This window comes from Bubalus kerabau, chromosome 6, assembly GCF_029407905.1.
Source record: "Bubalus kerabau isolate K-KA32 ecotype Philippines breed swamp buffalo chromosome 6, PCC_UOA_SB_1v2, whole genome shotgun sequence".
Classification (NCBI taxonomy): Eukaryota; Metazoa; Chordata; class Mammalia; order Artiodactyla; family Bovidae; genus Bubalus; species Bubalus kerabau.
In genome coordinates, this window is record NC_073629.1 from 94,554,354 (window position 1) to 94,777,549 (window position 223,196).

The 223,196-nt window shown below is 39.3% G+C and overlaps 1 protein-coding gene across 6 annotated transcripts; it reads right to left on the bottom strand.

The window, feature by feature from the left end:
* Positions 1-3,393: 3,393 nt before the first annotated feature.
* ZFYVE9 (zinc finger FYVE-type containing 9) lies at positions 3,394-173,160 on the bottom strand. Of its 6 annotated transcripts, none has more exons than XM_055585898.1 (19): positions 172,836-173,160; positions 113,988-114,092; positions 96,915-97,020; positions 90,110-92,205; positions 63,987-64,086; positions 61,394-61,570; positions 59,586-59,647; positions 54,446-54,566; positions 50,830-50,952; positions 49,232-49,387; positions 41,918-42,142; positions 40,783-40,865; positions 30,879-30,983; positions 16,960-17,110; positions 14,778-14,858; positions 11,988-12,150; positions 9,002-9,107; positions 5,171-5,347; positions 3,394-3,663 (listed from the first exon to the last, which is right to left on the bottom strand). In XM_055585898.1, exons 3-19 carry the CDS (start codon positions 96,982-96,984, stop codon positions 3,502-3,504), a joined length of 4,158 nt encoding a protein of 1,385 aa, XP_055441873.1. In that variant the 5' UTR covers positions 96,985-97,020; positions 113,988-114,092; positions 172,836-173,160; the 3' UTR covers positions 3,394-3,501. The 6 variants fall into 6 exon arrangements, with proteins under 6 accessions (XP_055441873.1, XP_055441872.1, XP_055441876.1 ...); XM_055585897.1 differs by having other exon boundaries at positions 59,586-59,755; XM_055585901.1 differs by lacking the exon at positions 96,915-97,020 and having other exon boundaries at positions 59,586-59,755.
* Between the last annotated feature and the right edge of the window lie 50,036 nt (positions 173,161-223,196).

Below are 223,196 nucleotides of genomic sequence, written 5' to 3' on the forward strand. Positions count from 1 at the left end.
TCTCAGTCTGAGTTTACATTATAGAAGAATCTGCCTTATTTAGAAACATGATGTTTCCAATTCTATACAGCATACAGTGTATAAAAACAAAAGTGAAACAAGGGAAAACAGTACACTAGCCTTGGCTATCTTATGTCCAATCCACAAGATGACTTCATTAAATATAAAGGACATTTTATGCAATTGAGAATGGACCCAACTCTGCAAGGCCAGAGTCTGTTCTTAGAATATAAAGGTTTGCACTGATCTGGAAGAAACGTGTACAACTGCAAGGTCTGTTTAGCTGAGAAGGAAGAAAGGTAACGCCTATAGGACAGAACCAAGAGAGCCAGCTCCTGTAGAAGCTCCAGTTTAGACCAAGCTGAATGTTGGACCCCAAGTTCCTACTATGCCTGTTAACAAGTGCATCCTGTGCCTGTCAGCTTTAGGGGGTGACAGTCCAGGGCTTGGTCCTCACAAGCTGGTGTTCAGTGGGCACCCGTTCTTCCTTTGGAAGCTCCCCGTCTATGGGAAAGGTTACAATCCCAGCCCTCTGCAGCCACTATCAGTGAAGCCTATGAAGAGGCAGATGTAGAGTGTGGATTTTCCCCTCTGCCCCAACAGAAAAGGGATGAACCTTGGGCTTCCCCAGTGGCTCAGCAGTAGAGAGTCCAAAGCAGGTTCAACCCCTGGATCAGGAAGATCCCCTGGAGGAGGGCATGGCACTCCTCCAGTATTCCTGCCTGGAGAATCCCATGGATAGAGGAGTCTGGCGGGCTATAGTCCATGGGGTCACGAGAGTCGGACAGAACTGAGCGACTAAATAAAAACAACAGACACTTTTGGGCCTCAGAAAACAGCTGCTAACCTAAAGGGAGTTCACAGCCTGTAACTGCCAAGTACTAGGCCTGGCTCCAGCCACTGGGGAGCAGCCTGTCACTGCCTCAGGCCTGCAGTACCTTCTCGGGGATTCTTGGAGCTGTGCTTTCACTGCAGACGGACCAGCCTCCCGCTTGGCCTGGGGTTTTAGACGATGCCAGTGACAAGGAAGTGAGCTGCCCTACAGCAGTGTTTTTCAAACTGTGGGTTGTGAAATCTATTTGGTCTGACTAAAATAAATTTTTAATTAAGGAGAAAATGATCAGAATGCATCACATATGTCATAGGTAAAACCAAATCTTGGCTTCTAATACCACTTCCACAAAAAACCACCCAGCTGATTCCAAGGCTGGGACAGGGTAAGCACAAGATGGCGCTGGGGCATCTTGTTAGGCCAGAAAAGGAAGTGTTAAGAAACAGAAGCATGTCACAAGGATGTGGGAGCTCACCTAAATAATGAATTAGAACCATTCAGAGAGTAATCTCAAGTCCATAATGAAAGTTAATAAATAAGAAAGAAGGGCTTTGGGAACTTTCTTGGCAGTCCAGGGGTTAAGACTCCATACTTCCAATGCAGGAGATACGATTTCAATCCCTGGTTGCGGAACTAAGATCCCACATGCTGTGCAGTGCAGCACTCCCCTGGCCACACCCCTCTCCCCCAGCCACACCCACACACACACAAATTAGATAGGGGCATTAAAGTGAAAGTGAAGTGAGAGTCGCTCAGTCATGTCCGACTCTTTGCAACCCCATGGACTGTACAGTGCATGGAATTCTCCAGGCCAGAATACTGGAGTGGGTAGCTTTTCCCTTCTCCAGGGGATCTTCCCAACCCAGGGATCAAACCCAGGTCTCCCGCATTGCAGGAGGATTCTTTACCACCATTAAACTTTCATATATATACATATATATATAAAGAAGAGTGTTTGCTTACAGGTAAATCAAGTGCAATTGATAAACAAGAAGTGCTGGAACTGAAACGTCTTGTAGCCATCATAGTAAAAGATCTATTCAGGCAAGAAACATCAGAATGCTAAATCTAAGGGGACATTTCAATGAGTAAGATCTCCACATGATCAGAGTATCTCTACACAAACCAGTTATTTGTTCCAAGAGGGGAAATATCCAGTGGAGAAACCAGACAACACCTTGACCAGGTAAAAATTTATCATCAATGAGGGGCAGAAGGACATATACCTCAGTGACCCATGATGTGATGTCCCAAGAAGAACACAACATCACTTGGGTAGGATTCTGGCCAAGAATGCATAAGTCATCTAATTCTGAGGAAATACCAACCAAATTAAAAATGGGGCATTTTATGTTAAATGAGTTGGTGGAAGCTATATTCACCAAAAATATCAATGACATAAAAAATAAAGGTGAGTCATGACAGAAACTTACCATGTCTGATCTAGGCTGGAAGCTTCACTGGATGGGAAGGACGCTGTGAAGGACGTTACTGGACAGATGCTGGGTTAAAGTGTCAACCTGAAGTGGAGCCTGTCCTGTTTGATGAGGATACCCCTTATTTGTAGGAAGTCAGCATTAACATACTTAAGGATGAAGGACTTTGATGTGTGCAATGTACTTCTCAAGTGCCTCAGTTTTTTATGGAGAGAGAAAGGAACACTGATAAAGCCAACAAGTTAATCTATAAATAACAGGTGAATCTGGGTAAAGCATACATAGGTTTGTTTTTTTTTTGTAGCTTGCCACTTTCCTGGAAGTTTAAATTATTTCTCAATAAAGTATTTTTAAAAGTACCCCCAATGTGGAGAGCCCCCGGTGGCCCAGCGGTTAGGAAGGACCTGGCACTTGCACTGCCAAGGCCACAGGATCCAATCCCTGGTCAGGAGACTAAGACCCTGTGAGCCATGTGGTGACGCCAAAAACAAGTAAAACGCCCCTAGTGTGAACTGTGACTGGAAACGTCTTGGGTATAATCTGTCAGCCTTCACAGGAAGGTCCAGTTCGGTGTCTGTCGTTCAGTCTGGCAGGTCTTGAGAGAACCTGAACTTGGCTTTACTATTCAAATGACCTCATTTATACAGAGTCGCCCTTCTTTGGATAGGAGAGAGAGACTCCTTTGGGTCTTTGATTCACTTCATGAATAATCTAGGGGGAAAATACCTAAATGTGACTTCGTGAGGTTGCTGTAATGTATCTGGGACAAGATCAGTGTGAAACTGTCCTTTTTACATCAATTCTGTATAAAGAGTTCAAGACTGATGCTTCATTTTTTTATTTCCCTTCTGCCCTCCCACCCACCCTTGGTGATGGCTGTACCCATTTGAGCATTTCTGAGCACAAGACCAAAAGTAAGTCTTAAAACAGAGGAGCAGAATTCTTGTCTAAACAGTAACAGAAGGGGATTAGCTGCAAGGATAGCATAACTGTTGTGCAGTAACAGAAGCTGCCCAGATCTTCTTGGTGGACAATGCATAGAAGACTTAGAATTATGGAACATCTGTCCCTCCACCACCCCTTCCCACCCCTGTCCCCCAAACCCCCACTCCCACCCCACCCCCCATTAATAGTGTTAACAAAAGCTTAATTTTCCAGTTCTAAAGTGCAAATGATTTGGGTATGACTGCTGTTGCAACAGGTCTGAACAGAAAACAATGAAGTCCTCTCTGTCTACGCGATGTTTTCCAGAATATAAAAGATGAGTTCCATGACGATGGGGCCCTCACTGAGCTGGCAGGCCCCTCCATGGATCACCGGCACCAGAGCGCTGTCCAGATCGTTCATGTACTGCGAGGGAAGGGGCTGGCCATTGCTCCCTGCTTGATAGCCAACCTACACCGTGGAAAGAAGGGGATGACAGGTTACTGGACAGAGAAGATCTCTCCAGAGGGCTGAGGGCCAAGGAGGCTGAGCAGGAAAGGAGATGTCCTTTCTGGCCAGGGGCTACACGCTGGCAGTAAACACAAACGTCTCTTCCTTAGAACTGTCACGTATCGTCCTATCGTATGTTCGTCCTGCCCCTGGCACCTGGTAGCTGTGAGGTGTTGGGCAAGACCGTTAACCTGCTGTGGTCTCAGTTTCCCAGGAAGGGAGGCTGGGGCACAGAGAGGTGTGGAATGTCAGCAACAGTACATAAACCTTTGGGTGTGGAAGTTAAAATGAAAAATATACTGGGTAAACTCCCTAACACAGCAGGAACTGAACACCTGTCCTTCCGTCCATTTCTCCATATACCATTTTTTAAACACCTACAAACACAAGAATTCAAGCATGAATGTAAACAGGGCTCCTGCCCTCAAGGGCCCCAGATATTTAGTAGGAAAAAAGTGCTGGTCTTATTTTATGTGAAGTAATTCTCCAGTCAGATTATCAGTACCATTTGGGAAAGGACTGTAATACTCATTTGTATTACCCTGACATGCTTAGTAAAGCATTGGGCAAGACCATAAGTAGAAAATAACTATCTGTTGATTGATGACTAGTCAAGAAATGGAGCTAAACATATGACTGTTCACATTTTCCCTGATAATAACACAACTGCATCAAAGCAGGAGCACTGGGGCATGTCACAGGGATCTAAAATCCAAAAGAGCGACTTCCCTGGCTGTCCAGTGGCTACAAATCTGCACTCCAAATGCAGAGAACCCCAGGTCGATGCCTGGCCAGGGAACTAAGATCCCACATGCCGCCCCAAAACAATAAAAAATAAAATCCAAAAGAAATGTAGAGAGATGAGAGTGCTCAGCCACATGAAAGAGGCACTGGGACAAGGAAGTGAGGGCAGGCTGCACTCAGACTGGACTGTGACTACACAGAGCGCACAAAAAGGTTAATAAGTAAGACAGGGAGGGAAGTCCGGCCACAGGAGAGCCGCACCGACAGGAAAACTACTGGGGAAATGGTTCAAGTCATATCCAGAACTAGCATGGCAATGTCGGCAGTAAGAAAAACACAAGAAGTGGAACTGCAGAGACCAGCGGAAGCCTGCTGTAGTTGGACCAAGAAAACAACAGGAGACGGGACAGCCTGGGACCTGCTCTCTAAAGGAGGCAGGGTGGCCCCTACATCATTCACACAGGGGCGGCAGGTCCTGACACTTCTTTCCCCACACCAAAAAGAAAGGTCCCTGCAAGACATTCAGGTGAGGAAGCCAGAGTTCACATGGTTCAGAGACAGACCAAGCAGCACATCCAGCTGTATTACCAACAGAGGGAAGGCCAAAGACTACATCTGGTCAGGCCCAAGGTGCAGAGACTTGTACTCTGGGTTGCAGGAAGAAAACTCATGTGTCAGAAAACAGGCACTGCCCAAGACCTGCTTCAAAGGCTGAGATTCTTACCTGATCTGAGTCAAGTGTCACACGAAGTCCCAGTTTTGTCATTCCATCTTCCTTCAGAAGCTTCAGGTGGGGACACAGAGCAAGACAAAAGGCCTTGGCAACATGCTCCGTTAGTCGGCTGTGATCTGCAGGATCACTCAGGCAATTGTGCTGGTCATCATTTTCTAGGAAAAACACCTGTTCCCCAAACCAAAGAGACTTTTAAGCTTGTGTCCAGGGGATGTGGGAAGAAATGAGTGCACCAGCTCATGGGTATGCGTACCCTGACCCCCTGAGACGTGCGGGAAGACCAGACACATGGACACCAAGAAAAGCAGAGCACTGACATCTCACACGGAAGAAACAGCCTCTGCCTCTCAGTCTCTGCATCCACAGGATGGTAGCTACCACCTACTGATCTCCCTAAAAGCCACGGCCGCAGTCGTAATGGTACATTCTGTTCAGAACCAGGAGAGGCTTACATTTTACCCTGTGTACTTCTAAAAGGACTCCCTAATATGTGGACAACTTTCTAAAGGAAATGATCTTAGAATCTAAGAGAACAGTCCTTACAGATCACATCACCCAACACCTGCATATTACTGCTCACTCATAGGAGGGTGGGCACTTGCTCAGGGCACAGGTGAGAATCTGCGTCTTTTGCTTCTCATCACAGAGCTCTTCCTACCACATGGCTCTGCGACTGCTGAGGTCAGAGCTGTGTCACTGTCTGTGAACTGAACACCGCGCTGGCACAGGCGGAAGCACAGCAGATCTGGAACTGAGACCTGAGTCCTATCACACAGAGGAGGCTCATGAGCAAGTCCTCTGGCTTCTTAATGCCGATTTGCCTCTGTAAAATGGGAAGCACCTACCTTCTCTGGTTATCGTGTAAATGATATAAAAGCAAAACATAGGCTGATTCATGTTGATGTTTGGCAGAAACCAACACAATTCTGTAAAGCAATTATCCTTCAAATAAAAAATACATTAAAAAATTTTAAAAAAGCAAAACATAAAAGATATAGACAGGTAAATATACAATGCTTCTCTATACCAATACTTGGCTTATGGCTTAATATAAGCAGCAGTTTATATTAAGAATCTGCAAAGGGGTAGCTCTGAAGCCTGGTGCCTGATGCATTAGTGAAAATGGCAGTGTGAAGTGATAGACGGAACTCTCAAGTGGGAGTCAGGAGACCTCTGGTCCCTGCTCTGCCAGCAACCAGCATTAGACAAGTCACAGAGTCACCTGGCCTCTCTGAGACTGTTTTCTCATTATGTAATTTCTCATTTCTCATCTCCCTATCTCAGGGCATTAGTGGGGAGCAAAAAAGAGGGAACAGAGGTCAAACTACTCTGTAAGCAATAAAGACATTCACATGTTCAGACCCTCGACTACTCAAGATATGTCAAACAGATGGTTATTACAAAGCAAGCAGATAAAACCACTCAGCTGCATATAAAATTACGAAGTCTGGTATGAAAGATGTCACTTGGAACAACAGCTGAAGAACTTCTAGCCTCTGTGTTGCCAGGAACCAGCTAGTAAACTTGGGTTGCTGCTGCTGCTGCGAAGTCGCTTCAGTCATATCCGACTCTGCGACCCCATAGACGGCAGCCCACCAGGCTCCCCCATCCCTGGTTACTAGGCACTTATCCTCCCTTGGCTCAGTTACCTTGTATGTAAAATGGAAAAGGCAGAAGTCACAGAACTTCTTAAAAAAAATTAAGACATTTAACACTAGTAAAGTAATGCTCAAAATTCTCCAAGCCAGGCTTCAGCAATACGTGAACCGTGAACTTCCAGATGTTCAAGCTGGTTTTAGAAAAGGCAGAGGAACCAGAGACCAAATTGCCAACATCCGCTGGATCATGGAAAAAGCAAGAGAGTTCCAGAAAAACATCTATTTCTGCTTTATTGACTATGCCAAAGCCTTTGACTGTGTGGATCACAATAAACTGTAGAAAATTCTTCAAGAGATGGGAATACCAGACCACCTGACCTGCCTCTTGAGAAACCTATACACAGGTCAGGAAGCAATAGTTAGAACTGGACATGGAACAACAGACTGGTTCCAAATAGGAAAAGGAGTACGTCAAGGCTGTATATTGTCACCCTGCTTACTTAACTTCTATGCAGAGTACATCATGAGAAACGCTGGGCTGGAGGAAGCACAAGCTGGCATAATTGCCAGGAGAAATATCAATAACCTCAGATATGGAGATGATAACCACCCTTATGGCAGAAAGGTAAGAAGGACTAAAGAGCATCTTGATGAAAGCAAAAGAGGAGAGTGAAAAAGTTGGCTTAAAGCTCAACATCCAGAAAACTAAGATCATGGCATCTGGTCCCATCACTTCATGGCAAATAGATGGAGAAACAGTGGAAACAATGGATGATTTTATTTTGGGGGGCTCCAAAATCACTGCAGATGGTGACTGCAGCCATGAAATTAAAAGATGCTTACTCCTTGGAAGGAAAGTTATGACCAACCTAGATAGCATATTGAAAAGCAGAGACATTATTTTGCCAACAAAGGTCTGTCTAGTCAAGGCTATGGTTTTTCCAGTGGTCATGTATGGATGTGAGAGTTGGACTGTGAAGAAAGCTGAGCGCTGAAGAATTGATGGTTTTGAACTGTGGTGTTGGAGAAGGCTCTTGAGAGTCTCTTGGACTGCAAGGAGATCCAACCAATCCATTCTAAAGGAGATCAGTCCTGGGTGACGGAATGATGCTAAAGCTGAAACTCCAGTACTTTGGCCACCTCATGCAGAGCTGACTCATTGGAAAAGACTCTGATGCTAGGAGGGATAGGGGGCAGGAGGAGAAGGGGACGACAGAGGATGAGACGGCTGGATGGCATCACTAACTTGATGGACGTGAGTCTGAGCTAACTTCGGGAGTTGGTGATGGACAGGGAGGTCTGGCGTGCTGCGATTCATGGGGTCGCAAAGAGTTGGACACGACTGAGTGACTGAACTGAACTGAACTGAACTGATAAATGAATTTCAAAAGAAATCAAGAGGTCCAGGACCTACCTGTTTATTCTCAAAAAATAAACTTCCTGATTTGTTTGATGCGCTTCCCAGGTGGCACTAGTGGTAAAGAACCTGTCTGCCCATGCAGGAGACAGAGGAGACAAAGGTTCGATCCTTGGGTCAGGAAGATACCCTAGAGGAGGGCATGGCAACCCACTCCAGTATTCTTGGAGAATCTCAGGAACAGAGGGGCCTGGTGGGCTACAGTCCAGAGGGTTGCAAAGAATCAGACACAACTGAAGCGAATTAGCACACATGCACACATACACATATACAAGGTCCCTGCCTGGCTCCTCTCATCCCCGGGTAAGCCTCTAACACAGCTCTAAGAAACAATATAGTAGAAAACCGGAGTCGGCCACATCTGGCTTTGAATCTGGACTTTAGTGCTTATTTGCCACGTAATCCTGGACAAGTTAGTTTCTGAGCTTTCGTTTTCTTATTTGTGAGATAAGTCTATTTTTAAAAGACAGTGTTATCTAAGTTATAACTGAGTGCAACATAACCAGCCTAGCTTTCTGAAGAATCCAGCAAAGACAGTGTGTACCCTTGAGAGATGCACCCTTCCTGAGGTCCAGTGTGAACAAATCTCTAAAAGCTAGTTCATGGGGCGGAGCTGTCAGACTGCTGCAGGCTACACTGGGTGCACTTCCTCCCAGTGAGCTTAGACAGACCAGAGGGAACTGGAGCATAGAAGGTAACAGAGATTTTCCCCCTTTATCCCCCAGAATCAGTCCAGAATGTCTCTGGGCCAAGTAAAAAGTTGTCTTCAAAGTGGGGATCAAGGATGCCAAGTTCCCATTTCCTTACCTCGGTCCATCTGATGACCTTTCCATTCGCTTTATACTCTGATCCGTGGAATATCTTCACACTTGTTATAGACTCCATGGACTTCCCATCTATGGGACTTAGGACACTAAAACAGAAACAAAGGAAAGAGATGGAAGCAGCTCTTAGAAGAACTACTTCTCTCTTATCATACACTGGGTGCCTTGCTGAAAACACCTAAGCAAAACATCACAAAAGAAGCAGCCACTGCCCCACAATGTACATGAACCAAGCTCTCAGGGAGGGGCCTGTGCACTGAAATAATTCCGAGGACACACGTACGGAAAAGGAGTCCTGATGGCAGAAGCTGGTTATTTAATGTAAAGAAACTGTTTCTAAGTCTGCTCTCTTCCTCTCGTGTTCCTCCAGTGACTGCACAGACCCGCACCCAGCCCCGCTCGCCCCTGCTCCACCACCACACCCATCACATCATACTCTCCATATGTTTGTGTATCTGCCTCACAAACTTCCGAAGGGGCAGGTACATGATATACTCATTTCCATGTGCTACATTCACGGTCTGACACACAACGTAGGAGTTTAGTGTTTACAGACTAAAGGAATTATTTGACCAAGTATGTTAATTATGGCAGTGCTGGTATGAACTGATGGACGTGCATCTACATTATCTATTGAAGCAAGCTGCCTTCAGTGCTGTATAGCACTCCTAGGTTCCTGAATTGAAAGGCCACATTTTATGGTCGTGTCCTCCAAAATATAGCAAGTATAAATATGTGGATGAACACACTCATTCTGAGGAGGAGTCAAAGTAATTGTTGTGAAGTTTTCCTAACAACTTTCAAACCTGTTTTTGTTTTTGAATCTCTATGTATAAAAGATCAAATTTAGCCTAAAATTGACTATCAGTCAATTTGACTGAATTAAAATTATTTAAACACTGTTAAGTTTAATTTCTAACTCATCAGACAGTATAAAAACTAGAGCAGCCTTAGTTGATAAGAATGCTCTTGAGAAAGGATACCCTGACATTGTGGGACAAGCTAGAAAACATTCTGTCTACACACTATACAATAAACTCCTGGGTTTGAGAGTTTTCCCTGATGAGTTCTTGTTCTTTTTTCGAAGATGCTGCCACTGTTGTAGGAAGGCACAACCTACTTATTGTTAGCTACCAATACCATATGGCATCAGATTGTCAGATTACCAATTTTTTGTCCTAATAACCATAGAATTTGTTGTGATAATATAGATGCTTGCTCATATCAGTTCACACCATCAACCTAACAACCGACTATAATAAGAGAATTAAACACAAATTGATTTTGAAATTAAATTTTCCAGGAAGTATGGGAATATAAAGTGTTATTTATAAAGTAGACAAACATACTCATTGATTTAGATATTGCTTCTGTTTGTTCAATAACAAAAGTTTTAAAACATTCTTTTAAAAAAATCTGGTATGCCATGCTGGAAGGGCCTTCTATCTGCCTTTGCTCCTGCCGTTCCCTCATACTGGCAGGCCCACTCTGCCACAGCTGGGTGGCAAATGTCTACCATCTTAGCTCCAGAGGCAGCCATTCCTCTAGGAAGTCATTCCTGAATCCTGCCCTACCACCTCTACTGAGTTCCTCATTTCTCTTTTATCTTTACTGTCTCCTATAGAGTTTTCTATGAGCATCTTCCATACTTTGGTGCCCTTATTATAACTATCTTCAAAACTAGACTGAGTCACCTGTCACCAAGGACCATAAATTCATTTTTGTTTTTTCCGAAGCCCACGTATAGAATTATTGCCTGAAGGATGAATGGGAGAAGGCTTAATACAATGAAGTCTGACATATTTATTCAATTAATCAGTTTTTTAAAGACCCTACTAGTGCCATACAGTGTTTTAGGTGCTGATGACACAGCAGTGAACAAACCAGCAAAACTTCCTGCCCTCATGGATCTTACATTCCAGGGCCAATGTACTAAAATAAGTAAGCAAAAATATATGTTAGTGAGTTATAGGTACCCTTAAATATAATGCAGGGAAGAGGGGTATGAAGTGTTTGGTGGAGGAGGGAAGAAATGTGCATGAGAGGCTTACAATGTAGTAGGCTGGCCAGGGAAGCCTTTGTTGAGAAAGCGAAGGTACAAAGGTCTGAGGGCAGAAGAAGGCTGATATATTCACACAAGAAACCGATACTGTTTCTGAGAAATAGGAGAGTGGGCAGAGGATTGTGTAAGGCTTGTAAGTTGAAAAAGACTTTGGCTTTTACCCTGAATGACCCTGAAAGTCAGTGGTGAGTTTTGAGCAAGAAGTGACATTGCTCTGGCTGCTGTACTGGAAACTGACTAGGCTAGGAGGAGGGAGGAGGCCAAGACTAGAAACAAGAAAACAAATCTGAAGCCTACTGCAATAATGCAGAACAAACAATGGCAGGAGAAGCAGGGAGCAGTAGTACAATTCTGGACATGTTTAAAAAGAAAGCTAACAGGCTCTACTGCTGGATTAAGGTGTAGGGTGTGAGGCAAAGTATCAAAGAGGACTCCAAGGTTTTGGCTTGAACCATCAGAACATAGGTGCCATATTCTAGAGATGAACATAGGATTTGAAGCCCAAGGAGGTGGCTTTAAGTCCTAGCCCAGCCACTTCCAAACTCTGTGGAGTCATTTATCCTTTTGGTGTTTATTTGCTCATCTGTAGTTGTTATATCAAATGAAACAATATTAGCAAAAGTGTTTTGTAAACCAAAAAGGCTTAGGTTTTACTATTATCTCAATAACTTTAGAGGGACTGCTGTGTTTCATCAGCTCCTTTCTTCCCCTTCCCTTCAAAAATATGCATAGAAACTCCTTCAGAAATTAAGCCAAGAAACCAGAAATTTAAAAGTCCATGTTATAATACAAAGCAGTCCTTTCTCTTAGGCAGGGGTTTCAGGAGAGTAATAAAATGCCAGTCTAGACAAAACCCAGAGGCCAGCCCATAACGAAACGCCACTGAGGGAACGTTTGCTGCATTCACCCCTTGTTGACGTCCTTGTCGTCATCCACCCACTGGATGTGGATTTGCTCCTGCGGGTCCTCGGCCTCTGCCTTGCCACAGGTGATGGTGAAGTCCTTCATCTCCCGCAGCGCCTGCCTCAGGGCATCCATGTTCTCGGCAGTGATCTGGACCATAACGCCATCTGAGAATCAGCACCAAGACAACACAGATGGAAACAATGCAAAGCCAGGGAGAGGGGCAGATGAAACTCTGTACCTGACATCTAGCAAATCCCTCTAGGATTAAACGTGAAACTTCTGTGCTCTAAAGCGGACAGATACAAAGAGGTTTTGTCCTTTGAGCTCAACCTCTTACTTACTGAAAGTGTTACGAGGAGCAAATGCCAAGATGGATTCTGCTTAAAACACCTGCCTGTTGATTTCACTTCAGGCACAACTAAGTTTGTCCTGAGACTGCTCAAAAGGAAAACTTACACATGGTCACATCCCTCTTTTGGACACACACAGCATTTTGTTTGTGTTTCCACTGTTGCATCATGCTCTAATCATATTCATTTGTTCGTATCACTCACCTTACTATGACTGCATACAGTGAGTGCCAGTGCTTGTTAAATAAATCACTGAATAAACAACAGGAGTGAACTGGGGAGTAATTCCATTTATTGACTGGCAATATCTACCATGTATGTTTTACATGGGCTACCATGAGCCAACAGATGATAACTATTTGGGGGCTACCACCTAAGTTAAAGGAAAATACTGAAATTGAGGGAGTAAGCTATCACATGCTGAGCAATTATCCTGCTTCTCTGACACATAATTTTGTCAACTGAAATAATTTCTACAGAGCATCAGTAACATTTTCATAACTAGGTAGCTAACTGCTCCACTGACACAGGTGGCGAAACGTAAGGCCTGAGAAATTCCCAGCCAAAGGCATAAATGTAACTTGCTAAATACACTGCTTCACATTTGTAAGGATTTCTTTCAGTTCAGTTTATCATTCTGACATTTAAGGGGTACTTTTTAAGCATCTTGTAAAGACACATTTTAAAGGTAGTCAGTATTTGACTTCAAAGGCATTAATCAGTCATTTAACGCCTAGATTTCTTGATGAGGAAGTAGAATGACTAACTCCTAGATTTCTTAATTTCTTAATAGAATATTTCTGCTTTGAGTTGTGAAATTAAGCTGCGAAATATTAGCATACTTTGCTCTTCACTTGCTGTTTTATTGAGTTTGGCAATAAAGGAGATCAAAGTCAATCTCTGTTAACACACGTTAAGTTTATCTATGTATTTCAATTAACACAAAGGAATCCACCCTCAGGAAGAACTGCTCTTAGGGCACTGGAGTGGAAATGAAAATTTGTCATTCTGTACGCAGACTGTACTTTCCAAAGATAATCATTGCATCTCCTGTCTCACATGCTTTTCTACAATGCTGCCTTTCCTTTTCCCCCTTAAGAAATGGAGTCTAACTCCTCTCCCCCCAGCAGACTTATGACCACTTCCACCACCAGAGGATGATGGATGCGACTGTGTGATTTTCAAGCCACATAAAACCAACGTGGCTTTGGCCTTGTGCTGGAACACTTGTGGTTGGAGTTCTAAGCCACCATATAAGAAGTCCAACTAGCCCAACGCCACATGCTAAACAGTCCATTGTTAAGGACTCCAGTCATCTTTCCTAGTCTTTAAATCATCCCAAGACTGGCCCCAGACATGTGAGTCAACAAACTTTCAGCTAATTCTAGCTCCTGGCCATCAAGTAACCACCAACCTTCAAGTCATCCCAACTGAGGCCCCAGACATCACTGAGCAAGATCAAGCCATTCCTGCATTGCCCTGTGAAGGGCAATCAGTGAGGGTGATAAAATAGCTGCTTTAAGCCATTAAATTCTGGTTAACTTGTTACACAACAAGAGTAACTAGATCAAAATACAGTGAGAATAGTTGAGGAAGAAAATATCCAGTGATAAACCATAATGGAAAAGAATATGAAAAAGAATGTGTGTGTGTGTGTGTGTGTGTGTGTGTGTATATATATGCTGCTGCTAAGTCACTTCAGTTGTGTCTGACTCTGTGCGACCCCATAGATGGCAGCCCACCAGGCTCTGCCATCCCTGGGATTCTCCAGGCAAGAACACTGGAGTGAGTTGCTATTTCCTTCTCTAATGCATGAAAGTGAAAAGTGAAAGTGAAGTTGCTCAGTCGTGTCCGACCCTCAGCAACCCCATGGATGCAGCCTTCCAGGCTCCTCCGTCCATGGGATTTTCCAGGCAAGAGTACTGCAGTGGGTGGCCATTGCTTTCTCTTATGTATGTGTATATATATATGTATATATATATATATGTGTGTGTATATATATATATATATATAAAACTGAATTACATTGCTATACAGTAGAAATTAACATAACATAATAAATCAACTATACTTCAATAAAATAAACTTACAAGTTCACTTATACGTGAACTTCATCTACTTATTTATAGATTTGCACCCCGTGATGTATCTGAACTCAGTCTACGTCCCCTTGGATACCTTATTCCAGAGCTCTGAAAAGCCATCTCTTAACTTTATGTCAGTGTCCCATGGCATCTCTACCACTTACTCCCTTCTTTGGAGAGTTAAGCACCCTTATGACAGTCTTTATTAGCTGTACATTGAGATGCTATTGAATAAATAACTTCTGTGGAGTCTGAAGTCTATGGCAAAAGTGTCAAGTTTTCCTTTAATGTTCCCTGTTTTTCAGTTGTATAATTAAGACTGAACTATGTTCATGCAGTAAATAACCCATTCTTTACCTTCCACAATACTGGACTTGGCAAGATATCCTGAAGAGGATTTCAGAGCGCCACTGAACACAAAGAAACTGGCACCAGTCACTAAAATAGCAATAGAAATACGTTAGTGAAGAAAGACTTTGAGACGGAGAGACTGAAAATAATAATGAAATAGTTGGTAGTTGGGAACTCAAACCATCATACAGAAAATAAAAAACACTTACTCTATACACTACCATATACAAGTAACCAATAACTCAGATGCTAATGAGAGCTTAGAGAATGAGGTTTTAAGATACACGCTTCCATTTTGTTTTGAGCTTCCTTCAGTCAAGAAGCAAGGAAATCTTACTAGTCAAGACTAAGGTTTGGTCTGCAGCTTGTTTTTGTAAATAAAATTTAATTGGAACACAGCCATATTCATTCACTTATATATTGTCTATGGCAGTTTTTGAAGTGTGATGCCAAAGTGTTGGCAACAAAGACCACAGGTTTGCAAAGCCTAAAATATTTATCATATAGCCATTCACAGAAGAGGTTTGCTGACCCCGGATCTGATTCATTGCTTTAAGAGCAAATATATTTTGAATATGGAGATATGATTCCAACTATTTTATTTACAAAGTGGAGCTTTTAGAAAACAAACACCTATTTAAAATATGAATACCTCGTCATAAAAGAAAGGGCATTTAATTACATTTTGCTTTATAAAACCACACTACACTGTTTTATTTCTCCACATCTTACATTGGACTAAGATATTCCAACTTCCTACCCACTGGCCCTAGAGCATCTCTAATGGGTAGGTCATCCAGCCTTTGTCAAAGACTCCTACTGACAGGAAGCCCACAATAGCACAAGGCAACAATTTCTATTTCTGGATAGCTCTCAGTGTTACAGAGTGTGCTCTCAAACAGAGCCCAAATCTAGATCCTTGTAGCCTTCACCCACTGGTGCTGGTTTTGGTCTTTTGTAGCTATAGAGAGTAAGTTGAATATTATTTCCACATAATAGAGAATCTTAAAAATAGAGATACCTATTTTTCACCCTCTTTCAATCTATACTTTTTTAGGTTAAACATTTATATTTTATTCAAGAGATCTTCCTGTGACCTAGTTTTCAAACTTCTCACAGGCCTTGAATCATCCTTTGAAGACCTTCTAGTTTTATCAGTGGATATCACCAACTACATTAATGATACCCAGAACTTATTAAAATATTATAGATATGATTTGACTAATAGGGAGCATAGTAGACTTGTCACCTACCTGTTTTAGATATTATATTTGAATATACATGTGCTCAGTACCTTTTATGCCTTTACTAAACAACTGATTTTAAAAATATACCTTGAAGACAGAAGTCGTATGTCTACTAGAGAAGTGCTTAATGAAGCATACTAAAGAAAGCTAGTTTTAGGAGATATTCTGAGAGGAAAAAGATTTATGGTCAAATAAATTTGAGAAGGTCTAGGCACTATCCTCCTTTAAAAAAAAAAATAAAAATAAAAATGCTAAAGGCTCCGAAAAGTCCTGCAGCAAAGAAATCTGCTTAAACTTTTCTAATACAAGGCTTCTCAGTCTAAAATAATAAGCAAAAATTTTATTTATTTATGTGAATATTTTAAAAAACACAGACACTGGTAAGACATTTTAGGAAATGGCATGTTAAGCAGCACCTTAAATTCTAATGTTGAGCAGCACTTCTTAAATTCTAACATGTATTTGAATCACACAGCAATTGTGTTAAAATGCAAACTCTGATTTAGCAGATCTGGGACACAATCTTCATGTCTAACAATCTCCTAAGTGATGAGACCACATTCTGAGTACCACTGAACCTGGAAGGCTTCCTTCAGAATCCTGTCTATCTGTTAATTAACACTCTTTGGGTATGATCATTCAAAAAGCGCTAAATCTACCTAAACATATTCTCACCATGGGGGCAATGCATCAAATAACTATGCTGGCCTGGCCAGTGTCCTGAGGCAGTATTTTCAAGATGCTCCCCTCAATAACAGAGATTCCATTTGCAACTCTAAGTCTGAGTAGTCAACAAACTCTTGCACAACAAGCTTCGAAAGGTTAATATAATCAATTGTTTTCACCTATTCTGACAGTGAGTGTTTATGGGGTTGAGATATCCACTCTCCAGTTACAGTACAATCTTCCATTCCATGACCTCAATCAGCTCAAACACTCACCCTTTCTGGGCTGATTATGAATACTGATAGCCTGGGTCTGATAGTTGCCATCATCATTCTGTACACACACGAGATGGGAGTCTGCCTTCTCATTGAAACAGGCACCTCCTGCCAGGACGTGCTCATTGGACTTGTTCATGGCTTTTATCATCTGCAATCAAAAAAGAGGGCTATCTTTCTTATTCTGCCAAGTATGGGCACTTTTTGGTGTGCGTGACACAGCACAGCTCCTTCACCTTCTCAAAGACAAAAGAGAATATTATTTATTAAAGGAACAAAGGAGCTACTAAAGAATGAAGACAAAGTCAAAAATCAGTCACCATTAGTAAAAGTTCAACATCCACAAAAATTTTCTCTATAATTTACAGGTGATTTGTGTTATAACCCAAGCATATGACACATTTTGCATTCATTTTTGTCTTTTTTACTGCTGCACTGAACTCAAGTAACTAAAATTAGTTTATCTAATTACAGTAGTTTCTTCCATCCAATGCATTCTCTGAGAGTATCAGATCAGATCAGTCGCTCAGTCGTGTCTGACTCTTTGCGACCCCATGAACCGCAGCACGCCAGGCCTCCCTGTCCATCACCAACTCCCAGAGTTCACCCAGACTCACGTCCATCGAGTCAGTGATGCCATCCAGACATCTCATCCTCTGTCGTCCCCTTCTCCTCCTGCCCCCAATCCCTCCCAGCATCAGAGTCTTTTCCAATGAGTCAACTCTTCACATGAGGTGGCCAAAGTACTGGAGTTTCAGCTTTAGCATCATTCCCTCCAAAGAAATCCCAGGGCCGATCTCCTTCAGAATGGACTGGTTGGATCTCCTTGCAGTCCAAGGGACTCTCAAGAGTCTTCTCCAACACCACAGTTCAAAAGCATCAATTCTTCGGCGCTCAGCTTTCTTTATAGTCCAACTCTCACATCTATACATGACCACTGGAAAAACCATAGCCTTGACTAGACGAACCTTAGTTGGCAAAGTAATGCCTCTGCTTTTCAATATGCTATCTAGGTTGGTCATAACTTTCCTCCAAGGAGAGGGTATCTTTTAATTTCATGGCTGCAGGGAAGATACAAATATTTGTCCTTCTAATTAGCTGCGGTTCCCTTGTGTGGAGAAGCTAGCATCCACCTTCCAGGCCTATGGGTCTACAAATCATGAACCATGAACCTTCACTCATTCATGTAGCAATGAGCATCTAATGTGTACCAGGCTTTGTGTTAGTACTCGGTTTATTCAGTACTGAACAATCTTCCCCCACAGAACTCATATTCTTGTGTGCAGAGGGGGAGGGGAAAAAGTAAAATACATTAAATGTTAGACACTGATAAGTGCTATATAGAAAAATAAGGCACACAGGATGACTAGGAGTACTGGCAAGTGCCACTTAATACTGGATACTTGGGCGAGTTCTTACTTTTCAGTTCTTACTGAAAAGAGAGGGAAAAGCCATGGGACTATCCAGGGAAGAGCCTAGAGCTCTACAGGCACTTAGAACAGCTGGTTCAATGGCTGTGTAGTTGCAGCATGTTAACAAGCCAGACAATTTCAAGGAACATTAATTAAGGACAGTGTGGCTGAAAAGGGAGAGGTGTAAGAAGAAAGGTTAAACAGGGAGTGGATTAAGGAGAACACAGGGTACAGAAGACTTCCGGTATCGTTCTGATTGGGATGAAAGATCTTTGGAGAATTTTGAGCAGAAGAGTGACATGATTTTACTTAGTTTTAACAGGATCACTTGGGCTGCTGTTTTGAGAATAAATGGATGGGGGAAAGACTGCCAACAAAGACCAGTTAGGAGACTACCACAAAAATCCAAGATTACTTCAGACCAAGACTGGCCCAAGGGTTGAGAGGTGGCTGGGGTCTAGATAGGTAGAGCCAGCAGAACACAGAACAACAGGTTCGACTCAGGATATGAAAGAAGACTTAAAGACAACTCCAAAGTTTTGGGCCTAGTAAATGGAAGGATGGCACTGCCATTAATTTAGGGAAGACTGCAAGAGGAAATTCTGAGGGAAGATCAGGAGTTCAGAATTGAACATGCTAAGCTTAAGATGCCTAAAAAAACTGGAGATGTCAAGTAAGGAACAAGAAACTCAAGTTGAGGGCTTCTCTGGCGGCCTGGTAGTTAGGATTCCACGCTTTCATTGCCTTCCACGCTTTCATGGGTTCAATCCCTGGTCAGGGAACTGAAATCCTCCTGCAAGCCATATGGCATGGCAAACAAAATCAATAAATAAACTAATTAATTTTTTAAAAAGACACTCAAGTCTATAAAACAAGGAAGAGTCAGGTTGAAGGAAGATATCTGGAAGACATCAGGAGACTGTATTTAAGGGACTGGCTAGATCAACAAAGAAGTGGACAGAGACAAATAAAACTTACAGGGACTGAGCCTTTGAGTTTTTCAAGATGAGTGAAAAGTGGGGTCAGAAAGGTGGATGTACAGAGATAGAAATTAAATTTGGGGAGATGAGGGATAGGGAGGGAGACTAGGGTTTCTTATGGTACTTGAACACAATGAGATTACAGCTGGTGGCCTCAACGCTAAAAGTAGCAGCAAGCTTGTGAGAGCTAGGAGATAGGGAAAGCTAGGGGTTTAGCTAAAAGGCAATGGCACCCCACTCCAGTACTCTTGCCTGTAAAATCCCATGGACAGAGGAGCCTGGTAGGCTGCAGTCCATGGGGTCTCGAAGAGTCAGACACGACTGAGCAACTTCATTTTCACTTTTCACTTTCATGCATTGGAGAAGGAAATGGCAACCCACTCCAGTACTCTTGCCTGAAGAATCCCAGGGACGGGGGAGCCTGGTGGGCTGCTGTCTATGGGATCGCACAGAGGCGGACACGACTGAAGTGACTTAGCAGCAGCAGCAGCAGCAGCATTCTGAAGCCACTACTCACCCCTATCAATGGACACGCAGGGCCATGAGAGAGGAGGGGTAAAGACAATCTTACTGTGAACATGCAGTGTTCAGCTCCTGCTGCAGTCACTGGAGAGGTAACAGCCAGGGCTCCTGGGGGATCCTTATATTTTCATTCAACCTGCAGTTAAACACTGTCTTCCATGTATAACATGAGGAACAGCTATGCTAACAGTCAATGGAACAGCACCTCTTTCCTCTGCCCCATTTTCCAGAGCACCTTTCACCAACTCCCTTCAATTCTTTTGAAAAGATTATCAGTTCCTCCTCCCTAAGAGAAAAGAAATGTATTCCTTGAAGGCCAAAAAATAAAACATTCCTCCAGCAGATTTTAGGACCATCTGTTCGTGCTTGTGCTACAATGAACCTTTAAAATTATGCTTTTGTAACTTCACAATTCTCTGAAGGATATATATAGCTTTGAACTAAAATAAACAGAAATTCCTATTTTAGAACTGTTCAGGGAAAAAGAATCTCAAGAGGCCATTCAGCCTAAATTATACAAGTTGGGGACTGCATAGATATACAGTTTTATAGATTCTTGTATTATACAACCAACATTATTTCTCTCTGGTTTTTAGTAAAGAATCAACACAATTTTGTTCCTTTTTGCTTGAAACTCTGACATGAGGCTACCTCTTTGGTTCTATTCCCCCAGTGATGTGATGAAAGTTTGAATGTCCACTACATTTCCTGAAAGATTTTGTGATATTTTTTAGCTGTATTTAAAATAAATGACAACATGTACACATTTAAGGTATGTAATCTGACAAATTTTGGTATGTGTATATACCCTTATAAACAGCACTTGAAATCACTCAACTCTGTTCTACCCATCTAGACATACATATTACACTAAAATAATACTGTCCTGATTAACGTATCTTTAAAATAAGCCTTAACCATCAGGTAGTGTAAGTCTTTGACTTACGTTCTTTTTCAAAGTTGTCTCAGCTATTCTGGGTCTCTTGAATCTCCATATACATTTTAGAATCAGTGTCTCGATTTGTATTTTAAAATAGCTTGCTGGTATGTTGACTGGGATTGTACTGAAGCTATGAATCAATCTGGGAACAAATGACATCTTAACAATATTGAGTCTTCTGATTCAAAAATGTAGTATACCTCATAGTATACTTCAGTTTCTCTTAACAATGTTTTGTAATTTTCAGCATAGAGGGACTGCTGATAATCTGTTAAATTCACCCCTAAATACGTCATATTTATGATGCTATTGTATTGTTTTTAAATTCCAACTTCTGATTGTTAGTATACAGAAATACAATTGATTTTTACACAATAATCTTATAACTCTGATAAACTGATTGATTAGATCTAGTACTATTTTGTAAACTCCTTAGGTGAAGAAGTGGTAAAGAATCCACCTGCCAATGCAGAAGACACAGGAGACTGGGGTTCGATCCTTGGTCAGGAAGATCCCTTGTAGTAGGAAATGGCAATCCACTCTGGTATCCTTGCCTGGGAAATCCCATGAACAGAGGAGCCTGGGGGGCTACAGTCCATGGGTCTGCAACAAGTTGAACATGACTGAGCATGCACACACTACTCCAGGATTTCCTACATAGATAATCATGTTATCCATGAATAAAGACATTTTTTTCCCAACTGTATTCCTCTAATTTTGTTTTTTTCCCCTCTTATTATATTGGCTAGAAGATCCACTGAAATGTTTAATAAAAACAAGAATAGACATCATCTCCTTGTTCCTCATTTTAAAGAACCAATCAATCACACCATTGGATATATTAATTTTAGGTCTTTCATAAATTCTCTTTATTTGATTGTAAAACTTCTATTTTAAACTGCTGATATATATATATACACACACACACACGTATATATGTATATATATAGAGAGATGAGATTTCTGTAGTTTTTTTCTTTTAATATGCTTTTCCTTTCTATCCTATTAATATGCTGAGTTACAGATTGATTTTTTAATGTTAAACCAATTTAGCATTCTTAGAATAAATCCCATTTAGTTATGAAGTATCTTATTTTTTCTGTATTATTAAATTGGATATACTAAAAGCTTATGTATTTATGCAACCAACTATGAAGGATATAGGTTTTCATTTCTTAAAAATTTTTTCTGATTTTGATACTAGTGGAATTAAAGCCTCCTCATCTATTTTCTAAGAGTTTGTATAGAACTGGTGTTATTTTGTCCTTCCTTTTGTAACAATCACAAGTGAACATATCTAGACCTGGGCTTTTCTTTGCGAAAAGGTTTACAATAAAAAATTCAATTCTTTAAATGTATGCAGGGCTATTCAAGTTACCTATTTTTTCTTGACAGAGGTATGAAAGTCAACATTTAAAGAATTTGTCCATTTTGTCCAAGTTGGACATGTATTAGTATAAATGCATTCATACTATGCTCTATTGTTTTTTTTACTATTTATAGAGCCTGTAATGATAGCCCCTTCTCTCATATCTCATAATGGGACCTTGTGTTTTCACTATTTTTAAGTGAAATATGGGTGATTTACAATACTAATTTCAGATGTACAACACAGTGATTCAATATTTTTATAGATTATACTGCATTTAAAGTTTATAAAATAACAACTATACTTCCCTGGGCTGTATAATATACCCTTCTAGCTTATTTATTTTATAGACAGTAGTTTGTACCTCCTTATTCCCCTATGCATATCTTGCTGCTCTTCATTCCCCTCTCCCCACTGGTAACCCCTGATTTATTTTCTACATCTGTGAGTCTATTTCATTATGTTCACTTGTTTTATTCTTTTAGATTCCACAAGTAAGTGCTAACATTACAGTATTTGTCTTTGTCTGACTTATTTTAGTAAGCTTCAAATCCTCTAGGTCCATTCATTTTGTTGTAAATGGCAGAATCTCATTCTTTTTTATGGTTGAGTAACACTCCATTGCACGTGCAAGCGTGTGTGTATACATACATACACATATACCATTCATCTGTTGATGGACACTTAGGCTGCTTCTGTATTTTGGCTATTGTAATTATGCTTCTATCAACATTTGGGTCCATGTACATTTTCAAATTACTGTTTTTTTCTTCAAATATATACCTAAGAGCGGAACTGCTGAATCATATGATAGTTCTATATTTAGTTTTTTGAGGAACCTCCATAGTATTTTCCATAGTAGCTGTGCCAATTTACATGCCCCCTAACAGGAATCCCCTCTGTATTAGGATCCTCCTTTCTCCACAGCTTTGCCACATTTGTTATTTATAGACATTTTGATAATAGTCATTCTGACAAGTGTGAGGTGGTTCTTCACTGAGGTTTTGATTTGCATTTCTGTGATGATTAGAAATGCTGAGAAACTTTTCATGTGCCTGTTGGCCATTTGTATACTTTCTCTGGAACATCTATTCATATCTTCTTCCCCTTTTTTTTTTTTTGCTACATCATGCAGTTTGCAGGATCTTAGTTCCCTGGCCAGGGATCAAACCCAGGCCTAGGCAGTGAGAGTGCTGAGTCCTAACCACTGGACTTCCAGAGCATTCTCTTCTGACCATTTTTCAATCAAGTTGTTTGTTATTGTTCTTTAATTACTTTATTCATTTGGCTGTACTAGGTCTTAGTTGTAGCATGTGGGATCCTTCAGTTGTGGCATGTGGGACCTAATTCTCTGACCAGGGATCGAACCCAGATCCCCTGCATTGGGAGCATGGAGTCTTAAGACACTGGACCACCAGGGAAGTCCCCCAAGTTGTGTTTCTAATATTGAGTTCTGTGAGCCATGTATCTATTTTGGATACTAACCCCTTATCAGTCATATCATTAGCAAATATTTTTTCCTATTCAGGGGGTTGTTTTTTCATTTTTTTCTCTATTAAAAAAATTCTTACATTTAACTAGGTCCTATTTATTTATTTTTGGTTTTACTTCTTTTGCCTTAGGAGATAGATCTAAGAAAATATTGCTACACTTTCTGTAAATTAGTGTTCAGCCTATGTTTTCGTTCAGGAGTTTTATGGTCTCAGGTCTTACATTTAGGTCTTTAATCCATTTTGAGTTTATTTTTATATATGGTGTGAGACAATGTTCTAATTTCATTCTTTTACAAGGAGCTGTCCAGTTTTCCGAGCACTATTTATTGAAGAAACTCTCTTTCCTCTGGTGAATATCATGCCTCCTTCATTGTAGGTTAATTGAACATAAGTATGTGGGTTTATTTCTGAGCTCTCTATTTGATTCCATTGATCTTTATCTCTTTCTGTGCCAGTACCATTCTATTTTGATGACTGCAGCTTTGTACTATAGTCTGAAGTCAAAAAGTATTATACCTCTAGCTTTGTCCTTTTTTTTCCCTCAAGATTGGATGACATCTCAAGGTCTTTTGTGATTCCATATAACATTTAGGATTATTTCTTCTAGTTCTGTGAAAAATGTCATGAGTATTTTGATAAGAATTGCATTAGATCTGTAGATTGCTTTTGGTAGTATGGATTTTAACAGTATTAATTCTGCTAATTCATAAATCTGGAATATCTTTCTATTCCTTGGTGTCAGTCTTCAATTTTCATCATCAATGTTTTATGATTTTAAGAGTACTGATCTTTAAATCCTTGGTTAAATTTATTCCTGGGTATTTTATTTTAGGTGTTTTAATCTATAGGTTGATAGGTTATCTTTTTTTTAGTACCTTAAGGATTTTGTGCACTGTCTTGGGAACTGAACTGTTTGAATGAGAAGTCTACAGTCATTCTTATACCCATTGCTCAGTATATAAAGTGGATATTTTTTTCTCTAGTTGCCTTTAAGATTCTTCTCTTTATCTCTGGTGTTAAGCAATTTGATGATGATGATTATAACGTTCCTTAATGTAATACTTTTCATCCTGCAGCTGGAGTTCATTGAACTTCTTGAATCTATATGATTCTCAGTTCAGTTCAGTCGCTCAGTCATGTCTGACTCTGCGACCCCATGAATCACAGCACGCCAGGCCTCCCTGTCCATTACCAACTCCTGGAGTCTACCCAAACTCATGTCCATCGAGTTGGTGATTTACAAAATTTTTCATCACTGATTCTTCAAATATCTTTTCTGTCAACCCACTTCTCCACTCTTTTGGGGACTTCAGTTACAGAGTTAAGCCATCCAACATTTCTCACATCTCAATGATACTCCATTCATTTCAGTTTCCAGCCTTTTATCTTTGTGTTTCATCTTGGATGGTTCTGTTTTTAAGTTTATTAATTTTTTCCAGCAGTGTCTGATCTGCCATTAATCTCATCCAGTGTATTTTTCATCTCATTGTCATTTTTGTTTCTTAAAGTTTGATTTGGGTTTTTTATATTTTCCATGTCTCGCCTTAAAATGTACAGGCCCTCCTCTTGTTGAAGTTTTATTTTAAGCTTGTTAGGTAGGATCAGAGCAGACTAAATTTATGGACAACTTTGATCACTAGAAATAATCTGTCCCTTTCTTACTCTAGACAGTAAGAATATAAATTATTCCTGGACCTTTGAGAAGTGTTCTAGCTGTTCCTCTTCAGTGTTTTTCTCATATACATGCATTGATTAGTAGTCAGCTGAAGACCCAATAGGAACCTCTTACAGATGTCCAGAGTTCTTTTATTTCCATAATCTGTCTTGTAAATTCTAGCCATCATGACCTCCCTACATTCTCTTCAACTCAGGGAGCCTCTAGACCTCTAGGATCGGGTTAAGTTCCCTCTAACTGCACTATGGCCTGGAAACTAACTCCAGACAGTAAGGTGGGGTAACCATAGGGCTCATCTTTTCTATCCCATTGTTCTTAGGTTTTTGCTTTTTTCCCCTCACATATTTTGTCATGATGTTTAGCTATTTAAGGTAGACTGGTATGTTAGTGTGTGCAAGTGCTGCAATAAAAAAACAGCAGCTTAAACAAGTGGTGATGGCTTTAGGTGGTGGCTTAAACAATAGAAATTTATTGTCTCACAATACTGGAGGCTAGAAATCCCAAATCAAGATGTCAATAGCATTGGTTCCATTTGAGGGTTGCAAAAGGAAAAATTTGTTTCAGAACTCTCTCCTGACTTGTAGATAGTCATCTTCTCCTTATGCCTCTTCCTGTTGTCTTCTCTTTATACATGTCTAGGTCCAAATTTCCCCTTCTTAGACGGTAAAGAATCCACCTGCAGTGCGGGAGACCTGGGTTCGATCCTTGGGTTGGGAAGATCCCCTAGAGGAGGACATGGCAACCCACTCCAGTATTCTTGCCTGGAGAATCCCCATGGACAGAGGAGCCTAGCAGGCTACAGTTCATGGGGTCGCAAAGAGTCAGACATGACTGAGTGACTAAACACACAGGTCATACTGGATTAGGGCTTTACCTCTGTAAAGATCCTAAAACCAGCCCTACAATCAGACATAATAATTAAACTGATGTTTATGAAAATCAGTTTAGGATAGTGTTTAAGAACAGGGATACTGAAATTAGAGTGCATGGGTTTGATTCTAGCTCCAACACTTGCTGCTTCCCTGGTGGCTCAGAGGGTAAAGTGTCTGCCTACAATGTGGGAGACCTGAGTTCGATCCCTGGGTCAGGAAGATCCCTGGAGAAGGAAATGGCAACCCACTTCAGTACTCTTGCCTGGAAAATCCCATGGACAGAGGAGCCTGGTAGGCTACAGTCCATGGGGTTGCAAAGAGTCGGACATGACTGAGCAACTTCACCTTCACTTTCCAACACTTGCTAGCTCTGTGCCTTAATTCCCTTACCTGTAACCAGGGACTTACCCTACTCATTTCATAGAGATAGCGTGAAGATACATATATGTTTAGAATAATACCTGATACATAATATATCCTCAATAGATATTACTTAACACAATGATCAAAATAATGTCTCATAAGAACATGAGTAACTTTACCTAAACCAACAGAGTTCTTGAATAGCCTTGATGAAGGAGATTAGAAAATTTATATTCAGTGACTACTTCATTTATTAAAATTACCACTTCAGAAATCCTACCTTCTAGCTTTCTAAGCTTAAAGTCTTTCCTTATATGGAAAAAAATGTCTGACATTTCAGTAAACAAAGCATGCTGCCTGTCATTCTGGTAAACAATGAATGTTGCCTGCCATCAATTCATCACCACTATAGCCACCATCAACAGTCCATGATAAGGGGATATCAGGATGGAGAAAGACAGGACACTGGCCCTAGATGGCTCAGATGCATATCTAAGGAATAATTTCAGTGAACTCTGACTCTTGCATCTTCCCATACTTAGAAAGAACTAAAATCATTAACCTGAGATGTCTGGATATTTTACACTTTTTCGTACTTTACAGTAATCTTTTGATGTTCAACTACATGTATTTTTTCCAGCAAAAATTCCTACATGTTCTGGCTCCTCCTCCCTTACCTCTTTGGAACAATCCCTCAGAGGTATTTGAGAGGCTGTCTCCTGGGCTGCATTCTCAATAAGGCCACTTAATAAAACATAATTCTCAACTTTTATGTTGTGTTTGTTTTTGTCAGTTGACGCTTAGAAGTCCCCCTCTCTCCATAATTTACATATAAGCTGCCAAAACTCAGTTTTCTAGAATTTTACTTTGGTTAAGACATGTTTTTGTTTTAAAACCTATAAAGTCTCTTTTACAAATTATCATATTAGAAGCAAAAGGCAAGGTAGAAAGGGAAAAATATATCCAACTGAATACAGAATGTCAGAGAATAGCTAGGATTAAAAAAAAGGGGGGCTTAAGTAAACAATGCAAAAAAACAGAGAAAAACAATAGAATGGGAAAGTCTAGAGATCTCCCCAAGAAAACTGGAGATATCAAGGGAATATTTCATCCTAGGATGGGCACCATAAAGGACAGAAACATTAAGGACCTAAGAGAGCAGAAGAGATTAAGAAGAGGTGGCAAGAATACACTGCTGCTGCTAAGTCACTTTAGTTGTGTCCGACTCTGTGAGACCCCATAGACGGCAGCCCACCAGGCTCCCCCGTCCCTGGGATTCTCCAGGCAAGAACACTGGAGTGGGTTGCCATTTCCTTCTCCAATGCATGAAAGTGAAAAGTGAAAGTGAAGTCGCTCAGTCGTGTCCGACCCTCAGCCACCCCATGGACTGCAGCCTTCCAGGCTCCTTGTCCATGGGATTTTCTAGGCAAGAGTACTGGAGTGGGGTGCCATTGTCTTCTCCGAAGAATACACAGAAGAACTATATAAAAAAAGGTCTTCATGATGAGATAATCATATTGGTGTGGTCACTCACCTAGAGCCATACATCCTGGAGTGTGAAGTCAAGTGGGCCTTAGGAAACATTATTACGAACAATGCTAGTGGAGGTGATGGAATTTCAGCTGAGCTATTTCAAATCATAAAAGATGATGCTGTGAAAGTGCTATACTCAGTATGTCAGTAAAGTTGGAAAACTCACCAGTGGCCACAAGACTGGAAAAGGTCAGTTTTCACTCCAATCCCAAAGAAGGGCAATGCCAAAGGATGTTCAAACTACCATACGATTGTACTCACTTCACATGCTAGCAAGATAATGCTCCAAATCCTTCAAGCTAGGCTTCAGCAGTACGTGAACCAAGAAATTTCAGATATACAAGCTAGATTTAGAAAAGGCAGAGGAACCAGAAATCAAATTGCCAACATCCATTATATTATAGAAAAAGCAAGGGAATTCCAAAAAAACATCTACTTCTGCTTCACTGACTAGAAGAAAGCCTTTGACTGTGTGGATGACAACATGTGGAAAATTCTTAAAGAGATGGGAATACCAGACTACCTTACCTGCCTCCCAAGAAACCTGTATGCAGGTCAAGAAGCAACAGTTAGAACTGGACATGGAACAACAGACTGCTTCAAAATTGAGAAAGGTTGTATATTGTCACCCTGCTTATTTAACTTCTATGCAGAGTACACCATGGGAAATGCCGGATAGATGACTCACAGCTGGAATCAAGACTGCTGGGAGAAATATCAACAACCTTACATATGCAGATGATACTACTTTAATGGCAGAAAGTGAAAATGGAACTAAAGAGTCTTCTTGAGGGTGAAAGAGGAGAGTGAAAAAGCTGAACACAGGAGCCTGGTGGGCCATAGTCCATGGGGTCACAAAAGAGTCGGATACAACTTACGGCTAAACAACAACATACAATGAAATATTGTGTATGAAATTACTTTTCCAACTAATAGACACAACTGTCCAAGATCATAAGAAATAAAATTACACTGAGTTAAAACAAAAATTGAATTAGAAGAGAAATGAGTCTGCTAAATCAAGGAAAATAAGTGATATACAATTGGTAAACTTTACTGAAAATTAAATATAATAAATTACAAGCAATACAGTTACTGCTTTTGAACAAAAATTTTTGAAACTTCACAACCATAAAGTTAGGAGGTGGGATTCAAATAAAGACAGATAATATGAATGGAAGTTGTCATGAATGTCCTTAGTCAAGTACTGAAATAATTATGGGGGCCTCATAGCTTTTACGGGCTTCTTGGTTTGCTCAGTGGTCAAGAATCCTCCTGTCAATGCAGGAGATGCAGGTTCAATCCCTGGGTCGGGAAGATCCTCTGGAGAAGGAAATGGCAACCCACTTTAGTATTCCTGCCTGGGAAATCCCATGGACAGAGGAGCCCGGCAGGCTACAGTCCATGAAGTTGCAAAGAGTCGGACACGACTGAGCAGCTAAACAACAACAACATGGCTTTTACAGATATACTTGTATAAATGTTCCAATTACCAAACACAAAGCATCATCATGCAAACATCAGGGATAGCAACGTGTGTTATCATCTCATTTCCGGATGATAAACTCCCAGAAGCATTCATAATGTCTAATTCATCTTTGTATTTCATATCACAGAATATATTTAATAGATATCTATGAAATAGATAATAACACTTCTATGAGAAATAAAACAAGTTTTCGAAGCATAGTTTAAAAAACTATTTAGGGTACAAATTACATACAAATAGTTCTCTTTAAAAATTTGACTCTACGTAGTTTGGTATAGTTTCAAGGTAGGACTATCCAACAGCTAATTGTACCCAGAAAAAATTAAGCACTCTTTTGCACTACTATTTTCTAGTGTCCTGAAAAAAGCCATCAGACAGAAAGCAGGGGGTAAAAGTTTTCTTCAAATATGTCTTTCCCACATAATAACACTGAGCCCTGAGCTTATAAGTCCAGTAAGACATTTCTGTGATTTTAAGTATATATCAAGTACAAAAATAATGTTTACTGAATGTACAAATGACCAAGTGAATAAATGGCAGAATGGGAAAGGAAAAAAGAAAGGAAGAAGGGAAAGTAAGAGAAGGAAGGAAGGAATTATTTTATACTCAAAATAGTACAAGAAGTAATTGGGGAGTTACTACCCTGCCTAATAAAATAACAAATTTTAACATATCAAGTTTTAAAATTCCTCTTTTAAATCACAGTGATTACTATTCTACACTTCAGAATTGATTTTAAGAAATTTTAAAATTCAAGTAGTACTTCACTTGGCAAATAGGCAAGAACAGTGCTTACATAATTCTGTTAATATATGTGTAGTATGCATAATTTCATTTTAGTTACACAATACAGCTTAATTCAAAAGATGTAATCATTTCAAAATTTTACTTAAAAATCATTTTTGGACTTACACAGGTGAGCTATGCTTAAACATTATGGGTAGTTAATAATATATACTTACCAAAAGAGGGAAAAATCAAAAGATCCCATCACTAATATTATAAAGTTAATTTTATACCTCAAACAAAATGCAAATCTGCTACTGATCATCAGCACCAAAAGGTCAAAAAACAAGAAATGACGCAACCAAAAACTAAGTAAGACAAATTTAACATCTTCCTTTCTGTTATGAAATTCTCTATCACTGATCTAATTCATATAATATTATGAACTGATTTCACTGTCACTAAATTAAAATTTTACATGCAATCATGAATTTTCATCATCATTTATAATGTTCAATTATGAAAAAAAACACAGTAAATCTTACCTCATTGTATCTGTTGCTGGGAATTTTGATGCTGGTTTTCCGAACTTCCATATCAACCACCAAACCTTGAACTACTGGCAATGTATACTGGTAATTTCTAAAGTCCTGGGCAAAAGCAGATTGAAGTGGAATAAAGAATTCATCAATGACAGGATCTGATTAACAGCAATAAAATTAGCACAAAGGAAAAGAATGCCAAAATTAAATACTTTTGAATTAAATAAATGAATTCATTCATTTAAATAATAAGAAAATGCATGATGAAAGCCCCACTGTGTGTATTCTAGCTCTCCAGTTAGTCTGTAAACTCTCACAAGGAAGCAGATTAAGAAGTTTTATATACCATTATATACAATATTAAACAAATATTTGAATGTTTATCTTGCTTTCTCAGCACCTGACATTTTCTGTATTTATTTGTTAACTGTCTCTTCCCTATGAGGTAAGCTCCAAGACAGCAGAGATGATCGCTTGTTTTGTTCTTGTTATATCCAAAATGCCTGGAACATGCTGGGAACTCAGTGAACACTTATACACTAAAACACACACATATACCACATCCAGTGTGGCTGAAGCAAAGTGAGCAAGAAGCAGCAGGAGTTCAGGTCACAGTGACAGCGCACAGCTAGATTTCACGGGGTCCTGTAGGTCACAAGGACCTTGACCTTTACTTTGAGAAGGCTTTAAAGAAGGATCTCTTTAACTCTCTCCTCTGTAAAGAACAGATGGAAAAGGAGCAAGAACAGAAGAAAGGAGATCAGCTAAACACAATAAAAATAATCTGGGCAAGAGACAGTGATAACTTGAACCAAGATTTTAACAGTTCAAAAGGCAGTCAGAAGTTATCAGATTCTAGATATATTTAAAGGGAAAACAGACAATATTTGCCCTTAAGTTGGATGTGGAATGTGGAAAAAAAAAAAAAGAGTTGATGATTCTGAACTGTATGGCTTGGGCAAGTAGAAGACAGGAACAGGAACTGCCACCAACTGAGATACAGAATATGATGGGAAGGGGAAGGTGGCAGGTCAGAAGACTGCAGGAAAAGAAATGAGAAAGAATAGTGTCCTGGAAACTAAGAGTAGAAAATGCGTAGATGCTAGTAAGTTGTTGGATGGAACTGTGTGAAAACTATCTTCTGATTGCTTCTATTCATTCAGGGAAATTGGGGTTATGTCATCAGCTGAAACTGAGGAAAGGAGAGGCAGCACAGGAAATTTGAGAAGAAATCACATGCAAAAAGTCATATGGGGAGTTAGGAATGTATTAAGGACCAGGAAGGACTGCTGGGTAGGTTCAAGAGCTTCCTTAATGGTACTGGTCATGAATCTAAAATGAGACCCATGGGTATGCTGCTCTTTCTGTCTTCACTCATATTTAACGTGGATGGAAGTTAAGAACGAAGAAAGAGTCAGATCTGCACTGGTAAAATCAATTGACTTTTCAGGTATGACCTAAAGCAAATCCCTTACGATTATAGAATGGAAGTGACAAATAGATTCAAGGGATTAAATTTGATAGACAGAGTGCCTGAAGAACTATGGACGGAGGTTCATGACATTGCACAGGAGGCAGTGACCAAGACCATCCCCAAGAAAAAGAAATGCAAAAAGGCAAAAGGGTTGTTTGAGGAGCCCTTACAAATAGCTGAGAAAAGAAGAGATGCTAAAGGGAACAGAGAAAAGGAAAGATATAACCATCTGAAATCAGAGTTCCAAAGAATAGCAAGGAGAGATAAGAAAGCCTTCCTCAGTGACCAAAGCAAAAAAAAAAAAAAAGAGGAAAATAATAGAATGGGAAAGACTAGAGATCTCTTTAAGAAAATTAGAAAGATGGTAACAATAACCCTGTATATGAGACAGCAAAAGAGACACTGATGCATAGAACAGTCTTTTGGACTCCGTGGGAGAGGGAGAGGGTGGGATGATTTGGGAGAATGGCATTGAAATATGTATAATATCATATATAGAACGAGTCGCCAGTCCAGGTTCGATGCATGATACTGGATGCTTGGGGCTGGTGCACTGGGACGACCCAGAGGGATGGTATGGGGAGGGAGGAGGGAGGAGGGTTCAGGATGGGGAACACATGTATACCTGTGGTGGATTCATTTTGATGTTTGGCAGAACCAATACAATATTGTAAAGTTTAAAAATAAAATAAAATGGAAAAAAAAAAAGAAAATTAGAGATACCAAGGGAACTTTTCATGCACAGATGGGCACAATAAAGGGCAGAAACAGTATGGACTGAACAGAAGCAGAATATATTAAGAAGAGGTGACAAGAATACACAGAAGAACTATACAAAAAAGATCTTCATGACCCAGACAACCATGATGGTGTGTGATCACACCTAGAGCCAGACATCCTGGAGTGTGAAGTCAAGTGGACCTTAGGAAGGAAGCATCACTATGAACAAAGCTAGTGGAGGTGATGGAATTCCAGGTGAGCTATTTCAAGCCCTAAAAGATGATGCTGTGAAAGTGTTGCACTCAATATGCCAGCAAATTTGGAAAACTCAGCAGTGGCCATAGGACTGGAAAGGTCAGTTTTCATTCCAATCCCAAAGAAAGGCAATGCCAAAGAATGCTCACCGAACAATTGCACTCATCTCACACGCTAGCAAAGTAATGCTCAAAATTCTCCAAGCCAGGCTTCAACAGTACATGAACCGTGAACTTCCAGATGTTCAGGCTGGATTTAGAAAAGGTAGAGGAACCAGAGATCAAATTGCCAACATCCGCTGGATTGTCGAAAAAGCAAGAGAATTCCAGAAAAACATTTACTTCTGCTTTATTGATTACACCAAAGTATTGACTGTGTGGACTGTATGACTGTGTGGATCACAACAAACTGTGGAAAATTCTGAAAGAGAAGGGAATACCAGACCACCTGACCTGCCTCCTGAGAAATCTGTATGCAGGTCAAGAAGCAACAGTTAGAACTGAATGTGGAACAACAGACTGATTCCAAATCAGGAAAGGAGTACATCAAGGCTGTATATTGTCACCTTGCTTATATTTAACTTATACGTAGAGTACATCAGGTGAAATGCCAGGCTGGATGAAGCAAAAGCAAGAATCAAGACTGCAGGAAGAAATATCAATAACCTCAGAAATGCAGGTGACACCACCTTCATGGCAGAAAGCAAAGAAGAACTAAAGAGCCTCTTGATGAAAGTGAAAGATGAGAGTGAAAAAGTTGGCTTAAAACTCAACATTCAGAAAACTAAGATCATGTCATCCGGTCCCATCACTTCATGGTAAGTAGATGGGGAAACAATGCAAACAGTGACAGACTATTTTTTTGGGCTCCAGAATCACTCAGATGGTGACTCCAGCCATGACATTAAAAGATGCTTGCTCCTTGGAAGAAAACCTATGACCAACCTAGACAGCATATTAAAAAGCAGAGACATTACTTTGCTGATAAATGTCCATCTAGTCAAATTATGGTTTTTTTCCAGTAGTCATTACGGATGTGAGAGCTGGACCATAAAGAAAGCTCAACACTGAAGCATTGATGCCTTTGAACTGTGGTGTTGGAGAAGACTCTTGAGAGTCCCTTGGACTACAAGGAGATCCAACCAGTCAATCCTAAAGGAAATCAGTCCTGAATATTCATTGGAAGGACTGATGCTGAAGCTGAAACTCTAATACTCAGGCCATCTGATGTAAAGAACTGACTCATTGGGAAAGACCCTGATGCTGGGAAAGACTTAAGGCAGGAGAAGAAGGGGATGACAGAGGATGAGATGGTTGGATGGTATCACCAACTCTATGGACATGAGTTTGAGCAAGCTCCAGGAGTTGGTGATGGACAGGGAAGCCTGGCGTGCTGCAGTCCATGGGGTCACAAAGAGTTGGACACGACTGAGCGACTGAACTGACTGAAAGGCGCTAAAGCAAGTAAATGACAAGTGATACTGAAATTACTGGACATGCAAATGGGGAAAAAAAGAACTTCAAGGAATGCCTCACAAACAAAAATTAACTAAAAATGGATCACAAACCTATATCTAAAACATAAAACCATAAACTTTTGAAGAAAGCATAGGGGAAAATGTTTGTGATTTAAGTTTTAGTCAATAAGTTCTTAGATATGATATAAACAGAATGCCCCATAAAAAATTAACAAACTGGACTTCAACAAAATTTAAAAATTTGGTTCTATTAATGACATTATTTTTAAAAATGAAAAGATGATCTACAGACTTGAGAGAAAACATTTTAAATTGATACAAATCTACCAAAGGACTTACATTCAGAATGCATGAAATACTCTCAAAATTCAACAATAAGAAAACAAAAACCATATCTTTTATATAGCAAAAATTTGAACATTTATTAGAGACATAAAGAAGATAAAATAAGCAGATAAAAAGATGCTCTAAATCACTCATCATTGGAAACATAAAAATTAAAATCACAAAATTAAAACAATTAGACTTCTATTAGAATGGCAAAAATTAAAAACTAAAGGAGGAACAAGTGTTGACCAAAAAAAAAAGACTCTTATACCTGATGAATGCAAAACTTGCAGGCATTTTGGAAAACAATTTTACGGTTCCTTATAATGTTAAATCCTGATAGCTCAGTTGGTAAAGAATCCACCTGAAATGCAGGAGACCCCGGTTCGATCTCGGGGTCAGGAAGAACCCTGGAGAAGGGATAGGCTACCCACTCCAGTATTCTTGTGTTTCTCTTGTGGCTCAGCTGGTAAAGAATCCGCCTGCAATGCAGGAGACCTGGGTTCAATCCCTGGGTTGGGAAGATTCCCTGGAGGAGGGAAAGGCTACCCACTCCAGTATTCTGGCCTGGAAAATTCCATGGACTGTCCATGGAGTCGCAAAGAGTCGAACATGACTGACCGACTTTCACTTTCATAATGTTAAACATACAATATGGCTCAACTCTCCCACTCCTAGATAAATCAAAACTAAACATTCACACAGAATTTAATACATGAATATTTATATTTATAGCAGTTATATTCAGTTGCAAGAAACTAGAAACCTAGATATCCATCAACAGGTGAATGAATAAACTGTAGTTCACACATACAACACAACCCTACTCAGCAATAAAAATCAATCATCTATTGATAATTGAAGGTTACCAGAGTATGCCACAGCTAAATATGCCTCTTGTTAATCAGTCTTTGGCCAGTCTAATTTAGAGGACCTCAGCCAAAGAACCTGAGATGAGTGGAAGAGAATGATTTTATTTCCTTCCCAACAATATATATAACATAGATTAATCTCAAACGCATTAGGATAAGTAAAAGAAGCCAGACTGAGAAGGCTACGTTCTGTATAATTTCCCTTACAGGACAGTCCAAAAAAACTAAAACTACAGGGACAAAGAATCAATGATTACCAGACATTAGAAGTGCACCAGCAAATATTCTGGAGTGACAGAACTGTTCTGTATTTCAATTGTAAGAGTGGTTGTAATGTAACTGTTACATGTGTGAAAACTCTTGGAAATGTACTCAAAAAAAGGTGGCTTTTACCATACAAAAAATTGTTTTAAGTTTTAAAGAAAGAGGTAGATTTAAGCAGGGTTTACATTTTTCCAGGCTACCACAAAACACTTAGTAAAAGAGAAAAAGGAACTAGAATTATGTAAAAAAGTGATTTAATGATGAAACTATGGAATCAAAATATACAAAAACAGAAAAGCAACAGGAGTGAGAAACAGTGAAAAGGTTTCTTGAAATCAGGAGACTGCAGGATCCTGATAATCTACAGAGAAAGTGATAATGTAGAGTGAGATGCTTCAGGAGATAATTCAACAAATGTTTGTATAAATGAAATGATAGAGACCATAGAAACCTTAGGCTGCTGTTGCTAGATTACAGGACAAATATCTCCTTTTCATTCCAAAATAGATTACAACCTGAAAGAAAAATTGTCTTGCAGAAAAATGAGACTAAAAACTAAAATTACCAAGGAAGGACAAAGGGGTGGGGGCTGGAGTAGAAGAATATAGAGAGATATTATATATTAAAATATAACTTAGAAATTTTCATTTCTGCCCAAGGTGGAGGAAAGGAGACTAGATTAGCCTCATGTCTTAAACAACCAAAGACCGAACAAAACACATGGAACAATGATTTTCAAGAGAGTGAATTTCAGGTAACAAGGACAGTGATCCTTGAGAGACTGGAAACAAACAAGATGAGCTCTGTGACTGCCCAGGTTATGCTCCAGGAGAGCTTCCAAGCTCAGATGCAGGAAAGGGGAACCCCGGCAGAGGCTGGCAGATTTCCTGAGAAGAGAACTGAAAAATGAGAAAAATGAAGGTAGTTAGAGTTGACAGGACAGAGAGGAGAAAACTGCAGACAGGATTCCAAAGGTTTGCAGAAGGTCACATCCAGTGTTTAGCAGTGCTCTCATTAGCTAATAAGTGTGAGGAAACCTGAGGCCAGTGAAAGAAATGCCTGAAGTGATTATTGGGAGCATTATCTGATACACAGGTCTGGGAATAATGCCTATTCCCAAAATCCAGATAGAAAGACCTCTTGGGCATTCATGGGCATTGAGTAGATCTTACTGTATAATAAAGAATTTGGCTGACCTTTGCCCCTGGTTCCTGGGACATAGCTTCTAAACCCTTGGAATTTCCTGAGTGATATGAGTACCCTTGTTATTCCTGGTGGGCCCTATGTCTACGTCATTTGACAATCTGTGTCAACTTGATGATATTCAGGCTAACAAGATGACTCAGGGTGGTAGCTGGCCATTTCAGAAACATCAACCACATGATGAGAGTTTGGGGCTTTGAGGTGCACGATACCAGCCTGACTTTTGGGGAATGCTGAAGTGGGGCTGAAGATTGAGTTCAATCACATAGCTAATGATTCAATCAATCAGGAATAAGAAGGAATCTCCAATAAAAACTCAAGACACAAAAGTTACTTGTTTGGAACCCTCCCAGACCCTGCACTCTGTGTCTCTTCTATTGGCTGCTCCTGATTTATATCTCCACTGTTATAATAAAACTGTATCTTAAGTACAGTTGGCTCTTGAATAACATGGGAGTTAGGGGAGTCAATCCCTGCACAATCAAAAATCCATGTATAACATGAGTGTAAACTCAGCTCTCTGAACTGCAGTTCTGCAATCTGCAGATTCTAGTAACCATGGACTGTGTAGTACAAATTTACTGGAAAAAAAATCCACCTAAGTAGATCTCAGCAGTTCAAGCCCATGTTGTTCAAGGGTCAACTGCATACTACTTTGCTGAGTTCTGTGAATCATTCTAGTGAATCACCAAACCTGACAGGTTAGTGGCATCTCCCACATTTGTATCTAGTTAGTGCCAACTATAGGAGGTCTGGGGACCCTTGAACTTACAGCTAGCATCTGAAGTAATGGCAGTCTTATGAAAGACTGTGTCCTTAATCTGTGAAGTTTAGCTTAATTCCAAGCAATGTTCAAAGTCACTAAAAATCACTGTGGTTATTGTTTCAGTCACTAAGTAATGTCTGACTCTTGAGACCTGATGGACTGTAGCCCACTAGGTTCCTCGTCCATGCGATTTCCCAGGCAAGAACACTGGAGTAGGTTGTCGTTTTCTTGTCCAGGGGATCTTCCTGACCCAGGTTTGAACCTGTGTCTCTTGCACTGGTAAGAGGCCCCTTCACTACTGAGCCACCAGGGAAGCCCTCTTCCACTTATGATAGCCACCATATATCTTCCACTATTTTATTCTCAACCCTACAGTTTGAATAGGTAATTTGCATTACAACTGGTTTTTCTGTACTCTGAGTCAGTTAATTTTAACATAATTCAAAACTGAATTGATAGACTACTTTGTTGAAGTTTTAGAGAAGCTAATAACTACATTTCAAAACAAATTTAATAGTACTACTTTCAACATATGATAATTAATGTTTTATTTGGCTAGAATATTGAGAAAAATGTAATGATCCGATCCACCCTAAATTCAATAAATTCTATAAAGCAAGTTTGCTTTAAATCTAGAAGCTTGTTCTCACAAGTGCTTGCATCTAAGAGCACTGACTGAGAATACAAGGAGTATGCAGCAGAAAGAGCAAGGAGGATGGAGTAGGAAGATGCAAACCCTGGCTTTACAATTTGCTATACAATTTCTAAGCTTAGGTTGCTGAATCTTTAAAATGTAAATAATATGCATCCCTACTAACTTGTAGAGAACTACTGTGGTGGCAAAATAATATAAAGCATTTTGAGTTACAAAGAATCATAAAAATTTCATCATAAATTGTGAAATAACAGCTAAGTGTCCTACTGGTGATAGATTAAAAGTTTCTTTGTCATGGCTGAAGGACAGAAAGTATCTGAGCATAATTATATAGTATATTAGAAAAATGGCTGTACGTTTAAAGTATTTGTCTATTGATGTCAATATCTGCTCTTGTTTCTCAATATTTCTACTCAATTTGTGGGGGGGAAAAATGCTTCTTACATTCTCATTCCAGATATCATACAAATTGCTGTAGAGAGGAACAAAGAAAGGCAAGATGGAAAATATATTTCTCATCAGAAAAAAATGCAAACCAGAAGGCAATAGAGTAAATCTTTAAAATTCTCAAAGAATAGAACTGTCAGTCTAGAATTCTACATCCGGCAAAAGTGTCTTCTTTCAAATACAAAGGACTTTGTAAGAAACACAGATGCTAAAAGAATTCATTACCAGTCAACCCACACTATAAGAAACATTAGAGGAAATCTTTCAGGTAGGAGGACACCAGATGGAAATACAGATTTCCACAAAGGAATGGAGAGCACTGCAAATGGCAGCTACATGAGTAGACCTATAAGAACCTTTCTCATTGTTTAAATCTCTTTAAAAGATAACTGGAACTATAACTATAATTCCATGACAGAGTAATAAATCAAGTCCCCCAAAAGCAATAAAGTTAGATAATTTATTTAAAAAAGAAAACAAAAACCTAACCATTTCAGTGCCCTTGACTCAGGCTAAAAGCACACAATACACTGAGATGTGCTCATTCAGGAAAATTACTGAATTTCAAGTAAGAAGAATAGAGTTGAGTCTGTGATCTTCTTGCCTGGAGCTGCCCTTAAGTTTGTCTGGTAGTTCAACCAAGGCAAGGTAGTAGTTTGTGAAAACAGTAAGTTTTGCTTCTTATAGAATCTTGCTTGATTTGGAGTGTCTCAGTCAAAGTGGTAATCTTAGTGACTAGTGAAAGAAGACCAGTGGCCCCGTTACCCAGAGGCTGCTAGTCTATCTGGAGCAAGTAATAAGCAGGCAGACTGGCCAGAAATTTAACAAGGAGTTCTGGGAATGAGACAGCCACAGAGAATTTCATAAATTCTTCACATACACACCCAGGACTGACCTTAGTCTATGCACATGTGCAGCAGAGACCTTTGTGGGCCCAAGCCAACTAATCCTTGGTCAACAGGGTCAGAGCCTATGCATGTGCCAAGGAGACATGAGCAAGTCCAGTGGAAAATAAAGGAATAACATTTGAATCCCAGTCCACACATCAAGAAAGTATAGATGCCTTATTGCCTTGAGGTATGTGAATACAATCTCTGATCAATCTTTGGCTAAACTATAAGCTACATGGACACAGGGGAAATCACTAGGATGCCAGGCTTAAAATTAAAACAAGACATAATGCTGGGCACTTTAAGTATGCACTACTCCTCACTAAGTGACCTCCTGCAAAGTCACTTAGTAAGTGTACAACGAAGAGCCAGAATCCAGTACTATTTCATTCCAAAGCTCCAAGTACTTTCCAAAGAATATACATGTTCTATTCTTTTCTTTTAGCATAAATCTTCACTTCCCTGAAGCAGCAAGGTATGAACAAAATAATAAAATCTGCTTCCTTCTCCCATACAATTCCCAGTAAGGAACAAGAAAATAATAATTCTCAACTTACTGCAAGAAGATTCATGATGGTATGCCCAGTCTCTCCAAACAATGGCTTCCGAAATCTGACGCTGAACAATGGGCATGGATAAACTATGCAAATGAGAAATGAACACACTAAGTTCGGCAGCTTATAATTTTGGTAAAAGAGATATCAAGCTTTATAAAGTTGCCAAAATATAACTGTAATTACTCATCACTGAATTCCTTCCTCTGTGGTTAGGAAGTCTTTTTTAAAAGAGTTCACTCTTATACATGTCTGAATCAGGACACTCCTTAGATAATAAGCCAAACACCAGGTGATCCTAGCTGGCTCCTTGAACTTTACGGTTTCAACTGCCTGTGCAAGCCAGGGAGATACAAATGTTGTTTCCTCTAAATTTAATCCTTTCCTTTCCTTACTTTATTTTGCTGATTCATAATACCATCCTCTTAATAATACCATGCAACAGAAAAGGCAAAGAAACTGATAGTCAGCAACTTATATGACTTCACTCAAAGTAACAGAGCTAGTAAGTGGCAAAGTTAAAAACCTATTCCAGTGGTCTGATTCCTAGACCAGGGCAACTTTGATATGAAGTTTAAAATAAGGCCTGCATTCAGGCCTTAATGTCTTTAAAAACAATCACAGCTTAGTTGCACTGCTACAACCATGGGCACAGAGGCTCTTTTATTGCTTACTTTACCAGCTGAGAGTTACCTCTATACCACTAGCTTCCAGTCTGTTACATTACATAAAATATATTTGTCATAACAAAAAATATGCTCACCATATATGGATACTATAAAAAATACAGTTACTTGTTAAGCTGATATTCATTTTTTCTGAAGATGGTCATGTACAAAACCTATAAATTAACCTATAAAACCAGTAAGTTATAAGGCAATAATCACTAACATCCTCACTTGTTATTTTGAGTCCTTCCCATTACAGCCAAAGCAATGCAAGAGACATGGGTCCAGAAGATCCCTGGAGGAGGCCGCAAAGAGAAAGTAGAGATACTGACCTAATTTAGCTTAGTTATTTTAAAAGACTACTTCTGTTTAATTGTATCACCATGAGGCTCTGAATATCTCAAGTCTTTGCTTAGTTTTTATGTCTTGGTCTTGGTCATATGGTTTAGAAGAGGGTATTTTTTACTTACGTCGATATTCAGCTCCAAGTCTCAACATTAGTCGGATGGGAAACACTTTAGCCCAAGGAGTTTCCCATTTCTGAATGAGAATCCCAAACAAGTAAGGTGGGGTTGGGAGTACTAGGTCTTGCAGTGACTGGTAGGTAGATGTCACATATAAGAATCCACCATGTTCTTTACTGCCAAGGAAACTTTGACTGAAGAAGGAATGTCCCAAGTTGCCTACAACATTCCCTAAAACAAAAAAGTACATTAATTACTATCAATAAAACAATCATATTTTTAATAATCATTATTATCAGCACTGGGCCAGACATTACCAAACATTAATTCCCAACCGTTCACTATGAAAGACACACATTTATAAAGTTGTTTTTTAAATAAATGGCATTTATTAAATGAAAATTTGTTTTCCAATTTGATGAGGGCTTCTGGTGAGCATAAAATACCTTGCATTATTAGCACACTCTAGTTTGTCTGGCTAAAAGATATCAAAAAATATTGATACCTTTAGATTATACAACTTACTGTATGAATTACTTTAGAGGTCTCAGGATCAGAATTATTACCTCAAAGGTCATGAAAAAATATTAGGATTAGGTACCTGCTCTCACATAGTTTACAGTCCCACTGAGTTAATAAATTCAATTCACGAATATAATTAATGAAGACATTAAGTACAGATACATAAGAGACACTTAAGGGAAAAAAATTCATGGAGAAAGTAGAGCCACGGATTGGATTTATTCTAATTTTATTAATAGTTGAGATAAATATGAAACAGAAACAACCTAGGGCTTATTTAATCTCATATCAGGCAGGTTTTTTTCTTTTACTTGCAAATGCTCTTAACCAAGTACTTTCTAATTCAAATATTTTTTGAATGAAATAGTAACAAATCACCCTTCATTAAGGAGACAGTTTTCTCAGTTTAGAATTACAAAAGAACTTCCTGATAAGAGCTGTCCAATAATGTAACAGAAGATTTATTCCGAGACATGTGCAAACTTCCTTTGATACCTCTGAAATAATAGCAAGTAGAGAAATCACCATCAGAGAAGTTAATGCTTACTTTCCTTGGAAACTAGAGTCTATTTGCAGAACAGTTCAGTGATGGAACATAGAACCCTTGAGAGAAGTGGAAGCTATACTAACAGCAGGGACCACAAGTGGAGAGAATACCACCCCAAAGAATCCAGAAAAGCTTTATGGCTGAAAGCCACGTTCACTGTGCATCATCATCTTAAAAATACCTTCGGGGTAGTACCTCTGCTTCATTGGAAAAGACCCTGAAGCTGGGAAAGATTGAGGGCAGAAGGAGAAGAGGGCGACAGAGGAGATGGTTGGATGGCATCATCAAATCAACGGACATGAGTTTGAGCAAATTCCAGGAGATGGTGAAGGACAGGGAAGCCTGGCATGCTGCAGTCCATGGGGTCACAAAGAGTCAGACATAAGTAAGCGACTGAACAACAACAATCTTTGCCCCAGAATTAACCAAATCTGGCTGCACATTTAAACTGCTGGGCCAGATCTATAAGAACAGAATAATCCCCATATCAAGGAAGGAAAATGTTATTTTGGAAAAAAAAAAATCACAGTATTTGAGATCACAGAGACATGGGTTTGAACACTAGTTAGAGCATTTACTATTAAGAGATTGGGGACAAGTTACTTAATTTCTGTGAGCCTCAACATCTGTGACAATAGGGAAGCTTACACTAAATTTCAGACTTGATGTGAATAAATTATAGAATATATATATGTAAAATGCCAAATAGCATCTTGCACACAGTGTGTTCTCAAAAAATGTTAACTAGATGGGGAAAGAGTGACACACTTTATTTTCTTGGGCTTCAAAATCACTATGGATGATGACTACAGCCATGAAATTAAAAGACGCCTGCTCCTTGAAAGAAAAGCAATGACAAACCTAGACACAATATCAAAAAGCGGAGACATGTCTTTGCCTACAAAGGTCTATATAATCAAAGCTATGGTTTTTCCAGGAATCATGTATGGATGTGAGTTGGACCATAAAGAAGGCTGAGTGCTGAAGAATTGATGCTTTTGAACTGTGGTGCTGGAAGACTCTTGAGAGTCCCTTGGACTGCAAGATCAAACCAGTCAATCCTAAAGGAAATCAATCCTGAATATTCACTAGAGGGACTGATGCTGAAGCTGAAGCTCCAATACTTTGGCCACCTGATATGAAGAGCTGACTCATTAAAAAAAGACCCTGATGCTGGCAAAGATTGAAGGCAGGAAGAAAAGGGGATGACAAAGGACAAGATGGTTGGATGGCATCACCGACTCAATGAACATGAGTTTGAACAAGCTCTGAGAGATGATAAAGGATAGGGAAGCCTGTTGTGCTGCAGTCCATGGAGTCGCAAAGAGTTGAACATGACTGAACCACTGAACAACAACATCCATTCAACCATACAGACAAATCTCAAAAGCACTGCACTAAAAAAATTAGTCAAATACAACAGTGAGATTCCATTTATATAACTTTCTCAAAAATGCAAAACTACAGGGACAGAAATCAAATTACTAGTTGCCAGGAGCAGAGGGTAAAGTGAGGGGATTAAATACAAAGGGACATGAGGTAGGGTTTAAAGATAATGAAAATATTATATATTTGACACTGTTACTGGACTTTATTGGTTTGTCTAGATTCACTGAACTGAATGTATGTGTATTTATATATAGTAATATATGTCTAAAAAGGTACATTACTGTATATAAATTATACCTCATATACTAGACTAAAAAAACTCAGAGAACTTTAGTAGTGAACTTACAGAAAATCAAAGAGAAAGAGACAGTTCTAAAAGCACTTTAGTAGTGAACTTACAGAAAATCAAAGAGAAACAGACAGTTCTAAAAGCCAAAGAGGAAAGACAAATAACTATTAAAAAAGGAAAAAAGGGGGATTCTTTGGCAGTCCACTGATTAGGATGCTGCCCTTACACGGGCTTGGTTCCTGGTAGGGAACTAAGAATCCATAACATATGCAGCTCAAAAAAAGCAGCTAGATTGCAGGGCTTCCCTGGTAGTTCAGATGCAAAAAATCTGCCTGCAATGCAGTAGACCCAGATTCAATCTCTGGGTCAGGAAGATCCTCTAGAGTAGGAAATGGCATCCCACTCCAGTAGTCTCACCTGGAGAATTCCAGTAACAGAGGAGCCTGGCAGGCTCTCGTCCAGGGGGTTGAAGAGTAGGAGAAGACTGAGAGACTAACATTTTCACTTTCTTTCAGATTGCAGAAAATGCCAAAAGACAATGAAGTAATACCTTCAAAGTACTTGCTAAGGGAAGGTGAAATGAAGCAATCAACAAAAGAAGGAAGAAAGAGAGGGAAAAAAATCTGTTAACCTAGAATTCTGTAGCCAACTAGTTACTCAAGAATGACAGAAAAATAAAAACATTTCAGACATACAAAGACTAATGGAGTTTAATAACCATACAACCTCATCAAGAGAACTAATTAAAAGATGTATTTCAGCAAGAAAAGCAAGTCCTAATGGAAACATGGGATACTAAAATAGCAGATAACAAGAAAATATAGTGGTAAATTTAATAATTTTGCTTGAACTGAAAATCAGTATTGATTTTTAATACTGGAATTAAAAACTGAATATAATTGAATATAATTAATATTTTTTTCTATTACAAAAGGTAAAACAAATCACAACAAATGTAAGAATGGCAAGGATATTAAATGAGTGAAGCATGCTGAGGTCTGTGTCATGTTTGGAAGGACTGAAATGCTCTGAGGCAGAACTGTCAGCTTCCTCTTGTTCACACCTTGTTTAATTCCCTACCTTTCTGTGGCGCAAACACCTATTAATATATTGGGTGTCACTCCCATGATTAGGTTACTAATCAATAAACTTTGAGTTAATCAACAGGGAGATTATCAGAGTTGGCCTGACATAACCTCTTTAAATCTAGGTCTAGAGGTCAGAGATTCAAAGCGGAGACACAGTCCCGCTGACCTGAAGGAAAGGAAAACACCCACGTGGTAAACTATCTATGAGGCAAGAACTGCAGGCAGCCTCTAGGAGCCAAGAGTACGTCCCAATCAGTAGTAATAAGAAAATGGGTATTTGTAAGAAAGTGAATTCTGCCAACAACCTGAGGACCTTGCGCTCCAAATGAGAAGCCCAGCATAGCTAACACCTTAAGGGACCCTGTGATGAAGATTCACCTAAGCTGTGCCTGGACTCCTAACCTATGGAAACTGAGAGAATAAATGTGTGTTGCTTTAAGCCAGTAAGTTTGTGGCTTAGGAATACAGTAACAAAAAACTAATACATACTGAATTTAACTCTGTCAGAAAATGGTCATAGTTAACACATATGTTGAAAAAATTAAAGGAATCACAAAGAAAATGCTAATGCAATAGAAACAGGGGTGAAAGACATAAACAGGATGCATCCATCACAGAAAAAAAACTATACATGGCCAATAAATACATGAAAATATGCTCAGTCTCATTAATAGTCAGTAAAATGCAATTCAGAGTGAGATATCATTTTATATCCACCAGTATGGCAAAAATTAAAACTCTGATAATATCAAGTGTTGACAACTTTTATACACTGGAGATGGGCACAGATAGATATAAACTGGTAAACCTCTCTGGGAAACAGTTTAACCCACTCCAGTACTCTTGCCTGGAAAATCCCATGGAAGGAGGAGCCTGGAAGGCTGCAGTCCATGCAGTCGCTGAGGGTCAGACACGACTGAGCGACTTCACTTTCACATTTCACTTTCATGCATTGGAGAAGGAAATGGCAACCCACTCCAGTGTTCTTGCCTGGAGAATCCCAGGGACGGGGGAGCCTGGTGGGCTGCTGTCTATGGGGTCGCACAGAGTCAGACACGACTGAAGCAACTTAGCAGCAGCGGCAGCAGCATGCATGGCAACCCACCCCAGTATTCTGGCCTTGAGAATACTCATGGACAGAGGAGCCTGGTGGGCTACAGTCCATGGGGTTGCAAAGAGTCAGACACGACTGAGTGACTAAGGAAGGAATAACGTTGAAGATATCCATATCCTATAAAAAAGCAATTCTTCTTCTAAGCATTGTTGTTGTTTAGTCACTAAGTTGTGTCTGACTCTTTTGCAACCCCATGGACTATAGCCTGCCAGGTTCCTCAGTCCATGGGATTTCACAGCAAGAATACTGGTTGCTGTTGTACAGTTGCTAAGTTGTGTCTGACTCTTTGCAACCCCATGAATTGCAGTACGCCAGGCTTCCCTGTCCTTCACCATCTTCCATTGTTCAAACTCATGTCCATTGAGTCGGTGTGCCATCCAACCATCTCATCCTCTGTCACCCCCATCTCCACCTGCCCTCAATCTTTCCCAGCATCAGGGTCTTTTCCATTGAGTCAGCTCTTCACCAAAGTATTGCAGCTTCAGCTTCAGCATCAGTCCTTCCAATGAATATTCAGGGTTGATTTCCTTTAGGACTGACTAGTTGGATGTCCTTGCTGTCGAAGGGACTCTCAAAAGTCTTCTCCAGCACCACACTTCAAAAGCATCAATTCTTCAGTGCTCAGTCTTCATTATGGTCCAACTTTCACATCTGAACATGACTACTGGAAAAACCACAGCTTTGACCATACAGACCACATTGTCCAACACTGATATCTCTGCTTTTTGATACGCTGTCTAGGTTTGTCATAGATTTTTTCCCTAGGAAAAAGCATCTTTTAATTTCGTGGCTACAGTCACTGTCCACAGTGATTTTAGAGCCTAAGAAAATAAAATCTGTTACTGTTTCCACTTTTTCCCCTATCTAATTCCGTGAAGTGATGGGACCAGATGTCATGATCTTAGTTTTTTGAATGCTGAGTTTTAAGCCAGTTTTCTGTAAAACCCAAAAAAATTTTTTGGCCAACCCAATGTGTAACAAACCAAAAAATGTTTAGTTTGGCTTCAATGGTACTATGAGGAGATTACTAGTGGGAAATGAGATTGAAAATAGAGGATCAGATATGTACAGCACTGAATGTCCGAGTACACAGTTTATTCTAAAGGTAACATGAAGCCAAGAAAGGTTTTTAAGTAAAAGAGGGAAATAACTGAAGACTAACTCCAGAAAAAATAATCTGGTACATACAATTCCTGTTTCATTCAAATTCATGTTCTGAGTGTCTGTTTGCAAAACCTAAGTATAAGACATGGAGGAAGAGAGGGGAAATGGGGAGAAATAACTTTCCCATGCCCTGCAATAACCAGTAGGCATCCTGAAACTCTCAGAATGTCACTTCTCACAAACCACCATTTTCCCCCTTACTGTGGAAAGGATAAACGGTGATGTGACCAAAAATTTTATATATGCTAAAAAAGGAACATATATAAACACATATATACATTATTATTAATACATGTAGTTTAGATTAAAAATTCATAAAAGAATTATAAAGACAGTTCATATAAGGGCTTCTGCAGTCTTTTGAGTGACATATAGCAGAGAAACCACTAAGCTAGGGATAGGGTGTTTAAGGTTTTTACACTGAAGGGAAATTTAACATATAACTTGCCAATTCCATACAATGTACCATAAGAGAAGAAAAATAATGAATCGGGATCATCTTAGAACACTTATAATGTGTCCATTTATTTAAAAAAAAATCACAGTGAAGTAATATACTAAGCTTCTACCTTGATTATCTAAATATGGGATTCATAATAAAATAGACATAGACATAACACATAAAGTATTATGCACATTTTTTAAAAAACTTCTATACTATTAATATACACTTAAATATATTCCCTCACTCTCAATTTTTAATAGTATGTCTTTATATTATATATTTAGTCTTTTGAACTTCTAATAGCTATGCATTTACTTTCATATTGTTACAGTTAATAATATTTATAATTTACTTTGAAATCATAATAAAGTCACCCATGCTAGTGGTTTTTGAAACTTGAAAATTAAATGAATATCTACATTATGATTATATGAATATTATTAAACAAGTTAGCAAGTTATCATTATCCTTCCTTCTACCAGATAATAATACCATGTCCTAAACCAATCAAAAGAAAAGATTCTTACATTGTGGTCAGTGGATTATTTTACAACTCTGATTACAGTCTTTGTAAAATAATAACAACTATACTAGATAAAGTATTAAAATTTATAACTTCCTCAAACCATGCCAAGTTCTAACTTGCCAATAATTCCAAAGTCCAATGCCAGGCTTCCAAATTAAAGACTATTATTTTCCATTTGAGTCCAAAATTTTTTATCAACTATAAAGGGTGCAGACAAACTCATAAAGTATCCCCACCTGCCAGAGCATCCCGATAAAGCTGAACAAAATGATTGAAGATATCCTTTGGCAAACACTTTTCATCTGGTAGACATTGCAGAAGAATGACTATCTCAGACTGGCCAACTGCATGCATTCCCTTTGTTGTGAAACACCAGCACTTCCTGTTCACATCTACAGATGAAATAAAAATATATGAATGAGGACCTTCTTCTCAATCCTTACCCTTAAGAAATGCACAGAACTCTCTGTTTTAACACACTGAAGAATAAAATAGATCCCACTGGCTTTGTATAATTCAATTGTGAACTGTCACTACTGAGCCAAAGGACTACTGCAGAAAATAAAACATACCAATGCCTCTGGCTCCGAGCAAACACTTAGATTGGATTCAGGCTGTGGCCTACAGAAAATATATTTTGATGTACACTTACTAAATTTAAACTGTGATTGAAAGAGTCTAGCTATTTATAGTCTTTCCTGGTAGAAAGTTCCAGATAGCCAGCAAGAGAACTTGAACTGGCTTCATCCTGTAAAAAGTGGTGAAATGCATGGCTTTTCTGGACTAATAACTTCTACTTCTTCACTTTAAGGCTACGCAGAGCCACAACAACACAAGCTATATGTAGTTCAAAACAATGTCAGTCCATGATACTTTTATTATTTGTACTTCAACACAAGATTCTCAATGGAATTGAAAGAGGGTTCAAATAAAATTACGAATACATGATATAAATCAACACTAATACAAGATCTTTCTTTCCCTCTGGGAATTGTTTCTTTATATACCAAGCAAAAGGTGCCCAATCCAACTATATTAAGATGGTACACACTTAAGGAAATCTAGACTAGCTATTTTCTAAGTATATAAACTAGATATGATAAATTGAAATTGCAAGCAAATTATTTAAAAATTTGATCCTAGAAGGAAAGGGGGCAAGCAAATACACAGTCAGACTGGAGGACTATTCCCCAATGCTTTCTTCGTCTCTCCAAAACTCTGCCTATTAACATTCATTCAGGATAAATGCATTCTCCATTTTCCAGTATGATACTGGAACCAAGATTTGAAGTTACTGTCCTCTCTCTCATTCTGTTGCCTAAGAAGCTAGCACCAAGAATTGAGAAGTTTCTTCTGAGTTCTAACTTGTGATACACTGAAGTTTTACTATATGTTAGTTAACACTACTCCCAAATTAGGTTTTGCACCATGATTAAATGTTTCTGAGATTTAAACCTAGCATTTATACATTGATCCCCCTGGGTAATTTATCCACCTCTAGTTATCCAAGTGCTGAGTTGTGACTTGGCATACTCATCTCAGGAAGAACTTAACTCAGAAGTTCCGTTTGGCTTTCCTCCATGGAGAATTCACTTATCTCACTCCTTTGACTAAAAACAAGAGTCTCAGTCCCACAGTTGTCCTCAAGGATATATAATTTTATACAAACCAATTTCTTCGGTACCCAGTTTTCATTAAGATGTACTTCTTCAGCAACCAGTTTTCATTAAGGATTTATTTCATTAAAAATACTTGTGTGTAATGAATCTAAAAGCTTTATTATCTATGACTCAGTACCTCATTTTAATTAAAAAAAATTTTTTTTTCAACTTACAATTTACAATTTTAACCATTGACAACAAATTTGCATTTAAAACAAATACAAGTGGGTCAGGGCCACCATCCTCCAACTGCTGCATTACTGAAATCTGTGATGGTTTCTCTTCCACAGCATAGTCTGTAAAGGGAGAAAACAATGTAAGAGACTGGTTAAAGAGACAAATCAAGAAAGAAATCTGATAGAGGAATGGCCTCATTATTCATAGGAAAAAGCAACTGATTTACAGATAGGCAAATACAGGTTTATATCTGCTACCCTAATGTCATGTTAATAGTGCCCCTTTCATTCTCAAAAGTGATCCAGTCCAGTTTGGATGGTAACACAGTTATCCTATGCTTAGACTTCTCCACACAATGGTTTATATCACAGTCTAAAAACAACACTTTGATTTAACAAAAATCCTCCAACTATCATAATAAGAATTTCACATATAACATGTGAAATGAAAACACAATCTTAAATTTAACAATAGAGGCCAAGTTAATTTCTTATTAATTTAAGATTTATTAAAATAACCCAAATTTGAAACCTAAGTGGCAAATTTACTTATTACAAAAGAATATTTTTAGACGGTTCTAGTAAAAAAGTATTATCCAATCAAAAGAATGCTTAACTTTATGTGAAAGTTCATTGTTGAAGCACCTGAGACACAAGCTGGACTTGACAGTATGATACATTCAGCCCAGCACCATGACAGGAACAGAAGACACAACTTCTGTTCTGAATTTAGACTGAAGGAATTCATGGTTTAGGTGAAAGAATCAGACCTATACAGTATGTAAATTACAGTGAAAAATGTGTTAATGTAGTAATAGTCTATAAGAATTTCTCTTTAAACAGAGATGAGGATGTAAAACACTACTACAAAGACATCCAAGGTAGGATTCAGAGAAGTTTTCCATTAATATGGATTTTGAAAGATTGAGGAGTTATTCAAGGAGACTGACATATAGCAGGGTATTCTATTCTAGAGAGAAGAAAGGAAAATAATAAAAATATTTATTACATGCCTGCTTTGTACCAATTTTCTTATTATGTATTTTCAGGTATGAAATTTAATTTAATATTCATAATGATACTTAAGTAGGTATAGTTACATAATTTAAAAGAAAACAAAAAAATAGGGAAAGGATTCAAAGAGATAAATGACTTGCCCATTGGATCATAAGGGCTTCCCTGGTAGTTCAGCTGATAAACAATCCACCCGCAATGTAGGAGACCTGATTCGATTCCTGGGTCAGGAAGATCTGCTGGAGAAGGGATAGGCTACCCACTCCAGTATTCTTGGGCTTCCCTGGTGGCTCAGTTGGTAAAGAATCAGCCTGCAAAGCAGGAGACCTGGGTTTGATCGCTGGGTTGGGAAGATCCCCCTGGAGAAGGGAATGGTTACCCACTCCAGTATTCTGGCCTGAAGAATTCCGGTCTGGAGAATGCCATGGACTGTATAGTTCATGGGGTTGCAAAGAGTAAGACAGGTCTGAGCGTCTTTCATTGGATCATAGAGCTAGAATGGACTGGTACTGGAATTAAAACTCAGGCTTTTCCAGCTCTTAATTAAGCCCATGTTCTTCCCACTATTCCACACCATAAGAAAAAGCATGGAAGTATGAAATGTGAACATTCAGAAAACAGCAAATAATCTGTAGTATGCCTGTAAAGTACTAGGGTGGTGGCTAAAAATAAAATTAAATAAATTGAAATAAAGTTACCAGGAATACTATATGTCAAAGGAAGTAATTTATCCTGAAGGCACTGGGAACCCATTGAATTTTCTAAGCAAGAACAGTATATGATAATATCTATGTTTAAAAAGATAACTGGACCTAAGCAAGATTATAAGCTTTTGCATCACAAAGAAAATCATAAACAAAATGAAAAGAAAATCTACAGACTGGGAGAAAATATTTGCAAATGATGCAACCAACAAGAGCTTAATTTCTAAAATATACAAACAGCTCACACATCTCAGTAACAAAAAATAATCCAATCAAAAATGAGCAGAAAACCTAAAGAGACATTTCTCCAAAGAAGACATACAGATGGCCAACAGGCACATGAAAGAAAAGATGCTCAACATCACTCATAGAAAAATGCAAATCAAAACTACAGTGAAGTACCACCTCATACCAGTCAGAATTGCTATCACTAAAAAGTCTACCTATAACATCCTGGAGAGGCTGTGGGGAAAAGGGAACCCTCCTACACTGCTGGTGGGAATGTAAATTGGTGAAGCTATTATGTAGAACACTACGGGGATTCCTCAAAAAACTAAAAATAGATTTGCCATATAATCCAGCAATTCAACTTCTGGGCATATACCGGGACAAAACTATAATTTGAAAAAATGCACGCACCCCTCCCTATGTTCAGAGTAGCAACATTTAAAATAGCCAAGACATGGAAACAACCTAAATGTCCACTGACAAAGGAACAGATAAAGAAGATATGGTGTATATACACACAATGAAATATTACTAAGTTATTAAAAAAAAAGCGAAATAATGCCATTTGCAGTTACATGAATGGACCTAGAGATTACTATACTAAGCGAAGCAAGTCAGAAAGAGAATTGATATCACTTATATGTAGATTCTCTACAAAACAGAAACAGACTCACCGACATAGAAAATAGATTTGTCATTGCCGAGGGAAATGGGAGTGTGGGGGAGGGCTGGATTGGGAGTTTGGGACTAGCAGATGCAAACTATTATATATGGAATGGATAAAAACACAAGGTCCTACTGTACAGCACAGGGTACTATATTCAATGTCCTGTTACAAATCATAATGGAAAATACATCAGAAAGTATATATATACATATACACGCTCACACACACATACATATATATACACACAAACACATGTATAACTGAATTACTTTGCTGTACACCAGAAATTAACACATTGTAAATCAACTGTACTTAAAAAAAATAAAAGATAACTGGCACCAATGTGCAAGATTAAATAAAGGTGAGAAAAACTGAAGGCAAGGAGACAAGGTAAAAGCTTAGGATAAAAGTGAGGAAAGACTATTGGAAAAAACCAACTCCTGAAAAGGTACTGACTGGATGCTGATCTGGATCTATCAACAAGAAAATTTCACATAAAGATAAGCATTCTTTTGACTGAGTAGTAACTTAGCGTCTTACCAGGGCTCACTAAAAATATTTTTTAACAGAAAATTGGTACTTATGTTCTGTGCTCTCCACTTATTATATATACATTTCTGAATGTGTATTCTACTCAAAACAAAAAGTTAAATGAATATACTGACTGTATAACATGGGTCAATCCTAGAACTATGAGCAACTCTTCACAGAGTATTATATGCTTTGGAATATAAAGAAAGAACTGCCAATAAGCTACATTTATATTACAATTAAAAATAATATAGCCTTTCAACAAATGAAATTATAACATAAAAACATAAATATATTCTCTAAAACAATCACTAACAGCAACAGTGCTTTCCCTGGCACTAAATAATCACTTTTTTGTTGCTAGAAAAGAGAAAGGAGGTTATTACTTGAATTCGCTCTCATTCCCTCAATTGGAAGGCAACATTTTGCATGTATAACTATCCCTGTTTAAACATCTAAGTCTACATACCTCCTTTTACCCCAGTGGAGATGAGAATGGGAGGAAGGCCATCTTCAGGAATAAGGTTCATTGCACTGCCAACAGGACTTCCGACCTGAGTTATACTTCCAGAGAATAGAGAAATATTCGTCTAGGAAAAGTAAATTGGCACAGACAGTATTACAGAGGGTTCAAGAATTTGGCAGGATATAGTTAAGACTACAAATGGGAATTTAAGTGAAAACTTCAAATTCATACTTTTTGAAACACAGCATAAGATACTCATTAACCTGTGAGTCTCAAGGGCTGGGTTTAAACTATGAATGAAAATGTGCAAATGTTTACAGTTGTAGTTTCTCCTTTTGGCATCATCAAATCATAGTAATGAAAGAAAGGTTCCTTTACCAAGGTTTCTTTTACCATAAAAGAAAAATATTTTTTAAACCAGCAGTGGCAACAGAAACAAAATTTCAATATTATCTCATACTTTCTGAACATTTACACATTTGGATCTTAATACTTAAAGTCTTAGTGATAGGCTTTTTCAAAGTAACTTTGAGAATTGGGGTGATGGTTATACAACAATGTAAATGTAATTTAAAATGGTTAAAAAGGCAAATTTTATGTTATATATATTATACTATAATTTAAAAAATTAACTTTAATAACCTAGTTTTCATTTACTTTGTAATGAAATTAAACTTCAAGTTCTTTTTCTTTGCATCAACATGAAGATCACATTAACTAAACTTAATAAAGTATAATATTGCAGAATACATCTTGAGTGGGTTTAAATCCACTTAATTAACAATTTAATAGAATATGCTCAGAGAGCTATTAAAATGATGCTCTACTCTCTATATTCTTCACAACTTAAGCAAGAGACAGAAGCTTTAAGCACTATTTACAGTAGCCAAGACATGACACAGAAGCAACCTAAGCATCCACTAACAGATGAATGGATAAAGAAGGTACATATATACACACACATACACACACACATAGGGCTTCCCACTGGTGCTAGTGGTAAAGAACCCGTCTGCCAATGCAGGAGACATAAGAGACATGGGTTCGATCCCTGGGTCAGGGAGATCCCTGGAGGAGGAAATGGCAACCCACTTCAGTATTCTTGCCTGGAAAATCCCATGGACAGAGGAGTCTGGTGGGCCATAGTCCATGGGGTATCAAAGAATCATGCACACATGCGCACCTGTGTACGTACACACACACACACACACACACACACACACACAGGAATATTACTCAGCCATAAAAAAAGGATGAAATAATGCCATTTGTAGCAACTTGGATAGACCTAGACATTATCATACTAAACGAAGTAAGTGAGAAAGACAAATGTCACGTATTTATATATGGAATCTAAAAACAGTAATACAAATAAACTTATTTATAAACCAGAAATAGAGTCACAGACTTAGAAAACAAACTTTCCCTAAAGGGGAAAGGGGGAGGTGATAAATTAGGAGTTTGGGATTAACATATACACACTAGTTTATATAAGATAGACAAACAGCAAGTTCCTACTGTATAGTCAGTATCTTGTAATAATCTATAATGGAAAAGAATATGAAAAAGAATATATAAATATATAATATGCATAAATGAATCACTTTGTTGTACACTTTGCTATATATAATACAACACTGTGAATCACTAATACTTCAACTGTTAAAAAAGAAAGCTTTAGAAGAGTTAAAGGAAAAGCACATAAAAACTGTTTAACATGTTTAAAAATGTTTATACCAGCTTTACTCAAATAGCCCAAATATGGAAACAATCCAAATGCCTATTAATAGGAAAACAGATAAATTGTGGCATAGCCATATGATGGAACATTACTCAGCAATAAAAAAAATATTTACTCTTGATGCACACACCATGGATAAATCTCATTAATTACAGTTTAAGAAGCTAGACACAAAACATTATATACTATATTTTTCCATTTATATGAAATTCAAAAACAGACAAAACAAATCTGTGGTGATACAAGTCAGAATAATGTTTATTTTCCAGGGTGGGGGGGCGGGGAAGGGGGAAGGTATTGACAGAAAAAGGGCATGAAGGAAACTTCTATGGTGACAGAAATATGTGTATCTTTACCTGGGTGGTGGTTACATGTGTGTGTGTGTTCATATGTATATAGAGAGAGACACACACATATATGTATGTTCATCAATGTTATCCTAAAGATTAATGCTCCTTAAGTACTTCACTATATATATATATATATATATATATATAAAATACTTGAATAAAGATTAAAATTATTAAAAAAAACACCCAGGTGTTAACATATTTTTGTCTATATTAACTATACTTTAGGACTATAAGTTTTTAGTGGGTTTTTGCTAAAAATTTTGCAGTGTTCTCAGTACACCACCCTATAATGAAATTTGAAAAATTTTATTGGCTAAACATTATTGATCTAAAGGGCTAATACAAGAAATAAAGTAACCTAATTCAACTTGTTATTTAATGATGGATAAATCCACCTTTCAATATTATAAGAAGTAGTTATCTGGCCTCTACTTAAATATCTATGAAAAGAAATTTGTTTCATTTACTGAGCATCTTTTAAATAAGTGCTAGGCACTCTACTAGATCATAAAAATGAAAAAAATTTATTCAACTCTGGCCTTAAAGTATTTGTTTCCCTTCATTTTATCAGACAAACATTAAAATAGAGTATTGAACCATGTGAGAGCACAGAAAAGCTAACTTGTTTTAGTTTCTCTTAATGACCTAAACTTTGTTTCACTAAAACAGTCATTCACTAGAGCTAGCTCATTCATTCAAAAAATTTATGTTTTAAGAACCTATCATATAAGTTTCACAGAAAGAAAAACACTACAATCTTTACTGTATAATCACTATAGTTATCACTGATTCAGGTAAGATTGTCTCAAAGGGCAGTAAGATCATTGGCTGAAAGACTATAGAACAGGACACCAAGAGTCTCAAAGTATCACCCTCATTTTACTTTTTAATTGCAAAGAGGAAAAGCTACTTTTGCAGTGGTCATACACAAGAGACATCAATTTAACCAATTATAAATTGATACTTCTCGATGTGTTCCAGTAAAAAATGACCATCACTTATGATAGTATCATTCTTGCTGAAAATATTTAATCTGAAACCATTTATGAGGGCAAAAACAAACACAAATTAAGGATTTTATACCAAATATGGCCTAAAAGCTTCAAAAATATTAATGATGTGAAAGACAAAAAAAAAAGCGGAAGAACTGTTCTCAATGAAAGAAAATCAAAGAAACATAAGAACTAAATAGAACTGTGATCCTTGATGGAATCCTAATTTTTTAAAAATATTTTAATACAAAATTATATATATAAAATATATACACATACATATGTGTAAATGAAAGAATAAGAACATCATGGAACAACTGGAGAAATCTGAATATGAACGATACGCTTGATAATAGAATTATATGTTAAATTTGTTTCTCATGTAATTGTACTTAAGTTAAAAAAAAAAATGACTTGTTCTCAGGAAACATAAGCTGAAGTATTAAAGTGACAAACTGCAACTAATCCTCAAATGGTTCCTCAAAAAAAAAAAGTATGTGTGTGTAGGAGTAAAGTAAATGTGGCAAAATGGCAACAACGGGTGAATATGGATGAAGAGTATATAAGCGTCCACTGTACTATTCTTGCAGCTCTTCTGTGGGTTTGAAGTTTTTCCACATAAACAACTGTATAAAAATTAATTTTCTTGACAAAGTCATTGTATAGATACAAAGAAGAAACAGTCATAATTCTTGCTATTGTCCTCTACAGCCATAGAAAAATCCCCCCAAATAGACTTAGAAATACTTGAAGACAGTGACATGGTTTACTGTACTTTCACCAAAAAGGAAATTTAGCTCTGTATGTCAATAAATTTAATCTTAATAACATGTAATTTCAACTACAACCAAATCCAAAAATCATGTAAATTTCTAGAAAAATATTACTGAACATAAATATAAATAGTAACCATAAAAACTTGAAAAGTAGCAACATAATCCAAATTCTGATCCTCTTACTTTACCTAAAAAAAAAAAAAGACAAACACACATAGCTGGAATTAATCACCTTATTATAATCTTGACCACCATATTAAATGGGAAAATAGAAATAAGATCGGGACCCACTGTATAAACAATCCTATAGGTATACTTTCTAATTACGGTCCTAGGTGGCTCTATTCTTTCATGGACTCAAAAAAAAAATGAAGATAATATTTGTCCCCTTCTGAAAATAAACCTCCAAATGTGACCAGTGTATCCTATAGAGACAAAGTAAATGTGACCACACAGTATGAGCTCATCTCCTCAGATAAACTAATCTTTCACCCATTAAGTCAGTGGATTTTCAACTTATTTTTAAGCTTTAGAATCCCTTTTTAAAACTCTTACATGGAAACACTACAGGCAGACCAGAAAAAAGTAGAGATACTCAGACTGAAGACAAAGGGAGAGATTAACTCCTCAGCCATCTTCCTATTTCCTGGCCCTTCCTCACCACGGCAACTTCTTGGAGGCTATCACAGAATCTGGGGAATATGCTTTTAAAAAGCTTGTGTATCACAGGACCAGGGTTTCCCTGGTGCCTTGACAGCAAAAGAATCTGCCTGCAATGCAAGAGATGCAGGAGATGTAGGTTCAATCCCTGGATAGAGAAGATCCCCTGGAGGAGGGCATGGCAACCACCTCCAGTATTCTTACCTGGAGAATTCCATGGACAGAGGACCCTGGCAGGCTCCAGTCCATGGGGTCACAGTGTCAGACATGGCTGAGCTACTGAACACACATGTATATATGTACCAAGGGACCAAGATTCCCTTCAGCACAACCTCTAGCTACAGTGGTAGGCTGAGCTCACCCAAGAACAACCTTTATAAGAATCTTTCTCCTGAAAAAATTTCCAAATATAGAGCAACAAGAACAACTGATTTTGCCACATTTATTTTACCCCTAAATGCACACACAAGCAGGCACACACATGCACACACACATGAAACTGTATCAAAAGTCTACAGGGTTCCACAGAAAGGTCACTCAATCCAGAAATAGGCAAGACAGAGGCAGCACAATGCTGAGAAAAGAAAGTACTCACTTTTAGTTGTTGTTTTATTTTCTTACCTCTGCTGGTAGAGGACTGGTAGCTGCTGGCTTGACTGGGTCGTGTGCCACAGCCAGGGTTCCTGCAGAGGAAGTTCCATTCATGGTTAATTTGGCTGCATCAGCAACTTCTCCATTAGGCAAGATCCCATCAGCAAACCAAACTCGCCTCTGCTCTCTGGGCTGAGCCACTTGAGGAGCCAGAAAAATAAAACAGGCATCACTGTGACATTGGTAGGGTTTCTAACACCAAGAAGAGAAGGTCACCAATTTCAGATGTACAAAGAAGCCACTATTTAGCATTTTATAATTATAAACATAATTGTGACTGCATAAAAGTGGTTATCAGTTAATAAAATACACATTTAAATATATTCCTTACTTCTATAATCCCTTAAATCTATAATCTTTGAAGATAGTTTTAAAGATTTAAAACACTTTGCTTTAAAATATTAAATACGCCTATGATTGTCACATACTGTGTCCTGTTAACACAAACAGATAAACTAAGGAAAATGTTTGAAGTGCATAGGAAATAAACATCAGGGAAAAAATATCTAGAAATAGACGTCCACATCTCCAGAAAGTATGAAGTTTCTGTAGGAATAAAGTATCTATCTGGAAAAGTAATACAGCATTTTGAAAGGGCAAAAGATGCCCTGAAGAATGTTGAAGAATCATTAACTAATAAAAGAAGAGCTGGCACAGATATGAAAGAACTGGGAAGCAAACTGACCAGATCTTTGGCTGAAGTGTAGCTGAGAAAGAAAAAGACTGATCTGGCAGTGCGAAAGAAGTCTGCATTTTAGTAAAAGGATGGGGAAAAGCTGGAAAACTGAGTCCGGAAAAATGATCTCTTCAAATCCAGTTTTGAAAATCAATTCAAACAGTGAAAACAAAGAGAGACTAGGGAAGAACAACAAAAACAACAAAAGATGTAAAGAGGATAAAGATTTTAAGAAAGAAAACCTGAGCTCATAAAAACACGAGAATGACTAAGGGATGATCTGAAAAGAGGAGGAAATGGGGAAAAGAATGATAATGTCAATAGAAGTTTTTGATCTTCAAAAGGGGAGGAGGGCTATTTAGCAAGGGGAAGGGAATATTGCTAGACAAAAAAGTTATAAAATTAATGAAAGAAGACAGAGTTTAATTATCAAGGGAGACTTACTGACAGGATCATTTTAAAGAAATAAATAATTGCTATTTTTGCTATTCATAATCCCCTGAACTTAACAAAGTGCCTTTCATCTAATAATACTATTATCATAAAGATATAATAAACTAAGTTGAGTCTATAATTTTCCATCTATCATACGATATCATCAGAATTAAAGTTTGATTTTTAAAAGATCTGTGCACCTAACACAGTATTTTCATATTTTTATATGGATAGATTTTTTTCAATGGCAATATATATTCCAAAAATCAATACTAGAATGGGCTATTCAGAAAAAAGAATTCTCATTTTTATCACTTCTTAAAGTCCTACAAAGAACACTAAGGTAGGCATGAGGCTAGGATTTTTCAGGCTGACTTCAAATTCTTCAACTCTTTTCAAGTAAAAACAAAGTAATTACTCCATTCTTAAGTGGGAAGAGGGTATTGGCATATTTTTAGAGGTGCCTCCAAAATATTAGGCAATACAATATTATTCCTTATTTGCCCAGAAATAGTCTCAAGACATTTCTCACCTGTTCTTCCACTTTAATAACCACCCAAGGGACTTATCTGCAGTGTGTTAAAGACTTGTGATGTAAAATCACATCAGCACCTTTTCAGGGGAACTTGGTGAGGAAAAAGAGAAAGAATAGCACATGATCCCCTACCTTCTGCTCCAGGGTGCTTTAAAACTCCCACAGGTACCATCACAGTGGGAGGTGGAGAGCTCAGGGCTCCTGAGGCCTGAGCTTGCTGCAAGGGAGGGATAGTAGAACAGTATTCAGCAGGATTGTTAGGGTTAGGGCTCTGGCTTGAGGCACTCATCATGTTCTCCCAGGCTTGAGCTAAAGCAAATACAGACACAATCAATGTGAATGGATTGCAAAATATGGACATCAAGACCTCCACAATATTGGATAAATAATGTAGTTCCTCCTCATTAACACTCATTGTATGTCTTTCTTCCAGCTAATAAAGGTATTAAGGAGACAGGTGATTTTATTCAGTAAAGGAGACCATGTAGTTAATTAAACTATTCGGAAGCAACAAATAGGAATTACATGATACTTCTGATACAGACTGATAGCAGACTAGTCTTGAGGTTAATGATAGGCTCCTGGCTCCTTTACAGAGGACCACACATTCTCTTAAGAGGGAGTAAAATAATTTTAAACTTATTAAAGATTTACAGTTGGGATAGCATTTAGACATTTCTGGTGGCGGGGCAGGTTTAATATTTAATGCATTAAAAAAAAAAAAAAAAAAAAAAACTCAGGGGCCAAAAGAGCAAAACTCTGTTGTACAATATTTTTTGTTTCATTTCTAGATTTTTAGGCTCTTCTCAGCTGAAGTAAAATCTCATTTGAAAAATTCTGAAGCCTAAAGCTCAGAAGAAAACATCTTAACATTTCTGTGAATTTTGCTTTTGTACAATCATTACCCTGTGTAAAAGTATACAGCAAGAACAACCATTTCACATCTCTGGTGTGTCTCAAAAGCACAGGACCCATTTGAAAATGAAAATGTGCCAATATCATATAAGTGCCATCAACCAGTATGAATGATCACAAATGTGTTAAGGTTCTATATACTCCATAATTTTACTAACTAATTACTGACATATCAACTACTGTCTTCAAAGTAAATAGGATGAAAGATGCTACAGAAATGAAATATATAAATTTTATTATCTAGGTTCAGGTAATATCACACGCTCAGGAATAAAATCACCCAATTTTTGGAGCATTTAAAAAAAAATCTCATTCTGCATCAAAGAATGATCCATAAGATTTTGAATACTTGTTGCCTCCAAACTGCAGGACAAAGCTAGAAACAACAATTATGTTCTTTTGAAAGCACTGGCAGGAAGAGGGAAGGAAGAGAAAAGGAGAAAGGGAAAAAGGGACAGGGAACACTGAAAAGCATCAAATTAAATATTCAGTAAAAGACCAGGCTAAGCCATGCGAGAGGAAAGATGCTGGAAAAACCAGGAAGAGAAGAATTTAGGATCCCCTGTTAAGGGCATCCTTGGCTTAATAAAAAAAGTAAGTATTCCATATGAATCCTCTGCCATTTCCTTCATCTTTAGCTATGCCAAGTTAAAAAAACAAGCTATCAAGTTGGAAGACCTCATCAAATAAAAGAGGTATTGGGTACTATAATTAAGCAGCATGCTATTATCTGTGAATAAATATCTGAAAATGAAATGATCACTGAGTGAAATAACCACCATCTGAAAAATGACCCTTAAGAGTAAAGAGAATGAATTCATATTTGATCAAAATTATAAGAATTCAGAAATGGGAGGAAACTGGGTGGATCATAGGAAATCAGAAAAGATCAGATTAAATAACATGCAATAGGTTAATAAGCCAGCAACAGGAAAACATCACTATGAGCAATGCAGACACAAAGAGCAGGAGGGGCTTTGAGCAGATAAGTTTCAGCCTCCAGGAGACACACTATCCTGGCGTAAGCAGCACTGGTATCTAATGCCAACATTTCATGTCTATTAGTAACTGTTCTGGCAACTGTACAAAGATGCACTCAAACAGAAAACACCAAATAGTCTGATCAATTTTATCTTTTTACAAGAATACTCTGGGGTTGGTTGGTTTGTTCGGTTTTAACTAAAATGCCCTTGGATTTATTTCCAGTCCTGCAAAAGGTGAACACAGGATAAGCTATATTTACCTTTTCCTGGCCACATTCTTTGACCATATAAGTAAATTCAAAATCATTATCCTCATAACAAATCTAAGTGGTACTAAGGTGATAAATGATAGAAAAATGCAATTTTCTTTGATCCTAGATGCTAAAAATATTTATTTTTCACAAGATGAGTGACCCATGGTGTTAATAAGAATACATTCAGTCATTAAGGTATTCCCTAGAAAGAGAATTCTTCCCTCGAAAGGAAAACCTCAGCCCAGTTTCAATATTTCATCAATTTAGTGGTCAAGAGCCCCCTCCCCACTCCCATTCCAGTTACTTCACAGGAACATTAACAGCCATGTAGCACCAGATTTCCACAAAAATTTCCATTCTTCCTGCAAAACTTACCTGAATTTAGCAATTATTCATTAAACTAGGCACAGGAATTCTGAAATACTAAGATATTTTCAAATTTTTCTGTTAAAGTTACAACATTTGAGAAGGTGAGCGACTTGAAGAGCAAGGCAGGACAAATCAGGAGTTTTTTCACTGGCATTCTCTTGTTCTGTCTCAGTAACTGTGAATTCAACCTGTTTTAATACTTACCATTCATTAGCACTGAATGGCAGATTACACATACTCTAGCTTCCTTTCTATCCATGTATAACAGTTTACATTTCAGGCTACAGCAGGAAGCACAAAAAACCTGCAGGAAAAAGAACATACTAAATTACTTAGGATCACAGTATAAAGGAAGTAAACCAATAGTGACCAACACTGTGGTCAGGAAACCATATTAATACAACACTAAAAACTTCAAAGTGAAGTCACTCAGTTGTGTCCGACTCTTTGTGACCCCATGGTGTAGTCTACGAGGTTCCTCCATCCATGGGATTTTCCAGGCAAGGGTACTGGAGTGGGTTACCACTTCCTTCTCCAGAGGATCTTTCCAACCCAGGGACTGAACCTGGGTCTCGCGCGTTGTAGGCAGACACTTTACCGTCTGAGCCACCAGGGAAGTCCTAAAAACTTCAAAGGAAAATGCAATTGAGAAAGCTGGGTGTGGAGACCCCATTCAAAAGCAAGAAAGAGATGAACATGTCTGTCAAAAATAAGGAAAGTTAAATTGCTGACTGAGAACAAACATTTTTAGCCAAGACTATATAGCAAATATATACATGCCCAGTCTCTTTAGTCATGTCTGACCCAGGGAGAGAACCCACATGTCCCATGTTTCCTGCACTGCAGGAGGATTCTTTACTGCTGAGACACTGGGGAAGCAAATACATAGCAGGGGAAAAAAAATCTAAGCTGTCTTTAGGCAAAATTTCTGTTCAAAATATCATACAACATGGGTGTTTAGACCAGTAACATCTGCTATTTCTGTTTAAAGAGTCAATATTGTTGTTGTTCAGTCACCAACTGGTGTCTGACTCTTTGCGACCCCATGGACTGTAGCCTTCCAGGCTCCTTTTGTCCATAGTATTCTCAGGCAAGAATACTGGAGTGCATTGCCATACCCTTCTCCAGGGTACTGGAGTGGGTTGCCATGCCCTTCTCCAGAGGATCTTCCCAACCCAGGGATCGAACCCAAGTCTCTTAGTCTCCGGCAATGGGAGACAGGTTCTTTACCACTAGTGCCACCTGGGAAGCCCTTAGCTTTCCTGCCAAGAAGCAATCGTCTTCTAACTTCATGGCTGCAGTCACCATCTGTAGTGATTTTAGAGCCCAAGAAGAGGAAATCTGTCATTACTCCACCTTTTCCCCTTCTATTTGCCAAGAAGTAACTGGACCAGGTGCCATGATCTTAGCTTTTTTAATACTGAGTTTTAAGCTGGCTTTTTCACTCTCCTCTTTCACCCTCATCAAGAGACTCTTTAGTTCCTCTTCTCTTTCAGCCATTAAAGTCATATTACCTGCATATCTGAAATTATTGCTATTTTTTCAGGCAATCTTGATTCCAGCTTATAACTCATCCAACCCGGCACTTCACATAATGAGCTATGCAAACAAGTTAAATAAATGGGGTGACAATAAACAGCCTTATCATACTCCTTTCTTAATTTTGAAACGTCAGTCTTCCACATAATGTTCTAACTGTTGCTTCTTGACTCACATACATGTTTCTCAGGAGACAGGTAAGATGGTCTGGTATTTCCATCTCATGAAGAGTTTTCCACAGCTTGTTATGATCCACAGCTGAAGGCTTTAGCATAGTCAATGAAACAGAGGTAGATACTTTTCTGCAATTCTCTTGCTTTCTCTATGATCCAGCAAACGTTGGCAATTTCATCTCTAGTTCCTCTGTCTTCTTCTAAGTCTAGCTTGAATATCTGGTAGTTCTTGGTTCACGTACTACTGAAGCCTAACTTAAAGGATTTTGAGCATAACCTTACTAGCATGGGAAATGAGTGCAATTGGCTGGTAGTCTGAACATTGTTTAGTATTGAAGATTGATCTTTTCCAGTCTTGTGGCCACTGCTGAGTTTTTCAAATTTGCTGGCATAATGAGTGTAGCACTTTAATAGCATCATCTTTTAGGATTTTAAATAGCTTTGCTGGAATTCCAGCACTGCCACTAGCTTTATTGGCAGCAGTGCTTCCTAAGGCCCACTTGACTTCACACTCCAGAATGTCTAGCTCTGGGTGAGTGACCACACCATCGTGATTATCCAGGTCATTAAAATATTTTTTTGGTATAGTTCTTCGTGTATTCTTGCCATCTCGTCTTAATCTCTTCTGCTTCTCTCATTTCAGTCCTTGATTGTGCCCATCTTTGGATGAAATATTCCTTTGATATTTCCAATTTTCCTGAAGAGATTTCTAGTCTTTCCCCTTCTGTTGTCTTCCTCTATTTCTTTGCATTGTTCATTGAAGAAGGCCTTCTTGTCTCTTCTTGCTATTATCTGGAACTCTGCATTCAGTTGGTTATACATTTCCCTTTCTCTCTTGCTTTTCACATCTTTTCTTTCCTCAGCTATTTGTAAAGCCTCCTTAGACAACCATTTTGCCTTCTTGCATTTCTTTTTCTTTGGGATGGTTTTGGTCACCACCTCCTGTACAGTGTTATGAACCTCTGTCTATAGTTCTTCAGGCACTCTGTCTACCAGATCTAATCCCTTGAATCTATTCATCATCTCTACCATATTATCATCAGAGATTTGATTTAGGTCATACATGAATGGCCTAGTGGTTTTCCCTAATTTTTTCATTTTAAACCTGAATTTTGCTATAAGGAGCTGATGATTTGAGCCAAAAGTCAGCTTCAGGTCTTGTTTTTGCTGACTATATATAGTTTTTCCATCTTTAGCTACAAAGAATGTAATCAATCTGATTTCAGTACTGACCATTTGGTGATATCCATGTGTAAAGTCATCTCTTGTATTGTTGAAAAAGGGTGTTTACTATGACCAGTGCATTCTCTCTGTGTGACTCCATGGACTGTAGCCGGCCAGGCTCCTCTGTCCATGGGATTTTCCTGGCAAAAATACTGGAGTGGGTTGCCATACCCTCCTCCAGAGGATCTTCCTGACCCAGGGATCAAACCCACACGTCCATCTCCTGCACTGCAGGCAGATTCTTTACTGCTGAGCCACCAGGGAAGCAAATATATAGGAGGGAAAAAAAAAAAAAAACCTAGGCTGTTCTTAGGCAAAATTCCTATCCACAAACACATAACATTGGTGTTTAGATTAGTAACATCTGCTATTTCTGTTTGAAGAGGCAATATAGCAGGTGAAATAAACAAAGACTGGGAATTCTGGGCTTTCACTTCTGTTTTTTTACTACCCTTATGTGTGGAATAATAATCATACCAGCTGCTTTCATTGGTTTGCTATGCAAGCCAGGAAAGATCAAAATACACAGTTTAACCATAAAAGTAAGCACAGCCCCAGCTCCAGGGAATCAAACTAGGCCACCAAAAATTGGCCATGCCAATTTCCAGCACCTTATTTCCACTTTCCAGGGTTGGTTCCCGACAATCTTACTTTATTTTCCCTTTCATACCAGGCAACAAGAATCTCCTTAGTTCCCTGTCAAGATTTATTTTTTTGAGAACTCATTAATCCCTATCAGAGAGAACTTCATACAGGTAGAAAGGTGTTCCCAGCAGTGCAAATTTTACTAATCCAGTTTTTATGGCCAATAAGTATCCTGTATCTTACATAACTGAAACAAGAGATGAGGTCCTGTTAAAGATAAAGTGAGAGCAATCACCTCTCCTTCTACTAGGTATAATTAATCTACCTAGTTACCATGATTACCAATTTACATTTTCAGAGGCTTCCCATTATCAAAATAACTCTGTGGTATAGGGAGAACTGGGGCTATATTACCTTATTTTCTATCAGAGGAAATTGAATTTGGATTGTTAAATGACTTGCTCAAGTTCACAGGAAACTATATGAATACTAGGCACTTAACATACATGTATTATCTCATCTAAACTCATAAATTCTATGAAAGCATTCATTCATAATTAACCGAGTTAAATAAATGTGAAGTAAAACTACTCTTGTCATATAGCTAGTAAGCTACATAATAGGTTCGAAACATTGTATTGGAGGCAGTTACCAAAACCATCCCAAAGAGAAAGAAATGCAAGAACTCAAAGTGGTTCTCTGAGGAGGCCTTACAAATAGCTGAGAAAAGAAGAGATGTGAAAGACAAAGAAGAAAGGGAAAGATATACCCAACTTAATGAAGAGTTCCAGAGAACAGCAAGGAGAGATAAGAAAGTCTTCTTAAGTGAGCAATGTAAAGAAACAGAGGAAAACAACAGAAGGGGAAAGACAAGAGATTTCTTCAAGAAACTTGGAGATACCAAGGGAATAATTCATGCAAAGATGGGCACAATAAAGAAAACAGATGGCAAGGACCTAACAGAAGCAGAAGAGATTAAAAAGAGGTGGCACGGATAAACAAAAAAACTATACAAAAAGGTCTTAATGACCCAGATAACCACAATGATGTGGTTACTATTCCATAGCCAGACATGGAGTGTGAAGTCAAATAGGCCTTAGGAAGCATTACTACAAACAAAGCTAGTGGAGGTGCTGGAATTCCAGCAGAGCTATTTAAAATCCTAAAAGATGATGCTTTTAAGGTGCTGCACTCAATATGCCAGCAAAATTGGAAAACTCGGCAGTGGCCACAGCACTGGAAAAGGTCAGTTTTCATTCCAATCCAAAAGAAAGGCAATGCCAAAGAATGTTCAAAGTACCGTACAATTGCACTCATTTCACAGGCTAGCAAGGTAATGTTCAAAATCCTTTAAGCTCCGGCTTCAACAGTACGTGAACCAAGAACTTCCAGATGTACAAGCTGGATTTAGAAAAGGCAAAGGAATCAGAGTACAAATTGCCAACATCTTTTGGATCATAGACAAAGCAAGAGAATTCCAGAAAAACACCTTCTGCTTCATTGACTAAGTAAGCTAAAGCCTCTGACTCTGAGGATCAGAACCAACTGTGAAAAATTCTTAAACAGAAAACCAGATGGCTTAACCTGTCTCCCGAGAAACCTGTATGCGGGTCAAGAAGCAACAGTTAGAACTGGGCACGGAACAACAGACTGGTTCAAAATTGGGAAAGGAGTACATAAAGGCTGCCTGTTGTCAACCTGCTTATTTAACTTCTTTATGCAGAGTACATCATAGGAAAGGCCAGGCTGGATGAATCACTAGCCAATCAAGACTGCCAGAAGAAATATCAACAACCTCAGATATGCAGATGATACCACTTTAATAGCAGAAAGCAAAGAGGAACTAAAGAATCTCTTGATGAGGGTGAATAGTGGAGAGTGAAAAAGCTAGCTTAAAACTCAAAGTTCAAATAACTAAGATCATGGTATCCGGTCCCATCACTTTATGGCAAATAGATGGGGAAAAAATAGAAACAGTGACAGATTTTATTTTCTTGGGCTCCAAAACCACTGTGGATCGTGACTGCGGCTACAAATTAAAAGACGCTTGCTCTTTGGAAGAAAAGCTATGACAAACCTAGACAGCGTATTAAAAAGTGGAGACATCACTTTGCTGTCCGTATAGTCAAAGCTATGATTTTTCCAGTAGTCATGTGGAGATGTGAGAGTTGGACCATAAAGAAGACTGAGCACCGAAGAATCAATGCTTTTGAATTGTGGCGATGAAGAAGACTCTTGAGAGTCCCTTGGACCGCAAGGAGATCAAACCAGTCAATCCTAAAGGAAATTAATCCTGAATATCCATTGGAAGAACTGATGCTAAAGCTCTAATACTTTGGCCAGCTGATGCAGAGAGCTGACTCACTGGAAAAGACCCTGATGCTGGGAAAGACTAAGGGCAGGTGGAGAAGCGGGTGACAGAGGATGAGACGGTTGGATGGCATCACTGATTCAATGGACGTGAGTTTGAGCAAGCCCCCGGAGATGGTGAAGGATGGGGAAACCTGATGTGCTGCAATCCATGGGGTCGCAAAGTCAGACACTACTTAATGACTGAAAAACAACAGCTCATTACAATGCTCTTAACACCACAATTCAACACAACTATAGTTTGAGAAATTAACTACTGAGAAGGTAATGGCACCCCACTCCAGTACTCTTGCCTGGAAAATCCCATGGACAGAGGAGCCTGGTAGGCTGCAATCCATGGGGTCGCGAAGAGTAGGACACGACTGAGCGACTTCACTTTCACTTTTCACTTTCATGCATTGGAGAAGGAAATGGCAACCCACTCCAGTGTTCTTGCCTGGAGAATCCCAGGGACGGGGGAGCCTGGTGGGCTGCCGTCTATGGGGTCGCAGAGAGCTGGACACGACTAAAGAACTTAGCAGCAGCAACAGCAGCTGCCAAGTAGAAAATTGAAATTTTCCCAAGAAGCTTCCCAAGAAGCATAACCAAGTGGCTATGTTTTAAGATCAGAGGACAAAAAAACTTCAGAAATTGATCTCTGAGATTGTAAGCCAACAGATTATTTTAAAGTTCTTTTAATTCAGGGTCTTATAAAGGTTATGCCGTATTCACCACCAAAATCCTCAGTGGTAAACAAAACTGACTGTAAGTCAAGTTATTCAAAAGTAATTTGCAACTTAATGTATAATTTTATTTAAAATAACAAATTGCCATCTAGCAAAATACAAATCAGGGTTTCTTCATCTTTCTTTTTGAATTAGGTATAAAAGTGTATAAAAGTATAACATTAAGTTTAATAGGTTTGTTTGTTTTTTTTTTTTTTTTGAGGGGAAGTATTTTATTTTTGTATTGAAACTACTGTCACTCAACTCTGCAGGGAAAAACAGAGAAAAAAGGAACAACAATGGACAAAAATTATTACCTTTAAATGCTCAAAGGTACAGGTGATGTCTATGCAATAAACCTATTGGGTTTTTAATTTGTACCCTCTCCATCACATTTATGGGGGAAAAGCATGAGTTATACAGCCAAAAAACGCCTTGGTTGGTTTCTAGTTCCACTTAGTTTCTTCAACTGTAAAGTAGGGATAATATCACCATTTACACAGGTTTACTAGAAAGATTAAATTAGATAATAAACAAAATACTGAGCATGTACTAAATAAATGTTAGCTCCTTTCTGATTCCCTCTTAGCTGGCTGCCCAGGAACTGTGTGGTCATAGTCCAGGTGTTGCTAGAGAAGTGGCCCTAGTACTAAGGACTTCAATTTCACCATTCTCTTATTCTGTTTTTTCCTAAAACCATTGCAAATTGCTTTGGAGTGTAGACTCTGCAAGTCAAAGAGTCTGAGTTAGAATCCTAACTCAAACAGTTATTTGCTGTGTGATTTTGAACAAGTTACTTAATCATTTTAAACCTATTGCAAAATATGGATTATAACACTAGCTATCTCCTAAAGAGTTAACATATACTAAATAAGATAATATAATCAGCATTTAGAAGTGTCTGGCACGTGGTAAACATTGAATAAATATTAAATGAAAACATTATCTCATTCTCCTCGCCATCACTACCACCATCATCAATCTGCCTCCAACTGCAAAGCATCTGCAACTTTGTAATTGTTTTGTTACTTATTATATTTCATATACTAAAGCTTTGTCATCTACAGAAATATGAGCAGTATGTTTTCATACAGTGACCATTCTTATACTGTTTTTGCCTCTCTTTAATTAAAAACAGAACAGTAAGCAATAAATAATGCTCACTGAATGAATCAATGAGTCAACAAATAAATGGAAATAGATGAACAGATGGCAACATAGATGGGCCCTTTAGGACTTTCCTTGCTTTTCCAATAGAAAGTGCTTTTATTGCAAAGACAATGTAACAAGTTAAAAATGTCTCCAAAGACAAATACTGACCCTATCCCAAGAATGGATTGGACTAGTACAATTTGGCTGAAAGTTTAATACAAAGTTTTATAGGGCTATGAAAATTTCAATTTTCTACTAGGATTTACTTTCCCACTCCAAAATAACTAACAATTTTCTGAAACCTTCATCATCTATTCCTATTTCACCTTCTCTCAATATTTATATTTTCAATATGAAATATGAGCCAAGGATTTAGAAATTTCTTAATGCTTTCACCACTAAATACAAAAATTTACCTAAATACAAAAAAAATTCCCTACCTACTCTTTCTTACCCTTGTTGAAAACCTAACATTCAATAAATGCACAAATGTCATCTTTTTGGCCTTCTCAAAATTTTTTCTCTTCCTTTGATTAATCTCCTTTTTCGTCTAAAACAACTTGTCTAGAAGATCATTCATGAAGTTATATAAATACAGTAGTATCTTCCATCCTTAAAAAAATTCACCCATAATCACCACCTTCATTTAATCAGATCAGATCAGATCAGTCGCTCAGTCGTGTCCGACTCTTTGCAACCCCATGAATTGCAGCACGCCAGGCTTCCCTGTCCATCACCAACTCCCGGAGTTCACTCAGACTCACGTCCATCGAGTCAGTGATGCCATCCAGACATCTCATCCTCCGTCGTCCCCTTCTCCTCCTGCCCCCAATCCCTCCCAGCATCAGAGTCTTTTCCAATGAGTCAGCTCTTCGCATGAGGTGGCCAAAGTACTGGAGTTTCAGCTTTAGCATCAGTCCTTCCAAAGACATCCCAGGGCTGATCTCCTTCAGAATGGACTAGTTGGATCTTCTTGCAGTCCAAGGGACTCTCAAGAGTCTTCTCCAACACCACAGTTCAAAAGCATCAATTCTTTGGCGCTCAGCCTTCTTCGCAGTCCAACTCTCACATCCATGCATGACCACAGGAAAAACCATAGCCTTGACTAGACGGACCTTTGTTGGCAAAGTAATGTCTGTGCTTTTGAATATGCTATCTAGGTTGGTCATAACTTTCCTTCCAAGGAGTAAGCGTCTTTTAATTTCATGGCTGCAGTCACCATCTGTAGTGATTTTGGAGCCCAGAAAAATAAAGTCTGACACTGTTTCCCCATCTATTTCCCATGAATTCATGGGACCGGATGCCATGATCTTCGTTTTCTGAATGTTGAGCTTTAAGCCAACTTTTTCACTCTCCACTTTCACTTTCATCAAGAGGCTTTTTAGATCCTCTTCACTTTCTGCCATAAGGGTGGTGTCATGTGCGTATCTGAGGTTATTGATATTTCTCCCAGCAATCTTGATTCCAGCTTGTGTTTCTTCCAGTCCAGCGTTTCTCATGGTATATACTCTGCATATAAGTTAAATACACAGGGTGACAATATACAGCCTTGACGAACTCCTTTTCCTATTTGGAACCAGTCTGTTGTTCCATGTCCGGTTCTAACTGTTGCTTCCTGACCTGCATACAAATTTCTCAAGAGGCAGATCAGGTGGTCTGGTATTCCCATCTCTTTCAGAATTTTCCACAGTTTATTGGGATCCACACAGTCAAAGCCTTTGGCATAGTCAATAAAGCAGAAATAGATGTTTTTCTGGAACTCTCTTGCATTTTCTATGATCCAGCGGATGTTGGCAATTTGATCTGTGGTTCCTCTGCCTTTTCTAAAACCAGCTTGAACATCAGGAAGTTCACGGTTCACATATTGCTGAAGCCTGGCTTGGAGAATTTTGAGCATTACTTTACTAGCGTGTGAGATGAGTGCAATTGTGTGGTAGTTTGAGCATTCTTTGGCATTGCCTTTCTTTGGGATTGGAATGAAAACTGACCTTTTCCAGTCCTGTGGCCACTGTTGAGTTTTCCAAATTTTAATAATTGCTCCAATTTTTTCTGTTCTCCCTTAACAGTAAAATCTGAAAAGGATCTCTCAGTCCCTTCACTTCTTATTCCATTTTCAACCAATTCCCCATTTTTAAGCCATCCTGCTTCTGTATTCATAGAATAGAAAAAAGCATTCTCTATCAAGACAGCTTTTATAAGTGACCCTACTGTAGTCAAGTATAATGGTCCTTTCCCTGTCCACATCTTATTGACCTTGATCAGCATTTTATACAGGTGATAGTCCCCATCCTTTGACAAACTACATTCTTCTTTTGACTTCCAAGACAACACATTTTCTTTGTTTTCTACCTGGCTCTCTGGCCACTCTTTCTTAGTCACTTATACCGAGTTTTTTTTCTCCATTTGACCTCAGTGGCTCAGGCCTGGGCCCTTTCTCTTCCGTCTGTCCACTCTTCCCTAGGTGAGCTCATGCATCGCCATGGCTGCTCACTGAATTCCCTACATAATCTGCAAAGCCCAATGATCTATTCCCTGAGTCCCTCTCTAAGCTCTTTTTATGTGGTTTCTTTTACTTGTTGTACTTTAACCACACTGTATTCCTTTCAGTTTCTTGAAGAGGTGCTTTCCTGTCTTAGAGACTGTGTCTATGATGTTCACTCTTCTTAAAGCATGCTGCTCCCTGTTTTGATGACTGACTCCACAAATTTCATATATCACCTAAAATGCCACTTCTCAGAGGACTACCCAGACCTTCCTCCCCCTGTCCCTCTTATACAGTATCCCTCCTTGTTAATTTCCTAAATAGGCCTCATCACAATTTGCAATTCTGTTTGTTTGCTTTTGGTTATTCCCACTAATCTTTACATGAGAATACAGATCTTAGTATAAACCAGCACCCAGCACAGTGAGACACTCAGTGCTTATTGAATAAAGTAATTGTCTGGGATTCATTTATTCATTTACAAACATTCACTGAGTGCTTTGTAGGTAGCAGGTACTGCACCAAATGCTGGGGATATAAAAAGAATCATAATCACAAGATCCTTACAGACCAATGAGGGGGAAGGACAAAGATAATACTGTATGGTAAGTGCTATGACATGGGTGAGGCTGATTTTTAGCCCTCAGTCTTTTCAATGGAAAACATTTCCTAGCTTCATTAGAACTCAAGATGAAACCAGCATGCTTGATCCTATTTTACCATGCCAGAATGGTTAAACTCATAATGTCAGTGAAAAGATAGGACAGGCAGGTTTTCAGGCAGATTATGAGGGAAACTAACTTACTATGCAATATTCTATTTAAAGCATCTATTTCTTACTCTTATATCTATTGTTTCCCATTAACATAAGCAAATAGAAAATGGGATTGCCCTGATGGCTCAGTGGTAAAGGATCTGCCTGCCAATGAAGGGACACAGGTTTGATCCCTGGTCCAGGAAGATGCCACGTGCTGCAGAGCAACTAAACCCGTGTGCCACAACTACTAAGTCTGTGCTCCAGTGCCCAGGAGCTCTAACTACTGAGCCCACGTGCCACAACTGCTAAAGTCCATGTGCCTAGAGCCCGGGCTCTGCAATAAGAGAAGCCACCACAAGGAGAAGCCCATGCATCGCAACTAAAGAGTAGCCCCCACTCACTACAACTAGGAAGAAGCTCTCATAGCAACAAAGAAGCAGAGTGAAAAATAAATAAATAAAATTATTTTTAGAAAGAAAACAAACAACCCAATTAAAAGGTAGGCAAAAGATTTAAATAGACACTTTACCAAAGAAGATACACAGATGGGAAATAGGTGTAAGAAAAGATGTTCAGTATCATGTCATTAGAGTTGCAAATTAAAACAAAAATGAGATACTACACCTATTAAAACATCTAAAATTTGGGATTTCCCTGCCTGTCTGGCAGTTAGGACTCCAAGCTCTCATTGCCAAGTGCCCAGATTCAATCCCTGGTTGGGGAACTAACATCCCACAAGCCACACATCATGGCCAAATAAATTAATTAATTAAAATGTCTAAAAATCCAAAACTGACGAGACCAAATGCTGGTGAGGATGTGGAGCAACAAGAATTTTCATTCACTGCTGACGGGAATGCAAAAATGGTACAGCCACTTTGGAAGACAATTTGGCAGTTTATTATGAAGAGAAGCGCTTCTCTGGTGGCTCAGACAGTAAGGAATCTGCCTGCAATGTCGGAGATCTGGGTTTGACTCCTGGGTCAGAAACATCCCCTGGAAAAGGGAATGGCTAACCACTCCAGTATTCTTGCCTGAAGAATTCCATGGACAGAGGAGCCTGGTGGGCTACAGTCCATGAGGTCGCAAAGAGTCAAACATGTCTGAGCTACTAACACTCATGAAGAGAAACATAGGCTTACCATACCCTCCAGTAATCATGCTCCTATATATTTATACAAATGAAAAACTTACATCTAGTCAAAACCTGCACACAAATATTTATAATATCTGTACTTATAATTGCCAAAAATTAGATCAACCAAGATGTCTTTCAACAGCTGAATGAATAAACAAACTTGTGGTGTACCCATACAACAGACTACTACACAGCAATAAAAAGAAATGAGTTATCATGTCAGAAAAAGACATAGAGGTTCCTTGACTCTGGTCGTTGCAATGACCAAAAAAGTAAAAATAAACAAGTGGGACTACATCAAGCTAGAAAGCTTCTACACAGTAAAGGAAACCATCAACAAAATGAAAAGACAATATGGAAAATGAGAAAATATTTTCAAGTCATGTATCTGATAAGGGGTTAATATTGCAAATGTACAAAGAACTCATATAGTTCAACAGGAGGAAAATACACAATCCAATTAAAAATAGGTAAAAGACATGAACAGACATTTCTCCAAAGAAGACATAAGAAGGGCCAACATGTATGTGAAAAGATGCCCCCTAATTATCAGGAAAATGCAAATCAAACCACAATGAGATATCAACTCATACCTGTCAGAATGGTTATTATCAAAAAGATAACAAACACTGGGAAGGATGTGAAGAGAGCCCTGTGCACTGTTGGTGGGAATGAAAATTGGTGCAGCCACTACAGAAAACAGTATAGAGGATGCTCAAAAAATTAAAAATACAACTATCGTATGACCCAGCAATTCCACATGTAAGTATTTATCCAAAGAAAACAACATCAATAACTCAAATAGATGCCTGCACCACCATGCTCACTGCAACATTATTTCCAATAGTCAATATATGGAAACAACCTAGGTGTCCATTAATAAATGAATAAAGAAATTTCGGTATGTATTTTTCTATGTATATGTGTACACACACACACACGATGGACTATTACTCAGCACAAAAAAGAATAAAATCTTTACATTTGCAACAAAATGGACGCAACTTGAGGGAATTATGCTAGTGAAATAAGTCAGAGATACACAAATACTGGATGAGCTTACTTATATGTGGAATCTAAAAACTATCAAAACAAAACAACAAATAATGAGCTCATTAAATCCGAGAATAGTCTGGTGGTAGTTGCCAAGGTGGCAATATATGTGAAAGAGATGAAGATGCTCAAAAGAAACAAATTTGAAGTTATAAACTACATTAATCATAGGGTGTAGTGCCTGTCATCCTATCTATTGTTAATAATACTATATTGCAAATTTGAAAGTTGCTATGAGTGTAATCTTAAAAGTTCTCATAAGAAAATTTTGTAACTATGTATGGTACAGATGTTAACTGGACTTATTATGGTGATCATTTCACAATACATACAAATACCTAATCATTATATTGTATACCTGAAAGTAATACATCCTCCTTATATGTCAATTATACTCAGTTTTTTAAAAAGTTAGGGAAGAATCTTAAATGTATATTTCTAAGTCAAAGATGCCAGTTTGAAAGCCAACATAATATACGAATGGCAACCCACTCCAGTGTTCTTGCCTGGAGAATCCCAGGAATGGGGGAACCGGATGGGCTGCCGTCTATGGGGTCGCACAGAGTTGGACAAGACTGAAGCGACTTAGCAGCAGCAGCAGCAACTATTGATAAAAGACATTCTGGAAAAGCAAAAACTACAGGGCCAAGATCAGTAGTTGCCAGGGTTCAAATAAAGTAAGGGAGGGATACATAAGTGGGGCACAAGGGACTTTCAGGGTGGTATAACCATTCTATATGATAATAATAAGGTAGATAACTTGCATTTATCAAACCAATAGAACTGTAAAATTCAAACACTAACAAGAACTGTAGTATGTATTTCTTTTATATGATTATTGTTAATAAAATAATGTATCAATATTGGTTCATTAATTGCAACAAATGTACTACTCTGGTACAAGATAATAATAATGAGGTCCACTTGAGGGGAGGTGTGCTTTCTGCCCAATTTTTCTGCTATAAAAAAGAAAAGTCTATTCAACAAGCAAGCATCAGTCTTAAAGGATGCATTAGACTACTTGAACTTAACAAACATCTACAGGACATCCAATCCATAAAAGCAGAAACACATTATTTTCAAGTGTATATGGAAGGTTCTCCAGGACAGATTATATTCCAGGTCACAAAACAAGTCTCAACAAATGTAAGATAGAAATTACTTCAAGCATTTTTCCAATCATAATGGTATGAAACTAGAAATCAGCTACAGAAAGAAAAATGGGAAAAACATAAACATGTAGAGAGTAAACAGCACATTACTATAAAAACCAATGAATCAATGAAGAAATCACAGAGAAAATTATAAAATACCCTAGACAAATGAAGTGGAAACACAACATTCCAAAATCTTTGAGATGCAGCAACAGCAGTTCTAGGAAGCAAGTTTATGGTGATACAGGCCTACCTCAAGAAGTAAGAAAAACCTCAAACAAACTATAATCTAAAACAACTAGAAAAAGAAGAACAAACAAATCCCAAAGTATCCTGCACTAAAGGTGGATCCTTTACCACTGAGCCACCAGGGAAGCCCATGATCATAACTAACATCATATTCAGTGGTGAAAAGCTAAAAGCTTTTCTTCTAAAATCAGGAACAAGACAAAGGATGCCCATTCTCAATCACTTCTATTTAACATAGTGTTGGAAGTCCTAGCCACAGCATTCAGACAAGAAAAAGAAATAAGATGCATCCACATTGAAAAGGAAGAAACAAAACTGTCATTATTAGTAGATGACATGACTCTGCTGCTGCTGCTGCTGCTGCTGCTAAATCACTTCAGTCGTGTCCGACTCTGTGCGACCCCATAGATGGCAGCCCACCAGGCTGCCCCGTCCCTGGGATTCTCCAGGCAAGAACACTGGAGTGAGTTGCCATTTCCTTCTCTAATGCATGAAAGTGAAAAGTGAAAGTGAAGGTGTTCAGCCATGTCTGACTCTTAGCGACCTCATGGACTGCAGCCTACCAGGATCCTCCGTCCATGGGATTTTCCAGGCAAGGGTACTGGAGTGGGGTGCCATTGCCTTCTCTGAGATGACATGACTCTACATATAGAAAAACCCTAAAGTCGCCACTAAAAAGTTATTAGAATAAATGAATTTAGTAAAGTTAGAAGATACGAGGTTAATGTACAGAAATCTGTTGCTTTTCTATAAACTAATAATGAACTACCAGAGAGAAAAAGCAATAAAACAATCTTGTTTAAAACGGCATCAAAAACAATAAATATCTAGGATTAACTTACCAAGGAGGTAAAAGACTCTAAAAATGAAACACTGATGAAGGAAATTGAAGATGATATTGAAGAAATGAATTGAAGAAACTGAAGAAATGAATCAGAAGAAGTAATATTGATGAATACTATACTACCCAAAGCAATCTATAGATTTAATGCCATCCCTATCAAAATAACCATGATATTTTTCACCAAATTAGAACAACCCTAAAACTTATATGGAACCACAAAAAACTGACTTGCCAAATGAATCTTAAGAAAAATGAACAAAGTTGGGGTGCTAGCTTCACACTATACTACAAAGTTACAGTCATAAAAACAGCATAGTACTACACTGCTGTATTTAAAATGGATAGCCAACAAGGACCTACTGCACAGCACATGGAACTCTGCTCAATGTTATGTGGCATCCTGGATGGAAGGGAAGTTTGCGGGAGAATGGATACATGTATATGTATGGCTGAATCCCTTTGCTGTTCACCTGAAACTATTACAACATTGTTAACTGGTATACCCCAATACAAAATTAAAAGTTTAAAAAAAAATAGCATAGTACTGGCACAAAAAAAGACACACAGATCAACACAGAATAGAGAACCCAGAAATAAACCCATACACTTATATCAATTAACCTATGACAAAGGAAGTAAGAATACACAAAGGAGAAAAGATAGTCTCTTCAATAAGTGGTGCTGGATAACTGGACAGCTACATTTATTTTACAAAATAAAATTAGAATATTTTTTCATACTACTTACAAAAAGAAAATGGATTAAAGACCTAAATGTTAAACTGGAAAGTATAAGACTTCAAGAAAACATAGAGAACACTCTTTAACACAAACTGTATCAATATTTTTTTGGATTTGTCTTCTAAGCCAAAGAAAAAAAAATCAAAAATATATAAATGGCATATAATTAAATTTAAAAGATTTTGTACAGCAAAGAAAACCATCAACAAAGCAAAAAAAACAACCTACAAAATGGGAGAAAACATTTGCAAATTATATGATCAGTAAGGGATTAATATTCAAAATATATAAAGAGCTCAAACAATTCAGTATCAAAAAAAACAACCGAATTTAAAAATGGGCAGAACACATGAACATCCTTCTAAAGAAGATACACAGATGGCCAAGAGCCACGTGAAAAGATGCTCAACATCACTGATCATCAGGAAAATGCAAAGCAAAATCATATGATATCACCTTCACACCTTTCATGATGGCTATCATCAAGAAGTCTACAAATAATGTCAGCAAGGACATGGAAGGAAACCCTCATAAACTACTGGTGGGAATGTAAGCTGGTATAGCCATTGTGGAAAACAGTATGGAAATCTCTCCAAAAATTAAGCACAGAACTAACATATTATCCAGCTATCCCAATTCTGGTTATTCAGCCAAAGAATATGAAAACAGTTAACTGAAAAAGATATGGACTTCTGTGTTCATCATGACATCATTTACAAGAGCCAAGATATGGAAACAACCTAAATGTTCATCAACAGAAGAATGGACAAAGAATATGTAGGGCACGTGCATGCATGGTTGGACACATGTGACGTGCACACACACACACACACACACTGGAATATCACTCAACCACTAAAAAGAATGAAATTCTGCCATTTACAACAACATGGATGGACCTTAGAGAGTATTATGCTTAGTGAAAAGAGTTAGAGAAAGACAAAACTCTATATATGAAATCTAAAATATAAAACAAATTAATATAACAAAACAAACAGACTCACAGATAAGGAGAACAAATTAGTGGTTAGCACTGAGGAGAGGGAAGTGGGGGGCAAGATAGAAATAGAGGATTGAGAGGCAGCAATACAAACCACTATGCATAAAATAAATAAGGTACAAGGATGCAGTATACACTACAGAGAAACACAGTCATTATTTTAATAATTTTAAATAGAATATAGGGAATTCCCCAGCAGTCCAGTGGTTAGGACTCTACACTTTCACTGTCACGGGTGTGGTTTCAATCCATGTTCGAGAACTAACATCCCACAGTCAGAAAACAAAAAAGAGTATAATCTATTACAACACTGAATCACTATGTTATACATTTGAAACTAATGTAATATTGTAAACCAACTATCAGATCAGTCGCTCAGTTGTGTCTGACTCTTTGCGACCCCATGAATCCCAGCACGCCAGGCCTCCCTGTCCATCACCAACTCCCGGAGTTCACCCAGACTCACATCCATCGAGTCAGAGATGCCATCCAGCCATCTCATCCTCTGTCAGCCCCTTCTCCTCCTGCCCCCAATCCCTCCCAGCATCAGAGTCTTTTCCAATGAGTCAACTCTTCGCATGAGGTGGCCAAAGTACTAGAGTTTCAGCTTTAGCATCAGTCCTTCCAAAGAAATCCCAGGGCTGATCTCCTTCAGAATGGACTGGTTGGATCTCCTTGCAGTCCAAGGGACTCTCAAGAGTCTTCTCCAACACCACAGTTCAAAAGCATCAATTCTTCGGTGCTCAGCCTTCTTCACAGTCCAGCTCTCACATCCATACATGACCACAGGAAAAACCATAGCCTTGACTAGATGAACCTCTGTTGGCAAAGTAATATCTGTGCTTTTGAATATGCTATCTAGGTTGGTCATAACTTTCCTTCCAAGGAGTAAACGTCTTTTAATTTCATGGCTGCAGTCACCATCTGTAGTGATTTTGGAGCCCAGAAAAATAAAGTCTGACACTGTTTCCACTGTTTCCCCATCTATTTCCCATGAATTCATGGGACTGGATGCCATGATCTTCGTTTTCTGAATGTTGAGCTTTAAGCCAACTTTTTCACTCTCCACTTTCACTTTCATCAAGAGGCTTTTGAGTTCCTCTTCACTTTCTGCCATAAGGGTGGTGTCATCTGCATATCTGAGGTTATTGAGATTTCTCCCAGCAATCTTGATTCCAGCTTGTGTTTCTTCCAGTCCAGCGTTTCTCATGGTATATACTCTGCATATAAGTTAAATACACAGGGTGACAATATACAGCCTTGACGAACTCCTTTTCCTATTTGGAACCAGTCTGTTGTTCCATGTCCGGTTCTAACTGTTGCTTCCTGACCTGCATACAAATTTCTCAAGAGGCAGATCAGGTGGTCTGGTATTCCCATCTCTTTCAGAATTTTCCACAGTTTATTGGGATCCACACAGTCAAAGCCTTTGGCATAGTCAATAAAGCAGAAATAGATGTTTTTCTGGAACTCTCTTGCATTTTCTATGATCCAGCGGATGTTGGCAATTTGATCTGTGGTTCCTCTGCCTTTTCTAAAACCAGCTTGAACATCAGGAAGTTCACGGTTCACATATTGCTGAAGCCTGGCTTGGAAAATTTTGAGCATTACTTTACTAGTGTGAGATGAGTGCAATTGTGCGATAGTCTGAGCATTCTTTGGCATTGCCTTTCTTTGGGATTGGAATGAAAACTGACCTTTTCCAGTCCTGTGGCCACTGCTGAGTTTTCCAAATTTGCTGGCATAAAGTGGGTATATCCAGGGAGCTGAATTAGGGACTCGGGATTTGTAAAAGTAGGTAGAAGATTGCCATCTTTAAACATATAAATATTACTCTGTTTAAAACAAAAATAGTACCAAGCCTCTTCTTCTCAACTAAAAATGTGTTTTATTTTCAATTTCAAATTTGAAAAATTATTTTAATTCTTTAAAATATTTTTCACTTAAAAATATGCTATAAAGACAAAGATATCAAAATATTATTATATAGTTCTTTTACATATCTTTATAGACAAAATTACTCATAACTACTGTGGAACAGTAATTCAAATTAAAAGTATGGTGTTAAATACTAACTGTAGTGTGCCATTTTATACATAAACATATAAATTATATAAACTTATATTTATGTTATATAAATATAAATTTATATAAAACAAAATTTTGTGATTACATTTAGAAATGTTCATTATACATGGATCACTTTCATAAATATAAATTTATGTAAAACATAAAATTGGGAGAGGGAGAGGGTGGGAAGATTTGGGAGAATGGCATTGAAACATGTAAAATATCATGTATGAAATGAGTTGCCAGTCCAGGTTCGATGCACGATACTGGATGCTTGGGGCTGGTGCACTGGGACGACCCAGAGGGATGGAATGGGGAGGGAGGAGGGAGGAGGGTTCAGGATGGGGAACACATGTAAACCTGTGGCGGATTCATTTTGATATTTGGCAAATCTAATACAATTATGTAAAGTTTAAAAATAAAATAAAATTAAAAAAAAAAATTTTGTAATTACATTTAGAAATGTTCATTATACATGGATCACTTTCATAAATATAAATTTATGTAAAACATAAAATTTTGTAATTACATTTAGAAATGTTCTGTATACATTAAATACCTATAATCCCCACTGTGTAGAGGGAGGTACCTTTCTAGAACTATATTAAAAATAATCTAGATCAGTTTTCAATATGCCATTTTGATGTTATATATGTCATCAACCTATCTGCTTTAAACTATATGTGATGATCATTTGCGTGTCAAGGTATTAGTACTATTGAAAATGAATAAAAAGGAACAGTAATTGCAAAATACAATCCCTAGTATAGCCCATTAAGTGGTACTGTAATAAGCAGCATTCCAGTCAAACTAAGATGACTTCCAGAAAACACACTTCCAGCACAGCACATTACAAAATGCTTAATGGCATATTTTTCCCACAAAGTGACCTTGGCTAATCAAGTATGCTTAATAATAACTTTACAGAGATAAATCAGTGCTAGCACAAACCTTATCATTTCCTTTTCTTTCTTTTTTAAACACAGAAGTTCACACAAGATTTCAGAGCTGCAAGGAAATAAAATCTATGCAATCCCTTCCTTTTACAGCAGAGGAAACTGAAGCCTAGAGCTGTTCCATACCCATTCCAGTGTTCTTTCCATTCTGCCTCTCCTACATTCCTCTTCTGTGGTCTGTCTATTCAAATCACTATCTATCCAAACATAGTAAAAATCCATCAATTTTGAGTTATACTGTTAAAGTCAATTAATGTGGAAAAAATAGTGAGTAAACTGGAGTGGTATATCTCTCCTCATTCTATGACCTGGCACCCACATTATTCTTTTCTTGATTTGTAGTCCAAGACCTAATAGTGAAGTAAAACCTAAAATCCTGCTATCTTTGCTATACTCTCCTATCCACTGATAGCACCAATCACTTAGCATTTTTGTCTTCCTTTCAAATTCCCAGTCCTTTCAGTTCAGTTCAGTCGCTCAGTCGTGTCCGACTCTTTGCGACCCCATGAATCCCAGCACGCCAGGCCTCCCTGTCCATTACCAACTCCCGGAGTTCACCCAGACTCACGTCCATCGAGTCAGTGATGCCATCCAGCCATCTCATCCTCTGTCAGCCCCTTCTCCTCCTGCCCCCAATCCCTCCCAGCATCAGAGTCTTTTCCAATGAGTCAACTCTTCGCATGAGGTGGCCAAAGTACTGGAGTTTCAGCTTTAGCATCATTCCTTCCAAAGAAATCCCAGGGCTGATCTCCTTCAGAATGGACTAGTTGGATCTCCTTGCAGTCCAAGGGACTCTCAAGAGTCTTCTCCAACACCACAGTTCAAAAGCATCAATTCTTCGGCACTCAGCCTTCTTCACAGTCCAACTCTCACATCCATACATGACCACAGGAAAAAACCATAGCCTTGACTAGACGGACCTTTGTTGGCAAAGTAATGTCTGTGCTTTTGAATATGCTATCTAGGTTGGTCATAACTTTCCTTCCAAGGAGTAAGTGTCTTTTAATTTCATGGCTGCAGTCACCATCTGTAGTGATTTTGGAGCCCAAAAAAATAAAGTCTGACACTGTTTCCACCAGTCCTTTACCACTATCCAAAACTGATGTTCACCCAAGGACAATCACTTAGATTTCTAGTAAGCAATCCAAATACTGATAAATTTTGCTACTATGTCCAGTGTGGTAAAAAGAGCAAGGGGCTTTGGAACTGAATAAATTTGTGTTGAAATCCATACACTCTTGCTTATAAACTCTACTTTCTGAGGCACTTTTCTCCTCTTTAACTGTATCTCAGAGAACTATGCTTAGTTTAGACCAGATAAGCCTAGTATATAGTAGAAGTGTTTAAAAAAAAAATGCTATTCTCAACTTGCATACTGTTCTAAACAAATACACAGTATCTACATTGTATCAGTCAAGAACTTTTAAAGGCTATTTTCATGTCTATTTTAGTAGACAGAACAGTCATTAACCAGCTGCTGCTGCTGCTGCATCGCTTCAGTAGTGTCTGACTCTGTGTGACCCCATAGATGGCAGCCCACCAGGCTCCCCCGTCCCTGGGATTCTCCAGGCAAGAATACTGGACTGGATGGCCATTTCCTTCTCCAATGCATGAAAGTGAAAAGTGAAAATGAAGTCGCTCAGTCGTGTCCGACTCCTAGAGACCCCATGGACTGCAGCTTACCAGGCTCCTCCATCCATGGGATTTTCCAGGCAGCTAGAATCTCATAAATAACAACCAGCCACATCACTGATGGTAATGGATAAAGTGTGATAAAACCTTGTGAATGACCAAATAAAAGAAAAAACTTTTTTTTCTTTTAGAAATTCTTTTCCACTTTCAAAAAACTCTTTCCTGTACTCTTAAACTCAGTAGCTTCCTTTAGGCCTTTCAAGTCAAATAATCAAATAAAAGGGGTCAAAATATTTATGGCAAATGGAACATGACAGAGGATGAATAACCATGATCTACTAGATTCAGTGTTTTCCACAGGAAATAAACATAGGTATATAATAACAATGATCATTTGAACTTAAAGGGCTAAGTTCATTAGATTAAAATGATCATTAGAACTTTGCAAGGAAGAAATTCTCTGTACTCTTTTTTTTTTTTTTTTTTTTTTGGTCTCGCTGCACAGCTCGCAGGATCTTAGTTTCCCAACCAGAGATTGAACCTGGGGCCACAGCAGTGAAAGCCCCAAGTCCTAACCACTGGACCAGCAAGAAACTCTCTTCTGTATACTTTCTATTCTGTAATTTATCACTTATCATACAGGAGAAGTAAAGATTATGCTGCTATATGGAACAATTATATGAATTAATATTGCAAGAAATCATAAAACAAAACCCATTTGCTAAGCATTTTAGAGCATGACATAGTTTTCCAATTAACAATGAAGACAAGAATGGAATCCAGGTGTTTTGATGTCCACTCTAACAATATAGAAATAAACTGCAATATTTTAATACCTTCCTAAATTCAATATAATTATATTCTTCTTAATGACAATATATCAAGATAAATGTAACAATATCTGTAATACTACTCATCAAGAGCTGAATATATGCCCTAAGCTTTGCTAAACAATTTCCCACAATTTTCTATTAACTCCTATATTCAAGTGTATTTTTATCACAGCCTATTCGTCTGTAAAATGATTTCCCTTTTCCTATTGCTAATTCTCCACCTGTGCTCTGCTGTGATCCCATTCTCTTCACATACTTTAGAATTCTGATCCATAAATTATATCCACTTTCTTATCTCCTTCTCCAAATAGTCATTTTATCTTTTAGCAGGGGGCAGAAGGGGGGGGTACGGTATGCTCACAGGGCAGCATGCGGGATTAGCACGAGGGATCTTAGTTCCTCCACCAGGGGCGGAGCCTAAGACCCCTGCAGCAGAAACACAGAGGAGTCTTAACCACTGGACCACCAGAGAAGGCCCAAATGGTTGCTTTTTGTATTACAATTTTCCTGACTCCTTCTTCCATTCTTGGAAAAATTAAGCTCCCCTATCTTACTGTTTCTTTTTTTTTTTTTTTTTATCTTACTGTTTCTAAAGCATTTTGTTCATACTGCTATTATAAATGAGGAGACATGCTAGGAGAAGCAGTTATGATGGAAGGAAAGAGTCCTAGCTTTTCCTCCAAAGGTGGCTCTCCCACTTTCAAGCTGTGTGACCTTGGATATATTCCTTGACCTCTCTGAGCCTCTAATTCTTGATCTGTTAAGTAGGAAAAAATTAACCACCCATTTTACAAGACGAGAACGAATATAAAACACACATAACTGCCTCTTAAAATACTGTATTATAAATTGTATGTGATGGTCCAATTTTCTACTCAGATCAGCAGTTCACTATTTTTTTTTAGGATTTTTGCAAAACTACAGGAAATCCAGATACTCCTCACTCACTGAAATCAATCCTTCTGATTATAAACTCTATGGGGTCATACATTCTATCTCCGAATCTCCAGCACTTAGCCCAGAAACTTTCATACAGTAGATGCTTAATATATGCTTGTTACAGTAAGGAAAACTTATTGCCTATAGATATTAAGTTAAAAAAGTATTGGAAATTACTGGATAGTAGAAATATTAGAATGGTACAAACTAAACTTCTTTTTTTGACAGCAAACACTATTTTACAAAATCACATTGCTTAGGGTATTTTTCCAGCTATCTTCCAAGTATCATTTGATTAATTTACTGTCTAGAAAAACTATACCCACATTTATAAGCCCCTTTCTTCTGATTCGCTCAAGGATTTTTACAGACATTATCTCAACAATCCTCAGAATATCCCTGAGGAAAATGAAGATGGAAAGAAAAAAAGATGGAATATGAATCCATAATCCATGTGAATGATAAATTTATAAATTCTACAAATTCCACTCAGCAAAAATTCCATGTAATTTTTCAGCTTATGTGCATTTTTATGCCACCATTTTCTTTCTGAATCCACCTAAATTACCTATTAAGTCATTACATCTGAATATGCTAGCCTGGAACAAAAGCATTTTTATTATTTGCTTAAGAAAGCAAAATTTTCACAAAGTTTTACACACAGTAAGCAAAACACAGAACAGAAACAAAAAAAAATGATGCCTCTAATCCCCTAACAGAAAACTAACTGTTCAGGCTACTGACCACAGGTTTACTTCAGATTGCGAAATATTTAGGAATTAGACACATTATTTTCTTCAAATTTTAATAATCAGAGACTAACAGACCAGTCACAATTTTAACAACTTTCTTCTCCCCGTTATTTGGTTCATTTGTTCTATGACTTTATAGTAGCCCTTGTTGAATGTCCACCCAAGAACCATTCTTCCCCTTTTCCTTTGCCATTGTACTAGATATTCTGGAACTTTCTGTACACATATTTTTGTCTCCCCCCCCTCCCATGTAACTATGACTCAAAAAAGAGTTGAAGGCTATTGATCCTTGTGACGTTATAAGGATAATTGATATTCCTTAGTTCTCTCAAAATTCTGTTAGCTAGTAACACATCAATATACTAGGTTTTTTTAAGTGAGAACTATAAACAAGGAGGAAATAGGATTTTGTATTTTTTAATATTCTTTTCATTATCTGAGCTTTCTGGAGCTAATGCTGCCATACTGGCTCAGCCCCAGGGGGTGAATCACGATTGATCTTTGCCAATCCTGGCAATTCTGTTCCCTGTTGTCAGTCATTGGTCTAAATTGGGCCTGTGGTTTAGAAGTGGCCAATAAATTGAAAGAAGTTGCTGGGGTTTCTTTCCTTTCTGATGAGAGGGCAGCAAGAGAAATAGGCTTTTTTGCCACTGACCAGCTTCTCTGTACTTAGGAAATCGTCAGGTTGGACTTGATGCTTAAAGCTGTGCCACATTATATTCAGACCATGAAGGGAAGACCAAGAGAACTTCAGTAACCCTGACTCTACACCCAGACACAGCAGAGTCTCTATTATCAGGCTTCTTGTTATGCGAAATAAATGTTATTTTTCTTTGAGTCACTGATAGCCAGATAGTCTGTCCCTTGAAGTTGACGGCAATCTAATTAATTCAGACAGACCAGTAAATCAGGCAAGAAGAGAAACAGAGGTCATTTACTGAGCACTTACTACTACATGTAATTTCATTTAATCTTCAGAGCAGCCCAGTGAAAGTTATCTTTTGGTTTGTTTTCTTATGACAAACTTGGCACATGGCACTAGTGGTAAAGAACCTGCTGCCAATACAGGAGATGTAAGAGACATGGGTTTGATCCATGGGTTGGGAAGATCCCCTGGAGAAGGAAATGGCAACACACTCCAATATTCTTGCCTGGAGAATCCCATGGATAGAGGAGACTGGCAGGCTACAGTCCACAGGGTCGTACAGAGTCAGACACAACAGAAGTAGCTTAGCATGCACACAAAGCTTAATAAAGTTATATAGTTAATAGTAATAAAGCTGAAGTTCAAATCCAGACCTGACACCAAACCTTACATTCCTTTAAAAAATACAAAATCCTATTTCCTCCTTGTTTATAGTTCTTGCTTAAAGAAATACTAGTATAGTGATGTGTCACTAGCTAACAGAATTTTGGGAGAACTAAGGAATATCATTATCCTCATTACATTGTCACAAGGATCTACAGCTTTCAAGTCTTTTGAGTCAAAGTTATATGGGGGGAAAAGACAAAAATATGTGTACAGAGAGTTCCAGAATGTCTAGTACAATGGCAAAAATTCTATAGTAAAAACTGGGATGGATTCCAAGTATAACATTCAATTTACTCAAGAATTAAAAAATACAAAGTCAATTATAAACATTTCTTAAATTTCTTAAAATCTTATTCAAAAGAATAACTTCCTCATTTCAAGCTATTCCATTAAGCAAGTATCAATATAGAAATCAAAGTTACCACTTCTGCAGTTCTCATCTCTTCATGAAAACTGATTTGGCTTAAATCTTCACAACAACAAGAAAATTATATAAACACTAAGAATCAGCGAGGCCATTTTTCATTTGGAAATTTACTAGAACTGTATATTCAAAAGCTATCTGTAATCTCACCTCAGCCTTAAGCATGCTCCCTTATATTACCTTTATTAAGTTTTAATTGAGCGTTGTAAAATGCACGTGCCAGATTCCTGACACACACAACTTACCTTCCCACATGCTCTGCAATGATGCCTCCTTTTGGTGAATGTAAACCTGGCTTCACATTTCATGCAGTTTGGAGCCTGAGAATCTGGTACCCACACTGGAGCCACTTCACCCAGAGTGGTAAATGGCTTTCTAGCAGAAATTCCAAACTGACCAGCTCTGAGATCATTATCTGGGCTTTCTGGAGCTAATGCAAGGCACGGTCTACTGGATATCCCAGATTCATAACTTTCTAAATGGTCCCCATTTGTATCAGCAATAGAGATGTTTCCCGAAGAGGCATTGCATACATTGGTTGCTGAGTTTTCCCCTAATTTTGCTTTCCCAAGAACATCATTTTTGTTTTTAGCGGTATTTCCACTGTTCGCAGGAAGGTCATTTTGTAAATGGTCTGATAATGGCTTTGGAATTTGAAGTTTAAGATTAGAAGGTTGCTTGGGTCTTGCACCACCAAAAGGAACACTGATAGATTGCAGGTTTGCTACTATCTTGGGGGAAGATTGCCCAAGCACTGATGGAACCTGGCTACAGAAATCGTGTAAATAGTTTTTCTTCGTTAGGTCACCAGTGCTGTTTAAAAGTAGTCCACTCCCTTCTGTGGCTTCATTTCCTCTCTGTTCATAAATATTTGAGTAGCATTCCGACTTGCTCTCCTCTATTTCCTTTTCTTCTGTTACTGAATCTTCTTTGGAGGGTAAAGTCTTTGGAACAAAACAAACAACTGGGCTCTGCATTCCATAGGAATCACAACAATTAGATAGTGAATTTGCTGCTGGTGTATCCATAACAGTGGAGAAATCACATCCTTCACTTTCATTCATGCAAGTTCCTTTTAAATCTAGACCTGCTTCTGCCATTCTATCACACTCTCCACTATCATCACAGGTGTCTTCAGGCTGATTCATCTGCAGGAACTTCTCATTATCTTTTTTTACTTGGCTGTCATTCATCTTGTTTGGTTTAGTCAATTTCCAGTTAGTCATCTCCTGAGATTCAGAGAAATGCTCTGTCATATTAAGAAGTTCTTTAGTGCCAAGAATTTCTTCATGTTTACAACCTTCCTTGTCATCAGCTTTACCCTCACTGGGCACAAGACAATCTGAAACCTGTTCAGAGTTATCATCCCTGCCAGACCCACTAGGCATGTCAGTTTTGAGAAGTAAAGGTAAAGCAGACTGGGTGGATTCTTCAGTTGTCCTCTCCTCTGATGGCTCTTTTTTCATCAAAATCTCCTCACTCAAGTGAGAAAAGGAGTTTGGACTCCCCAGGTCTGTCCTAGGAGAGCTGGTTTTGCCAGTGAGAACCTCATCTGGGGTAGAGTCCTCTTGCTTTACATCAGGACCTTCCTCTGTTCGCTGGGATGAGATTACTGAATCTAGTGTTAAGCTTGTAATCACAGACATGGAGGGGTCTCTATCTATATTTTCATCATCCTGTAACTGTGAAGGGGAACAAACACTGGCTAGATTATCAGAAGTAGTACATATATACTTATCAGAATCCCCCTCTGCATTTGGTCTATTCAATGGATCCATTTGTTTCTCTGAGTTCATATCTTTTTCAGTGGACCCATTTATACTAAAACTAAACTGATCAGTTTGTCTGTTTTCATTATCCAGTGAACAGCTAAAAGCATTCTTGAGGGACTGACTATTATAATTATTACAATCCTGCAAATCGCTTTGTAATGTCCTTTTATCACAGTTATGCATGACAGCTACAACAAGAACGTTCTTCTCATCTGGCAGACAAGCTAGGTTTCCACATTTCTTCTCTCCCACTTCGATAGTACTGCATTGATCATCTCGATTACAGTTCCTTTTAATTAACTGGTCTTCTGTAACCGCATTTTCATCAATCCACATTGTGTTGATCTCTGGATTCAGACTATAGTCTTGTCCATTAGCACAGTGGTCCTCTCCGTCTGAGTTAGGAGGAGCTGAATGAGCCAGAGAGAAGACTTTCAGTTGTGGCTGTGACTCAGAAACTGTAGGTTCATTCACACTGGTCAATGCAGAGTTAAATGACAGCTGACGAGAAGAGGGATCTAGAATCTTATTCCACTTTGTATCCAATAAAATAGGAGAAACGGTTTCATCTGAAAAAATAAATAATTACAGTAAGTTTGTTGGTAACACTGATAAGGCTAGGACTAAGCTATTGAAATACACTTGCAAATATTCTCTGAAAGTAAAATCTACCTAGGATATGTGAAAACAGAATATTCCTAGGATATGAAGGTTCTGATTTTTAGCTAAGGATAAAAGAAAACATTTAAGACAGTTCTCTGAATTATATATCACCAAATGGTAATATCTCAGAACATTTCAAACAACGAAAGAATTCTACTTCAATCTAGTTAACATAATTAAAGTGATTGGCAGGCTGTCCTTTGAGCTGAGCAGGGGAGTGCAGTAATCGGGTAGGCCTTGCATAAGCTAAGCACAGTATGGGGTAGGAGCTAATCTAAAGTGAAAAACAAATCGAACAGTGATGAGGATATAGTAATAGAGTGGAAAAGAAACAAAGGAATTTTCTGTGGAGACAGAAAGTTCTATAATCTACATTATGACTAAGATGTGGGTTATATGGATATATCTCTTGGCCAAAACTGTACATTTAAGATCTATACAATTAATGTATAAATTTTACCTTTAAAAATCTGTAAAAAAAAAAAAAATGAAGCAGGGAGAAAGGAATAAATGAAGATATATAAATGAAAAATGGCAGCATGTCAATTACTACTGAAGTTGTGTAATGAGTACACAGGAATTTATTATACTATTCTATTATTCTATTTACTTTTGTATATATTTGAAATTTGTCTATAACAAGTTTAAAAGTTTCCTACAGTATGTGAAATTCTGCTTATAACCATGTTACATTATTTCTTAGGTTCATAATTATACTGAGGAAATTTGGCAGAAATTCTGCATTTGCCATATTAAATCAACGTTTTTATACTCTATCAATAATCAAAATTTCATTTAAAGTTTATTTTTTAATAGATCATAACTATGATAGCTACTTTCCCAAGTTATAGTGCTATGTGTATGTCTAATTAGAGAAGTAAGAAACAAAGCACTTTGCAACTATTGCCTTTCCTGCTTTCTTCCTAGAGTAAATCTGATAATCACAGCCCTGAAATTACATAGATACGATTTGCTCTCAGGGAAGCCCCTTCCTGTAGTAGCAACATTAATCTTTAAGGTTTCCTTAGCACTTTGTTCGTATCTCTATCAAAGCACTTATTACACTGAACTGCAATGATTTACCTAACATTTTCAGGCAGAAACCATTTCTTCCCATCAGTGTTAGTCCTAGCTTTGCAGAGCACTTGATATGTAATAGGTACACAATAAAAACATGCTGATAAATATGCAGTAGGTACACAATAAAAACATGCTAAGTGATACCACAGTAAAAGCATTGAGGTTGAGGCATATGAGATTAAATGATAGCTCTGGCTTCCAAAAAGTACATAATCTAGCCGGAAAAATAAGAAATAGATACAGCAAACATGAATATCTAACTAGCAGTATATAATAGATTAAGTATTTGAAAACTACTATGTAGTAGTAGAAAATAAATTTAGTACAAAGATATTTCACAGGCTGATGCAGCAAACTTGAATTCATGGAAGCAGGAGGATATGTGCTGGGCTTCAAAGACAATTTTACATAAACTCGGAAACAGGACATATATAAAAGAGAAAAAAGGAAAAGTACAGCCCCAAGCATAAGAATCTGAAAGAGCAATTAAGTAAATCAGCTTGAGGTGAAAAAAGAATTACTGTAAGAATGCAGTGAAAAGAAGCTAGAAAGGTCAGATTGCAAAAGCCATAAAAAAAATTCAGATTGCCTGGAGAATGGGATTAATATACTCTGACTGCTAAATGTTAAATCCTGAGTTCCCCAAATTTGGGCTAGCAGAGACTTGAGATTTGGTAACATGTACTTCCTTTAAGAGATTAAGAGATGGCAAGAATACACAGAAGAACTAAACAAAAAAGATCATAATGATCAGAATAATCATGATGGTGGGGGTCACTCATCTACAGCCAGACATCATGGAGTGTGAAGTCAAATGGGTCTTAAGAAGTCTAACTATGAGCAAAGCTAGTGAGGTGATGGAATTCAACAGAGCTATTTAAAATCCTAAAAGATGGTGCTATGAAAGTGCTGCACTCAATATGTTAGCAAACTGCCTGGAAAACTCAGCAGTGGTCACAGGACTGGAAAAGAGTTTTCATTCCAATCCCAAAGAACAGCAATTCCAAAGAATGTTCAAACTACCGTACAATTGCACTCATTTCACATACTAGAAATAGAAAGATAATGCTCAAAATCCTTTAAGGTAGGCTTCAGCAGTACATGAATCAAGAAATTCCAGATACACAGCTGTACCAGAGTTTAAATTGCCAACATCCACTGGATCACAGAGAAAGCAAGGGTATTCCAAAGAAACATCTACTTCTGCTTCATTGACTACACATAAGTCTTTGACTGTGTGGATTACAACAAACTGTAGAAAATTCTTAAAGAGATGAGAATACCAGACCACCTTACCTGCCTCCTGAGATACCTGGATGCGGGTCAAGAAGCAGCAGTTAATTCAGATACAGAACAATGGACTGGTTCAAAATCGGGAAAGGAGTACGTCAAGTCTGTACATTATCACCCTGCTTATTTAACGTCTATGCAGAGCACAGCATGCAAAATGCCAGGCTGAATGAATCACAAGCTGGAATCAAGATTCCTAGGAGAAATATCAATAACCTCAGATATGCAGACGATATCACTCTAATGACAAGAAAGTTAAGAGGAACTAAAGAGCCTCTCGATAAGGGTGAAAGAGAAGACTGAAAAAGCTGCCTTAAAACTCAACACTCAAAAAACTAAGATCATGGCATCTAGTCCCATTATTTTATGGCAAATAGATGGGGAAAAAATAGAAATGGGGCAGATTTTCTTTTCTTGGGTTCTAAAATCACTGCAGCCACGGTGCAGTGCAGCCACGAAAAAGACACTTGTTCCTTGGGAGAAAAGCTATGACAAACCTAGACAGCATTTAAAACCTAAAAAGCAGAGATATAACTTTGCCAACAAAGGTACAGATAGTCAGAGCTATGGTTTTTCCAGTAGTCATGTATGGATGTGAAAGTTAGACCATAAAGAAGGCTGATCACTGAAGAATTGATGCTTTTGAATTGTGATGATGGAGAAGACTCTTGACAGTCCCTTGGACAGCAAGGAGATAAATAAAACCAGTCAATCCTAAAGGAAATCAACCTTGAATATTCACTGACACCAAAGCTGAAGCTCCAATACTTTGGCTACCTGATGCAAAGAGACAATTCATTGGAAAAGACCCTGATGCTGGGAAAGACTGAGGGCAAGTGGAGAATGGGGTGACAGAGGATGAGATGGTTGGATGGCATCACCAACATAAGGGACATGAATCTGAGGAAACTCCAGGAGACAAGTGAAGCCAGGCATGCTACAGTCCATGGGGTCACAAAGAGTCAGACACGACTGAATGACTAAACAGCAACAACAGAGATTTTTAAAAAACAGTTCAAAACAGGACTTCCCTCATGGTACAGTAGATGGGAGTCTGCTTGCCAATGTAGGGAGCATGAATTCAATTCCTGGTCCAGGAGAATTCCACGTGCTGCAGAGAGACTGGGCCCATGAGCCGTACGTACAGAGCCTGCATGCTGAAACTACTGAAGCTCACATGCATAGAGCCTGTGCTCCTCAACAAGAGAAGCCACTGCAGTGAAGAGCAGCTTCTGTTCGCCACAACTAAAGAAGGCCCACACACAGCAATGAATACCCAGAGCAACCACAAATTAAAAAAAAGAAAAAGTTCAAAACAAATGATCAGCACAGTTGCAAAAAATGTGGCTTCTGAAATCATTCTCCTTTTAAAGGAGTTATTTTTGGTAAGCAAACACTATATTTCAACTAAAGCAACAATTTTTACTGACTCAACAGGAATATTTTGCAAATCAACTATATAGAAAATATTCTACTAGAACCTACAAAAGTTGCAAAGAGACCGAGGTAAAGAACTATAATTTTATTAATGAGAGTCAGTGGTATTCTAGAGTATTCACATGATTAAGTGTAACATTTGTGGAGATGACAAAAAACTGTGATACAAGCAGGGAAGAAACCAGAGAAGAGAGTGAGAAGATACTTGTATAAATGATCCAAACTGAAAGGACAATACACTTTCCACTTCATATTTATAAAGCCCAACTACATACATCTAATAAAATCCCAAAATAATAGGTTTCAAATTTACATGAATCAGGAGTTAGCCTAGGGTTATGGGTTAGCTTAGTATCTGGCTTGTGCTAAGTCGCTTCAGTAGTGTCCGACTCTGTGCAACCCCATAGACGGCAGCCCACCAGGCTCCCCCGTCCCTGGGATTCTCCAGGCAAGAACACTGGAGTGGGTTGCCATTTCCTTCTCCAATGCATGAAAGTGAAAAGCGAAAGTGAAGTCACTCAGTTGTGTCCGACTCTTTGCGACCCCATGGACTGCAGCCTACCAGGCTTCTCCATCCATGGGACTTTCCAGGCAAGAATACTGGAGTGGGGTGCCATTGCCTTCTCCATAGTATCTGGCACATAGGGCTAAAAAAATGTTAGTTCTTCCTCTGAATGTTAATATATAATACTATCATAAATAAGGCATTGGACCCAACTTTCTCTGTTTTAGTACTGCATCCTCTTATAATCCCACATTTTCTGTATCATAAATACATTCAAATAGTGTCACCAAACTAAATCCTCACCTTCGTTTTGTTCAAATTCATCTAACACCTTGTCCAGGTTGTAAGCTTCTGCTTGGAAGTAATTCTCCATCGGTGAGAAAACACCACTCAAGAGACTTATTTAAATCTAGAAAAAAGATCAAACTTTATTATACTCCCAATTATTAAAATATAATTTATAGATATTACAACTGATAAAACAGAAATACAAAGGAGCATAACAGACTACTATGAATAAGTATATTCTAATAAATTGGACAACTCAGAATAAATGAATAAAGTTCTAGCCACATACATCCTACCAACACTAAATCATAAAAAATAGAAAATATGAACAAACTGATTACTAATAAGGTGATTGATTAGATCACTATTTAAAAACTACCCCATAACATACTCTGTGATGCCAAACTATACTACAAAGCTACTGTAATTATAACAGTATAGCACTCATACAAAAACAGACACATAGATCAATGGAACAGAACACAGAACTCAGAAAAAAACCCACACTTGTATGGACAATTAACCTATAGCAAAGGGAATGGGGAAAAGACAGCTCTCCAATAAATGGTGTTGGGAAAACTGGACAGCTACATGCAAAAGAATCAAACTGGACTACTTTCTCACACCATATACAAAAACTCAAAATAGATAAAAATACTTGAACATAAGATCTGAAGCCATAAAACTAAAAGAAAACATAGGTAATATACTCTTTGACATCAGCCTTAACAATATTCCTTTGGATATGGCTCTTTAGCCAAGAGAAACAAAAGTGAAAATAAACAAATGGAACTACATCAAACTAAAAAGACTGCCCAGCAAAAGAAACTATCAACAAAACAAAAAGGCTGCCTACTGGGAGAAGATCTTGCAAATGATATATCCACCAAGGGGTAAATATCCAAAATATACAAAGAACTCATATAGCTCAACATCAAAAAAATAAACAACCACATTTAAAAGTGGGTAGAGGATCTGAAAAGATATTTTTCCAAAGAAGACATAAGATGGCCAACAGGTACATGAAAAAATGCTCAACATCACCAATCATCATGGAAATGCAAATCAAAACCACAAAGATATCATCACACCTGTCAGAATGGCTATCATCAAAAAAGAAAACAAATAATAAATGTTGGTGAGAATGTGAGAATGTGGAGAAGAGAGAATCCTTGTGTACTATTGGTGGAAATGCAAACTGATACAGACACTACAGAAAGTATGGAAGCTCCTTAAGAAATTAAAAGTATAACCACCATATAATCCAGTAATTTCATTGCTGGGTATACATCCAAAGAAAATAAAATTACTAGCTGGAAGAGCGTCTGCACCTCCATGTTCACTGCAGCATTATTTACAATAGCTGAGCCACAGAAACAATCAGATCAACATACTGGCAGTGCATCTACTGTATGCAGGGCACCGGGATCAACTGAAGTCTCAGATACGATCCCTAACATCAAGAATCTTATCATTTACTTAATGATAAACAATGCTAAATGAGAAAATTTAAATAGTAATCAAAATGATTTTCATAACAACACAGCGCAAGAAACGAAATGATTAATCTGTCAAAATTAACAGGTCAGTATTACAGAGAAAGTACTATAAAATTTCAAGAAATGGACCAGCTCATCAGTCTGGATGGTCAAGGAAGGCATTATTTATGGATCTGAGCTGGGTCTGGAAGGATGGATAAAATTGTAATAGTCTTCTACATGGGAAGATGCACAAGTGAAATTTCAAACAGGGAGAGACATACTAGGAATGGGCAATTATTGAGGAATCAGTGAAATTGGAACAAGGATTTATTTACATGGGTAACAGCAGGACACAGCTGTAGTGACAGGCATTATATTATGGAAGCCCTGGAATGTAAATTTGAGAAAGGTAGTGTTTATACTTTAAGCAATAGTAAGAATTACAGCATAATGGACAAGAACATAAACTCTAGGACTAGACCGTCCAACTTCTAATCCTAGTTTCTAATTCACTTACTAACTACTTGACCTTAGGGAACTTATTCAATTTGTGCCTGCGTGCATGCTCAGTTGTTCAGTTGTGTCCGACTCTTTTTGATCCTGTAGACTGTAGCCTGCCAGTCTCCACTATTCATAGAATTTCTAAGGCAAGAATACTGGAGTGGGTTGCCATTTCCTTCTCCAGGGGATCTGTCCGACCCAAGGATTGAAACCACATCTCTTGTGTCTCCTGCAGCGGCAGGCCAATTCTTTACCACTGAGCCACCTGGGAAGTCTAGTATTCAAATTATCTGTGACTTAATTTTCATCTGCAAAACTGAGTAATAACAGTACATACCTAAAGATTAAATAAATTAACATAGATTACACATTTAAAATACTGTTTCATGCATGATAAATGCTTCATCAGTAATTATTAAAGTTTTTAAGCCTTGGAGTTGATCCTTTTATTATAAAATAAATAATCTAGCAACAGTGATTACACAGGCTAATTTTCAGTCCTATCCTCCCTTCCACTAATATTTACTGAGCACCTATTATATGCAGACACTATGCTTTGTGCTGGAACCCTACTTGAATATACACTTCTTCAATGTCTCATGCTCCTTTTCTCTTTGAGACCTTTTATCTGTCTCCAATACACACACTCCTTGCCAAAATAGTGGGCCAAAAAGTTTTATCAGTTTTTTCCCTAAGATGGCTCTAGTAGTACTTAGTTGTCTTTAACTTCATTTAGCTTCCCTGGTGGCTCAGAGGTTAAAGAATCTGCCTCTAATGTGGGAGATCTGGGTTCGATCCCTGAGTTGGGAAGTTCCTGTGGAGAAGGAAATGGCAACCCACTCCAGTAAACTTCATTTGAAACAATTTTGTTAAATTGTATTGTGACAGCTGTCATATCAAAGTGCACTTAAAAAAAAAAAAAATCAAAATTGGTGAATTTTGGGGAAAACATTATAACATTGAAGATGGAAGGGGAAAAGTAACATTTTTGGCATACTACGCTTTATTATTTCAAGAAAGATAAAAACACAACTGAAATGCAAAAAAAGATTTGTGCGGTATACGGAGAAGGCTCTATGACTGATCAATCATATCAGAAGTGGTCGGTGAAGTTCCGGGCTGGAGCTTTCTCGCTGGATGGTGCTCCATGGTCAGGTAGATCAGTTGAACTTGATGTCAATCAAAATGAGGCATTAACTGAGAACAATAAATGTTAATACCACACAGGAGATAAACCAGCATATTCAAAATATCCAAATAAAGCCTTGAAAATCATTTGTACCAGCTTGGTAATGTTAATCACTTTAATGTTTGGGTTCCACATAAGGTAAATGAAAACTTTCCTGACTGTACTTCTGTGTGTGATTCTCTACTTAAAACATAAAACGTTATGGTTTTAAAACAAATCGTGATGGGTGATGAAAAGTGAATACTGTACAATAGTATGGAATGGAAGAGATCGTGGGGCAAGAGAAATGGACCACTAACCACACCAAAGATGGTTTTCATCCATAGAAAGTGATATCATGTATATAGTAGGATTGGAAGGTAATCTTCTACTCCTTCCGGAAAACCAAACAATGAACCAACAAGTACTGTTCCCATTTGGACCAAATGAAAGTGGTACTCAGTGAAAAACATCCAGAATTAGTCAACAGAAAGCACATAATCTTCCATCAGGACAACATAAGAGTGAATGTTTCTTTGATGACTAGGCAAAAACTAGGAGCAAGGACACTTGTTCCTTGGGAGAAAAGCTATGACAAACCTAGAAAGCCATTATTAAAAAGCAGAGACCTCACTTTGCCAACAAAGGTCTGTATAGTCCGAGTCATGGTTTTTCCAGTAGTCACGTATGGACATGAAAGTTGAACCATAAAGAAGGCTGAATGCTGAAGAATTGATGCTTTTGAAGTGTGGTGTTGGAGAAGACTCTTGAAAGTCCCTTGGACTGCAAACCAGTCAATCCAGTCAATCCTAAAGAAAACCAATCCTGAATATTTACTGGAAGGACTGATGCTGAAGCTAAAGCTCCAATACTTTGGCCACCTGATGTGAAGAGCCGACTCATTAGAAAAGAACCTGATGCTGGGAAAGAATGAAGGCAGGAGGAGAAGGGGATGACAGAGGATGAGATGGTTGGATGGCATCATCAACCCAATGGGCAGGAGTTTGAGCAAGCTCTGGGAGATGGTGAAGGACAGGGAACCCTGGCATGCTGCAGTCCATGGGGTCACAAAGAGTTGGACACAGCTGAGTAACTGAACAACAAGGCAAAAACTGTTACAGCTTGGCTGGGAAGTCCTGATTCACCTGCCATATTCACCAGATAGTGCACTTTTGAATTTCTATTTATTTCAGTCTTTACAAAACTTTCTTAATGGAAAAAATTTTAATTCCCCAGAAGACTGTAAAAGGCACCTGGAACAGTTATTTACTCAAAGAGATAAAGTTTTGAGAAGACGGAATTATCAAGTTGCCAGAAAAAATGGCAAAGGGTAGTAGAACTAAACAGTGAATATGTTACTCAATAAATTTCCTGGTGAAAATGTAAAATGTGTCTTCTATTTTTATTTAAAACCTGAAGGAACTTTTTGGCCAACTCTACATCTTTAGTTCTTAACTCAAATACTACTTTCACAAGAAGTCTTCCCTGAATCCCTAGAAAAGGTGATATCTCCTTATAATCTCTCAAAGCACCCTTACCTTTCCCTTTGTAATAATTATCACAGTCTTATTATAAATATACATTGGTGTGATTATTTGATTAATGTCAGTCTCTCCCACCACACCATAGACACCACAAGGCACCCACTAAACTGCAGTCAAATGCTCCATCCCTGAGCTATAATCCCAAGACACCCGCTAGACAGTGTTCACCATGTAACTGTCACAGAACCTAATGTGGCACCTATTTCATAAACACCTGTGAAATAAACAAACAGTATAAACAGCCATTCAAGAAATTGTACTGAACTCCAATTATAACTACTGATTCAGGCAAGCATCAAAAATGGATACCCAAAACCTTTAGGTAAACAGTGGGGAAGAAAATTTTCACAATGCCTCAAAATATCATTCTATAGATGATTTATTAGTCCCAAGGGACAAAATGGACATTTACAGTGAAAAGATGCAGTAATCACTCCCTTAACCAAATGAAAAAGTTTAGGATCACCAACAGTTTAACAAGCTGACAATATGCATCTCCTGATGTGATACGATAAATTTAAAACATTTACCTACAAGGTATTCTTTCTCAAATTGTTCAATATGAATTCAATCATGAAAAATTAGACAAATGTAGAATGTGACGCATTCTAAGAAAACTGTCCTGAATTCTTCAAAAAATTCAGTGTATTCAATTCTGAGTTGAGACAGACTAAAGAAATGAAATAACCAAATGTTATGCATGAATACTAACTGGATCAAGGAAGTATACATATAAAATACACAGCAAAAAAATGACATTTAAGGGATAATCAGGAGAATTTGGACTATACATTAGTGATACAATGAATAAATAATCATTTTCCTGGATGTGATAAGTATTTAAATTTTGTAGGAGAATGTCTTTACTCTTAGGAGACACCTACTGTATCTATTTGGGGAAGAAGTTACGTTATTTGCAACTAACTTTCAAATAATTCAGGAAAAAAAATATGTGAATGTCAGTGTGAGTGACTGGCAAGGGTGAGGGGGAGAGGAGAAAAGTGCTCAAGAAAGAGGCAAAACGGTAGAAATTGATGAACCTGGTGATGGATATTTCTGTACTATTCTTTCACTGTACATTCTTCATTATACTATTCTTTCAACTTTTCTACAGGCTTGAAATTTTTCAAAAGAAAAGGAAAAAAACTGTACTGAGCTTGTGGTGGAAAACATTCCTTTCTACTTTGAGTACAGAAATTCTAGATAAAACACATTATTTTTAAAGAGTTCATACAGTGAAATTCAAAACCAAGAAAGAGAAATATGCCATTAACAAATAAGCGATCAAGCCACAGCAATGAGTGAGAACTGAAGGGCAGCAGTCACAGAGGTTACAAAACTAGACAGCAACCTTCGGACCCAGGATCTGAAAGCTAGAAAGTACGATGGGAACCACGGGCTGTAAACTTCTAGAGGTTTCTGCATTACAGAGGGCCAGACTGGGCTCTCTGCATAAAGCCAGGAGCTGAAGGAAAAACTGCCCCAAGGGCCCCAAGACTCAGCAATGGTGCCCGATGGAAGAAAGTGCCAATAAAATCAACCTTCAGAAATTAGAATTCGTAGCCTGCCCCTTCTTCAGGATTGATAATGATATTAAGTTTTCCCATTCATGAACATAACATGGTTTATCTCTATCCTTGCTCAGCTCTTCTCTTCCTGTGACTTGTAATAATGTTTTTAATTTTAAGAAGTCATTAAATATGTGACAGTGGAGAGAGAAGAATTCACATGACTATAAAGGAGAAGCACAAGGGAGATATCTGTGGTGACAGAATCGTGCTGTATCTTAAATTGCCATGGTGGTTACACAAATCTGCCTGTGATAAACGGGACAGAACTATATACACTCATGAATATGCACACAGCAGCATTATTCATAAGAGCAAAAGGGTAGAAACAACCAAAATATCTATCAACCGATGAATGGACAAATAAAATACTAATCTCCTGGATTTTATATTTTCTCTAGTTGCATAAGATGTAACAAATGAAAAAAAAACTGTACATGAAGGATACACAAAAACTATACTATTTTTGCAATGTCCTGTGAATTTACAGTTACTTTAAAAGGTTGAAAAAATAAAAATAAAGGGGAAAAATTATTAACAGTTCAATAAATAGGGAGCAGATGAAGAGGGCATCTGTGTATGGGGGGAGTCAGAGCCCAAGTGTGGCAAGCAGATGTCCTTACATAGGGGTAGCCCAGCATAATGTGTCACAGCCCCAAGAAGGAAGGAAACTGCCTGTGCAGCACAGCCCAGCGTGGGTTGTTAAGAGTCCCAGAGAGGTGAGGAAGGCGTCCACATGAAGGGGATGGTCTGGCAGAGAGACAGCACAGTGGGTAAGATGGCTTCACATGCAGGAAGGGTGAGGAGGAGATATAAGAGGGCAGTCCAGGGTGGCAGGTCACTGCCTGAGCAGAACTGGAAGGACCAAAGGGAGAAGACAGTGATAGGGCACAGATTACATGCAGAGGGATGCATCAGATAAGCGATGACACATAAGGGTAATAGGAAGAAGGTTTCTCACTGGTGGAGAAGGGGTTAAAACGGGGGAAAACTGAGAACTAGAAAGAACACTGCAATGTACATGTGGAAAAAGAGGAAAATACAAAGAACCCTGCAGTGTTGGTTTGGAATCCGAGTTGTCAGTTTGAGCTCATGGATTTCAATAAGCATACTTATAGTAGTAAGTAAACACAGTTTTTGTATTCAATAGACATATTTCTGGCAATAAAAAGTGTGTTTGTGTGTGTACACATATATTCAAAGAACCTTGGAGCAGCAGATCCCCACCTCCACTCCATGTAGCAATGAGCATACCTAGCACCAGGTTTGATTTATAAATATTGTTATTCACTAAAAGGAGCAAGGGCTCCATGGGAAAACGTCTGATTCTAAAGCTGAAGTAGAAAAAATATAAGAACTTTGATGAGGATGGAGAGAAACATAAACCCTCACACACAGCTGGGAAGAAAGTAAAATGGTGTGGCAACTTTGGAAAACAGTTTGGCAGTTCCTCAAAAAGTAAAAAGGAATTAACCACATGGCATAGCTATTCCACCCCTAGGCTTATTTCCAAGAGAAATGAAAACATCAGTTCAGTTCAGTCGCTCAGTCACGTCCAATTCTTTGCGACCCCACGAATCGCAGCACCCCAGGCCTCCCTGTCCATCACCAACTCCCGGAGTTCACTCAAACTCATGTCCATCGAGTCGGTGATGCCATCCAGCCATCTCATCCTCTGTTGTCCCCTTCTCCTCCTGCCCCCAATCCCTCCCAGCATCAGAGTCTTTTCCAATGAGTCAACTCTTCACATGAGGTGGCCAAAGTACTGGAGTTCCAGCTTTAGCATCAGTCCTTCCAACGAACACTCAGGACTGATCTCCTTTAGAATGGACTGGTTGGACTCTCAAGAGTCTTCTCCAACACCACAGTTCAAAAGCATCAATTCTTTGGCACTCAGTTTTCTTCACAGTCCAACTCTCACATCCATACATGACCACTGGAAAAACCATAGCCTTGACTAGACGGACCTTTGTTGGCAAAGTAACGTCTCTGCTTTTGAATATGCTATCTAGGTTGGTCATAACTTTCCTTCCAAGGAGCAAGCGTCTTTTAAGTTTATGGCTGCAATCACCATCTGCAGCGATTTTGGAGCCCAAAAAAATAAAGTCTGACACTGTTTCCACTGTTTCCCCATCTATTTCCCATGAAGTGATGGGACCAGATGGCATGATCTTAGTTTTCTGAATGTTGAGCTTTAAGCCAACTTCTTCACTCTCCTCTTTCACTTTCATCAAGAGGCTCTTTAGTTCTTCTTCACTTTCTGCCATGGGGGTGGTGTCATCTGCATATCTGAGGTTATTGATATTTCTCCTGGCAATCTTGATTCCAGCTTGTGCTTCTTCCAGTCCAGTGTTTCTCATGATGTACTCTGCATATATGTTAAATAAGCAGGGTGACAATATACAGCCTTGACATACTCCCTTTCCTATTTGGAACCAGTCTGTTGTTCCATGTGCAGTTCTAACTGTTGCTTCCTGACCTGCATACAGATTTCTCAAGAGGCAGGTCAGGTGGTCTGGTATTCCAATCTCTTTCAGAACTTTCCACAGTTTATTGTGATCCACACAGTCAAAGGCTTTGGCATGCATTCACACAAAAACTTATCTGTGAATGCTCAGAACAACATTATTCATAACACCAAGAGTTGAATATGATCCAAAGATCTATTAATTGATAAATGGATAAATAAAACATGGTATTATATATTAACAGAATATAATAGTGTATGATAATTTAAATGGATAAAGTATTGCTATATGCTATAACATAGATGAAACTTGAAAATATCATGGTAACTGAAAGAAGCAGATACAAAAACCTACAGATTACATGATTTCATTTATATGAAATGTCCAAAATAGGCACAGAAACAAAAAGTAAATTAGTGGGTTGCCAGCAGCTGGGAGGAATTGGAGGGAAATGGGAGTAACTGCTAACAGATACAAGATTTCTTTTTGGAGTGATGAAAATGTTCTGGAATTAGATAGTGGTGATGACTCCAAGACTCTGCAAATATATAGAAACCACTGAACTATATATTTTAAAAGGGTGAATTTTATGGTATGGTATGTGAATTACATTTCTTTTTTTTTTTTTACTTTATTTATTATTATTATTTTTTTTAATTTTAGTGAATTACATTTCAATTAAACAAAAAAGAAAAAAGAAGTGTCCAAAAATGATGGGGACATATCAAAGGACACAGAAATCAGCTTGAAGGAGATTCCACTGACCTAACCAGAGACATTCTAAACATCAACATAAACAACAGTAGCAACAGATTACAACCATTGGATAAAAAAAAGAAAGCCATGAGTCTTTACAACATAAATGAATGAATTCCAAGTGTAATGAGGAATGGGGTATTTATATAGTTTCAAAATTCCTCTTCACAAAAATACTAATTACAAAAAAAAAGGAGTCACTTCTGAGGCAAATCTTGGCAGATGTCACCTTTCATGAGTGATCAGAGTGAATGAACATCATCAGTAATGGGACAAACAAACTTCATGCTCCCTGACAGATCGCAATAAAAAGGGCACAGCAATGTCCTCACTAGGGGAAGTTGGGAGAGGATTTGGGGGTGCGGTAGGGCGACATGAGGTATATGGGAACTCCCTGTACTTTGCTCAATTTTTCTCTGAACCTAAAACTGCTCTAAAAAAAATAAAGTTTACTGAAGAGAGATCAAGGTAGTGAAGCAGGAGAACAGTGGAATTCACCTCCCTCCAAAAACACACCAAAAATACATCTCCATGTGGAATCACCTCATTGAACACTAACTGGGGACTGGCAGAAAGACTCTTCTACAACCAAGGCTATAGGAAACATCCACGTGGAATCAGGTAGGAAAGGAAGAAAAGTGATCAGGTCGGGGCCTGTGTGCTTGGGAGGGGACTCAGAAGAGGAAGAGGATTTCACGGGTGGAGAACCTCCCTGGGGAGTGAGCCACTGAAGGCACATACTGGGAGCCACAGCCCAGGGGTTCGATGCCAGGAAGACAAGTCCCCTTGGCTGGTGGAAGGGCTGGTGGTACTAACAGAAGGGCTATGGGAAGCACACGGGGAGCACACACACCCTTGTTTACTCCCAAAACAGGGTGGGGAGGTCAGACTGAAACTGCATGAAACACTGGCTGGCTTCCCAACTAAATGAAACATGTGATCCCAAACTCAGTACTCTTGACCAAAAAGGACATTATTTGCACATCTGGCAAAACGAGAAAGGTCTGACAACTGGATGGTGGTAATGCATCAAAGTTCATTCCCTAATTTGATGGCTGTGTTGTAGTTATGTACAAAATACTTTTTTGAAAGGAACAGTTTCAAACATGGTAGGGGATGCAGCTAGCAACTTACTCTCAAATGGTTCAAAGAAAAAAATTCTTTGTACTATACTTGCAAATTTTCTATAAACCTGAGATAGTGTTTTTTTTTTTTAATTTAAATGCCCTAAAACAATTATATTTTAAATTTCCAGGGTACTTTCTTTTTCTGATCCTTTTTATGACATCTTGATCTTACGTCATGGATATAATTCTTTTCTTACTTCTTTAATATAATTACCTACAATTTGGTCTGACCTTTTTTCTTTTTCCTAAACCTTCTGTTTCCAATACTATTTCCTCAAAGTTCCTGTTTTGTGTTTTGATCTCTGTCTTTCACATTGGATGCTTTCCTTAAAATGCCTCACATTGAACAAATGAAGTACCAAAAGCCAATTGGAAGCTCTGCATGGGTGGCTTCTCAGCTGGAAGGCTTCCACTGCATGGTGATTGGGGGGGAACAAAGCTATTTTATTGGGAGACCTCCAAATGTCAGTATATCTAGGTCTTTTCTTTGGACTCCTGAGAAGAGTCATATAATCTCCTATAAGGGGGTGTAAAGATGCAATACCAGGTAGTCACTGTCTGAAAGAAGAAGAGAAGATGGGAAGGGTCTCTCTTTAATATATAGGATTTCCCTTTATCCTCCTGCTTTTACTTTGGAGCTTCATCCTTTGGTCTCTCTTATGTCTCATGTCCCCAAGTCTTAACCCTCTTTAGTTTCATTTTCCAAGGAAAACCTGCAGTCTTGGAGCAGTCTTGCATTGTATAAGATGGACCTCTCAGAGAGTTCAAATCTTATCTCCCTTTACGTCCACCTCTTATTCAAAATGAAAGTCACTAAATATCATATATGCACAAATAATTGTTGAACAACATGGGTTTGAACCATGCGGGTCTATCTATATATGGATTCTTTCAATAGTAAATATTATAGTAACACATGATCCACTGTTGGTTGAATCCACGGATGCGGAATCTCAGATATGGAAGAATTACGTATATAGGAGGGAGGGTGGTATGGGCCAGGCTACCCACCCTGGCTTCTGCTGTCTGGTTAGACTCCAGCCAGAGCCATTTCTAACTGCTTTTGGGTCATAGTCTTCTCTGGAGAACCTGAATTGCCTCAGATAACAATTCTCCAAGTTTCCACTTGGTATTCTCCAAACTGTCTGTTCACCAGGATTTAGAGGGGTCCATGGAGAAGGCAATGGCACCCCACTCCAGTACTCTTGCCTGGAAAATCCCATGGATGGAGGAGCCTGGTAGGCTGCAGTCCATGGGGTCTCGAAGAGTCAGACACGACTGAGCAACTTCACTTTCACTTTTCACTTTCCTGCATTGGAGAAGGAAATGGCAACCCACTCCAGTGTTCTTGCCTGGAGAGTCCCAGGGATGGGGGAGCCTGGTGGCTGCCGTCTATGGGGTCACACAGAGTCGGACACAACTGAAGTGACTTAGCAGCAGCAGCAGCAGCAAGGAGCAGTGGCTGTGTGGGCGCAGGAAGGCCGAGAGGAGCTACTCCACGTTCAAAGTCAGGAGGGGTGGCTGTGAGGAGACACCCCTCCTCTAAGGTAAGGAGCAGCGGCCATGCTTTGCTGGAGCAGCCCTGAAGAGATACCCCATGTCCAAGGTAAGAGAAACCCAAGTAAGATGGTAGGTGCTGCAAGAGGCCATCAGAGGGCAGACACACTGAAACCATAATCACAGAAAACTAGTCAATCTAATCACACGGACCACAGCCTTGTCTTAACTCAATGAAACTAAGCCATGCCCTGTGGGGCCACCCAAGACAGGTGGGTCATGGTGGAAAGGTCTGACAGAATGTGGTCCACTGGAGAAGGGAATGGCAAATCACTTCAGTATTCTTGCCTTGAGAACTCCAAGAACAGTATGAAAAGGCAAAATGATAGAATACTGAAAGAGGAAATCCCCAGGTCGGCAGGTGCCCAATATGTTACTGGAGATCAGTGGAGAAATAACTCCAGAAAGAATGAAGGGATGGAGCCAAAGCAAAAACAATACCCAGCTGTGGATGTGACTGGTGATAGAAGCAAGGTCCAATGCTGTAACAGCAATATTGCATACGAACCTGGAATGTTAGGTCCATGAATCAAGGCAAATTGGAAGTAGTCAAACAGGAGATGGCAAGAGTGAACATCGACATTCTAGGAATCAGTGCACTAAAATGGACTGGAATGGGTGAATATAACTCAGATGACCATTATACCTACTACTGTGGGCAGGAATCCCTTAGAAGAAATGGAGTAGCCATCATGGTCAACAAAAGGGTTAGAAATACAGTACTTGGATGCAATCTCAAAAACGACAGAATGATCTCTGTTCGTTTCCAAGACAAACCATTCAATATCACAGTAATCCAAGTCTATGCCCCAACCAGTAACGCTGAAGAAGCTGAAGCTGAACGGTTCTATGAAGACCTCTAAGACCTTTTAGAACTAACACCCAAAAAAGATATCCTTTTCATTATAGGGGACTGGAATGCAAAAGTGGGAAGTCAAGAAACACCTGGAGTAACAGGCACATTTAGCCATGGAATATGGAATGAAGCAGGGCAAAGGCTAAAAGAGTTTTGCCAGGAAAATACAATGGTCATAGCCAACACCCTCTTCCAACAACACAAGAGAAGACTCTACACATGAACATCACCAGATAGTCAACACCGAAATCAGATTGATTATATTCTTTGCAGCCAAAGATGGAGAAGCTCTATACAGTCAGCAAAAACAAGACTGGGAGCTGACTGTGGCTCAGATCATGAACTCCTTATTGCCAAATTCAGACTGAAATTGAAGAAAGTAGGGAAAACCACTAGACCATTCAGTATGACCTAAATCAAATCCCTTATGATTATACAGTGGAAGTGAGAAATAGATTTAAGGGCCTAGAGCTGATAGACAGAGTGCCTGATGAACTATGGACGGAGGTTTGCGACATTGTACAGGAGACAGGGATCAAGACCATCTCCATGGAAAAGAAATGCAAAAAAGAAAAATGGCTGTCTGGGGAGGCCTTACAAATAGCTGTGAAAAGAAGAGAAGCAAAAAGCAAAGGAGAAAAGGAAAGATATAAGCATCTGAATGCAAAGTTCCAAAGAATAGCAAGGAGAGAGAAGAAAGCCTTCCTCAGTGATCAATGCAAATAGAGGAAAACAACAGAATGGGAAAGACTAGAGATCTCTTCAAGAAAATTAGAGATACCAAGGGAACATTTCATGCAAAGACGGGCTCGATAAAGGACAGAAATCATATGGACCTAACAGAAGCAGAAGATATTAAGAAGAGGTGGCAAGAATACACAGAACTGTACAAAAAAGATCTTCACGACCAAGATAATCACAATGGTGTGATCACTGACCTAGAGCCAGACATCCTGGAATGTGAAGTCAAGTGGGCCTTAGAAAGCATCACTATGAACAAAGCTAGGGGAGGCGATGGATTTCCAGTTGAGCTCTTCCAAATCCTGAAAGATGATGCTGTGAAAGTGCTGCACTCAAGATGCCAGCAAATTTGGAAAACTCAGCAGTGGCCACAGGACTGGAAAAGGTCAGTTTTCATTCCAATCCCAAAGAAAGGCAATGCCAAAGAATGCTCAAACTACTGCACAATTGCACTCATCTCACACGCTAGTAAAGTAATGCTCAAAATTCTCCAAGCCAGACTTCAGCAATACGTGAACGGTGAACTTCCAGATGTTCAAGCTGGTTTTAGAAAAGGCAGAGGAACCAGAAATCAAATTGCCAACATCCGCTGGATCATTGAAAAAGCAAGAGAGTTCCAGAAAAACATCTATTTCTGCTTTATTGACTATGCCAAAGGCTTTGACTGTGTGGATCACAATAAACTGTGGAAAGTTCTGAAAGAGATGGGAATACCAGACCACCTGACATGCCTCTTGAGAAACCTACAGCCAGGTCAGGAAGCAACAGTTAGAACTGAACATGGAACAACAGACTGGTTTCAAATAGGAAAAGGAGTTCGTCAAGGCTGTATATTGTCACCCTGCTTATTTAACTTATATGCAGAGTACGTCATGAGAAATGCTGGGCTGGAAGAAGCACGAGCTGGAATCAAGATTGCTGGGAGAAATATCAATAACCTCAGATATGCAGAGGACACCACCCTTATGGCAGAAAGTGAAGAGGAACTAAAGAGCCTCTTGATGAAAGTGAAAGAGGAGAGTGAAGAAGTTGGATTAAAGCTCAACATTCAGAAAACTAAGATCATGGCATCTGGTCCCATCACTTCCTGGCAAATAGATGGGGAAATAGTGGAAACAGTGTCAGACTTTATTTTTCTGGGCTCCAAAATCACTGCAGATGGTGACTGCAGCCAGGAAATTAAGACACTTACTCCTTGGAAGGAAAGTTATGACCAACCTAGATAGCATATTCAAAAGCAGAGACATTACTTTGCCAACAAAGGTCCGTCTAGTCAAGGCTATGGTTTTTCCAGTGGTCATGTATGGATGTGAGAGTTGGACTGTGAAGAAAGCTGAGTGCTGAAGAATTGATGCTTTTGAACTGTGGTGTTGGAGAAGACTCTTGAGAGTCCCTTGGACTGCAAGGAGATCCAACCAGTCCATTCTAAAGGAGATCAGTCCCGGGTGTTCTTTGGAAGGACTCATGCTAAAGCTGAAACTCCAGTACTTTGGCCACCTCATGCGAAGAGTTGACTCATTGGAAAAGACTCTGATGCTAGGAGGGATTAGGGGCAGGAGGAGAAGGGGACTACAGGGAATGAGATGGCTGGATGGCATCACCGATTCCTTGGATATGAGTTTGAGTGAACTCTGGGAGATGGTGATGGACAGGGAGGCCTGGCGTGCTGCAATTCATGGGGTTGCAAAGAGTTGGACACAACTGAGCGACTGAACTGAACTGAACTGAATGTATATAGAGTTGATTATAGGTTATATGCAGACTTTCCAATGCACGGAGAGTCAGCACCCCTCACCCACATGTTGTTTAAGGGTCACGGTACATCTCAAAGATGAATATGATTATTTAATTCAGTACAGTTTCTTCTTGAGGATCTCTTCTTTTTTATTCTATTGACCAGAGACCTTTTAGACACTGTCTTGAATCTCAGTCTTAAGGGTCTAACTTTTACAGCACTTATCTGACTGCTCCTCGGGTGTCTCCTTCACTGTTACTTCCTCTATGCCATATACTAATTACAATGAACATGTGTGCATTCATGCATAAAATATTCCTGAGCATCTACTATGTATCAGACATTGTTTTAATCATTAGGTTACAATGACAGTAAGACAATGTCCTTGACCTAACAGTACCCAATGTTTCATAGAAGATGGATAAGTAGACTTAACATATGAAATACTGTGATATACACTAATTGATATTAATATATGCACTGGGTACTATGGAGCCAAAGAAGATGGGAATCCGAATCAGACTAGAGCAGGGGTATATTATTTGGGGTAGGATGGACTACTGTAAGAAATACTCCAATAATTTATTATTGCTGACTAATTATTATTTATTATTATTGATGGTCTTTGCAGTGGGTTGAAAACTTCCTAAAGAGGAGATGCCTGAAAAATAAGATTTTGCCAGATGAAGGCAGGCAGAAGCACTCTTCACTCACACTCATGTGAGAAAGCTAGGGGACAAGAAATACCTAGCCAACTCCAAGTCCAGAAGTTTTGGTGAGGAAAGTACTACTGCTAGGTGCCTTAAGAACTCAGTCTGCCAGACCCATGCCTCTATCCTTGAAGCTTACCTGGAAAATCAGAGCACTCAGCCAGAGCACACAACACTCCAACAGTGAATGGCATAATCAGTCTCTGAAACCAATCTCACCCACATACCTTCCCTTCCCACCACCATGTTCTATGCATTATATAATCATAAGACTTGAAAGAAAACAAAGAAGATTCCCAGTCAGAAAAATGTCAATGATTAAGAAGTCTTGCTCTATCAGAATTAATAAAATACTTCCAATTTTCTGCTGGAAATGACTGCTCTTCAGAACTAGTCTAAACATACAAAATAAAAAAGTGTAATTAAATCTGTATTTCTGATTCCTTATCCTAAAGTAAGATTTAACTATTTAACACTTGTGCGATTGACTAAGAAATATTCATAACATTAATCGTGTAGATATACCAATTAATTGGGTAGATTTTCTCTTAATAATATTGCTCAAGTCCATGCTCTTTGTCATGCTGAAATTACCTGTCTATGCCCAAGGTAGAAGTTGACTCTGAAAGGAAGAAGCCAAGCACTGGTAGAGAAATTAGCATTTTGATGTAATTCAATGGGAATTTTAAAACATCCTTTTTCCCTGGACTTAAGCCAAATCTTTTTTGTAAAAAAAAGCAATATTCCTGATTTAATAAGAGACAGTGTCATAAATGAAGCAATTAGAATATATATTCATGAGCATTAGTTTCTATAAAGCTATTTGTTTTCTCAAGTTCAAGCTCTCAAGAGAAATAAGATCACTGGATTTCTTACCTTTTTCCTTTACACACGTGGTAAGGAACGGACTTCTGTGTGTTTACTCATGGTGCTTGCTGCACTACCAGCCGGTCCTGCTGCTTCAGTGTGCTCTGTCTGATCCTAAAGAAAGAACACATTGCTCATTATACCTGCTAAAGCAATAAGCCCCATTTTTCTTCATATCAATCTATCATAGCTAGACAAATAAAAGCTATTCCAATTATGTCTTCAGATTCAAAGACCTGGCCAGCATGGAATGCAGCAGCAGACACATTATATTGTCTAAAAAGGCCCAAAGTTAAATGTTTCAATGAATAGTTAAGAATTTCCACACGCTTCTTATTTTCAATGAGTAATACAAAGTGAAAGATCAAAGGCAGGTACTTTCTACCCAATGACTATGGTAATTCATAAAAACACTATTTATTTATATTTCAACAGGCCTTCCACAAATCCAAAGCTAACAAAACTGCTGCTTCACAAGAAAGTCCTCTGTTAGTGATTTTTTTCCTGTATATACAGAATTTTTAAACTGAGATCAAAAGATTTCTGTTAAGATTTTTTAATGCCAAACAACTGTTTCTCCTCCAAATGGAGTCCCTTATGATTTCAGCCTCTCTCCGCTGCTTAGAAGCAACGGATTAGCAGTTGAAACTAATCAGAATAAAACTAAGTATCTCATATTATCTGTATAAAATATCTAACCTATGATCAAAACAGTTTCAAAATAGAAGAGTATCCTAGACATGATCTAGTAAACATCACTTAATTTTAAAGTTATCTGGCAATAAAAGAAATTTTTCTGACATTATTTCAAATGTAATTCTACTATCTGATGTGAAAATGATGTGCTTACTAAAATAATAAGTATTCTAAAAGGCCAAAGCATAAGCCTTTGACTTTGTGGATCACAACAAACTGTGGAAAATTCTTAAAGAGATGGGAATACCAGACCACCTGACCTGCTTCCTGAGAAATCTATATTCAGGTCAAGAAGCAACAGTTAGAACAGACTGGTTCCAAATTGGGAAAGGAGTACATAAAGGCTGTATATTGTCACCCTGCTTATTTAACTTATATGCAGAGTACATCATGAGAAATGTTGGACTGGATGAAGCATAAGCTGGAATCAAGATTGCTGGGAGAAATATCAATAACCTCAGATATGCAGATGACAACACCACCCTAAAGGCAGAAAATGAAGAACTAAAGAGCCTCTTGATGGAAGTGAAAGAGGAGAGTGAAAAGGTTGGCTTAAAACTCAACTTTCAGAAAACTAAGATCACGGCATCCGGTCTGATCACTCCATGGCAAATAGATGGGAAAACATGGAAACAGTGAGAGATTTTACTTTTTTGGGCTCCAAAATCACTGCAGATGGTGACTGCAGCCATGAAATTAAAAGACGCTTGCTCCTTGGAAGGAAAGCTATGTCCAACCTGGACAGCATATTAAAAAGCAGAGACCATCACTTTGCCAACAAAGATCCTAGCCAACAAAGTCTAGTCAGGGCTATGGTTTTTCCAATAGTCATGTATGGATGTGAGAGTTGGACTACTAAGAAAGCTGAGCACTGAAGAATTGATGCTTTTGAATTGTGGTATTGGAGAAGACTCTTGGAAGAGTCCCTTGGACTGCAAGGAGATCCAACCAGTTCATCCTAAAGGAAACCAGTCCTAAATATTCATGGAAGGAATGATGCTGAAGCTGCAACTCCAATACTTTGGCCACCTAATGCAAAGACTTGACTCATTGGAAAAGACCCTGATGCTGGGAAAGATTGAAGGAGGAAGGAAAAGGGGATGACGGAGGATGAGATGGTTCAATGGCACCACCTACTCGACAGACATGAGTTTAAGTAAGCTCCAGGAGTTGGTGATAGACAGGGAAGCCTGGCGTGCTGCGATTCGTGGGGTTGCAAAGAGTCGGACATGACTGAGCGACTGAACTGAACTGATTCTTAAAGGCCAGGAATTCAAGGTTCCAGAGAAAAATTTTAAAAAGTGGAATGAAAATCACTGATGAAAGATTTTCCTGTCTTGAGAACTTGGAAAAATATATACATGCTATATACTCTAAATGAGAAGAGCTACTGATGCTAAGAAACAACTTCCATCTATCAAATAAGGGATAAAATCATACCAGAAGTATGTAAGGGCTGTACCGGATAGAAGTTCCAAAGTCAAAATGAGAATGAAGCCAAAGTAATACTTTTAATAACTAGCTAAAATTTAAAAATATATATATATACATATATCTAAATTCAAAGTCAAATTCTGAGTATGTGTGTCTATTTTAACGTATGAGGCAAGTCCAATAATATGATGTAACTGTCTCAAATATCATAGGTTTTCCTTCCGGATCCCTCTGATCTTCTAGCCTCAGCTGGTAAAATCTCAAGCCTGGTTAAATTCACCCATCCACCTACTCCATACATTCTCCTAAGCAGTTTAAACAAGGCTAAAGGAAAACCCACACGAGATGGTGACACCTCTCAACTTCACATTTATGACTTCACACTACATTTTCCTTAGTTAGTCTACTTTCAACCCTATATCTCATCTTCACCTTTCTGATATGCCCCAAATCCTTCAGTTGAAAGCTTTCACAATTCGGTTCTACCAGAAGATAAACCTCTAGTCTCCTGCAGGACAAGAAGGAAAGTTACTTGACTACAAAAGATAAGGTGGAATACCTGCAAAATTAACCACTCGTAGCACAGACTTCCAACCAATCCTGTTTTCAACACCACACCTCACCTAAGCCTTTAGAGATCCCTAAAGCCTCCACATCTATGGTGGTACTCACTTGCTTCTCATCACAGCTCCCTCTGCAGGTAATTTATAGTCTTTGTTTTAAATCCTTTCTTTACTTTTTCTTTTTTATAGCTTATTTTTACATTTATTTTATTTTTTAATTTAGATAATTTTAAAAGCCTTTCTATTTATAGTTATTACAAAATATCAGCTATATTCTCCATGTTGTACAATACATCCTTGAGCCTATCTTACACTCAATAGTATGTATTAATACCTTCTACTTCCTGACCTCTACATTGCCCCTGTCTCTCCCCCCTGGGAACCACAAGTTTATTCTGTTTCTTTTTTTGTTATATTTGCTAATTTGCTATATTTCTTAGATTCTACATATAAGTGGTAACCTATAGTATCTTTCTCCGACTTATTTCATTTAGCATAACATCCTCCAAGTCCATCCATGTTGTTGTAAATGGCAATATTTCATTCTTTTTTATGGCTGAGAAGGCAATGGCAACCCACTCCAGTACTCTTGCCTGGAAAATCCCATGGACGGAGGAGCCTGGTAGGCTGCAGTCCATGGGGTTGCACACGACTGAAGCGACTTAGCAGCAGCAGTATTCCAATGTACATGTATACCACATGTTCTTTATGCATTTATCTACTGATGTACACTTAGGTTGTTTTACATCTTAGTAATTGTAAATAACACTGCTATGAACATTGGGGTGCATGTATCTTTTTGAAATAGTGTTTTTGTCTTTTTCATATATATAACTTAAGAGTGGAACTGCTGAGTCATATGGAAATTCTATCTTTAGTTCTTTGAGAAGACTCCATACTGTTTTCACAGTGGCTGTACCAATTAACATTCCCACCAACAGTGTAGAAGGGTTCCTTCTCCTCCACACCCTCCCTAACACATATTATTTGTGTCTTTTCAATAACAGTCATTCTGACAAACCTATGATTTTTGAGAGTTACATAATATCATTGGACTTGCATCACAGGTTAAAAAGACACACATACTCAGAATGTGTCATGATATCACATTATGGTTTTTATTTGCATTTCCTGATGATTAATGATGTTGAGCATCTTTTCATGTGCTGTTGGCCATCTGTATGTCCACTTTGGCTATTTAATTCTTCTGCCCATTTTTAAAACAGGTTGCTTTTATGATGTTGAATTTTATGAGCTGTTTATACTTTCGCCCATTCAGTAGGTTGTCTTTTCATTTTGTTGATGGTTTCCCTTGCTGTGCAAAAGCTTTTAATCTTAATTAGATCCTATTTACTTACTTTTGTTTCCTTTACTTTAGGAGATGAATCCAAAAAAATATTGTTGCAATTTATGTCAAAGAATGCTCTGCCTATGCTTTCCTCTAGGAATTTAATAATATCCAGTCTTGCATTTAAGTCATTAATCTATTTTAAGTTTATTTTTGTATATGATATTAAAGAATGTTCTAATTTCATTCGTCTACATGTAGCTGTCCAATATTCCCAGCATCACTTACTGAAGAGACTGTCTTCTCCACTGTATATTCTTGCCTCCTTTGACCATATGTGCATGGGTTTATTTTTGGGCTTTCCATCTTGTTTCATTGACCTATAAGTCTGTTTTTGTGCCAGTTCCTATTATTTTGGTTACCATAGCTTTGTAGTAGAGTCTGAAGTCAGGGAAACTGATTCCACCGGCTCCATTCGTCTTTCTCAAGATTGTCTTGGCTAGTTAGGTTCTTTTGTGTTTCCATACAATTTTTAAAATTATTTGTTTTAGTTCTGTGAAAAATGCCATCAGTATTTTGATACGGATTACATTGTAACTACAGATTGCCTTGGGTGGTATGATCATTTTAACAATATCTATCATTCCAATTCCAGAATACAATATATGTTTCCATCTCTTTATGTTGTCTTCAATTTCTTTCACCAATATCTCACAGTTTTCCAAGTGCAGGTCTTCTGCCTCCTCAAGGAGGTTTATACCTAGGTATTTTATTCTCTTTGATACAATGCTGAAAGTGAAAGTCGCTGAGTCATGTCTGACTCTTTGCAACTCCATGGACTATACAGTCCATGGAATTCTCCAGGCCAGAATACTGGAGTGGGTAGTGTTTTCCTTCTCCAGGGGATCTCCCCAACCCAGGGATTGAACCCAGGTCTCCCGCATTGCAGGCAGACTCTTAACCAGCTGAGTTACAAGGGAGGCCCAAGAATACTGGAGTGGGTACAGGATCATTTCCTGAATTTTTCTTTCTGCTATTTCGTTGTTAGTGTACAGAAATGCAACAGATTTCTATGTATTAATTTTATATCTTACAACTTTACTGAATTCGTTGATAAGCTCTAGTAATTTTCTGGTGGTGTTTTTTAGGATATTCTGTGTATAGTATCATGTCATTTGAAAACAGTGACAGTTTCACTTCTTCCTTTCCACTTTCTATTCCTTTTCTTTTTCTTCTGACTGCTATGGGTAGGACTTCCAAACTATGTCGGATAAGAATGGTGAGACTGGGCATCCTCAGTTTCAGATGTTCCTGATCTTAAAGGAAATGGTTTCAGCTTTTTACCATTAAATATAATGTTAACTGTGGATTTGTCAGATATGGCCTGATTCATGTTGAGATATGTTCCTTAATGCCTGTTTCTAGAGAGTTGTTTTTTTTTTTTTTTTTTTAACATAAATGAATGCTGAATTTCATCTGAAGCTTTTTCTGCATCTATTGAGATGAGCATAAGCTTTTTACTCTTCAGTTTAATGTGGTGTATTACACTGACTGATCTGCAAATATGGAAAAATCCCTACGTCATTGGGATAAATCCCACTTGACCATGGTATATTATCATTCTAATACATTATTGGATTTTAGTTTGCCAGTATTTTGTTGAGGATTTTTGCAGTTATGTTCACCATAGTGGTATTGGTCTGTAATTGTCCTTTTTTATGATATCCTTGTCTGGTTTTGGTACTAGGGTGATGGTGGCCTTATAGAATGAGTTTGCAATTTTCCTCTGCAATTTTCTGGAACAATTTCAGAAGGACAGGTATTAGCTTTTCTCTAAATGTTTGATAGAATTCATCTGTAAAGCCATCTTGTCTTGTACTTTCGTTTGTTGGGAGTTTTTAAATCACAGTTCCAATTTCAGGACTTGTGACTGGTCTGTTCATATTTTCTAGTTCTTTTTGGTTCAGTATTGGGAGATGGTATCTTCCTACGAATTTGTCCATTTCTTTCAGGTTGCCCATTTTATTGGCATATAGATGCTTATAATAGTCTCTTACGATCCTTTGTATTTTTTTGTGTGTCTGCTGTGGCTTCTCCTTTTTAATTTCTAATTTTATTGATTTGAGCCCTTTCCCTTTTTTTCTTGATGAGTCTAGCTAAAACTTTATCAATTTTGTTTATCTTTTCAAAGAACCAACTTTTACTTTCCTTGATCTTTTCTGTTTTCTTCATTTCTATTTCATTTACTTCTGCTCTGAACTTTATTCTTTCTTTCCCTTTACTAACTTTGGTTTGGTTTGTTCTTTCTCTAGTTTATTTAGATATATGGTTAGGTTGCTTATTTGATTATACATATCAATAATTAGCTTAAATGTAAATGGATTAAATGCACCAACCTAAAGACACAGACTGGCTGGGCAGATGAAAACATGTGCATGTATGCACTTCTACTTATCACATCACTCTGCTTGACCCTCCTCCCAAATTGTATGTAATTATTTTATATTGTTAGGTTAATCATGTTCCCATTATGGCTTGCAACTGTAATTATCTTCTATTTCTTGTCTGGCTATTGACTGTGAAAACTGATAAACATCTTTATTATTGTGGGAAAAAAAATACCATGCATTTGTATTCTCTTCCCTTCACAATTACTGTATTTGATATCCACAACGGCTTATTGTGGATACAGATGATTTTACCACGTTTGTCGTTTAACCTCCCTACTAGTTTCGTGTGTGGATGATACACTACTTTTACTGCATGTCTGCCTTTGATGGTGAGTCTTTTCATTTCATAACTCTCTTGTTTCTAGTTGTGGCCTTTTCTTTTTCGCCTAGAGAAGTTGTTTTAACATTTGTTGCAAAGCTGGTTTGGTGGTCCTGAACTCTTTTAACTTTTTCTTGTCCATAAAGCTTTTGATCTCTGCCAGTAAGGTATTATTGTTGATTTTAAGCTTTTCCCTTTCATCACTTTGAATATATCCTGCCACTCCCTTCTAGCCTACAGTTTCTGCTGAAACTGATAGCCTTATTAGGAGTTTCCTTGTATGTTACCTTTTGCTTTTCCCTTGCTGCTTTTAATATTCTCTCTTTATCTTTATTTTTTGTTATTTTAATACAATATGTCTTGGTGTGTTCCTCTTTGGATTCACCGAATATGAGATTCTATATATACTTATGTGACTGTTTTCTTTCCCAAGTTTGGGAAGTTTTCAGCTACTATCTTTCAGGCCCTTTCTCTCTCTGTTCTCCTTCTAGGACCCCTGTAATGCAAGTATTAGTGCACTGACTTATGGCATCACAGAATGGCTTTTTGGAAGGAACAAAAGAAATTCAGTAAATGCACAGACATACACTATAAAATACAGTATGCTGCTGCTGCTACTAAGTCGCTTCAGTCATGTCCGACTCCGTGCGACCCCATAGACGGAAGCCCACCAGGCTCCCCTGTCCCTGGGATTCTCCAGGCAAGAACACTGGAGTGGGTTGCCATTTCCTTCTCCAATGCACGAAAGTGAAAAGTGAAAGGGAAGTCGCTCAGTCATGTCCGACTCTTAGCAACCCCATGGACTAGAGCCTACCAGGCTCCTCCATCCATGGGATTTTCCAGGCAAGAGTACTGGAGTGGGGTGCCATTGCCTTCTCCAAAATACAGTATAAAGTGCCTTAAACACAGTTTAATATACACAGAAAAAAGTATCTTTTTTATTCTGGATAAAAAAAGTATCCTTCAATATTCTGTTCAATGTCACCTCCCAATGTGACATTAACAGTCACTTAATTCTCTACATTCTCAAAATACATTTATATCAATAACACTTTTCACATTACATGGTAATTTCTCTCTTTATAAACCTGTTACACCCCACTGAACAATAAGCCACTCAAGAAAGGAAGCCCTTTTTATTCATCTCTTTATACCAATACTTCAGCACAGTGCTTGTCATAAAGTAGGTATTAAAAATACATGGCATAATTAATTAAGTATAGCATGGCAAGGATTCCAAATCAATGGCTCCTAACTGTATCCCCTCCTTCTATTTCTACTACAACTGCCTTAGTTTAGGCCCTCATTAGTTCTCATCCAGATTGGTTCAGTATAGTTTCCAAACTAATGTCACTATCTCCTTTTGTCTAGAAAATATATCCTTTCATAGTCTTACCAAAGTAATTTTTTAAAAGAAAATCAGGTCACGTTATTTTTCTGCTTAAAAATATTTAGATAGCTCTCCACCTCACCTATTTAATGGACATATCTCTGGATGTCACAATGATGGGTCTTCATTTGCTACCATATATACTAGCCTGATTGACTGTACTTTCCTAGCTAACTGAATGGATCCTCTTCCTCCTTTCCCCCAAGAATGAAGTGTAGTTTTTTAAGCATGGCATAGAGATCCCTTCAGAACTTGGTCTTTCACTACTTTCCAAAGCTCCAATCATACCAAACTACCAATATTTCTTGTGAGACGCTCTACCAAGCTTCTCTATCATTGCATGTTCTATACCTACGTTGAACTACTTTTGATTTGCCTAACTTGCATTACCAAGGTTCAGTTCACTTCAGCTCAACCTGGGAAGCCTTCCTCCATTCTCTACAACCTGTTTTAGAAGAGTTACCCTATGTTCTTTTCATGCATCTCTTTACTAATGGCAGCACAGACCAAATTAATTTACATTGTGAGTAATCCTGTCTGTCTTCCCCATTGGACTGTGAATTCACTGAGAAAACAACTATGTCTTCATTCTCTTTAAGCCAGGGCATGGACATATGCATGCACGCATGCTCTGTTGCTCAGTCCTGTCTGGCTCTTTGTGACCTCAAGGACTGCAGCCCACCTCTGTTCATGAGATTTCCCAGGCAAGAATACTGGAGTGGGTTGCCATTTCCTTCTCCAGGACATCTTCCAGACCCAGGGATCGAACCTGCATCTCTTGCACTAGCAGGCAGATTCTTTACCACTGAGTGACTTGAGAAGCCCATAGTGTTCAATAAATGACTCATGAAGAAGTAAATCAAATGAAACTAATAATGTTCATACTTAAGCAATCAACTTCATGATGAGGATTTCTTCCTAAGAAATAAATATTTATGAATATGTGTGTGTTGGAAGAGAGAGGGCCAGTAAGCAAATACAAGCGAGAAACAAAAAAAAAAAAGAAATTTTCTAGTAAGAGAGAGAAAAAGTGTCAAGGATTTAAATAATTGGGAAATGTTATTGTTAGTATACAAACATAGGCCCTTTGACATAACAATTACCCTTCTAGACATTTATCTTAAGGAAAAAAATAGAAAGGATGCAAAACACGTTAACTGTGAGATTGATGTTTTAACACGGTGTATAGTGAGAAAAATCTAAATGTCAAATGGAAGTATCAATTTACAAAATGGTACAAATGGTAAGACTCCACATTTGGGGAAAAACATAAAAGCCTTTAAAACTATATACACTAAAATATAATAGTCTCAATAGTGTCTGGGTGATTAACATTTTCTTCAAACTTATCTATAGCCCAAATTTTTCTTAGGATAAATATGTACTATTTATTAATAAAAGGAAAGAGAATGGAGCATCCATGAATTTCAATGAATAAAAACCAAAGTACTTCAATTTTTACTTTCAAATATGAAAACTGAAAAAGGAAGGAAGCAGGAAAGACAAGTATTTTAAAAGATTATCTCCCTGGGATGTACAACAGGTGATTAAAATTTTAATTATAATACAGGGGAAGTGAAAGAAGAATCATCTAAAATTAAGAAACCAAGATTAAAAAAAAAACCTATAAGGAAAAATGACAAGAATAAAGATGATGTTTAAAATATAAAATACAAGCAACTTACAGGACACTATGATGTGGGATTGTTTACAACATAAGAGATTAAGGTAGTAATTTCCAAAATCCTGGCTGCACATTTAAAAAAAGAAAAAGAATAAATTAGAAGATATTCTCAGTTAAATATTGTTTCCTGTCTTGTCTCTGGTTAATACTATTCACCTAAGAACAAATTCAGTATCTGCTTAACATCCAAACTTCTTAATAGTATTTCCACCAAGAAGTCTGACAAACAGTCTAACTCAATATATACAAAATTACATTTACCATCCCAAAGTCCTCATTCTTGTTTTCCTATCTCAGTCTGGGCAGGGATGTCAAGGTAGGTGGTGGTGGTGTTCAATTGCTCAGTTGTGTCCGACTCTGTGACCCCATGAACTGTTGCATGCCAGGCTTCCCTGTCCTTCACTATGTCCCAGAGTTTGCTCAAACTCCTATCCATTGAATCAGTGATGGCATCCAAACATCTTATCCTCTGTCTTCCCCTTCTCTTCCTGCCTTCAATCTTTTCCAGCATTAGGGTCTTTTCCAATGAATGGGCTCTTCACATCAGGTGGCCAAAGTATTGGAGCTTCAGCTTCAGCATTAGTCCTTCCAATGAATATTCAGGGTTCATCTCCTTTAGGGGGCTTCCCTTGTGGCTCAGCTGGTAAAGAATGCGCCTGCAATGTGAGAGACCTGGGTTCAATCCCTGGGTTTGGAAGATTCCTCTGGAGAAGGGAAAGTCTACCCACTCCAGTATTCTGGCCTAGAGAATTCCATGGACTGTATGGTCCATGGGATCACAGAGAGTTGGACACGACTGAGCGAACTGGCTAGTTTGATCTCAGTGCTGTCCAAGGGACTCTCAAGTGTCTTCTCCAGCACCACAGTTCAAAGGCATCATTTCTTTGGCGTTCAGCCTTTTATACTGTCCAGCTCTTCCATACATGACTACTGGAAAAACCATAGCTTTGACTATATGGACCTTTGTAGGCAAAGTGATGCCTCTGCTTTTTAATATGCTGTCTAGGTTTGTCATTGCTTTTCTTCCAAGGAGTAAGCGTCTTTTAATTTCATGGCTGCAGTCACCGTCCACAGAGATTTTGGAGCCCAAGAAAACAAAGTCATTCACTGTTTCTATTGTTTCCAATCTATTTGCCATGAAGGGACCAAATGCCATGATCTTAGTTTTTTGAATGTTGAGTTTTAAGCCAATTTTTTTAGTCTCCTCTTCCACCTTCATCAAGAGACTCTTTAATTCCTCTTTGCTTTCTGCCATAAGGGTGGTGTCATCTGCATATCTGAGGTTATTGATATTTCTCCCCACAATCTTGATTTCAGCATGTGCTTCATCCAGCCCAGCATTTCACATGATGTAATCTGCATATAAGTTAAACGAAAGTGAAGTCAGTGAAAGCGAAGTCGCTCAGTCTTGTCTGACTCTTTGTGACTCCATAGACTGTAGCCTACCAGGCTCCTCTGTCCATGGGTTTTTCCAGGCCATAGTACTGGAGTGGATTGCCATTTCCTTCTCCAGAGGATCCTCCCAAACCAGGGATTGAACCCAGGTCTCCCGCATTGTAGACAGACACTTTACTGTCTGAGCCACCAAGGAAGCAGGGTGACAATATTCAGCCCCGATGTACTCCTTTCCCAGTTTTGAACCAGTCTGTTGTGCCATGTCCGGTTCTAACTGATGCTTCTTGACCTGCATACAGGTTTCTCCGGAGGCAGGTAAGCTGCTCTGGTATTCCCACCTCTTTAAGAATTTTCCACAGTTTGTTGTGATACACACAGTCAAAGGCTTTGGCGTAGTCAATAAAGCTGAAGTAGGTGCTTTTCTGGAATTCTCTTGCTTTTTCTATGATCCAACGCATGTTGGCAATTTGATCTCTGGTTCGTCTGCCTTTTCTAAATCCAGCTTGAACATCTGGAAATTCTCAGTTCACATACTGCTGAAGCCTAGCTTGACGGATTTTGAACATTACTTTCTTGCATGTGAAATGAGTGCAATTGTACAGTAGTTTGAACATTCTTTCGCATTTCCCTTCTTTGGGATTGGAGTGAAAACTGGCCTTTTCCAGTCTGTGGCCACTGCTGAGTTTTCCAAATTTGCTGACATATTGGGTGCAGCACTTTCACAGCATCATCTTTTAGGGTTTGACATAGCTCAGCTGGAATTCTATCACCTCCACTAGCTATGTTCATAGTGATGCTTCCTAAGGCCCACCCAACTGACTTCACATTCCAGGATGTCTAGCTCTAGGTGAGTGATCACACCATTATGGTTATCCAGGTCACTATATCTTTTTTGTATAGTTCTTCTGTGTATTCTTGTCACCTTTTCTTAATATCTTCTGCTTCTGTTAGGTCCACATCGTAGGTATGACATATTATATTTCCAAAGATGGGGAATTCCCTGGCAGTCCAGTGTTAGAATTCCATGCTTTCACTACTGAGGGCCCGGTTCAATCCCCGGATCAGGAACTAAGATCCTACAAGTCCCACAGTACAGCTCAAAAAACAAAAATTACCAAGATGGCTGCTGCAGTAGCCATTCCATCCCACATAATCTTCTTTCAAGAACAGTAAAATCTATATCCCCTTCCTCTAAACATAGGCAAAGCTTCATGACTACTTCAACTAACAGAGTAAAACAGGAGGGAGACAACTTCTAAACCTAGGTCATAAAATATAATAGATACAGCTGAGTCCCTTTGCTCTCCACCTAAAACTGTTACAAAGTTGTTAACTGGCTATACTCCAAAAAGTTTTAAAAATTGCTATTCCTTTAAATAAATCAGAACTGGGGAAAAAAAAAAAAAGTAATAGAGTTCCTGCCTGTTCTTGGGACACTCAGTCTTTGAATCCAGTTATCCTGCCAGAGAGACCACAGGGAAAGGCTACATGTAGGTGATTTGGCCCATGAACCTTCCCAAATGTGAATGAGCAAACCTCAAGATGACCCTAGCCCCAGACACTGTCTGGCTACAACTTCATGAAGACCCTTAAAAGAGAACCACTTAGCTAGTTCAATCAATCCCTAGAATCACAAGAGAGAATTATATTATTGTGGTGAGATATTATGTTTTTGTGCAAGTTATTATATACCAATAGATATAAACAATAGTAGGTTAGTAATTTGACACTCTTCAATCCAATCTCATGTGAAAATTCCATGAAAAAAGAGTAAGAACCATAAGAAGAACAGGCAAAAAAGAAGACCTCTAATGGCAGCCCCTCCAGTACTGGCTTATTTTTAGCTCTAGTTCCAAATTTACATATGCCACTCAATAAAAAAGCCTTTGGGCTTCTCAGAGTAGTTTAGAAAACATATTCATTACTCATACAAGAAGGTAGGTGAGAGAAGGGGGTCTTATCTCCTTCCCTAGAAGCTTACCAAAGTTTTCCTCTACAAGAGTTCTCGTAAATGCATTTTTTCATCTCTTTAACTTTCCAGTGTTACTTTAGTACTCCTTATAGATTGGCACCATGGGAATTCATCTACCTAGCCAGTTCCTTAATTAATCTATGCATCATAATCCACCTGGCCCACCAACCCTAAAACTTCAGTGCCATTCTAGATTCCACCTCTCCTTCTCCCTCGCCTTTACATTCACTCTAACACCAAGTATTGCCAATCCTGCCTTTTAAACCTCTCATATCTATCCACTGCTCTCCATTCCCAGGCCATATCCCACACCATCAACATCTTTCTGCTGCTCAGATTTCTGCAAGAAATCTATCTCCCTGGCCCCCATTTTGCGTCCATCTAGCCTATCCTCTACGCAAATAAAAAACACAATTTGATGGTATTATTTTCATACTTAACACCATTCAATGGTATCCTGTTGCCCTGAGGATAAAGCCCATACCTCTGTAACACACCTTTGTTGATTTGGTTTCTGCTTACCTCTCTAGTATGAAACATTCTCTGTAGTCTCAAATCCTTGCTCTATACACTGATCATCCTGATCAACTGAACTTTAGATTCTAGATACTGCTCATCTCCATTTCTCAAAACAGGCCTTCATACTGATACATGCTACAATATGGATGAACCTTGAAAATCTTATGCTAAGTGAAACCAGTCACAAAAGACCACATACTGTATGGTTCTATTTATACGAAATGTCAAGAACAGGCAACTCTTTAGAGACAGAAAGTAGATTAGTAGTTGCCAGGGGCCAGGGAGAAGAGGGAATAGGGAGTGAATGTTAATGGGTATGATGTTTCTTTGGGGGTGATGAAAATGTTCTGGAATTAGGTGGTGATGGTTGGAAAACTCTGTGAATATAACTGAAAACCACTGAATGTGAACTTTAAAAGACAGAATTTTATGATATGTGAATTGTATCTCAAAACTATTGAGGAAAAAAACAGGTCTTCACATATTATTATTTAGGCATGGAATACTCTGCACCCACCATTATTACTCAACTAATTCTTGCTTATCCTCCTTTTCCTACCCTAAACATCCTATCTTCCATGAAGCCCTTCTGATCTAGGTCTAGGACAAGAGCTCCTTCTTTCCATATATCTTCATTTCCTCTATCACACCACTTATATGAACATTTATATATGAACACCACTTATATAAACAATAGTAGGTTAGTAATTTGACACTCTTCAATCCAATCCAATCTCATAACTGTTAACTCCTCTTTCCAGGCTACAGAGGTTTTCCAGAAAAGAGACTGCTTCTGACTCATTGATCACTATATTCCACGTGTGTGTGTGTGTGTGTGTGTGTGTGTGTGTGTGAGACAGTGTTTGGCACAGAATAAGTGCTCACTAACTTACTAGTGATCCAAAGTAAAATAACCAAAAAGCAAACTTTGAAAGCACTTCCACCCACAAAGGATCCCAAGAGTTGTGCTAAGACTGGTAAGGCTCTAATGTAATTACCATTTTAAAGTTCACTAACGCCAACATAAAATTATTAGTTTGCATAATGGAGTTCAAACTTAAACTATGTTTCATCAGGGCTTTCTATCCTAGTCACAACTTCAAGCAGCTTCTATTAGTTTGATGACTCACCTTTAAAGAAAAAAGAAAAAGGTGTGATGCAAGGGTATCCATAAACACAGCAATGGAATATCTAGAAAACTGGGGCTGGAATTTCAAATCAATGATTACCAATAAGTAATAGACTTGCTTTTCTGATGTTTAATCAAATGAACATTTTTATGAGCATTAGTGGAGTTTGGTGAAAGAACACTAGCACAAGACTCTGGCAAATTCAAGTCTGAATTTATGCTCTAGCATCTAACAAGGAGAAGGAAATGGCAATCCACTCCAGTATTCTTGCCTGGAGAATCCTGTGAATGGAGGAGCCTGGTGGGCTGCTGTTCATGGGGTTGCATAGAGTCAGACACAACTGAAGCGTCTTAGCATGCATGTATGCATGCATTGGAGAAGGAAATGGCAACCCACTCCAGTATTCTTGCCTGGAGAATCCCAGGGACAGAGGAGCCTGGTAGGCTGCCGTCTATGGGGTCACACAGAGTCGGACACCACTGAAGTGATTTAGCAGCAGCAGCAGCAGCTTCTGTTACCTAAACCTTCTGAGTCTTAGTTTCTTTTATTTTGTATGAACACTAACCTTGCCAGGGCAGTTTTAATAATGAAGAAAGTATTTATATATAAAGTGCCTTCCTTAGGTCTCATATGTTAAGTGTTCAATGAGTGGTTGCTATTACTATTCATCATCAAAATACAATCTGTGTGAAAGATGTGCAACAGAAAACCAGAATGTGATCTGAACCATAACGCCAACAGTGGACTAGTCTGTCTATACAATTAGTAATCCATCAGAGCCAGTGGTCTTACGTGATCGATTCAAGTTTGAACAATGAAAAGAAACACAGGAACAAAAAGTAACTTGACTATTCGACTTTCTGAAGAGGCTAAGTATATCTGATCCTATAAAAACATGCTTTAAATACAAACAATCTCACTCACAGTGGCAGAAAAAGGAATGAGATAATCTTTGAGAAGAGCTTTATTCCAGCAAGATCAAGACCAAAGTACATTAAGAGAGGAAGATGTGGGAAGTTGACATTATTGCTATATCACATTCACACAGGGTTTCAATTTCCAGGTTATCAACCTGGCATCTTTCACAAACATTGAATTCTCAGTCAAGAGCTATTAGGACCAGGTAGTTGCTTTCATCTAGTACACACTGGGGAAAAAAAAAAAGCAGAGTGAACAAATATTGGAAAACATGGTAACAGATGTATCAAATATACACACCCACTGAAACCTCTAGAACAAAAACCGATCTGAGACTGGCACTGAAACAAGTAACAGGCATAATTCTCAAGTCTAGAGTAATAAGACTCAAGACATAAAAACAAATTTGTGTATATAGAGTATATTATTCAGATATACAACATCCTTTAAGTAGCGAACAGATGGTCCATGACTGGAAGCACTAATGAACACTACAGTGGTTCAAGTCCATATCTTTAATTTTTAAATAGGTGGTAGGTATCTATTGTATTATCTTTGTCAACAGAACTCTAGGATTGCCTGCCTCTCATTCCATATACACACATAAATTTTTATTGCAAGATAAAAAGCCATATTCTGGGAAACCTAATCAATTTAACCAGTTTATTAATCTGGTGTGGGCTCTTGGACTAAACTAACGAATTACAGACTGTCCTGCGCTATTCCTAAGAGACAACTGCAATCCCTGCCTTTCTGTGAGATAATGCTAGTACCCTTATAAAATTCTCCTTTTCCTTAAGTAAGCTTTAACTTACAACAAGTATCTTAACAAATACATCTGCACAGAATGATATAAATTGAGACAAATGACATAAAAATCAGAGTTTTGAAACTTCCCAGTGGTTAAGACTTCACCTCCCAATCCAAGGGGTACAGACTGATCCCTGGCCAGGGAGCTAAAATCCCACATGCCTCACAGTCAAAACATAAAACAGAAGCAAAGTTGTAACAAATTCAAAAAAGACTTTTTTAAATGGTCCACATCAAAAGAAAAAATTCTTTAAAAAATCAGAGTTTCAACCTTAATCACATACTTAAAATTTCAAAGATCAGACACTAGCTTAGAAATTCTATGAGGTACAGTAGATAATAAGAGATAAATTCACTGGGGAAGGGTCTTATTTTTTTAGAGCACTTCAGGCAGAAGATTGACAGGGAGATATAATTTATACAGCACAAATTGTATGTACCAAAAGTAATAACAAAAGTTTGTGTAAAAAACAGTTATGACTCACCATTAATCTAGTCACAAGTTATATATTTTATGTACAAACTACCAACTATTAAAAACCTAGCGAAACAGGTAGGTTCATAAAATTTTTACCCTAACATCTGCAGCAAAATGAGATCCTATGCTGTACCTGTCTTGACAACCTTGAAGGGTAGCAATTTAGAGCACTGTATCTTACTTTTAACAATGTCAAATTTGAGAAGAGCAAAATCTAATTGTATTAGCCAAAGCTTTGGATAACTGAGTTGGAAAAAACAAGCCCATGCTCAAATTACTTGTACTAGGAACACTACAACGTTATTTAATAACAATCCAAAGAAAATCTCTAACTACAGATGACCTCCCAGTTTTATCTTTGGCCCCCTTTTCTTCTAAAGCCTTCAACTACCATCCCCATGTCAATGACTCTCCCGATTTCTCTAACCCACACCTCTCACTCGAATTCCAGGGCCACAGCTGCTTCATCTACCCGACATACAATCCTTCTCCATTTAGATATTTCACTATACCTCGAATTTCAAATACTTAACGCTTCACATTCAAAAGGACTATTTTCTTTTTATCATTTTTTTTTTTTTTTTTTTGGTCTTGCCATGTGGCATACAGGATCTTAGTTCCCTGACCAGGGATGAAACCCATGTCCCCTGCATTGGGAGCACAGAATCTTAACCATTGGACTGCAAAGGAAGTCCCAGGAGAGCTATTTTCTCAAAGATTTGTCTACTTTCAATTTCTCCCCTTCACCTGGCATGCATGCCTCACTCTTTTCCGGCTTCTTTTTCCATCTTCAGTTCAGTTCAGTTCAGTCACTCAGTACTGTCCGACTCTTTGCGACCCCATGAACTGCAGCACGCCAGGCCTCCCTGTCCATCACCAACTCCCAGAGTTCACTCAGACTCACGTCCATCGAGTCTGTGATGCCATCCAGCCATCTCATCCTCTGTCGCCCCCTTCTCCTCCTGCCCCCAATCCCTCCCAGCATCAGGGTCTTTTCCAATGAGTCAGCTGTTCGCATGAGGTGGCCAAAGTATTGGAGTTTAAACCTCAGCATCAGTCCTTCCAATGAACACCCAGGACTGGTCTCCTTTCGAATGGACTGGTTGGATCTCCTTGCAGTCCAAGGGACTCTCATGAGTCTTCTCCAGCACCACAGTTCAAAGCATCAATTCTTTGGTACTCACCTTTCTTCACAGTCCAACTCTCATATCCATACATGACCATTAGAAAAACCATAGCCTTGACTAGAAGGACCTTTGTTGGCAAAGTAATGTCTCTGCTTTTTAATATGCTGTCTAGGTTGGTCATAACTTTCCTTCCAAGGAGCAAGCATCTTTTAATTTCATGGCTGCAATCACCATCTGCAGTGATTTTGGAGCCCAGAAAAATAAAGTCTGACACTGTTTCCACTGTTTCCCCATCTATTTCCCATGAAGTGATGGGACCTGATGCCATGATCTTCGTTTTCTGAATGTTGAGCTTTAAGCCAACTTTTTCACTCTCCACTTTCACTTTCATCAAGAGGCTTTTGAGATCCTCTTCACTTTCTGCCATAAGGGTGGTGTCATCTGCATATCTGAGGTTATTGATCTTTCTCCCAGCAATCTTCATTCCAGCTTGTGTTTCTTCCAGTCCAGCGTTTCTCATGATGTACTCTGCATATAAATTAAATAAGCAGGGTGACAATATAGCAACCCTCTACTGTAGTAGATCACATCCTCCTTCTTTATGAAACCATTCTTCCATGACTTATGTGACACTAAAATTTTTTATTTTCTCCTACTTCTTTGATATCTCCCTCACACTTTCATCCCTGATTCCTTCACCTTTCAGTTCAGTTCAGTTCAGTCGCTCAGTCATGTCCGACTCTTTGCGACCCCATGAATCGCAGCACGCCAGGCCACCCTGTCCATCACCATCTCCCAGAGTTCACTCAAACCCACGTCCATCGAGTCAGTGATGCCACCCAGCCATCTCATCCTCTGTCGTCCCCTTCCCCTCCTGCCCCCAATCCCTCCCAGCATCAGAGTCTTTTCCAATGAGTCAACTCTTCACATGAGGTGACCAAAGTACTGGAGTTTCAGCTTTAGCATCAGTCCTTCCAATGAACACTCAGGACTGATCTCCTTTTGAATGGACTGGTTGGATCTCCTTGCAGTCCAAGGGACTCTCAAGAGTCTTCTCCAACACCACGGTTCAAAAGCATCAATTCTTTGGCGCTCAGCTTTTTTCACAGTCCAACTCTCGCATCCATACATGACCATTGGAAAAACCATAGCCTTGACTAGACGGACCTTTGTTGGCAAAGTAATGCCTCTGCATTTGACTATGCTATCTAGGTTGGTCATAACTTTTCTTCCAAGGAGTAAGCATCTTTTAATTTCGTGGCTGCAGTCACCATCTGCAGTGATTTTGGAGCCCAGAAAAATGACGTCTGACACTGTTTCCACTGTTTCCCCATCTATTTCCCACGAAGTGATGGGACCGGATGCAATGAACTTGGTTTTCTGAATGTTAAGCTTTAAGCCAACTTTTTCACTCTCCTCTTTCACTCTTATCAAGAGGCTTTTTAGTTCCTCTTTACTTTCTGCCATAAGGGTGGTGTCATGTGTGTATCTAAGGTTATTGATATTTCTCCCAGCAATCTTGATTCCAGCTTGTGTTTCTTCCAGTCCAGCATTTCTCATGATGTACTCTGCATATAAGTTAAATAAACAGGGTGACAATATACAGCCTTGACATACTCCTTTTCCTATTTGGAATCAGTCTGTTGTTCTAACTGTTGCTTCTTGACCTGCATATAGGTTTCTCAAGAGGCAGATCAGGTGGTCTGGTATTCCCATCTCTTTCAGAATTTTCCAGTTTATTGTGATGCACACAGTCAAAGGCTTTGGCATAGTCAATAAAGCAGAAATAGATGTTTTTCTGGAACTCTCTTGCTTTTTCCATGATCCAGCGGATGTTGGCAATTTGATCTCTGGTTCCTCTGCCTTTTCTAAAACCAGCTTGAACATCTGGAAGTTCACGGTTCACGTATTGCTGAAGTCTGGCTTGGAGAATTTTGAGCATTACTTTACTAGCATGTGAGATGAGTGCAATTGTGCAGTAGTTTGAACACTCTTTGGCATTGCCTTTCTTTGGGATTGGAATGAAAACTGACCTTTTCCAGTCCTGTGGCCACTGCTGAGTTTTCCAGATTTGCTGGCATATTGAGTGCAGCACTTTCACAGCATCATCTTTCAGGATTTGAAATAGCAAAACTGGAATTCCATCACCTCCAACTAGCTTTGTTAGTAGTGATGCTTTCTAAGGCCCACTTGACTTTACATTCCAGGATGTCTGGCTCTAGGTGAGTGATCATACCATCGTGATTATCCTGGTCGTGAAGATCTTTTTTGTACAGTTCTTCTGTGTATTCTTGCCACCTTCACCTTTACTCAATCTTAAATCCTGAAATGGGGCTTTCCCTGGTGTCTCAGTGGTAAAGAATCTGCCTGCCAATGCAAGAGAGGCAGGTTCGATTTTTAGGTCAGGAAGATCCCCTGGAGAAGGAAATAGCAACCCATTCCAGTATTCTTGACTGGAAAACCCCAAGGATAGAGGAGCCTGGCGAGCTACAGTCCATGGGGCCACAAAAGAGCCAGACATGACTTAGCAACTAAATAACAACAAAATGCTGAAATTCCACAAAGTTCTATACTTAGCCCTCTTCTTTCTTGATTTATATTCTTTTCTAAGAGAATTCTACTACAATTGCCTCAGACACTATCTGTTAACAAGTCCTAATTTCCTTTTCTCTACTTCAGACTTCTTTTCTGGGTCCTAAATCTATACATACAAGTGCGTATTTAAGTCTTTGTGTATCACAGACATCTGAAACTTAATATGCACACCTACTCTCATAATAATCAATGCTTTTTCTTCTCTGTTCCCTATATTATCAATTACCGAGATGCTCAGGACATAGTCATTCTCCATCTCTCCCTCTCTATGATGGTCATCATCAACATTCAGTCATGTTCTAAAATTGATAAAAATACACTCTCTCTGTCAACAACCACTACTTTGGTCCAAGCCACTATTATAGCATATCTGGATTACAGAAACAATCTCTTCAATGATCATCTCATAGTACCTTTGTCACTTCCCCCAATCCATCCTTCACTCAGCAGCTAAAGTAATCTTTTAAAAAGGTCTAATTAGGGGCCAACAAGAAGATCAAAAGAGAGCTTTAAAAATATCTTTTAAAAATACCTTAAGACAAATGAAAATGGAAATACAATATGCCAAAATTAACAGGATGCAGAAAAAACATTTCAAAGAGGGAAATTTATAACCATAAACACCTACCTAAAACTAAGAAAAATCTCAAATAAACAACCTAACTTTACACTTTCCTAGGAAACTAGGAAAAGCAGAACAGAAATAGCCCACAGTTAGTAAAAGGAAGGAAATAAGAAAGATTAGAGTGAAAATAAATGAAATAGACACTACAAGACAATAGAAAATATCAATGAAACTAAAGCCAGGTTTTTGAAAACATAAACTTTAAGCTAGACTCACCAAGAAAAAAAGTGGACTCAAATAAATAAAATCAGAAATGAAAGAAGACACATAACAACGTATCACAAAAATAAAAAGAATCAAAAGAGCCAACTATAAACAATTATACACCAGCAAATTAAACAACCTAGGAAAAAATGAACAAATTACTAGAATCATACAACTTTATGAGACTAAATCATGAAGAAATACAAAATCCAAATGCAGCGATTACTAGTAAGAAGATTAAATCAGTAATAACAATATTCCCAACAACAAAGTCCAATGTCAGCCATATTTAAAGAAGAATTAACACCAATTAATTAATAATACCAATTAATACCAAACCTTCTCAAGCTCTTTGAAAAAACAGAAAAGGAGGGAATGTCTTTTACAAGGCCAGAATTACCCTGATACCAAAACCAGACCACACATCAGAAGAAAAGAAAATTACAGACAAATATCCCTGATAAACACAGATGCAAAAATCCTCAACAAAATATCAGCAAACCAATTCAATGAGATATTAAAAGGATCATACACTACAATTAAGTGGGATTTATTCCAGGGATGCAAGGATGGTTCAACACGTGCAAATCAAGGTGATATATACCATGCTAGCAAAATGAAGGATAAAAATCATATGATCATCTCAACAGATGCAGAAAACCATCTGACAAAATTCAATACCTATTCATAATAAAAAATCTCAAATAAGTGGGAATAGAGGGAATGTACCTCAACATAATTAAAGGCCATACATAACAAGTGCATAGCTAATATCATACTTAGTGGTGAAAAACAGAGTTTTCCTTTAAGATCATAAACAGGAAAAGATGTTAACTTTCGGGAATGCAAACTAGTACAGCCACTATGGAGAACAGTGTGGAGATTCCTTAAAAAACTGGAAATAGAACTGCCTTATGATCCAGCAATCCCACTGCTGGGCATACACACTGAGGAAACCAGAAGGGAAAGAGACACGAGTACCCCAGTGTTCATCGCAGCACTGTTTATAATAGCCAGGACATGGAAGCAACCTAGATGTCCATCAGCAGACGAATGGATAAGAAAGCTGTGGTACATATACATAATGGAGTATTACTCAGCCATTAAAAAGAATACATTTGAATCAGTTCTAATGAGGTGGATGAAACTGGAGCCTATTATACAGAGTGAAGTAAGCCAGAAAGAAAAACACCAATACAGTATACTAACGCATATATATGGAATTTAGAAAGATGGTAACAATAACCCTGTGTACGAGACAGCAAAAGAGACACTGATGCATAGAACAGTCTTATGGACTCTGTGAGAGAGGGAGAGGGTGGGAAGATTTGGGAGAATGGCATTGAAACATGTAAAATATCATGTATGAAACGAGTTGCCAGTCCAGGTTCGATGCACGATACTGGATGCTTGGGGCTGGTGCACTGGGATGACCCAGAGGGATGGAATGGGGAGGGAGGAGGGAGGAGGGTTCAGGATGGGGAACACATGTATACCTGTGGCAGATTCATTTTGATATTTGGCAAAACTAATACAATATTGTAAAGTTTAAAAATAAAATAAAATTAAAAAAAAATAAAAAATTATAAAAAAAAAAAAAGATGTTAACTTTCACCACTTTTATTCAACATAGTATTGGAAAGCCTAGCCAGAACAATCAGGCAATAAAAAGAAATAAAAAGCATCAAAATTGGAAAGGAAAAAGTAAAACTGCCACTATTTGCAGATGACATTATATTATATACAGTGTAGAAAATCCTAAAGACTTCACCAAAAAACTTAGAACTAATAAATTCAGTAAAGTTGAAAAATACAAAATCAATATACAAAAATTTGTTGCATTTCTATACACTAATAAACTATCAGAAAGAGAAATTAAGAACACAATTCCACTCGCAATTGCATCAAAAAGATTAAAATACCTAGGAATAAGTTTAACCAAGGAGGTGAAAAATTTGTAACTGAGAACTCTGAGACACTGGTTAAAGAAGTTAAGGAAGACATAAACAAGCAGAAAGATACTCTGTGTTCATGGATTACAAGAATTAATATTGTTTAAATTTACATACTACTCAAAGCATTCTACAGATCCAAAGCAATCAATACCAAAATTCCAACAACATTTTTCACAGAAATAGAACAAACAACCCTAAAATCTGGATGAAACCTCAAAAGATCCCAAATAGCCAAAGTAATTGTGATAAAGAATAAACAAGCTGGAGGCAACACACTCAAATTATATTACAAAGCTACAGTAATCAAATCCCTTATGATTAAACAGTAGAAGTGAGAAATAGATTTAAGGGCCTAGATTTGATAGATAGAGTGCCTGATGAACTATGGAATGAGGTTCGTGACATTGTACAGGAGACAGGGATCAAGACCATTCCCATAGAAAAGAAATGGCAAAAAAGCAAAATGGCTGTCTGGGGAGGCCTTACAAATAGCTGTGAAAGGAAGAGAAGGGAAAAGCAAAAGAGAAAAGGAAAGATATAAGCATCTGAATGCAGAGTTCGAAAGAATAGTAAGATGAGATAAGAAAGCCTTCTTCAGCAATCAATGCAAAGAAATAGAGGAAAACAACAGAATGGGAAAGACTAGGGATCTCTTCAAGAAAATCAGAGATACCAAAGGAACATTTCATGCAAAGATGGGCTCGATAAAGGACAGAAATAGTATGGACCTGACAGAAGCAGAAGATATTAAGAAGAGATGGCAAGAATACACAGAAGAACTGTACAAAAAAGATCTTCACGACCCAGATAATCACGATGGTGTGATCACTGACCTAGAGCCAGACATCCTGGAATGTGAAGTCAAGTAGGCCTTAGAAAACATCACTACGAACAAAGCTAGTGGAGGTGATGGAATTCCAGTTGAGCTCTTCCAAATCCTGAAAGATGATGCTGTGAAAGTGCTGCACTCAAGATGCCAGCAAATTTGGAAAACTCAGCAGTGGCCACAGGACTGGAAAAGGTCAGTTTTCATTCCAATCCCAAAGAAAGGCAATGCCAAAGAATGCTCAAACTACTGCACAATTGCACTCATCTCACACGCTAGTAAAGTAATGCTCAAAATTCTCCAAGCCAGGCTTCAGCAATATGTGAACCGTGAACTTCCTGATGTTCAAGCTGGTTTTAGAAAAGGCAGAGGAACCACAGATCAAATTGCCAACATCCGCTGGATCATAGAAAATGCAAGAGAGTTCCAGAAAAACATCTATTTCTGCTTTATTGACTATGCCAAAGCCTTTGACTGTGTGGATCACAATAAACTGTGGGAAATTCTGAAAGAGATGGGAATACCAGAACACCTGATCTGCCTCTTGAGAAATGTGTATGCAGGTCAGGAAGCAACAGTTAGAACTGGACATGGAACAACAGACTGGTTCCAAATAGGAAAAGGAGTTCGTCAAGGCTGTATATTGTCATCCTGTTTATTTAACTTATATGCAGAGTACATCATGAGAAACGCTGGACTGGAAGAAACACAAGCTGGAATCAAGATTGCTGGGAGAAATATCAATAACCTCAGATATGCAGAGGACACCACCCTTATGGCAGAAAGTGAAGAGGAACTCAAAAGCCTCTTGATGAAAGTGAAAGTGGAGAGTGAAAAAGTTGGCTTAAAGCTCAACATTCAGAAAACGAAGATCATGGCATCAGGTCCCACCACTTCATGGGAAATAGATGGGGAAACAGTGGAAACAGTGTCAGACTTTATTTTTCTGGGCTCCAAAATCACTACAGATGGTGACTGCAGCCATGAAATTAAAAGATGCTTACTCCTTGGAAGGAAAGTTATGACCAACCTAGATAGCATATTCAAAAGCACAGACGTTACTTTGCCAACAAAGGTCCGTCTAGTCAAGGCTATGGTTTTTCCTGTGGTCATGCATGGATGTGAGATTTGGACTGCGAAGAAGGCTGAGCTCGGAAGAATTGATGCTTTTGAACTGTGGTGTTGGAGAAGACTCTTGAGAGTCCCTTGGACTGCAAGGAGATCCAACCAGTCCATTCTGAAGGAGATCAGCCCTGGAATTTATTTGGAAGGAATGATGCTAAAGCTGAAACTCCAGTACTTTGGCCACCTCATGTGAAGAGTTGACTCATTGGAAAAGACTCTGATGCTGGGAGGGATTGGGGGCAGGAGGAGAAGGGGACGACAGAGGATGAGATGGCTGGATGGCATCACTGACTCGATGGACGTGAGTCTGGGTGAACTCCGGGAGTTGGTGATGCACAGGAAGGCCTGGCGTGCTACGATTCATGTGGTCGCAAAGAGTCGGACACGACTGAGCGACTGATCTGATCTGATAGTAATCAAAGCAGTATGGTATTGGCACAAAAACACACATAGGTCAATGGAACAGAAATAGTGCCCAGAAATAAATCCATATATATATATAAATGCATATAATATATAGTCAATTAATATAACAAAGGATGCAAGAATATACAACAGGGAAAGGATAATCTCTCTTATAAATAATACAGGGAAAGTTGGACAGCTATATGCAAAAGAATATAACTATTCTTACAGTATATACTAAAATTAACTCAAAATGGATTAAAGACTTAAATAGTAAAACCTGAAATCATAAAATTCCTACAAGAAAACATAAATAGCAGACTCCTTGACATTTGCCTTGATGATGATTTTTTGGATCTGACTCCAAAACAGTGGAACGAAGCCAAAAATAAACAATTGGGACTAAATCAAACCACAAAGTTTCTGCATAGCAAAGGGAATCATAAAAAAATGAAAATGCTTGTAAAAAATGGAGAAAATACCTATAAACTATATATCTAATAGGGGTTTAATATCCAAAATAAATAAAGAATTCATACAACTCAATAGCAAAAAACTAAAAATCTGATTTAAAAATGGACAGAGGTCTGAATAGACGTTTTCCCAAAGATGACATATTTACAGCCAACAAGTACGTGGAAAGGTGCTTAACATGACAAATTATCAAAGAAATACAAATCAAAACCACAATGATAGCACCTCACACCTGTAAGAATGGCTACTATCAAAAAGACAAGAGATAATAACTGTTGGCAAGGACTTGCAGAAAAGTGAACCCTGCGCACCGCCGGTGGTGACATAAATTGGTGCAGCCACCACAGAAAACAGTATGGAGGTTGCTCAAAAAATTAAAAATAGAACTACCGGGAAATAATCCAAGTGTCCAATGAATAAACAGATTTTAAAAATGTAGTATAGACAATGGCATATTATTCAGACATAAAATATGGATGGACCTTGAGAGCATTTTGCTAAGTGAAATAAGTCAGAGAAAGATAAACACTATATGATCTCACTTATATGCAGAATTTAAAAAAACAAAACATCAAACTCATAGAAAATTGGTGGTTGCCAGAGGTGAGGGGATGGAGAGTGGTGAAATGGGTGAAGGGATCAAAAGGTACAAACTTCCAGTTATAAAATAAATGTCATGCGACATAATGTACACCGTAGTGACTGTAGTTAATATTACTATACTGCATATTTGAAAGCTGTTAAGACAGCAGATCTTAAAAGTGCTTAATCCAAAGAAAAATTTTTTTTCAGTTACATGTTAACTTGGCTTATTGTGGTGATCATTTCACACTGCTGCTGCTGCTGCTAAGCCGCTTCATTCATGTGCGACTCTGTGCGACCCCATAGACGGCAGCCCACCAGGCTCCCTCGTCCCTGGGATTCTCCAGGCAAGAACACTGGAGTGGGTTGCCATTTCCTTGTCCAATGCATGAAAGTGAAAAGTGAAAGTGAAGTCGCTTAGTCGTTTCCGACTCTTAGCGACCCCATGGACTGCAGCCTACCAGGCTCCTCTGTCCACGGGATTTTCCAGGCAAGAGTACTGGAGTGGGGTGCCATTGCCTTCTCCCATTTCACACTACTACATACAAATATCCAATCACTATACTGTATACTGAAACTAAAAAAGTTATACATTAATTATACCTCAATTTAAAATTTAATCAAGTGATTCTTCAACTTGAAATTCTTCAACTGTTTCTTGTTGCACTTACAATAATATCAAAACTCCTTACTCTGACTTTATAAGGTGGGCATAATTTAATCCTTGCCTAACTCTGCAGCTTATTCTTTTGCCACATCCCCTTCCATTTACTTCTCTCCATCCACATTGACATCTTCCTATTCTTTAAGAGTATTATGCCCTTTTCACCTCTGGTTCTTTTTGATGTTATCCCTTCTCCTTGCATTACTGTTTCCCACTCATTTCTTATAACTCTCTCCTGGCTAATAAAAACTCACTTAACCTTGAGGTCTCTGATTAAATCTCAGTTCCACAAGGAAGATCTTCTTTGACTCCTCAGACTAAGTCTCCTGCATTATTCTCTCATAACCCTATAATTATTTCTGTAACAATGTGAAATATCAGCTATATGAAGGTAGGGTCCATGACTATGTAGTTCACTACAGAACTGATAGGATTTAACATAATAGAGAGAAGGCAATAAATAAATAAATATTTGTTCTATGATCCAAGTATGATTCACCAGGCCATTCAGGTATGACCTAAATCAAATCCCTTACAATTATACAGTGGAAGTGACAAATAGATTCAAGGGATTAGATCTGATAGAGTACATGAAGAACTATGGACGGGGTTTGTAAAAATGTACAGGAGGTGGTGATCAAAACCATCCCAAGAAAAAGAAATGCAAAAAGGCAAAACGGTTGTCTGAGGAGGCCTTACAAATAGCTGAGAAAAGACGAAATGCAAAAGGCAAAGGAGAAAAGGAAAGATATACCCATCTGAATGTAGAGTTCCAAAGAATAGCAAGGAGAGATAAGAAAGCCTTCCTAAGTAAGCAATGCAAAGAAATAAAGGAAAACAATAGAATAGGAAAGACTAGAGATTTCTTCAAGAAAATTAGAGATACCAAGGGAACATTTCATGCAAAGATGGGCACAATAAAGGACAGAAACAGTATGGACCTAACAGAAGCAGAAGATGTTAAGAAGAGGTGGCAAGAATACACAGAACTATACAAAAAAGATCTTAATGATCTGGATAACCATGACGGTGTGATCACTCACCTAGAGCCAGACATCTTGGAGAGCGAACTCAAGTGGGCCTTAGGAAGCATCACTACGAACAAAGATAGTGGAGGTGATGGAATTCCAGCTGAGCTATGTCAAATTCTAAAAGATGATGCTGTGAAAGTGCAGCATTCAATATGCCAGCAAATCTGGAAAACTCAGCAGCAGCCACAGGACTGGAAAAGGTCAGTGTTCATTCCAATCCCAAAGAAAGGCAATGCCAAAGAATGTTCAAACTACCACAAAATTGTACTCATCTCACATGTCAGCAAAGTAATGCTCAAAATTCTCCAAGCTAGGCTTCAACAGTATGTGAACTGAGAACTTCCAGATGGTCAAGCTGGATTTAGAAAAGGCAGAAGAACCAGAGATCAAATTGTCAACATCAGTTGGATCATAGGAACAGCAAGAGAGTTTCAGAAAAACATCTACTTCTGCTTCATTGACTATGTTGAAGCCTTTGTGTGGATCACAACAAACTGTGGAAAATTCTTAAAGAGATGGGAATACCAGACTACCTTACTTGTCTCCTGAGAAACCTGTATGCAGGTCAAGAAGCAACAGTTAGAACCACACTAGGAATGACGGCTGGTTCAAAATCAGGAAAGGAGTACGTCAAGGCTGTATATTGTCACCCTGCTTATTTAACTTATATGCAGAGTGAAACTGAAACTGAAGTTGCTCAGTTGTGTCTGACTCTCTGCAACCCCATGTACTGTAGCCTACCACACTCCTCCATCCGTGGGATTTTCCAGGCAAGAATACTGGAGTGGGTTGCCATTTCCTTCTCCAGAGGATCTTCCCAACCCAAGGATCAAACCCAGGTCTCCTGCATTGTAGGCAGACACTTTACCATCTGAGCCACCAGGGAAGCCTCTTATATGCAGAGTACATCATGCAAAATGCTGGGCTGGATCAAGCATGAGCTGGAATCAAGACTGCCAGGAGAAATATCAATAACCTCAGATATGCACATGACACCACCCTTATGGCAGAAAGCAAAGAGGAACTAAAGAGCCTCTTGATGAAGGTGAAAGAGGAGAGTGAAAAAGCTGGCTTAAAACTCAATACTGAAAAAACTAAGATCATGGCATTAAGTCCCATCACTTCACAGCAAACAGATGGGGAAACAATGGGAACAGTGAGAGACTTTATTTTCTTGGGCTCCAAAATCACTGCAAATGGTGACTGCAGCCATGAAATTAAAAGATGCTTGCTCCTTGGAAGAAAAGCAATGACAAACCTAGACAGCATATTAAAATGCAGAGGCATTACTTTGCCGACAAAGGTCCATATAGTCAAACCTACGGTTTTTCCAGTACTCTTGTATGGATGTGAGAATTGTATCATAAAGAAGGCTGAGCACCGAAGAATCAATGCTCTTGAACTGTAGTGTTGAGAAGACTCTTAAGAGTCCCTTAGACTGCAAGGAGATCAAACCAGTTAATCCTAAAGGAAATCAACCCTGAATACTCACTGGAAGGACTCATGCTGAAGCTGAAGCTCCAATACTTTGGCCACCTGATGCCAAGAGCTGACTCATTAGAAAAGACCCTGATGCTGTGAAAGACTGAAGGGTAGGAGGAGAAGGGAAGGATAGAGGATGAGATGGCTGGATGGCATCACCAACTCAAAGGACATGAGTTTGAGCAAGATCCGGGAGATAGGGAAGGACAGGGAAGCCTGGCATGCTGTAGTCCATGAGGTCACAAAGTCGGACACAACTGAGCCACTGAACAACAACAAAAAGATTATATGCTGAAATTTTGTATATTCACAATAAATATAGCCTATAATTTCTCCTAGTAGATGCTATACAATTATTAGTCAATCATCCCAGGCTTCATTGATATTTATGATGACCTTCAATTTACCAATGTTAATAGCTTTTTGATCTTTACTCTCTTGATTTTGTAGCATTTCCATCAAGATTCCTTAAAAGAACTACTGAAAATTTTGTACTTCAACATTGAGTACACTCAAAATAGAGTAGGAGAACACTCTTGGGCTAAGAGCTTTTGCAACATGGTATATGGTATATGGTAAAGTTCAGTGGCTGGTAGTGGACAGCACGATCTCTCAGGCTAGAGTTCAGTGACTAAAAATGTATGTGAGCAACTAGCATGTGGAAAATTTAAGGATATACTGAAATAGTGTTTTATATATCCTTGAATGTCATTTTATTTAACAAAAATTTTCATTAAATAGTTAATAAATTACATTCCATGTACCTATTTATTTGGGAGGGAAGAACAATAGTAATATTATTTATTGTCCACTTACTATGTACCAGACATTATTGCAAGTGATTTAGAGGTATTAAACCCTTAATCCTCTTATGAACACTAAATAGTAAGGTATAGAAGTAAGTCCTTCAGAATGTACATATACCACAAGAAGGTAGAGAATTTGTCTTAATCCTCCTTGCTTTATCATTGGCATCCAGAATAGTGTCTGGCATATGGAAAGCACTCAAATATCTGTTGGATGAATAATGAGGAAATGGAGGCAAAAAGAAGCTAAATAACTTGCACAAAGTCATACACAGTAACAAAGCCAGGATTTGAACCCAGGCATCCTGGTTTCATATCTCAGAGTCTTAGCCACTAGTTATGAATATATTTGGAAACAACATTCCTCCTTCACTTCTGTTTTTTGGCATTTAGAAGTACTTGCAGTATAAAAATGCTCTCATGAGCTGTAAGTTGTCCTTATTCTTTTTGCTAATAAAAGAAAGAGAAACTCTAGTTTAATAACATCTAAATACTAGACCACAGTATGTCTGAATTACTTAATGCTCCCACTACACGTAAGAGTACTGAGAGCAGAGCAAGTAAAAAGAGATATACATCAATGGGTTACTATAATGGACTTTTAAAATATACACATGCCTACTGTTAGAGTACATTCACACAAAGGTTATTTAATGTAGCATTATAATCAATCAGCACTATACAAAGCGGTGTAAAATGGGGCATGTGTATACACTTAGGTTTGCCACAGTCTTAAAATAGCTGAACAACACTCCATTACATGTATTAAAATTTAACTCTCATCCCTTTCAACATACATCTAGATTGTCTCCATATTTTTATAACTATATACAATATAATGAATATCTTTGTACACATACATTTACACTTTAATATACAATAAATCCCTACAAGTGGAATTTTAGACAAAAGTATTACACATACTAAATTTTAATAAATGTTGCCAAAATTACCAAACATGCTGTGCTTATTTCTATTTCTATGTAAAATTCTTTATATAAGTTCATCATTATTATTATCCATCTTTACCAATTGGTAGAAGCAATGGGACCTGATAGTTCACTCAGTATTTTTTATTAATTTTTTATTTCTGGCTGCACTGAGTCTTTTTTGCTACCTGTGGGCTTTCTCTAGTTGTGCGAGTATGGGCTTCTCACTGTGATGGCTTTTCTTGTTGCAGAGCACAGGCTCGAGGGATGTGGGTTTCAGCAGTTGCAGCTTATAGGCTCAGTTGCCCTGTGGCATGTGAAATTTTCCCAGATCAGAGAAAGCAGACTCTCAACAACTGGACTACCAGGGACATCCTTCTAATTTGTATTTTTAATTACGAGTAAAAGCTGAACATCTATTTATCTATCATATGCTTATTGGCCTTTTTGTCTATATATAGGCATATATATATATATATATATATATATATTGGGTTAGTCACTCAGTCATGTCCGACTTTTCGCAACCCCATGGACTATAGCCCTCCAGGCTCCTCTATCCATGGGATTCTCCAGGCAAGAATATTGGAGTGGGTAGGCATTTCCTCTTCCAGGAGATCTTCCTGACCCAGGGACCAAACCTGGGTCTCCCACATTACTGGTAGATTCCTTACCATCTGAGCCACCAGGGAAACCTATATATAAACACACACATATATATATATAATATATATATATTAAGCCACCAGGCTTCTCCATCCTTGGGATTTTCCAGGCAAGAGTACTGGAGTGGGGTGCCACTGCCTTCTTCAATTTATATACACAGATACACACAATGTTTGGAGTTTTTCTTATTTAAATTTATCTTCAATTGGAGGATAATTGCTTTACAACATTGTGTTGGTTTCTGCTATATCGCAACACGAATCAGCCGTAAGTATACATATGTCCTCTCCTTCTTGAACCTCCCTCACACCTCCTACCCCATCTCACCCCTAGAGGTTGTCACAGAGCACCAGATTTGAGCTTCCTATGTCACACAGCAAATTTCTACTGGCTCTCTAGTTTTACACATGGTAATGTGTATATTTCAATGCTATTCTGTCAATTCATCCCCACCTCTTCTTCGCTCACTCACAAGTCTGTTCTCTGTTTGCATCTCCAATATTGCCCTGCAGATAGGTTCCTCAGTACCATATTTCTAGATGCATTAACATATGATATTTGGTTTTTTTCTAACTAACTTCACTCTGTATAATAGGCTCTTGTTCATCCACTTTATTAGGATCTCTATTCCAGTTTAATGCTTATTCTTTTTTTTCTACTTGGAAGTCATCCATTTTTTTGTAATCAAATTCATCAGTTTCCTTTATGGTTTTTACATTTCACATCATGCTTAGAAAAGCCTTTCTCATTCCAATATTATAAAAATGTTAACATATGTTTTCCCTGCTATTTTCATGGCTATTTTTGTTTCACTCTTTCATTGTCTAGAATCTATTTTGGCAGTAAAAGTTCTGTAACTTGCTTTTCTCATTCCATAATATATCCTAGATAACTTACCACATCATACTTCATTTATTTATCTATGCATATAGAATTTTAAAATATTCCTATATCATAGCTTATTTAAACGTTTAATAATTATATAGAGCTATACATTAGTTATGTTATTAGTTATTTATAGCACTGATGAGCATTTACATTTTCTCCTTTTTTCAACAAGTATCAAGAATGCTACCATGTATGTGCCTCCTTATACACATGTTTTTTTAAGATATACATTAAGAAATAGGATTATTGAGTTATTAGCATGTGTCTTTGCTATTCATAAACTACCCTCCAAAATGATATGCCTAATACATTTTCATTTTAAGAATTCATTCAACAAATAGTTAAGAGCTTTTTTATGTGGCAGACACTTCTGGAGGCTGAGCATACAGCATAATGGTAACCAATTCAGACAAAGGCACCACTTTGGTGATTAAGAATTCAGGCTCTAGAAAGAGGGAGGGGCTCAAATGTATATTTATGGCTGATTCACACTGTTGTACAGCAGAAGCCAATACAACATTGTAAAACAATTATCCTCCAATTAAAATAAATTTTAAAAAAAGAGTACAGGCTCTAGATATAGGTTGCTGCTGCCGCCGCTAAGTCACTTCAGTTGTGTCCAACTCTGTGCGACCCCATAGATGGCAGCCCACCAGGCTCCGCCGTCCCTAGGATTCTCCAGGCAAGAACACTGGAGTTAATTCAAATTTGGGCTTAGTAAGTACTGAATGTCTGACCTTGGACAAGTTTCTCTATCCTTGTGCCTCAAGTACCTTAACAATAAAACAATAATAATAATAGTACCCACCTCACTAGGATTATTGTAAAGACTGTTGTGCCTGCCACAGAGAAATTATTCAATAAAGTTCTCTTGTAATTATTATTTAAATTTGCTCTAACCAACTTTTACTTTTTTGCCAATGAGAGAGGCAAAAATATTATTTTACTATTTAATCACCATTTCTCTGATTACTGATAAGATTGACATATGTTTTATCTTTTTTACTTTCTATTCTGTGATTGTTCAAATCTCTTATCCATTTTTTCTATCAGGATGTTTTGTACTTTTCTTAATGTGACACTAAATGTGATGCAAATATTTCATAGCATGACACCTAAGCTCTGACCCATAAGCTATCGGGCTCTATTTGTGGCCAAGTTACAAGAATAGCAGTGCTGACTACTATTCTGCTAAGAGAATTTCGTGTTCTGCTCTCTACTTTAAAAAGATGTCTGAGTGCTTAGATTCAGGGGAAGGAGGTAAGGAATACTCTTCAGGCAATGGAAAGTAAAAGCTAAAGCCAAAGGGATGGTTTCTATCTTATCTACTCTTGTTTCCTTAACATGTGGTACAGGGCCTGACACATAATGAACTCTGGATAAACACATATTGTTTGAATGAATGCAAAATCTCCTTACTAGGTTACAAGCTCCTTGTGGGCAAGGATGGCATCATACCTATGTTGGTATCACTCCCACAATGCCTAATAGCGTTTTTACACAGAGGAAGTACTCAAATGTTTTTTTTTGTTGTTTTTTGTTTTTTTTTAAACTTTACATAATTGTATTAGTTTTGCCAAACATCAAAATGAATCCACCACAGGTATACATGTGTTCCCCATCCTGAGCCCTCCTCCCTCCTCCCTCCCCATTCCATCCCTCTGGGTCGTCCCAGTGCACCAGCCCCAAGCATCCAGTATCGTGCATCGAACCTGGACTGGCAACTCGCTTCATACATGATATTTTACATGTTTCAATGCCATTCTCCCAAATCTTCCCACCCTCTCCCTCTCCCACAGAGTCCATAAGACTGTTCTATGCATCAGTGTCTCTTTTGCTGTCTCGTACACAGGGTTATTGTTACCATCTTTCTAAATTCCATATATATGTGTTAGTATACTGTATTGGTGTTTTTCTTTCTGGCTTACTTCACTCTGTATAATAGGCTCCAGTTTCATCCACCTCATTAGAACTGATTCAAATGTATTCTTTTTAATGGCTGAGTAATACTCCATTGTGTATATGTACCACAGCTTTCTTATCCATTCGTCTGCTGATGGACATCTAGGTTGCTTCCATGTCCTGGCTATTATAAACAGTGCTGCGATGAACACTGGGGTACACCTGTCTCTTTCCCTTCTGGTTTCCTCAGTGTGTATGCCCAGCAGTGGGATTGCTGGATCATAAGGCAGTTCTATTTCCAGTTTTTTAAGGAATCTCCACACTGTTCTCCATAGTGTCTGTACTAGTTTGCATTCCCACCAACAGTGTAAGAGGGTTCCCTTTTCTCCACACCCTCTCCAGCATTTATTGCTTGTAGACTTTTGGATCGCAGCCATTCTGACTGGTGTGAAATGGTACCTCATAGTGGTTTTGATGTGCATTTCTCTGATAATGAGTGATGTTGAGCATCTTTTCATGTGTTTGTTAGCCATCTGTATGTCTTCTTTGGAGAAATGTCTATTTAGTTCTTTAGCCCATTTTTTGATTGGGTCATTTATTTTTCTAGAGTTGAGCTGTAGGAGTTGCTTGTATATTCTCGAGATTAGTTGTTTGTCAGTTGCTTCATTTGCTATTATTCTCTCCCATTCTGAAGGCTGTCTTTGCACCTTGCTAATAGTTTCCTTTGATGTGCAGAAGCTTTTAAGGTTAATTAGGTCCCATTTGTTTATTTTTGCTTTTATTTCCAATATTCTGGGAGTTGGGTCATAGAGGATCCTGCTGTGATGTATGTCAGAGAGTGTTTTGCCTATATTCTCCTCTAGGAGTTTTATAGTTTCTGGTCTTACGTTTAGGTCTTTAATCCATTTTGAGTTTATTTTTGTGTATGGTGTTAGAAAGTGTTCTAGTTTCATTCTTTTACAAGTGGTTGACCAGATTTCCCAGCACCACTTGTTAAAGAGATTGTCTTTAATCCATTGTATATTCTTGCCTCCTTTGTCAAAGATAAGGTGTCCATATGTGCGTGGATTTATTTCTGGGCTTTACTGAAGAGACTGCTATCTCTGAACCTGTGTGAAAGCAGCTGAGGTAATCAATGAAAAACAAACAATCCCTTCCTCATATAAAGATTATACTCTGATTTGCAGCTGTACATAGCTCTGTATGGAGCTGTTGTTTAGGACTCTGGTGTTGTTTAGGTCACTTCTTGAATTCACGGTCTGGTTCAAGTCTTTGTTCTAGAAAAAAAAAAAAATGCCCCTGGCAGTTACTATGCTGTGAGTCCATGTAGGTGCTGCTGAGACCATGTCTGTGTAATGTTTCTCAAGTTTTAGTCTCTCTCCAAATTATTCTTTCTCAATGTGTTATTTAGAAATAAGTCCAGTCCAGTGCCCTAGACACAGCTTTTTGGGTCTCCTGATTTTCCTCGTCCCACACGCCCTGCCTGACAGAGCTCTCTGCTTTGCTAAATGCTATTAGGCTGATTATTTTCCGGAATATCACTCTTGGTGATCTAGGCTTGCAGTTTCATGTGAAACAGTGAGACAATGTGGCATAATGGAAGAAGTGCAGGATCTTTGGAGCCAGACGATCTGGGTCTGCATATTAACTCAGCCATTTACTACATCACCTAAATATCCCTAAGTCTCAGTTTCCTTAAGTTTTCAAATGGGAATAACAGCAATACTATATCTAACCCACCTGGGTCACAAGACTGCAATAAGAGTTATAAAATTAGATTAAAATGCAGAGATATTTTATAAAGTATTCTACAACTCTGTCACTACTATATGAAATAGGACTCAACGAGAACATAACGTGAAGTCGCTCAGTCGTGTCCGACTCTTTGCGACCCCGTGGAGTATAGCCTACCAGGCTACTCTGTCCATGGGATTTTCCAGGCAAGAGTACTGGAGTGGATTGCTATTTCCTTCTCCAAGGGATCTTCCTAACCCAGGGATTGAACCCAGGTCTCCCGCATTGTAGACAGACGCTTGACCGTCTGAGCCACCAGGGTCACTGCTATATGAAATAGGACTCAAAGACTACACTGAAAGAATTCTACCAGACAATTTATAAGAGCAAGCATCATGCCTGACTGGGCCACAGCTGCATCTCCAAAGCCTGGCATATTTGTTGAAGGAACGACTAATGATAAAACTTTCTTGGGAAAATGTTTCCAAAGAGGAATATTCCATCTGGTGTAATAACTGTGATGACTGAAAAGTGTAAGGGGCACAGTACAAATAAGAACAACGGAACTGGCTGGCTGTTACGTGGCACTGACTCGCTAGCAGGGGCAACTGACTATTGGAAATTAAGTGTGGCTCTCTGGTAGCTCACAAAGAAGTCCTTATCATTTATAGTGAAAGAGCAGAAAGAGATAATTAAAGGCTGCAAGCCTTCAAAGATGACTGAATCCTCAGTCAGGGCAAGTTTGCTATGCTTAAGGTCAGGGTCCTGGTTTGGAAAACATGGAGGCCTGATAGATGGTGAAGGGATAAACAAGATGGTTGCCTCCAAACTTTGGCACTTCCCCCTCTACAGGAACACACTTCAGAGGTCTCTCTCCTGCAAGGCAACCAGAGCTCCCCTGAAAATCTGCCGCCAACCTCCATTCCTGGTTGCCATGATAATAATTAATGTGAATCCTGTTAAGGACATCTTGGGCTTGATAAGAGAGAAAAGAGACAACACCCCAAAGGTGCTCCAAGAATTAGCCAACATATACCAGGTGGATCAATGGGGATACCCACGGTGATGGATTTTGAGTGTTTAATCAAGGCGGTCAAACATGACTGAATAAGATAAAGTCTGGTTAGGAGGAGGGCCACTGTCGCAGAATATGGGGATTACCACTGCGACAAGGATTTAGCATGTGGTAACTCAAGGCAATGGCAACCCACTCCAGTACTCTTGCTGGAAAATCCCATGGGCAGAGGAGCCTGGTAGGCTGCAATCCATGGGGTCGCTAAGAGTCAGACACGACTGAGCAACTTCACTTTCACTTTTCACTTTCATGCATTGGACAAGGAAATGGCAACCCACTCCAGAGTTCTTGCCTGGAGAATCCCAGGGACGGGGGAGCCTGGTGGGCTGCCATCTATGGGGTTGCACAGAGTCGGACAAGACTGAAGCGACTTAGCAGCAGCAGCAGCAACTCACTGCCAGAGTGACTCCTAAAAGCCTGGAAAAAATAGCCCACACCAAATGAAGTTCAGATGCCTGAATTAACATGGCAGAGAATGGATGATGGGGTTAAAAGGCTCCAGAAAGGGGGAAATGCTGGAGTGGATATATTATGTGAGGTCAGAAGAATCACCAGACAGTTATGTTACATAAGACGGTCCATTAGACACACCACTCACCAAGGCCACTAGAATACACAGTGAGACAGGCATTAGCATAACTAAGAAGGGGCTCTCCTCTACAGAGGAGGCTGTCATAGAAATTGGTTCATTGATGAAGGCAATGATGGGGCTTGGAAGCAACAGCAGCCAGGTGGTGGCACTAAAAACCAGAAGTCAGTGGACCACACTATCATCATAACTTGCAAGGTAGGAGATAGCCAATAAAGCCTGACCCACAGGGAGCTGTGGAGATAGTTAAAGAACTTGGTGTCATAAAAGCAAAATAGGCAATCAACAACAGTTCTGCTTATTACTACATTCGCAATCAAAGCAAGCAAGAACAGGTAAGAACAAAACTGAGAGTGCCTGCCTAAATAAATAGCTACTATTCCTCGCCTAATTCCTGGACCTGAGTCAGTTTTCTGATCCAGACCCATGGATTTAAAAAGATGGCTGGGTCCCCAGGAATAAGACCCTGAAGCAAATATTATATATATATTTCCCCAAAGGGATCTAGGACTATTTATTCAGGTGAGCTTCAGCAATATGTGAACTGTGAATTTCCAGATGTTCAATTAGAAAAGGCAGAGGAACCAGAGATCAAATTGCCAACATCTGCTGGAACATCGAAAAAGCAAGAGAGTTCCAGAAAAACATCTATTTCTGCTTTATTGACTATGCCAAAGCCTTTGACTGTGTGGATCACAATCAATTGTGGAAAAGTCTGAAAAGAGATGGGAATACCAGACCACCTGACCTGCCTCTTAAGAAACCTATATGCAGGAAGCAACAGTTAGAACTGGACATGGAACAACAGACTGGTTCCAAATAGGAAAAGGAGTACGTCAAGGCTGTATATTGTCACCCTGCTTATTTAATTTATATGCAGAGTACATCATGAGAAATGCTAGGCTGGAGGAAGCACAAGCTGGAATCACGATTGCCAGGAAAATATCAATAACCTCAGATATGGAGATGATACCACCCTTATGGCAGAAAGGTAAGAAGGACTAAAGAGCCTCTTGATGAAAGTGAAAGTGGAGAGTGAAAAAGTTGGCTTAAAGCTCAACATTCAGAAAACTAAGATTATGGCATCTGGTCCCATCACTTCATGGGAAATAGATGGGGAAACAGTGGAAACAATGGATGATTTTATTTTTCTGGGCTCCAAAATCAGTGCAGATGGTGACTGCAGCCATGAAATTAAAAGACGCTTACTCCTTGGAAGGAAAGTTATGACCAACCTAGACAGCATATTCAAAAGCAGAGACATTACTTTGCCAACAAAGATCCGTCTAGTCAAGGCTATGGTTTTTCCAGTGGTCATGTATGGATGTGAGAGTTGGACTATAAAGAATGCTGAGCGCCGAAGGACTGATGTTTTTGAACTGTGGTGTAAGACTCTTGAGAGTCCCTTGGACTGCAAGGAAATCCAACCAGTCCATCCCAAAGGAGATCAGTCCTGGGTGTTCATTGGAAGGACTGATGTTGAGGCTGAAACGCCAATATTTTGGCCACTTGATGTGAAGAGCTGACTCATTTAAAAAGACCCTGATGCTGGGAAAGATTGAGGGCAAGAGGAGAAGGGGACGACAGAGGATGAGATGGTTGGATGGCATCACCGACTCGATGGACATGGGTTTAGGTGGACTCCGGGAGTTGGTGATGGACAGGGAGGCCTGGCGTGCTGCGGTTCATGGGGTCGCAAAGAGTCAGACACAACTGAGCTACTGAACTGAACTGAACTGAACTGATATAGGTATGGTGGGGAAAGGAAAATACCTAGGCATTTGAAGAACTACATGCCACAGAATCTAAGTTAGTGTTGATATCTGGAAACCTGGAACATCATTATGGCTCTACTACAGGGGAAGGAATTTAGGAACTAAGTAATAAATAGAATCCTGGCCAAAGTCTATTTTACAGTGGGTCCACTGTCCACTGACCCACCCAGCAATTATTTTCCCAGGCCCTGAATATATAAATGGGATTGCCATACTTAGCAGTTTAAAGTCAAATGAGACTTAAAAATGTCTCCCCACTTCTTGGCCAAAAGAGTAAATCAAAAAAATATTGTGTTGGGGTGGAGGTAAGAGGAATGGCAGATATTAATGCCACCCTTAAGGGTCTCAAAGACACAGGGGTAGTGGTCTGTTCCATACGTTTAATTCACCAGTCTGTTCTGTGTAGAAACTAGCTGGATCCTAGAGAATTAGAGACTAACACACGTTCAGCCAAGTAGTAGCCATGGCCATGGCTATCATGTTGCTGTGCTCAGCTGTGTCCAGCTCTCTGCAACCCCATGGACTGTAGTGCCCCAGGTTCCTCTGTCCATGGGATTTTCCAGGCAAGAATACTGGAGTGGGTTGCCATCCTACTCCAAGGAATCTTCCCGACCCAGGGATCGAACCTGGGTCTCCCGCATCTCCTGCATTGCAGGTGGATTCTGTACCACTGAGCCACTGGGGAAGCCCATAGCCACCATGCTGGAGGTAATATGCTGGGAGCCGGCATATTGCATATTGAGTGAGGATCTGTAATAGCTCAACTGGAATTCTATCACTGCTGGGAGCCAGCGTGAAGAACTCCGCCCATGACAAAGGTCATGAGGAAGGAGGCTCGGCATACGCAAAGGCGGGATCGAGCCTCAGGAGTCCCCCTGGAAATTCTCGAGCATCTACCCCCAAAACCAGAGTCTGCCTACTTTCTGCTTTGTGCTTTCACCTACAACTCTGACTTTACGGGGGGCTGTCCCCCACTACCTCTCTCTGAAAAGAGAGTTAGCTTACAGCTCCAGTTAATAATTCCTGGGTGTGACAGTGTTTAACCTACAAACTCCTTTGGAAATCCTCTAGCCTGCCTGAATGGGTTTTTCCGGCCACATGTGATTGTTCAGAGCCTCCCAACTGTGAGAGGCAGGAGATGTTCTAAACTGCCTAAACACAGATTCCTTTGAGTAGTTAAAAGATTGATTAGAAATTGTATTGGTGAAGGGTTTTTCACTTGTTGGGCCAATGTTTGCTGCTAAGTCTCCATACTCCTTACCTACTGTGTTCTTGGCAGTGTATTGATTGATATAATGGGTGTATAGAAATGTAAAATGCAGCTTTGTCCAATGCTTTTTGGAAGGCTGGCGCCTGACTTTGGAATAATCACCTTTAGAGAAAGATAAGTTTCTTAAAATGTTAACAGGCCTCCGGGCCAGAAGATGATGTCTATCACCTGAACTTTTGCATATGATAAGTTTACAGGAAAAAAGCCTGGCTTGCTGCATGACTCTACCCCTTCCCCCATTATCCTCTATGCATAACTTAAGGTATAAAAACTACTTTGAAAAATAAAGTGCGGGCCTTGTTCACTGAAACTTGGTCTCCCCATGTCACTCTCTCTCCCAAATTCCAGCTGAGTGTCCATCTGGAGCGCGGATGTCCTCTGCGACCATTTATTTGCCTGGGCTTCTAAGACCCACTCGAGAAGGTGTCTAAGGTGGGGCACCTTCCGCTATTCGAGAGGGCGCCTGCGGCCTCCGTGGTCAGAGCTAACCTGGTGTCACGGGTTATATTGATTTTCCGCGTAAACCAAGCCACTCAGCTTCTTTTCTCTACTGAATTTTCCTACTGAGCTATCCTTATTTCAGCCGCTTTTCTCCACTGAATTTCCTCACTGAGCGCTATCCTTATTCTATTACTCTTTATATTTTTGATGAATAAATAATTAAATAAGTCGCCGACGCCGTCCCCGCTTCGAATACCCTGGATCAGCCGGGGCTGGACCCCGGCAGTAATATGTTTGCTACAGCAGATATAAGCCTCAGGTACATGGCACATGGGCTTCCCTCATGGTTCAGTGGTAAAGAATCCACCTGCCAATGCAGGAGACGGAGGTTCCATCCCTGGGTTGGGAAAATCCCCTGGAGAAGGAAATGGCAACCCACTCCAGTATTCTTACCTGGGAAAGCCCATGGACAGAGGAACCTGGCAGACAATAGCCCATGGGGTCACAAAAGAGTTGGATACAACTTAGTGACCAAACAACAACATGGCGTGCAGCCACTGATGTGGCTAATGAACTCTTTTCTATCCCAATTAGAAACAGTTCCTTTCATGTGGAGTGAACAACAGTATACACTCAGTTTTGCCTCAGGGCTTCATTAACTGTCATACCTTGTCATAATACAGTCTGAAGAGACCTGAACTCAGAACACTAACCTTTTAAATCAATGACATGATGTTGTTCATGCAAAATGAACAAGAGATGGCTAGCATGTCAAAGGATATATATCCAAAGGGATGAGAGAAAAACTACAAATATTCAGGGGTCTGCCATTTCAATGAAGTTTTGGGAATCCAGTGGTTAAGTTTATGCCAACACCCCCTTCCCCAAAGCAAAAGACAAACAGCTGCACCTTGTATCTCCACTACTTTAAAAAAAAAAAAAGAGAAGCACAAGGTCTGGTAGATTTCTTCAGATTCTAGATATAACACATTCTATACACTGCTCTGGCCCATGACTGAGTAGTATGAAAGGCTGTCAGCTTTGAGTGGCATAAACAACTCTGCAGTAGATCCAGGTTGTACAGCAAGCAGTTCCTATGCCACTGGAGGTATAAATGGTGGGAAAAGTTGCAGTACAGCATTTATAGCAAGCCCCAGTAGGAGAGTTACAATGCAGGCCCCTGGAGTTCTGCAGAAAAGTCATGCTATTAGTAAAACAGTTCCTGGTGTGCTACTGGGCTCTGGAAGAGATAGAACACTTGACTGTTGGGCACCGTATGTCCAGAACTGCCCATAAGCAGGGTTCAACAGGAAGCTCTCCAAGTCATAAAGTCAAGTGAGCTCAGCACCAATCCATTACGAGACAGAAATAGTATAACAAAAATCAAACCCAAGTAGAACCACAGGGCACAAGTAAGCTCTATAAGTAAGCAGGCAAGACTTCCCTGACATCTACCACAGCTGTGCCAGCACCCTTCCTCAGCTCACATCTATAACTGTTTGGGGATCCTATGAAACCAACTTGGGGCTTCCCTGGTGGCTCAGTGGTAAAGAATCTAACTGCAATGCAGGAGACCCCGGTTCGATCCATGGGTTAGGAAGATCCCCTGGAAGAGGGGATGGCAACCCACTCCAGTACTCTTACCTGGAGAATTCCATGGACAGAGAAGCCTGGTGGGCTACAGTCCAGAGGGTTGCACAGAGTCAGACATGACTGAAGTGACTAAGCAGCAGCAGCATGAAATCAACTTAAGGAGGACATAACCAAAGTTTAGCTTACAACAAGTCAGGTCAGTATGTGAATGCACACTGGGGGAAAAAAAAAAAGGCTTCAGGGACTTCCCTGGTGGTCCAATGGCTAAGACTTCACGCTCCCAATGCAGGGGGCCCAGGTTTGATTCCTGGTCAGGCAGTTAGATCCCGCATGCCACAGCTAAAGATCACATGCCACAAATAAGACCCCGTGCAGCCAAATAAATAAATAAAAATTTAAAAACAAAAACCCAACAGCTTCATTACAGCTACACTTAGGGGTGACCTTGACAGTGGAAAGGGAAAGTCTCCCTAAGATGGAGCTTTGATACACTTTGTGCAGAAAGAAAAGTGGCCTGAGACGAGAATATAGAGACTTATGGGCAATGCAAATGGATTGAGTACCTAGTTAGGGGTCTTTAAGGAAAAAGATGGTACAATAGATGCAAAAAGATGTGAGTGGAGACAAATGAATTAACATACAGGAGTGAACACTTCATGTTCACTGGAAAATCTTTTCCAGGTGTTAATGTCCACCAGAAAGCATCCAATGCAGAAGAAGCAAATAAGTAGACAAAATGACTCAGACAGCTGACATTAGCCACCCCAGAACTGGCATATGGAGACATGAACAGAGAAGCCACTCTAACAGAAGTGAAGATGGACACAAAGAAGGAGGCATGGACTCTCACTCACCAAGGCTTAATCAGGCTACTGCCAACTCTGAATATTCACCCTATGAGCAACAGAGACCAACAATGAGCCCCCAGTACAGCACTATACCTCAAGCTGACCAACTGGCTCTAGATGACAAGCTGACCACTTGCGTTACTTCCTCTTGAAAGGGCCAGTAACTGATCCTCACGAGTATTCAAAAGATACTTATTCCAGGTATGGGTTTGTGTTTCCTGCCAATACAGCTCCAGCCACATGACTAAAAAAGGGCTTAGAGAATACTTGACCCACAAACATGAAATCCCACATAAGGGAGCATCCAACCAAGGGAACCTCTTCATCATGAAGGAAATATGGCAGTGGGCCTATATCCATGGGATCAAGTGGTCTTATCACATAACAGCACCACAAAAAGGCAGCCAGGCTTACAGATTATTGAAATGACCTACTAAGGACACAGCCAATGTACCAGCTCAGAGGCAAGAATGGTGTGCTATCCTCTGGGATGCAGTATATGTACTGATTCAAAGCTATGTTTCCAACTGGGTCTAAGAACCCATGGGTTCAAGAACCAAAAGGTAAAAGCTGAAATGATCCCCTACTTACCATCATACCCAGTGATCCACTGGAAGTCTCCAGTGGATTCCCAAACACTGGGCTCTACAGAATTAGAGGTCCTGGGCACACTTGCCAGGAGATATATCAAGGATCATACCTGAGCATTTGAGACTCTGTGTGTCCAGGGACCAGGAGACAAGAAGAATCACTACCATGGCAGAGCTAATTAAACCTCATCCTCAGGAGAAGTAGGGCTGTTGTTACATAATGGGATCAGAGAGTATGTGTGGAATTCAGATGATCTACTGGGTACCACTTGATACTCCCCTGCCCAATTGTGACTGTGAATGGAAAAACACAACCACTTCACCCTTACAAGAGTATGGTTTTCAGACCCCTCAAAAAGGTTTGGGTCGTATCACTAAATAAACCACCAAGACCTTCAGAAATGATAGCTGATGGCAAGAATTCAGACTGGATAGTGGAGGAGACAATGAGAACCACTGTGACCCTAAGACTAGCTACAGAAATGAAGGCTGAAGCCTGTCTCACTGTTGGAAGCCTACTTCTTCTAACTTTCCCATCAGAAAGAGAAGGCCATGGAAAAGGGAGGAGTTGCTCTCAGAAAATGTTTAGAGACATAGATCCATACAGCATAAAAAAAGGACTATAGCATTCACTTGCCTCTCCCTTCAAAAAACAACTTGCATTCACATGCAAAGGGTACAATTAGCTAAGAGCCTCCAGCTGCAGCGTATCAGAATTCATCTCAGCTTTCCAGTGGAGGCCAAACTCTTCTTGGGCAGTTCTTCGTTGTTTAGTCCGATTCTTTGCAACCCCATGGACTGTATCCTGCTAGGCTTCCCAGTCCATGGGATTTCCCAGGCAAGAGCACTGGAGTAGGTTGCCATTTCCTTTTGCAGGGGATCTTCCCCACCCAGGGATCGAACTCACATTTCCTGCATTGGCAAGCAGATTCTTTACCACTAAGCCACCAGGGAAGGCTGGGTAGTTCCTAGCCAGTGACTAAACGTGGTGGGTGTTCTAGAACCTAGCCATTTCTTCTAATGACAAGTTTTTGCTTTTGAGTTTCTTATTGAGTTGACTGAGATTCCGCCCCCCTCCCCACTGCCCCAGATCTGCATCATAGAGTGAGGCTCTCCTTGGTCAGTTCCGTTTCCTCTCCCTTTCCCTTCATGGGCATCCATCTCAGTGATTCCCAGGGGACCACACCAACACACTATGTAATTAGCTCTTTATATGGACCATCCCATTTAGCCTACTAAAGTATTACTGTTATTCCCTCTTTATGGATGAGGAAACAGAGGTGATGACTTGTGCAAGATCACAAGGCAAAAGCAGTGAAACTAAAATATGAACCTAGACAGTGTGAGCTTTGAGTCACTATACCAGGGAAGAAAAGAAATTATCTTGTCATCTTCAGATATTAAAATGAGAGCAAATGTTTATTCTGTATAATTTCAGAGGTAAAACAACAAAAGGATAGATACTAAAGAAAAGCAGATCTTAATTATAAAAGAAATTTTCTAATAATCAGCAGTAACCAACAACAGAATGAAGTCCTTCAGAAATAATCAGGGCGAATCACCAGAGGGTTGAAATCGCCATGGATATTGTGAAGAGTGAGGCTTCATAAAACAGATAAAAGTTGATCTAGATCAGTAAAAGATGTACTACTAAGTATCATGTGGAAAAAATGGTTCCACAGTCAATTAGTCTGGGTACTGCTACTGCTGCTAAGTCACTTCGGTCGTGTCCGACTCTGTGTGACCCCACAGAAGGCAGCCTACCAGGCTCCTCCATCCATGGGATTTTCCAGGCAAGAGTACTGAAGTGGGGTGCCATTGCCTGAGACCGCTAAATAAAGTGAAACAAATTCTTTACTTTTACTCTTCAGTTTTTAAAATACTAATGTGCAGTTACGAATCTCTGAGGGATCTAGTATGCTGGGAAAAAAACAAAAACAAATTTATTTGACTAAAGAACACTTCCTTGCTCCTGGTCAAGGATTATTTCTTTGCTAAGTCAAGAGTCACTGATTCAAAGACTCCAGAAGCTAACAAGGAAAAGCATGATCATTTTATAGCTGGGTAACAATTCTCCAGCCAGCCAAAACATCACCTACATGTTAATATTAGCATATCTAATACTTTCGGGGTGGGTAGGCTATATAAAAGTTATCACTAAAATGCATTTCATCCTTTTTGAAGGCAAAACACTTGACTTTATAAACAAATTCTCTTAAGATCCATAATAATGGGTCCACATTTTAATGACTGAATTCCCACTCTATGAGCAATATGAAAGCTTTAATTATTTCAAGTGTGCTAGTGGTGACCTGGTTATTTTCACATAACAGTTTTACATGCATTTTCCACAAATATAAACACACAAGAAAGGGCAGAAGAGGAAATTCCCTGGCAGTCCTGTGGTTAAGACTCAGTGCTTTCACTGCCAAGGGTGTGGGTTTGATCCCTAGTTGGGGAACGAAGATCCCACAAGCTGCAGGGCACAGCCAAAAAAGAATAAACAACAACAACAACAAAAAAAAAAGGCAAAAGAAGGGGAATAATAGGTAGAGAGGGAAGAGACCTTAGCCATAAACTATTCATCCAGCTAATTTCCAGAGTTTCTGTGTTTTTATTCAGAACATTCTCTTTAATCATTCAGGGAATACATTTCTGTAAATCACAATCCCTTGACCTTGATTCTCCTATCTTCCTCAGCCACTACCAATAGACCACTGCCACCCATTCTGTTACTTCATTAATGACATCTAGTCACCATTGCCTAGAGTTGTTCACATACCAACTATCTTTTCATTGAGCTCTTCTTTAGAAATATTGAACAGACTATTAAGTGTGGAAAGAGCCTTAACATCTAGCCAGCACTCAATTTCAGATCAGAAAAATGAGGTCCACAGGTCAGTTATTATACTTATTTACTAATCACAATGCAGGCAGGCACTTTATCTACTTCAAAAATAAGTGTATGAAAGCTGAAATTCCCAAAATACATGCATATATACATTTTAAAAAACGAATACAAATAGCTACGTGCCAGTTCAGTTCAGTCACTCAGTTGTGTCCGACTCTTTGCAACGACCCCATGAATTGCAGCACGCCAGGCCTCCCTGTCCATCACCAACTCCCGGAGTTCACCCAGACTCATGTCCATCGAGTCCATTATGCCATCCAGCCATCTCATCCTCTGTCAGCCCCTTCTCCTCCTGCCCCCAATCCCTCCCAGCATCAGAGTCTTTTCCAATGAGTCAACTCTTCGCATGAGGTGGCCAAAGTACTGGAGTTTCAGCTTCAGCATCATTCCCTCCAAAGAAATCCCAGGGCTGATCTCCTTCAGAATGGGCTGGTTGGATCTCCTTGCAGTCCAAGGGACTCTCAAGAGTCTTCTCCAACACCACAGTTCAAAAGCATCAATTCTTTGGTGCTCAGCCTTCTTCACAGTCCAACTCTCACATCCATACATGACCACAGGAAAAACCATAGCCTTGACTAGCCGGACCTTTGTTGGCAAAGTAATGCCAACTTCAAAGGCAAATATCCACCAAAATCAATCAACTAAAGTTGTGCTCTCCTAATTTGAATACTTCCTAAAGCAGTATGGAAAATCTTAGGATAAAACAAATGCAGAACACATGGGTAAGTTCACTTGATGAAAAAGACTGGACTTTGCAGTCAGTTACATGGTGTGAATCATGGATGTGGGCTTAGGAAAGTCAATAAAACTCTCTAAGCCTGAGTTTCTTCAGTTGTACAACATCCATGACACCATGGATATTACAGGATCATTTTAAGAATTCTAAAAAAAAAAAAAGAATTGTAAATAACAGACATGAAACACCTATTAGAAAGATGGCACACTGTTGACAAAACTTTTGTACATTACACAAATAAGTAATAAAAGGCAAAAAAGATCAAGAAAAATTCTGTTAACCTGGGAGCACTGGATAATGGGGTAAGCAGAAATAAGAGTGAGGAATGATCAGGCTGGAAGCAGACCATAAAGGGCTGTGCCAGAATAAAGAATTTCAATCTTTCTTTTTAACCTCTCAGCAAAAATTTCTGAGTGACCTCACAATAATTTCAAAAATAATTTACTTTAGCTACTAATTTAAAAACAAACAAACAAACAAAAAAACTATGGACAGCTATTACATCACCAGAATCACAAGAAGGTCTAAATGATGAAATTCTGAAGTTTAAAAATTTTTTCTCAAAGTGGCAGTGTTTTTAGAGATTGTTTCTCTCAATTTAAAATGAGAAATGGAGACTAACATTTACATAAACCTTGAGGGAATATTTTCACAAAATTTTGATACTGCTTGCTCTTTATTTTAATAAAGGGAATTCTGAGATAGGCTCTGCTGAGGTTTAAAATGATAATGAAAACATTTATCATTTATCTTTCTTCATTTAAATAAAATGAATCCCAGCAGATAAGCTCCTAAACCTTGCCATGAGAGGTTAAAGAACTATATTACAAACAGAAATGTTTACCTTTCCATTAATCCCAGCAAAAGACTCCAGAACTGGTTTTTTTTTTTTTATAACTATATAGAAATTATGGCATCCAAAACAACTATAAGACTGTGAAAAAACCAATTATACAATCTTGTATAACTTTCAGCTCACTCAGTTCAAAGTTAGCATTAAAAGATCTAACAGTGATCATAATCAAACGGGAAAATACTGAAGGTGATCCACTGTATGTAGAATGAAGCCCCAAAACGCATTCTGTTTACTCAAACAATGGTTCCCTGGAGAATTTCCTAACTAGTTTGAAAAAACTTTAGAAACATAAGCAAGTCATTACTGCTGACTTTGAACTGTGTCAAACAAAACCTCACAGAAAAGGTTTTAATAACCTGAATGGGAACAAACAATAGGAGACCATCCTACACACAAGTATAAAGAACTTTGCTGTAAATAATTTGTATTTTTGACTAATCTGTATTTATACAGAATTACATCTCATGGGGAGGTAATGACAATCCTTAAAACCTGTCAGAACTGAGTGCTTAGAAACGTTAATAGGTAAATTTGCAACTGTATTCTTAACTTTTAAGAAATATTTTAGCAGTTAACAGAAAACTAAACCTAAGGTTTACAACTGCATTTTATTGACAAAAATTCTTAGAATTCAATCTTTTAGTTGAAGTCCCCATACCACTATCTTCATCACCACCCAATGTGGTTAACCAGCTCACTGTTGACTAAACATGAAACTAAAAAGTTCACGGCATTCATCCTCAAGCCAAAAACCCCTTCTCATCGAAGAATTTATCTGCAAGTAAAAGCTTCAACAACTTACCTAATGACTGAAAATAAAAGTTACAAATCTCAAATAAAAGCCTTATCACTTCACACCCACTAGGATGGCTATACAGTAATTTAGAAGACAGATAACAAGTGTTTTGAGGATGTGAAGAACCTGTGGTAATGTAAAATGGTGCAGTTCCTCAAAAAGGTTTAAACAGTTACCATTTGACCCTGGCAATTTCACTCCTAAGTATATGCCCAAGAGAAATGAAACCACATGAAATATCCAAAGCAACATAATTCATGATAGTGAAAAAGTTGAAACAACCCAAATCGAATGGATAAATTAAACTGGTATTATCCATAAACCCCTGCATGGATCATAGCCTTATTGTGGCGAAGTGGCTTGTGTAACTCAATGAAGCTATGAGCCATGCCTTGCAGAGCCACTCAAGACAGATGAGTTACAGAGAAGACTTCTGACAAAACATGGTCCACTGGAGAAGGAAATGGCAAACCACTCCAGTATTCTTGCCCCAAGAACCCCATAAACAATATAAAAAGGCAAAAAGATATGACACCAGAAGAGGAGCTCCCCCAGGTTGGAAGGTGTCCAATATGCTACTTGGGAAGAGCAGAGAGCAACTACTATGAGCTCCAGAAAGAAAGAAGAGGCTGGGCCAAAGAAGAAACAACGCACAGTTGTGGATGTGTCTGGTGGTGAAAGTAAAGTTCAATGCTGTAAGTAACAATACTGCATAGGAACCTGGAATGTTAGGTCCATGAATCAAGGTAAATTGGACGTGACCAAGCAGGAGATGGCAAGAGTAAACACTGACATCTTAGGAATCAGTGAACTAAAATGAACGGGAATGGGAAAATTTAATTCAGATGACCATTATGTCTACTGCTGTGGCAAGAATTTCTTAGAAGAAATGGAGTAGACTTGATAGTCAACAAAAGAGTCAGAAATGGCAGTACTTGGGTGCAATCTCAAAACAACAGAAGGATCTCAGTTTGTTTCCAAGGCAGATCATTCAACATTCCAGTAACCCAAGTCCATGTCCTAAACACTGATGCCGAAGAAGATGAAGTTGACAACTTCTACAAAGACCTACAAGACCTTCTAGAAATAACACCAAAAAAAAAAAAAAAAAGGTGTCCTTTTCATCATAGGGGATTGGAATGCAAAAGCATGAAGTCAAGAGATACCAAGGCAAATTTGGCCTTAGAGTACAAAATGAAGCAGGGCAAAGGCTAACAGAGTTTTGCCAAGAAAACACATTGGTCATAGAGAATGCAAGAAACAACTCTACACATGGACATCATCACATAGTCAATACCGAAATCAGATTGATTATATCCTCTGCAGCCGAAGATGGTGAAGCTCTACACGGTCAGCAAAAACAACCTGGAGCTGATTGTGGCTCAGATCATGAGTCCTTATTGCAAAATTCAGGTTTAAATTGAATAAAGTAGGGAAAACCACAAGGTCACTCGGGTATACCTAAATCAAATCCCTTATGAACATACAGTGAAGGTGGCTAATAGATTCAAGGGATTAGATCTGGCAGACAGAGTACCTGAAGAACTATGGACAGAAGTTCGTAACACTGTACAAGAGGCAATGACCACGAAAATCCCAAAGGAAAAAAAAATGCAAGAAGGCAAAGTGATTGCCTGAAGAGGCTTTACAAATATGCTGAGGAAAGAAGAGAAGTGAAAAGAAAGGGAGAAAGGGAAAGACATACCCAATTGAATGCAGAGTTCCAGAGGATAATAAGGAGAGATAAGAAGGTCTTAACTGAACAATGCAAAGAAATAGAGGAAAATAATAGAATGGGAAAGACTAGAGATCTCTTCAAGAAAATTTGAAATATCATGGGAATAGTTCATGCAAGGAAGGACACAATAAAGGACAGAAGTGGCAAGGACCTAATAGAAGAAGAAGATATTAAGATGTGGCAAGAATATATAGAAGAACTATACAAAAAAGTCTTAATGACCAGTATAACCACGATGGGTGTGGTCACTCACCTAGAGCCAGACATCCTGGAATTCGAAGTCAAGTAGGCCTTAGGAAAAACTACTACAAACAAAGCTAGGGGAGGTGATGGAATTCCAGCTATTTCAAATCCTAAAAGATGATGCTGTTAAAATGCTGCACTCAATATGGCAGTAAATTTGGAAAACTCACAGGACTGGAAAAGGTCAGTTTCATTCCAATCCCAAAGAAGGGTAATGCCAAAGAATGTTCAAACTACCGAATAATTGTGTTCATTTCACATACCAGTAAAATTACGCTCAAAATCCTTCAAGCTAAGCTTCATCAGTACGTCAACCGAGAGCTTCCAGATATACAAGCTGGGTTTAAAAAAGGCAGAAGAACCAGAGATCAAATTGCTAACCAGAGATCAAATTCCTTGCTAAAGAAAGCAAGGAAGTTCCAGAAAGACATCTAGTTCTGCTTCATTGATTATGACTTTAGCATAGTGTGGATCCTTCACTGTGTGGATCACAACAAACTGTGGAATATTCTTGGAGCAATGCAAATACCAGACCACTTGACCTGTCTCCTGAGAAACCCGTCTTCATGTCAAGAAGCAACAATTAGAACCTTCAGTTCAGTTCAGTCACTCAGTCATGTCCGATTCTTTGCAACCCCATGGACTGCAGCACGGCAGGCTTCCCTGTCCATCACCAACTACCGGAGCTTGCTCAAACTCATGTCCATCAAGTCAGTGATGCTATCCAACCATCTCATCCTCTGTTGTCCCCTTCTCCTCCTGCCTTCAATCTTTCCCAACATCAGGGTCTTTTCCAATGAGTCAGTTCTTTGCATCAGGTGGCCAAAGAATCGGAGCTTCAGCTTCAGCATCAGTCCTTCCAATGAATATTCAGGACTGATTTCCTTTAGGATGGACTGGTTGGATCTCCTTGCTGTCCAAGGGACTCTCAAGAGTCTTCTCCAACACCACAGTTCAAAAGCATCAATTCTTCAGCATTCAGCTTTCTTTATGGTCCAACTCTCACATCCATATATGACTATTGGAAAAACCATAGCTTTGACTAGATGGACCTTTGTCAGTGAAGTAATGTCTCTGCTTTTTAATATGCTGTCTAGGTTTGTCATGGCTTTTCTTCCAATGGAAACAGTGATAGAATTAGAACCTTACATGGAACAACAGACAGTTTCAAAACTGGGAAAAGAGTACATTAAGGCTGTATATTGTCATCCTGTTTATTTAACTCATATGCAGAGTACATCATGTGAAATGCTGAATTGGATGAATCACAAGCTGGAATCAAAAATGCCAGGAGAAATATCAACAACTTCAGATATGCAGATGATACCACTCTAATGGCAAATAGAAGAGGGGAAAATGCAAACAGTGACAGATTTTATTTCCTTGGGCTTCAAAATCACTGCAGACAGTGACTGCAGACAGTGACTACAGCCACGAAATTAAAAGACACTTGCTCCTTGGAAGAAAAGCTATCACAAACCTAGATATCATATTAAAAAGCAGAGACATCACTTTGCTGACAAAGGTCCAGATAGTCAAAACTATGGTATTCCAGTAGTCATGTATGGATGTGAGAGTTGGACCATAAAGAAGACTGAGCGCCAAAGAATTGATGCTTTCTAACTGCAGTGCTGGAGAAGACTCCTGCAAGTCCCTTGGACAGCAAGGAGATCAAACCAGTCAATCCTAAAGGAAATCAACCCTGAATATTCATTGGAAGGACTGATGCTAAAGCTGAAGCTCCAATACTCTGGCCACCTGATGCCAAGAGCTGACTCACTGGAAAAGACCCTGATGCTGGGAAAAATTGAGGGCAAGAGGAAAGGGGGATGACAGAGCATGAGATGGCTGGATTGCATCACTGACTCAATGGACAGGAGTTTGAGCAAACCCCAGGAAACAGTGATGGACAGGGAAGCCTGGCATGCTGAAGTTTATGGGACAGCAGAGTCGGAAACAACTCAGCAACAACAATGTGGCTCAGAATCCACCCGCCCAAGCAGGAGACACGGGTTCAATCCTTGGGTCAGGAAGATCCTCTGAAGAAGGAAATGGCAACCCACTCTATTATTCTTGCCTGGGATATCCCATGGACAGAAGAGCTTGGTGGGCTACAGTCCATGGGGTCACAAACTTAGTGACAAACATGGACACGACTTAGTGACTGAGCACACACACACATGCACGCACACATTTAAATTATTTTATTAAATAAGACAGAGTATTATAAAGTGTAAGACATTCCACTAACTACACAATTAAAATACTAACTCTGATACTTTAGCTTCTCCCTAATTTAGCAATATCTAATAGTTACATATTGATTATACTGATTTTATTTCCTTATAGTTAACTCTATAAATAATCACCTTTTAAGCTCTTTCAAATAGAAGTAAACAAGAAGTATATTTCCCACTTCCAGGGTAACACTGATTTACCAGGATTCATGGGGTTGAATTACAGATCTGACTTACACATTACATCATTTAATCCTTGCTATAATCCTATAAGGTGGGCATTATCAGCTTCATTTTATAGGAGAATAAATTGAGGCTTATAAGGGGTAAGAAACTTGTCCAGGGTTAATGGGTTATAAGAAAAGACTGGACCCCATATCTGACATGTTATAAAAATCTAGTTCTAATCTACAGCAGTATGTAAGGAAAAGTCTGTTTTGAAGATTCGTCAATAAACTGACACTGCTTTTTGAAAACTAAGTATAAGAACTATTTCTATTCAATAACTGCAACTATGTACCTCTCACTGATTATTATATACCAAGAATATTGTTCTATATAATGCAAGTAAAACCAAAGATCATGCAAAACTCTGAAAATGAATAACTGAAAATCAACAAAATTCTGAAAATGTAACATGTATATATTTTCACAGAGAATGGCTAATTTTTAGCTAAACACAGGGAATAGTTAATTTGTTAGCTAAAAATGAAATGGAAAATACGTGTAACAGTTAAGATCAAAATAGTTTTCCATCAAAAAAAACTGTGTTTTTAAAGTCCAAAAGTAAACTCATTCTCTAAAAAATTAAAGCTACCAAGTTTTAAGTCACACAGAAATTCCAATGCCTGGTTTTGTTCTTGTTTTCCCCAAAATAAGGAATGGAATTAAATATTTATTGAGCACCTTCTATGTGACAGACACTGAACTAACTGCTTTTGATTACTTTTATCTCATGGAATGCCTGACTACTAAGGGGTACTATTACTCCAACAGCAGCTAAGAAAAAACTCAGGATCTAAAAGTCACATTGCTCTAGGGTGTAGGTAACACTGCAGAAAGGATTCGTACTCACATCTGACTCCATGCTCTGTACCACATCATGCAATTAACAACCAGAAAACACACCATTTAGGAACATGAGAATTTAAGTTAAAATTCAAGCAGTTATCTTTTAAATAATCTTGCCTGGAGAATCCCAGGGACGGGAGAGCCTGGTGGGCTGCTGTCTATGGGGTCCAGAGTCGGACACGACTGAAGCGACTTAGCAGCAGCAGCAGCAGTGCCTGTGCTACTAGTCTGTGGCCAGTACAAAAAAAGTGCCAAATAAAAGTTTATTGAATGGAATGTAACAGAGGAAGAAATGGGATCAACTCCACTCACATCTTCTTTTTTTTTTTTGAAGAAGGAAATGGCAACCCACTTGAATATTGTTGCCTGGAGAACTCCATGGGCAAAGGAGCCTGGCAGCCTACAGTCCATGGGGTTGCAAAGAGTCAGACACCACTGAGCGACTATCACTCACTCACTCATAAACACACCAAAGAATCACGTAATATATATTCCCTGCCTCTTGAGCCTCCCCCACACACATACCATCTTTCTAAAGGAGCTAATGTAAAATTATTCCTCACAAGTAACATATACGATTTTTTCCTTAAAAAATAAAACACTGAATCAGGAAACAGAAGAAGGAATGAACATATATAAAAATTATTACTATCTGTAAAGGGCAAGCTACTGGATTAAACATAGAAGCTTTAATGAGAGATCCAGCATGTTCCCCTCGATTACACTTGTCTGGTTCTGCCTTACAACATTTAATTAAACATGTCCTGCTTCCACAATTACCTAGTTGCTCGCAGAGACCTTGGTCATTTCCTGGTTCTTAGAACACCAAAGACAGGACCTCACACTTAATATTGGTAGCTAAAATTTTATAAAGATCTTTACAGATTACAAAACTTTTCCAAATGTATTTACCCTAAAAACCTTGCATAAGTATAATAACTATCTGTATTTTACAGACAATGACATTGAAATCCAAGATTAAGAGCCAAGAGGTCGTCCCGCCTCTTGAGTAGGCAGGTATCCTACTGTAATGCCACAGCTACCAGAAAGGCTCTCAAAAATGTGTTTGATTGAATCAGCTGTCCCTCAAAATATTATTTTTCTAAGAGTATAATACCACATCATGTATGAGATAATAAATGATCTGTTGCTATGAGAAATGACTGTACAGCCACTTAAGACTTATAGATTTGCTAGAAAACAGATACCTTCATTCAGCTTGACAAGGTTAATTAATTTTACCAGTGATACTTAAACTTTAGAAGGACTAAGAACTGACTAGCTTGATAAAAATGAAGCTCTTGGATCATCACCATCTCTAAAAATTCTGATTCAAGGGGCCAGCAATCTGCATATTTTAATAAGCACTCTTAGCTGATTCTAATGTTGGCAGTCTTTAGAGACACATTAAGAACTGAATTAGATTTGTTTAAACTTAATCTAACTCCCCAAAATGTTTTAATGAAGGCCATTTTTTTACAGTTATATTTAAGCAAAAATCTTTCAAAAACAGTACTAGACTATGGCATCTAATAGGATAGGTCCCCCAAAAGCATTTCACACACAAAACCTCCTACCACCTGGAGCTTCACACACTGCACAGGAGGTAAATTAGGGGTCTTTTAGGTAGTTACCTATGTTAAATTCTGTTTTAATTGAGGAAATCGACTATGACTGCAATGTAATTTAGTAAAACATTTTTATAGGTCTAATACAAATGACTGGCTGTTCAACAGTAAAATGGAACAGTTAACTCTGAACCTAACACAGAAATTATCACTTAAAAATCACCAGTAATACAAGCCCATTTTTAAACTTTAAATGACCATCAAAATGTTCTGTCAGATTATGGCTGAATTTTCCCCCATTATTAAATATTTACTGAGGGTTGGCACGCACCTCTGTGTACTTTCTGAATTTTCTACAATAAGCATATTTTTTTCAGGATTATAAGTTTTATAAGCAATTAATTCTACAACCTTCACATGCATAATAGAAAACAAGAATAATCCGAACCACGTTTATCATTAACTATAAATACTCAAATATCTGACTAAGGTATCAAATCATGATCACTAACTTTTCTTTTTACATTAATACTAGGACAAATCATTTACCTACTAAAATTTAGAATATGTCCTATTTCTATCAGGTATGTTATTAAGATAGCTAGCATGACTTTAAAATCCTCTTGTCATTCATCCTATGGATCTATTTAGGGAGACAATTTTGTAACCAGGACTGAGGCATTAAAATATTTACATTCTCTTATGGCAGGGGTGGGGATGGGGGACCAGACCTTTGTTTAAAAAAAAAATACACACGATGTTTTTCTAATTGTGAGTATTTATCTAGGAAACTTAACATCTCAAAGCTGGAATAGGGCTTTCTCCAAGGCAGACCACGCTTAGGAGCAAAATGCAACAGAAGAAGGCAGAGATTAGCTCCCATGAAATTTCACCTCAAATAAGACGCAAGCGGTTGTTTTCAGCCCAGTCAGGTGGGGGAATGACACTCCAGGAGTTCCAAGGGCTTTCGGGGCCCCGCACTTTCGGCGCCGGTTCTCTCACCCTGCCCTCCCCCCCTCCCCCCGGGACTCTGCGGGACTCAGCACCGGGCGCGGAAAAGCCCAGGCTGTTCGCAAACAGGCGTCCTCTGCCTCCCTCCGGGATGTACGTGCGGGGCCCTGAAGAGGCTGCGCTTTCCCTGACCCGCGGCCAATCCAAAGGTGGCCAGCGACCCTGCCAGCCCCCGGCTTCACACACCCGGCCGCCCCGCTGCCCAGGCCGGAGTGAGGGCTTCCCGGCGTCGCGGGGCCTAGTCGCCCCCCACGCGCTTCCAGCTTCTCGGGGGACGCGAGGAGGAAGGTCTGAGCCACTCCCCACCCCCCGCCCCAGGCGCGGGGTGGGGAGGCGGCCGCCGCGGCAGGACGCCCCGTCCGCCCGGCCCGAGGACTTGCCGCCAGGGCCCTCCTGGGCGGCCGAAGGCCAACGAGCCCGGGATCGCGCCGCGCCACACTCACCTCGAGCAGCGGCTGCTGCCGCCTCAGCATGGCCGAGGGGGTCGTCCCTGAGCCGACAGCGTCCTCCGGAGGGCACCGGCCCGGCCCCAGGCGCCGCCGCGAAGCCTCCCACTCCTGCAGGGGCTGAGGTCGCCGCTGTTGCTGAGGCCCGGCGCCCGCCAGACCGCATCGGGCTCCCGGGCCGCCGCAGCCACGCGGATCCCGCAGGAGCGCCGCTGAGCCGGGCCGGGGGCGCAAGGCTGCGGCGGGACGACCGAGGTGCTGCAGGCGGGGATCCTCCGCGAAGCCTCCAGCGTCGCCGTGGCCGCTCCTGCCGCCGGCGCCGCTGGGCCACAGCGCCCCCTGGACCCCACGCCCGGCTACGGCGCCGGGACTGCGGCGGCCGCCAGGGCACGAGCGGTAGGGAACGCGAGGGAGCGCGGCCTGGGGTTGGCGGGGGCTGAGTGCTCCCTGCGCCGCCCTCGGGTCCCCTGCCCGGCCCCGACGACGCCTCCCGGGAGCCGGAAGCCCCTCGGTCCCCACCGAGCTTGATGGGTCCCCTCCCCACTTCCCAATCTTCAGGCCCTGAGCATCTTTGCACCTTTTCCTTCTCTCCAGAAGGTACGTGAACAATCCTGGCACTCGGACCTTCACCTGAGAGCGGGAATGTGAGGCGGTCTTCTTGTTTTCATCTCTCGTGATTCAAGGGGCATCTCTCCTAATCCCTTCAGTGTGTCTGGATATAAGAAGTGACCCAGAATCAACCTCCCTCCCACCACCCTACCCCCTACCCAGTCCTCTCCCAAAACAGACGAAGGAATTGTCTTTGACCTTAACTTATTTTGGGTCTAGTGGCAGATCATTTGAGGAATTTCCTTCAGATTCCAAACCCGTAACCCCCAACCTCCCCCAAAATAGAAAATAGTAATAATATACCGAGCAAGAGAAGAGTTAACCAATGAGTTGTCCGGAAATTCATAAGTAACTTAAAGGTAAGAGAAGAACTGTCCATTTGTTCTAACTAACCTACTCCCCTGCCTCCATCTCTACTCTTCCTCCCGCAACCCCTGCCAAATCCCAGGTGAGGTTTTGCAAGAAGGAAATTGTTACATAGCCGGGATTGTGGAGGGGCTGTGGAATTGTTCAGTTTACAGACACCCCACATTCGAGCCCACTCAAACTCTATAGAGTTCAAACATCAGAACCAAAAACAAAACCAACGAAAAGACTGTCAGAGGGAAAATAGGGAAACTGAGAAATTCTTTAAATCCTCTGGTCCCCAATTTTTCCAAATAGATCATTTTGTCATAAAGTGGTATAGTGGAACAAGTAGGGACTTTGATAGCAGACAGGTCCTGATACAGCCCATTGCAGTTCTGTCATGGGTAACTTTATGACCCTGGGCGAATTATATAATGTTTCAGAACCTTAGTTTTCTGATGCCTACCTTGCTGGTTGTTGTGAAGATTAGACAGAATTTATGTAAAGGAACTGGCCCATGAAAGATACTCAATAAATGTTAGTTCCTACTATGGTTGGTTCCAAAACACCCTTGCAGTCTTTCTTGGGTGTATGAAAAAAAGGTGCAACATTCTTGGACTGGGTAAAATCTCCCTAAATTTCACTGTTGAATTTATATAACATCCCTCCACGGAAGGCTGATAGAGCCAGTATACTGGATCCTATGACATTCTGTTGCATGGCAGATATCAGCATAGAACCAATATATTGTTCTGTATGAAAAAAGAATTACAAGGCAATCTCACCTTACCTTAGGTTATGTCCTAATAATAATAAATCTTAATTAGAAAATTATATAAGGTCTCTGGGAACTTTCAAATAATAATTGAGCAGCCACCTCAGAGAAAATACAACCTAACAGCTCTCTTCCAATCAATGAAAGCTGTTCCAGCATGTGCCTTTGCCACCTACTTCTGAGTCACATTGCAAAAAAAGTCACTATCCCCTTTTTATAACAAGAGAAACTGGGGCTTAGACGGAAAATATGATTCATTCTCACAACAGTTCTATGAATTAAGTACTACACTATCACCATTTTACATGTGAAATACATCCAGTGTAAGGAAAAGTTGGAATTAGACCCTGAAATTCCTGCTTCAAGTATCAGCTGATGCTCTAACAGTCCTTTCTTAAATAGTCTGAAAATGCTGTAAGGCTACAACAGTTGCTAAAACTTTTCAATCTAGAGATATGGGCTCTTTAATTAAGATTAGTTTGGCAACCTAACATTAGCACTGTACTTTTCAAGCCTAGTTCACTACCACCAGCAGGAAATCTGCATTTGTTTATGAATAATCATGCTGCACAGGGTGTAGCTACTACGTGAAGATGATTCATTTGTTCCCAGGACCAATTTCCTCTTGCTTCACACTTTCTCCCCTTATATTCAAATTATGTTGCTCAAAGAGGCTGCCTTGATCATCACTACCATTTCTCTGATTATAGTAGTCCATTTTAGATCCTTTCATCTACGCTTTTATTCCATGGTTTCAATACTTCCTACCCAATCTGCTCTCTGCTTCTGAAATGTCTTTCATCTGTTATCCTCCACTGTAAATCTCTTTCATTTTAATCCACATTGACCTGCTGTCAATTGATTTGGTTACCCTACCCTCAATTTTTCTATTGATTTCCACTCCTATCCAGTGACAGTAATATACCTCCTTATTCCCAGCCTGGTAAACACACTTTCACTTTTAGACCACGTATATCCTATAGAAGGACTTCCCTGGTGGCTCAGACGGTAAAGCGTCTGTCTACAATGTGGGAGACCTGGGTTCGATCCCTGGGTCGGGAAGATCCACTGGAGAAAGAAATGGCAGTCCACTCCAGTACTATTGCCTGGAAAATCCCATGGACAGAGGAGCCTGGTAGGCTATAGTCCATGGGGTCGCAAAGAGTCGGACACGACTGAGCGACTTCACTCACTCATCCTATAGAAAGCGCATATTTCTAAGAATGGTTTCTTCAAGTGAGTTTAAAGTATAGCACCCCCAAAAAAATTTTCCTTGCTCCTTAAAATTTGTTCTTTAAAATTCAGTCCTTTTATTTGTCAATTAGAGGCTGAGAAAAGAAAATTCAGGGCAAAGGTATTCATTTTCTGGCTTGGTGAATGGCATAGGAATCATCATTAACTTTTGTGTCTCTATCCTGGACAACTGGTCATTATGCCTGATAAATTATACTTCTTTTTTTTTAACTTTAATTTTTTCACCATGTGGCATGAGGAATCTTCATTCCCTGAGCAAGGATCAAACCCACACCCTCTGCACTGGAAGCGTGGAGTCATAACCACTCAAACACTGGGGAAGTCCCTCTATCTGTTACATAATCATTGATTTTCTCTCCTTCTCTCCAATTCCACTTCTGTAGATGCACTGAATACAAAGAAAGAAGGGAAGGAAGAAGGAGGAATTAGTATTATATTTGTGTACAGGAATATTACTGTATCAGTTCAGTTCAGACATTCAGTCATGTCCGACTCTTTGTGACCCCATGAATCGCAGCACACCAGGCCTCCCTGTCCATCACCAACTCCCAGAGTTTACTCAAACTCCTGTCCATCGAGTCGGTGATGCCATCCAGCCATCTCATCCTCTGTCGTCCCCTTCTCCTCCTGCCTCCAATCCCTCCCAGCATCAGAGTCTTTTCCAATGAGTCAACTCCGCATGAGGTAGCCAAAGTATTGGAGTTTCAGCTTTAGTATCAGTCCTTCCAATGAACACCCAGGCCTGATATCCTTTAGAATGGACTGGTTGGATTTCCTTGCAGTCCAAGGGACTCTCAATCGTCTTCTCCATTACCACAGTTGAAAAGCAGCAATTCTTTGGCACCAGCTTCCCTGGTGGCTCATATGGTAAAGAATCTGCCTGCAATGGAGGAGACCAGGTTCAGTCCCTGGGTTGGGAAGATCCCCTGGAGAAGGGAATGGCAACCCACTCCAGTGTTCTTGCCTGGAGAATTCCATGGGCAGAGGAGCCTGGCAGGCTACAGTCCATGGGGTCCCAAAGAATTGGACACTTTCAGCTAACTCTCACATCCATACATGACTACTGGAAAAACCATAACTTTGACTATATGGACTGCAAAGTGATGTCTCTGCTTTTTAATATGCTGTCTAGGTTTGTCATACTTTTTCTTCCAACGAGCAAGCGTCTTTTAATTTCATGGCTGCAGTCACTGTCTGCAGTGATTTTGGAGCCCAAGAAAATAAAATCTGTTACTGTTTCTACTTTTTGCCCTTCTATTTGCCATTAAGTGATGGGACCAGATGCCATAATCTTAGTTTTTTTAAAGTTGAGTTTTAAGCCAGCTTTTTCACTCTCCTCACCATCAAGAGGCTCTTTTGTTCCTCTTCACTTTCTGCCATTACAGTGGTATCATCTGCATATCTGAAGTTGTTGATATTTCTCCCGGCAATCTGGATTCCAGCTTGTGAGTCATCCAGCCTGGCATTTTGCATGATGTACTCTGCATTTAAGTTAAATAAGCAGGGTGACAATATACAGCCTTGACATACTCCTTTCCCAATTTTGAACCAGTCCATTGTTCCATGTCCGGTTCTAACTGTTGCTTCTTGTCCTGTATACAGATTTCTCAGAAGACAGATAAGGTGGTCTGGTATTCCCATCTCTTTCAGAATTTTCCAGTTTGCTGTGATCCAACACAGGCTTTAGCATAGTCAATGAAGCAGAACTAGATATTTTTCTGGAATTCCCTTGCTTTGTCTATGATCCAAAGGATGTTGGCAATTTAATCTCGGGTTCCTCTGTCTTTTTAAAATCCAGCTTGTACATTAGGGGATGTTAAGCTGAACTAAACAGTGGTTTAGCCTGATGTGCACAAGACTAATGCAGCCTACCCACTCAATTACTTTTTAGGCCTTTCCTGTTAACTTCCAGGGTCCACTAAAGAGTAAGACTCTCCTTCAACAGGTGATTGCCCTGCAGCCCAGGCTGTTGCTACCTATGGTCTCCCCAACCCCTCTGACCAATCACAGCCAGGGTTCAAACCAAAATTCACTTGTTATTCAAACCAAATTTACTTGTTACCAAACAGGAGAGCCCTAGAAGAAACCAGAAGTCAGGTCAGTAAAGCAACACAAAAAGAAAAATTGGGAACATTTGGGAGTTGGTTAGGTCACTTGAGTCATTTCAAAAGGAAGAAAGCAGTTCCCACTTTCCGAATAACTACATTAAGGAAGTAATCAAATATGTGAAGAAAGATAGGTGCAAAAAGATGTTTATTATAGATTTTACTGTAGGTTTATGACACAAAAATGTAAGGAAAACCTTAAATGAATTACAGAATCTCAATACAAATATTGTGCATCTACTAATTGCATTTTTGAAGAGTTTTAAAAGACATTTAATACTGCTTGTGATTCAATATCAAGTGAAGTGTTAAGTAAAAAAGACCATTGATGATGCCAATCATTTTTCTATATATTTCTGAAACATATAATATTTAGAAGAAGTAATACAAAATGTATGTTTGTGAGTTTTTTTTAACTTTCTGTTTTGAAATAATTTCATATTTAAAGAAAAGTTGCAAAAATACTACCAAAAAAAAAAACAACCCGTATATCTTTCACCCTTGTGCTGTGCTGTGCTTTGTTGCTCAGTCTTGTCCGACTCTTTGCGACCCCATGGGCTGTACCCTGCCAGGCTCCTCTGTCCATGGGGATACTCCAGGCAAGATTACTCGAGTGGGTTCCCATGCCCTCCTTCAGGGGGTCTTCCCGACCCAGGAATCGAACCTGGGTCTCTTATGTCTCCTGCATTAGCAGGTGGGTTCTTTACCACTAAGGCCACCTGGGAAGCCCTAGTAGAATATGGGGTCTTTTAGGGGCAGCATGTGGGATCTAATTTCCTGACCAGGAATCGAACCCTGGCTCCATGCATTAGGAGCATGAAATCTTAACCACTGAACCACAGGTCCCTACCTTGGGTTTTGGTTCTATACATTTTAATGTGGGTGGGTGCTAAGTTGCTTTAGTTATGTCTGACTCTTTGCAACCCTATGAACTGTGGCCTGCCAGGCTTCTCTGTGCATGGGATTGTCCAGGCAAGAATACTGGAGTGGGTTGCTATACCTTCCTCCAGGGGATCCTCTCAATCCAGGACTCCCGTATCTAACCACATTTGCTTTATTCTACCTTTCTTCTGTGCATGCATGCTCCTTTTTCACTCTTTCTTCTGTCTCTACAGAGAGATGGATATAAATATATTTAAAGAAAGTATTATAAGTATTTTCTGATCCATTTATTCCTAAATATTTAAAGTGTATTTCCCCAAAATAGTACAGATATCACAATACAATTATCAAAATCAGAAAATATTGATACAGCACTGTAACTTAATCTATGACTCTATTCAAATTTTGCCAGTTGTCCCACTAGTATTCTTTACAGAAAAATAAAATATTTTTTTCTGGCCCAGGATTCAGTGCAGGATAACACATTATAATTAGTGTCCATTTTTTTTTAATATTCTTTCATCTGGAACTATTTATCAGTCTTTGTTTTTTATGATCTTGACATTTTTACAGAATATATGCCATTTATTTTGTAAAATATCCCTCAATTTTAGCTTGCTATTTCTTCTTGATTAGATTCAGATTATACATTTTTGGCAGGAGTACTACAGAATTGATGTTGTGTCCTTCTCAATGCATCATATCAGAAGTCATATGCTAACTGTACATCCCATCACTGGTAGTAATAGCAGTTTTGTTCACTTACTACCTTACCCTCCTAAGAAATCTATATGCAGGTGAAGAAGCAACAGTGAGAACCAGACATGGAACAAGAGACTGGTTCAAAACTGGGAAAAGAGTACATCAAGACTATATCGTCACCCCGCTTGTTTAACTTATATGCAGAGTACATCATGGGAAATGCTAGGGTAGATGAAGCACAAATTGGAATCAAGATTGCAGGGAGAAATATCAATAACCTCAGATATGCAGCTGACACCACCCTTATGGCAGAAAGTGAAGAGGAACTGAAGAGCCTCTTGATGAAAGTGAAAGAGTGAAAACGCTGACTTAAAGCTCAACATCCAGAAAACAAAGATCATGGCATCTGGTCCCATCACTTCATGGCAAATAGATGGGGAAACAATGGAAGCAGTGACAGACTTTATTTTCTTGGGCTCCAGAATCACTGCAGAGAGTGATGCAGCCATGAAATTAAAAGACGCTTGCTCCTTGGAAGAAAAGCTATGACCAAACTAGAGAGCATATTAAAAAGCAGACATTACTTTGCTGACAAAGGTCCATTTAGTTAAAGATATGGTTTTTCCAGTAGTCATGTATGGATGTGAGAGTTGGACCATAAAGAAAGCTGAGTGCCAAAGAATTGATGCTTTTGAACTGTGGTGTTGGAGAAGACTCTTGAGAGTCCCTTGGAGAGCAAGGAGATCAAACCAGTCAATCCTAAAGGAAATCAATCCTGAATATTCATTGGAAGGACTGATGTTGAAGCTGAAGCTCCAATACTTTGGCCACCTGATGCGAAGAACTGAGTCACTGGAAAGACCCTGATGCTGGGAAAGATTGAAGGCAGGAGGAGAAGGGAACCTCAGAGGGTGAGATGGTTGGATGGCATCACCAACTTGATGGCCATGAGTTTGAGCAAGCTTGGGAGTTGGTGATGGACAGGGAAGCCTGGCGTGTTGCAGTCCATGGGGTCTCAAAGAGTCATCAGACACAACTGAGCAACTGAACTGATGACTAATGATGATCACTTGATTGATTAAGATGGTTTCTGTCAGGTTTATCCAGTGTCAGTAACTATTTTGCTCTTTGTAATTAATATCTTTTAGAGAGATTACAAATTTTAACATGTGTTGATAACTTTTGCTTGAAATAGTTATTGATTTTATTGTTGCCAAATTTCTAATTCCATCATTATCATTCCCAATACATTTTTTTTTTTTTGCCTCCCTACGCTATGGGCGAGCTTTTTGCTTTTCCCCCATTTATCAATCAACTTGTTGATTTATATCAGAATAAACTCATCAATTTTTATTTTATTCTATGAATTTTATAGTCATTACCTTCATTATTTCTTTTGATGGAAAAATTGTTTCAGATTTGGTTGGCTTCTGTGTTCATTTATCATCTTTCCATCGTCTTCTAAGCATTTACTTTACTTTCTGGCACTATATCCCAGGCTGGCCTTGTGCTTTCCTAGTCCCAGCCCTGGAAACACCCATTTCCTCTAAAAGCCTTAGTTCTATTTAGTGAAGGAAGGTATTTAGAAATTAAGATCTAGGTGGTAGGTATGCTCACTGCCACTATGATGCCATTGCTTCTAGGCTCTCTCAATAAGTAGAGCTAGAGAATTCACAAACACACACACTCCACTTTTACTTGAACCTCATTTTTATTTTAAAGAACAGATTAACTCTGGTATTCAGACTTGGGAATTTGGCAGTCATTTTCTAGAAAATGGCTGAAGTCAGCTTGTCACTTCAAGGAAAGGAACTAGCAGTATTTGTTGCCAAGGATAGAATTCAAGCTTTCTACTGACATAAACTTGACAGCTTCCCAAACTTTTCTGAAGAGATGGGTGATTATTAACAAGTGTTGTGGAGTTTTTTGTTTTAATTGTGTAGTGAAATATGTCAACATTTGGAAGGTCTACATAACTCAGCGTACTAGTATTTTTTTTCAGATGACCAATGCATGATTTTACAAATACATATGTGGGTAAAATATCCCTTTAAAGTGTAATATAGACCAAAAGATTTTAATGGAAACACATGCAAAAAATTAATTGATATGGTTTCAGATTCTATATTGTAGTGTCAGGACTTTGCTGGTGGTCCAGTGGCTAAGACTTCAGGCTCCCAATGCAGAGGGCCCAGGTTTGATCCCTGGTCAGGGAACTAGATCCCACATGCTACAACTATAAGATCCTGCATGCCACAACTAAGACCTGATGCAACCAAATAAAAAATATATATATGTATATATAAATATTTTTTCTTCACATGAATGGGCTTCCCTGGTGACTAGATGATAAAAAATCTCCCTGCAATGCAGGGGACTCAGGTTCAATCGCTGGGTTGGGAGGATCCCCTGGAGCAGGGAATGGCTACCCACTCTAGTATTCTTGCCTGGAGAATTCCAGGGACAGAGGAGCCTGGCAGGCTACAGTCCATGGGCTCCCAAAGAATCAGACACAACTGAGCGACTAACACTTTCACTTTTCATACATATATATGTATGTGTGTGTATATATATATATATAATATATTATATAAAAGAAATTACCACTTGTCAAGTTTTAAAGTAGTGTCAAAGAAAATATCCACTATTATCTGAAATGACTGTTAATGTACTTCTCACTTTTCTAACTATGTATCCTTTAAGGACAGATTTTCTTCACATACAGCAACTAAACATATCCCAAGAGATTGAGTGCAGAAGTAGATATGATAATCCTGCTGTCTTCTAATTGACTGACTTTAAACAGATTTAAAGGGAATTCCCTGGCAGTCTAGTGGTTAGGACTCTGAGCTTCCACTGCAGGGGGGATGGGTACTCTGGTTGGGGGCAGGGGTGGAATTTACAAAAATTTAAATAATGCCAGTTTTCATAATATATTTTTGTTGTGAAAAATACAATTATTTTTTCATTAAAATAAGTTGCTTATGTTAACATATAATGAGTTCACTGTTATTTTAAATAAATGAGTAATTCTTTACATTATTTTCTCAGTTTTAATTTCTAAGATGATAAATATTAACAGGTATCCACACAGACAAAAGATTTCTGCAGTCTTCCATAGTTTATAAGGGAGTAAAGGGGGCCTGTTACCAAAATGTTTGAGAACCCTGTCTATAGTTTATTCTTCCATAGTTTATTCTACACTTTCTCCTACATGTAGGTATTTATGTTGTTTCCAGTATTTTGCATTACAAACAATGTAACAACAAATAATTTTGTTCATCTGTGTTTTTATAATGTTGTAAATGTATCTTCAGGGGAAATTCTTAGAAGAATTGATATTTCTGGCTCAAGAGATAAATGCACATGTAGTTTTATTAGATAGCGCCTATTACTCAACCATGAAAACTGTACAATTTACAGAGATGTGGATGGACCTGGAAACTGTCATACAAAGTGAAGTACGTCAGAAAAAGAAAAACAAATATTGTATAATATTGCTTACATGTGGAATCTAGACAAATGTTACACGTGAACTTATTTACAAAGCAGAAAAAAAGAGAAAGGACATAGGGATGGGGTGGGAAAGTGGGATGAATTGGGAGATTGTAGCTGACATATATACACTAATGTGTATAAAATAGAAAATTAATGAGAGTCTATTGTATAACACAGGGAACTCAATCCTCTGTGGTGACCTAAATGGGAAGGGAATCCAAAAAAGAGGATGTATGTGTACATTTAGCTGATTCACATTGTTGTCCAGCAGAAACTATCACAACAATATAAAGCAACTATACATCAATAGAAAATAATTTGCAAAAAAGATAGCACCAAACTACCCTACCAAGGGGTTGTGCCTCAGTACTACAGGTGCCTGTCTCTCCTCCCAATGTGCATTTGTACTCAGTCATGTCCATCCCTTTGCAACTCCATGGACTGTAGCCCGCCAGGCTCCTCTGTCCATGGGATTCTCCAGGCAAGAATACTGGAGTGGGTTGCCATTCCCTTCTCCAGGGGATCTTCCCAACCCGGAGATCAAACCCACATCTCTTGCATTGGCAGGCAGATTCTTAACCACTGAGCCACTAGGGAAGCCCACCAACACATGTATTTTTCTGTCAAATCTGATACAGTAAGAGATTACAATAAAAGAATAACAGTTTAAATGATCTGTTGTACAAAAAGCTTTGGAACAAGACAGATCTGGGTTCAAATCCTGAGTAAATGGGGAAGAAGTGGAAGCAGTAACAGGTTTTATTTTCTTGGGCTCCAAAATCACTGAGGATGGTGACTGCAGCCATAAAATTAAAAGATACTTGCTCCTTGAAAGGAAAGCTATGACAAACCTGGAGAGCATATTAAAAAACAGAGACATTACTTTGCCAACAAAGGCCCATATAGTCAAAGCTTTTTCTGTATTCATGTACAGATTGGAGAGTTGGACCAAAAGAAGGCTGAGCACCAAAGAATTGATGCTTTTGAATTGTGGTGCTGGAGAAGACTCTTGAGAGTCCCTTGGATTGCAAGGAAGTCAAACCAGTAATCTTAAAGGAAATCAACCCTGAATATTCATTGGAAAGATTGATGTTGAAGCTGACTGTCCAATACTTTGGCCACCTAATGTGAAAAGCCAACTCATTGGAAAAGACCCTGATGCTGGGAAAGATTGAAGGCAAAAGGAGAAGAGGTGGCAGAGAATGAGATGGTTAGTTAGCATCACTGACTCAATGGACATGAGTTTGAGCAAACTCTGGGAGATAGTGAAGGACAGGGAAGCCTGGCGTGCTGCAGTCCATGGGTGGAAAAGAGTCAGACACAACTTAGTGACTGAACAACAACAACAATGAACAGAGGACCATTTTTTTCATCAATAAAGTGAGGCTAATGTCTGCTATATTTGCAAGGATTGGCATATAGTTGGCACTCATTTATGGTAACTGTTGTTATTATCTGAGTCTCTCTGGGCAAGTGTTGAGTTGTGGTCAGGGTTGACCAGCCCAGTTACCCTGGATTCCTTGGAATATCCTAATTCCTTGGATATTCCAATCCCCTGGAATATCCTAAATGGAACTGTAGAGGGTGTTGACAAGAATATTCAGGATTGAAAGTCTTAAGAGTGACCTGGGGACAAGAAGAGAATAGGGCACCTAAATCAGAAAAGAGGGCTAGAAACAGATCCTAAAATCTAGGGTACAGAGCCAGGAGTCTAGGCAGTGAGAGCATAGAACAATTCATTAATTCATTCAGTTGATCAGATATTTATTGAACACTTCTATGTATGAGATACTATGTTCTATGGTAAACAAGATATTATCTCTGCCCTTAAGTTTAGACTATTGGTGGAGGCAGATGAGAAAATAGGCAATTAGAATTTTAGGCGGTAAGCCCAGTGTGTTATATAGGAGCAAAAATCAGGGCATCTTAATTAAACTTAGGGGTTGGGCAATATTTTTTTAGGAGAAATGGTACCTAAATGGAGACATGAAAAATGGCTAGAACTTAGCTAGGTAAATTGGGTGGAGGGGCACGAAGTGGGTAGTTAGGGAAAGTGTGCTCCAGGCAGCAGGAATGGAATGTGCGACAAGCTAGGGGCAAGAGAAAATATGTGTCCGAAGAACTAAGAGACAGTTTTGTCTGAGGCAGAGTAGATAGGGTTGGGAAGGAATGACAGCCAGGGCAGAAGTCAAGTCAGGAAAGGCTTTATAATCAATATCAAAGACTCTGCATTTAACTTTATGGGTGAGGGAAAGCCATTAGAGCTTTTAAGCTGGTCAGTGGGATTAGTAGGTCTGATTTTAAAGAAGATCACTCTATCCACTGTATAGAAAATAGATTAGAGACTTCCCTGGTGGTCCAGTGCTTAAGAATCCACCGGCCAATGCAGGAGACGGGCTTGATCCCTGGTCCAGGAAGTTGACACATGCCACAGGGCAGCTAAGGGCCTGCACCACAGCTGCTGAGCTTGAACACCCTAGAGCCCATGCTCTGCAACAAGAGAAGCCACTGCAGTGAGAAGCCCCTGTCCCGCAACTAGAGAGTAGCCCCTGCTTGCTGCAACTGGAGAAAGCCTGTGGGCAGCAATGAAGACCCAGCACACCCCCAAAATAAATATTAAAGTAAATAATAAGAAAGTAGAGTAGAGGACACAAATTTGGAGACATAGAAGCCATTTATAAGTGTCTATTGCAATAATCTAGGCAAAAGCGATGGTGACCTGAATTAAGGTAGAGTAGGGAGAACGGAGATCTCACAAGGCAAAATGGTCAAACTCATGATCGAATTGGCATGTGAAAAAGAGGGAGAAGTCAATGGTGACTCAGATTTCTGGCTTAGGCAACTGGGTGGTCGGTCTATGGCTATCAGACTAGGCCACAACCGTGGGGAAATAGCGGGCTTGAGAGAAAAAAATAATGACTGCTGCTTCAACATGTTGACAAAGTAAAATAAAGGTTACTTGTTCCAGGTGACTGTAAGTGGCAGAGCTAAGATTCCAAGTCTGGTCCATCTGACTACGATGTTCCTGTTGCTTCAGCACCACCACACCTCCTCCCACACACAGAGTGGGAATGTGCACCAGCCACCAGGGAGGGGAAAACCACTGGAAGCATTTATAATGTGAGTGAAATATCTTCCTGTGAGTCAAATTTGACTGAATAACAACACAAGAGGGTGTTTCCATATGCATAATTATTAACCCTCTGCCTGTGATGACTCACACTGCCATTCTCTGGTCCTAGAAAGAAAGTATGGAGATACATTTGAGACTGGGGAATGTTTATTATGGGTTTTTTCATAAGGTTACATATGAGGCAACATGGCAGGTATGTACAATGAAAAGATCCTGGGTTAGAGACTGGACACCTGGGTTCTAATGACGTAAACATGGACTGGACTGAAGAAGAAAATTGTTATTTAGGCCTTTGAATCTCTGGCCTTACCTCAGGGTGTCCAGTTCAATCAGGGCTGCTTCAGCACACCAGCCTATTCCATACTACTGGCCATGTACAGAGATAGTATAGTATAGTGGGAAGAACCTGCACTTTGGGGTTGGCAAATCTGAGTTTAAATCACAGTTCCACTGACTTCAGGCTATTTGACTGAAGGTAGCCACTTATTCTGAGTCTTGCTTTACTCATTTGTATGGTATGTTGTTGAAAGCATCATCAAGAAAGTGCCAAGTACATGGTAAACACTCAAGGTAAATTATCTTCCCTTGTCTTTTCTCATCTTTGGAACCTCAAACACTGTTTCCCATCTCTGTCAGCTCCAGAAGAGAATTAATAGTTTCTTTATACGCCTTCCTATTCTTTCCAATGTACATGTATCCTCTCACTGTCAGAAAATCAAATAAACAAAAAATATTTTGGAGCAGAGTACACCAGCCAAATAGTCAGTATCCATTATAGCCTGATGACTCACAAGGTTTATTGTGTGATAAAAGTAGCTTGTAGTTACTCACAAGCTACACCCCAGTTGTGCATATGAGCAAATAACGTGTGTGTGTTCTCATATGAATTCAGCTCAGTCCTACAAACACTGATTTTTAACTATGATCCAGACACTATAGGGATACAGAGGTGGAAAAAAAGGACATTTTGCTTAGTTTTAAGTGTATTTATATGCGTGTGTTGGGCTTCCCTGGTGGCTCGGTCAGTAAAGAATCTGTCTGCAGTATAGGAGAACCAGGTTCCATCCCTGCATTGGGAAGATCCCCTGGAGAAGGAAATGGCAACCCACTGCATTATTCTTGCCTGGAGAATTCCATGGACAGAGGAGCCTGGCAGGCTACAGTCCATGGGGTTGCAACAAGTCAGAAACTGAGCAACTAAACCATACCACACCATATGTATGTGTTAATATGTGTTTTGGCTGAGGAAAGGAAGGATTAGATTCATAGAGCTGAGGAATATATAAGCTGAAAACAGTGATAGGGTGGATCCAGCTTTATTGGCTCATGAGAGCCAATTGTTAAATTTTAAGAAACTTTGTGAGTTAGTTGTTAAATGCGGCCATTTTGAAAAGTTATATAAACATTATGTTAGAGTAATCCATACAGGCAACTTGCTTTGCAAAGTTCTGAAATGTACAAATTTTAGTTCCCACAGTTTAGTTAAATAACATCAGTCCAACAAGACAGTTCACATTTCATTTATCACAGTATATTAACTGCAAGTAATTGCACTAAGTACAAACTTGGCTGCTGTCTCTTTGGTTCACAAATCACTATATAAATAACAGATGCACTTTATGACTTGTGATCAATCACATCACTTCTTTCAAAGTGTCAGGAATTGATCACTGTACAGCCATTGTTATTCAGTTCTTACACAGATAATAAAGTATGTATTGTGTTGCCTCTTCTTTTACTAATGACAAAACCCACATGACATTTACAGAAATCAATAATCAAAAAAACAAATTAATAATCAAAAAAGGGAATTAACCAAAAAAAAAATGAAGCAAGTTAACAAAAAATGATAAGACTGAAAGTAAAACTTTAATTGAACATAGAATTATAGAAGAAATAGTTGAGCATGGAAATACTGATACTTCTTTCATTTGCAAGGCACTAGATGTGTGTGTCCCCAGAGAAACTTAGTGAAGGCAAGCTTATTGATCATAGAGGAAAGTGGTTGTGAGGGAAAGACAGAAGGTGTCTTAGAGAAAGTAACCCTGGCAAAACACTTCACTTTAAAAAGTTTAGAGATACTTTACAATGTTGGAAGTACAAAGAATGCAATGTTGAAAGTGGATCCAAACTTAGAAGTAGGACCACGTTCTACTTATAGAAAAGTTACTCACTCATATTTTAAGATATAAAGCAGGAAGGCAAGCACTGTTTAAATTACTCTTAATAATTTTTTACAAAGAAACAAAACACTAATTCTCAATGTTTTGAATGTTTTAAATTATACTGTGCTATACTACTCAACAAGGAAAGAATAGCCTTTGAACATATAGTGTTCAGACAACTGGATATCCACATGCAAAGGAATGAAGTCAGACCCTACCTCACATCATATACAAAATGAACTCAAAATGGAATAAAGACCCATATGTAAAACCTAAAACTATAAAACTCTTAGAAGCAAACATAGATGTAAATCTTTGTGACCTTGAATATTTAAGACATCACCCCGATTCATCACAAAGATTTACATCTACAACTGAGTCACTAACACTTCGTAAATATAACACCAAAAGTACAAGCAGTCAAAGGAAAAAAATAGATAAATTGGACTTCATCCAGCACACCACAGGCTAGAAAGGACATCAATGATCCTATAATCTATTATCATTTTACATGTTAGGGGTATGAGACCCAGGACCTGCCCAAGGTTACAGACAAGTGAATGAATGGATGGTCAACCTTTGAATCATGTTCTGTTCTTTTACACTTTGACACCACCTCCCTGGGTATCCAGGAAAATATATTTTCCATGACATGCCAGAGTGACCATGGGCAGCGACAGTGTATAAAACAGTGGCTATCAGTTTAGCTAATAAAAAAGCCCTTTTTCTCCAGAGTCCTAATAATGCTGTGTACCTCCCCTAGGGGAAAGAGGCACAAGAAGAATCAGGACACAAGAAGAGACGTGCCAGGTGCTTCTCCCTATCCTGGCAGACAGCAACAGGGCAGGCAAACCAGCCATGTCTTATTTTTGGACTTTTCTCTGCTTACACCCTGAGGCATTAAAGAGACCGGGGAGATATTCAGGCTTCTCTCTTCAATAAGGGATTAAACAAGAGACCTGGCCCCATGGGAGAGGATCAGGTTCAAACTTGGCCTCCAGGCCAAAGCTCTCTCCTTGGCCTCAATCACTTGGAATATTACTTCAGTATTATCTTATTTACCCAGAGTCTCTCTTGAGAGGATTATTAATGATAATAGACCTTTACTTTTAAATACAGCCCTTTACAATTTGCAAGGCCTTTGTACATGCACCATCCTGTTTGAGCCCCTTAATAGCCCTGTATTGGTGAGTAGGGTAGGGGTTTAGTAAAGCTATTTTATAGATGAGGAAATGAGGCTCAAAGAGACAGGGTGCTCATGTTCATGAAACAAATTTTAGGACTGGAACCCAAATATACTGACACACAATTGAGATGTCTTCCATGGTGCAAAAGTACCACAGCACAGGCCTAGAAGTATTCAGAGGATTGTTACTAGTTAGTCATTTGTAATAAAAAATAGATTGTTAGGAGAGAGAAGAACCTGGGCAAAAAGATCTTTGAGAAGCCGTTATTCAGGAGGGTCCAGGAAACTTGTTACCGAGGAAGTGGCATGTAAGTTGGGACCTGCAGGCCAAGGAGCATCAGGAAGCCACGTGCACGATGACCTGGGAACCTGAGTTAGCCAGTGTGGTTGGAGTGGCCAGAGTAAGGAGTGAGTGGCAAGGGGCGAGACCAGAAAGAGGCAGACGTCAGATCACAAAGGATGTGTAGCTCATGGTAAGGAGTTGGGATTTTATCTTACAGACAGTGGGAAGCCTTGAAGGGTTTTCAACCAGGGGAGGGATATGACCCAACTTATGTCTAAAAGATCACTGGCTGCTGAGAGGCACTGGAATTGTAGAAACAATATTTGAAACTGGGAACAGAAGTCTCGGAAATCCAAACAAGATGGATGCATTTGAAATATATGCCTGTTACTGTCAAATACAGTCTCTTATTTAGGCCTCACGACAAACCGCATGATGTCGGTGTTTTACAGATATTTTAAAAATTTTATAGATGAAGAAGCTGAGATTCAGAGAGATTCAGCTTCCATATCATCCTTCCCTCTGCATAATAATGATCATCTCATATTCACTTGGTTGGTAAAGAATCCGCCTGCAATGCAGGAAACCTAGGTTCGATCCCTGGGTTGGAAAGATCCCCTGGAGAAGAGAAAGGCTACCCATTCCAGTATTCCGGCCTGGAGAATTCCATGGACTGTGTAGTCTGTGGGGTCGCAGAGAGACTGACTCAACTGAGCAACTTTCACTTTCAATATGCCCAGTAAGGAAACCAGAGTTGGTGGCAGGGTGATTAGCACGATAAAGCTCCTGTCTAAAAGGCTTTTTCTTTTTCCAGATGAAAGAGATCAGTCTAGCATGGAACTGCTATGGTTAGAGGCTGCTGCTGCTAAGTCACTTCAGTCGTGTCCGACTCTGTGCGACCCCATAGACGGCAGCCCACCAGGCTCCCCTGTCCCTGGGATTCTCCAGGCAAGAACACTGGAGTGGGTTGCCATTTCCTTCTCCAATGCATGAAAGTGAAAAGTGAAAATGAAGGTGCTCAGTTGTGTCCGACTCTTCGCGACCCCATGGACTGCAGCCTACCAGACTCCTCTGTCCATGGGATTTTCCAGGCAAGAGTACTGGAGTAGGGTGCCATCGCCTTCTCCAATGGTTAGAGGAAGTTATGTCAAGTAGAAAACTGTGTTTGACTCAGCACAAGACCAGGCCACCAGAACCCCTTGATGCCAGTTAGTAGGGAGCTTCCTATTGGGCAACATGAAAAATTGAAGCCCTAGAAAGGTGTCGTTCTCAAGATGGAGGGGATATATGTATACATATAGCCCACTCGCTTTGTTGTACAGCAGAAACTAACACAACATTGTGAAGCAATTATACTCCAATAAAAATAAATGAATAAATTAAATGTTTAGCAATTAAAAAAAAACTATAATTGCAGATTGAAAGACTCCTTACAGGTGGTTGGGTACAAATATCCCACTGCACAGATGAGAAAACTAAAAATTAAAATTCAGATAAAGGGAGGAGCTTGCAAGTATCACCACCCAGAATGATAGTGTCAGAGTTGAGGTAGAACCAGGTCATCTGACTCCCAGCCTATAGCTCCCACAGAACTGGACTCTGCTATTTCTTTGATGGGCCCAATGATACTGGAATATGCCATATCAAATGAATTCCACGTGAGTAAAGGAATTTTGAGTAGGGGAAGGGGGGCAAATCTCATTTCTGCTCCTAGGAGTTCCCTGTCAGAAACAATTGTCTTCCCACTAACAACCTCTTAAGTCCCTGAACAAAGCCAGCTCCTAGAAAAGCTGGAGAGAGGGTCAGATTGTCCCCAGGAGTCAAGGCTCCTATTCCTCCCGCTCTGTCCCCTTTCTTCTCCAGGTGATCTGTACTCTTAAATGCATGCTTTTAGGAAAGGATATTCTGTCATGAGTTAAAGAGAAGCAAATCCCAGTTAGTCAGGGTCCCTAAAGTCTGCCTCACTGCCATGTGTTGTTGTTCAGTTGCTAAGTCTTGTCCAGCTCTTTGCAATTCCATGAACTGCAGCGTGCCAGACTTCCCTGTCCTTCATTATCTCCCTGAGTTTGCTCAAACTCATGTCCATCAAGGCAATGATGCCACCCAACCACCTCATCCTCTGTCATCTCCTTCTCCTCTTGCCCTCAGTATTACCCAGCATCAGGGTCTTTTTCAGTGAGTCAGCTCTTTGCATCAGGTGGCCAAAGAATTGGAACTTCAGCATCAGTCCTTCCAATGAGTATTCAAGGTTGATTTCCTTTCAGTTCAGTTCAGTCACTCAGTCGTGTCTGACTCTTTGCGACCCCATGAATCGCAGCATGCCAGGCCTCCCTGTCCATCACCAGCTCCTGGAGTTCACCCAGACTCACATCCATCGAGTCAGTGATGCCATCCAGCCATCTCATCTTCTGTCGTCCCCTTCTCCTCCTGCTCCCAATCCCTCCCAGCATCAGAGTCTTTTCCCTTTAGGATTGACTAATTTGATCTCTTGTGGTCAAGGGACTCTCAAGAGTCTTCCCCAACACCACAGTTTGAAAGTATCTGTTCTTCGGCGCTCAGCCTTCTTTATGGTCCAACTCTCACATCCGTATATAACTACTGGAAAAACCATAGCTTTGACTAGATGGACCTTTGACTATATGGACTATACTGTCAGCAAAGTGATGTCTCTGCTTTTTAATACACTGTGACCCTTGGGCAAATCACTGCTTCTCTCTGGGCCCGCTTCCTTATCTGCACAGTGAGGATACTGGACATAACTTCTGAGGGGCTTGCTAGTTCTGCTCTTATGGGATCAGCACTTCTCAGTTCCCATGGTTCAGTTCCCTGGCACAGAGTAGGTAGGAGATCACCTACTTTGTGATGTCTTCCCTAACACACTGGCATATCTCTCATTCCCTTGGTGGTAGGCATTAAGACTTCTCCTTCTTTGTGTCCTTGGCCCTATCTACTTGATAAAAGTTCAGTAGATATTTGTGGAACTCATTAATCTTTTTTTTTAACTCATCAATCTTAAATCATTTATTATAAATTCAGTGAAACCAATCAAGGGAATATATATATTTTTTAATCTTAAGGATCTTCAAGTGTACCGAAGAAAATCGAGAGTGACACTTAGAAAAACAGGGGTGTAATTCAAGCTATGTCCAACAGGTGGCACGGTAGTCACGATCAAAGCAGTCAAGGAAGTGTTTACAAAAGGGACAACAGCAACTAATACTTGGGTAATGTTCATAAAGCACTTTTTTAATGTATACTATCTACATGACTTTTTAATTCCCACTTTACAATTGAATGAGAAATAAGGGAGCTTTCGCAAATCCCAGAATCTTTTCATTATCAATCAATTGTTCAGTCGCTAAGCTGTGTCTGACTCTTTGCGGCCCCATGGACTGCAGCCCGCCAGGCTTCTCTGTCCATGGAATTTTCCAGGTAAGAATACTGGAGTGGGCTGCCACTTGTCTCCTACATTGGCAGGAGGATTCTTTACCTCTAGCACCACCTGAAAAGACCAATCAATCAATTAGGTAAGTTGATTTCAAGGGTCCACCAGAGACTCTGATTTTCCTTCCAAATTACCTCCCTCCTTTTTTGAAAATGTGTGTAGTGTTACTTTAGGAGCTTCATCTCTTTGGTTGAGATTTTAAACTTTAAATATTTAAATGGAGGGTAGGGTTGGGGGAATGTATTAAATAATTCATTTGCACTTCAGTGTAAAAAGTTTAAAATACAAATGTATTACAAAACCACTTGACCTAAGTGGATTGGATGGATGAAGTGAGTGTGCACAGGGCAATGGGGACCTGAAGTTCAGTTCAGTTACTCAGTTGTGTCTGATGACTCTTTGAGACCCCATGGACTGCAGCATGCCAGTCTTTCCTGACCATCAACAAGTCCCAGAGCTTGCTCAAACTTATGTCCATCAAGTCAGTGATGCCATCCAACCATCTCATCCTCTGAGGTCCCCTTCTCCTCCTGCTTTCAATCTTTCCCAGCATCAGGGTCTTTTCTAATAAGTCAGCTCTTCACATCAGGTGGCCAAAGTATTGGAGCTTAAGCTTCAGAATCAGTCCTTCCAATGAATATTCAGGGTTGATTTCCTTTAGGATTGACTGGTTTGATCTCCTTGCAGTCCAAGGGACTCTCAAGAGTCTTCTCCAACACAAAAGTTCAAAAGCATCAATTTTTCAGCACTCAGCTCTATTTATGGTAAAATTCTCACATCCATACATGACTACCAGAAAAACCATAGCTTTGACGAGATGGACCTTTGTTGGCAATGTCTCTGCTTTTTAATATGCTGTCTAGGTTTGTCATAGCTTTCTTCCAAGGAGCAAGCATCTTTTAATTTTATGGCTGCAGTCACCCTCTGCAGTGATTTTGGAGCCCAAGAAAATAGTCTGTCACTGTTTCCATTGTTTCCCCATCTATTTGCCATGAAGTGATGAGACCGGATGCCGTGATGTTAGTTTTTTGAACGTTGAGTTTTAAGCCAGGGGACCTGAAGAAGAGCCACAAAGATGAGATGGCAGATAGGGGAAGGAAGAGGAACTATAGGAAGTGTCATTAACTTAATTTTGCCATAGGCTAACCTGGTTCTCTGTTGTGGTAGCCATTGCCAGAGGACTCTATTCATCAGGGGACTTGTTATCCCAGGAATTCTAATTTGACACTACAGTTCAGGACAGTGTAGAGTCAAGTAAGAATGCCTAGAAAATTCTCAAGAAACATTTCATGGCATCCTCTAGAGAGAAGCTAGAAAACCAAGAGTCAAATCTGGGGTCATAAGAATGAAATCTGGAGTAAAATAGTAAAATCTGAAATTCCAGATTTGGTACCTGGAATTCAATATTAGAATCTCTGACTTTGATAGAACTGAAAGGTCCAAAATAAAGTATAAAATTTGCAAGTTAGAACCTGTGTTCCAGCATAGAATCCTAGGTTGCTATTATTGAGATTCCAGAGTAGAATTTCTCTTTTTCTTTCCAGCTGCACTGCACACAGCTTGCAGAATTTTAGTTCCCTGACCAGGGGTTGAACCCAGGACATAAATGTGAATGTGTTGAGTCCTAACCACTGGACCACCAGGGAATTCCCCAGAAGTAGAATTTCTGATTGTGATTTTGGAATCTAATTGTAGGATTCAAGTTCAGAGAATAAACCCTATTCTTCCAGTAGTAGAATTTTGGGGTTCCAAGTAGCAGCTGAGTTCTAACTGTAGAATGCCCAGGTTCAGAGAATAGAACCTGAAGTTTCAATAGTAGGTACAGGAATTCAGTACTCGAGTCTCAGACTTTGAATCTGGAGCCTGGAGTTCTAATAGTAAAATCTCTGGAAAAAAATAAAACTCCAGTTATGAGAGTAAAATCTAGAGGTCCAATAGCGAAATTTCAATTTCAGAGAAAGAAACCAGTGGTTCCTAACTTGAATGTGGGGTTACAAGAATAGAATATGGAATTTACAATATTATTAGAATCTTGGGCTTTGAGATTGGAACTTTAAGTTCCAATAATACAGTATTGAAGTTTGAATGCTTAGCCTGAAATCCAAGCACAGAATACGGGGTTCAGAGAGCACATGTTGCATTCCAATAGAGAATATTGAGTTGTCACGGTGGAACCTAAGGTATAGTATTGAATTATGAAATTCCAAAATTGAAATCTAGCATATTAGATTAGTATTAGAATCAGCCTTCAATAGTAACAATGCTAATCGCTAATGCTAATTAAGTGCTTACTATGTGCCAAGCATTGTTCTAAGTCCTTTATCTGTATGATCATTGTCATTGTCGTTATTGGGCTTCCTGGGTAGTGCAGTTGGTAGAGAATCTGCCTGCCAATGCAGGAGACACAAGAGGTGTGGGTTCCATCCCTGGGTCGGGAAGATCCCCTGGAGGAGGAAATGGCAACCCACTCCAGTATTGTTGCCTGGAAAGTCCCATGGATGGCGGAGCCTAGGGAGCTACAGTCATCGGGTCTCAAAGAGTCAGACACGACTGAGCAGCACACAGACACACGTGCCAAGCATTGTTCTAAGTGCTTTACCTGTATTATCATTGTTGTTGCTGTTGTTATTATTACATGTAAATGCTCACAAAAAACCTGTCAGGTGAGTACTATTATTATCCTCCCTATTTTACAAATGAGGAAACTGAGGCATAGAGAGGTTAAATAATTTTCCAAAGGTCACACCTGGGAAGCACAGAGATAGATGGTATCTGACCATAAGCAAGTATGCCTCCAGAGCTCGTGCTTTTAAGTACTATGAGAAGTACCTCTAGATTCTAGAGTTTAGAAGAACTTTAAATTCTATTAGTAAAACCTGAGGTTTAACTAATAGAAACTATGCCAATAGCAACATCTTGAGTGATTTTTATGTCCAATGGTAGACTAAGGGACTCATGCAATAAAAACTGAATAAAACATAAATGATTTCATCCTGAATTTAGAGCTCCAAATGAAGACCTCAATTTCATCTCAATAATTGGAGTTCAAAATTTTACAACCAGAATTTCAGACTCAGCTCTGAACCTTCAGGTTTAATCCTGATAATGTAATCTATTCTGCAAGTAAAGTTTATGTAGTATAATTTTAGTTTCTGAGAGTAGAACCTTGAGTTTTAACATTTGAATTTTTCTGGGGAGACAAAGACCTAGGGTTTTAATGGCAGAATCCAGAATTAGTGGATCCTTGAGTTCCAAGATTCGAAATTGAGATTCAAATAATGAAATCTTCAATTGAAGTAGTAGAATGTAAAGTCCAATATTAAGATCTTGAGTTCAGGGCTTCCCTGGTGGTCCATAGGTTAAAGATCTGCCTTGTAATGCAAGGGACACAGGTTGGATCCCTGGTCTGGGAAGATTCCACATGTCATAGCACAAATAAGCCTGTACACCACAACTACTGAGCCATGTGTGGACACTACTGAAGCCCGTGCACCTAGAGCCTGTGCTCTGCAACAAGAGAAGCCACCACAATGAGAAGCCCATGCACGGCAACTAGAGAGTAGCCCTTGCTCTCTGCAACTAGACAAAGCCTGCATGCAGCAAATGATGACCCACCACAGCTAAAAAATAAAAATACATAAATAAATCTATTTTTAAAAGGATCTTGAGTTCAGAGAGTACAATATCACATTCCAAAAGTAGGATATGTGATTCAAAGAATAGAACATGGAATTCTAATGTTAGAATCTTGGGCCTTGACAAGAGACTCTGGGGTTACTGGAATATTTTAATCTAGAATCTAGGGAATAGAATCTAGTATTGCCAAAATAGATGCTATAATTCCAAAAGCAAAATCTTAGGCTTTATTTAATACTGGAATCTGTTTGCCCAGGGGGAGAACATAGGACTCACAGAATACAACCAGGAATTCTAAATATAAACTGGGTTCCCAGAGTAGAATCTATAATTTGATAGATTAATTTTATGGGATAATAATAGAGTATGGCAACCCACTCCAGTGCTCTTGCCTGGAGAATCCCAGGGACGGGGGAGCCTGGTGGGCTGCCGTCTATGGGGTCGCACAGAGTCGGACACGACTGAAACGACTTAGCAGTAGAGTATGGTTTGCATTAGTAGAATCAGATATGCTCAGAGTAGGCCTAGACATCCAGTGTTAGAATTTGGAGTTCACAAAATAGAACTTGGGGATTTCAGTGGAACAATCTAGAGTGCAATTGAAGGGTTCTGGAACTTAAAGTAGAACTTGAACTTATGATGGTGAATCTGATATAGTTAGTTTTCAATTCAGTTTTCAATCCTTATCCTATGTTAATAATAAGATTGTGCCTTCACAAAAATCAGTTTCCTGTCTAATGAGGGAAGGATCTTATTCAGAGAGTAGGAGTTCAGCTGCCACTTTCAAATATGTGTAGAACTGAATGTAACCTCCCAATGTTACTAAAGGCTATTTGGCTGTAGATGAAAGAAGCCTTCTAAGCAAAGAGCTTAGTGATCAGACCTGTGTTATGTGCTCTGAGGCATTCCAAAGAGAAGATTCTGTCCTTGTCCTGAGAAGCTAGCCATGAATAAGACAATACAGGCCCAGTGCAGGGTAGAATGTAATCCAGGGCAAAAATGTGTAGGCTGGCATTATTGAAACAGGGGAAAGAGCTACGTGCAGGCTGCAACAATTGGAGGATCCACAGAGTAGGCATTTCAAAGGATAGAATTTAAATAGGTAGAAGGGAGGTAGGGTATTTAGGTGGGAAAATACTAAGAGCTTATGGAAGTAGGATCTGACATGGTGTGCACCAACAATTTTCCACAAAGATATATTATGGAGTGTCTGCTACTCACCAGTTACATTGTAAGCCCTGGGGAAATAAAAAGAAATCACAAGTAGTTTCCTCTGAGGAAATTATGTGGAAAAAACAATTGTAATAGCTTTGGCATTAGACACACCTGGGTTTGGAAAGCAGGCTCATTAACTTACTACCTATGCAACTAAGCAAACCCCTTTATATCTTTGAACTAGTCTCTTCTTCTATACAAAGAGGATAATGATACCTTCCTCGGGGGTTGTTTAAGGATTCAGAATATCCATAATTGTGTGTGTGTGTGTGTGTAAAGAGGCATGGGGGATGCTATAATGATGATGATGATAGTGATGATACGCGGAGAGTCACATACAAAGTGTTATGAAAACACAGACTAAGTGGCATTTCAGCTAAGTCCTGAATAATAGTAGGATGCATCTGACAATCAGAGAAGGGAAAGAGCATTTCAGAAGAGGAAGCAAGAATTATAAAAGTATGGAAGCATGAGAGAGAACAATATTTTGAAATACTTAGTCGTTGATGAGGCTGCATAAAGGATTTGTAATGCCAGGATAATTGCCTCTATAAGGTTATGGTGAAGCACTGAAGTGTTGTTAATAGAAAAGATTCACAGAAATACATTGAACAGGCTCAGAGCCTAACTGAATACTAATTAGACTAGTGTAGGAAAGATGTCTCTGCTTACATATACCTTACAAAAATTCAGCTGGGAAGAAAGATAAATAGCAACATAAGCATAGAAATAAAGGTTGGGTTTTCACCCATCAAATTTACCTACATTTACTGATCCTGTCCTTTAATCTGTGAGCTCCTTGAGAATAGAAATTATGTCTTTGCCCCCAAACTCCTTTTTGTGGAAAAACTCATACATACAGAAAGTTTAAATAAATATCCATGAACTCAACTTCCTAGGTTTAATAATCAACATTTTAACTTATTGCTTCGAATAAATTTTTTAACTGTGTGGAAGTTGCACATACCATGACCCTTTACTCCTAAGAAAAAGGAAATTTTAAAATAGATCATAATACAATTATCAATTTCAGGAAATTTGACATTCATTCCAAATTTTTGTCTAATATATAGTTCAAATGCAGATTTCACTCCTTGTCCCACTAAGTCCCTTAGGTCAAGAAACAACCTCGCCACAAATATTTTCACATTTCTGCATGGTTAGGGCTGAGAAAACAAATTCTGGCAACCTGGGTTAAAGGATGACTGAATAGCAACCCTGGAGATAGAGACTTCCGGAGAATTAAAGTTTTCTCTCTCCCCTTCTGTCCAGAAAGGTAGTGATCATTCCAACCTCTCCCTAAATAGGATTTATTGCACTCCAGAGCAAAGATCTCTCTTCACTTCTGGAGGGAAGGATGGGCAGCTGTGAAGGCCATGCTAGATAAGCTCTAGGATTCATAAATTTGGAGTCTCTCTTACATAGTACAAACTGCACTGTATGTACAGATTACATCAGGCTCTCTTTCTGTCACCCCATGGGAAAATTGGACATAGAAAACTGGTGCTAAGATTGTTATGTCTGTAAAAACAGTTCTATTTCTGATCCAGATCCAGAGGTATCATGTTCCTCTGTGTGTGTGTGTGTGTGTGTGTGTGTGTGTGTAAAACTGAAAGTGGGGAAATACCTCAGACCCTTTATAGTTCAGGACTTAACACTTTATAACTCTTCTCTCCCCAGATCCAGGAACCTATTGGGGAATGACAAGTTGCATTTGTTTGTCAAGTCTCTTTATTGTCTTTTCATATTTACCTCTTAATTTTTTTTTTTTTTGGTCGCTCATCACAGTGACATTTTTTGAGAGTTCAGACCATTTGTTTCATAGTTCCCTTCCTTCTTATAAGATTAGGGAGGGCCAACAGTACTCTTCTGTACTTTGCTTTTTTTTCACTTAACAATATATCCCAGAGATTATGCTGTATCATAATAAGCTCTTCTGTTCTTTTTTAAAACAAAATTTTATTTATTTGTTTAATTTACTTGGCTATGCTGGGTCTCAGTTGCAGCATATAGGATCTTCACTGCATCATGCAGGATCCTTAGTTGTGGCATGTAGGATCTGATCTAGTTCCTTGACCAGGGATCAAACTCGGGACCTCTGGATTTGGAGTGTGGAGTCTTAGCCACTGAATCACTAGGGAAGTCCCTTCCTTACTTTTTTCTTTTATGGATCCATAATCCTTCTTTGTTTGGGTATGTCACATATAGTACATATATGTAGCTTATGGGGGCTTCCCAGGTGGCTTGGTGGCTCAGTGGTAAAGAATCCTCCTGCCAATGCAGGAGACTCGAGTTCAATCCTTGGGTCAGGAAGATCCCCTGGAGGAGTACATGGCAACCCACTCCAGTATTCTTGCCTAGAGAATCCCATAGACAGAGGAGCCTGGCGGGGGACAGTCCATGGGGTTGCAAAGGGTCCAACACGACTGAGCACACAGGCAGCAGCCGCAGCATGTAGCATATGAGTAGGTACTCAGTGAGTGTGTTGAGAAAGTGCATGATCCAAAAGAAAAAAAAAAAGTATAACTGAATGAGGAACAATTAAGTAGCAGAGCAATATATCATTTGGGCAGAAAATAATTTGGAGTCAGCCAAACAGACTAGAGACGCAAATCCAGCTCTCCTGTCATTGAGCAGTTTAGCATAGTAGTTAAGTAAACAAGCTCTGAGACCAGAGTACCTGGGTTTGACTCCACCACTCCACCTTGGGAAAGCTGTTAAACCAATGGTGCTTTAATTCAGTTTTCTCATCTGTAAAATGAAAATAAAAAGAGCACCTACTATGTAAGGTTATTGTGAGAGCTCAATAAATATTAGCTATAGTTTATAGCTATGATTTTTCTAAACCTCATTCAACAGGAAGTGTGTTAGGACTAAGGAAGCTAATGTCTGTAGGGCACTGAGCATAGTGACTAGCACAGAGAAATAATCAATAAATTATAGCTATGAAGACTAGGAGCAGAGAAGGATTATCGGCACTGTAAACTCTCTGAAGGTTGACTTTTATCTTGTTCACTAACTCACACCCAAACACAATGCCTGTCACACTGGCTTTAGAGTTAGACAAATCTATTTGTGTTTAAATTCCAGCCAGGATACTTACAAATTGTGTGATCTTGGACAAGTTCTCCAATCTTGCTGACCCATATTTTCCTCATTGATGAAACAAAGATAATATTAGTATCCATCTCAAAGTTGTTGTTGGAATTAAATAGAATGATTGGTGTAAAGCTATCCAATTTCACCCTAGATGATGATTTTTAAAAAGTAAAGCCGATGGCTACCCTTGTATATATGCATTACAAAATATTTTAATGAACCTATTCAGGTGGTAGCCATGAGAATGTGACTTGAAGAATTTCAACCCGGGAGGGTAATTGACCAAGACTCCAGTTGCTGAATTGTGAAATCCATTGCCACATTTGTACTGAGTCTATGCCTTCCAAGGGCTGACCCAATTACTGAGTATGGCAGAATACTAAGGCAGATCTGTATCTGGAAGACGTAGGACTCCTCTGATCACTGATTTTGGCTTGGGGATTCCATATGGCTTTGCCAAACCTTCCTCTAACTGTAGGGAAGTCTGGGGGGTGTCTTTTCTTCTCTCTTTCACTTAGGGTCAGATGTATATGGTAGTCTGACAGCAATCCCAGCCTGTCCCAGTTCTCTGCCTGTTCTCTTTTACAGAGGAATCTCCCCTAATAAAACTTGTGTATGATAATCCCATCTTGGATTCTTTGAGGACCCACACTAATAACCGCCTTGGAAAAGGGGATTTACTCACTTAAACATAGTGAGTATGTGCCTCTTTAGTGCTGGAGTTCATGATTAGTATATTTAAAATCCAGATATTGGCTGAATTTTATTTTGGAAGGAAAATGACTCAGAGAGGAAAGAAACATTGTAAAAGGTCTGCCCCTCAGTCACTTTCTACTCCTGCTCCTCTGCTTATCTTCCACAGATGTTACCCCCAATAGATTCATTACATTTTATCTCGGTCTTGCTTCCAGGAGGACTCCAACCAACACAGCCATCCAGAAGGGGAGAATGCCTAGCTCTTAAAAAGTGTTCTATATAGAACGAAGGAGAAAAACGAGTCAGGGTGGATGAGGGTGTGTGTGCAGATGAGGTATTAGTGCCACTTACCATTTTGCCTCTAAAACAGTACTTGGATGTTGCCCTAAAGGAGTGAGTGACGAGTATGAAAACAGAACACAAAATCTGGTGCAATGGTCAGGGTACCCGCAGTCTCTATTGGACTGTGGTTCAGAGTCCACTCTGAGTCCAGCTTTTATTTCTAATTGCAGACTACAAAACTTTCTTTGATCTTTCTTTCCCAAGACACTACACTGACATGGTCCAGCTCTCCTTGTTTTTACCCCAGGCCATTCCCTTCTGGGAAAGTCTCGGGAACCATCAGCAAGTGCAAAAGCAGTGTTCATACCTGACACTGACCCGGTGTTCCAAAGTCCATGCATTCATGATCCCAATCATAATCCCTTATGGGGTCTGGCCTTGGGGTTTGTAACAAGGTTATTATTCTAAGAAAAACATGAAGAATAATCATAACATAGTTTCTTAACTTATACTGTTTTTCCAAGTGCTATTTTTGTGAAATTGCTCAAGGCTGTGAAAGTACATTATTAGGAATTCCCACTACACTTGGAGACCAGTATATGCAAACTTGAGTTGAAATTAGCCAAAATTAAGTTCTTCTAATCCATTGAACAAGCTCATCTGTGATATAAAAAGTGATTATGTAGTTTAATAAATCAGAGACCATGATTGGATGATGTCTTGGGGAACAGAACACAACCAAAGCTGTGGAAAACTTTACATTCTTATGCCTTGGGGGTGTTTTGTTTGAATTTATTTGGCTGTGCTGGGTCTTAGTTATGGCATAAGGGGTCTTTAGTAGCAGGGTGCATGAGTGCTAAGTCGCTTCAGTTGTGTCCAACTCTTTGCGACCCTATGGACTGCAACCCGCCAGGCTCCTCTGTCCATTAGATTCTCCAGGCAAGAATACTGGAGCAGATTTCCATGCCCTCCTCCAGGGGATCTTCCTGACCCAGGAATCGAACCCGAGTCTCTTATGTCTCCTTCATTGGCAGGCAGGTTCTTTACCACTAAGACCATCTGGAAAGTCCTAGTAGCATGCAGGGTCTTTTAGGAGCAACATGTGGGATCTAATTTCATGACCAGGAATCAAACCCTGGCCCCCTGCATTAGGAGCATGTAATCTTAATCACTGAACCACAAGTCCCTGCCTTGGGTTTTGGTCCTATGTATTTTATTGTGTGTGGGTGCTAAGTCACTTTAGTCGCGTCTGGCTCTTTGTGACCCTATGGACTGTGGCCTGCCAGGCTCCTCTGTCTATGGGATTTTCCAGGCAAGAATACTGGAGTGGGCTGCCATGCACTCCCAAGGGGATCTTCCCAACTCAGGGATGGAGCCTGGGTCTCTTCTGTCTCCTGCATTGGCAGGCAGGTTCTTTACCACTAGCACCACCCAGGCAATAAGGTTAAGGAAATGAATCTCAAGCCAATTGTCAAATGAGTTTCATTATTTTTCATTATTTTCCAAAATATACCTCAAGCCTCTGAGGGGGGAAAAAAAAGTAAGATAAAAAGTAAAATACTATGACAGATTCATGTTGATGTATGGCAGAAACCAATGCAACATTCATTGTAAGGTAATTATCCTTTAGTTAAAAATACATAGATTAAAAAAATAAACAATCCTCCAAGAATGTAAAAAAAAAAGATAAAATAATACAGGGGGCAAGGTAAAAATACTCTTGTACCCTTTATGAATGTCAGGGCTGGGTGGCCTCTGGTGTAGGAAAAAATTGCCTCCGGCAGATAGCACAGAGCCTTACTAAGGAAGCCATGCAACACAGAGCCATCTCTGTGTCCTATTTGCTGTCCCACTTGCTCCAGGAGCTGTGTGTGGGAAAGATAGCCCAATATCAATGTAAGAGTTAATTATATAAAATGAGCATTGGGAAATTAACCATTGGCCTAGATTCTGGCTCCCTGGATACAGTCACCATCAAGATAACCTGAACTTGGTGATCAGTCCACAAAGGATATACAAGATATGAATGTTCTTATACTCATTTTGTGAAAGAAAAAAAATTACATTTTCACAAACATTTTTTGTTATCTACATAAAGGAACTTTTATTTCTTATATTGCTTGGTACATATTTTGCAAAAAAATCCACCTTATAGTATTCAGTCATAATAGAAGCCTGACAGTCAAAATAGAAGCCTGAAGCTCGAGTGAATGAATGAAGTAGCAAAAACTAGATTTGAATTTATATCTGACTCCCAAACCAGTTTTCCTTTCACCTGACCATGATGTACCATAAAGAAGGCTGAGTGCAGAATTGATGCTTTTGAACTGTGGTGTTGAGACTCTTGAGAGTCCCTTGGACTGCAAAGAGATCAAACCAGTCCATCCTAAAGGAGATCAGTCCTGAATATTCATTGGAAGGACTGATTCTGAAGCTGAAGCTCCAATACTTTGGCCACCTGATGCCAAGAGCCAACACATTAGTAAAGACCCTGATGTTGGGAAAGATTGAGGGCAGGAGGAGAAGAGGATGACAGAGGATGAGACGGTTGGCTGGAATCACTGACTCAATGGACATGAGTTTGAGCAAGCTCTGGGAAATGGTGAAGGACAGGGAAGCCTGGCGTCCTGCAGTCCATGGGGTCGCAAAGGGTCATTGGACATGACTGAGCGACTGAACAATGACAACAATGATGTATTTATAAGCAGTCCTTGTCTAATCCTGTGCAAATTATTCTGTCAGAGGAATAAATGCTAGTAAGTAAAATAGAAAACTATCATTTTGGTGCAAAGCTAAAGCACAAAACTCTCCATAAATGTTAAACAGCAATGATAGAAATCCACCTATGGCAGTGTGCATGGATTCACTCAGAGTCCCTGGGGGGAGAAAATCATCAAATCTAGAGAATATGTTCAGGTAGTAGAATTGCTAGAACTCACAGTGCTCTTTGCAAAAGTCACAGATTACTGACAGCTAATATTACATAAGCTAGAAATGATGTCACTAGCAGTTGCCATGGTGTACTGGGAAGGAGCAGACTTTAAAGTCTCACAGATCTGACTTTTCCATTTGCTAGCTTGTGACCTTGAATGAGTGAGTTAACCTTTCTGTGCCTCTGATCCCTCATCTGAAAAATGGGGAAATTTCCATTTCAGGGTTGTTAAGGATTACTTTTGACAGATGTAATGCTAATACCTTGACAAATGGTAGCTACAGGTCCATAATTTCATATGTAAAGTGCTCAGAGCCAGATTTTTTTTTTCAGAATTAGTATTTTGGGATAAAGAAATGTAATATAGGACATATGTCTTACAAGTAACACTCCAGCTGAATCTGAGGCAGTACCCTATAATCCAACAGTTTTATATTTCTGCAGCATTTGCACCAAGTTTATTAAAAATATACTTTTCTCTCAAGCTGTCTTGAATTTAGTTGGGGTTTTGGACTTGTAGATAAGGAATTGTAAAGATGTATTATTATTATTTGAAGATAATATGAGTGCTACATATATACAGGTCTCCATAGCTTAAGAAAAATACATATTTTTTATGAGGGATGCTGTTAGTACCAACTCAAATCCTTTTTCACCAGTTGATGCAGCCATCCTCCAGCTCCTGCCAGTGGTAGCTGATAATAACTCATGGTTGTCCCCTTTCTGGAACTTGTTCTCAAGCAAGGAGGAGCCATCTCTTTTGGCAGTAAAGGAAGTGGGGAGAAGAACTGTCAATGACTGACATAATCCTTTGCCTCAAAAGACTAATGGGGCACAGTTCTTATTTCAGAGTTTCTCTGTGGAATTAGAACAATACTAGTCTTTGAATCCACATCCTTCTTTAGTTTTTCTTCCCTCTCCTAGGCTCCTCTATCTCTCTTTTCCTAAAAGCAAATCCCTCATGTTCTGCTTCTACAGAGCCTAACCTAAGACATTTGGAGCCAAGAGTAGTCCTAGAAAGCAGATTCTAGGGATGGACGTTGACTCTGAAGTTGGATGACACAAGCACTGGACGGCAATGTGGTAGACGGAGTACAGATATCCTGGCATCAGTTCCGTTCAGTCGCTTGGTCGTGTCCGACTCTTTGTGACCCCATGGACTGCAGCAGGCCAGGCTTCCCTGTCCATCACCAGTTCCCAGAGCTTACTCAAACTCATGTCCATCAAGTCACTGATGACATCCAACCATCTCATCCTCTGTCGTTCCCTTCTTCTCCAGTCTTCAATCTTTCCCAGCAAAGATTTTTATCTGTAGTCAATTGGGATGGAATATAGGAGGAAGGAGGGCTTCCCAGGTGGCACTAATGGTAAAGAACCCACCTGCCAATGCAGGAGATGGAAGAGCCACGGGTTCCACCCCTGGGTCAAGGAGAGCATGGCAGGAGAAGGGCATGGCAACCCACTCCAGTATTCTGGCCTAGAGAATCCCATGGACAGAGGAGCCTGCCGGGCTACAGTCCTTGGGGTTGCAAAGAGTTGGACACAACTGAAGCAACAGCATGCACAAGTGGAAGGAAGGGGCTGCTCAGTCTAAGTGGAGCAATGTCTAAGACATTTAACAAATATATGAGAAATAGCAACTATAAGGATTGTGGAAGTGGGTGACTGTTGCTAAGAGTCTGATGAAAGACTGATAAAAGAAAATGACCTAAGATCTATTAACCAACAATTTAAAGCAAAGGACCTCACTGTTAGCTTTTAAAGAGACCCTCATCTCTTGCAGTCAGTGATCAGAGTTAATTATCAGGGAGAATTTTAAGAAAGAGAATTTTAGAAGGCCATATTCTCAGTGTAAGAAAGTCTCCATGTAAGACTTGAGTTTTGATGGAAAAGAAGTAGGACCTTAAGATCTGGAGTGAAGATATCTAGGTAGATTCATCTGGGATGACTGAATCCCCAGATTCCTCTGAATCCTCTGGCCTAGGTAGGAAGATAAAGGCCCATGTCTCCCAACTTTGTAGGTACCTTAGAAGACAATGTAAGTACTTCTTAGGACCTACTCTGATTTCTCCTCAACCCCAGACTCATAACTAGGATCAAATAGCCCAAGTAGGCAAGATTATATCCCCAGATAGCTATAGGACCTGACTTACATGTATGGCAATTACCAGGAAAGTATGCCTGAGGACTGGATATATGCGGTGGAATTTAAGGCTGGATAAAGATGGAGAAGCTCTATACAGTCAGCAAAAACAAGACCAGGAGCTGACTGTGGCTCAGATCATGAACTCCTTATTGCCAAATTCAAACTTATATTGAAGAAAGTGGGGAAAACCACTAGACCATTCAGGTATGACCTAAATCAAATCCCATATGATTATACAGTGGAAGTGAGAAATAGATTTAAGGGCCTAGATCTGATAGACAGAGCACTGGATGAACTATGGATGGAGGTTTGTGACATTGTACAGGAGACAGGGATCAAGACCATCCCCAAGAAAAAGAAATGCAAAAAAGCAAAACGGCTGTCTGAGGAGGCCTTACAAATAGCTGTGAAAAGAAGAGAAGCGAAAAGCAAAGGAGAAAAGGAAAGATATACCCATTTGAATGCAGAGTTCCAAAGAATAGCAAGGAGAGATAAGAAAGCCTTCCTCAGTGATCAATGCAAAGAAATAGAGGAAAATAATAGAATGCGAAAGACTAGAGACCTCTTCAAAAAAAATTAGAGATACCAAGGGAACATTTCATGCAAAGATGGGCTCAATAAAGGACAGAAATGGTATGGACCTAACAGAAGCAGAAGATATTAAGAAGAGGTGGCAAGAATACACAGAAGAACTGTACAAAAAAGATCTTCACGACCCAGATAATCATGATGGTGTGATCACTCACCTAGAGCCAGATATCCTGGAATGTGAAGTCAAGTGGGCCTTAGGAAGCATCACTATGAACAAAGCTAGTGGAGGTGATGGAATTCCAGTTGATGATGCTGTGAAAGTGCTGCACTCAATATGCCAGTAAATTTGGAAAACTCAGCAGTGGCCACGGGACTGGAAAAGGTCAGTCTTCATTCTAATCCCAAAGAAAGGCAATGCCAAAAAAATGCTCAAACTCCCACACAATTGTACTCATCTCATACTCTAGTAAAGTAATGCTCAAAATTCTCCAAGCCAGGCTTCAGCAATACATGAACCATTAACTTTCAGATATTTAATCTGGTTTTAGAAAAGGCAGAGGAACCAGAGATCAAATTGCCAACATCTGCTGGATCATCAAAAAAGCAAGAGAATTCCAGAAAAACATCTATTTCTGCTTTATTGACTATGCCAAAGCCTTTGACTGTGTGGATCACAATAAACTGGAAAATTCTGAAAGAGATGGGAATACCAGACCACCTGACCTGCCACTTGAGAAACCTGTATGCAGGTCAGGAAGCAACAGTTAGAACTGGACATGGAACAACAGACTGGTTCCAAATAGGAAAAGGAGTATGTCAAGGCTGTACATAGTCACCCTGTTTATTTAACTTATATGCAGAGTACATCATGAGAAACACTGGGCTGGAGGAAGCACAAGCTGGAATCAAGATTGTAGGGAGAAATATCAATAACCTCAGATATGCAGATGACACCACCCTTATGGCAGAAAGTGAAGAGGAACTAAAAAGCCTCTTAATGAAAGTGAAAGAGGAGAGTGAAAAAGTTGGCTTAAAGCTCAACATTCAGAAAACGAAGATCATGGCATCCGGTCCCATCACTTCATGGGAAATAGATGGGGAAACAGTGGAAACAATGGCTGACTTTATTTTTCTGGGCTCCAAAATCACTGCAGATGGTGACTGCAGCCATGAAATTAAAAGACGCTTACTCCTTGGAAGGAAAGTTATGACCAACCTAGATAGCATATTCGAAAGCAGAGACATTACTTTGCCAACAAAGGTCTGTCTAGTCAAGGCTATGGTTTTTCCAGTAGTCATGTATAGATGTGACAGTTGGACTAAAAAGAAAGCTGAGTGCCAGTGAATTGATGCTTTTGAACAGTGGTGTTGGAGTAGACTCTTGAGAGTCCCATGGACTTCAAGGAGATCCAACCAGTCCATCCTAAAGGAAATCAGTCCTGAATATTCATTGGAAGGACTGATGCTGAAGCTGAAACTCCAATACTTTGGCCACCTGATGCGAAGAGCTGATTCATTTGAAAAGACTCTGATGCTGGGAAAGATTGAGGGCAGGAGGAGAAGGGGACAACAGAGGATAAGATGGTTGGATGGCATCACCGACTCAATGGACATGAGTTTGGGTAAACTCCGGGAGTTGCTGATGGACAGGGAGTCCAGGCATGCTGCAGTCCCTGGGGTCCCAAAGAGTTAGACACGATTGAGCTACTGAACTGAACTGAAAGGAGAGTTGGTCAGTATCAGGACACTCTGCTGTGACACAGGATTTAACACAGCAAGGGCCCCTAAGAGATGGTTATATACACTGCTGGGATGGCTCTTTCCAACTTGAAAAAAGTGATAGCTACATCCACATTAAATAAATAGAGATGCCAGAATTGCCATGGTAAACTGTGGTGAAAGAAATCAAAAGACTCAGTAAAGTGGGTCTGCAATAATGGGTCTATTATTTAACATTGAGAAAGACCACCAGTAGATCATGCTTCTTGGAAAGGCCTGGAGGACACTCTGTTTATCAGGTACCACAAGGAATGTACTAGATAGGGAAAATGCCAGCACCACTGAGAATCTTGTTGCAGATGTGGTCTTTAAGTAAGGACTGATGGTAGGAGATGGGCTCCCTAATAGCAACGAGGATAAGAATGCAGATTAGCAGAGAACCATGATTGGATGGCATCACCAACTCAATGGACGAGTTTCAGTCAGCTCTGGGAGTTGGTGATGGACAGGGAAGCCTGGTGTGCTGCAGTCCATGGGGTTGCAGAGTTGGACACAACTGAGCGACTGAACTGAACTGACTGAGGTGGCAGTCCTTAACCACCTGGAGAAGGGTGGGGCTTAATGTTAGAGTGGTAGCCAGGAGGGTCTGGCCAACAGGGATTTTGGCAATGGTTCAAAGAAAGTCATGTTCAGGAATTTCTTGGCCATTCAGTGGTTAGGACTCTGAAGCCTCTACTTCTGGGGGTCCAGGTTCAATCCCTGGACTGAGATCTAAGATGTTGCAAACTAGGTAGCACAGTGAAAAAAACAAAAAGAACATGGTGTTCTTAGGGCCAAGGTAAGTGGAATGCCCATTGTATATAACTAAAAAGAAGGGGAAAATGAGTTGTTTACTGGATAGTTTCAGTTTGGCAAGATGTGAAAACTCTAGAGAGCTGTTGCACAACAATGTGAATAATCTGAATACTACTGAACTGCACTCTTAAGCACGGTTAGGATGGCAAATTATATGTTGTGTGCTTTTTACCACAATTAAAATTTTTAAATTATTTACCAAAAAATGGATGAGAAGGCTGAGCTCCGCTGCTCTACTGTAGAGAGATAGTCACAAATATTTGTCTGTTATCAAACCTAGAAGTTACCAACTGAAGGAGACCAGATTCCCCTGAGGAAGGACCCTATGAAACCACAGCAAGTATACATACTAGTGATTCCTGCAGTCCTTCCCCACATGAATCTATTGCCATTTATTCAGAAAACTCTATACTGAAGTTAGGAAAATACCCAGATATTTCTAGGGTTGTTGGATAGAGGGCCCAAGTTAACACTGATACCCGGGGACATAAAGTATTAGCATTGTTTCCTTACTGGACTAGGAGCATATGAGTTAGATAATAAATGAAGTCTTGGGCCAGGTCTGTCTCACAGTGGTTCCACTAGGTGCACGGATCTACCCAGTTATTTCTCCTGTTCCTGGATGTATAATTTGAATGGGTGTACATAGAAACAACAGAATTCTCACATTAGTTTCTTGACCTATAGAATAAGAGCTGCTACGTGGTAATAAGAAAGGCCAAGTGGAAGCCCCTGAAGCTGCTCCTCAACAATGGTCAAAATAATAAATAAAAAATCTGCCACATTTTAGGGAAATGGAAGCGTTTAGTACCTCCCTCAAAACTTTAAAGAATACCAGAATTGATGGTCCCTGTCATATTCCTGTTTAATTCACCAGTCTGACCTCTGCAAAAACTGATGGATCAAGGCAGATGACAAACAATGCAAACTTAATCAAGCAGTGGCTCCAACTACACTTGCTGTGTCAGATGTGATGTCTTTCTAGAGGCGCTTAATAGAGCCTGTAGTACATGGTGTGTAAACATCCATCTAGAAACTGTGTTCTTTTCCACACCCCTATAGAAAGAGGATCACACAGGATGGGCAATTGTACATTCATGGTCATCCCCCAGTGTCATATTCTCTGTCATATTGTAGTCCAAAGGTATATGAACTGTCTGAAAGTTTTGCAGAACATCATATTGATCCAGTATATCAATACCATCAGATGTGGTAGAAGAGGCAAATATCCTGGATGCCTTAGTAAGGCATATGCTACTCTAGAATGTGGGGGAGAAACTATACAAATATTTAGAGTTCAACCACATCAGTGAAGTTTTCACAGGTTGAATGATCTGGAACAATCCAGTACATTGCTTCCACCATTAAAAAAAAAAAGCCATTTGCACAATGCACCTGTTAACCACCAAGAAGGAAGCACATTTCATAAGCCTCTTTGGGTTTTGGAGGCAGCATATTCTACACTTGGAAATACTGCAAAGATCCATTTATCAGCAGGTACAGGTTTGCTGGTTTCCATCCCACAAGCCTGAAAGCCCTGTACTTGCCCAACTTCAAGACCAAAGAGCAAGCCCAGAGTCAGCAACAGAGACTTCAACAGTTTAATGAATGGGGGAACTTATATGTCTGAAGCAAGGTCCTGGAGCAGCACCCCACCGTGTGTAGCAGACAGCAGACAGGACATGGCAGCAGTGTTAACTCCCAGCAGGAGAGGGAGATTACCAGTTATAGGGGAAATTGATGTCAAGTTGGCTTTTCAGTTACCACGGAAAGCAACAGAAGGGTATGCCCCTAATCACACCTTTGATAAACGTAATGGAGAGTTCTGATCCAAAGCTAGAACAAGCCATAGCTGGGACCTGGGGCAAGTATGTAGGAAGGTCAATCATGTGAATAGGGTACAGGTGAAGTAAGCACTGGTTGAGCAGGGTATTACAGAGAGCAAGAGAACAGCCATCTTGAGTGGCCAAACTGTGCAGGTTGGTACTTTTGATGGGGGCCCAGAAGGACTGAAAGATCAAAACTGAGATATGAGCACCACTGCTGCTTGGGCCCTATCACGACAGATCTCATAATACTTGAGCTATCTGGGATAGAGAATGACACTGTATGAAACCCCTGGTCACCACTTGGATTAAATATATGGACTTTCATGCACTTCTAAATTTAGTTGATTTTAGTTTACTTAATACGTGCTTAACATATGCCAGGTCCTGTCCTGGACACTGAAAGCACAAAGATGTAGTAAAACCTATTCCCTGTTCCCAAGTAGCTCAGTCTAACTTTACTCTTACTATTTGCATTCCATTTGATTCATCTATTTCCTCTACCTTGGCCTTTCCTAGGATTCAGGTAGTAACAAAGTGGGGCCAAATGGGAAAAACTTGAGAACAATTCTATTAGCTAAGAATATACCATGAATTGGGCCAAGATCATCATGATTTGAACAAGCCACATCAGTCATCCTGTAACAATAAAAACTCAATTATTGAGTTCCACCCACTTCATATACATTTATTTTCCCCAACAATCCTGCAAGGTGTTCTCTCTCCCCATATGAGAAAACTGAGGTTTAGGACACTAAGTCATCCAAGACAGATATGAAATGTTAGAGCTAAGACTTGAATGTAGAAATACTGCTGGCACTTCAAATCCTCTTTAACCACTCTATCATATACCTTCGTGCTACTTCCAGTGACCTATAATAGTCTGAAAATACCTTAATCTATTCCAACTCCTTCAGTTCAGTCCAGTTCAGTTCAGTCACTCAGTTGTGTCCGATTCTTGGCGACCCCATGAATCGCAGCACGCCAGGCCACCTGTCCATCACCAACTCCCGGAGTTCACCCAGACTCACGTCCATCGAGTCAGTGATGCCATCCAGCCATCTCATCCTCTGTCGTCCCCTTCTCCTCCTGCCCCCAATCCCTCCCAGCATCAGGGTCTTCTCCAATGAATCAACTCTTCGCATGAGGTGGCCAAAGTACTGGAGTTTCAGCTTTAGCATCATTTCTTCCAAAGAAATCCCAGGGCTGATCTCCTTCAGAATGGACTGGTTGGATCTCCTTGCAGTCCAAGGGACTCTCAAGAGTCTTCTCCAACACCACAGTTCACAAGCATCAATTCTTCGGCGCTCAGCCTTCTTCACAGTCCAACTCTCACATCCATACATGACCACTGGAAAAACCATAGCCTTGACTAGACGGACCTTTGTTGGCAAAGTAATGTCTCTGCTTTTGAATATGCTATCTAGGTTGGTCATAACTTTCCTTCCAAGGAGTAAGCGTCTTTTAATTTCATGGCTGCAGTCACCATCTGCAGTGATTTTGGAGCCCCCAAAAATAAAGTCTGACACTGTTTCCACTGTTTCCCCGTCTATTTCCCATGAAGTGATGGGACCAGATGCCATGATCTTCGTTTTCTGAATGTTGAGCTTTAAGCCAACTTTTTCACTCTCCACTTTCATCAAGAGGCTTTTGAGTTCCTCTTCACTTTCTGCCATAAGGGTGGTGTCACCTGCATATCTGAGGTTATTGATATTTCTCCCGGCAATCTTGATTCCAGCTTGTGTTTCTTCCAGTCCAGGGTTTCTCATGATGTACTCTGCATATAAGTTAAATCATTAAACATTAAATTCGTTTGAGACCTTCCAGTGACAAGCAGCTCTCCAAAGTGATCCTTTTCATGTATAATCGAGAGATTCTTATAGAGGAAATTCAGATGTTCTCTCTCTAGGATCATTTAGTTGCAAAGAACACTCACGCTAGCTTAAGCAAACAGTAATGGTGGCAGAAGGAGGTGTTTGTTTATTTGGCCACACCTTGAGGCATGCTGGATCTTTGTTCCCCAACCAGAGATGGAATTTGTGCCCCCTGCAGTGGAAGTGTGGAGTCTTAACCACTGGGCCACCAGTGAAGTCCCCAAGGGGGATGTTTTAAGAACACAAAAATCTCACTGGCAAGTTAGTAACCCAGGGTCAGAAAAAGGACAGCTGTGCATCATGGGGACAAGAATTTTGAAGCCATTTTCTGAAGCTGTCATTTCTACGTCATTCATTCTTCATTCCATATCCTTCTTCCAACTCCCACTGTTTGCTCATGACCCAACATTAGTGTTTTAGCGCTATCCTACTTGACTTTTCATATTCTGTTATCTCTGACTCAGTCTTTTTTTTAAAATCCTTAGAAATAGATTGATAGAATTTAACCTATGGGTTGGATCTTGGATCATGTTCTAACCTTGGTCTGACCATCTATGACTCCAGTGGAGTCACCCTGAACACATGGCTGCTTGGGTTTAAGCAGGATCTGTGGATGTAAAATAATTTCAGAAGGGGTATGTACCGGGCTTGTGTTAACAATCTTGTTCAGAAAAACGTAACGATGGGATGAATATCCTCTTTTTCTGTGACACTTAAACAGAATCTGCAGTACTTACCTGGTCCATGGCATGATATTTTATTTTTTCTTTCTTATTTTTTAAAGTATGGTAACATATTTACAGGCGACTTAGAAAATACACAACAAAGTTACATATAGTTACACTATGAAAATTATTTTTAAGTAGATAAATTAAGATTTTTAGTTGGAGTTTTAATATCAAACTCTCAAAAATTAAAAGATAGAAAAATAGAAGGATATAGCAGACATGAAAAGCACCATGAACCAATTTAGCATAATTAAGATTTATAGTTTTCACACAACAGTAGGATACAATACAAATTCTATTCAAGTTTCCATAGACTATAAAGTAGGAGACACTGGAACATACCTAGGAACATAGAACAAGGTACAAAAATTGCAAGGTCTAAAGATATTGAAATTATACAGAGTCTGTACTCTTATCACTGTGGAATTATGTTAGAAATCAACATCAAAAGATATTTGAAAATAACCCATGTATTTTGAAGTGCAACGTGACATTTACCAAGAGAGATATCTGGCTTAGCCATTGTCAGCCTCAAGAAAGTTAAAAGACTGAAACAACACAGAGGGTGATTGCAGAGAAGAAAGCATTTAAATGAGAAATTAATATCAAAGATACTTTAAAAACCCCATGTATTTGGAAATCAAATGTCCACTTTGAAAGGATGGGTGTATCTAAGAAGCCATAACAAGGAAAATTAGAAAAAAATTTGTAACAGAATAAAAATGAAAAGAGAATTTACCAGAATTTGTTGGATGCAGTTGAAGCTGCTTGATCTTTATTTTTTGTTTGCTATTTTTCTAATTTAACTAAGTACCATGGAGGCAGGGATTGGCTCCTATCCATCCTTGACCCTTCAAAACTTATTTCAAAGGGCTCTCAACACTGTGCCCTGGATCAATTTGATGCTGAGGCGAACAGTTTTGTGATGGGATACACTTACCTACTGTTGGCTGACCTCTTACGAGTACTGAGAGGCATGCTGACAGTTTGATTTGTGTGTGTGGTAAGATATACACAGTATAAAATTTACCATTTTAACCACTTTTGAGTATACATTTTCAGTGGCATTAAATATGTTCATGTACTGCAACCACTACTATCCATCTCTACAACTTTTTCATCATCTTGAACTGAAACTCTGTACTGACTTATCAGTAACTCTCCATTTCCTGTGGGGTGTCCCACGTGGTGCTAGTGGTAAAGAACCTGCCTGCCAATGCAGGAGATGTAAGAGACATGGGTTCAATCCTTGAGTTGGGAAGATCCCCTGGAGAAGGTCAAGGGAACCCACTCCAGTATTCTTGCCTGGAGAATCCCATGGACAGAGGAACATGGCAGGCTACAGTCCATAGGGTCACACAGAGTTGGACACAACTGAAGTGACTTAGCACAGACACACCCCACTTCTGCCTCCTCCCATTGGTAATCACTGTTCAGTCTAACTTTGACTATTCTAAGACAACTTACACAAATCTATATTTATAGTTTTGTGTCTGCTTTATTTCACTAAATATGTTTTCCAGGTTCACCTTTTTTTTTTTTTTTTTAACACATATCAGATTCTTTTTTTAAGGCTGAATAATATTCTATTGCATGTATAGCCATTCTGTTGATTCCTTCTGTTGATAAGACATTTGTGTTTCTACTTTTTTGGCTATTGTAAACAACGCTGCTATGAACATAGCTCTATAAGAATGTTTGAGTCTCTATCTCAGATCTGGGGCCTATACCTAGAAGTGGAATTGCTGGACCATTTGTTATGTAATTTTTTGAAGAGCCACTATATTGTCTCCTCAATGGCTGCACCACTTTACATTACCACCACCAATGCCCAAGGGTTCCAATTTCTCCACATCCTTGCCAACATTTGTTTAACAATCATCCTAATAGGTGTGAAGTGGTAGCTAATTGCGGTTTTGATTTGTATTTCCCTAATGAATAATGACATTGAACATCTTTTCAGTTTATTGGCTATTTGTATATCGTCTTTGGAGAAATGTCAATTCAAATCTTTTGCTCATTTTTCAATTAGGCTGTTTTTTTGTTCAGTTGGTATTGTACATATTAATCACTTACCAGATATTTGATTTTCAAATATTGTCTCCCAGTCTGTGGGCTGCTTTTTCATTCTTTTGTAGTGTAATTTGATACACAAATTTTTAATTTTGATGTAGTTCAATTCACTTACTTTTTTGTATGTGCTTTTTTAGTTAACTTGGCTATGGTTTAAGTGAAGTCACTCAGTCATGTCTCACTACTTGCAACCCCATGGACTACAGGCTGCCAGGCTCCTCTGTCCATGGGATTTTCCAGGCAAGAATACTGGACTAGGTTGCCATTTCCTTCTCCAGGGGATCTTACTGACCCAGGGATTGAACCCGGGGCTGCTCCACTGCAGGCAGACTCTTCACCATCTGAGCTACCTATGGTGTAAAGTAAGGGTGTAACTTTTTTTGCATTGTTGCTTATCTATTTTAGGTATAGTTGCTCAATAGTTCAGCTCTCAGGCCCTGGAACACAGTAGTTGTGGCCTGTGGACTTACTCTACGGCATGTGGGATCTTCTTGGACCAGGGACTGAATCCGTGCCTCCTGCATTGGCAGGCGGATTCTTTACCACTAAGTCGCCAGGGAAGTCCTGTGTCCTTTGATCTCATACTCCTAATTTCACCCTCCCCCAACTCCCCTCTGGACTGCCCTGGTGGTTCAGATGGTAAAGCGTCTGCCTACAATGCGGGAGACCCGGGTTCAATCCCTGGGTCGGGAATATCTCCTGGAGAACTAAATGGCAACCCACTCCAGTATTCTTGCCTGGAAAATTCCACGGACAGAGAGGCCTGGAAGGCTACAGTCCATGGGGTCGCAAAGAGTCGGATGCAACTGAGCGACTTCACTTTCACTTTCCACTCCCCTCTGGCAATGTTTGTCTTCCATGTCCACGAAACTTTCTATTTTGTATATAGATTCACTTTATTATTTTTAAGATTCCATATGTAAGTGATGTAATATAGTATGTCTTTCTCTGACTTATTTCACTAAGCATATTCTTGAGGCCCATCCACATTGTTGCAAATGACATTTCATTCTTTTTTATGACTAATATTCCATTGTATTTGTGTCACATCTTCTTAACCCAATCATCTGCTGATGGGCACTCGGGTTGCTTCCATGTCTTGGCTATTGTAAACAGTGTAACTATGACCACTGGGGTATACGTATCTTTTTTAATTAGTTTTTTTAAAACAATATATTCCAGGAGGGGAGTTGCTGGATCATATGGTAGGTTTTTTTAAGGAACTGCCATACAGTTTTCCACAGGATCACACCAATTTACATCCCTACCAAGTCAGAATTAATTTTCCTATTAAAAAAAAAAACTTATTTGGCTGCACCAGGTCTTCATTTCCACATGCAGGTTCTTTAGTTGTGGCATGTAGAATCTAGTTTCCTGATCAGGGTTTGAACGCAGGTCCCCTGCATTGGGAGAATGGAGTCCTAGCCTCTGGACATCCAGGGAAGTCCTGAGTTTTTCTATTTCTGCAAAAACTTCATTGGGGTTTTGACAGGGATTGCATTGACTCAGTAGATCTCTCTGGGTAGTATTTATCTCTTAACAATTTGTCTTCCAATCCATGAATCCATGAGGAGTCTGTTGGACTGCAAGGAGATCAACCCAGTCACTCCTAAAGGAAATCAACCCTGAATATTCAGGGTTGAAATCATCCCTGAAGGATTGATACTGAAGCTGAAGCTCCAATACTTTGGCCATTTGATGCAAAGAGTCAACTCATTCAGAAAGACCTTGATGCTGGGAAAGACTGAGGACAGGAGAAAGGGGCAACAGAGGATGAGATGGTTAGATGGTATCACTGACTCAATGGACATGAGTTTGAGCAACTCCAGGAGCTAGTGGACAGGGAAGACTGGCATACTGCATCCCATGGGGTTGCAAAGAGTTGGACACGACTTAGAGACTGAACAACAATCCATGAATATGGTTATGTCAGTTTGTTTATGTCCTAATTTCTCAGCAATGTTTTGTAGTTTTCAGGGTACAAGTCTTTTGCTTTCTTGGTAAAGTTTATTTCTAAGTATTTTGTTCTTTTTTGATCCTGTTGTGAACAGAATTACTTAATCTACTTGTGAGAGTTGGACTGTGAAGAAGGCTGAGCGCCGAAGAATTGATGCTTTTGAACTGTGGTGTTGGAGAAGACTCTTGAGAGTCCCTTAGGCTGCAAGGAGATCCAACCAGTCCATTCTGAAGGAGATCAGCCAGCCCTGGGATTTCTTTGGAAGGAATGATGCTAAAGCTGAAACTCCAGTACTTTGGCCACCTCATGCGAAGAGTTGATTCATTGGAGAAGACTCTGATGCTGGGAGGGATTGGGGGCAGGAGGAGAAGGGGACGACAGAAGATGAGATGGCTGGATGGCATCACTGACTTGATGGATGTGAGTCTGGGTGAACTCCGGGAGTTGGTGATGGACAGGGAGGCCTGGCGTGCTGCGATTCATGGGGTTGCAAAGAGTCGGACACGATTGAGCAACTGATCTGATCTGACACTGTTCACTGTCAGTATATAGAAATGCAACTAATTTTTGTGTGTTGTATCCTGAACCCTTCCTGAATTTATTTATTAGTTCTTTTTTGTGGCTAGTTTGATTTTTTAGACACATTAAAAAAAAAGTGTTACTGCAGGATAAACTCATCACTACCTCCTTCAAGTTTATACTTTTCTTTTATCCCTGCTGCTGCTGCTGCTAAGTCACTTCAGTCCTGTCCGACTCTGTGCGACCCCATAGACGGCAGCCCACCAGGCTCCCCTGTCCCTGGGATTCTCCAGGCAAGAACACTGGAGTGGGTTGCCATTTCCTTCTCCAATGCATCAAAGTGAAAAGGAGGCAAATCTTTGAGAAGAAACACCAGTGCTTAAGGAAATCAACATATGCAACTTAAGAATTTTGGCCCAAATACCATGACCAGAGATCCTGTCCCAGGAATGCAGAATATCCAATTATTAAGTTTGTAAAAGTCAACTCCTGAATATATACACAAACTACGAATCCTACTTGTAAAAAAAAAACCAAAAAAACCACCTCTCAAACTTACTGAGTAATCCTTAAGGTTTGACTTTCAGGCTAATATTGAGTGATATTTAATGAAGATTTCTATCAAGAGGCCACATATACATACTTTTCATTTCAATAAGCATTGAGTAATGTGGAGTGATATTTAGAATTTAGACCCTGGAATTTGATAGCTTTAGATTAGAACTCTGGTTCTCTCACCAATTAGTTATGTTGCTACTTCTCTACACCATTTTTGTTCTGCTTTAGACCATAACATCTGCCCCAGTGAGAGTGAGAGTGTTAAATGACATAATTCTGGATTCAATAAGTGTTGGTTATTATGACTGTAAGTAGACTACATGTTGTCACCATGCAAGATATTGGGAATAAAGATGTATGACATACCATCTGCCATGAAGGTGCTCAGAATCTAGATGGGAGAAGTATGAAGAAAATCAATCTCAATATTATACTACAGTAAAAACATGTGCAAAGGAATGAAAGCTTGGAACAAAGTGGTATGTTGGTCACAAATGTAAGGCTGTCATGCTCAGATATGAAATTTAGGTTATAAAGGATGGATTGGAGCCAGTGAATCCTAAGCAAGCCCAATAAGGAGGCTATGATAATCTAGGCAAACTCTGTGTGGCAGAGCAATACAGCTTGAACAGGAGGGTGACAGTGTTGGATGGGGCCTTGCTGTGCCTAGAACCATAAGCTCTGTTCTGCCATGGCTTGGGAGATAACAAACTTTATAATAATCTTTCATCTTCACCTTAATCATTTAGAGGGTCTGGTCCCATCATTTCATGGGAAATAGATGGGGAAACAGTGGAAACAGTGTCAGACTTTACTTTTTTGGGCTCCAAAATCACTGCAGATGGTGACTGCAACCATGAAATTAAAAGATGCTTACTCCTTGGAAGGAAAGTTATGACCAACCTAGATAGCATATTCAAAAGCAGAGACGTTACTTTGCCAACAAAGGTCCGTCTAGTCAAGGCTATGGTTTTTCCTGTGGTCATCTATGGATGTGAGAGAGCTGGACTGTGAAGAAAGCTGAGTGCCGAAAAATTGATGCTTTTGAACTGTGGTGTTGGAGAAGACTCTTGAGAGTCCCTTGGACTGCAAGGACATCCAACCAGTCCATTCTGAAGGAGATCAGCCCTGGGATTTCTTTGGAAGGAATAATGCTAAAGCTCAAACTCCAGTACTTTGGCCATCTCATGCAAAGGGTTGACTCATCGGAAAAGACTCTGATGCTGGGAGGGATTGGGGACAGGAGGAAAAGGGGACGAGAGAGGATGAGATGGCTGGATGGCATCACCGACTTGATGGACGTGAGTTTGAGTGAACTCCGGGAGATGGTGATGGACAGGGAGGCCTGGCGTGCTGCGATTCATGGGGTCGCAGAGAGTCGGACACGACTGAGTGACTGAACTAAACTGAACTGAAGGAACCCTGTTTGACTCAGGGACCATTTACAGGGAAGGAGACAGGCTCAGAAAACAAGGCCATCATTATACTAATACAGGGGCACTAGTGACATTATACTGTATGAAAATGGCAACCACTGGAACACAACAAATATGAATGGTGACCCCTAGAGCTGTGCATTACAGCAGCCTTATTGAAAAGATATGGAACTGACCATCTAAAAACCTGTGCATCTTCTACTATCCCATACTGCTGATATGTCTTTATCGTAATATTTTATTTGTGGATATATAGCACACTTAGGATTAAACACTGAATTGAAACAAGGAAAGAAATCAAACACATCCCAATGTAGGTTTTCACAAGAACCTGTTGGCTTATTAAAATTAATTTAATGGAATGCCATAAATACTAGTTACTTAACAATAAATCAAGATGCTTGATGTATATTCTTAAGCCATTACTTAACAGGAAAAATAGGGGTCAAACAAATATAAGGTTCCAATTATTTACTTTGGGCTTCCCCAAAACAGATAAATAAGGACCTTTATAAAAACTGAAAGGACTAAACACAAAAACCAAGATTATCAATCAACTCTCTGCAGACATTTCTTGAATTATCCCAAAATTTTAAGATGAAATTCCCCAGAAAATTCTTCTATAGTTATCTTGGCAATAAACACATAAACTTAGTAAAAAGTAAATGCTGAGTAACTACTACATATATTAAAAAAAAACTATATAATTCATATTTATGCCAAGAACACTACAATTGACAGAAGCTTCATCAACATTCTTACCTATACCTACTCACTCTGAAGGCAGGAACATTTCCTTGGGTTGAGTCAGGATCTCAGTATGCTTTGTCCAGGAAAAGTGAAGGTATGAAAATATAAAACAAAAAAGAATATTGGCTCATTACACACAAGAGAGGCCAGCCATTAAGAGTTGTTGTCAACAGGATGAAAGGAAATACTGAGGAGAGCTCCTCTGGGTGAGTAATTAAAATGTGATCAAAATGTAAAAGAGGAAGTATATATACACAAAAAACTTCTATCGGTATTGATACAAAGACATCTCTGAAAAGATGATAAAACACCTACTTGAGGATTTTCAGAAATGAGATTCACAGAACTATAGGAACATAAGAAATACTGATTCTGAAACATCTCATTTGACTGATGATGAATTTCAAAGTTGTTACGTTAGGGAACCTGCCCAAGGTCATATGGTTAATGCTACAGTTTGGACTAGGACCTAATTCTCCTGAATTCCAAATGAGACCTCCCCACGCCCCAACCATTTGCTATACTACCCGTCTCTTCTGTGTTCTTAACCACTTGAAGTCCCTTTAACTCTCTTGGCCCCCACAATGTACCCTTTAGGGAAAGTCAAAAGAACAGCGTTCTGGACTATGGAGACCATATAGACCTGCTGATCTAACAATGTAGGAAGCAATATATCAAAAAATGACTAGACTGCAATTCATTTTGGGGTGAAGAGCAGAGAGGAAATACAAAAGGAGGAAATTCTGTAGACCACAAAAGGAGAAGCACAAGAGGAAGTATTATCCTCTTTTGTTATTTTATTACTGTTATTTTATTTTGTAGTTAAGTCCATATATTATATAAAACATAACAGGAAAAACCAACAAATGTATAAAATAAATTGAGGTGTCTGGATGGAAAAAAACACAAGAGCTTTGCTTTCGTGTCTATAGATCTCTTGATATGTTGTTGGTCTTGCACTAGAGATATCAAATAAAGATATCTAGCTTGAAACAAGATTTGATATGCTGCAAGGTTAAGCCATAGGTTGATGATGGGTCATGACAGATTTTCTAAATCTTATTCTTAAATATTGGCTCTAACAAATGCTGATATAACAAAGTGCAAGCTTTTATCATCAGATAGCAAGAGGGAAGCTTCA

Coding starts and splice junctions, on each gene's coding strand:
- ZFYVE9 (XM_055585897.1), bottom strand. CDS start 96,984: ATGGAGAATTACTTCCAAGCAGAAGCTTACAACCTGGACAAGGTGTTA. Junction 64,087..90,109: donor ATTGCAGAGCATGTGGGAAG/GTAAGTTGTGTG, acceptor TTTTTCCTGCAG/GTTTTTTGTGCTTCCTGCTG. Junction 54,567..59,585: donor CCAGTCCTCTACCAGCAGAG/GTAAGAAAATAA, acceptor TACTTTTCCTAG/ACGAATATTTCTCTATTCTC.